The sequence below is a fragment of the Psittacula echo genome (assembly GCF_963264785.1).
Source record: "Psittacula echo genome assembly, chromosome: Z".
Taxonomy (NCBI): domain Eukaryota; kingdom Metazoa; phylum Chordata; class Aves; order Psittaciformes; family Psittacidae; genus Psittacula; species Psittacula echo.
This window is the reverse complement of record NC_137742.1, coordinates 38,332,896-38,619,925: the sequence shown is the minus strand read 5'-3', so window position 1 is coordinate 38,619,925 and position 287,030 is coordinate 38,332,896. Positions and strand designations below refer to the sequence as shown.

The 287,030-nt window shown below is 39.0% G+C and overlaps 1 protein-coding gene across 1 annotated transcript; it reads left to right on the top strand.

The window, feature by feature from the left end:
* Positions 1-58,227: 58,227 nt before the first annotated feature.
* Positions 58,228-262,321, top strand: PCSK5 (proprotein convertase subtilisin/kexin type 5; the record flags this gene model as incomplete). Its single annotated transcript, XM_080638774.1, has 21 exons — positions 58,228-58,425; positions 88,586-88,690; positions 110,902-111,015; positions 138,569-138,712; positions 141,004-141,080; positions 170,973-171,061; positions 176,123-176,295; positions 192,832-193,044; positions 202,917-203,017; positions 216,330-216,433; positions 231,312-231,429; positions 232,491-232,679; positions 242,205-242,341; positions 251,681-251,824; positions 253,307-253,409; positions 253,968-254,161; positions 255,607-255,691; positions 258,338-258,435; positions 259,002-259,131; positions 260,111-260,226; positions 262,108-262,321. The coding sequence occupies 21 exons, from the start codon at positions 58,228-58,230 to the stop codon at positions 262,221-262,223; spliced, it is 2,748 nt and encodes a 915-aa protein (XP_080494900.1). The 3' UTR covers positions 262,224-262,321.
* Positions 262,322-287,030: the final 24,709 nt, after the last annotated feature.

Genomic DNA, 287,030 nt, shown 5'->3' with positions numbered 1-287,030 from the left:
AAAGTATTTGCAATAGTCTTGGGGACAGAGTTAATATCCAAACAATAAGGAAAGGTTTATCTCATTGAAATGGGGACAGCCTCTGGGTGAAAACTATTCAGCAGAATTTAACAGCCAGGAACAAGCTGCTCTGAAGCAGCGTTATGCTACTTAGTGCAAGAGGCAGTACATTTCCAAGATAGGTGGAGACCAATTAGGCACAAACTGACAATTTTACTTAGCAATGACTCACTTTGCCCCAGGGTGAACTGCAGCCTGGTAAGGTCACATGTGCTGTATGTTGTCTTTGGGATGCTACAGTAGAGCTCACCAAATGTAAACTTGAAAGCAGGGAACATGGTCCAGCATCTGCATCTTCCCTGCTTCTTTTGAGCTGCCTTTTGTTTGCCCTTTGAGCTGAGGTCACATCCTACACCTCTCCAAGACGGATGCTATATTTGTTCTATGAGGGACAACACAGGTCATGGAACTTCCTTGGTTCTTGCCATTTCCACCCACTTTGTCAGGGAGCAGGCATCATCTACTCAGTGAAGAGTGTCAGACAAAATAGTTTATTTTTCCATGCAAAATCTTTAGTTATCCACATTGCCATGGGTTAATTAAGGTCACAGAGCAACCAGATGTGAAGATTACATAGACTTCTGTGCAGAAAGAAAGATGGGAGGATAAGGCTTAGTCCCAGATGGAGTAAATGCAGCAAGGAACCCCTTTTATGGTTAACAATTACACCAAGTTAGGCAAAGGTAGGGTGATAAACTCCCACTTGACCTGAGAACATTTAAAAGTAGAGCTCAAATGAACATTGTTAAAAGCTTCATTATTATGCAGTGAGACACACAGCACAGTTTTCTGATGATTCAGTTTATGAAGAGGTTGTGTGAGCTCTTCCTTTCCTGATAACAGCTCTCGGCTTTTCACCTTTAGTGTCAGCCTCAAAATAGAAATATCTGTCAGTTTTCACAGTGACAAAATCTACAGAAACATCCCTGATCCATTAGAAGTAATCTAAATGCAACTTTCCCTCCTCCCAGCAATGCAAACAAACTATTTTTATCTCTGTCACATCTCTTCTGTTCTCATCTTTTCCATAATAACATTAGACTCAATAACAAAGTCAAATGTAATGTAAACACTCAGTAAAGACTTCTTTGAAGTTTTGTTTCTGCAATTGATTGAATGACCAGGATTCACATCTAGATTTTGAAGCAGCCAGAATGAGTCTGGTGGACTCAAAGTAGGCTGACAAAAACTTTTGCTATCTGATCCTGACGTAATATGGCATTGAAAAGCATTTTCATGAATCACCATGCAAGTATCATTTCCAGTGTCAAGCATTTCAGCAAAAGGATCAAGCGCTGTCTTCCTTCAGTAGCAAGCTCACTTCAAGTCTACATCATTATGCGTTATGAGGACCCACCAAATATTTGCAAACAAGCTGACTGTGAATAGACAGTCACTATTCAGACATACGTTATTTCCCACAATCAGCCTGGCAAAAGGCAATCTGATAGCTCCCAGGCAACTCCGTTGGCTTCAGGTGACAGTGTCATCTGCTCTGACCTTTTCCCCAGACAAGTAACTGCCAAGTGTCAACAGCTGTTCTGCACTAACAAGGACAGCAAAAGCACATCTGAGATTGACGCTTCTCACGTGCAAAGTCAGAACATGTGGAAAACAACTTTTCATCATGGAAACAAATCATGGCTTATTAAGGGGAGGTGTTTATAACAGTAGGTTATCACTATTATTTTTATTTTGTGAGAGGTGTTTTCAGCACAGAAAAGAAGCCCTTGGAGGGCTTTCCTCTCAGCAGAACAGCTTCCTTTTATTTACAGGCACAGAAATACATTTATTTTCTCTACATGTCATCTGTAAACAGAGGATGCAATTTGTTAAGGGTCCCTTGTGAGGTGTTACATGGCCCATATACAGCTGTAGTAGGGAAAATTAGTTCAATCATTAAGAGTACCAGAGTAGCTCTAAAGGCCACTTAACTTGCTAAAAAATTTCCTTTCTTACCAGCACTGGGATAAGCTCCAGCAAGAGAAGGGGCAGAGGTTTTTTGTTTGTTTTTTTTGTTTGTTTGTTTGGGTCAATCTTTTCAAGCAGGGAAGGGCAAGCTGTTGAGTCCAAGACCACCTATGCATGAGTATAGTTGGATTTTGCCTTGAGAGTGCTGGAACTGCGCTTTCTAAACACTGAAGAAGTTTTCTGTCTCTCCAATGAAATTTAGGCTTCGGGTTGTAGGACTTTAACTATGTTCACACTTAATTGTAATTCTCTGAATATTCCTCTTTAAAGCAACAGGGCTTTCCATATGCTTCCATATATTAAGCTTACATAAGGTCTTTGAGGCACAAGCATACTGAAAACTACAGGCAAAACAAAAATATTTTTCCAGTTGTTCAGTACTATGGTTCTGATTGGGCTGATATTTTTGTCTGACTCACTGAGCAGCCTTGAGATGGAACTGAAACCATTAAAAAAGATACTTGGGGATATATTAATGTTAACAACAAAAGCTTAACTCATTTGAAAAGGTTTGATGTTCTCAACAGAAAATTGATTTGGTCTGCAGAAGAACAGGGCTGATAAAATTGTCAAAATTTATGAGTTTTACTACTTTTTGCCTTTCTTAGAAAGGGCTCTTCACCCCTAAAAACATCCTGTTTAAAAACTATGGTGGAACATTTAAAGGGCTGCACCACAGAAAAGCAAATTGATTTGTCATATTACAGACACATTGCATACCTGAAAGTAACTCCATATCGCATGCAAAATTCAGAATTTATGGCAAAAAAGCATAAAGAGTAATACCAAGAGAGAAAGGACTTTTGCATACAGCAGTGATTTTTGCATAAAGCAGCATTTTTGACACATTTATTAATAACAGGATGAGGAAGAAGGGAACAACATTTACCTTCAGTCCAATTTGTCTTAGGAATGACAGTGTATGGCAGAATAGAGAACAAGTTAGCAAAGAACCACAGGCCTACAAGGTGCTTGCAGAGGATTTTGCAGTTCCAAGTAGCTGGGGCTGAGCTAGAAGCTGAGCTGTGGCCACTTTCAGATACCTCTGGGCCCAGGGCAATTGCACCAGCTGCTGCTCTGCTCCCAGGTAATTTTCATGTATTGTATTTGAGCCCTAAATTGCAATCCACCTCTTTCTCCTCCCAGAAAAACCTTAAAGCCAGCAAGTAAAAACACCAGTTGGCAAGTGAACCTTTGCCATCCAAAATGCATCTACTTTTAGTGGGCTGGAACCTGTGTTTCTTCAAAATGCCAAAGTAATTGTTACAGTCTGCTGTTTAACACTTAAATACTGCAGTGGAAGTGTGATTTCAGATGTTGTTCCCTCTGTAATACAATAAAAAAGCTGAGAACTGCCATTCTCTTGCCACTCTGGAGGTGTAGTGGTGTGAAATTGTAACATAGTGGGACAGGACTGGGGTCCTCCTACTTCAGTAGCATTTTGATAGTAACACATACAACAGTGCAGCACACTCTTGCAGTATGCTCTTTTATATGGTGCAAATACGTGATGTTGACGACATTCACTCATTGTGCTTTCCCAGGGCAGCTGCTGACCTAATTATCTGGCAGCAACTTACATTATATAGGCTCTCTGCATCCTCAGTTGAGCTCAGCATCCCAATATGCAGGATCTAGTACAAAGATTTTGACTTTCCAGTACACCCAAACAGTATAAAACGGCACCATACAATTAGATGTAAGGGGTTCATCACTGTTGTGACAGGGTTGCTAGACCAAAGGGTTTGTACGAAAGGATAACAAACTTCTTTATCAGTGGAGAAGTGAAGTTGTTTGTCGGTACAGTTGAGGTTTTCCCTAATTTGACATTACATGGCATGAAACAGAAAAAGTGTCTTTAAGGTTATTGCACCCTTGGAATAACAATAATCTAAACTCGTGGATAACATCAGAGCCAAACAAATTAAGACTAACTAGTTCCTGTTAAAAGTGTTAAAAATTGAATAAATGACACTCTATTCAAGAGCTCTCGCAGAAGATCATCTTTCGTAGAATCATAGAATGGTTTAGGTTGGAAAGAACCATTACAAGTCATCTAATCCAAACCCCCTTCAATGAGCAGGGTCATCTTCAACTAGATCAGGTGGGTTAGAGTCCCAACCCACCTACCTTGAATGTTTCCCTGAATGGGGCTTCTACAACCTCTCTGGGCAGGAAAAGACAGCAGAAAAGCATCAGGGGAGGTACAGCAGCAGAAATAGCTTTCCAAGCTGTGTGCATGTGCCAGTATTACAGCCATCTAGTACTTGGGAGGTCACTTTCCAGGTGATTTCAGACAAAGGTAGCTTTGCAGTGAAGATCCCCTTCAGAACCTGTCACTGAGGAGCTATGGAAGTTATGGGTCTGTAATAAAGAATAACTTCCAAATATCTCCTATCTCCCTAGCTACAGCCAGTTCAGCTGTCCTTGGCTTAAAACACAGATGACACCATTCAGAGAAACAAAAAGTTCCATGTAAATTTGATGTGCAAAATTACTTTTTTTTACTGTTTATCTCTTATGGCACTGTACAGTGTGCTGGAACTTCATTAGGAAATAAATTCATCAAGCATGTTGACCTAGGACTGGAAATATCAGGGGCAAGTTCCATTTTTTTAGAGCAATCCAGGTAAGCTAAAAATCTCTGGGCGAGTAATTAATTACTTCTTTTCAGATCATTCGTGTGAGTAATGCTAGTAAAACTAATTCATTCCCTGCAACCTCATTGAAGTCAATGCTTGTACCTCCACTCTGACTTTAGATTCTTTGCATTCTTTGGTCTTCTAAACAGAGATTGAGTTTAACTATACATCAGTATAAATACCAACACACCCTGCTGTAAATAAAGGTAATCATACCTATTAATGTAAAGTTAGCAAAACTTATCTTACTGAGCCTTTCAATATCTTTATCTTTACCTGTTTTTTTCCTGCATTTATCCCACGTTGCCTTTTTTCCTGAAAAAATAATAATAAAAAAAATCTTTGTCTTATTACTTGCCAAACGAATAAGCATTTTTCCAAGGCTATTCATTCAAAATTGAAAGTTGAGTGATAACTGCATGTTAGACAGCTTAATGGACTAAGCTCTGGCCTTTCACCTCTGACAGTGGCAAAAATATGTGGTCTTTGTTTATTCATATTTTAGGTACAGTGGTGGCAACTGTGAACAATGGTTCATAAAACTAATTTTCTAATGACTTAAATAGATCTAAGGTGATTTGGAAGGTTTGCATAAGTGTGTATGGTGTATACACATGTATGCAAGCTTGAGTAAGAAATGGATTCTTCATGTTGGCACATCATTCAGAATTTTCCAGTTAAAGTGCTATATGAACTATCAAGGAGGTATGTCAAATATCAGGGTACTATGTATTGCTAATTAATAAAAGAGTAGATTATATTGTAGGGAAGTAAAAAAAAAGACATTTTATCCAAAGGTTAGAGAAATTGCAACATCCTTAAAAAGTAATCTTAATTTAGTATTTTTTAGAGAGAAATATAATCAAATATAAAGCAGTAAAAAAAGTTCTATTTTAATTTATTTATATTTTAATTATATTTAGAAAGTAGTTTTCTTTCGTCTATGAAATCTATGGCATGACAAAACAAGCTCTCAATAGCTCAGTAGGACTAATGAATCCACAAAGACCCTCTTCACACATCTACTGCAATCCCTCATCTGGTTTTTGTACCCTCATTGTAACTATGCCCTTTCTAACAAGAGACATAACTTGATTTGCACCAGCAAGATCATACTCTCTGGTGCCATCAACTTAACTCCCGTATTCTATTAATAGCAAAGGTTTCATTAATGTTTAGGAATTATTTGCAAATTAATTGTGTTCCAAATCCTTCCAACATGCAAGAGTGTTCTTAAATTTATCTGTCAAATTAATTCGTCTGACTGCACCTAAGAGAGGCAATAATCCTGGGAAATAGCCATGAAATTGAACCTAGCCTCAAATTTCAACTGCTTGTATCAATGTTATTATTAGTTTCTGGTGTAAATCTTGAAAATAATCCAATCCAATTGCTTCAGGAAATGACACTATATGATAACAGCTATTTTTTGGCTTCCTGCATATGCAGTGTGTATGTGTACAAACTGAAAAGCCAAGGCAAACATTTCAAAGGAACAGAAGAAAGTGTGGAAAAAAAAAACCAAACCCAAACCAGTGTATTTCTTGTCAGAAGTGTACAGATTAGGCATATTAAAACCAAATAATATTTATTATAGCCTGAGACATTGCAAGAACAATGGATTGATCATTGTTGCTGAACTCCTTATTTTCTATAAACATCCCTATAGTGTTGAGGGACTGTTGGGCAAGGTGAGAAAAATTAAATGTCTAATTTTGAATTAATTGCTTGAATTAATTGCTTTGCACTGACAAAAGTAAATTTGTTTCCACAGGACAAACATTATTAATGCTTTCAATCTTCTCAAATCTTCTAATCTATTCAAAGGATCTATGCAAATTTGCTGTACATATGGTGCACAAGAACAGCAGTCTCAAAAAGTAATTTATCAATGTGAAACAAAGAAGCTTAAACCGTGACCTCAGATTCCTTTCAAACATTGACATTATCCTTGCCCCGTAAACTCACCAAACACCTTTTTTATCCCTGCAGTGTGATGCCATGAAACAAGATATTGGAGTGGAATTACTCAGGTCCAAATCTCTGTAAAGACTGTAGGACTATCTCTACTGCCAGGGAGATCTTGTTTTACAGCTTATGGGCAAATGTGCACACAAATGCCTAAGGGGGAATAAAAAATACAGACCCCTCCCCATACCAGCATTGTGGTTAAGTAGTAGCAGATACCACATGCACACAAGAACTTTTTCCTTTTAGGTGTTTTCTATTTACTTTCACTTGATGATAGATGTGGTTACTCAGTTGTAACACAAAGAATACTCATATTTTACTGACCAAATATGGAAACATTTTAATGGGTACTGTGCCCTTGTGGCCAAGAAGGCCAATGGCATCCTGGGGTGTATTAGAAGGGGGGTGGTCAGTAGGTCGAGAGAGGTCCTCCTTCCCCTCTACTCTGCCCTGGTGAGACCGCATCTGGAATATTGTGTCCAGTTCTGGGCCCCTCAGTTCAAGAAGGACAGGGACCTGCTGGAGAGAGTCCAGCGCAGGGCAACTAAGATGATTAAGGGAGTAGAGCATCTCCCTTATGAGGAAAGGCTGAGGGAGCTGGGTCTCTATAGTTTGGAGGAGAGGAGACTGCAGGGGGACCTTATTAGTGTATATAAATATATAAAGGGGGAGTGTCATGAGGATGGAGCCAGGCTCTTCTCAATGGCAAACAATGATAAGACAAGGGGTAATGGGTATAAACTGGAACACAAGAGGTTCCACTTAAACTTGAGAAGAAACTTCTTCTCAGTGAGGGTGACAGAACATTGGAACAGGCTGCCCAGGGAGGTTGTGGAGTCTCCTTCTCTGGAGACATTCAAAACCCGCCTGGACACATTCCTGTATAACCTTATCTAGGTGTTCCTGCTCTGGCAGGGGGATTGGACTAGATGATCTTTTGAGGTCCCTTCCAATCTCTAACATACTGTGATACTGTGAAACAGTCATGCCCCAGTTCATCTTATCTGACTGGGAAGAAGGAAGTAGAACCAGACTCTTCTCTAAGGTTATTAACATTACTAGGAGGGGAAGATTAATTCCTAAAAAGTCACTTGGCAATCAAATCCTCAAAGGCTTCACACCACTCCTTTGTTAAGGCACCACTAACGACACCATTCCAGGAGCTTCCCTGCTCTGCTGGAGAATGCTATTACACTATTATTTGAGAATACTATTGTTAAACAGTGAATTTCTCCTTGAACACAGTGTTGGATTTGAATTTTAAGGATGAGGGGGTGACACTTGTAAGAATACTGCATAGCATTAGATAATGTGCAGCTGGACATCATATTGGCTATTTAGAGTTTCCCAAAGAGGACTGTTGAGGAGATACTGGGGACTGTGCACACAGGACTACTGCTCAATTTTATTCTTCCTTTATACTTCCTGTTCAGTAATGGGATGGGTAAAATCCTTTGGAAATACAGCACCATTGTTCCAGCAGCAAAGGTGACAACAGGCAACATGTTTGTAAGCAACGGATCCATCGCAGGGCTCAGGACAGCCCTTCAGGACAGTTTCATAGTAGAGATGTCTGTGAGACAAGTCTACCCACTTGACAAATAACTTTTCAAAAGAGCATGGAGAGGTTGAATCTGACTTTACTGACCTCACCAAGGTCAATTCACATTTACAGTCAATGCAATGGAGAGCAGAGTCCTTTGGACATACTATGCCTGATCGGAGGCACATCTGAGCTTTCTTCTGCCAGGACTCCATAGAGCACTCATGGGGCTCACCAGCAGAAAAAAATCAGTTACAAGTCTATGAAAACAATATGCTGACTCTTTTTTGCACTAAGTTATGGTTTTACTCTTTTACCAACTTCAAAGTCTGACTTTTTTTGCTGTATTCCCACGATTGAACTCTGGTTAACAAAATGCACAAGACTCAGCTGGCAAACAATACACATGAACAGAGTCAAACAGGAGTGATGATTGTAGAACAATCCTTCATGGTCATTCTCATTAGCTTTCCTCTTTGTCTTTTATTTCTCTTCTTGGTTTGGTTGTTTTTTTTCATTTGGGTTGGTTTGGGCTTTTTTGTGGTTTATTTTCCCTTGCATGTTTGACTTTTCTTAACCTGCCAGATGAGCATTTAATCTCCACATCCTTTCATTTCTGCTTGAGCTGACTTCTTGTGTCCCTTTTGGAGTGTGGGTAGGAGGGAGAGAAATAGGTTAACTTCACTTCAGATGAGCACAGAGCTGATCTAGCTCTGACATGAGTGCCAGAAAGACGGCAACACAACCACTTCTGTGATGTCCAAGGAACTTCTAAAGGGAAAACTTCAATATTCTCGTTTTTCCTTTCTTCAGTCAAAAAGAACAGGGTCAATTTGGGGCCTGGTGGGTTTTCAAATGGCCTTTTTTGGGGGTTTTATAACTCCAGTTTGTTTGTTCAAGCCATATGGTTTTGCCAGAAAGAATTTGCTTGTGTTTACCAGGACAAATAGTCAGTGGAGCAAGCATTCATTGTGATAAATAGTGTTTGGCATGAAGGGACAAATCTGAGAAGCACAGACACTATAAAAACTGCTCTTTTGCTCAAAGTGAATGTTAATGACAGTCTTTCATTGATAAACTAATTCAAAACACTATGTTATTGGAAAGAAATCCTTGACTTCAGGAAATATGCTTGTCTTGCTGTTGAGTCAGAAGCTGGCAAGAGCAACATTGACATAAATATTTTCTTAAATATTTTTGCTTTTTTTATGCGTATTTTATGACCCTAAAAGAGGTCACTAGACAGTGTCCTAATTCCTTTTATTTCAAAGTGGATCTATTCTCTTGCTATAGTCTACCAAGTTCTTTCTCTGCCACTTAAAACCAACCAACCAAAAAGCAATCAGCAATTCGGCCCATCCTCAGTGATATGTTTACATATCTGAGTCTAATAGTCTAGCCTGTCAGGCCAATAATCCATGTTTTACAAGTTTCCTAAGGATATATTTAAAAATCCAGTGGTTTGGATGTGCATGTTTAAAAGACTTCCTTCTTCCTCATGCTATGCTACTGCAGTTGTATAGCAAAGGCGCTTGGGCTGAAGCCTGCTTTCCTCAATGAATTTTCAGTAGGGCATTCTGGTGTAAAGAGTCCACAAGGGTGGGAACCACCTCCTCCTTTCCAAACATCCTCAAAGCAGTAGCATTCAGAACATCACGCTGAGCTTCAGAAAGATTTTTTTTTTTTAAGTTTAAAGAAAAAAAAAAAACAAAACCAAAACCCTTCATAAAAACATCTCTTTGTATTTTTCTGTATTCAGATTTTCTTGCTGTCTGGTTATTTGCTGTTGCAAGATGGGAAGAAACCGCTGCTTGATTGCACTTTTCTCTCAGTTTGTACTACCTACAAACCCCAGGTTTTTAAGGATGCGAAGTCAAACCTCCAAAAGTAGCACTTTGATTGAAGTTTCACAGCCTTAATTCTGCCCCCTTGTGCTCATATATAATGGTACAGTCTTCAATTAAATTACCACATACTATTTTTCCACAGGACTTCAGCCTTATTCTGTTCACAGGATGGACTGTCCTTACTGAATGACAGCTATTCCGTACTCCAGCATGATCCTCTTCATTCACTGTGGCACATGTCTTATTTACTCTACATTATTCATAATGCTGCTGTGAAGACAGAAGTATTAATTTACTTTTCATGCCACTCATCCATTTCATAGCTATTCTGCAACATTCTGAGGCCAGGGGGACTACTGGGCTCAAAGCCAGAATTTGTAGGATTCACCTCCGCATCCTGCATCCTACCACTCCCTGTCACCTCATGTCATGCCTATATCAGACTTCTCTCTTCTATCCTTTACCTTTTGAGCCCTGTTTCTAACCTTTTTATTCAGCAAATCCTTCTCTACTGCTTTTCTTACTCCTACATGGCAGCAACGTCATGACCCAGTGCCAGCGGAAGCAGTGACTGTGGGTAAAGCCCTGCTCTGTTGGTCCAGCAGTGTGCACGTTCAGCACAGATGGAGCCTTTGGAGAACTAGCTGCCAAACTTTCACGAGCCTATACTGAGCATGTGAATAAGATTTTTCAAAGGCTTATAACTTGGCCAAATTTAGGCAGTTTTTCATAGGGATGAAATAGCACATTCCTGTCACCAAGGCAACCCAATTGCCTAATTTCAAGTCCCTCTGCCAAAACATTGCAGAGCTAGCACTTCTCAACACATTGCAAGAATTTCTTTGTTTTTTGGTTTGAGGGGGTTTTTTTTTCAGTTTTAATTTTTGTGTGTGTGTTTTCATTTGTTTGTTTGTTTTCTGCCTTTTTTTTTTTTTTTTTTTTAACATAGCTAAAACAATACAACTCGCTCTAATCCTCTTCTGAGAAACAGCTGAACCATTTTTACTCAATATTTCCAAAGACAGACTAAGTCAGAAACACAGCATGGAAAACTTAAGCCCAAATCATCTAAGTCTGGCAAAGCTGTATGCAACTAGAAATGGGATCTTTACCCTGAGAGGTGTCAGGCAACCAGAGAGATAGATGGAGGCACCAAATGCATGTAGGAAGAAAGGTATCTTGGATTTGGGTGTGTTTGGGTTTCTTTCCTTGTTTCTTATACATAGATTAAAAAATAAAATGTTCTCTCCGGTTCACTTCTTGATTGGGTTGCTACACCCTATTTTTCTTTACTTCTGTGGTAAGAACACAGACAAGATTAGTTACACTAAAAATCCTGAAGTAGCTCAGCAAAAAGCTTATGAAGAAATAAAATACAGCTCTGAAGCCGATTGTCTGGGTAGGAAGTCATGAGCAGCGGCTAGCGACCGTTGGCTGTATTTTCATTAGATTCATATTGCTGCAGTATGCATGCAGAGCTGGCAATCACAGAGCAGGGTTTTAGTGCGCTAGCTCCATCCAAACATGAAGTTAATAACTTACTCCTACTCTCTAGAGCTTCTAAGATACAAAAGAAGGATGAGATAGCAGTAGAACAACCCAAACCCTGCACAATAAACCAGTATCTGCTTCCTTCCCAGCTGTACAGATAGAGAGCAATTTTATACTCCAAGCACACAACAATAAAAGAGAGACACTATTTCTGTTGGGGAGGTGGTGAGGAGGAAAAGAGATGCATCTTTACAGTGTTATCTTCATGAGGAAACACACACACTTGGTGACAGCTGGAGTGTAGTTTGCAACTCCTGGCTCAACTTAAAACAAATGTGACAGGATTACTGAAGACAGAGTCCCACTCCCACAGCCCATCACTAGTGTCATCAGGGTAGAGTAGTGGTAGGCTGTGGCTCACTGACTCTCTTTTCTTTCACATAGCAGGCAAAGGGGAGACCATAGGCTATTTCTAGCAGAGGAGTCACAATTATTTGAGTGTGTTAGGAAAAGCCAGTGAGTGAGTGACTGAATTTTGAAATGCTTGGAGTTCCTTTGCCTTTTGCCTAAAGGCTGTCAATATAAAGAGGCCTCACTAAAATACTGATAAAGTTTGCAGGGTGGACTGAGAAAACTGAATCCTAGCTTCCATATATTATAGTATGAGTACATGATATGAAATAGATGCATAGAGGACAGAAGAAAACAGACCAAAAGCAAACATGCATCCTGCTCCTTCAGGTGAGGAAATAGAAAACATGTACATTAGCTCCTTTCTTTCAGTTACTGCAGACCCCAGGCAGACCCACAGCAAAGATCAGGAGTATTCTGATTTGGACTGCACAACTGAGCTCTCTGAGTTCTTGCCAGGTTCAGAAGAATATTTGGAATATTTGGAAATACTGGGAATGAGAAAGCAATTTTGGAGCCTTCTTCACACACTGACTTGTTCTTCAGATTACTAAGTTGCATAAAATTAAATATCAGTAATATCTTCCTTGCCACAGCCTGCCAGCCTTCCTTCTGTCTGGCAAAAGCAAGCAGCTAGAATCAGCCAGTGGTCAACAGCAGCAGCAGCTATGTCTAAGATCTTCCACTTCAGCCCTGGTAACAATTACTTTATTTAACTTATTATGTTGTACTGTCCGATTTTCCAAAGCCCACATGCTTCAAATGCATCAATTATCGAAGCAACATTGCTAAGACTTCCCTTTCTGCCTGCAACAGAAAAGACAGTCATTACATATAGAAGGCAATAAATTATGTTCCTGTTGTACTTGAAAAAGACATCTTTACAGTAAAAATAGCAATGGTGCCGTCAGATAAAGAGGAAATTACCAAATACGTAAGGGCTTGCCCAGTAGATCTGTAACTTCTTTCTTCAGGACTGAATTATCTGTTAGATAACATTGCTCTGAAAGAGGTATAATTTGCTACTAAGCATGAAAAGAAAATGACCTTTTTATCTAGTCATGAGGTGACAAAAATGCTTCAACAGTTTTTGAAAAGTGACAGGGTTCTGAATTTCCTAAGTCTCATGATTCTAAAAATACTGTGTCCTCAAAATTCACAGCACTGAGGTTATTATCCCTTCTACATGGAGACAGGCAGTAAATGTTAGATAGAAAGAAACAAGTTTCTGAAAACCATATATAGAAAGAAGAGTCAAAAGTTTTGATTAGCTGTAGAGCCACTACATCACCATATAAGATCAGGGAAAAGGAAGATGTTCTGCATTTAAATTTTAGAGCTCTGGAGCTAATCAAAATTGGGAGTAATTTTCTGCCACATTTTCATCAGTAAACATACTTGCCTCACTACTTTTCTTACTGCAGGTCCACTTACCTCTCTATGCACACTCCACAAGGGACGCAAGATAAATTCTGCAGGTCTTGTACCTACTTGTTTCAGACAGCAAAGCAATGGTCAGGTCCACCTGGGCACTCTACAGCAGCTCGCTTTAGGAAGCAATGTAGGGAGCCACAACATGCCACAAAGTGCATTATTTTTTGTTCTTCCTTTTGGATCAGTTCTATCACACAAGTGCAGATCTGTTTTCATGGTATGCTTCCTGTTTTCTCCACATTTGTATGCTTTAACATGCAAATCAACATCTGCAGTCTGCTTGTCTTCCATTTTACTTTCTGGGACTTGAAGGGAAAAAAAAAAAAAAAAAGACTCTGTAATCAGGGTCTTGATATATTTATATTGTTGAATCCTATTCATGGACATAAGAATCGGAATAATTGCCTTCCCTAATCTGCTGTTCATAAGGCCAATAACTTCCAGGGGACTGAAAACACAACCTGAATTTTGAAGTAGCCAACGAGGATAAGAAGCCAGAGCTGAAGCTCCAAGAGCAAGACTGATGAAGTAATGCCTGTTACTAGTAACGCAAACACCTTAGAAGACAAAAACACTGGCAGACATTTACTGTGGAGAGTAGCTCAGCACCAGCCAGGGAATGTATAAGGCGACCTACTGGTTATTCTGTCACTTTCTTTTTTACCTTCCTGTCATTCTGCTCTCTCCTTGCTCCACTATTTTTGTTTTTTTTGAATAATAATTAACATGAATTAATATTTATCAACCAGTTCAATTAATATCATCATAAAATGTCAATAAAGGAATATAGATTTTTAACGAAAAAAGGAGCACTCTGTATGTTGGTCTCCGGCAGGAAGGGAGCTATGCGGTTACCATGAGGTAGTTTCTGCTTCTGGGTTTCTGGAAAGTCAAATAAAGGCAGCTAGCAGCATTTTATTTATAAAATAAGCCTTCAAAATTATAACTGTTTTTGCTGATTTGCAAATTCAGTATCACACTACATGAACAGTCCACAAGAAGAAATTAATTCCAGGTGAACTAGCACTTAGCAAAGAGGACTGTTCTACATGACAAGTACTGTCTTTCTGTTGCCTGAAATGTATGTTGAGGATGAGTCTTTATCATATTTTGAAAGCCAGTCTTTGCATTGCCAAGGCCCTGCAGCTAAATAAATATAATTTGCGTGTTAAAACATGGCTGTATTTATCTCCATTGAATTTCAACCAGCAGAGATGTTAGCAAAAGATAGGAAGCTTTGCAACATTTCCTAGTAAACTGCAGGAAGAATTAATTTCAAGTTGCAAAATTTTGCTTTCCATCTTCCACTGAAGACCATCAGATCTGTCATTACTTATAAAAGACAAGGATCTGGTTATTCAGCATTCATTTAGAAAAAAACTGGATTAGTAACTGTCAGTCCACTTTATTCTGCAGCTTTGCTATGCTCTGCAGGTAATACTAGAAACACAGTTTATTCTAAAGTAAGTCCCTCATGTTGCTTTCAGGTCATCTCACACATACTCTTCAGATTATAAGGATTCGTGTCTCAACCAAACAAAAGAACCAACGAATTTTTACAACCTGCCCCTCCCCACCTTAAAATATTGTGATTTTCCAAAGTAGTGACACCCTCAATTTCTCCTATTAAATATATGGCGACTAGTCAGATATCTCAGGGCTTGAAGTTCACAGCCATCCTCCTCACTTAGAGCCATTGCACCAGTCCAGACCCATTAGAACTCAAAGAAGCTGCAGAGCTGGCTGGTTTTGGTTCCCTGGGACAGGGTAGCAGAAAGGTGGCTGAGAACTATTCATGTCAGTTTCTGAAAACCTTTGTAGGTCCGGAGAGAAAAAGTCTCTCTCACCAGCTCTGATTGGCACTGGAGTTAAACTCAGCAGATTTATACCACTAAAACACCATTTACTGAAGCTGTAAATGGAGTCTTTCCTAATTTACACCAGCACAAACAAGACCAGAAAAACAATCTAATTTGTCCCTCAAGGAAGTTTTGGGGAACTATATTCTCAATGCCACAAATAAATCTGATGTTTACTGAAGATCAGGCCAAGATCTGATTGCTATATTATTACAAATTGCATTCAGCTTTATGTCCTAGGATAACACATTTTAGAAGAAATGCTAAGGCTTAAACTTTAGTTTGAAGATACCAAAAATCAATCTAGACTAAGGAATTAATGAAATGCTTTCACTTAAGTTTTTAAGTAGACCCTTTTCTATTCAAAACCTACTTTGTTCACAGCTGGTAAACTCATTATCATCCTTTAGATATTTGCACTACAGTTATGTGTTGGTCTGTTTCCATAATCATGGCCCTGAATGTAAAAAGGCTGGGCATTGTTTGGTTTTACTGCTCCAAAATTAGTTGAGAATAGTGACAGCAGTATTTAATAAGTATTTAAACAGAGATCTAAGAAAATGTATGTGATTAAGAAGAGTGATGTTCAGTGGTTACTTCTGTTGCTATTTGCATCCATTCTGAGTTACTTTTTAATAAAGTAAATTTCTGCTCCTCCAGAGCTAAACATGTGGTCTTACCTGTGTAAGGTCTTACATGGCTCAATTCCCAACTAGTAAAGTAGGTGCATATATGTCCAGACATCTGACCGAAATAAACTCTTCATGATAGTTCTGTCTACTAATTAACGTAATTAAGGGAATTGCACTGTCTTAAAATTTAGACATACATTACTAACATCAAGCATCAATTTCAAAGGCCTGTACACAACTATCTCTCTAAAATGACTGGTTTAAGAGAGTTCTCACATTGCAGAAAGCTGAATTTAACTTTTCATGGAGTACTACTATCCCTTACGCAATTCTCTGCCCTTTTGGTGCCCCATATGACAAGCCGTCGTCTAATATACTTTCTACATCTCAAAACAAGTGTTCTATTGACAACAGAATTACACAGAAAAAACACTGCCACTACACAGTGACAATGTGATTTGAAATTAATATAGTATGAATGAAACATTTTCCTAACGATATTTGTCAGCTTCTGTGCATTTCACTCCCCTGCAGTAGTACAAATCATCCAGTCACAGAGCCTTCACAATATTTTACCCACCGAAGAAAAGCAGAGATTTGTTAGAAGCATGCCTATAGTGCCAAGTAAATACGTTCTCTCTTACTGGAGTTATTTATAGTTATGCATTTGTTTCCTGGCAGCATGAACACAGGGTGGTGAAAAGTAAAACTGTCTTTTTTTATTATTTACAAAGGAAGCTCCATTAGAATGCTAGAGCTATTTCCACTTTATCTTTTATGTGTCCTGTTGTGCAGATAGTAATGCAAAATGTTTTTTTCCATAAGATTGAGCATGTTCCTTTCAAAAGTAGTCTAGAGTGGCAGTATTGTCAGCCACTCCAGAAGTCTTAAGCTTTTCTTTTCCCAAATCAGGTGTTACTTACCATCTTTTGCTGCTGTTTTATGTGAGCATGGCAATAAAGCCAGAGCCTGTTTTCTGAACCAAGATTTACCATGCTCCACGCTGCACAACTGCATTCTGTTGTGCTGTAAGGACAATGCATCATACAAACACATTCAGTCATTTCTGATACACCTTGCCTGATAAATGATTGCTCTTATTCTTGTAGCAATTCAATAACTAATCACTCTGTATGTTGATAGCAAATATTCTGAAGGATCACTAAGTGCTGCATTCAAGCTGGAAGTATTGCAAAAGTCAAAGTAGTCAACAATTACAAAAAAAATTTTATATGCTAGTCATCAAAATATTTTTGCATGTTCTAATCTTTGCAACACTGTAGCAAGTCAATTTGATTAGTAAAACAAGACATGGTAATTTGTTGCATGTCTTTCTTGCAGAAAGTTTGAGAACCAAGCTGAAGAAATTGGGACTACAGGATCCACACTGAACAAGGTGATAGATTTCCACAGTCCATAAATTCAGGTCTTCATCGCATATCTGTCTCACCTTGCTCTACATCTTTTCCTTCCCTTCTCTCTGAATGCCTAAGCAGATAATTTACTTTGAAACAGCTCCTGCTACTTGACTATCGTACTTCCCTGTCTCTTAACTTGCCATCAAAGAACACTAATGCAGAAAGAATGTCCTTTTTTTGTGTAACCCCTCCCTATAATATCATATCACCTTCTTCCAAGAGAATTATTTTCATTTCTGTAGGAAACAATCTCAGTGTATTGTCCTCTAGAGATGTTTCATTATATGAACTGACCAATAATCACGCCAAAAGAAGCTGCAAGTTCCTGTTTACATGGATGTCAGTATGTGCATTGCATAGAACAGAGTAGGCTTTACATAGAAAGATGATCCTGAGTATTTTTTGCCCCTGGGAAATTTAAAAACCTGACTAGTAGATGCTACACTTAAGGCTTCAGGAATCCTATAATATGTTTAGAGGTATTTTTTCTAGGCTGTCTCTGAATAGCAGTAATTGGCAACTGCTGAGACAGGGCATGCTCTGGTTTCTGATCCCAGACAGGAGGATCACAGACCAGCCTAGAGGAAAGCAAAAAGATGATAGCTGAAGAAGAACCACCAATAAAATGTGCAATCAGTTTCTACTTCATTAAATTTGTCCTGGATTAATGCTTAGCTTTGCTTCTGCTGTAGATCACCCCTGGGATAAGTCAGAAACTGTCAGACTTAATACAAAAAACCTGGAGTCCTCTACCTGTTGCACTGCAGACTAACAGGTATACCTGTTCACAAGCACTTAAAGAACATTAAAGAAAGCCAAATATCCACTTCTGATGTGAAGGGTGTGTTTGGTATATTTTTCGTATACCCTTCCCTTCTTGCACTGGCTCAAAGCTCAAGCTTCTATTTATAATGAAGTATCCAGATTTTCTTCTTGGTAACACCAGTGCAATATGGCCAGCTTCAGCAAAACTATTTCTTCTTGGAGTCTTATCGCTGGCTTAGTGTGTGTGAGCCCAGCCTGTTCTATCTGGCCATTACACTATGAGGAGCCTCCTATGACAAAAAACTTTTACACTGGGAAACATCCTCCTTTGGTCTATAGAGCATGGCACCAGGAAAAACACAAACCAGGAATATAATCCTAATGAGGAAACCCAGAACTTTTCTAAGCTTCATCTGAGCTGAAATTCTGCAAACATTACAGTTCGCAGAGATAGATAGATACAAAGTTAGAAAAAGCTCACAGTATTCCTTCAATTTGTATCTTCAATCTTCACTAGCACAAGAGAAAGTAAAGCAAAAGGGAATCCTATTTCTGATAAGAACTAGCTCTGGATCATTTAGCATTTTCAACAATTTTAGTTATCAAAGGAAAATAGAGGCTTTTAGAGGAGATAAGAAATATGATGTATACTTAAATTGCACAAAAGAAAGAGCAAATATACCTTTAAATGCACATAGAGAACAAGAAAAGAGTTTATGATTGCACTAGTGATCATAAACTGGTTTTGAAATCTCAGAGGTTAACCAAGTCCATGATTAGACACTACATGGTGGTCATGGTAATCCATGTCTTGGACAAAGTCCTCAGAGCAAGACTGTTGAAAGACCTGGAACAAATTAACTTCTAGGCCAAAAGCAGTTACCTTGTCTAGTCTCAAACTGTAGTAGATAAAGAGCACAATGTGCACTCCACAGAAGACTCATGCAGAAGTCTCTGAAAACTGCAATATTACATTTGCTGTGGCACCCAAGGCTCAATAGCAAAAGGCACACAGAGAAAGATAGAAGGAGAGAAAAAGTTCTATGTCATGCTTCAAGATTTTGCAAAAACTAGTTCTGCAGAGTAAGATTTTTTTCACAAGTGGCGTTGCGGGCCTAAACAAAGTCTTCCTAAAAGTATTAGATATTGCAGCTGGAGATTATGATCAGCTCAGCCTGAAAGCACAGGAGTTTTATTAATTTTAATTTGGAAAACCAATCCAGGTGTTGCAAACCTATGCTGGTAGTTTGCACACACACATAAAATTCACAAGGAAAATGCTTGGGGAGAGACAGGGATCAGAGCTTTCATAACCAACTTTGTCCTATTATAATAATTGATAAAGAGTTTGGGCAGAAACCAGAGAACAAAACAGGAAAACGATCACAGGGTGTTAACAGTTCATGTCACTGACAGGTTAGCACTAATTTTTACAACTGTAGTACACATTGCTTGCTGGGCTTCAAGTTTTATAACCAGTTTCACCAGCAGTGGTATTCAAAATTGAAAGAATTATCATTTCCTTGTTCCATTTTTTTCTTCCAGTCAACTACTTCCTGCAGGCTTGACATGACTGATCCTAGGTGGGTGGTGAAGCTTATTAAAATATAAGAACAGCTCAGTATTATGCAAAAACCCCATACAGATCAGGCCCACTGTCTTTCCTCCTGCAGCAGCAATAAGCGGAGTTAAGAGGGCCAGCATCCATGTATTTACCCCCTACTATTTTGTTAGCCTCTTATTTCCAGCTCTGGAGCCATAGCAAATCTGAAGTGTCCTGCCTTTCCAGCAAGCCCCTGCAGATCTTTCTGCCAAGATCACCTATCCAGTTTCTCCTGGAATTAAGGTGAATTTTTTGTGCTTGTAGCAGCCTTGGGTAGCAGCTCCAGTCTCCCATGTGACGCATGGAAATGGAGGAGTTAATTTCATTTGATTGGTTCTCAGTTTTTTACTGAAGAGTCCTACCTGCTTTCATCTTTTTCCTGTTATGCCGCCTAATAGACTCCAGAGCACCCATGCATCAGTGTAAGTTACCCAAATCTGGGACTAGAGAGTAACATATCAGAGGTATCCAAAACATTGCAATTTTTCATGACTTTTACATCAGTGAGAATAAATCCGCTGCCTTGTCTATAGAAATATTAGATCTTGACACTTTCTAAGCCAAAAGAAATGAAGATTTGGTATTGAGCTACCTCTGCTGGAAGAACATGGTGGTTTGTACAAATCACAGTGGTAGGACTTTATGCTGCTGCACCATAATTGAAGACTCAATTTTAGTCCGTCATGGATGTTGGAAAATATATTACACAATAACAAGTTCAAATGATCTGTCACTTCTCCTGGCAGACTTCCCCTTGCTGCTCTTTTGGTTCACTTACTGATCTGACCAGTAATCTGCTCATGATTGAGCCAATGATGAAACAGGTCCATGACCTGGATGAGCAGTTTCAGCCAGAATTATATTCAGCTAACTCCTCCTCTGTCCTCTCAAGTGTAGATTTTCATCTAGTTTCCAACCTTTAAACATGAAAGCTATCACTGATACAGTTCTGATACTATCACAGCTACATCCGTTACACACCTGGTGCATTAAACTGCTTTAAAAAGGATTTTTATATATACTTTGAAAGATAAAGTAACTCCTTTGTAACAGTACATCTTGAACAAAGTAGAGACAAAGAAGAATGAAGATCAAGGAGAAAAAATTTATATCTTTTCTTTTGCTGTGATTCAGAAAATTAAGGGGGAACAACCTTACCTTTCTCACTTTTCTGTTGTCTTTCCTGGGTGCTAAGGAGCCAAGTGTTCTTCAGAAAGGCAGAACTAGTAGGTGAGACTCTAGGGGAACCAAACAGTGGCAAAAAAATGGTCTGCAACATAGGAGACCTTCAATGACATTTTCCAGTCTGATACGTGAGTTCAGGTGCTGGAACATCAAACAAGACAAACCAGACTCACTGTCCAGAAACTGTTCTCTGGATGCACATCTCTTCACCAGTTTGCAATCTTTGTATATCCACTCAGCAAAACATCAGGCAGTGTCTCCATTCTGGGCCGACATGTTCTCCTTGCATATGCTGAGGAAAAATACATGGTACGTCCCTCTCACATGAAGGCTATGACATACTGTCCAAAGTCAACAAAAATCCAGGTCTCCTAAAGCAAACGATCGCACAATCATCTTCCTAATATCCTTATCAACCGTTTCAATGTTCTTATTGGAAACATCTAAGTGTGACCAGCTCCACCCACTCTAAGACCCTCATTTCCAGAATACCCAGGTATCAACGGAACAGTGAAGAAAAAAGAATTTCCAGAAGAAATTATTTGTAAAGCTACCTTGCTATGGAATAATCAGTGTTTAACCACTGTTGCTAACAAAAGGAGGTCTTCCACAGAGAGACAAAAATAGCTTTACGATGGTTTAGTACAGTTTTCCCCCTGCAGTATGTAAATCAATGAGCTATTGCTTATTATATCATCTGCGCTGCTGATCTGAGCCCCAGTCTGCTAAATACAGCTTTATATAAGGCAGCTTGAAGGGACAAATCCCCAGGGTCAGTGAGAATGAGAGGCAATCACTGTTTTGCAGGCTCATTCTTGCAGGTTCATTCCTGCAGGTTCACTTCATAAATGGAGTGCTCTTAATACATGGCACTCTTGATGCAAAGATGATGTAGGATTTGTTCCATGCCAAGTAGAGATCTAGTAACTGGGCTTCATCTCTCTCACACAGGAAAAAATATTTTGCAAGAAAATTTCACAACAAATCAGAAAGTATAAAACCTCCACCCCTTTCAAATATTAATTCAAATATTTTTGAATAACAAGTAGATTCTCAGGGTAGAATTGCAATATACTGGTACACAGAAGGGCTTCGTAAGTGCTAGAAATGAGGATATATTTGTCACACGAATTGTGCTACAAATGGAGCTGGACCAGTGATATTTATTCAACCATCAGTTCACTGATTCTCGTTATATTTTAATACTTTCCTCTAAAATATTACTAGTCCAGCTACTAACAAAGGAAGGAAGAGAATTCCTTAATATGCATGATTTGTAGAGTTAAATTGTAATACATAAATTTTAAAGATTCACATAGGCTTATGCTGGGAATCACTAAAGTGGGACAGATTGTTTCTGTATGGTGGTATTTTTCGGCATGGGAGATGCCCCATCTTATTGCATACCCTTGATTAAACCACTTCATCTTTGTGTGCCTCAGCTCCCTGTCCATAGAAGGAGAAATGTCTCTGCCAGTTTTTACTACAAACTGAAAAGCACTCAACAATATTGCTAATAAATAATAATGGGAATGCTTCTTGAATTAAACCTAAATTAGATCAGAAAAGCAAAGCCAGGTAACCAAAGTATTTTGCTTTGCCATTTTTTTTTTCCTTTTTGTTTAATTTTAGTGAATACTTACTAAATCCTTTAGAAACCACTTGAAAGACAGAAGCAAAACCTGTCTTAAGATCTCTTGATAGGAGATTTGGACTATCAAAATGTTAAGTTCAGATCTTGAAGCACTTGCAGCCCTCCGGTGCTAAGCTCTTTCTCCCTTAGTAACTTTTGTCTCCCAATATGTCCAAATGGACAAGGCAGACATCTTCCTTAGACATTTGCATAGCCTAATTTTGATGCTCTGTTGATTAAACAATGTTCCTATTGCCCTCATCAAGGCATCTGAAAGCTGCCCATGGAAAATCAGATTATATGAATGGCCTTACGCAATACAAATGCCCAAAACAACCTAAAGCCTCAGAAGGCAACTCAGGAAGCCTTAGCCCATGGCATCTGCACTGACCCAACCAAAGGGTAGTGCAATGCTACAATAGTCCTGTGCAACTACACAGTTTTCTTTCTGCAGAAATAAAGTCACTAACTGCAGCATAGATAAAGTTTGAAATTCTCTTTATAATATTAAAGCAACATTTAGGTACTAGATTGGCATCTTTTCTGCAGCTGGCACTTCTAGGCTTTACTGAACATCTCCTTTAGATATCCACTACAGAGACAAATCATGCTGACAAAGTTTAGAGCTGGCCAACAGCTCCTACGACAAGTGACAGTTTCTTACTGAGAAACACTTCATATATTTCAAATTACCACAGACATACATTTTAATGATTTGTCTTAACTCTATTGTGACTTTTAAAATTCACATCACTTCCCTACTTTTTCCACACAGATATTTACATTACTGCTGTTTACGCTCTCCACTTCTACTTTATCTTACAAAGGCCTCATAATTCACACCACCAACACTGTTGCAAATAAATCTTTCTACTCACAGCAGCTGGATGCCATCAGTGAATAGGTGAGAGCTTTACTCCTTCCCAAAGCTTCCTGTCAAAAAAATCCCAAACCCAAGCAACTAACCCTTAAAAAGCACCCACGCAGCATAGAACAACTAACTTCTGTGTTTTCTACTGTGATTTTACTGGGCAATTAATTTCAGATGCCATTCACCTTTGACTTAAGAAAATACTAAGAATTTAATCTTTAGGAATGTACTTACTGTTGATTACACCTGTAGAAACTCTGCAGTTAGTTAGGGGCTATTTAAGAAGAGAGACAAGGTATGCCACCAACTATTTTCTGCAATCACTGATGAATTGTAGTAATTTAAATAATAACCGTGACCTGTCATTATTGAACAAATTTGTAATTTCTGTCTGATTTACCATGGTGCAATGATCTAGAGCAGGCCTGTAAGACGACCTTCACTTCACTCCTTTGAATGCATCCTCCAAGAGAACTCATGTTCCCACTAGCAGCCAGTAGCAGCCAGACTTCACAGTCCAGAGGAAGAAGGAAACATCCTCAGTGATGAATCCCAGTAGCCCACACTGTAGTGGAAACAGAGTCCAGCAGTCTCAGTGCTGTAAATCCTGATGCCTACATTGCAATAATCAGATATACAGGTAAAGACATTAGGTGGAAAATCTCTGACAAAGAAAAATAATTTATCTTATAAAAGAATATTCTGACATAGGCATTCATTACAGAAAAAAAAACCATTTAAAAGCTGAGAATTAGTTTCCACGAATGCACTTCACGAGTTTTATTATGAGTGAACGCTAGAGGGTACCATTTTAAACGGATCATAGCTACAATGGGAACCTGCCAATAGGGGAAACTTACGCAGGAGAGAGACATGCTCTTCTCTCCAGTCTGAAACAACATTGTGTAATTTGTGCCTGGTATTCTATGTGATGCACAACCTCCAAGTTATGAATTAGGTTACATAGATGTTGTCTGAGTCCACTTATCTTGTCCCTGACTTACAGACACTTGCTGAACTGTATGGTTTGTAAGATTGGCTAAAAAGATTCAACTACAACTTTTATTTCCAGAGAACTATTATTTGGGATGAAAACAAGCAACTCGGGGAGCATCAGCCAATCATATTGTCATCAGAACATGTTTCAGATAGGAAAGCTGGTTTTCCTCAGCTGAACTCCAATATTAATTTGGTTTTTTTTTTACCCAGGAACATCTTTGGCATAAATGAGTTTTGACATATGCTCAAATTGTGATCAAATTAAAATAACAGACACACTACTTGTAGATAACAATTATCATTTAAACTTGCTCTGTACACTGAATAATTTTGCAATTGATGGAGGACAGAACTTCTGCTGGTGAATACAATCCAGTCCGGATGCCAAACTCTCACTGACATGAAAGGGATTTAGATATCTAACTAGTGTTATGGATTTTGTTATTATTCACTCAAGAGCAGTCCACATGACATCATACGATTTTTGCTGCCCATCTGGCATGTACTTCTACAGTGTGACTGGAAAATTTTGACACCTGGAATACCATACACAGGAGTGATAGAGGACAATTACAAACGTACTAGAAATCTGGATTCAGGAAATATCCCTGACCACAGTACATTTGGCAGTCTGTGTCCCTTAGAACTTTAATTCCCTCTTTTCCATGTCAGGTAAACACTTCTTAGAGAAGTCCAGTCTTGTACTGCTAATACATGAGGCATGGACCTTTTGTGTAAGGATGTCAGTAAAATGACATACAGAAATAACACGCAGTGCCTGCCAGCTTTATCACACCTACCTATAGCAAGTGCTATTAGCCTTTTGCCTTAACGAGCAATTCAGCAAAACATTTAAAAATGCAAGGGGGGTGGAAAAGATAATAAATTAGGATTAGAAGATAAATGAGGGGAAAGATTTATGTCTTTCAACTGGAGGCCTGAGCACAGAAGTCTTAAGCTGATGTTCTGCAAAGACATTACATGGTAATACCAAGAAATTATTTAGTGCTGAGGATAATGCTGTCACTGAACAACAAAAGTGTTTGCTGGCAGAAATGCTGAAAGACTGACATCAATCAAAGTTAACTGCAGCATCTTTGTTCATCCTGTGCACCCTGGAGGGCTGCCAAAGTGCGTCTCAGGTGCAACTGATGATGAGGCCATATATGACTCTGATGATGACTGATGTGACATTTGTGCCAATGTTTGGCTTCTGAAGACATCTTCAGTTTCTTCCCTCTCCTCTCCTTTTATTTATTAATTGGAGGCCTAAGTCTTACAGATGAGGCTAATACTGATAGCATTGCCTTTTTGCCTCAGCTGGCTGATCACAGACTGATACAATGCTTTGAGTTGGAAGGGACCTTAAAGATCATGCAGTTCCAACCCTCTGAAATGGGCAGGGACACTTTCCACTAGACCAGGCTGCTCAAGGACCCATCCAATTCAGCCTTGAACACTTCCAGGGATGAAGCATCCACAACTTCCTTGGACAACCTGTTCCAGTGTCTCATCACCCTTATAGTGAAGAATTTCATCCTAATATCTAATCCTAATATACCCTCTTCCAATTTAAAGCCATTCCCCCTTGTCCTATCACTACCAGCCCTTGTAAAAAGTTCCTCTACAGAATTCTTGTAGGCCTCCTTTATGTACTGGAAGGCTGCTATAACATCTCACTGGAACATTCTCTTCTCCAGGCTGAACAAGCCCGACTCCCTCACCTTGATCAGGATCCTTTGCTCTCTTTTAACTGCCCCATGCCTTCTTTGTGAAGGTTAAGGAGCCCAAGTAATTTTGCATATTGCTATGAAACAGAAGAATTTCATATTTAGCTGGTGCAAAGGGAAAACAAAATGAGTACTTTCCCCGACCACTACCACCTTTAGAGTTGATTTCAGTTGTTGTGTACAAAATAAATAAACAGCTTACACTATTCACATGACTGTCACATACAGCACATAATGTCCACAAAGTACTCATAGTTACTTATTCCAGCTTAATAGCTTGCTCTTACCTCACTAGTTCATGATGAAGGAAAAAAGGAAGTTCCTGGCCTTGGACAAAGTTTGTAGCCAAATGATGGAGAAGTGAAGACCATAAAAAGTGCTGTACATTGTAAGCTTCATTTAGTTTTGGATTCACCTTATGAATTGGTCCCCAGGGCATGCACAGCACATCCAGTCTCATTCGGCAGCAAGACCTCTCCCTGCTGGGTCACTTCCTGTCAGCAAAGTAAAGATCTGTGGAAAATACATAGAGATTAAGTCAGGGTTTGGGGTTTAGTTTTTTTCCATATTGTACATAAAAACAGTAACACAACTCTTTCAGTTCACTCTCTGCTTTTTCATACAATAGCATACTAATGTCACATAAACCTACCTCTGGTGTTTTAGTTCTCAACTTGTTGAACTGGATCTCATGAGAGAAAGAAAATACATTTCTTTAGCATTAGGATGCTTCCTCTGACACCTTTCAAACACCTGCTGCAAACAACAGTCAGTATAACTTTAAAAGTGTCCCAGGGATCTTTTGTCACTGCAGGTGCTAGGGATCACTAGCAGCTTCTCTGTTATTATTGTAATTACATACCTGTTAAACTAGTCAGAGAAGAAACAGTTACTGTTAGCACAGGAAGAGACACAATTTGACCCTCTTTAACACAAATGGTGCAATTAACACCTCTGATAAGTTTCTTACAAGGCATTTGAAAACTCAGAATTACATTCTTGAGCTGTTTTGCATTTTGCTTGCCTTCTCTGTTAGACTTGGACATAACTTTGTACAAAGCTCATGTATTTACTTTTTTTCTACTGAGGCGCGAGGTGATGTCTCCAACCAACAACACAATTATCCAGGTACAAGTGGCATGCAATTAGAGAGACTGAAGTTATACAAGAAACCTAAACTCATGGTACTATTTTTTGCCTCTTCCTTCTTCCACACCCTGCGTAGTCCTTGCTGCGTTTCATTGACACTTGCATTGTCCCACGAGTTGATTTAGAAATGCAGCAAAACACCTGTTCATAAAAACAAATGGGACCAGTGAATAAAATTAGCCCTGACAACTGAAGAGGGTTTCATAGGTGAAAATCTGGCACAAGATGTGGAGACAAAACTGCATAATGGGTGGAGATGGGTGAATCTCAGCGTTTGACACAAATCTCAATCTAAACGGAGTCAGAAAGATTGAAAAATATGCCACAACCTAGAATTCTGTGATTCTTCCTTTTCTTCAAAGGGAGTCTTAACTCCAGTTATATTGAGAACTGTTTCTATTTCTGCTTGAAATGACGCAGCTCCCTGTTAGTTTTAATGAAACAAACTTTGACAAAAAGATGGTTATCGCCTGGAACAAATGAGTCTTCCAACTCTGGGGAGGGGGTGGTAAGTAAACAGCAAAACCAAACACCGAATTAGCTAGTCAGATAGTTTAGATCAGGATGAAAACACATGAAATGGATGAACAGGTATGGAAAGAAATGACCTTTAAACAAATTTGAGTAGTAAGAAGCAAGGTATCTTTTTTTCCTTGTTCAGGTACACGCTAGAGAATGAAAGACAAGGGACCAGGAGCAGAAGGAGAAGTTTAAAAAAGTTTCCTAGAATAAAAAGCATGATACAATTTGTTGGAAAAGCTGCATGAATCCTAGACGCAGCTAGTTTATTCTGGCATGTGCTTAAAGAGTGGTCCATAGCCATGGATAAAATGAGGTAAGAATGAGCAAGCAGGTACTTCTTACTTGCCTATTTCTGTTTCCTTTTTTTCTAGCTATTCCATCTGTGTGCAAACTGAGAAGGCTTCTTGGTATCTGAGAAAGCATAAACCACTGGAAAATTATGGAGCCCATATGGGTCTTTAAAGCACAGCAAATTTTTTTTTTTTTTTTTTAGAAGCATGGTGCTCCTAGAAAGCATGTTAGAAAGTCTAAGGCAAGAGATTGTCCCAGCTCATGGCCTAGACAGCACTCAAGACCAATGTGGGGGAAAAATATACTATATGGCAGTCTGACAGAGATCTCCTGGATTGCTTAATCAAGGGTTCAGTTAGAAAGACCAGCCTATATCTTATTTGTTTCATGTGGTTTTTGCAGATGAAAGTAGCTTGGAACAAAATAAATGTGGATTACATTAAAAGGAGCCACAAACAAATCAAAAGGGAATTAAAAAAAAAAAACCCCAACAAATTACGGAAAAGAAGAACCAGGAAAAGATAAAGAAACATGGAGAAATATAAGGGATCAAAAAAGAAGTGTTTTGTGAGAAACAATGAAAGATTAAGAGAAGTGTGGAGGAAGCAGCAAGCAAAGAAAAAGTGTACATGAATAACCCAAATTGCTGCCTGACAGCATCATCACCCCCTGCAACTTCCCAGTGACTTAGCCTGACCCAGTCCTGCATGCCAGCCTACTCTGTGGCAGAAAGGCGCTCTGTGGCCACTGGGCAGAAGGGAGTTGCCATCTCCCTAGCCCCATCTCACATTCCAGTGAGCAGCGGGCTCTTCCAGGTTCTCTATTTCTATATAACGCAGAAGATATGACTTCAGTTTAGGTAGTGAGCCACCTAAGTGATTACAGGTTGTTCTTTTGTTCACTTTTCTTCTTACAGCTTGTGCTGTAGCTTGCAATTGTGCATTACTACCATTTCGTTCTGCATGAAATTGTTACTATTTATGTCAAAGTAGTGTAATATAGCACCATGCTCACACTTGCTACTTTTTCTGGATGAAGCTGTTTCTGTCCACTCTTTTAACTGAGTACTAATTCTAAATATAAATTTACTTTCAGTTCTCATATTTGTCTGTACTTGCTTAAAGTTCTAGCCATTTTGTCCATCCACTGATCTTCTTGCCCTCAAAACAGCTACTGGGCAAAAGAGAGTTCAGGAGTACATAAGAACGTTATGAACATACTGACTGCCTAAGGACAATAGTTTGTATTTCCATCATTTGTTAAGCCAGCAATTCCCCTGAAATATCCAGCAGCATCACTGTCTTTGATGAGAACTGGCCAGTAGGTGAAAAATGTTTTTTTAGGGGATGGACAGCATATCACCGTCATTATTTTTTTAGAGAATCACCTTAAAAACCCTTATTAAATTGCTCCCACTGACTTTAACAGTGTTCAGAGGCAGTTGCTGACTGTGTGAAACAAGAAAATGGACTGATGGAAAATACTTCAAAACCAGCACCATAACCATTGATTGTTCATAGCTTGAACAGTGATGATAGAGTGCTTTCGTCCATACACACACAAGATCTGCACTCTGTTGTTACATAATATTTTTTTCCATTTAATTCCTGAAACCACTGAGTTACAGCTGGCCTTAAGATAAAGGATACGGAACAGATTTCAGACACTGTAAAGGAGCATTTGTATCCAAATTTCTGGGTCAATTCTTCATACAGTGGGCCACTGGAAGAATTTACATTTCCCCCACCTCTAGAAACCATACATTTATATAACTGAGACCTTGGCTCAAGTCCATTTCTGCATCTGCCATCTAACACAGGCAGTAAACTGTCTGTATGCTGTATATTTTCACTTTAAAAACATCCCTTCTGGGTAGAAATAATATCACACACAAACCTTTTATTTCAATTTTAAAAGTGGTGTTTTGCCTTGATCGGTAATACTTTATAACTGACTTGAAGGCAAATGAAAAAAAAACAAAACAGCTCACACCTTTTATTGCTCCAAAGCAAAAGATGAAAATAAGGTTTAATCAGAGTTAAATGCTAAAATGATAAATCAGGATGGAAAATAAGTCAAGAACAAGCTGGAGCTGCCTTCTTGCCTTTTATTTCATAACTAGGCTGCCATATTAAATATCACTGTGGAATAAAGAGTGCAACATAGCCTTTTCCTATTTTACAAAGCACTTAAGATACACAGGAGAGAATGCAAGGCTGCTACCAACACCATCATCACTGGAAGCAGCAATTTCACTATTACTTCACATCGACATTATGGCTCCTATACATTGCAGCTTACACTGCAGTAAGCTTATATTATTATATTAATGAACACCATTAAAACGAGGTTCCAATTACAGTTTTAATACAAAACAATTTAAGTGAAAAGTATTGTTATTATGCTTTCATCTGCTGAGCTCAAAGTGCTTTGCATACATTAGCAAGCCAAGCCCCATAATTCATAATGACATAATGTTTCAGGAAGTCAAACCAAGTTGCAACCCATGCTGCTTTTCTGGGTCAGATACAGCTTGTAGTGTCCTTACACTGTGCAGTACTTCAGTGAAGCTTGTTCAGGCATTCACTGCATTGCTTGCGCAGTTTAGTGAGATACTTAAATCAGGATCCAAAGACATTCTTCAAGGGGAAATGAAACTTTTCACTTAAGCACAAAATCTCCTATATATCTTGGAAATAATTTATATTGCCCTCAAACTCACATGACTGAGCAACAGAGAGCAATGAATAGATAGATTTGGCTTCTGCAAATTTGAAAGGTGCTTTTGGAAGAGGAAAATAGGGGTAGAAATAGTTAGCAACTAGAATAATTTGAAAAGCAAAGAAAGACTGATGCTCCTCATAAAAAAGGAGATCTCTTTCTGCTTTTGGCACTGGGACTTAATATTTTTCTCTATTCAGATTTTTAATATGCTCTGCTCAGTGCTAATATCTGAAGAGCTCCCATAATTCCCAGATCGTGCTTAAAAAGAATCAGATCCACTGATTCTTTAGGGAAATAAGATACCCCACCTTTCAACACAAACTACCGGTACAGCAGAGCTCAGTTAGAGATTTCATGTGTAACTGGTTTGTAAACAGAAGAAAATCCCATAGAAACTCTCCACACCTTTAAAACAAGAACATTGCAATAAAAAGCGCTTCTCTTATCTCAGCTTGGGTAGGAGAGCAAAACACAGGGTAAGAAAAGCAGCAGTGAGCAGAAAGACTATATAATATGCACACTGCAAATTAGTCATTAGAAGGCCCATTCTCATGATCCTTACTGACTTTCTTTTCGATTCAAACCAAGGTAAAATGCTATGATTGGAAGAGTGAAGCTTGGTAAATATCTGGATATTGAACAGCTGTAGTTACTGTGTTGGATTTAACCTCTTTGAAAGGTAAGGGATGTAACTACCATCTAACATGTAAATTAATTGTATAAAGCAACCAAAAATGGCATGTTTTGGAGTATAGAAACCTTGTTCATGAGCTCACACAATTTATTACCCTTAAATTCTTTCCAGAAGAGGTTAAAGTCAAACTGGAGGAAAATATAATTCTGAAACATTTAGTTTCTTTCCTTACTGTCACCTATTCTGCCTATTAAACTTTCCCCTGTCTAGATATTCTTCAACCTGAACATGTGTAATGTTCTAAGATCTGAATTCAAAACAGACAGCATGGCTTCATAGTCCAGTCTTTCCCATGTTATGCCAAGTATTGTTTGAATTTTTTTACCTAAAGCAAACTGCACTGGCCCTCTTGACAAGTAATTTAGGATAAAGTTAGAAGATCGAAAGTTTGTAAAGGCTTAGCCTGCTTTTTGGCCTTCAGGTAGCTGAACTAATTTCTGTTTGATATGTATGTATTTATTATTATTCATAGTTTACTTATTTCTACATCAGGATCATATCCTTGGAATTGTTCTTTGAGGTCTTGTTTCTGTAACACAAACTACACAAGCACTTTTGTTGCCCTACAAACCTGTGTCTATTAACCTTTCCGCTCCTCATCAAACAGTGTGACAAGATCTACAGACAAACCAAACAACAGTTCACACTTACTTTTGAATAGATCAATTGCAACAACTACTTCACAACCTTGGCAAAAGTCTTTCTTCTAATAAATGCAATTTGAAATCCAAAAAAAAAAAAAAAAAAGAAGCTTTGATGACAGATTATAAATATTTGCAGATTATTTCTGCTTAAAAGCATAAAAGGAATGGAAAAAAAGACACATTTTCCAAAGTGTGTGCATGAATTTGTACACAACAATCAAAATGTATGCCTTGCTGTATTAGTACATTATATGTTACCACAGCATACCAAAAGCAGAGGAGCAAACTGAGGTTCATATTTGTAAATTAGCCTCATAATCTGATCCTCCTGGGTGATGTTTTCATTTATTTTTTAGATATAAGAAAAAAATCTTATAAATACATTGCTAACGTTATGTGTATTCAATGTTTCTCAGATGCTCAACAGAGGAATTCCAAAGAGGTGGGCAAGTAGAAACTATCTACAGAAGAAAACAACAAGCAGCTAGCAAATGAAAGAAGAGGAAAAGAGAAATGGACTAGTCAGTTTTCTTCTGGCCCTGATACAGCCACATGAATACTCTCAAATTCTCTTCTTTATGAGGATTCACATTGTTGCTTTCAAAAGTGAGTTTCTAGTTCCACTCCCTGTTGATTCATTTACGTTGGCGACTCAGGATATGTATTCCTTCCACTTTATGTCTCTACTTATATGTCTCTATTTATACGTCTCTGTTTGTGTATAGCCTTTCTTTCTAAATAACCTATCTCTCACCTTAACTTCCCTTAAAATTCTTAGGATGATTCCCACTGTAACCTTTACCACCTCAGTGCATGGTTTTTTGTGCCAGGAACCTACAGTCCTTTCTCAATATGTAAATGCCCCCGCCTGAGCAAGGATTCTTCACATTAAGTTCAAATCACAGGGCTGAAATCCTGCAAATCTTTCACAGGCATAGTCTCTACTCAGAGGTCTCCCTTATGGGTAAGGTTTGCAAGATCATGCTCCCAGTTTGAATGTAATACTTTTCCACTGGAAGCAGTTGGATTTGCATTTCCATCCTGACACTGCCTCATTGACATTTCCAACCCCCTTTTTTTTATGCAAAGGATAGACTTATTGAAAAAAAGGTGGTTTTTTTTTCCCTGAGAAGCTATTTGCTAGTGTCATGCAGAGATGTATTCTGACTTCTTTGATTTGAAATTTCACTAAGATATTTCTTTGCATGAGACTAGGGCATAACTCAATATGACCCTACTGGACTATCACTCTTAATTTACATCTTCTGCAGCTGCTGTGGGGGAAAGGTTGAATCAGGGTTATCCACCTAAATAAACAAATGGAATTTAAATGCTCATCTCCACAGAAAAGGGTGAAGCGCATTCATTTCAAATATCAGCAACAGCAAAGACACTATACAGTATTGAAACAGTGATAGTGTATTTGTCCTTTAATTAAAAGGACTTTTGTCACATGCAATACAATATAACCAAATAAACGAAAAAATATCTCCAATCATTTAACACTGTCAGTTGTCAGATAACTGTTCATTAAAATCAAATACAGGCATGGTAGTGACAGTATACTTTTCTTCCTTAGCCTCAACATTCATCCAACTGTTCAGCCAATTCTAGAAGGACATATAAGGCTACTGAGCTATTTCCAGAAATTATTCTTCCCCATGTCAGAAAGTTTTTGAAACGCTGGTCCCTAAAAAGGCAACTTTATGATTTATAAAAAAGCTTGTACCCATTCATTGTACCAATCAAAATTGTGTAACCTTCTAAACAGTATCCAAAATAAATTCTTTAGCTTCCACAAATGAGGACAGAGGGGAAAGTGAAAAGAATCCCTTGCCTGCTGATAAGTGACCATGGAAAAGATTGCTATGCAGGCAAAATATAAATTCAACTTTATAAAAAGGCAGGAAGTTTGGGAAACATTGATGAGTTTGGGAAAAGCAGCATGTAGAAGCTCAGTGATGTATAAAAAGCAAAATTCAGGCACCAATGAGTCAAGAAAAGAAATGTTTGAAATAAAGAGAAAAAAACCCCAAAAAGTAGAAAGAAAAGTGAGCTTTTTCAGTACAAAAGAAATGAACATGAAAAATGAAATGTGAAGAACAGGGAGGAATACAGAGGAATAGAGGTGAAAGAAAGTACTGAGAATGTTTTAAGGTGAGAGGAAGGAGAAAGACAAAGCAAGAAAAAGAGGACAGACTGCCAGGTGGAGCAAAGGGAACAGTTCCTTAGTGAAAGCAATGACTTTTTTTACCCATCCTTTAAAAAGCTTGACAATTTCTTTGGCAGCAAATGCTTGGAAGAGGAGATAGGAATGAAGCAGGAGGTTTTAGAGGAAATTCAGAAATAGCAAAGAATTGAAGGGACAAAGGTTATGCTAGTTTAAGAGAAAATAAAAATAAAGATATTGGTCAAGGGACACAGAAACGGATAAGAAAAGAGAAAATCTTTTGTAGAGTTGAAAACTTCATGATGTATCTTTCTTCAGCAAGGCATGGTGACACTAAAGTAGGGCAAAATCAATGAAAGACAGAATAGTAAAAAAAAATGCAAAGAAGGACACATTTTAAAAGGACCCCAAAGAAGCTGAAGGAAAAAGGAACAGTGAAGGAGACACGATCAGGCAGAACTAAGAACAGCTAATAAAAAAGAACGTGAACAATTTAAGAGGGTCAGAGGAAAGTAACTCAGTGAAAGGTTGCAGTAGAAAGAAATCACAGTGCCTGGCTAAGAGCGTGGGTTTGTACAGGCAATGACCCCAAAAGACTGCACGGGAGGGTAGATGAGACACCATGGAGTGATGACTTTCACTGTGGAAGTCATGGTTTCTCAGCCTGATTGGAGAACTGAGGAGAGAAGGAGAGCCAGGATTACTTAAAGAATAGGAAGGAGAAAGAATGGCAGATGAGAGTAACAGAGACAGATGAGGGCAGAGGAATGAAGAATCAGATAAGACAGATCCCATCTGCATTGATATGTCATGCTACTGGCTTTGGCAACTTGCAGTAGTATTGTGAAATGTTAAAACAAACAAACAAACAAACAAACAAAAACAACAACAAAAAACAAACAAAAAGAAACAAAACTAAATTTATTTTTACCCATGCATCCTAGAAAAGCCCCCAAACACTGGAAAAGCTTCCAGTAACCAAAGTCTATCTCAGCTATAAACCAAATTCACATTTCAGATTAGAATGGAAACCAGAAATTATCTGGAATTGCATTTTGCTTATGGCTTTACAATTTATGCATTAAATGAAGTAGATTTAGAAAAAAATAGTACACACTCACACACATTATAAAGATGATTTGTTCCCTTTGAAATAGTGCTCCTGGGAAGATATGAAAACATCTGATGAAACCTGTAGGGCTTTCATCACCCTTGTTTGGCTGACTATATATATATATGTATATATATAAATATATATCAAGCACATCTTAAAAAGGAATTGTATGGTAGCTGAAAGTGGCGGTTCTTGCAAGAGATTTGACACTACATATTACATCTTAGTACACAAGAAATTTCTGAAACAGAAATTTCAAATCAAGGCTAAAAGAAAGATCTTGCAGCTCATAAGAAAATTAAAAGTGTTCATTATAATGATAGATAATTGAAATCTATTCAGATTTTTAAGACTACAATAGGATATCACAAATGCATGGTGTGTATTAAATTTCATTCTCTTTGTGGCTTAGAAAGCAGCTAGCAAAAAATCAGTACACAAGTGTGGCTGATCACGGATTCTGCACAGAGATGCACTAAGCATCCTATGAAAAACATAGTTTCTTTCCTCCTTTATTCTGGGATAGAAATAAAGGATACAAGCAGCAATTTGATTCTCTGCCACAAGCAGTAATCTTTCTGTAAAAATGGTAAATCTTTCTGTATCACAACTCCAGCACCAGATGCCTTCCATCTGCAGTGATGCACATCCAGATGATTATTCCTGCACGGAAGGTCTACATTAACTAACCACTAGCCACTTCTTCCTTTCAGAATTCCTGAAAGAAAATGAGAAGGAAAACTGTCTGGTTCTTAAGCACAGCTGCTTTTCAATGAGTCAGTTGGGGTTTTTTCATTTGTTTGGATTTTTTTCTCCAGGAAAGGATACCATTTTGTTCTGTAACTGTGCCATGGTTTTGCTGGACAGTTCCCCTTTGGAAGACATCACTAAGATCAGCAAGAGAGGCTTTTATACAGCCTTGATTTATCCTGCTTCTGCCTAATACTGTGAATTACCTTGCAAAACTCCAGGGATGCATTGTAGTTCTGGATGGAGATTTGCTCCGCTGGTAGGTTCAATTCTCATTCTGTTCAATGTTGCAAGGCTGTCGGCTAGTGACTAGGTGCGAGTATCAAAAAGTCCTGCTCTTTTTGGTGTTAGTGTATAAGCAACAGCTATTAAAGGAAAACACAAACTCAGTTTCTGAGAGACTTCTGAAGAGATTGAAAATGGTATCTAAAACAGATGTGAAGGTCTTTCCTTAAGAAATTTTAATCAAATATTTCTGTATTATTTGAGCTTTTCCTTATTAAATTTGAGTCCAATCCTGCAAAGTACCAAATACCTATGCTCCTCAGGGAAGTCCAGAAGAGCTGTCTGCACTAAGCAGTATACAGATATACTTGTAACATAAAGGTTTCTTTCAGTCATTCATGAAGAGTAAAACTGGCATTTTGGGGAAGGGAACTGGTGTTTTAGCTCCTTCCTCAGACCTACTGGACTTTTGGAAAAGATAAACTGAAGTAACTCAGTAACTCAGAGTTTTACCTTGGTAACGAACAAAGAAAGACTTGCTTCTTTAGAGGCAATAGCTACATCATAAAAAATTCCAGTTCATGGACGAGATTTACATTTTAAGTATTTTGAATACTTCTTCAAAGTATGATGGCTTTGGCAGACAGTTGTGCTATTGTTACTGTCAGAATCAAGTTGATCTGTATTCTGTGATTTATGTTTCCTGGGACAAATATTTTTAAAAATTAAATCCCTATCCAGAGCCAGAGTACCATAATTTTGGAAATGTTCACTCCTGGACTATTGTTTCAGTCTCTCCTCCAATGTCAGATATATCCAAAGTTACAGAAATTCTCAGTGATTACTTTCTGTCAGTCTCTGTAAGAGTGCAATATATTGGAAAGCCACTTTATTCACTCAGTACTGCTATCTGATCATCTAGACAGTCTGGTGTCATTCACAAACACACTCCCCCCCTTTTTCCCTTTGTCATCCTTTTCTTTTTTTTTTTTTTTTTAATTTGAATAATAAGTAATTAATAGACAAATGCCTGTAAAAATATTTAGCAGAGAGACAACAAGGAAACAACCAATAAAGTTCCTTTTCCTAGGATAAGAGATTTTACTTAGACAGCACTGAGCTATCAAGAAAAAAGCCCAACAAAAAGCCATCATGACAGGAAACATGACATGACTGCCAAAGCATTTCTAACTAACTTGACATATGAATCTGTTCCAAACTGCTGCAAAGGGTTAGTTTGAGACATGTCCTGATGAAGGCACAATAGCTGAAATATTAGCATGTCTAATCTGATACAGCTAGGCAAGCACAAACTTTTAACTGATGCACATAGAGAGTGTGTGTGAGTGTGTGTTAAATGAGGGTGAAGGGACTTTGATTTTGCTCCTCAGATCTGCTGACAGCCCCAGATGACTTTAAGGTAAGTGACTGGAAGAAAGCTAAAGATCACAATTTCAGTGACCAACTTTCTTACATACCTTAACTCATTGGAAGAACTGACTCAATGTTTAAATCACAAATGTTACTGCTATTAAACCAAAAATTCATATTGTTCTTCACCCTTGAAAGATTTTCTTTTTATCTGTTTATGTATAGTATGTCTTGGTGGTAGAAGATACTCACAGACTGAAATAGGAGAAGAGGTTCATTATTCCATAATGCAAGCTCCTATCTTCTTACAACATCCTGGTTTGCAGATTCAACAAGTGAATTTGCAGTAATATTTCTCCTAGTGAGTTATGCACGCACCTTCTTCAATCCACTGGTATACTGCCACAGAATTTTTGTGCACAACAGAAGAAAAAATTAGTAGTGTCCATTATGATCATTCTTTCATTATTTTTAATGAAACCAAAAAGCTAGAAAAAGAAATCCATCTGGTAATCTTGAAAATTATGCAGAGTTTCTAGAGAAGAATTACAGAATGAACAATAAACCCCAGGAATGTACCCTCTATTTCTCAAGCATTCAAGTTCTTAAAGACGATTTGGAACAGGAAGTAGTGGAGGGTCAAGTAATATCTCTTACTAGAGATACTGCTGATCTGTGGTTTACCTTTTAAGCTCTGAGGGCAGGTATTTTGACTAATCGTGTCACTTGTCAGTACCCCAATACAGCTGCAAGAAGTGTACATCCTGCAAGAGCTTTCATAGGTATCGTACAAACAGCAGCAGCCAATACAATAGCAAAGCCTGTAGCATGCTGGTGGGGAAAAGGTTAGTGTCACAGAGCCCTCTCCCTCCCAGCTGTGCATAACTGGTGCACTGGCACCAACTCTAACATGTCTCTGGCTTTCCAGGAGCTACATTAGCTCACCAAGCCACAATTGAGTTACTCAGTTCTCCAAAATCTCACTTCTCCCAGGCACAGGGAACATAAAATCTGACATAACAAGTTGGACAAAATGTTTTTCTAGCCTAGTCATCCCGTCTTCACTGGTGGCCAGAAGTGGATGCCTAGGGAGAAAATACCTGAAATCAGCTTCAGAATATAATTTGAGTCCACTGATTTCTCATCTGCTTTTAAGGAGACAGTAAGGTAATATTAATTTATCCTCCATCATTTCACCTAAACTAGTGGGTTTGGTCTTAATTCTTCCATTTCTCCTCCCCAGAACGTGCATAAATAAACTTTTCTATCACACAGAATGAAAAGCCTTCTAATAAGATGCTATTTTAAGAAGGCCATATGTAGCTATTCATGTCCACTGAAAAAATCTGTGGAGCACCCAGCATAAATGCACACATGCAGCATCTGTCTCCTCAAAGAAAACAAAAGAAGGAACAAAACAGAAGTGGCCTGTCAGCAAAGTGATGGACCAAGTAGCTATACATGATCTCTTTCCTACAGCTTCTTGTTGCTGCGATCACTACAAAGACAACCCTGGACAGGCATACCAAGGAAAGGGAAGTTCCTGCAGCAAATTCAGCCTATGTAGGAAAGAGTTCAAGCAATTTAGAAAATATTTCTGCTCTTTTTAGTGTGCCTTGTGTCACAGTTTGGTCTTATTTTGGTAAACTAACCTGCTCACTCTTTGTCCCCTTCCAATGCCTTTCCCTTAAGACTGCAAGTTCTTTAGAAAATTACAGATGACACCTGCGGTGATCATTCAAGGGCTTAAGGTTCTTGCAAAGGATCTACTTTATTTTCTATTTGGTTTTAATTGGCTGTGCATAACAACAAAAGGGCTTCACAACACCCTGCCTGCAATCTCTGCCTGGGAACCTCAGCCTTTAAAGGCACAGTGCACGCTGCCGCAGCATTTTCTTAAAGCTAAGAGAGTAACATGTAAAAATGCACGTAATAGACAGATTTACATCAATCTCATAAACATACAAACTGTTCTCTACATGTAGACACAGAGATGGTTTATAGTTGTGTATTTTAGTCAGTAATGTTTACAGTATGGTACAGGAACTTAACACCATCTGTACATTGGCTTATCTGAGAACAACCTACATGTGAGAAACAGAGCTCATTTTAAGATGAGCATGCTAATTACTGGAGATTGAAAGGTGACAATTAAGTCTCTTTCGGCTTCTTTTTCTTTCTATCTGTGCTCTAATTTCAGTTACATAGTTTAAGTCAACATGAGGCAATTCTAATGTCCTAACAGCACAAGCTCTTGAGTGAAATAGACCGGGAAACTGATCCATTAAAATTAACTCAGAAAAGTAGGGAAAGGGAAGTAAGGGAGGAAGGGAAGTAAGGGACGAAGGGAGGGAAGAAGGGAAGAACGAAGGAAGGAAGGAAGGGAGGGAGGGAGGGAGGGAGGAAGGAGGGAGGTAAAAGGCACATCAGGTTATTTTTGATGGTCCACGTGCTCCCTAGTTTGCAGTCTGTAGATATGCAGTATCAAAGCTGGTGCAGGGATGATAGGAAAGTGAAGGTGGTGTGGAATGGGAAGAAGGCACTCAGTGTCAGCTTGCAGCTACATCTGATTAAGGATATAGTGAAAATGCACATAAAGGCCACAGAGGCAACAGAAGAGTGCCTTATTCAAAAACTCTTTTCTCCCACTTACTATGATCCAACAAGCTTTGAAAGAAGATTTTGTCACAAGTGCACTTGCTATCTGTTTGGGACTCTTGATGCATCCAGCTTCTCCATAAAGAGAAGCTTTATGGAGAAAGCATGTTCATAACTATTCATCCTACCAACAGAACTTAAAAGCTCACTCCTTCATGGACTTCATGTCTGAAAATGTAGCAGGAACCATGGAGCCTCCCTAAAATGGCAGCAATACTACTGAAAGTACACACATAATCTGGTTGTGCAAAGCCTTGAGGTCCTCAGCCTGGGACATGTATTGCCTGTCTGGGCAAACTATCAAATATGCTGTGTCTCCTCTTCCAAAAGAAAAGAAAGGCACCAACCTACCTAGCGGTAATGTATTCTATTATTTTTCCTATTTATTTATTCCTTGGTGACCTATACACAATTGAAGGAGATCCACCTTTTTTCCCACCCCCTGCTCTTGTCCCTATGATTCCTCAGCCATGCCTTCAGGAGAAAATGAATGGCTTAGGGCACATAGGCTGGATCCAAGATGTTGTAGACTCAGAAGAAATAACAGTTTAGCTAGTACAAACTCACTCTGTGGATCCAAATTCTCTAAAAAAAAAAAAAAAAAAAAATTAAAAAAAGTATTTAAAGGGTAACTTCTTCCTAACAGATTTTCTGCCAGATCACAAACCACCTGTCCTCCTGCAGTGAGCATGAAGCCAGAGTAAATAGTGTACTGTGTTCCAACTAATTTGACAGAAATGCAGTCATACACTAAGGCCTGTATCATACAGTCCAAATCTGTAATAGGAGGCAATCTGGTGGCGTACAGCTCTGGTATTCCTGAACACAGAACCACAGCCCCAGCACAATAAAACTAACTAAATCCTCTTTTAATCCTCCACCTAAAGTTGCAGGGGATTTCTAGCATCATGAATCATACAAGTTGGATTGTTTTCTGTTTTCTCAGTTCTTAGCAGAGTGTTCTGTGAGATGTGCTTAACTCCTTCCTCAGTTGTTCTGGGGTCTTGAATCTACTGATGAGCTCCAGGTCTCAGCCCAGAGTATCGTAGCACATTCCTGCCTATCCAAACATTTTATTCTCCTGTGCCTGCAGTTAGAAGAAGCTCAGTGTTGGAAACCTACAGTTTAATTGTTTACTTCCAGAGGTACCATCTTTCCTTCAGTGTAAACAAAACTGCTTTTTGTGTAATTTGTTGCCAGAAACAATGTTTGAAGTAATTTAATAGATGCTGTAATTGCTTTCAAATTAATAGTCCAATCATTCCCATACTGCTCAACACTTTCAGAGAAAATCCTCTGAACTGATGGTGCTGTTGCTACTCTCTGTATCTGTGGTGTGCTCCAACACACACTCCAATCCTAATGCAAATGCTTGCTGACTCACATCTCATATAGCCCCATGCTGCTCTGCTGGACTAAATCTGCAGTACATGCAGCCCTCTGTGTTTCTTTAAATATTTTTTGTGTAATAGTTTTTATGTTCTCTTTACTGTAATATTGACTACCTTCCAGAAATTTTCATCAGGTTATGGGGTAATCTCTTACTTTACAAATTTCAGGTGTCCTTCTAAAGTCTTCCTAGCAGTCTGGTATGCTTGAAATCACACCTCCTCAGGGAACTCAGAACCCAAAATTCCAAAATCAATTCTTTTTTAGAATGTGTTTTTTAGTCTGCTTTACAAGGAGAAATTGTGAACTCTTTTGTTATTTTATGTCTGTCTGATGCTCTTGTTTAAAATCATGCCATTAATATATGTTTTCAAGTTCCCACGGGGTGCATTCTTCAGACAGAATTAAGTTTTCTCGATATTCTGTTCTGCCTGAAGAAATTATTAAACTCAGAATTATTATGCCCATCCATTCCAGAGATAATGGAACTTTGGCCGCCTTCTTTGCTGTTTCTTTTATTTGAAACATAATAAAAATTAAATAGAATGAAGTACAGTTATTCCCTTTACCCACAGAGAATTTAAGGTGTGAGGGGCTTCTAAAGCTTGCTCTTTCCACTCAGCTCTTTTCCCACATTTGTTTCTTTGTGGAACATTCAGGTTTCAGTTTTCCCCAGAGGCAGTAGTTTTTGCAGAAAATCTATTTTATGCGGCGCTCAGATTCAACTTAAACTGCCAAAAGACGGAGGAACACCCCAGCAGCAGGGGCTAGCAAGAAGCAGCCACATCCAGCAAAAGAAAAGGATGCCAAGTGTCACTAGCAGGACCAGAAAGATGGGGTGGAATTGAGCTTTACCCTGCCTCAGCCCCTAAAGCGTGTCATTCATGAAGCCTCCATAAGGAGGCTGCAAGTGCATGAAAATAGCTGCAGCCTGAAGCTGGTCTCTCTGCCTGTCCTACACAGCTGCTCATTTATTCTGGAGAACTGAGGAAAGTAAGGAGAGGGTGGCCAACACCAGTCTAAAGCTCTTAGGCTCACAAGTCAGACTGCTATTAGGGTGCTGGTTAGCAGCAACAGTGAGGAAGGAAGGCTGATACGTATCACACAGCACAAAATATTAACAGAGGGAAACAATACCTTATAATAGCCAGCCTGTTCCACATTTGATCTTATAATAACATGACCTTGTATCAGTATTCACTATCAAAAGCCATCCTGCTCAATAATTCTGAGTACCACTCTAGCCTCATAATGAAAAAAAAAAACAAAACCAGAAGATATCATTTCCAAAAAATACTCTTTCTGCCAAGAAGGTACTACACAGGCATCAAGATGTACCCCATAGACAGACAATGAGCAAGAGGTAAAGGATGTGAAAAGGAAACTGATGACAGGCATGGAACAAGGGAAAATCAGCTGACATTTTCAACATGATTGCATTCTAATACATAGTCAGCAAAACTGTACAGGAAATGTCATGAGTACAGGCTTTCTTACGCCATTTACAGTACTTCCCACTTCCAGGCAGGCCAGATATTTCCCCAGAACAGGCCCATTAGCTTTCTACCATGGAAAGAACAAGGAAGTACAAAAAATGCACACAAATAAAGAGATTAATTAGCAGAGTGTTTTCAACCTTTTAAACAGGCCTGCTTCCACAATGTCTTGGATATAACTTTGAGTTTATTTCATCTTGTTTTCCGTTACCCATTTCTGCTATAAAGATGGTCCCAAGGCACATCAATGTTCCCACACAAATCTTAATTTTCCTAACTTTGTGTATATCTGAATATAAGTATTTGGTTCAAACTGGGTAAAAATAACCTATGGCCTGAATCTTACTTATATTTCCAAGTTTGAGGTGCCTGGAACTAGTCTTAAAGTCATTTTGGTCCAATGTACACACACAAAATGAGAAGAAGATTTAGAACTTTGGAGTAAGCCCAAACTCCAGGAGAAAACACTTTAGATGACACAATAGTGTACTGGGTCTGGCTGAGATGGAGTTAAATTTCTTCACAGCAGCCAGTATGATGCTGTGCTTTTAATTTGTCACCAAAACACTGCTGATTAACTCACCCGTGTTTCAGCTACTGCTGAGAAGTGCTTGCACAGCATCAAGGCCTTCTCTGTTTCTCACTATGTCCATTACAAGAGAGGAGACTGGGGATGGGCAAGATGCTGGGAAGGGGCACACCTGGGCAGCTGATCCCAGCTGATCAAAGGGATGTCCCATGCCATATAAAAGCTTGCTCAGCAATAAAGTCTTGGGGGGCAGTTTTTCCAGAGTAGTCATTGCTCAGAGGCTGGCTGGGCATCAGCCAGCAATCTGCTTGTGAGAGGTGGTGCGTGACTGCCTTTGCAACACTTGCTCTTTTTGGTTTTTTCCTTCTCTTTTTCCTCCTCACTTCTTAAACAGTCTTCATCTTGACACATGAGGTCCTTCACACATTTACTCTTTCAATCTTCTCCCCCCTCACAATGAGGCGGGAAGTGAACAAGCAGCTAGTGGGTGCGTAATTGCTGGACAGGGTCAAACCACCACAAAGTAGAAAGCATATCATTTTTCAAAGAAAATAAAAATACTTGTGTGCTAATTCTATTGAAATAGACATTAAACAGGAAACACACTGTTCATTTTTCAAGCCAGGGTGTATTCATACTCCATGGCCACACTTGAGCAGGTAACAAACATTTGTTTCAGGAGCTACTCCTTTATTACTAGCCTCTAGATTTGCATAGCCTGATTAGGTTTTCACTCTCTAAAACTGGACTTCCTATATATTAACAGAAGTTTTATCACTGCTCATGTCTCAAGAACGAATTTTAAGAGAGGCCTATAACACTTTTGCTCTTCTATTGCGAATGCACTATCTAGACATAAAGTTTCACAACGTAAGAATGAGACAAGTAAGTATGTTTTACTATCCCATTTTAAAGATAAGGAAATCAAGAAAGAGACATAGAGCAACCTGTGCAAGGCCATGGAGAGTTAATGTTGGAGTCAGGGCAGGCTAGCTTTCCTTTCCCTAAACCCTGCCTTCAGGTCTGCGGATGACATTCTGCTTCTGCCAATAGTCTGTGTGGGTTTACTTCCTTGTTTTTTTGGGAATCCCGAGTCCATGTTTGACAGAACACTCGCTACACTTACATTAAAAATCCCAACTGATGATGAACAGCTACTTTTGTCATGCATGACTGATATACAAATTTGTGTAACTCAAAAACGCCAGAGAAGTGCATACTTTAATTTTGTTTATTTATGCTTGCCAATTTAATCCTTTCTTCAATAATTTAACAATGGCACTGTTTTCCCTCCCCCTTAATTAGTCATTGGCTCTTTAAACTCAATGGCAATGATCATAAGAGTTTCTTTATGTCTTTCATATTATAGTAAAGGACTTGGGAGATATTTTTTCCCCCTAAGTCACTGCTGAATTTGACAGCAGGACTATTCATTGCCGAACTAGCTGCAATTAGAGCAATTATGCAGATCACATGTCTTTCCAGTTTAATAGCTGTTTTTTGTTTTGTTTTCTTTCTTTCTTTTCTTTTCTTCTTCTTCTTTTTTTTTTTTTTTTTTTTTTTTTTTTTTGCTTTCTCTCACTGCAGCTTCTCCAAACCTAACAGGAGAATATGGAAAGATAGACAGACAAGTGGACCACCTACTGACTAGCTCCCACCACGGAATTGGAGAATCTGCTAAATACCTTTGTGCTGGAGGAAATTCCTGTGGGGTGCTTTGCATCTCAGCTTGCCAAAGGTCATCATCACAACAGCATCTGATGCTCTCTTCCTGTTTCCCAGGCAAGAAGGGGATGGCACACACTGCAAATACTGATATACCTCTGTTCTCTGCAAAGTGGTTTAGAGTGGATAACTGAACTAAACTATGAATCAGAGGGGAACCAAATCAAGGAATGGCAAATATAAAGTAGTCTGAATTGTAGAAGTTGCAGAAGTAAAAATATGTTAGTCTCAGGCACCTGTTTATCCAGTCTCTGCCTCACAAATAAAGAAACAGCTCACTAATTAAGACATACGGGAAATATGATCTGTTTTCCTTACTGAAAGAGTATATTGACCTCAGTAAGAACTGTGGGCATATAGAACATCTTTCAAAAATCTACCCTCAGTCATACTACATACCTCTATGCATGTGAGATCCTGACCTTCACAGAACAGTGTGAAGTAAGTAAGAATCTGCTGTCCCACAAGGCATAGTTATGAGCATAATTCTAGTCCTCCAGACTCAGAAACATTTAAAAGCCTAAAAATCTGAGTATTGTCCTTAGATACTTAACTGAAAGGAAAACTAAAGAGACTGACAGTCATTTGTAAGGTGATTTATTGCCTTGTCAACAATGCCTTCTTGTCCTCCTTTTTCAAACTTGCTACCAAGAAAGTATCTCAAATTGCCTGTGAAGCAAACAGAAGTATCATGTCCAGGCTTTAAAATTACACAGATAACTTTACAAACAAGTAAGTTCTCTGTGACATCTTCTAAATACACAAAACAAATGCAGTCAGACAATTGACCCCTTCTGAAAAAGATCACGCAGCTACATGACAAAGAATTGTTGGCATATCGGTTGCATTTTTTAATTCCAGCCAAAATTTCCAAACAAACAAAACATATCCTCAAAGTAAACATGATGGCAGAGATATTTTATCTTCCATATGGAACACTCAGTTTCATGTGAGAGCTCAATTAGCAGCAAACATTACACGTAAGTTTGCAAAACATTTCAGGTAACAATTCAATGAGAGCAAAACTTTCAGTTTTCATAATAAATTCATAAAAAAATGCCTTTCAGATATGTAGACCTTTGCCTGTAGACATATGGAGAAGATATTTATAAGGTTAAAACAGCACTGGCTTTATTACTTTTAGTTCTAGGAGTTCAAAAATATATTTCTTACGTGTGTGTGCATGTTATGCCGCCTTTTATCTCCTCAGTTCCCCTCTTCACATAGCTCACAGAAAGCATATAAAACCACATCCAAATGTGAAAAGAATATTCTAATTATGAAGGTCTGACAATGAGCTGCTGCACTTACATTGTCAAAACCTCCAGCACAGTACAGCCCTTTTGTGTTATCTTGCTGGAAGAAACGGATCCAAGAAGCTTCAAATTTCACTGCTCATTCTCTTTGTAAGACTGTAATAAGAAATGTGTAATAAAGCTAGTATCTTAACACCTTGGGGACTTCCATCTGTCTTTTGAAAGAATTTGCAACTAGTATGAGATAAAGCAGGGGAAAAAAATAGAGGTTTGCAGTAAAATCAATGGAGCTTAAAGATGAGCAGTAAGCCATCTTCTTTGTGTCTTCCTAGGTTCCGATTCTGTGAGCTATGCAGACCAACTCCATGAATAGATCTAGATCCCTAAACAAATACATTACACACATATACACAGACTTTTTTAACTTGGCCTGCATCTATATGAAATTGATTTTAAAAGCTTTTAGTAAAATGACTCTCATTAATGTTAAACGGCTTTTAATCAGGTCCTTAAACAACCAGTTTGACATTAATGAGATTCATTTTATTAAAAACTTCCTAAAAGTTTGAGTTCAAATCTTGATTTTACTTGATCTATAGCAAAAGCCCATGTGAAGTGCATAAAACAATGATTTTACCTTTAATTAAGCTTTATTAAGGCATTCAAATGATTTAAACATTTATGCTACTTTGACAGCCAATTAGGGACATCAGTTTACTGTAAAAGTTTGGAAGGTGTAGTGTAATTTCTTAACTTGTCACATCTAAAGCACAAGAAGCTTCTATCTATGCAGACAAGCAAAATGAATAATGTTACCTGGAGCTCCCAACATGTTATAACAACTAGAGAGTCTGCAAAAGCAGGAAAACCTTAGTTATGTTTGCAATATACAGTTTCACACACATAAGAAAGAGAGACTGCTCCTCACAGTTAGGAGATGACATCAGGTTGCCTTTGCCATTTCCATGGTCTCCTCCAAATGCATACAGAAGGAAAGGGGCGAGGAGCAATGTTATAGCACATATCAACTATGTCTTGTATTTAGCTGCACTGTTGCACTGAGATACTACTATATGCTGCACCTAGTGTAAACCCAGTATAGTTTACTTTGTTCTGTAAGTCACCATTTCCCCAAATTAGTTTCCCTGGCTGCTCCAGGGGCAGCACAGCAGCCTGGTTTTCCTAACAAGTTTACGGTAAAGCCAGAATTCTGCTCAGATAATTTTAGCAGTTTTTCACAGAATGTCCAGCTGTATTTCTGAATGTAACTGGTTTTCTGATTTTGTCTTAGTTTGTTTTATGTACACTTACAGGTGGCTTTCCAATATATTGTGCAACATGCTATGTTTAAAAAATCTTGAACATCTGGAGATAAAACTTTAGAATTAACAGTCACATTTTCATCATTTTTAGAATCTGCCAGGCTTTCAGCTTCACTTTCTTGCTTTTCCAAGAATAAATCTGGTAATCTCTTCTGTGTTTTATCAGGTCACTCCAACTTTCTGTGATACTCCTTGTGAATGGATTTCATTATCTAAGAACAAGTCTCCATGAGACATTTAGTTGCTACAGCTGGCTTCCATGTGTTAACATCTCATTCTGACAGCATCTCCCTGTGACGCTAGAGATTAAAAGCCTGCCGGTTGTATTATATTGTTTTCTCTGTTTATGTTGAAAGGTTTTCTGTTTGGTCCTCACCTGTGGTATTACTGGTGCTAAACAAAGCATGCTCTGTTGGAGGAGGAATTCTTGCTCCAATGCATGCAGCAGTGCTCAAGCATCAGAAAAAAAGGATTGTTATAACATTCATTTGCTGGTTAGAGCTTTTTAAGTTTTAAATGTCACATTGACATTATGTGTCTACCTGTGAGCATAACTTTGTTGCATTCGTGAGACTCATAAAAGGTTCAGGGAATTTAATCATCTGGTATATCAGTGGTGGTGATACTGTATATACTATAGATAAACTTCTTTAACTGTGAGTATTCAAATTTTGAGCTATGATGACCCACAGAACTGGCGAAACTGAATCCTTTCTTGCATTTCAGCAGACAGCTACATGATAAAACACATACCTCTCATTGAGGAGATAATTCAGAATATAAAAAGAAAGCTTTCCAACATGCAAAGAGTATCACTTTCAGAGTGTCTCTGTACAGATGTTCTTTCTTTTTAATGATAATTTTGGCAGTGGTTTGTTGTGGGTTTTTGTTTTGTTTTTTGTTTGTTTTTTTTGGTTTTTTTTTTTTTTTTTTTTTTTTAATTGCTAAACACCACAAATATGCATTCTGTATGTTAAACAGCATCTGATAACCTGATATTATCTGCATTTTACAGCATGAAGAAAATTGGTTTAAATGCGAAGGGCCATAAAGAAGTGTTGGACTTTCACCAGGTATCTCAGCAAATGTTCTCACTTGGTTTGTTTGCTCTGTAATTGCTCAGTTGCTAAATCAAAATTTAAAAATACAAATATTTGTGTCTGAATTATCCAGCTGAGGAATCAACCCAGAAGAGACAAAGATGAAGTAAGGCTGACACAGACCTGAAGAAAGAGTGGAGTGCTTATGGGTGCAGAAGAATTTGATGTGATTTAGAACCAGGGTTTTATATTTCTTTCAAAATGAGTGAAACTTTTGTAGGAGCAATCTAATTTCCTCATGAACCATGGGAGTTTAATTTCCGAACACCAGACAGAGGTGACAAAACCTGTCTTTTGCATCACTCACAATATAAATCCAAACCAAAATCACTTTCATTTTAAAAAACAGTTAAGGCTCCTAGAAAATGTACTTTATTGTCAGTATAACATCATTTACAAAGCTGCAGCATTTAACAGCAAGGAAATCAATGTTTATAGAGATCGTAAATCATATATTACGCGCCTAGTAAAGTGACAAAATGCAATTGATAATGCTTATCAATTATTAAAAAAAAAAAAAAAAAAAGTCTATTTAAGCCTTAACTCTGACTAGGAGCTTAACTTTTTTAGCCACATGTTGGTAATTATATGTTTTATTTTATTTTATTTTAGTAATTTCTTCTTTCATGCATACCTTTCCTACTTTTTCTCTCTCCTGTGCCCTTCTCCCTTACTGTATAGCACAACATAACAGAATCAAAAGTCCATCTCAAAATGGTATGTAGATAAACAACAAAGAACTCAGATAAACTCAAGACTCAGATGACGCTTTGTGGCCATAGATGCATTAAATTCACTTGTTAGGTATCATCATTCGCCACACACTACATATAAGCCAACAAATGCACAGGTGAGCACAAGTGGACACACAGGAGATTAATGTAAAATATAGTATTCCCAGAACTTTCTGGGAGAAACCAGTTGTCTGAATTAGTGAGCAGCTAAACGCACCCTGATACCTCTATTTACCTTACAGGTAACTTCCACCAGTCCTGGATAACATATCACTGAAGGCTCACCAGTGCTGTAACTTCTGATTCAGAGTTACCATTAATCATCACTGTAGGACTCTGCACTTTGAACACGGACTACCGGTTATGGAACCGTAGGCTATTATCTACCACAAAGATATGATACCTTAGTGAGAATCTCCTAGCCATACTGTACTACACACACATCATCATTGTTATTATCGTTCATGAAAACTTTCAACTATGATGTCCCTTGTTTTTCATGCTAAACAGAGGTAAGCACAGAGAATAACATCCCATGATTAGGACATATAGAATATATGTCTCAGTGGGAATGAAGGGGAGAAATGATGAGATGGACAAAGAGGGAAGAGAAAAATCTTCCCAGCAGCAGAAACACAAGCAGAGAAGGAACGGCAGATAGACTGCAGAGATGGGAAAAAGAAAAATTAAAATTAAAAAAAAAAAAAAAAAAAAAGATAGGAAGGAGAGAATCTGGAAAAGGAAAGAGCTCTCATTAATGGATTACTTTGTCCTCTGTGCCAAATCAAAGAACACCAAAGAGGCTGTGACAGAAACTGCCAGTGCACCTCTGCTCTTCAGCAGGCAGAGCACACAGGCATCTGCAGAGATGTGCATTTTCTCTGTCCATTGTAACAGAAATACCAGAATTTTCTCCTCAATGAATTGACACAGCAAAATGAGTTTCTGAGGTAAGAGATCAGTGTCATGCCCTTGGAAATAAAACCACTTTGCAGTTACAGTATCTTTCTTTGTAACAGGGCCATTCTTACTAGGTGCCTCTGTCTCTTCCCTCCATCTCCCTCCTTTCAGACCTAAAATCTGACAGATATAGCTGAATCTTTTTCCATTTTTGTTTAGAACTAATAAGCAATGAATGGGAACTTCCTTTTTTGTACTCTTGGCCTTGGTTTAACTGCAATAGAGAAGAGCATATGCAGCTCCACCAGTGGTCACACTACCCTTCTGTTTGGTAAACCCTTTGACTTCTTCACTTTCAGAAGCCAGAAAGTTTGTGAATGGTATCTTATGAGAATAGGATCTTCCACAGCTGTGACCTTGAACTCCCTAAAGAGAATTATTTTTATTCAATCACAAACAAATAAAGGTTGTATGTTCTAAAATACCCCTTCCCAACCTCCTCCTTGTCTGCAACAAAGAGTGTTCAAAAACTCGCTATCCTTCCTAAATGACGGGTTGTTGTTCTTTCAGCCTCCTTCCCTGTTAATAAACTCACCATTTCAAGGTCATATCATCTGTTAAATGCAGGCTGTAATAAACCAGCTGCTTTTCATTCCAAGGCCCAACAAATTGTGCTAAACAAGTTCCATGCAAAGGAATGGCAGGCATAATTCACAGGAGTTGGACTGGGGGAGAGACCCAAGTTAAATGGATGCTCTAAAAGTATTACTTCTACACATTATTCAGTGGAAAAGGTGCTCAGGATCTCTTACAGATTGCAGACAACTTCTACTTTGTCACGCAACAAGTTGAGGGCAAAGAAAAGCATAATCAACCTATCCTTATGAAGCTAGTTTCTTAGGCATGCACATGAATATGATGACAAGGTACGTCTCACGGAAGCATGTGAACAAAGATAAGGGAACAAGAACTGAGAAGACAATCCCATGCCTAAAGAGGTATGGCACGTGGCTGTGAAGCAGCTGAATATCGGCTCTCTTAGGGAAGGGTCTGCAGTGTCCCTGAGAGGATTTTGAGCACAAACAGAACTAGCGCAACTAGTGCAACTAGCGCAACTAGCACAATGAAGTGAGGGTGGGCCTCGATGGAAGATACAGAATTACATTGTTTTCTTCAAGACATTTAGCTGCTATTTTTTAATTATGTTTATAGTTTGAAAATCAAGTCAGATTCTCACTTGTCACTAGACCACTCATTTTAGCAAGAATATCTCAGCCATTTGTTAACAACAGCATATTGCCTAAGAAAAGAATAGTGAAATAGACACTGCATTTTGCATTTGGTTTCTATGATGCTACACCAGGAAATGTAAATCCTACAGCTACGCCAGTATAGCTGAATCAGTTTTACAGAAAAGGGTAGCTATAATAATTCTGACTCAGCAAATGACTGAGAAGCAAGTTAGCTGGAATGTTAACTCAAATGAACTTGGGTGAACAAACCCAATTTCTTCCATGTGGATGAATTCACTTACATGAGTCATGTCAGACAAAAGATTTTCCCACCATCATACTGAAGGAGCCCAAGATAATTTCCACAGCTAAAATTCATCACCAAACACTAGAAATCTTTTGATGCCCACTTTCTGTGTGTATTGGAGAACCTATAATTGAAACTTTACAATGAGAATTTGGAGAGGGAATATGTGCCATAGTTATTCTGCAAAGAACTCAGGATTTAGTGTCACAGGATGCTGGGTCAGGCACTGAAGCCAGCTAAAAAAGATTCCTGCTGCTACCACCATTCTTTTCTCTCCATGCCTTAGCAATTCGTTCTAGCTAGGCTCTACAGGTTGCCAGTAAAGTTAGTACAGCTATTTGTACTATCAACTGTATTTCTGAAATAAAAACCAAACAAACAGGAAGAAAAGGAAAATTTAAAGATGCAAGTTACCATTACTTTAATGACACAGTTTACATTTCAGCACAATCAAAGAGATGCACAAATGTGAAGATGACAAGCATGCTGGCACAGGTGTCAGTACAAGTTTCTTCAGATAGTTTTGCAACTAACACTAGCACCTTTTCAAATTATGCCTGCCAGTATGGTCAGAACTGTAAAGAGATGGGAACCTATCCTTCAAAAGACAATAAACACAATCAGAGAACGAAAGGTAAGAGAAAGCACAGGGTGAACAGAATGGAAAAATATGCAGTGCAGCCTTAACTATAAAAACAAATTAAATCCATATGGTAACAGAATGAGGCAGTATCAGTCCAAATATCCATGATCAGGAAAAGCCCAGACTCATGCTTATTCCAAGGTCCAGACTCAAATTCTATTTCTTCACTAGCAACAGACAGGAAATAAAGTACCCTGCCCTTTATTTCCTTATGAGAATCACTGAACTTCTGCCATTAAATTGCTCAGGGAAGATCCAAGGCTTGGACTGGAGCACACTCTGGGCAGAGAACTGTTTTGCCAAATCCCCATCCCAATTTCTTTCTGTTCTTTTCTCCTGCCCCAGAATCTTTATCCCAGTTGAGTACTTCCACCCGCCCTGTTTCTTGTCTTACATTCAGGGCAGAAGGCTTTTGTTCTCCGCATTGCCAGAAGGCTCACGGAAGACTGCTGTCAATTACTGCACTCAATCCCACAGTGACCAACAAGAAGTGGGAGCAGCAATTGCTGGAGAGAAGTCATCCATTTTGCTGCGGACTGCACACAGTGTTAAAGAATAGAGACCCTATGGTCTACATACTAGGAACAGCAAGAGGCATGCCCAGTGAGGGTGAGCAATCTCAAGGTATTGGTTGCTGAATGTGAATAAGTGTCTAATGTACAGGTGAAATCTGTTACTCAGAATCTGGCTTTTTGTGAGATGCCCAATGTACTCAAAACAGGGATCACATCTTGTTTCAAAGGGGGGGGGTATCTGTTAATGAAAAAGTCCTAATATGTATAAAACCATGTGTTATTAAAAAAAAACCCCACCAAAATCCAAAACCACCAACCCCTCCAAAAAAAACCCCAAGCCAGAAAAGAAACCAAACGAACACCCAAACCCAACTTTATTCTTTTCAAAACCAGTTGAAGTTAAAAGTAAATAAAATCAGAAGCAAGCCCAAAGCACAGAGAAGTGCAGATCAAAGAAATGTGTACCAGCAAGTTGCATTGTATGGTTGCTGGTGTCAAGTGACATAGCTGCACTGTTTATAAAAAACAGTTATGGTTGACACTAAGGAAATCTGAATACTCCTTTAGATTCCAAAACTATCCATCTTTCTAAGGCAACCTCTAAATGACACAACCTCCCTGACACAACCTCCATTCTTTGAAGATTTCTCTTCCCTGAAAAGTATTTGTTTCATCTAACATGGTCCAGACTCTCCAATTCCAAAACCTGATGAACATGTAAGCCTAGTTCCTTCTAAAAACTTTCTCTGTTCCAGAAGGTCTTCAGGGGCCAACATATCTGCTTAAACGACTTTTTCCTGGAGGACTTCGAATATATGGTGCCCTCTGTGGTTTCCTTCTTAATTATGAGCTTTGGGTGCTTAACACATCTCTGGAGCACTGATCTGTAAAACTCACAGACAGAAGTGCTGGAAAGCTGAAATGAAGCACAGCAGAGTAGGGAGGCTGCCAGAGCTAGTAAGCCAGAGGCATCTTCAGGCTGGGAAAGGACTAGAAAGGAAAGAATAATTTCAGGAGTAGGTAGGCAAAATAGTGAGAAGAGAGGCAATTAGACCAAATAGGAGGAGAGCAAGCACAGAGACTGAGGTCAGATCCTGGATCACAGTCATTTGGAACTAACAACAGAAAAAGGATTCAGGGATTAGCCATCAATAAGCAAAGGACAAGACAAAAACATGTGGAAACTTGCATTCTGAGCTGTCATCCAGATTTATTTTTTTTTTTCCATAGCAGAGGAAACAGATAAAAGGTACACAGTTGTAACAGCAGTGATGAAATGGATCAATTTAGTGCCTTTGCTCAGGAGAGAAAAAACTTACCACTGAGTGTGGTCTGTATAGACAAGCTATCTGGCCACCATCAGAGTACAGAAGCAAGTTCAACTACCAGCTACATGCAGTCCACATACAGCCGGTATGCTGAATAAAACTATACGACTGCTGACACTTTCTTCAGCGGTCACCTAGTGCCAGCATACTTCCCAGCTGAGTCAGAAAGAAACAGCTTAAATTAGAATGTGCCACAGGTAGGAATTTGGGAGTTCTTGACTTTGTTTGTTTGTTTGGGGTTTTTTGTTTATTGTTTTTTGGGGTGGTGGGGTTTTTTTTTTCCATAGGGATGGGGTGGGAGTGCATCCTCCCCTAAGGATGTGGCTGTGATGAGGCACTCAGCAAAACTGTAGTTCGGGGTTCATGCTGAAACAAGTTCAAACACTCCACATTACGACCAGTGTGCTCCTACAACAGCTATGACTGCCATCTGCCTCAGTGGCCTCAGCAAAGGGGACTCTATAATCACAGAAAAAATGCCTGTGGGTATTACATCCCTCCTTTTTCAGAGGCTGTTTATAGGCATAGCATAACTTTAACAACATTTTTCTTAGGCTATGTGATTCAATGCAGCATTAAGAAAAGATATGTGGGGACAATGATGTATTTATCAAGTCTACTGGCTCCTAGAGGCTTTGGTACCAGAGTATAAAACACTCTGTCGCATAAGCCAAGTTGGAAGTAGGTACATGACAGTACGGCTTTATTTTTTGCTTACAGTCTGTGCCTTCTGTGCCAGGAAAAAAAACCCCACCATAGAATCATAGAATAGTTAGGGTTGGAAAGGACCTTAAGATCATCTAGTTCCCACCCCCTTGCCATGGGCAGGGACAGCCCACACTAAACCATGTCACCCAAGGCCTCATCCAACCTGGCCCTGAACACCGCCAAGGACGAAGCATTCACAACCTCCCTGGGCAACCCATTCCAGCGCCTCACCACCCTCTCAGTAAAGAATTTCTTCCCTATATCCAATCTAAACTTCCCCTGTTTAAGTTCGAACCCATCACCCCTTGTCCTGTCACTATCTATAGCAGGAAATAAAACAGTCAAAACAACAATAAAATTAACTGAAAAAATATCAGAAAGTAGATTTTTAATTTATCGTCATCAGAAAAAACCAACAACCAACAAACCTGAGACTACTCAAAGTTCAGATATAGACATTATATTTTGTAATTATCATTGAACCAATCAATAAGAAGGGCTAATTGCTAGAGGAGATTTAATGTCATAGTCAATTAATGTGTATTTATGAATATTAGCTGCCAGATGTAACTGTCATAAAAATGCTCCTGCTGAATTCAATGAGAGTGTTGATTGTGGTTTCAGGACAAGATGATAGTGAGCTGTCATCTGTGGAGTCCCAGGGAAGGTGAGCCCCACTGAGGTCTTGAATCTACGGACAGGAGTTGTACAACATTATGTTGCCTACACTAAGCAAGCAACCATGCAAACTACAGGAAAACAAAACAAAATGAAAAACAACACTAACAGGGAAAAGCTAATCATTGACAAAAATTTTTGGAGACAGGGAGGTGGAGAATAGATTTCCCCCATTTCTCCCCTTTAAAAACAATCAAAAGATGCAGGAAGATGTTAGTCATTAGTATAATACTGATGTTTAGGGAGGAAATTAATGGATTAAGGCAGAGAATGGTTTAAAGTGGAACATGTGCTTTTGGCTGTCTGCATTTTACTACTTTATTAGGAAAACAGTGGTTTTAAAGGTAGGAGCACAGGTCTTGGGGGACGCAAAAAGGCACTCCATGTTACTGTATGACACAGTAAAGAAAACATTTAACTTCTCATACTTCACATCCTCGTGAAAAAGAGAATTATAGCTGCCTGGCTTTGTAGGACACCTTAGGTTCCTCAGAGAAAATAAACCACAGTATTTACATTAGTACATTACAACAGTGCTTCTTGTGTTCAAATTTCCTCACAACCTGTAACGGATCCTCACAGTGGGTCTGCTGGACTGAATTTTACAGACACTCTAACCTTCAAATAAAACGGAGTATATCTATAGGTTGTCCAAAGCCATTGTGGGGGCTCCAAGGTTTAGTCTGGTGAGCTACATCTTGGGCAGAGACGAGTTTTTTCCTACGCAGGCACCTCTGTTTCAGCTGCATGTTTTTAGCGCCTCACTGTAAGTGCCCTGCTGCTGGAAGCGTTTCCCTGCAAGGTGGCAGGGCGCATGGCCATGCTGCACAAGGACGGTGACGACGGACCACAGAGGAGGCCGTGCTCCTTGCCCTGGACCACCACTCCTCTGCTGAAGCGGCTCCCGCCCGCTTCTCATTCTGAACGTGGCGAGCACGGACTTTGTAAGCCAGTTCAACGTTAAGTGAAGCCGAGCAACGTTTATAACGTAACGGCCTTCCGACTCCCTGGGGTCGCCGTGTAAGCCCGCGAGCGCCCGTAATGCAGCTTTGCGGCTGTTCACCTCCCACCGGCCACCCCGGCCCGCTCCCCCGGGGCCGATAGGGGCAGCTGGCGCCCTCCCACGGCCCCTCCTCGGCCCTGGCACCCCGCGGGAGCAGGGCGGGGGGCCGAGGCAGGTTCGGGCACGAGGCCTTGCCGCAGGCCTCGCACCTTGACGTGGCCCCCGCGGCCCCGCCAGCGGGCTCCTAGCGTTGCAGGGCGAGGGGCAGCTCTCCGGGCGGCGGCGCCCGGGGCTGGCGGTAGCCGCAGGCCCAGGAGCGCGGGGTGGGGGGTGGGGAGGGGGGGGCAGAGCGCGGATCCAGCACGGCTGCCATTTCCCCTGGCCCTCGGCGCTGCCGGGCGGGAGCGAGGGCGGGCGGAGGAGGCGGAGAAGGAGGAGGAGAAGGGAGGAGAAAAGGAGGTGGCCGAGCCGGAGTGAACTGAGCCGCTCAGCTGCCAACACTCACACATCGCCTGCTGCCGCAGCCGCGCTGCTCCCGGACCCCGGGCGAGAGGGAAGGCGAGGGAAAGCCAGGCGCGGGAGAGGAGGCAGAAAACCGCTAGCAGGGGAAGGAAGTCAGAGAGGAGGGGAGCGCAGAGAGAGGGAGAAGGAGCCCTCCTCGCCGCGGAGACGACTTCCCATGTAGCTGGGGACAGAGGGAGAAGCTGGCGCTCAGAAACTGTGAGAGAAGCTTTCCAAGCAAGTTACTTAATCCCCGCAGAGCGGCGGGAGGAGGGGACAGCAGCAATCACCGATTATAACCATTATTCCCAACCCCTCATCATTTAACCCCCGGGAGGTTCAATGCACTACTCCAAGCTCTTCCTAGTTTCCTCCTCGGGGTAACTTCGGAGGACGCGCCGCCGGTGCCGCCCGGAGGTGAGCAGAAGAGCCTCAGAAGAAGGAAGGAGAAGTTTTGTGGGGGTTGCGTGCGGAGAAGGAGAAGATGGGCTGGAAGCGCCGCTGCTGCTGGGGAGGCGGAGGCGGCGGGGACCTTCTCTGCCGGCTCACCCTGGTGCTGGGGTTCCTGCTGCCCGCCTGCAGGACGCGTCTGTACACCAACCACTGGGCTGTGCGGATAGCTGGGGGGCTCCCGGAGGCCAACAGGATAGCTAGCAAATACGGATACGTCAATATAGGACAGGTAACCCTCCTTACAACTACTTCCGAGCGGGCGCCAGCGGCGGGGCCGAAGGGCGGGCGGGCAGGGTCCGCTGGGGCAAGGGACGGGCAGTTCCGCAGCCGCCGCGCGACCCCGGCCCTGGCTCGGGCCCCGGCGCTGTCCCGGCCTCCCGCGGCGGAGGTGATGCGCGGGGGCAGGTACACCGGAGGCGCGCCGGAGGAGTCGCGGCCGCGGCGCCCCCAGCGCGGCCAGGTGCGGAAAGGGGCGCGTGCCGCGGAATCGCCCGCGGGCCAGGGTGAGGGCGCGGTGAGGCCCCTCTGGGTCTTCGCCCGCCGTGATGCTGTCTCCGCCGCGGCTGAACTTTGCTCTCCGGCTGGGCACTGTCCTGCCCCCTTTGCAAAGAAAAGAACGCTGGTACAAGAGGAACTCGCCCTGCAGCGAGCCACCGTCTCTCCCGGCGGCCAGGACGTGGCAGCTGCGGCCCCGGCCCGCAGCGGGGGGCGGCTCGACCCCCCTTCTGGCGGGACGTGCGGGGGGGAATTGGTGTCAGGGGCGGCCCCGGCGCCTCTGTGCTGCGGCCGTGGACGCAGAACTGCCACGGGGTTACCCCGGGGAAGGAGCCATACCGCCCGCCGCCGCGGCCCAAGCAGCCGTCCCGTAGACCGCTCGCTTTCCTCCGGGTGTGCTGGATACGCGGGGGAAGAAGTCAACTTCGGGATACCACCACTCCAGGCTGAGCTTCCCGGGCCCGCGGCTGCCGGCCCGTTGGGCAGCACCTGGGCTCTGCGGCGCCCGCAGATGTTTCACTTGAAAACACCTGGACTGGCTAGATCCAGAAATTACCCCGTGAGAAAATTCTTGGATCCAGCCAGGTCCAGGAACTGCAAGTGAGGAAACACCTGGTTCTTCCTGGATCCCATCAGTCTGAAAAATCCCCTCCCCACTACAGCTAGGCACAGTTGCCGCTTGAAATGTCCTAAGATCACTTTTTCTGACAGAGTTTCTGCCAAGTATCCTAAGATTTCCTGGCAGTTATCCTCAAAATATGACTTGCATATGTAGGATTTATCGAGGTGAACGTGTAAAAAATAAACTATTCCTTTGCATGCTTGGCTGCGAACATCCAAGCACAGCCTTTCTAGACTGTAGTTTATGCTACATGAATTGAAGGTTTAGAAATGAGCATTTGCAGGTACAGCAGGCTTCATCATATATGAGATTCACAAAAATGCAGCTGCATTTACAAAACAGGCCTTTTACATCAACTGGATCAAAGTGAGACCTGATTATTATTTGTGTTGTAAAATGAGTTCCCCATGTACTACATCATTGACTTAAAAGTTTGAAGTATGCATCTCTACTGTTCCGAATCATCGCGAGCCTGAATAAAGCAGCTGTGCGGTTTATTAAGATAAATAATTTGCATGAGAAAAGCTGAAAAATGGCACTGAAGTAGCACAAAACATGCTAGTTAAAGATGCAGTTACTTAGAGCTGAGTACCAACTTCTCTCTTACAGGACTTGGGCAGGTCAGCAGTGTTATTCCCAGTTGGAGGCACAAAAATTCAGGAAGAAGCTTTCATGTCGAAATTGAATCCCCACCTTGAACCTGCCATTTAGAAATCCAGATATAAAGTCTTTCTTTTTTTGTTTTGCGAGCACCTTTTGCCCAAGGTGTTTCTCTGTATTGCTGGCTGAGCCTTTATAGTGCCAAAATAAACAACAGTCAGTTGGAGGATGTGCTTCATCCCTTTTGGTCAGGCAAGCTGGGCAAGCCTAGTTTTTTATACCTTGCGTATCCAAACCTCATGTTGAATTACAGAAAGAATGGAGCAATTCATTATTGCTTCTTCCATGTCACTGGAAGTGCCGTGTATACACCTATAAGATATTAATAAGAGATACGTTGCTGATCAGGTGAATAGATGGGAATGAGACAAAATAGAGACTATAAATAATGAAAAAATGGAAAATGCATTACTGAGTATACAGATAAAAATACAGTATACGTGAAGGGAGCCAATACTGTTACTTAGTTATGCAGATATGGAAGGTTAAAGTAGAAGATGAATATAAGAATATTAAATGATGGGTGTATGAGAAAGAAAACTTCAGTAGTGATATAAACTAGACTGGTGGGTGATTCCTTATCTTCTGATTGTAACCAGCCTTTAAGAACAAGAAGCAGGCAGTGGGTATACGTGAAGAAATTCGTCAGAACTTCCTGTATGTGTTTTGGACTAGACTAACTTGGTGCTATATGTCATTGTACCATGCCAACATAGAGCTCAGAACTCTACTGTTACAGTTGCATTCCCTAAAAAGTGTGCATTTGCACAAGGTCTTATGCAGAGCTTCCTTTCATGGGTATCTTTTTACAATGGCCAGTGTTAAGTTTCTGATCATTTCTTGCAGAATCATCTCCAAGTAGTATTTATGTGATAGAATGTTTGCTAGTATGTTGGTGGTCCAATGTCTGTCCTTTTATTCTCAGCTAGTGCTTATTCATCTTTTATCAGACTGTGAAAGCTAGATAGAATTCAGAGTTCATAAAATAATCCAAATGGCTGTGGTCTGACCATATTTAGTTTAACATGTAAATATATAGTTCAAAGCTTGTGTAAAATAATTCTATAACCATATTTCTTGAAAATACAAACAAATGTGCATTGTTTTCTGTAAAGCTTACTGATCATCCTTTGTAGACTATATCAATTGATGAAAATGGATAAAGGGAATAAGGCATTAACTTTTAGAGAAAGGAAGTCAGGAAGGCTCTGACTGATGAATTAGATTTGCCTGTAGTGGGTTTTTTTGCATAGATCTGGAAAAGCTGGAAGATACTTGAGGCAGAACAGGAAGTGCAAAAGAATATGGGGCTACAATCTACTGTTTATTACTGAGAGACAATCATAAGCAATTAAAAAAATCTCTATTTGGTATAAGATGTTGAAAGACATCCTTTTAGTTGACTATACTATAAAAACACTGAAAGAGATAACTAGTAAGAAAAATTTCCTGTTAGAGGCAAGGCTTCACATGCTTAATGTCTGTATTTTGTAGCAGCTATGGCCAGGCAATTAAACTTTGGTTTTACAGATAATATGTCTTCTAGGTAAGCTAAAATATTAATTAAAGCTGAAAGTGTCAGTAAAAGCTAAGATGTTTACTTCTGCTTAAAGAAGGTAATTACAAATCTCATAGAAATATACATCCCCAAATCACCTGAAGTAGATTAAAAAAAACCCTAGTGTAATGCATTAAGCATATTTCTTTTTTCTTTTTTTTTTAATTAAATTTGTAAGCTCACCTTTAAGGAGAAAATGCAAAAAAAAGCTAAATACAAATCCCACTAGCTGGCCCAAAGAATCAACTCAGTACCTATGACCAAGAAAAATAATGGAATTAAAATATTCAAGGTAAGAGGTAGTAAAACTATGTGTAAAAATGAAACTCAGGTAGGTGGAGTTGCAAACCAGAGTATTCTGACAACAGCTACTTGTATGATTATAGCTGAAGGGAATAGTGGAAAACAGGATTTCTGAAGATCTTACCATCCACCCTGTTAATTTTGTATGGGTGGAGATGCAAGGTGCCATGGAAGAGAGAGTTTTGGGTAGGTTAGGAGTAAGATAGGTAACAGGAGGCAATATTCAGATTGTGTTTGTGGAAAAATGTCTTTGAAAGGTAAGTTAAGTTGATCAGTGGTGACAAGACTGTAGACCCAGAAGGGCAGTGAATCATAAACACTGGACAACATCCTTTTTCCCAGTTTTTGTTATTTGATGTGTTCGTGGTAACAGGTGGAGTTTACTTTTCCCTCTTTTTTGGTGCTTATGAGATTTGGAGAATGTACAGCTGAGTCTTGGAATTCCTTTTAAGTCCATTTTCATTGCCATAGTGCTGTCAGGAAAGCTACAAAGCCTATCTGAATGACTGGATGAGTCCGGCAGAAAGAGATGTTAAAGGAGACCTTGAGAACACCTGCTGGTGAGCAGTAGAGAACTGCAACTCACAGCTTCTGGTAAGCTGTTGCTCTCAAATTTCTGTGGTCTCCATCTCTTGTTAGAGAAATCTGAAGCTTTAGCTTCTCTTCTTATTGAAAAGAGGAATTTTCCATTAATATTTAGGGAACACAACACAACAGAGAAAGAATCCTCTTTTACTCTATGTTTTTCCAGGCTACGTGTTCTGGTTCTTGTTTCCTGCAAATTGCTCCAATGTACTGCTCATTTATCCTGTATTTACTTACCATTATCAATGTGAAGTTGACAGTAGACATAGGAGCTGCTTCTTCAAAGATACTTGAATTCTTACAGTATCTAATGAGACTGGCAGTAATTTTCTTCATCTATGGTTTGGAAGAGCATGGAACAACAATTTAGACCTATGATTGTATCAACTGTTACTTATTTTCTGCCAGCAAACTTTTTTTCCCCACAGGATTGAATGAAGGTTATATATCGCAAAAACAGAAGCATTAGGTAGAAAAAAAACAGAGGCAGTAGATCGCCTTGTTGACAGACACAAGTGGGCATGGTAGCCATTGGAAGGTCAGTGATTTTGCTTGCTGTAGTTAGTGCCATCAGTTTGGAACTTCCGATTTGAGCTCACGCTCAAATTCACAGGCCTTCATTTAAGACATATTAAAGGCCTGTCCCATAACTTTAGGCTTGAGTACTTGGTTACTGGTAGTGTAATTTCTATGGCATAACCACATCTGTATTAAGGACAGTGGAGCAAACACAGTGAAACATAGTATAAGCTACAGGACGATTGGCCCAAGGTCTCCTGTTTTTGTTGGGCTTTAGAATAGTGCAAATGTGTAATAGGAGAACTTAAATGCATAGAATTGGGTTTTTTTCTTTCCTCCTCTCCCATCCCAACCCCCCATATATTGCAGCCATTTCTGATCTACCCTTAAAGTGCAATTAGTAGTTTCTGTAGCAAGCAAATCCTTGTCCGTAAAAAAAAAAAAAAAAAAAAAAAAAAAAAAAAAGAAAAAAGAAAAAAGAAAAGCACCCCTATTCTTTTTGCATGGGTCTTTTAAGAAAGTGGTCTGGACTAGCAAGCCCTCTGGGCCTATGATAAAGTAGTGTAATGTAAAACAGCCAAGGAATTGTTTGAAGTTGCATGCTGGATGGAGCAGTTTGGGGTATAACACATCCCCCAGCAGCTCCTGGCTGACATATTTTAGCCTTCTGTCTTGTAGTGCACTCCACAGACCTTTCTCTTGGAGATAAAATATCTATCACTGATGTTGGGTAATTTTCTTTCGCTGTTGGCAGCTACTGAAGGCTAAGCATAAGGTCTGTGAAGCATTTTGTACAATTGGCATGAATATTGCAACTGTATTGATAGTGTGGAGATTCGCTACTATACAGTGAAAGAAGGAAGCCTTCTTTTGATATAGCCATGAAAATTAAGGTGTACTGATACATCATCTTGATTCTCATGAATTTCCTCAGTTCTTGTAAACACGGCTTCTCACTGGATACAGATTTCTGGTTTGGTGCTAAAATATTCTCAGAGAACTAGAGAAAGGAGCACCAGCTTATAGAGTTAATGACTTGTGAAGCATCTGTGAAGCTGGGAATCCTACTCTGGGCTCCAGTGATAAAGGCTTTTGTCCCCTTGGATTTATCAATGTATGCTTTTCCCCTGCAATTCTTTCTTTATATAGGTAAAAGAGGAGGAGCTCCAGTAACTGACTGGACATACGAGTTCATTTTAGTTTGAAATGTGTGGCTTCAAAATGAGGAGGGTTTTTTAGCTCTGTGCTCTTCTAGAAAGTGGTGTTTCATCAGTTTCAGGTTGCTGTCATCAGATGCCAGGAGTTTCTTATTCAGGCAAGGGACTTTCCTTGAAGGTGCAAGAGAGCAGGAGGAGCAAACAGCTGATACCCCAAAGGTGATGGAAGAGATAAAGGTATCTTATCTGTGGCTTCAACAATTGAGAGAAATGCAATATGAGTTAGTATAGGAATAAACTCTAGATCTTTCTATTCTTTTTTCTTTCTTAATACTAGGCAGGGTTTGAGGATCATGGAATCATATAATTGTTTGGGTTGGAAGGGACCTTCAGAGGTCATCTAGTCCAACCCCCCTGCAGTGAGCAAAGATATCTTCAACTAGATCAGGTTGCCCAGAGCCACATCCAGCCTGGTCTTGAATGTCTTCAGGGATGGCACTTCAGCACTTTTCTAGCTCACACCATTCGTCTCCTGATTGTATTCTTCCAGTAATTTTTCTGATCTCCTCCAGGCTAGTGGCCTACTCCCCACCCTTGGCAAATGGTAGGCTACCCTTTCCCTCAAATTTTCTTCCTGCAAGGAATACACACTCTTTGCCAAAAGACACCTAAGTGTACTAAGTTTGAGGTGTGGCCCAGGAGTTACTGTTAGATACACAGATGTGGTTTTTTAGATAACCTAAATGTTTGTGTGATTTGACAAAAGGTCTTTTGGTTTGGGAGTTGTGGGTTTTTTTCCTTGTTTGTTTGGGGTTTTTTGTTTATTTGTTTTCAGTTGTGGGTTTATAGATTTAAAGCCAGCAATCACACAAAGAGGTAATAAATACTGCTTCATTTCAAACCTGAGTCTCAGAGATGGCACGGAGAAGATGTTATGTAACAAGATCAATGGATCAGAAAGAATGGGAAGAACGCCTGTTTTCCATTTTCCAGGTCTGTTCCTGATGGGAAGTGAAAGGAAATTTTGCAAAATAAGTTGTTGAAATTGGAAGACTAGAAAAAAGTTTAGTTAAAAGAAAAGGGAGCTTATTTTAAGATAAGAGCCTAATGCTAGGTTGTTGTCTTTGGCAAACAAAAGAGTTTGCTACCGTGATCTCCACCACCTTACATGGATGACTCTAAAAAGCAGGGTGGTAAGTGTTTTGTTGCCGAAATTCAGCTACCCCAGAATAAGAATATAGGTAGCTAATAGATGAGACTTGCCCCTTAAGCACCTGTGTGGTCACAGTATTGAAACAGAATATACTTTTACTAAAATTTTATATCTGGGATAAACTTAATGAAGCCCTGAGTATTAAACTTGCAATTTTCAGGAGTATGGCATTTAAAGAATCAAAGCTGGGTTTAGTCAAAGCAGTATGCACATGCAGATGTAGTTGGGTTGCGCAGATACACCAAGGAAAATTGAATTTTCTCTTATTCATGGCAGAAGAATGTACATTTAGGGACTGGTAGAGAATAACTACCAGGTAGAAATATCTTTGAAAAACGTAAGCACTGAAATAACATTCTTGCAAATGGTTGCATGCCACAAAAAACAGAAAACCATCATGTATTGGAAAATACAAAGGGTATGCCATGGTTAATTACTTCATCCTTAGCAGTAGTTCTCTTGTCTGTGTGATTAAAAAGGAGAGGGAGGAGAGAGAGAAAGCAGAGTTTGCTACTACTAAATGTGAGCTTGGACAAAAAAATGGGAGTTGGACAAAGAAAAGGATGTGTCAAATGGGTTCTGGTGATAGAGGCAGTCTAATGGTCTTCACATGTTAGAAAATGAGGGAAGATGAGAATCTTGTTTAACAGCAATACTAGTCAAGCTACAAATTATATGATGATTTTTTATTTAAAGCCTTTAGGCAAGCATATACTACATTATACTTCTAAGAATAACAATTAGTTGCAAGCTCAATTTAGAAATGACAATGTTTGTGGGAACTGCTCCTCTCAAACAAAATACATAAAGAAGTTGACAGACCAGATTAAAATGGAAGAACCAGAAATCTGAAAATACATAGAGTTAAATCAATAGTACATGATAGTTCTGGTATGGCATGAGCTCCGGCTGACAGTGGCTGACGTCTGTAGGAATGAAGGGCAGGGGGGTACATCTCTACACATAAATTTGTTCATCGCAGTGCCCTTGAGGAGGATCAGCCGTGCCCACATCTTTCCTCACAGATACTTAACCAGTTTTCAAAGATCTTCAGTAAGGAAGCTCTATGGTGCCATGGTTGATCCTAGTGGCTCATCATCCTCTTTGCCCTTGTGAAGTCTAAGCTGTATGTCTTCCTTCAGTTAGCTTGTGTTTTTTGTTTCTCTATGAACATAAAGAATAGAGGCATCAGAAAATGTGTCTTCCTGCTGCCCACTTCTATCTTTTTTCATCCAAGCCCAGTCTTTTCCCTTGTTTTACATAGGTCAGGCTTTCACTAACTGGTCTTGCTATTTGAGTCTGGTCTTTCTGAGTGATCCACATCTTGAGCAAGGCGCTCTTGCAGTGTTACAACTGAGTATGGCATAAGGATTCCTTCAGTTGTCTTCAGGACAGCACTCCTAGTTATGTGGCCCATTACGGTGTTTTCTGTCCTGTATCTGTATGACATTGTTGACTTAGTTCAGCTTGTGATCTGTGGTTCACAAATAGATTCTGCCAAATTCCTACCCCGTTGTTCTCCAACGTGAATTTGTCCAGTAGATTATTATGGTTACTTTGCACATGCTTTTTGATGAATCTTGCCTGTTTTTCCAGATCTTGTTTTACAGTTTCAGTTTCTTTTGAATTCTGTTTCTGCCTTCCAACATGCTTGGAGATCCCCTTTTCTTCTTCATGTGTGTTATGTTTAATAGGTATCTTTCCTATGCCAATATTCAGGTCCCTACTTGAAGTATTGACCAAAAGAGTTGCAATGTTACATAGTTTTGACCTACTATTTCGTAGTTTAATTTTTTGCCTTACTTCAGAAATTTGAAAAGGACTGTTAATCAAGTAGTACTTGAAGATAGATACAGTTTTTAATTTGCAAAGTATCAGCTCAAAATGAATGGAGAAATTTCAAGGATATTAGGTTGGTCTGGATCATCAGTGATTGCTATTATATACCTTAAGTTGTTCGTTAGTGGGTTTTTTTGCCCCAGTTTTAAACAAGTCTAAAAATAGCCAGTTTTAAAAGTGGTTTTGTTACGTGTTCTCAGTCTGGAAAGGTTGGGTTTGTTTTTGGTTGGTTTTTTTTTTTTTTTCACTTACTTCCAATTTACAGATTTAATTTAGTCATGGCCAGTATATATCTGTTCTTGTGCTAAACTGGCTTGGCTGTTTCTCCAGGATATTTGCAGGGGGAGCCAGCCTTCACTTTTGCTTCTGTATCTTCTGGTCTCCTATTAGAAGATAGGCTTACCATTCCCATGGTCATCTCAGTTGCTGTGCTTTGATTGACATCTGTTTGCCTTGCTTATATACAACCTCCCAACAGCTTTGTACAGTGCAGTAAATAATTCTCTAGACTTGTCAGACAAGATATTTCCAGTATTGTATTTGCATGTTTTGCAGCTGTGTTCTTTAGTTCTGTGATTGACCAGTATATCTTTCTCTTCCTGTCCAAATGATAAATTGTAAAATCATGAAGTGAGAAGATATGTATGTCAGCCATGGATGTGAATAACATATTGTCCCTAGTGAAGAACTATGGTGCTCTTTGTCACCTGCCAGACACAGGGGTAAATATGATCAAACAAAATTCTTCTTGCCAGAGATACATAGCTAAAGACAGTAAGTGATTATTTGGCAACGTGCTGGACCCAATTTGATTGATCTTTGCAGAATGAAAAACTCTTGGAATGGAACATTGGCAAGTCCAGGAGAGTATCGGAGCTACACCATGAAATCCTGCCAGACTAGCTTGTTGTGGAAATTCTTGTGGATCACATGACGGTGTATGATGGAGATGAGACTGTAAAAGGCAGATTAGCCAGGCATGATCATGGATTATATAGTTTAAATAAATTAGGAAAGAAAAAGGTTCTCAGTACAGACTTCTCCATATAGCAGGAATCTGCTCCCAGGGAAGCAGCATGCTTCCAAATGTGGGATAGACATCACAGTCACAAAGGGCCATGGTTTTTATCTTTTTTGTGATGTTTCTGTGCCAACAGGGAATAGGCGTCATTTGTGTTTGTTTTCTAGGACCAAACTGGAGTTATAGAGATGATACAAATCACACTTAAAATCTTCGCTGCATTCTCTTATTAATTCATGTTCAAACGAATAAAACAACTGGGTTTTGCGCAAGAATGCTTAGTGGGCAGTGAAGGTGTTATTGCATAGTGCTGTGTGGCTGAAATGCAAGCCTAGAATTAAAGAATGTTCTCCTTTTTTTAAATATTTAGCTTAATCAGAGGTAGCATATCACCTCCCCTCTGAATAAATCTAGAGAACATTTTTTTCTTTTATTAAGCTTTTCTTTGCAGAGTGTATTAACACACTAACCTGATGTCTTGAAAATAAACACAAAGTAAAATGCATGCTGTGTCACACCTCTAAGGCTGGTAGTATGACATTTAGGGCATAGAGAATTAGTTTCTGTAACATTTTTGCTCATGTGAATAGCGTTTATTCAAAATGACCCGTAAGGATGCAAAGGCCATTCTGGGTCATCTAGCCTGCCTGCCTGTATGGCAGTGGTGTTAAGTTACTGTCTGTGGGAGAGAATGAACAAAACAAGCATCTGATGCTTCTCCGTAGCACTCCCTTCAGCTTTTTTCAGCTCAGGAGACTGCTTGAACTGGATATGGCTTCTGCATGCTTGGAAATTCTTGATATTTTTTTTTCGTCCAGACACTTGTCCAGCCTTTTAAATAAAAGTAAACTTTCAGCATCCAAATATTCTTTGCCAAGGATTTTAAAAGCTTGCCATTTAACTGCATGAAGAACCACCTCTCTTCTGCTTCTTACTTACTAGTTTCTTTTGATGGCTGCTGAAAGAGATGGTGAAAATTGATTCCTGCTCACTGTTATGCCATAGATGACTTTCTAGATTTCTAGTATTTTTCTCTAAATTGTATCTCATCTAGACTGAAGAGTCTTAACTTGGCTATTCACAGAATCACAGAATATTAGGAATTGGAAGGGACCTCAAAAGATCATCTAGTCCAATCCCCCTGCTGGAGCAGGAACACCTAGATGAGGTTACACAGGAAGGCGTCCAGGCGGGTTTTGAATGTCTCCAGAGAAGGAGACTCCACAACCTCCCTGGGCAGCCTGTTCCAGTGTTCAGTTAACCTCACTGAGAAGAAGTTTCTTCTCAAATTTAAGTGGAACCTCTTGTGTTCCAGTTTGAGCCCATTACCCCTTGTCCTACCATTGGTTGTCACCGAGAAGGGCCTGGCTCCATCCTTGCGACACTTACCCTTTATATATTCATAAACATTAATGAGGTCACTCCTCAGTCTCCTCTTTTCCAAACTAAAGAGACCCAGCTCCCTCAGTCTTTCCTCATAAGGGAGATGCTCCACTCCCTTAATCATCTTAGTCGCCTTGCATTGGACTCTCTCCAGCAGGTCCCTGTCCTTCTTGAACTGAGGGGCCCAGAACTGGACACAATATTCCAGATGCGGTCTCACCAGGGCAGAGTAGAGGGGAAGGAGAACCTCTCTCGACCTACTGACCACCCCCCTTCTAATACACCCCAGGATGCCATTGGCCTTCCTGGCCACAAGGGCACAGTGCTGGCTCATGGTCATCCTGCTGTCCACCAGGACCCCCAGGTCCCTTTCCCATTCACTGCTCTCTAATAGGTTATTCCCCAACCTGTACTGGAACCTGGGGTTGCTCCTACCCAGATGTAACACTTTACACTTCCCCTTGTTATATTTCATCACATTTTTCACAGCCCAACTCTCCAGCCTGTCCAGGTCTCGCTGGATGGCAGCACAGCCTTCTGGCGTGTCAACCACTCCTCCCAGCTTAGTGTCATCAGCAAACTTGCTGATAGTACACTCAATTCCCTCATCCAGGTCATTGATGAAGATATTGAATAATACTGGCCCCAGCACTGACCCTTGAGCACTCCACTAGATACCGGCCTCCAACTAGATTCCGCCCCATTGACCACAACTCTCTGGCTTCTGTCCTTCAGCCAGTTCGCTGTCCACCTCCAGAGGGTGTACCATATATTTGTCCATTCTTCTTCTCAATTTGGAAACTTTTACAGCTCTGTTATGTCTGCTTTGAATAGAAGGAAATCAGACTGCACACAGTACTTAAATTGTGGCAAAAGTTTGGATTATTCTTACAGTGCCATATTCTCTGCTTTATTATCAATACTTTTGTTGATTATGTCTACCATGCCATTTGCTGTTGGGACTTCTACTGAGCTGAGTTTCCATGGATTAGTCTGCCGTAGCCCCGAGATCATCACTTGTCAGTGGTACTGGGCAGCGCAAAACAGTTCATTTTAGTGTGAGGTTGTGTTTGCACATCAGTTCATCCACATTTGTCTATGTGTGATTTCATTTGACATTTTATTGTCATCACTGAATTCTGCAGCTTTCTTCTGCAGCTCATACAGGCAGTGGTAGTCTTTACACCTGTGATTGATAACAATAGCTGACACCTACACTTCATTGCTCACTTCACTTTCCATGTGAATTTTTTTTGTGAAATAATGTAGGACCTAGAAGAGGTTCTACCATGGACCCCAGCAAAAATTCATGGATGGCAGGGACCTCTGCCTATTATGAGAAGCTAGTTGCTTTTTAATAAATGACTAATTGATCGTAATCTTTGTTTTCAGTCTTTTAATTGATTACTTGCTTCTGCAAACACCTTATAGAATCATTGAATCAACTTGGTTGGAAAAGACGTTTAAGATCGTCAAATCCAACCATTACCCCAGCACTGCCAAGACCACCACTAAACCATGTCACTGAGGACCTCATTTACACAGTTTTTGAACACTTCCAGGTACAGTGATTCCACCACTTCCCAGGGCAGCCTATTCCAATGCTTGATCACTCTTTGTGTGAAGAAATTTTTCCTAATATCCAATCTAAACCTACCCTGTCGCAGCCTGAGTCCAGATTTAGTTCCATCTGTGCCTTTGTCTTTCTAACTTTCTCTTTGGATTTTCTAACTTTCTCTTTGGGTATCCTAACAACATCCTTGTATTTTTCATAGGCTGACTGTCCTTTCTTCCACAGGTGATAAATTATCTTTTTATTCCTGAGTTCAGGCAATATCTTCCTGCTCAGCCAGGCTGCTCTTCCCCACTCGTTTGACTTTTTGGCACATGGGGACCGCCTGCTCCTGCACCTTGAGGATTTCATTCTTGAAGAGTGTCCAGCCTTCCTGGACCCCTTTGTACTTCAGTAATGTTCCTCAAGGAGTTCTGCAAGCCAGCATCCCAAACAGGCCCAAGGCAGCCCTCTGGAAGTCTAAGGTGCAGGTTTTGCCGATCTTCTTCCTGACTTCTCCAAGGACTAAAAATTCAGTCGTTTTGTGATCTTTTGCCCAAGAGAGCCACCAACCATCACATCACCCATCAGTCCTTCTCTGCGAACAGCAGATCTAGCCAGGCATCTCCCCTGGTTGGCTCACTAACCAGCTGGGTTAGGAAGTATCTTCCACACCCTCCAGGAACCTCCTGGATTGTTTCTTCTCTGCTGTGTTGTGCTTCTAGCAGACATCTGATAGCTTGAAGTCGCCTATGAGAACAAGGGGAAGTGATCGTGAAACTTTTCCCAGTTGTTTGAAGAACACTTACTTCATCCTGGCTGTGTGGTCTATAACAGACTTTCTCAGTTGGCCTTCCCCCTGATCTTCACCCACAGATGTTCAGCCTTCTCTCTCACAACACTGGGTTCAAAGCAGTTGATGCTTTCCTTGACATACAACACACCCTCACCACCTCTTTTTTTTTGCCTGTCCCTTCTGAGGAGCCTGTACCATCCATTGCAGGACTCCAGTCATGTGAATCGTTCCACCGTGTTTCTCTGATGGCAGTCATGTCATGATTTCTTTCTTATTGCTGCACAATAGCTTCCGGCTCCTCCTGTTTGTTGCCCATGCTGTGTGCTTTGGCATATATGCATTTAAGTTGCCAGTGGATCTGGACTCCCAACAGCAGCATGCTACCCCATAGCTCAGTCTGCTGTTATCCCCTTCCCCCTTCAAACCTAGTTTAAAGCCCTCTCTATAAGCCCTGCTAGCTGCTGGGCTAGAATCCTTTTCTCGCTTTATACCATGTCTTCTTAAATTCTTCAAAGCTTTTGGTGAAGGATGTTGTCAAAAGCCTTTTGGAAGTCAAACCAGGGTATATCTATCTATGTGTCTTTATCTATATGCGTGACCTTTTCACAGAACACTGATACATTTGTAAGGCAGATTTTTCCTCGTTTAACTGTTTCCAAAGAAGTAATTTTTTTCATTCAAGTATCCATTAATTATCTTACTTCTTAGTTCCTACTCATTTGCCTAGTAGTGACTTGCAAGTTCACAGTACTTCAGATCTCCATTTAGAAATTGACTTCGCATTTGTCACCCAGTTGTCCTCAAATGTGAAACCTGTTTTTTAAGTAAGAGATTTCATGCCACTGTTCCTGTTGTTTTCAGTTACTGTAATTTCTGAGTGCTTTAACTATTTCATCCATATTCCTTCCACACTCTGCAGAATATTTGTATTTCACATATCCTATCTCTAGTAATCCATCTGAGCTGAAGCAGACAAATCAGTCACATGCTAAACTTTGAAAAAAATTTGATGGTTCATGAGTATGCTGGGGTCCAGTGAGTCAAACATGAATGAACAGCAGTGGCAGGTCTTTAAGCTGAGAAGTTTCCCTACCCATCGTGGAAATGAATAACACTGCTTCCCTGCAGGAATGGACTGCAGCATAAGATCTGTTTTCTCTTGAACAACCAAGCCCCGGCACAAGGAGTAATAGTTTCACCAGTTGGCAGTGGGTACCCCAATTAAACCAAAAAAGTCTGATATACCAGATGTGTCACATCACTGCGACAGAACAAGAGCTCCATCAAGAGCTAGCATAATAGTAGTAACTATGATACTGTTCTCAGTTTTCTTCTTGAAATATTCCCTTTTGCTCCACTGTAAGCCAAATTATTCTCTTCCTTGGATCAAAAGCACAACATTAGTTTGAGGTACAAGGTCATTTCCAGAGAGGACATGTATGACAATATTTGGGTTTTCCTTGACAGTCTTGACACATGCCCATCTCTGCATTACTGTCATTGCTCCTTTCTGCCTATTTGATCAAGCAGTACGTTTGCTTCAGCTCAGAGAAGTTTAAATATCCATTGTCAGTGAACAAACTTCTCCTGGTAATTCTTAGGCTACTGCATGATGATTGTGGCCAACTGACGTATCTCAAAGCTGTTCCTTGGAAAAACTGATAACTGGAATTAAACAGGGTTGCTGAGACTTAACCGTGCTGAGACCTAAAGGGGCTCTGGACTGTGTTGACCTCACATGTCTTATCAATAAATGGTTCTACCATTGCAACAGACAGCTTTTTTGGAAGCTTTCTTGTAGATAAATACCATTCCCATCTTGTGAAATCTGAATAATTTCGATTTCTTTCCTGACAACTACAAATATTAATCTGACACACTTAACTGCACAGTGAGAAATTCTAGTGGTGGCTGGAATCTGTGTGGATGTCCTGATGTTTCTGATCTCGTAGGACTCATTTGATGTGGTAACATGTTTCAAAATGGAAATCCAAATCCATTTATAGAAAAGAATATGTGGGTTTATCCAATTCACTGCTACCATTTTGAGTGACTGCATTTTCCCTAATTGAGTGTTTTGGAATTATATATATAATACTGATGTATTGAACAAATATTCAGTATATATGTTTCTCCTTGCATAAGAAAAATCTACTTTCAGATGCACAGTTAAGCATTTGCTCATCCTTTAGGTTGTAAGATTTTGTTCTCCGAACAAGTAGGCTACCAAGGAATATTCTTTGAAAGTGTGAAATGGACAGTGAAAGCTGTGAGCTGTATTTAATCAGTTTTTAGTAAATTTAGATACTTAATTTTGAATTTAATATCACTTCTCCTTGACTTTTCTCTGTAGTCTGAAGTAATTTAGAAGCTGATATATGAACTTAGACATTAGGATGCTAACTTAATGTAGACCTCACTGAGGTCTGGATTATAAAAGACTTTTTCTTCATTGTGTGGTTATTGCAGCTCCCATTAAATACAGCAGAAGATCCCACTGATGCCAGTGAAAGCTAACTGAAACTTAATCACTCTTCTGGCACTATGGAAGTTGGTACAGCAGGAGAGATACGCATATTTCTTACTTTGTATGTCACTTTTTTTTTGCTGTTGTTGTGATTGCAGATAGCTGCTTTAAGTGGAATAGTATACAGTTATGCTAGAATAACTGTTCTTCGGTGTGCTGTAATATATATGTATTTTTTTATCCTCACTAAACATTAGTTACATTAGTTGTGATAATGTTTCCTTTCTTACTAGGTTTGAATGCTACAATATGCAGTCATTTTGGGGATATTTTTTTGTCATGTTTGCTTATTTACTTGCTTTTTCTTTACAGTATCTTTAGATCCTGACAAAGATGCATTTTTTTCATATTCATACTGTTAAACTTAGGAAACTGTTAAGTTCCTCCTCAGAAACTGTTACTCGTACAAATAGCTGTTGCTCAAGTTGTTCTGTCAAATCAATGAGATTACATGTTGGTATGGAGACTGCTTATCTAAATAATAGATACTGGCAAACCTTTTTTTTACACAAAAAAAGTACAAACTTTTGTACAGCTCAAGCATTTACCAAGTAAGATAGGTGAATGTATCAGCATCATGCCTGGCTCTGTCCAAGTTGCATGCTTCGCTTTAGCATATTGCACAGGGTGAAAGATCATTGGACTTCAATACAGTACAAAGTTGAGGGCATATGATCTAGGTCCACTGTAAAGGAGTGTAGGATTTAGTGCCTGCACACACCAAATAGATGAACTTACTCAGTCCTAGATATTTCCATGAGTCACTTCTTTATTACTCTTCAGCAAATTATATAAGCAGGGACAGGCGGCCTGGGAAGAATACAGGATGTTGTCTGGGAAGCTAGGGACCAGGTTAGGAAAGCTAAGGTCCAGTTAAAATTAAACCTGGCCAGGGATGTGAAAGATAACAGGAAGGGATTCTATAGGTACATTGCCAATAAAAGACAGACTAGGGACAATGTGGGTGCCCTCTGAAGCTATCAGAACTGACTAACCTGGATTCGGAGAAGGCTGAGGTTCTTAATGACTTCTTTGCCTCAGTCTTCATTGGCAAATGCTCTGCCTGCACCACCCAACTCTTGGAAGGCAGATGCAGGGACTGTGAGAATGAAGACCTTAGGCCCCCTGTAGGAGAGGATCTCGTTCGAGACCATCTTAAGAACCTGAATGTGCGCAAGTCCATGGGACCTGACGAAATCCATCCGCGGGTCCTGAAGGAGCTGGCGAATGAAGTTGCTAAGCCATTGTCTGTCATATTTGAAAAATCATGGCAGTCAGGTGAAGTTCCCAACAACTGGAAAAAGGGAAATATAACCCCCATTTTCAAGAAGGGGAAAATGGATGACCCGGGGAATTACAGACCAGTCAGTGTCACCTCTGTGCCTGGCAAAATCTTGGAGCAGATTCTCCTGGAAGGCATGCTAAGGCACATGAAAAACAGCAAGATACTTGGTGACAGCCAGCATGGCTTCACTAAAGGGAAATCCTGCCTGACCAATTTGGTGGCCTTCTATGATGGGGCTACGGAACTGATGGATAGGAGTAGAGGAGTTGATGTCATCTACCTGGACTTGTGCAAAGCCTTCGACACTGTCCCACACGACATCCTTGTCTCTAAATTGGAGAGACATCAATTTGATGGGTGGACCACTCGGTGGATAAAGAACTGGCTGGATGGCTGCATGCAAAGAGTTGTGGTCAATGGCTCGATGTCCGGCTGGAGACCAGTAACGAGTGGTGTTCCTCAGGGATCAGTGTTGGGACCGGTCTTGTTCAACATCTTTGCCGGTGACATCGACAGTGGGATTTAGTGCACCCTCAGCAAGTTTGCCGATGACACCAAGTTGTGTGGTTCGGTTGAGACGCTGGAGGGAAGGGATGCCATCCAGAGGGACCTTGACACGCTTGTGAGGTGGGCTGATGCCAACCTAATGAAGTTCAACAATGCTAAGTGCAAGGTCCTACACCTGGGTCGGAGCAATCCCAGGCACAGCTACAGGTTGGGCAGAGAAGAGATTCAGAGCAGCTCTGCGAAGAAGGACTTGGGGGTGTTGGTCGATGAGAAAATGAACATGAGCCGGCTTCAGTGTGTGCTCGCAGCCCAGAAAGCCAACCGTATCCTGGGCTGCATCAAGAGGAGCATGACCAGCAGGTCGAAGGAGGTGATCCTGCCCCTCTACTCTGCTCTCGTGAGACCTCACTTGGAGTATTGTGTGCAGTTCTGGTGTCCTCAACATAAGAAGGACATGGAACTGTTGGAACAAGTCCAGAGAAGGGCCACGAGGATGATCAGGGGAGTGGAGCACCTCCCATATGAAGACAGGCTGAGAAAGTTGAGGCTGTTCAGCCTGGAGGAGAGAAGGCTGCGTGGAGACTTCATAGGAGCCTTCCAGTATCTGAAGGGGACTTATAATGGTGCTGGAGAGGAACTCTTCATTAGGAACTGTAGTGACAGGACAAGGGGTAACGGGTTAAAACCTAAACAGAGGAAGTTTAGCTTGGATAGAAGGAGGAAGTTTTTTACTGTAAGGGTGGTGAGGCACTGGAATGGGTTGCCCAGGGAGGTTGTGAATGCTCCATCCCTGGTGGTGTTCAAGGCCAGGCTGGACAAAGCCTTGGGTGGTATGGTTTAGTGTGAGGTGTCCCTGCCCCATGGCAGGGGGGTTGGAACGAGATGATCTTAAGGTCCTTTCCAACCGTAACTAGTCTATGATCCTATGATTCTATATTGGTGATAGAGGAGGAAATGGCTTAAATCAAGTCTTATGAAAAAGTCAGTTGAATGAAAACGTTGCATTTACTATGACCAATAAGTGCTGAATTCATTTCTGTAATACAAAGTGCAGCGTGAAAAGGTTTATTGCTGGCAATATAAATGTTCACTGGAAACAGTATGACTACTGTAGGTCACTGCAGTAGTCATTTTGAATGTTATAAACTCTATTGCTATTAATGTGCTTAAGAGTTTTATATTGATGTTTAAATAACTGGACAGAGATATAGCAGTATGTCTAACTTGTTGCCCAGTTCTTAAATCTTTTACTTATACAAGTAACCCCATTAGATTTGATTGCTCTTGATTTATGTCTTTTAAATTCCATTAGCTTCAGTGGAGTTATTTCTGATTTATGGTTTTGTAAATGAGAAGGACTTGAACCCTACTGGGACTGGGTAGATGTTTGCGAGTTTCAGGACAGGGACAGTGGTTATTAAATATTTCATGATCGAGATTTGAAAGGAAATGGATATGAACGTTCTTTGCTGTGAAACTTCTCTTGCTGTAGGATGTTAAAAAATAAAACCTATTTTTTAACTATCCTTTCTAGTGATTGCATGATTGAAATAGGAGTGTCAGAACTTTGTCAAGCCCCATTCTTATACTGTATTATAATTACATAACAGAGAGTATGGATTATAAAGAAACAGTAATCCTTAGTGTCTCTAGTAGCTAAAAATATATGGAATGTGGCAGTTCTGTTTGCTACTTAAATAAGCATTCAGGATACTGCATGTGTATCCATCCACATTTCTTTATAATTTTACATTTTTTCAGTGATACAGCATGAAATAGGGTTGGAACTCAATAAAATAGTGACAAAAATTTCAGGCAATGCAGTATATCATTTAGGTATTTTAAATTATGGAGTAGTGAGTTAGGAAAGGGGTGGGTGGGGGGAAAGAATTTAGAAAGCAGTGGCAATTTAGTCCACCCCTCCAAATGTTAAAGGTAGTCGTTTCCTATTCGATGGCTTTGTTATGGCTGCTGTTTGCTGAAACAAACATTACCATATTGCCTAAGAGCTTCTTTGCAGATAAAAACAACATTTGTTATGGCTTGAACTTGCAATGTGTGATGACTGTGTTGAAGCCACTTGGACTATTGCAGAGGTTACATTTGCTTGTACAGCAGAAAATAAATACACTTTATTGCACTCTTTTACTTGCAGAAATAAGGTGGTGACTCATTGGGTTTCACAAAAAGAGGCATAAACTACCAGTTTACGTTGCACTGCTTTCTGTATTAAAAAGAAACAATAGAAAAGATTAATGCGAATGAAGGCAGGCACTGATTTCCTTTTGAGAATCTTCATGAAATGTATAATGTTATCTTGGAATTGCAAACCGATGGGCACAGTTTGCTGAGCAACCTTGTGTTGCTTAATTTAATAGGGACATGAACTTGCCAATTGCTATGAGGCCCGTTGAACAGTACTCACAATGGCACTGGGGTTGCAATTATTAATGCCCATCATTCTCTCTGAATTGTAACATTTCACATGACAAGTGTGGAAATAGCTTCCTTCACCATTTCTCACCAAGTCTTCTAGGCTAATATTTCTGTTGGAAGCCCAAGCTTGAACTTCATACAAAAACCTAATGCATGTTCTTGTTTCCAAAGCTGCGACAGAGAAAGGTAGGGACCAGGCTCAGGTTCTGCTTTTGTCATAATTCTTGGAAGGAATATATATTTATTTTAGTCTCCTGTTACTTGTGGTGTATAAAGCACAATTCCTTCCACTGCTTGTCCATGTAAGACTTGAACATCGTTTTCACCTTTATTTAGGCAGCTTTTTGTTGGCTTTGTTTACCTGATGGATATTTTTGGGATTTATCTTTTTATAATTTGGCTTGAGTGTCCTTCTTTTCTTGAAATTTTATACGTAGTGTTGTTTGTAATTAAATACGATCAAAATGTATTTTTAATTTAGACAAATCAGCTAACCTCTCCCATCTTTCAGAACTCAGTTAGGTAGAAAGATCTTCATTACAGTATCCACAGGATTAAATGAATATATAATCGAAAAAAGATGCCCCAAGCCTCTTTGGAAGGATTGTTCATCTTGTATCATAGCGTAGATTCAATTAATAAATCTTACTGTGATTTAGCATGTATTAGACTAAAGCTATGATACATTTTTGATTTATCGTTAATATTAAATTCATATTACCTTCTGAGACCTGTTACCTCTTTTATGACTTAACGATTTCCCATCCTTGCAAAGATAGCTGTACTAAAACTTAGTAGTATTACAAAAGAAAACATTGATTTTTCTAATGAAGCAAATGAAGCAAAAGATCTTATGCTGCTATTTGGTTGTTGTCCTTCCCCTTCCCTTCCCTTCCCTTCCCTTCCCTTCCCTTCCCTTCCCTTCCCTTCCCTTCCCTTCCCTTCCCTTCCCTTCCCTTCCCTTCCCTTCCCTTCCCTTCCCTTCCCTTCCCTTCCCTTCCCTTCCCTTCCCTTCCCTTCCCTTCCCTTCCCTTCCCTTCCCTTCCCTTCCCTTCCCTTCCCTTCCCTTCCCTTCCCTTCCCTTCCCTTCCCTTCCCTTCCCTTCCCTTCCCTTCCCTTCCCTCCCCTCCCCTCCCCTCCCCTCCCCTCCCCTCCCCTCCCCTCCCCTCCCCTCCCTTCCCTTCCCTTCCCTTCCCCTCCCCCTCCCTGTATTCTAAAGTATTTTAGAATAAATCTAACCTATGAAAACTTATTATAAAAAGAATGTGTAGAGATCATCTAAAATTAAATATGCCAACTTGAAAAGAATTTCCAGTGCAAATTAAAGTGTTCTTTTTAATCTGCATTTTTACTTAGTTTAGCTACAGTATTATTTTCTGAGAATTTTAAAGCTAACAGATACCTGAAAGTTCAAGTTCACATTAAAATTTACAAAGTGACTTTGAAAAAATCTCAGCCTTGATACCAGATAGAATGAGATCAAAAATTATAAATTACCTCAGGATATAGTTGCTTTTTATTCTACTAACAAAAGCACATGAAAAATTAAAAGACTATAGAGAGCTTATGTTTATTTTTCCAGTGACAGAGTTAATGACTACTTATTTTTCAAGTGAAATACAGCAGAATGTAAGCAATAGCAGTGACATTATCTGGAAGATCAGAATGCAGAGCTACTTTATTTTAAAGGCTCCTATATTCATTTTTGACATTAATTATTTGAAAAGCCAAACTGTACTCCATAGCTTAAGGTAAGTGCCTGGACAAAGTTTGTCCATTCAAATAGCTGAAACACAAAAAAAAAAAATACAAAAGAAGTCTGGAATGGCATATGTTGATTCACTAATGTGATTTCTCTCCATTATTGATTCAGTAAGTTTTTTCTTCCCGTTTAAATGGGAGGAGTAAATATCAAAGGTAAAGCGGTAAAATGTTGGCATGTTTCTATCATGTAAAGAGATACAAGCTGATTTATTTCTGTGGAATTTGTGATGTTTCTGCTGTAATAGCCATGTGGTTTAATTTGTCTGCCTGTTTTGGGGGTTTGTTTATTTTTCATTTGAAGGTGGTTCAGAAGGGAATCCCCTTTTTTATGCTTGAACTGTCACGTCCTCCAGACCAAAGATTTAACAAACCGAACAAGAATTCTTGATTACAGCATAGAGTTTTTTCCACCTTGGAGACTCAAAAATATTTTAAGAAGTAGGAGTGCATTTAAGACAAAGCCTAACTTGTTCAGAGTGCCACTATTTAGGAATGGCAACACCATACAGACATATTAGTTCCCTTTAAAACAAACCTGAAGAGAAAGGAACGTGAGGGAAGCAAAGATATGAACTGGCAAGTTAAGCTATTCCTACCTTGAGCACACAGAGATGCTTTCACAGCTTGGGCTGTCGAATTTCTGTTAGCTCATTTGGCTTAAAATAGATCTGAGAACTGGGTTAGTTGGGCATTTGAGCATAGTTGGAATTCAGGCTTTCACAGTAGCCTGGGTTGTATCTGAGGTGACAATCTCTGTTCATACCTACATCACCTTTTCTGCTGTTGCTTCAAATTATTTTAGCTAGTGAAGTTTTGGCACACTAAAAGTGCTCTTCCCCCCCCCCCCCCCCCCCCCGGTAGATATCCCTATGACGTACAGATTCAGAGCCTCTGTAAAACAAGAGACTAAACATCTTTATTTTCATCCTTTAGAGTAGTCATAAGAGCAGTATTATCTTGCTATTGCAGTTCAAGAAGAGACTATAGTGTTCAGAGGTGCCGGTGGTTTTGTCTTTTTTTTTTCTTTTTAATGTTATCTGCCTGTAGCAACCCAAGAAGCTATTTTAACTCATGCAGGGTAGTGTAGGATATCAGCCCAACAGGGGACTACCAAGGAGCTTAAATACTTGCATAGAGGCCTCTTAAGAATTGGAATAGTTGGAATTTTAGGTTTTAGGTATTCTAGGTTGGAATTTTAGGAGTAAGGTTCAGAGGTCTTGTGCTTCTCTCTCCTAAATATTTCATGAAGGGATCTTTGTGACAGCTTCAAAACTTTGGCCAGAACTGAAAGTGGTCCCATCTTCCACTTCACTGCAGTGTGCCATATATGGATAAACCTTGCTATTATTTCTTGTGAGTGACACGAAAGTAGGTGAAATTCCACTTTCTGATGACAAAAAAAACCCCAAACCCAAACAACCCCAAGCCAAACCAAACAATTCAATCCCCCAAAACCAAAAAACCCAACAAACATTAAAAAATGCTTTTGGTTAGAGAGTATATTTGAGAAAGAGCCCTCATCTTAGTCTGCAGGTCAGATACTGGAGCAGCTCTGCAACTGTCCTCGTGGTGGTTCCTCCTCCAGCCTCAATGTAATAGAGACTGTCAGTGCTGACCAAATAGTGAAATGTTGAGCAAGACAGCTGGAGGATTAGAAGACGTGGTCACTATTGCAGTATCTTACGGGGGAAAAAAATAAACCACCCCACCCCTCAGAAAACTCTAGTACACAGTTTTGCTGCTTGGAAGACAAGTCAACAGCCTCTGCAAGGCCTTCTTGCCCCCAGATGCTGAGATCAGAAACCTGATTTTAAGACGCTTAATACTTCCTAAGTCTGGAGGAACACAAGAAGGAATGGGAGCAGCAGTATTCTGCAATGTCAGTGAACCTTGATCTGTGAATAACAAGGGGCCAACAGGGATCAGAATTAAGGGCTGTGATCTCACCTCCTTCATGTGGATTGTAGAGCAGTACATAAACATAAGCAGTGTTCTAATCTGTGTCAACATTTTGTTCTGTCAAAATGCTTTGTGGTACTAGGCTGGCTGCACTGGCATTTAACGAAGGAAGAAAGCTCTGGTAATACCAATATATTCTGTTCCAAGGTTTTCAGACCAAAATATTTTCATTTTTGCTCTGAAACGTCACTTTCAGTGTACTGTGTATAATGTGATGACATTTTTTACATTTTAAAATTTGAAATACAGTTGAAGTGATTTTGTCACTATGAGATGATGGTGATAGTAAACCTGATGAGCTTTCTTCATTTCTCTGTTTTTAATATTTCCTTCTGTCAAGGACTTCAGCACTTTGGAAATGTGTTGCAGTTCTGAAAGTGAAGGATCAGACTTCAGCTACTTCAAAGTATGTGAAATACTTTGCTGTACCTGTTGATAGTGGTTTGTGTTACAGTTCTGCACTGGGATAGCAGATCTCTGCTTCTTTGGTTCTTCTAGTGCTTTATATAGAGTTCAGAATTGAGAACCATATATAGAGAACAAGATTTGGTTCTGAACTGCATTCCTTTCACAATCCATTTGGGATCTAAGTCATTAAAGACTGGAGAAACAGGGACCCTTACAATATATCCACCAATTCACCAACACAACAGTATATTGTTTTCCATTCAGCCCGCTGGGAGAAGTGTATTTTGCAGCCAGATGTCTAGATGATTCTTTACTAGATAAGAAACTGTTAGGCAGGCTTCTCTTGGGATCCTTCCCTGCTCATGTTCAGCCACATTTAAGTTTCAATTGTAATTTCAGAGCTTGGTTGGATACATCAATTTGGTGATTGTATATATATTTTTTAATGTATTTTTTACCAGGCAGCCTAAGCATTTGAATTTTTTTATAGAGTTTATAAGGACACAATGCAGATGTAGATTAATTCATTCAGTAATTATGTCCTAAATCAATTTGATACTGCCTTAGACTATAAAACTGCATGTGGAAGAAATATTTTCCAAGGACAAGCCTAGAAAGTTTGGCTCTTGTTTCATATTATCTCTAAAATCCACAGATTTTGTCAACTTTAAACAGAAACTAAGACCTAATAAATATAAAATTAATGTAAATATGCAGATGCTTTGGTTTTCTGGGGTTCCACTGTGATATGGTAGGATTGTTACTTTCAGGAATTATTTCCCGGAGTATATCCTTGGATATTTCCAGGAATTATATCCTTGAATAAGCATGATACCGTACTATTAAAACGTTTGAATATAGCCATTTAAGGTTATCAGTGATGAGGATTACTTCTAAAGCGAGTAAGTCTCCTCTGCCCACACCAGCTATTCTCAACACTTTTGACTAAGCAATTCCTCAGGAATGTTTCTCCATTTCTTTTTAAAGAAATCAGGTCCTCCGGGTCAAAAAGGAGATTACAAAGATTTCCCAAGAATAAAACAGTTATATTGCCATCAGTCTCTAAGGTAGTTAGCTCTGCAGTCTGGTGTTTCCATTTTTGCATTGCTTTTCCTCTGAGAATGCCACCGAGACCTGGTAGTTAAAAGTATAAAAAACAATTTAACAAGAACATCCATAATGATAAGTTTTATTGTGCTGTATTTCCATGGTTTAACCCTTCTTCAAGTGATCCAAGGATTTGGAAGGTCCAAGTAAATTCCCATTAAGGGAAAAGAGGGCAATAAAATTTTTAATAATGCTGGTGTTACTTTACTGTGAGAGGCACTGGCAGTTACTGAACATGAATTAAATTCCATCTAAAAGATTTGGCCTTCTTTTATTTCATTGACAGTTATAAACTAAAGCTGTAGATTTCACAATTTTAATTTATTATTATTATTATTAATAATAATTATTATCTGAAAACTGATGGTGCCTGGCATGCGTGGCGTTTAAATTACCACACTTAATTCTAATGGCTTAATTCTCTCTCCTCATCCCATGGTCTCAAAGGGAGTACAGCTGTCAAGCATTACGAAGCTTTGTTCCCCTTTGCCTGGAAGGTGGAGCATGCATATCCCTCTATTCTGTGGGTGGCTAGTGCCGCTAAACTGTAGGACCTCCAGGACTGCAACTAGGTCATCTCCTAAATTTCTTGTTTTGGATGCCCTCAGAGGGGTCAGGTAGAGTTTATCTTCAGTAAATAAATAAATGAATAAATAAATAAAGTCCTCAAACTAGAACAAATCACTAAGAAGTAGGTGATACTGAGATCAATAAATAAATAAAATCCTCAAACTAGAACAAATCACTAAGAAGTAGGTGATACTGAGATCTGTGTAGCGCAAACCTGGATGTTTATTTTCGCTAGACTATGACCTTTCTATTTATGCAGTTCTGTGCAGTGGTAAAATAAGTTACCTGCTCGAGCTGTGTCTTTTCAGTAATGTGTGCTTGTGTACACACACACACATGCACGCAGAGCAGTAGGTTTTTAATTCACTCTGAAGCCGGGAAGGTCCATAAGAGGCCTGTAACCTTTGTAGAATACTCTGGTATGGTGAATATACACTTTACTGGTCTCTGAGGATTTAAAGAGCAAGAGTAGCGTCCATCACTTTACATAGTTAGCACATAAACCCTGTTTGAGGCTACTGATAAGTCCAGGAAATGTCCAGGAAGTGATTGGTTACACCCCTTTGTCTCAGGGAAGTATGCCATCACTTGCACTGGTGCTAACCCTGACACTAGATTTCAGTGTCTATATAAATAATAATAATTAAAAAATGGAGCAACAGTAGTCTGATGCTAAGGGACATTCGATATGCTACAGGCTGTTAAATTGAGAATAAACTCTAGTGAATGTAGACAAAAGTGATGCAATAAACTAGAATGGGCTATTTCAGTTGGAAGGGACCTACAAGATCTAGTCCAACTGCTTGACCACACCAGGGCTGACAAAAGTTAAAGCCTGTTACTGAGGGCATTGTCGAAATGCCTCTTAAAAACTGACAGGCTTGAGGCATCAACCACCTCTGTAGGAAGCCTGCTCCAGTGTTTGACCTCCCTCTCAGTGAGGAAATGTTTCCCAGTGTCCAGTCTAAATCTCCTGAGGTGCAGCTCTGAGCCATTTCCACACATCCTGTTGCTGGATCGCAGGGAGAAGAGTTGAGCACCCCCCTCTCCACTTCCCCTCCTCAGGAAGCCGTAGGGAGCAATGAGATCATCCCTCAGCCTCCTTTTCTCCAAACCAGACAAGGCCGGAGCCCTTGGCTGCTCCTCACAGGATGCGCCTTGCAGCCCTTCCATCAGCTTTGATGCCTTCCTCTGCGTGCATTCAAGAACCTTCACATCCTTCTTAAACTGTGGGCCCAGAGCTGCACACAGGGCTCAAGGTGAGGCCGCACAATGCTGAATACAGCAGGTAATCGTCTCCTTTGACCAGCTCGTTCTGCTGTGTTTGATGCACCCCAGGGTGCAGTTTGCTGTCTTGGCTGCCAGGGCACACCACTGACTCACGGTTTGCTCAGTGTCAACCAGCACCCCCAGAGGCCTTTCTGCAGGGCTGCCCTCCAGCCTCTCCTCTGCCAGTTTATACTTGTCTCTGGTGTTACTTTGTCCTAGGTGCAAAATACAGCATTTTGATTTGTTCTATTTCATCTTGTTAGTCACTGTCCAGTGCTCCAGTCTATTCAGATCCCTCTGCAAAGCCTCTTGTCCCTCAAGAGGGTCAGTAGCACCTCCCAGTTTAGTATCATCAGCAAACTTACTAATGGTACATCAGACTCAAGCCTCCAGATCACTGACAAATATATCGAACAAAACTGGGCCTAGAATTGAACCCTGAGGAGCACTGCTGGTGACCAGTTGAAAGGCAGATGTAGCCCTATTCACTACAAACCTTTGAGCCTTGTCGTTCATCCAGTTCTTCAGCCAACACACTGTGAACCTGCTCATCCCACAGCTGGACAATTTGTCCAGAAGGATTCTGTGAGGGACAATATCAAAGCCTCACTAAAATCCAAAAAACTGCATCCATTGCCTGCCCTTCATTGATTTGGCAAGTGACTTTATCATAGAAGGGTGTCAAATTAGTTAAACAGGAGTTTTCCTTTGTGAACCCATGTTGTCTGTGCCTGATGATTGTATTATTCTTTAAATGAATTTCAGTAGTACCCATTATGAGCTTCATAATTTTTCCAGGAACTGAGGTTAGACTAACTGTCTGTTGTTTGCTGGGTCTTTCCTCATGCACTTTTGGTGGGTTGCTATAACACTGGTTAGCTTCCGGACAGTAGGGACTCCCCAGAAGGCTCAAGGTCCTGCAGCTATTTGAGGTGTCCGAAGATTTGCCATATGTGTTTATGGTTTCTTCATGAGCATGCATGTGGAGATGTGAGAACGGGGTCATCCATAGTACAGAGTTGCACCACTTCAGCTGGAGTTGTCTTTCAAAGAGAAGGCAGCATGAAAATTATTATGGCAGTACTAATATACTTTAATTAATCTTCGTCAAATCAAATCCTGTTTAATTTATAATAAACCAACTCATTTAACTGAATGTTTTGGTATTTGACTTAAAATAAAGACAAGTAATTCTTCCTGAAGTGAAGATACTGATGGATCAACTGCATAGACTGGGATAAATATTTTAGAATACTGCAGGGTTTTAAAAGATTAGAGTTTTTGAGTGTTGATCCATCCTTTCTGGTGATGTCATTGAAATTATTTGCAAAACCAGGCCTGTTTCCTGAGGTTACTTTGAGTTTTGACTTGAAATAGCAGTAAGCTTAATTATCTCTTTTTTGCTCACTGTTAAGGAACTTTTAACTGTATTACTGTATATCTTACAAAATTTGTAGTTGTCATGGTTTAACCCCAGTTAGCAACTAAAGAGCCACTTGGTCACATCCCTCGCAATAGGATGGGGGAGTGAACCAAAAGGGTAAAAGTGAGGAAACTCGTGAGTTGAGATAGAGACAGTTTAATAGGGAAAGCAAAACTGTGCAAACAAGCAAAGCAAACCAAGGAGTTCATTCACCACTTCCCATGGTCAGACAGGTGTTCAGCCGTCTCCAGGAAAGTGGGGCTGCATCACATGTAACAGCTACTTGGGAAGACAAACACCGTCACTCCAAATATCCTCCCCTTTCTTCTTTCCTCAGCTTTACATGCTGAGCATGATGCCATATGGTGTAGGATATCCCTCTGGTCAGTTGGGGTCAGCTGTCCTGGGTGTGTCTCGTCCCGATTTCTCCTGCACCCTCAGCCTCCTCCCTGGTGAGGAGCAGAAAAGGCCTGTGTAAGCACTGCTCAGCAATAACTAAAACATCCCTGTGTTATCAACACTGCAGCACAAATCCAAAACATAGTCCATACCAGCTACTATGAAGAAAGTTAACTCTTAATCCCAGACAAAACTAGCACATCAGTGCAAAATAAAGTCAGATTTCAAGTAGAGTGGAGAGAAATTCTCCCTAAAGACAAGGAGGCTGAATGTTTCCTTAGAGGTTTGTGAAACTGAAGTTTCAGGTTATGAATGTTTAGGTATTAGTGACTCAGGAAATTAAAATTTCTTTGTCAAATTGTGAAGGCTGTCTGAGTTGAATATTTACATTTCTACTGTTTACTGATAGGATGAACAAGGAGTATTTTTATTGTGCTGTTGTGAATTTTTCAATTTTGCATGAATTGATTCTGTACTTTGACTTAGATATTACGCTATGAAGTTACCATTTCCATTTTTCTTTCTTCTACTTCTTTCTTGCCCACATTTGGCAGAAAGCGAAGTCTATTCCTGTTGTATAGTCTGATGCTGTGAACATCCTTTTTATAATTTAATTATATAAATAACCAAATCTAGTGCATTTTACAGTACATTTCCTTAAGCAAACTAGATGGAATGCTTTTTAATAACCATATAGCCATTTGATGATTTTTATACTTGCCATTTGAAGACAGTTTGGATATAGATTGATATAGAATTACTTAAAGTACTGCATATAAATTAAACATTAAAAAGGTAGATACAGACAGACTAAGCAGCTCAATTATAATCTTTGGTTATGCAGTTACTGCCTCAAGGACACTCCATCCATTTCATATCATATGTCCTTCTTTTGAAAGATGATCGGTGGGTTCAAGTAACATTTCAGCACACAGGAAATTACATAATTTATAGACTTTGAGAAATGAAAAGCAGAAAAGTGGTTTTCATAAATTAAATCTCCCTCTGTTTTTTTCTTTTCTCCCCTTACAGATTGGAACCCTGAAAGACTACTACCACTTCTACCATAGTAAAACAATTAAAAGGTCAGTTCTCTCAAGTAGAGGTACCCACAGCTTCATTTCAATGGAACCAAAGGTAAGAAAATCCATGTATGTGTCTGACGCAAAAGCCTTTGCATTTTTTATATGAAATATTGTACCAGAGGACATTCACCTGAATGCATATAGCATTACAAGAACTGACACACTATCTATTCACTAGAGTTCTGCGTGTCATTAAAACAAAGCAAAGACCAGTACCATGCTATTCAGTTTGTGGTATTCTTGAAACATAAGGTCCAGAATTATTCATGGAGGAGTACAGGAACTGTGTTAATGCAGTAATCTCTGTGCTGTGCTTCTCTGCAAAACCGCATGTGTAACACTCATGTCTGCAGATCTCCTGTAAATCAACCAGCTTTCAGAATGAAGGTGAGCTGTGTGGGATGGTACAATGTTCAGAAGAAAGTTTCTCTTGCCATTTTCTGGTCTTCCTCTGGAATTAATGTAAGAGGGATTACAATTAGAATGCTTCTTTCTGTGGTCGTTTTGATAGTTCCTGTCAATCATCATTTTAAGAACTGTTTGAAAAATGGTATCATATCTTTGGAGTATATACTATACTGTCAACATAATTTAATTACTGATTTGTAGTTAAATATAATATTGTATCTGTACTCAAGACACACTTTTGTTTTAATCCTTTAATTTCAGTGGTTAGGAGCTTTATCACTGACTGTTGGATTGGATTGCTTCTCATTTTCTTTTAGAAAGGATGTTTGGAGAAGGTCACATTAGCTTTTTTATGCTGTTTATGCAACCCGGTTTCGCCAGCAAGCCCCCAGGTCCCTGGTGTTTTTCAGTGATGATAACTGAGTCAAGTTTTTTTTAAGTCCTTGGATGATGACTGCTGTCTGTGAAGGATTTGACAGGTTATACTTGAAAAATATTTTATGAGAAGTAAGAGTTGTCAGTAAAAGACAGTTCGAATACTGTAGATGCACGGTATAGAAGCTGAGCATCGCAGTCGGGAAAGCTGTATTTAGGGCTGAAGTTCCTCTTGAGGATAGGACAAGGCTAGGGGAAGGCCCGCAAAGCATGTTTGCCCCTGTGTTGATAGGGCTGAACTGCTTAACCTTTTAAGACCATGAGCAGCTCTGCTGAGCAATACATTTTGGGGATTAAATGATGAGGGCCCAAATCTCTGTTCCCACAAGTGCAAAGACCCCCATTCTAACCACAAGCACTGCACTTAGATCAGCTGGTACTGCAAAAGGAAGGGGAAGTGTTCAATCCATATCAGTCTACACGTTTTCTGGAATGCACAGAGGTAGTGATTTACACACAAATGCACCAGTTCACATGCATGTACTTTACACCCATCTTCCAGACACCCCTCCTGCACCTCTGGCACCCAGCCCAGACTACTTTGGCCAGAACTGTGAAAGACTCTAGGGCAGAACGCAGCAGAAAATCAGGGCTATCATTTATTTTCCAGCGCTTTCCATGTTACACCACTTAGGTCTTGTCTCCAGTCTGTGCTGCTGCTGGTGCAGAATTTGTGAATCATTGTTAAATACCCCCTTAATATTTAGAAGCTCTGGTGGGGGTTGTGCGGTGTACTCAACCCTGTTAATAATTCTATACCCAAAGAGAAACTGACAGTCTAGTATCTAGATCCGTCAAAAGTGTTTGTGATTGACTTTGTGACTACTCTGCTGAACCTGAGCTTGGGGATTCTTATGTGGCTGCAGACATGTCAATATATGGACAAATATTTATAGAATAAAGGCCAGTTTGTCCTCAGAGTGTGTAACATTTAATGATCATTAAAGCAGACAAGAAATTTAATTGTATTATGTAAGCTGGACCTCTTTTTTTATAAGAAGGTTTCATTTAAATAACCACATTGAATGGCTTTGAGAATTTTAAAGGTCCAGTACTATATCTATTATATTTATGAGTGTGACTGTATCTAATGCCAGTATTTGCAGCAAATTAGATGGCATGTGTATTTGTGAACAGAGGAACCCTGAGATTTATTTACTTTCCAGATTGTTTCATGTTAGTTTACTTAATGCTTAAAAATCCACTCTCTGTGACATGCACACACAACTAACTTATTCTGGGCTTGCTTCAGATATGCATCACTGATTTGCCTCTTTATGAAATTTTAAATCATGTAATTTGTATTGAGTGGTAATTCGTTATGTAAATAACCTGCTTATAATGGAAGAATCATTATGAAATCTGGTATTCCTAAACTACTTGTGTGGATAGTGTTTGATTTCACTGTGTGAATGCACAGGGAAAGCTATATAGGTAACGTAAAATCTTGCTATTGTGGATTTCAGTTAATGAATTGCTTTGAAGATCTTTGATTTTTTTCTTCTGGAAGAGGTGGAAGATATCATGAAGCTCTAATTCAACTATTAAGTAGGCCCTCTGTTGAAATCAGACTATTACAGTATTTCCAGGGGTGGGAATAAAGAGCTGTGGTGCACTTCCAAGTTTGCTGCAGTGTGAAATGAAAGGTCACAAAGTAGAAAAATCTGTGAAGAATGATTGCAACCTCAGTCTGTAAGTCAGACTTTACATCAATACAAAGCATAGGGAAAATCGGGTAGAGTTTTTCTATAACTGAAGAGATTGCAGTTCCAGTGAAATATCAGTGTTGAAGTGCCTACACATGACAATAATACATAGACATTAAATGGACAGTATAAATGAGAAAGCTGTCATTTTATACTGCACTGTTACATGAGATGAAGAGTTTGTAGTCAAGGGCTGTGATAATGAAATTTGTGACTCATATGGTGAAAAATATCCCACAGAACCAAGCAGCATAAATGGCAAAGCAATAATCCTAGAAGAACACAGTTCTTAAAGTAATAAAATGGATCTTTAATATTGATAATATATATTGAAATTGATGTACACACAAACTACAGTTTGTTCCATTTTGCTTATGAGGTCCCCAGTGCTTTGCATAAGAGTGGAAATCTGAAAAAGACATGTGGCCCGCAGCAGTGCTCAAAAATGTAAAATTAATAATACATGTTCCTCTACAGTGTCACATTTACTAACAGGGAAAACATTTGCAGCATTAGTGTTTGTTTATCAATTTCAGCTACGATGACATCTCATCTTTTTAAAATTTTAATTAATTTCAGGTAAGTTTATTCGTGGTTTGAACTCCTGATTCACTTACCTTCAAGAAATTGAAAGATTTTCAGTCTCCCTTCCACTGAAATAAGAAATACCAAATTTCAGCAAGATACCCTGCTCGAGCAGGATTTTGCTCAAGACTTTGTCACCTCTACTCCAGAATCAGAATACCTAAGGAAACATGACTCCAGACATTTACATCTTCCCTAGCCTGACCTAACCACACACAGAGCAGATCTGTATGATGTGGTGTTAGAAAAATGGTAGTACCATGGTAGGAGGGGGAGGGAGGGGATTCTTATTTTTGCTATAACAAGCTGAATGGAACTGGTGGTAGCAGCATGTAAAATGCTGTAAGCATACTTTTGATGAGACACCACCAGATGATCTGGGCTTTCTTCAGAGAAAGTAATGCCAGAATTCTGTCCTTACTAGTACAACGTTGTGGATGTTTATGAGAGAGCAAAGGGGAGCAGAATTGCAGCATTATAAGTACAATTTCATCATGTTGCTATGTAGTTACAGCAGTTCATATTGCCAAATAATATCCTGGGTTGATATGGTATATAGTTGTCAAAGGAGTAGGGGAAAAGATGCATTTCACCACAAGGTGATGGTCTTGCTTTGGCAAAGAGTATGCCATGACTTTTGGAGCATGCCTTTGGCAAACAATAATTTCTATCACTCTAGATCAGACTGTTCATTGCAAATAGAGATGAGGGTTAAAGTTTTCAATGCTAAAATATCATAATCAAATTGTGTTTTCCAATTATTATGAATTTAAATGTCCCACAATTGCAGTATGAGATTGAGTAAGGAGAAAATAAAGGTTTGAACAATTTGGATTTAATGTAGGGGGCATGAAATTCAGCAGGAATAAAGAATGTTATTATGGTACTAAAACCCTGGGCTTTTAAAGGCCAGCATCATGCTGAGAGAAATTCGGATGAGAACGTTTTTTTTGGATAAGGTTGTGTTTCATTTTGACAATAGTAAGTGTTAATTTGTTAAACCTCATTCGTAAACAGAAAGATTTTGTTAGCCAAAAAGAACAACACAACAGTTAAACATTGGGACCAGGTGAGTTACTGATGTCTGCCTGGGTAGCCACAATCTGTACAAGCACTCAGAGGACAGAGAATCAATACTACTCGGTTGCAAAATAGTAGGAACTGTCATACTGTTTCCATGTTCAGAGTTTGACTGGAGGTTTGAGTTAGTTATGAAGTAGTACAACATTTACCACTGTGGACCATTTCTTAATTGCCTCAGAAAGCTTTTACATGAGCAATTGTTCCATCTTTAGCTTAGTTAACAACAAGAATCAGACTTGCTATTTCCAAGGAGCCTGTTGCTGGGTGAGTTAGAACATGAACTGAATCACAGTCTGTGAAAGGGGATAGCAATGTCTCCCTTTAGCACCTGCTTCACGAGTATTAAAAGTTTCATGTAAACATGAGCAAATAGTCCTACAGTTTGGATCTCTTTTCAGGGCTTTTTGAGGTACAAAGCTGCTGTTCACTGACAAAGAACTGCATTAGACTCTGCTGTAATTAGTGTTGTTGCAACGGCTTGTTGTGTTGTTGTAAAGTTCCCACAAGTTTGTTGATTGGCTTTGTTTGCTTGATGGTGTTTGAAATCTGTACTTACAGGGGTGCCCAATACGTTAGTTTTAGCTTAAAATACATTCTCAATCAGCAAAAGTTCCTGGAAATTTTGTGTTGCTTCAGCAGGAATCGAGAATAATTTTACCATGCTGAGACTGCATCAGACTTATTTTCATTTGTGACTAAATATGGACTAGACTGCAGTTCACAATATACCTAGACCTAGATGAAAACCGCAGTGAGAAAGCCAGATGAGCAGAACAATAATGTAGTGGAATTGGGACCATGTTTTTGTAGCAGCTTTCTCCCTTGTCTACACCAACACGATACCTGAAACACTTGAGAAGCGCAATAGTTCTGAGGAATAGCAACCTATCTGCTGTTTCTTTTTAGTATATGAAACAGTGTGTGATCTGTGGATATTATAAGACCAACTCAAAGCTGAACCTTGAGTGACTGTAATCTAAAAATGAACGCTTAATCCACAGCATGTTCAGACAGTATCACATGAATGTATGTGACCTTCCCCTTGTACTGTACTGGCCAAACCCCGTGCTGCTGTTCCAGGAGGTAACAGTTCGTCAGTCAGCAAATTTTGTCATATAATGGTAATTTCTCTTCATTTGTCTATGATAGGAAGGAATCTTTAATGAAGTTAATTGTAACTAATAGGACTGATGTTTATTTGTGAAGAATAAAAGCTGTGTTAGTGTCTAATTCTATTACTATATTAATGAGATAGCTGACTTTTCTATTAGTAATTAATCACTAAAGCTTCTTTCTAAAAGGAATCACCTTTTGATGTTTTCTACTAAAAGCAGAAAAATGTCTAGTAGGAGTTCAGTGTAATATAATTTTAGAAAAGAAAAATGTCTATAGTTGGGGAATAAGGAAGTGTTTCTTGAAATAAATTACTGTGTTTGATTACCTACACTTACATTTCGCTTTCATCATGGTTATCCCAGTTGTTAGCACCTGCCTCAAAGGGTTTTTGTCCCCTCAATATCACTAATTGCATGTGCATTATGAAGGAATACTGGATTTCAGAACATTCCAATTTTCTGGTTGCCAAGTCATTTTACAGAACTCCTTGGCAATGCCAGTCTCACTGTTAACTTTTGGGCAAGAATTGGAGATTAGTTGAGAGGTTTTGACTGACTCACTTCCTAATTAGTGTAGCAAATGGTTTGAGGAATGAAAAAAACATTTTTCAGCACGATTGTGTTCTCTTGCTGTTTTCATATCATGATTTTCTTAAGCTGGTAATGAGATGGGCAGGGAAATTGAAAGACCACAGGATGGCAAGGAATTGGGTCAAGACTTTTTCCAGTAGTATGCTGTGAAAAACTTTATTGCCTCATGATTTTTGTCAAGTTATCACATCACAGAAACCCAGTGTCAGACCAGCTGTCAAATATCCTGTTCCAGCACTCAGCAGTTTATAGGGATTGTGGTAGAGCTGTGTGTATTGTCTCTGTACTTTATGGTCAATGAGGGAAGGGTGTTGGCTGACTGAAGAATCAGGCAAGGACTCAGCCATCTCTCAGCGAAGTAGCTAAAATCTTCTGAGACAAGAATATTCAAAATGAGGCAGATTTCATCAGCCTCTTGGTTTTGGTGTATTTGGAGTCTTCTGATTTTGGAGAGGCAAAAGCAAAAGATTACGTATGTGCAACGGCCTGGGTCTTTGCAAGGTCTTTTTTCCTCTATCAAGAGGGAAAAAAAACCCCAACAAAACCAAAACAACTGAATTTTGCAGAGTAACATGTATCTTGAACAGAATAAGTCTTAAAAAAAAAAAAAAAAAAAATTAGCTGGACTTTAGCTCAATGCTCTTTGAATACATGGGGGATTTTTCTTTTGAGAAATCATGTTCTTTTACCTCTTTGCACTTGGTGAACTGGGGCTCATGCCAACAGAACTCCTTGATTTTTGCTTCATAGCACGTGTTCTGCAGTTAAAATACGTTCTCTTTCTAGCAAACATGTCAAGTAGAGGTTAGCATCAGTGGCAATATTGGTGACTGTAGTTTAGATCTTGTTTCAGAAAATTTGTTTAGGAATCTTCGAAAATACATAGAAATGTTCTTCAGGAATAAGGGAGAGGAAAACACTCTTCAGGGGATACTTTTGCTCTGAAAGTGCTGTACAGTGTGACATTCTCAATATAAGATATAAGATTCAAAATGTGACATACCTCTTCAATTTCTGGAATTTGAGGGCAAATTGCGGAAAGGAGTTTTGTGCATTTTTTGTGCAGTTTTCTTTCATTGTCACTAGTGGAATCTCGACACAAAAATGTATTTAGATATCTTAAAAACGAAGTCTGACCTGTTCATAGTCACAGTTTTTTTCTGCAGACAGAGCTTTCCTGGAGCTGCAGTGCTAATCCCAGCAATAGACAAATTCAGAAAAATGTTTTACTAGAGCTAACTGCAAATTTAACATTGACTTTAGCATTTGTCATTTGACTTTAGAAAATAAAATTACTTAGGATATGTATAATTTGTGAATAATTGGTTGGGTCCTGCCTTATATTCTGTAGGTATTTGAACATTTCTGGATATCCTAATTCCAAAGTTGACTGTACGTTAATGAAATAACAAAAGCAAGGAGGAAAAATCCTCTGTCCATCCATTGTGTCATGAGAAGGCACTTCCGCATCACAACTGTGGAGGTAAATGTTGGAGAAATTATTTGAGTAGCATGCAGTCCAGCATGCTATGTGAGTTTTCAGCTGGAAATTGATTTGTGCAAGGACTAGTGGAAGTCACAGCCAATTTTGCTGAGAGCATGAAAGGTATACGCAGCATGCTGTGTAGCTAACTTAATTAGCCGTCATTGGGCTCATCTTGTGTACCTTGAGTTAGCTAAATGCTTTCTAAAATCTCTCTATTCTGAGATAAGATTTTCTGAGCATCTCTCTGTCAGAATTTCTAAACACATGGCTGTTCTTTTCTTGCTTAGTGGCACATCTACCTGGTTGGCTCTTCTCGTGCAAGCTGGGAGTGCTCATGCTCATTCAGAGTGAGACCATTAATGAGGGGCATACAGTCTTATGTGCAGCCAGATCACATAAACTTGTGCAGCTTTATTTTGTAAATGCAAATGCTATGCTAAAAAAAAAAAAAAAAAAAAAAAGGGAAAGTCAATTTGCAGCCTAAAAAGGAAAAGGGTGTTACATTCTTACAATCCAGGAACTGCTAAAGGACTTTGCTCAGCCTTAATGATGCTAAAAGCTCTTTAGGTAAATCTGTGTGTGGGAAATTTAAAGCCATAAAGATGACATAAGATATCATAGCAGTTATAAGCATATAAAAGCAGAGGAAACTGCTTGACAGTCTTCAGTCCATGGATGCTAGTAGGTGTTAATAACATTTGAGCTTCTTTACAGTTCCAGTAAAGCAGTACATGCTCCTGTGCATTTTAGCAGCAAAGTGGGTTTATAGGTGAAAAATGATAAGAGTTACTAAATGGTTAAAAAATATTAAGGAGAACTAGTGTTTTTATTTCTATTCTGTGTTCTAAGAGCTTGCCAGGGAAGACAGCAGCTCTGATGGCTGCAATGGCCACAGAAAAATGTGTTTTTTCTGTCATTAGACTCACTTTACATTTCTAGTGGCAGAGTGATAGCTATTGGGTAGTAAAATTGCTGGATATCAGGAAGAGTCAAAAGAGGAAGAAATATAAAGATCCTAGTTTTGAATTAGGGAAAGATGCACCATTCTGGAAGAAGCTGATCCTGCAGGGCTGAATGCCAGAATATCAGCAAAGAGAGAGAGAGAGAGATTGAAAGAAAACACATTTTGGAAAGGAGCATCTCAGAGCAGACAGTCTAGGAATGTGACAGAACAGCCTCTACACACCATTTCCTGAGGAGATCCAGCTTTATCTGATACTGATCATACTGGGTTTAATGCAGGATATTAATAGAAAAATGGATTAAAGGTCTTTCCACACCGCTTTGCATTTGAAAAACTTTCTGGCAGCGATGTATGTTCCTGACGTAATGCATCAACATTTTAATGCATCTGTCTGACTGCTTCTGACAGGCAAGACAATCATGTTTAATGCTAGCAGTTGTTATCTCACCCAGCTATTCCAAATAGTGAACAGCAAGAAGTCATGATACACATAGATAATTTGTCATATACAGCATTATTAATGCCATCACTAATTAAAGGCAGGGGCTAGGAGGCAGAAATACATCCCTTCCCAAAACAAAGGGAAAGAATCTCCCCCAAACCAACACTTTGTGCATAGCAAACTCGTTTATTTTAGGATCATTTAAAAAAGTCAATGTCACTGGAAAACCACTTGTTTTCCTTGGCTGATCTGTTCTCTAGCAGATCCTCAGCATCCTGTGACCTGCAAGTTTTAATAGCTCAGAGATGTGTCAAGCAGCTACGTCCTGTTCACAGCTGTGCTGCTCAAATGTGTGTAACCTTCATCATACTTCACTCCTTCATGCTTCTGACTCCCTACCTGTGAAACAGGGACAATGATAACAGTTGAATAAAAACTGCAAATGGCAAATGCACAGCAAGTACTATGTATTTTATGTTGAATTATATTTCTCTTCATGTCACACAGAGAGTTGTATGAATGCAAGCAACGTTTTAGTGAAATAAAACACTAATTCTAAATCCTTTCTGTATAATCCACTTAAAGCAGTTGTACCCATTGATGTGTTGGCTGTTGCCTACATAAGCTGTGTTTGACCTAGATTATTGTTTGACATTGTTTTTTCCCTTTTTTTTGAAGGGGAGTAAACTCTGCCACTTTCAGTGATGCTGAAGTTCTAAATGACTACACAGGACAAAATATCAATTTATCTTTGCTTTTGTAAAGGATCCAAATAAAAAAAATTCTTTTTTAAGTGTGTTTATCAAAATCAGACTCAATCCACTGTTTCATTCGTAGCTGTTATAATAAATTTTTGTGATTGTATAATAAACCCGGATTTTCTGAATTCTAAACAGTTTTCTTTTTTCCAGGGTGTTCCTAAGAAACTGTTTCTCCAAAATACAGTTGCCAGCAGACACATAGTCTGTCAGACCAAAAGGAAACACTGTGGTCATCCAGTCAAACTATCTTTGACCAGATATTATATGGCTCACCAGAGTTAATTTCTATTTGAAGGAGAGTGTGTCTTTTAAAAATCTTCCAATTTTAATTAAAACACTGCCAGCAATGGAGAGTTTCCAGAAAGCTTTAAGATGTTCTGTTTTTGCTTCATCTGAGGTTATCTAGCTTTGACCTCTAGCCATTTCACATTGCAAACTCACATTCACTCACTGTGAGGTTGAAGTCTGATGACCAGCATATGTGTTGGGACACAACTGTGACCTAAACACCCATAAACTTCCCTTTCCTTAGCTAGAAACGTCTCCTAGAACGACTTCCTTGTGTATCTGTTTTTCTCCTCTTTTCATCATTTTTTGGTCTTTGCTGTGTCAACATGCTTCTCTTGCCTTGGAGGCAGGAAGCCAGCAGTGATATTTGCAGCCCTGCTCAGTGCAGATGTATGTTAAACTTGCTTGTCATTTGATGAGCCAGATACACTTTGATGAGTTTGAAGAAGGCATTTAGATAATTTAGTACTGTTACCTTTGTGAGAGTCTGAGATTTCTTACCATCTGTTTTGACTTCCACACTGTCCTGGCAAATAGTGGGAATGCAGTCAGGTCATTTTTAAGCTGTTGTCTTATGATAATATATATGTTGTTCATCCATCAGAGTCCAGTTTTGCCTTTCAGTCCTTCCTATAAGCAGGTAAAGGAACTGGAAAGACAATTAGAGCTATAGTAATAGTACTAACAGGAAGGTTTGTGAAAGCCATTACAGTTTTCTGAAGCTCCTGAAATATCTTCCCTGTCAAGAGCAGGCATCTTTTGTAGCACATCCCTGATTATATCAAACAAAGCTTATGTTTTTATATTTCAGAAGGTACATGTTTGCACATTTGAAGATTGTCTTGGTAAGAAGAAAAAAGGTTTTATTGGTATAGAGAGTATTCATAGCCAGTATTCATGTAAAGAAACACATTTATATGAGGTCATTTTAAAGTCCTTTTATCCCTACAGAAGACAACATAAAAATAGCTCATAAAGATTGCTATCAGATTACGTAAACATAGATAACAGAAATTTTGGCAAGACTGCAGAGACCACACTGCAACCTCATGTAAGTGGTCTGGTTGGAGACTGAAAAGCTTTAGTATATGCAATAGAAATGTCTATCCCATAAATAATAGCCATGGAAATAACTCAGTTTATAATATGATGAGTGTTGTGAATTATGAGTTCAGAGAAATTAATCCATAACTAAATGAATGTTCTTTGCACATTTCCAATGTTAGAACATGTACAGGGACCAACTGGGAGTTGTGAAATGGAGATGTTGCTCTTATTTCAGCCAGGGCTTTAAAATAAATAAAAGCAGTAACCAGCAGGTTCATTAATCAAGCATCAGTTCAGCTTTTATGTGGTCTGACTTGCAGAAATTGAGAGATGTGGCCCCGCTGGAAGCACTGTCAGTGATTCGTGAGGTGTGGGAATAGTACTTCAGTTGAAAAAATATTTGCTTTTCTTCAGCCCCCTGAATGTAGGAGAAGAAGCTTCAGTCTTTTTTAATTTGCCTTGGGGTTGGATTGCAGTGTTTTCTCAGACTACCTGTATGCGTCTTTCACAGGTAGCTCTTTGCAGATTATTTTAGATGGTGGTGATGATGTTTAAGAGCTGCAACAATCAGTATTTTAATAGCAGCAAACTTCCCTGACGGCTTGATTTGGTGCTTAGGATGTGCTTTGTAAGTGAATTTTTCCATGGCAGATTTATGTAAAAAATTTCTTTGTTGACAAAGCACTGTTAAGCAAAAGTGCAGGAAATACACAAGTAATAGGTGGTAGTTTCTTCCTTTGTAGAAAGCAGCGGTATTATACAAGGACAATTTCAAGGGTTTTTGGTCAGTGAAGACGCTACTCAGGAGAAGCCATTTGCTTTGGCAAGACCAGTGTACCACTACTGGATATTATGCATCACTTAGTTATTGAATACTTTTACTCTCTCAGTAATTCTCAGTGGATTGCTAAACTGCTGTGGATATCTGTGGCAATAGAAACTATGGCAAACCCTTGACTGAATCCGCACCTTTGGAATTACACTGGTTTTCTGACATTTGAATTTGACCCCATGGGAGAGATCTGTCTTCCTAAGAAATCATTCAGTAAATGATTGAAGGCTATTTTAAATTAGCATGTGTGAATGTCTGAAGGACTTAAATGATTTATGACAAGAGTTGTAGGAGTAGCCTGAGGAAAGAAAAAGAATCCATCAGAAATTTCTATGATTTTGGTTTGGTTTTTCTTGCTGGGTTTTGGGTTTGTTGTTGGTTTTTTTGGGGGTTTTTTTGGTCTTTTTTTTGTGGGGTTTTTTTTGTTTGTATTTTTATCTATCATCATTGCTACAGTAACATAAACATAAACCCCAAGGTATTTCAACAGCCAGATGTTAGACTCCAAAGCTAATTAAGTTTAGAAAGCTTAAAGATTTATCCCCTAGTGGATGCTGGATTTAGCATCAGCCTTTCAGTTTATCAAGATACAGTTTAAGGCCTAAGTTAGATAAGCCTAAACTGATGACATATCAGTTTGCATTCGATGTGATACTAATACTAATCTTCGTGGTATTGAAATTCTGGATGTTTATACTGTCCCAAGACTAGATAAACTAATGTTGTTTGTAACAGCGTAAACAGAGCTTTAGGTGCTGTACCAAGCAGACATATCAATTAGGTCTTTTTTTAAATTGTGTTGCCTTGTAGCTCTGGAGTTGGATGACCTGTGGCTATAAATGATAAAGTGCAGTGTATAAACTTAAGAGTTGCTTTTAAGATGGAGCAGTAAAGATTTTTCCTCGCTTTTCCAAGGCTGGACTATTTCAAAAGCTGAACCAAAGCATGTGATTGGGGCTTGAGATCTCATAAAGGGAAAAATCCTCAACTGCTTGAGACATACTTTGCTACAACAGCTGGGGTTGGTGCTGCTGGAAGCCACCAGGCAGGAGCCTAGGCTGCCTGGAACTTGTTCTCAACTGTGCCACAAAGCTGCTGTGTGATGTTCATGCCTTAATTTCGAACTGCTCTGTGGTCTGCTGTGGTACAGCACGCAAGAGGGAAGGTTGGGCAGAGGCTGTGGCCACGTTCACTCAGCAGTTGCTACAGTTGCACCTATGAATAGAAAATGTGCCGAGACTTCCAGAAGGAAAGGAAATGTGGATCTTTCTGTCTTTAATTATTCCCTGGTTTTCCAGTGGAAAAGAGCCCTGGCCAGCAGCAGACATGCTGAGTGTCTCGAGAATTTCAGTGTGATGCTTGTCCTTCCCAGCAGTTGCCCTGGGACAGTGACTGTGCTTCCCCACCTCTCTCTGGGCTGTGCCCTTTACTCTCCCATGTTATTCCTCAATGGTCTTGCTCCTAAAACAGAAAGAAGACTTCTGCCACTCACAGTTCTAGGCTGATACGTATTGACACTTAAACATCTACACATCTATGGGGCTGGATGGGTTCAACCCAGGAGTGCTGAAGGAGCTGGCAGAGGAGCTTGCTAAGCCACTCTCCATCATGTTAGCAGTGCTGGTCTAGTGGACAGGTCACAGAGGACTGGAGATTGGCCAGTGTGACACCTCTCTACAAAAAGGACAGGAAGGAAGACCCTGGCAACTACAGGCCTGTCAGCCTGACCCCAGTGCCAGGGAAGGCCATAGAGCAGATGATCCTAAGTGACATCATAAAGCACGTGTGGGACAACTGAGGGATCAAGCCCAGTCAGCATAGGGTCATGAAGGTCCTACTTGACCAAACTGATCTCCTTCTACTAAAGGTGACCCACCTGGCTGATGATGGACATTGTATTTGGACTTTAGTAAAGCCTTTGACACTGTCTCCCACAGTGTTCTCCTGGAGAAGCTGGGTGCTCATGGCCTGGATAAGTGTGTTCTTCACTGGCTTGGAAACTGGCTGCGTGGCCTAGCTCAAAGAGTGGTGGTAAATTGGTCACATCTAGCTGGTGACTGATCACTAGTGGTGTCCCTCAGGGCTAAGTGTTAGGGCCAGTGTTGTTTGATATCTTCACTGATGATCTGGATGAAGGGATTGACCACACCTTCAGCAAATTTGTGAACGACACCAAATTGGCTGGGAGTGTTGATCTACTGGAGGGTAGGAAGGCTCTGCAGAGGCATCTGAACAGGCTGTATTGATGGGCTGTGGCGAGTGGTATGAAGTTCAATAAAGCAAAGTGCCAGGTCCTGCACTTGCCTCACAACAACCCCACCTGGGTCACTACAACCCCATGCAAAGCTACAGGCTTGGGGAATATTGGCTGGAAAGCTGCTTATCGGAAAAGGACCCGGGGCTGCTGATTGACGAAACTGAACATAAGATAGCTTGTGCCAGGCATCCAAGAATGCCAATGGCATCCTGGCCTATATCGGAAATAGTGTGGCCAGCAGGGCCAGAGCAGTGATCATCCCCCTGTGGTGGGCACTGTTGAGGCTGCACCTTGAATCTTGTGTTCAGTTCTGGTCCCCTTGCTACATGAGAGATATTGAGGTGCTGGAGCGGGTCCAGAAAAGGGCAACAAAGCTGGTGAAGGGTCTGGAGCACAAGTGTGATGAGAAACCCCTGAGGGAGCTGGAGGTGTTAAGTCTGGAGAAGAGAAGGCTCAGGGGGGACCTTATAGCTGTCTACAACTACCTGAAAGGAGGTTATAGTGAGGTGGGGATCAGCCTCTTTTCCCAAGGAACAAGTGATAGGACAAGAGATAACGGCCTCAGGCTGCGCCAGGGGAGGTTTAGATTGTGTATTAGGAAAAATTTCTTCACAGAAAGAGTGATCAGGCATTGGAACAGGCTGCCCTGGGAAGTGGTGGAATCACTGTCCCTGGAAGTGTTCAAAAACTGTGTAAATGAGGCCTTCAGTGACATGGTTTATTGGTGGTCTTGGCAGTGCTGGAGTAATGATTGGACTTGATGATCTTAAAGGTCTTTTCCAACCTAGCTGATTCTATGATTCTATGATATTTGTGAAGAGCTCTGAGCTCTGGGGGTGTGAAGGTGCAGTGGAAAAGGAAAGGGTGTTTTCAGGTATGTTAACCACCCATGAGCTATCTTACTTTTATTAAGATATTAAACAGATATGTTTCAGGATCATTGAACCTCATGGATTTAGAAATATGACTATGGTGTTATAATGGATTACTTGGATGTGGCAAAGTAGGTGGAAACGACTTAATTTGTATCAGGACTGAGTGGCTTTTTTGTTCCATGGGTGAGACTGTGGTAGCTTGCCCTGCTGTTGTGCAAGATGTGTTTCTTTGGGCCTAAGTGGTAATTTCAAGCATTTTCTGCTCCCTTTTTTCCTCCTCTGCTTTTCTCTCCCCACCCTGTCCTAACATCTGCTTCTTTTTTTATCTTGCTTTTTTCAGAACATGTAGCATAATTATGACAACTGCTTTGATTGTGGATTGTCATTGACCCTTGCTGAAGAAGCACTTTTTTAATCAACAAGAATGCATCACTTAGCACTGCTGGATTCATTGACTTTTTGTGCAACTTTAAACCCCTACAGTTTGTGAAATGGTACCTTCGATAATTTTCCATGCTCTTGACCTATGTCAGCAGCTACTCTACCCAACTGTCTTCATCTGTTTTTATGGTGCAAACTGGCTGCTGCTACTGCAAGTCAAAGAATACTGATAGGTTAGGAAAATAGCCTGATTTAATTATAATTTAAAAAACTCACAAAATTCTTCTTAAGCCAAATAGTCCAACTTCTAGGTGACTCTGCACATGGACAGGAAGAGGTGTGCCAACAGTCTTGGGTACCCCTCCTGAATTCCTAAGGAATGGCTTGTGTCTCAGTTGTTCAGTAACCAGGACATGGCCCTTGGATATTCGTATATTCTATGCACTTTAATCCTAAATTTATTGACCTCTTTTTTTTTTTTTTTCCCCTCATTACAATGTGAAATGTAAAAAAAGAGTGTTGTCAAAAGGCATAGAATTATAGAATCAAAGAATGGTTTGGGTTGGAAGGAACTTTTAAAATCATCTAGTTCCAACCCACTGCCAGGGGCAAGGACACCTTCCACTAGACCAGGTTGCTGAAAGCCTCATCCAGCCTGGCCTCGGATGCTTTCAGGGATTTGGATTCCACAAGTTCTCTGGGCAACCTGTTCCAGTGCCTCACCACCCTTAAAGCCATTGCCCCTCTTCTTACCAGTACACTCTCTAATAAAGATTCTGTCCTGGATTCATCTGGGATAGAGTTAATTTTCTTCTGAGTAGCTGGTACCGTGCTGTGTTTTGGATTTAGTATGAGAATAATGTTGATAGCCGACTGATGTGTTAGTTATTGCTAGGTAGGTAGTGCTTACTCTAAGTCAAGGAGTTTTCAGTCTCTCATACTCTGCCAATGAGGAGGTGCACAGCAGGCTAGAAGGGAGCTCAGCCAGAACAACTGACCCAAACTAGCCGAAGGAATAGTCCATACCACAGAATGTCATGCTTAATATATAAACTGGGCACAGTTGGCTGCGAGGGGCCAATCGCTGCTCGGGGACAGGCTAGGCATCGCTCAGTGGGTGGTGAGCAGTTGTATTATGCATCAATTGTCCTTCTTGGGTTTTATTTCTTGTTTTGTTATTTCCCTTTTCATGTCAGTTATTGCTATATTCTATATTACTGTTGTTATTATCAATAATAATATTTTTAATTCAAGTATTAAACTGTTCTTACCTCAATCCACTGGTTTTACTTTTTTTCTGATGCATCTCATGCCCCTGAGGAGGGCAGAAAGGAGTGAGCAAGAGGCAGCATGGTACTTAGATGTCAGTTGAGGTTAAACTTTGATAGAATCCCTCCTCATCTTTCCTTTAGGTCCTCTTTAAGTACTGGAAGGTCGCAATGTGGGCTCCCTGCAGCCTTTTCTTCCCTAGGCTAAACAACCCTGACTCTCTTAGCCTGTCCAGAGTCGGTCCAGCCCTCTGATCATCTTCATGACCCTCTGCTAGACTCACTTGAGCAGCTCCATGTCCCTCTTGTGCTGGGGGCTCCAGAGCTGAATGGAGTACTGCAGGTGGGGTCTCCTGAGAGCAGAATAGTTGGGGAGAATCTACCTCTCTCGACCTGCTGGTCATGCTTCCTTTGATGAAACCCAGGATATGGCTGGCTTTCTGAGCTGCAAGTGTACACTGCGGGTCATACTCAGTTTTGGATCCGCCAACATTCCGAAGTCCTTCTCTGCCAGTCTGCTCTCAATCCACTCATTGCCCAGCCTGCATCCATGTTTGGGATTGCCCTAACCCAGGTGCAGGACCTTGTACTTGGCCTTGTTAGTTTTCATGTGGTTTGCCCAGGCCCACCTCTCAAACCTGTCAAGGTTCCTGTGATGGCATCCCTTTTCTCTAGAGTAGGAACCATAAGAACAGACTTTTCTCCTGTGTCCTGTTCTGGGCCAAGTACAGTCTCATTTTCTGTCTTTGGGAGTGCCAGCCTCACTCCTGTCCTTTTCCAGCCAGGTCTATTCACGTGTGTGTGAGTGTTGAGGGTCTTCAGGCAAGTGAAGAATGAAGTGTACCAGATGCAGTGTGGACCCTTCACGCATGGAGGGAGGATGCTCACTCAGAGCAATTTCTCTGTAGACCAACTCCAGGTAGGAGTGCTGCAGTGCTGTTCAGTGCCAGCTTTCCACAAGATGAGCATTGTCCCTTTTGCTGATCCATCCTGGCTCCATACAGATTCACTGCACGGCAGTACTTTCCACATTCCCTATCTGAGTTTTCTCTCTTTTTTTCTCTTTAATCTACAGTGTTCCTGTGGCACCTGCTTTCGTGTTATCCGAGCAGGAATTTCTAATTTCCTCTTACATGCCTAGGACAGATTGAGGTGAATGATGGCAGTACAAGGGATAAAAGCTATGATTACATTTGGGAGTGGCAACTTCAGCAACTCTTCTTTGCAGACTGAATGCGCACACCTTCATGTTTAATTCTGCAACATAAAAATCCTAGATTCTGGTGTGAAATGCCTAACCTACTTCAGAGTTAGAGTGGCTTTTTCCCCATGCTTGTTTTCCTCAAAATGGAAAGGATTACACCTTCAGCTTGTCTGTAATTTCTGCATTATAGTAATGGCATTTTCACGTACTGGACTTAACATATTTTTTAATCAATTTGAAAATATTTATTCAAGCAGATTCTCTCATGGTATATATGAAGAAGTACACTTTCACAAGGGTGTCTAGTGTTTGTATGTTAAAAATCACACTGCTTTCATAAATTGGTGGATTATTTTTTTTCAGTATGTTAATTTTTTTTTTTTTTTTTTTTTTTTTTTTTTTCCATTTTTCAAACTTTCTTTTCCACCGGAGCTTATTATACTGGAAAAGGTCTTACTGCAGCACACTGACCTGGTGATCTTTTCCCAAGAATTCTGTTGAATCAGTGAGAGTGAAAATGGTAGAAAGTAGTTTTGCTCCACACAGAGATAACATTTCATTACAATTTTTTAGCACTTAAACAGTATGAAAGAGTGGTAGGCTTGAATTAGCTCAGAGCAGCTTTTATGCCATAGCACTGTTCCATGCTGGTCTGTGAAGAAGAGCTGCATCATGCACAGAACTACCCTGTGAGTGCTGAAGTGAGGAGACTGGAAATGGTGATTTCTAAAAAATATTTTGGTCTCCCATCTGGCTTGGCTTTGATTTCTAGACATTCAGGAAATGGAACTTTTGAAGCTGAAGTCAATGGGAAAATGTTCACTGTTCCCCCTCAGTAAGTGTGACTTTATGGAAATGTTAAAATGCACCTCATTGTTTGCATAGAGTCTCTTTTTGGCAAGAAATAGGAATCTGTATAATCAATTACTCCAGAGATTTTCCTTAGAAAGGAAAAGCCTTAGAAAGTGTGGAGACTTTTAAAAAGAAAATATTTTTATACAAATGAGCTTTTAACATACAGAATAAAAGAAATCCAAGATACAAGAGGCATTTGACAGTGATGTGTGAATGAGTACCCATAAAGTACTCAAAGGAAATATATGACAGAATACTTAAATAACTGCTGAGTCTTGACCTTGTGTTCATTAATATAACTCAGTCATTGTGTAATTTAACTTAAACTGGCAAGTTTTTCTGTTCAGTTACTAGAGAAAAGCTCCAAACCTTGTGGTTCAGTGGAATAAGTTGTTCTTTTTATATAGCAGTGGTATTTTCTGTAAATTAGATTTTATACACTGACTTCTCAGATGAGAAAATTGTCTTCCTGTGATGTTTTTGATTATATTCTAGGTGTCTGTATCAGTACATCTTCAGAATAAAAACAATTAGTAAGCAGATCTTAACATACGGTGTTTGGTAAAAATCTTCCAGACAAGGCTATAATCAGGACTGCGATTACGCATGTTGTGATAGTTTAGGTTACTCTGTTGAGCATTCTGTACTGTCTCCCTCTTAACCAGTGCACACTGGTGAAGAATGGTCATTCTTATTTCCCCCTTTCACTGATGTGGATATCTGTAGTGCTCGAAGTGAGTCCTAGTATTTTACACCAGCTTTGTCTGTTTTGAACAAAAGGAGGCAGAGGGGTGAGCTCATTGCCCTCTGCAGCTTCCTGAGGAGAGCGAGTGGAGAGGGGGTACTCATCTCTTCAGCAACAGGATGTGTGGGAATGCCTCAAACTACCGTGGGAGGTTCAGACTGGACATTGAGAAACATTTCTTTACTGAGAGGGAGGTCAAACACTGGAGCAGGCTTCCTACAGAGGTGGTTGATGCCCAAAGCCTGTCGGTGTTTTAAGAGGTATTTGGACACTGCCCTTAATAATAGCCTTTAATTTTTGGTGAGCCCTGGTGTGGTCAGGCAGTTGGACTAGATGATTGTTGTAGGTCTCTTCCAACTGAAAATATTCTGTCCTGTTCGATTCCATCATTAGAGAACTATTTGCATTAGAGAGCTGTATTCATACTCAGGCAGACATGCTATTTATTCCCCTCTGTATTTGTATAAAATCAAATAGCTATCTTAATTATAGTAATTTTATGCATACATAAAATTGTAGTTGGGTCTTATGGGAAGACAAGAAGTTACGTTTCCTTTTCTTTTGAAATTCTTTACTGTTAGGGTGGTGAAGCACTGGAATGGATTGCTCAGGGAGGTTGTGGGTGCTCCATCCCTGGCAGTGTTCTAGGCCAGGTTGGACAAAGCCTTGGGTGGCATGGTTTGGTGTGAGGTGTCCCTGCCCATGGCAGGCGGGTTGGAACTAGATGATCTTAAGGTCCTTTCCAACCCTAACTGTTCTATGATTCTACGATTCTGACTTTGGGTTGATTGTGCAAGCTGCACAGCTCGTCTGCGAAATTACTGTTGTATATGTTTTCCTTAACTTGCTAGGAGCTGAAGAAATAGGAATTATGGACAACATCCAGCATGTAAGAGGGGCAGGCCCTGCAACATGTGCGTAATCTGAAATATAGTCACAAAGGCATTAGATAAGATTAAAAAAAAAATAAAATAATCCGTATCTCACTTAAATCTAACCACCTACTATAGTACAGGTTTATAGATTGACTCAGCTGGGACAAGCTCTTGTACAAATATATGCATGAACATAAAACCCCACATATATACAGAACCTTCTGTGTCAAATTATTGTTCAAACAAACTGGTATTGTGCAGTGACACTGTTTATAATTGCTTGGACTAAACTGTCTTGATAAGTATTATTGATAAAGTTGTCCGGAATAAAGGAAACAGAGAAAAGGAATTAATTGAATGTTTTTTGAGGCATCAATGTATACATATATCAGTCTCCACAATTACTATGCTGCCTGTGTGTTTCAATCTTTTTAACAGTCAGCAGATACTTGCAGCTGAATAGGCAGTAAATAAATGGAGACTACATGTTTTCACAGTGGTTAGTAAAGAGTTTTGCAATGTGTCTTGTGAGGAAAGTCCCTTTTGTTTATCCATATAGATATGGTATTAAGTTGTTCTGCTTAAACTTGTGTGTTGCACAGGCTCCTTGAATATCTACACTTCTCTGGCTCCATTTACAAAAGAATGGTGTTTTTCAAAAACTTCTCATAATTATTCTATTATTGGTAGTTCTTATAGGAGCCTTGAGGCACAGTAGTCGCTAATGCCAAATTAGATGCCCAGGGTCTCCGATCTTGACCTGAAGTTAATTCTTGAGAAGCGGAAAAATTAATTTCTTCTTTACAAAGAAAACTATGAAGCCTTGTTGCCAGCCTCTATAAAGAATGTCCTAAGAATCCTGTCATGGAGAATTAAGCATATCTTCCTGTATTTTTGTCTGACCAAGAAGTAGAGGCCAGAGTGGTATGGTAGAGGTAGGCTTGGTATGGATCTCAAGCAAAATTTCTATACGTGAATTGAAAGTAAACTTCTTTTATATATTTGTATGTTTGTATGCATACACAAATATTCATAAACAGCACAAATAAGAGGTTCAGAGTTGGCTGCTAGTAGGAGATGGCTGCCTTGCTTGGAGAGAGGTGAATTGAATTTTTATAGTTATATCCCTTGAAACAATTCAGGAGAAATATGAGCTGTCAGGAAGCTAGATGTGTGTAAATACAACTTGGGTTTCTCTGTGGATAGTATATATTATTTACATTTATGGAAACTAGCTCCCATTTAGAATAGCTAATGCAAGAATAACTGCAGAGTCCTGTCTGCTTAGAGGTTGATGTCAACTTTGGTCATCCTTTCTGGATGTGTCATGAATCTTTGAAGGAATGTCAGACAGACAAGAATATAACTTTCAGAATTATATTTTTTACACTTATATTTCTTTTTCCATTTCCAGCTTTCTTTTTGTTGTTGCTGTTTTTTTAATTTGACCTGTTTGTTGCTTAGTACCCAGCTGTTTCTTCCAGGGAAGTACTTGGTATAAAAAAAAGTTCCAGGTGTTCCTGGATAAGAGAATCTTGACAGAGTCACTTTGCTAAAAACACTGTTTAATTTTGGGTTCTTTTACTCCAAGTGGTGATTTAGATGTTATTGTTAAGCAACATGAGTATTTTTCTGAGTGTTTTTGTTTTCAGAAACAGACTTAAAACAAAACAAACAAAAAAAACCTGAAGCAAATGAAACCACTGCATCAGAAATTAATTTCTCACAGTAATATACTGTTATGTAAATTCAAAAGAAGCACTGGTCTAATAATGAAAAATAATTATGTAATTGCTTGCAAAAGATGATAGGCAATGAAGTCCTTCTAAGCAGGGGATTTAAGTAGTTGTTCAGGGGTGTTTGTAACATTTAAGTAAATTGGATGTATTCATTAGTGAACAGTATGCCAAGGTGAGCTGTTCATTCCCACTGCCAAAATGAACTCTTTAACATAAAATATGCCTTGGACTGTGGTAATGGGAAACTTTGCAAAATTTCACATATTTCATGATAATCTCCATGGAACCCTAACACTTTCCATATGTTTTCGTGGTTGGCAGGTGGAGTGGATACAACAGCAGGTGGTTAAAAGAAGGATAAAGAGGGATTATAAACCTGGTGGTACCCAATCCACTTATTTCAATGATCCCAAGTGGCCAAGCATGTGGTACATGGTAAGTACGTACAGCAAGGTCATTGACTCTGTTTCATGCTTGTGTTTAGTTGTCTGCTGTGATATTTTGAAAAGGGGCAGAAAAATATGTTCAAAAAAAGCAAATTTGGTTTTTTTTTATGTGACTAAGAGTCTGTAAACTCTTGACAAGTATTATAAAGCATTCCCAGTGAGCCCTGCAATAGGAAACAGTTATTGATGCATTCATTCATGAATGCTTCCTATTGCAAGATGTCTTGGGAATTAGTTATTACAGGGGGGGTTGGAACTAGATGATCTTAAGGTTCTTTCCAACCCAAACTGTTCTATGATTCTATGATAAACTTTCAGCACTGAGAATGGAAGGAACTTAGGTACAATCTGTGAGAGCAGTGAAATCACTTGTTTTCAATATGTTTTCAAATTCACTATCTCCAGCATCAAAAACGGACTGTTCAGTGTTACAATTACATTGGTTTTAGTAATGAACAATTGCATTGTTGAAGTATGTTGTTTGTGCTGTTCCTTGTCTGATATGAGTTACATGTTTTCTGAGCAAATTTTTTTTTTTCTTTTTCTCCTGATAGTCACTGTTAAAGCCTGGTGTGAAACTTTTGTATTCACAGTGTTTTTAAAAATATTCTTATTTTGCCTAGGGGCAAATCATAGAATCATAGCATCACTTGGATTAGAAGGGACATACTGTCCAAACCCCTGCAACAAGCAGGGACATCTTCAACTAGGTCGTGTTGCTCAGAGACCTGTCCAACCTCACCTTGAATATTTCCAGGGATGAGGCATCTAGTACCTCTCTGGGCAACCTTTTCCAGTGTTTCACCAGCCTCATAATGAAGAAATTCTTCCTTTCATCTAATCTGAATCTACCCTCTTTTAGTTAAATACCCCTTGTCCTGTTGCAATAGGCCCTGATAAAATGTCCGTCACCACCTTTCTTATAAGTCCCCTTTAAGTACTGGAAAGCCTTTTAACTACAGTAGGGTCTTCTCAGAGCCTTTTCTTCTCCAGGCTGAACAACCCAAACTCTCTCAGCCTTTCCTCACAGGGGAGTGTTCCATCCCTGTGGTAATTTCTGTGGCCCTCCTTTCGACCATCTCCAGCAGGTCCATGTCTTTCCTGTATTGAGTCTCACCAGAGCGGAATGACTTCCCTTGACCTGCTAGTCCTGCTTGTTCTGGTGCAGCCCAGCATACAGTTGGGTTTCTGGACTGCAAGTGCACACTGATGGATCACGTGCAGTTTTTCATTCATCAGTTAAAAGTTGCATTTAGTTGGAAGTTGACTTCAGCTGACATGTCTCCATTTTGGCTGATGGAAAAGTTGCTTTATTTCTCAACTCTCCTGTTGATGTAGTTCTAAATCCCTGCACGTTTTCTCAATACATCACCTATGTTGCCGGTAGTAAGAAAAGGTTTTATGACTTCATAGATTGAATTGCTTTGGATAGGGAGGAGAGTATGCCTTTCTTATGACAATATGTGAGATAGTTTTCCTGCAAGTAGGTACTGTCTTTTCAGATCTTTTGTTATTTTCAGAGCATTAGTTTAATATTTCAAGTAAGTGAACAAAATCATCCTACCACAGCTTTAAAAATAGTTTTCAAGTTTTTATTACTTTCATTCTGGCTTGTAATTCATTGTTGCATGCATTGAAAAACAAAACAAATCATAGGTAATTTGTAACAGTGAACAGTTGCTGTTAGTAAACTCAGAAGTCCTTATCTTCATGGATATATCAAATTAACATGTTGTCAGTTAGAAAGTCTGATAACTTTGCTATTCAGTTTTCTGAATTCATGTGTTGAATGAGATCCTAATTAATAACTTTGCTTCCAAAATCCACTTATTCTTATGAAAGAACTGTAGCACTGACTCTTCTTTTCTGATGGAAAAATTGTTCCACATTACTTTTTCTGAGCTATTGAAGATCTGTGCCTTTCAGGCAATAACTCCTCTCACACAGTAGAAATCTATTTCATTTCTCTTTAATCACAGTATTGGGTTGATGTAGCTAAAGGTTTTCTTAGCGGTTTACTGTCCATTTTGAAAACAGTTTTTATAAAAAATGTCGTTCTTTTCATTTGTTTGTGAAAGCTGTATTATTTTGGGTCATGGGATCGTGGCAGATCAATTTCCTAGTTGATTGAAGTGTGTATTCTTGACTGTCTCCTCTAATACATATGTTTATTCAGCCTTCCCAGCCTATAAATATGTGCATCAGGTGACAGACAGATGCCAATAAATGGCAGTAGATCGTGGTATTGTGTCCTGTCTGTTCTAATTTTTTCAAATTTTATTTCAGCATTTTTAACTGAAACTAGAAAATAACTGATTTATCTTTAGATAATCTGCAGTTATTGAAACAGCCTTTCAGCTCTGTGTTAGACTGAAAAGAGGGAGGCCAAATTTCGAGAGAGTAATAGTAGTCAAGTAAAACCCCACTATTTATCATGTAAGGTAGCTTATGTAATTTTTCCTTTGTGATCCTAGATTTGTATAAAGGTTTTCAGTGCCACCATAGCTTTTTGGTGGAACTAGATCAGTGCGGTGTGGATAATGCTTATAGCAGTTGCCTCTTGATTTTGTTCAGGAATGTAGCAGTCTCGTATTTATAAATCAGTTGTGTTGCCTAACCAGACACCGCTTCACAGTGCCAATTCTAACGCAGAAAGCACTTTAGGGCAGCAAATGGACTTTACTGTTTGTCTTGTACAGCTTTCAGAATATTGTCATTTATATACCTGTGGAAGCATCTCCATTCTTGCAAACTGTCTGGGAAGAGGCTGTTCCCAACTAATTGCATTTACCTCTGCTGAATAACTCTGTGTATGAGCAATATCTTTAGTGGTAGTGGTTTGATGACATTTTGTTGAGAGAGAGCACTAATGTATTAGCAAGTACACTATTTCAGCAGAGGGAATAGCTAAAAATACATGAATTAGTTGACTTCAGGACTGACTTGGATCATAATCAGGTATCATCATATGACTGTATTTGTGGTTGTAACCATAGCTACTTTGGTAATGTTACTTACCTTTATAACATTAAGGGAATAAAAGGAATTTGAGGATAGTTAATGAATCATAGAATCATAGAATGGTTAGAGTTGGAAAGCACCATAAATCTAGTTCCAACGCTCCTGCCATGGGCAGGGATGCCTCACACTAGACCATGTCACCCAAAACTCTGTCCAACATGGCCTTGAACACCACCAGGAATGGAGCATTTACCACTATTTTGGGCAACCTGTTTCAGTGCCTCACCACCCTTACAGTAAAGAACTTCTTCCTTATATCTAGCCTGAACTTCCCTGTTTAAGTTTAAACCCGTTCCCCCTTATCCTACCGATACAGTCTCTGATGAAGAGTTCCTCTCCAGCATCCTTGTAGGTCCTCTTCAGATACTGGAAGGCTGCTATGAGGTCTGCATGCAGCCTTCTCCAGGCTGAACAGCCCCAATTTTCTTAGCCTGAAACCTTTCATGCAGGAGGTGCTCCAGCCCCCTTATCATCCTCCTGGCTCTCCTCTGGACTTGCTCCAGCAGCTCCATTCCTTCTTAAGTTGAGGACACCAGAACTATGCACAATACTGCAAGTGGGATACCATGGGAGCAGACTGGAGGAGCAGGATCACCTCCTTTGACCTGCTGGTCGCGTGTCTTTTGATGCAGCCCAGGATATGGTTGGCTTTCTGGGCTGTGAGCACACACTGCTGGCTCATGTTTAGATTCATAGAATCAGAGAATCATAGACTAGGTAGGGTTGGAAAGGACCTTAAGATTATCTAGTTCCAATCCCCCTGCCATGGGCAGGGACACCTCACACTAAACCATGCCACCCAAGGCTTTGTCCAGCCTGGCCTTGAACACCACCAGGGATGGAGCATTCACAACCTCCCTGGGCAACCCATTCCAGTGCCTCACCACCCTTACAGTAAAAAACCTCCTCCTTCTATCCAAGCTGAACGTCCTCTGTTTAAGTTTGAACCCGTTACCCCTTGTCCTGTCACTACAGTCCCTGATGAAGAGTTCCTCTCCAGCATCCTTGTAGGCCCCCTTCAGATACTGGAAGGCTGCTATGAGGTCTCCACGCAGCCTTCTCTCCTCCAGGCTGAACAGCCCCAACTTTCTCAGCCTGTCTTCATACGGGAGGTGCTCCACTCCCCTGATCATCCTCGTGGCCCTCCTCTGGACTTGTTCCAACAGTTCCATGTCCTTATGCTGAGGACACCAGAACTGCGCACAATACTCCAAGTGAGGTCCTTCGACCTGCTGGTCATGCTCCTCTTGATGCAGCCCAGGATACGGTTGGCTTTCTGGGCTGCGAGCACACACTGAAGCTGGCTCATGTTCATTTTCTCATCGACCAACACCCCCAAGTCCTTCTCCGCAGGGCTGCTCTGAATCTCTTCTCTGCCCAACCTGTAGCTGTCCCTGGGATTGCTCCGACCCAGGTGTAGGACCTTGCACTTGTCATGGTTAAACTTCATTAGGTTGGCATCAGCCCACCTCACAAGCATGTCAAGGTCCCTCTGGATGGCATTCCTTCCCTCCAGCTTGTCAACTGAACCACACAACTTGGTGTCATCGGCAAACTTGCTGAGGGCGCACTAAATCCCACTGTCGATGTCACCGGCAAAGATGTTGAACAAGACCGGTCCCAACACTGATCCCTGAGGAACACCACTCGTTACTGGTCTCCAGCCGGACATCGAGCCATTGACCACAACTCTTTGCTTGCGGCCATCCAGCCAGTTCTTTATCCACCGAGTGGTCCACCCATCAAATCGATGTCTCTCCAATTTAGAGACAAGGATGTCGTGTGGGACAGTGTCGAAGGCTTTGCACAAGTCCAGGTAGATGACATCAGCTGCTCTGCCCCTGTCCATCAGTTTCATAGCCCCATCATAGAAGGCCACCAAATTGGTCAGGCAGGATTTCCCCTTAGTGAAGCCATGCTGGCTGTCACCAAGCACCTTGTTGGTTTTCGTGTGCCTTAGCATGCCTTCCAGGAGAATTTGCTCCAAGATTTTGCCAGGCACAGAGGTGAGACTGACTGGTCTGTAATTCCCTGGGTCATCCATTTTCCCCTTCTTGAAAATGGGGGTTATATTTCCCTTTTTCCAGTTGTTGGGAACTTCACCTGACTGCTATGATTTTTCAAATATGATGGCCAGTGCCTTAGCAACTTCATTCACCAGCAACTTCAGGACCCGCAAATGGATATCATCAGGTCCCATGAACTTGTGCACATCATGTTTTCTGTCACTGCTACATCAGAAAGAGATTTTTAGGTTGCTGGCTGCGGACATGTTTTTGAGAAAGTAATAAAATTTTATTGTGTACAGATTTTCATTTGGATTAATAATTAACTTTCAATGTGGGTTAAGATTGATACCTTTGGCCGTTGAACTAGCAAAATCTCTAACAGGGCCATAAATGTAGTTCAGATTTGTTGACACAAGTCCCTTCATTCAAAGACTTTGTCAAGCAAAATCTAATTGATGCTTTTCCTCGCCCAGCTTTTTCTTCTCAAGTACTACCCCTTGTAATTTTAATTGTCTAGGCTAGAAATAATACGTTTTTGCTGATGTGATATCCATGGCAAGAAATTGGTTAGGCACAAGGCGGGGACTCAGGCTCTCTTTCTCTTTTGGGCTATCACAAAGTTTGAAAGTATCTCTCAAGAGCAGTTCTTTGAAGAAATTAAAAGGACTTTTTCGATCACTCTTTTTCTTTTTTTTTTTTTTTTTTTTTTTTTTCCATTTACTCTAAACACATTCCTCGAAAGAGCAGAGAGATTAGGAATATAATTATTTATCACCTTACGGTTCTGTGAGAGCTGAAGCAGACAATGTTTCCAGAGCTACTCATCACCTGAACTAGCATACTTGTACTTTTCATTAGCAGGGGGTTATCTATGGAGCGATTACAGGTTCTCATGCTTTCTAATAACAAGGAGAAGGCAATTTCCTTCTGACTTTCTTCCCTGAAAGACAGGACAGCTGGAAGAAAACCAACTGCTTTAGCATGACCTCTGAATCCTGATGCATCTGTGCTTCAGAGTAAAATAGAACATTTTTGTAGATTAAGGAACAACATGAGACTTCATCCATTCAACTTTTGTTTGAAACTGACCTACAGAATTGGGTCCAAATTGCTCAGAGTGAGCTGATGTCAAAGAAATAAGATCAGTGGGAAAGAGGGTCCCTAGTTAACATCTCTTTACAATTTTGAGTCATGAGAGAGTGAAATCCTGTATGCCATCTCCAGAGCCCAGCTGCCCTTGTATCATCATGTAATATCTAATAAATTCCTTATTTTTCATTGATGTTGACAAAATAACCTGTTTGTTAATAACTGGATTAACTATATGCAATCAGTTGGTGTAATTGGAAGAGGTCGAAGTCAACCCTGAAGCCCTACTGCTGTCTGAAACTGTGTTGCTTGTAAAAACAACACACTGTATCTTTGGAATGACTAAGGGGACTTTGTGCCTGACCAATTTCACTGTACCAGGCAATTGGTTTAATGAGTTTCCTCATCTTCCCTGGATGCCATGGAAAAATGTTCATAAAAGCTAGAGGAGGTAAGTGTAAAAAAAAAAAAGGGAGGGGGAGGGGAGGAGCAAAGATTTGGTGACTAGCTTATACTTTAATAGACTTCAGTCACAGAACTCTCCTTGCTGACCATTTCTTTTTGCTCCCTAGTAGCAAGAGCTTCGCAGTGGTCGTCTGAAACTGGAGTCACAAGGGCACACAAGCACAGCTTTCTGCAGCTGTAATCTAGTTCTGTGATGCTGGGCTCCGCTGAGTGTTTTTAATAATTGCAAGAAATTAATTTAGCCATTGTTTATTTTTTAACTGCTGTAAGAGTACAAAGGCACTGGCTATGTGTTTGGAGTCAGTTCAAACAGGCACAAGTCTTTTTCAATAGGATCAAGGATAATCCTCTGCAGTACTGTTATCATTCCTTCTATTGTTAATAATAATTACTAGTGCTGACATTCTCTGAGTTGGAGAAGATTCCACTTACTACCAGGTTCTTCCTGCTCTTCATGGCCTGGTTACTGCTGGGCAGGAATTGAACATATAACAGGATTTTTCTGTGGGACTGACAATTTACTGGAAAAGGACTATATTTTGAGATGTGAGGCTGGAGGGAGAGGCACTCTTCTGTTACTGCACCTGAGAATAAATGTGATAATTAAAGTGTATAAGCCAAGTGATTTCTTATCACTGGATGCCACTTCATCAGAGAAAGAGGAGATGTGTAACCAGAGGTTACTCACTATAGCTGAAGAAGGTATGGCACTGACAGTGAGAAACTGGGGAAAGCTGGAACTTCTATTGCAATAGTAATTGGGGTAAGATGGTATTAATTTGAGAAACTACAACATAAAGTAACTGAGCTACCCACAAAAATAAATAATGTAACTTTTAAAATGGTGTTGTACTCAGACAAGAATCTAGCCAGGGACTCTAAAATGCATACCTGGGGGTCATCCTGAAAGTTTTTATAGCATGGAATCTTACCTGAGAGCATAGGGAAGTAACTGACAATATCACAAAAGTTGGAAACCACAGCAAGAAATGGAACATGGGAATTTGCCTGTCAGCTTCTCAGGTAGAAAATAGGCAAGATAATCATACTTGTAAGCTGCTTGGAATGGAGGAAGAAGGAAACCACCTATCACATATGTAAACCAAAGAAAATGCTGTCTTTTAATTGTCATTGCTAAACATATCCCACACCAACACAATAGAATTCAAAGTCTTTTTGAAGTAAAACTTCAATTTTGTTTTACATGTATCTTAGGTCCTCACTGATGTCACCTCACATTCTGTTTTATGTAATCTGAAGGTCTGTTTTTGCTGTTGATCTCTACAAGTGAAGTACTCCTTTGAAATTACTTTCCTTTTTCAGACTCTTTCATTTGCGCAACCTTTGTTATCTTCTCTTCACATTTATTCCTTGTTATTCCTTCTTTCTAGACATAAACTAGGTGTAAGACAAAATATATTTGGAGGAGTGCTAAAAGCAGATGACTTAGTCTTCTGTTTGGAACCCAAAAGAAGGGCTTTTGCAAAGCTGCATTGTACCATAGCCTACTAGTTTTCTTTGAGAGGCAGCAATATAATGGAAAAGAATTATAAAACACTATAATTAACATAGTCTTCTTAAAAATCTGAAAAACATATGAGGTAAATATAATGCACTTCATTTGCTGGAAAAAGTAAAATTTTCTTACAAAATTTTTGAAATGATGCGCTAACAGAAATCTGTAAAGCTAAGAAAAGATGCAGTGCCTGGCTGTGCTATTTCTCCTGCTGATCATATTATTGACTTACCTTCCTACTTTACAAAACTGGACTGCAAGGACAAGCAGATGCACAAATGCAAAGTGTTTTAGGGGATTCAAGGTGGAAGAAGGTTGTAGCAGTGCCAGCAGGGCAGAATAAAACTAGGTGACTAAGCCATAATGGAAACTAAGGTTTACACATTACTTTGTGGGTAATACTTGATGAACTGCTTCGATGAGACAGCTGTATAATATTGTTGCTCAGTTATAGTGTGGTGTTACTGAAGTTTTTAGAAGGCTGTTGAAGATAAGAGACTTGCTGAGAAGCTTAACTCATCAGCCAATATTTATCAGTAACTCTTTTCTATTTTATATTATATAAGATTTCTGGTATAGATAGATGAAATGTAATTTATACTGCAATTGAGAGCAGTCCCTGCAGACTGATGAGATCTGAATTAGTTGTGTTTAGGCTGGCTGCCTTGAGCTCTGAAGCTGAAACCAAAACTCAGGAAAAATAGCTTACTTTTCACTTTCAGTAAAGACTGTGAAGTCAGCATTGCTTTCAGCTTCGGCGGAACATGTTCTATTTCTTCAGAAAACTCCTCCCATATGCTCTACAGTGCTCTGCAGTTATACTTGTGAACTTCCAGGTGGGCTATACTAGTGTTCACAGGGAAGGAAAGATACTCCTGGTCTCACATGGTACCGTTGACTCTGGACAGCAGCCAAAATGGGTCTTATAAGCCTTTATCCGTGAGTAACTTGAGCCTCCCAAAGTCCTGTAACCATGAAATAAGGTGGAGGTGAAGACTTAGAGGGGCCACCTGCTTACTCTATGCCACTCCTCCAGGTCCAAGTGTGAGTGGAAGAACAGAGAAAAGGATTTTACATCCCTGGCCTGGCCCCAAGTGAGGTCAGCTAAGGTGAGTGGGACTGTGGAAGGGAATAGCAGGGATAAAGAAAGGAGTGACAGGCACCTGAGGGGGCAGGCTGGAGAGAGATGGAGGAAGGAAGAGAGGTCACAGTGGGTCTGAGTGCAAGCCTGGGTGCCAGGGAGAGAGAAGTCTGGACAGAATTTCATCCGCCACATCCTAACCCCACAGCAAATGAATATGTGTCAACCTCTTTTATGAACTCCTAAAAATTTAGTTCCAATCCGCCTATGCCAGGCATTGGCAGCTAAGGAAAAACCTCACTCTCTTTATTTCCCTCCCAAGAGTTGTTCTCTCTCTTTCTGTCTGTGCAATAGAAGCTAAATCGTTTTTTCTGAGGTGACATGCCATGCTTTTAAATGTTTTGCCTATTTTGTAACTTGGTTTGTTGTTTCATACACTTTTATATTTGTATCTTCCGTTGCATAAGAAGATTGAGCTTTTGGTGTTTTAGAAAGTTAAGACTATCTGTCACTTCAGTGCAAGTGCTGCAAGAAAGAATCAAATTGATTGTCAAGACGTTACCTTGGAAATCTGTATTGAGGAAACGCCTCTTGTTCTCTGTGGACAAGGTAGAGCTAGTAACATAAGGTCAGGTAATACACAATTTGACCTAAATTCATTTCCTGTGGAAAAACAACATTCTTTAAGTAATGAAAACCTGTAGAAGTGGAATTACACTTATCTACTGAAAAGAGATTACTGGTGCAACTAGTTTAGCAAGATTAGCAAATAGTTTAAAGACAGAATGACCAGATGGGCCTGATCTATTCCTCTGGGACATTCTGTTCTGACTTCCAGATAAGCAGCCCTGGAAGTGCCCAGAAAACACAAAATGGAAGCCAGCACTGTTCAGGGGTTGTGCCAGCATTTTCACTGAAACAAGAAGCAGCAATACTGAAATCATTTCCATACTTGTTTGGGGAGATATTTTCCTGAGTGTCAAACATTTGGTAATAAATCATACAGCACATATTCCTCTGCATATTTACTATAGTGATTTTATCTTCAGAGGGAGAGTGTCTTTCATTTTGTCTTTCATGAATTTATTTAAAATGGATTTTGGTGGGTTTTTTTTTTTTTTTTTCTGGGCAACAACTGAGTCACATAAAGAAACTGCAGTTACTTTTCTTTATAATGTTGTTTGTGAAATATCTTGTGTGTATAATACTGTATTTTCTGAACTGCCTTTTTCTGACTAGTTTCAACAATTAATAAGGAAATGGTAGTCCTACAAAGCCTTTTCTGAAGGACCAATAAATCATATGGAATATAAATGGATATAAAATTGCTGACAATAACAGCTGTAAAGTATGCACCATTTGGTGTATTTTGGTTTTTATCTCTCACAGCAGTTCAGCATGAAAAGCATTAATCTGGTAGTATGCTTTTTCTCTTTTCAAAGCAGAAAAAATTTTCTCATCATAAGTTTATAAAAGCAGTTTTTCAAGAGCAACTGCTTAGTTAGCTACCCACTTCCCATATTTTTTAAAATCAAAATAATATCAAATAGCAAAACAATTTCTTTTGTTGGGCAATACTGAGTGCTCTATTAATGTTACTGAAAACAGTAAGAGGTAATTTAATTGTAAAAAATGCTACTTTGCTTCAAACACTCACTTTATGTATTTTCTTGCTATTGTTTGCATACAAAAGTGCAGATACTTCAGGAAAAGGATTGCTAAATATTCTATGTATTTAACTAGTATGTTAAAGGTTGGGGTTAACATAAAGAACACTACAAACATCAAGAACCCCAAAATGACCAGAAGTGCACAGCCACAGTACATAAGAATCAGTTCCGAAGCTTGCCTATCCTGTGGTCTGTTTGCTGAAGAATGAACTAGTATGACATATTCAGTTTGTCCTTATTAGAAGCAAACTCATAACCTATAAGACATATAAATTTATGAGACAAACAGTAGCTGTATGACTGCCCAGTCAGGGGGCAAAAATGAGTGTAATGCTTCCGTAAGGTAATTTCTTATCCATTCTGTAACAGAGGAGAGCCGGACCTGTGTAGTGCCCTTTGCAAAGGAGAAATTGGAGAACCAGTGTTCAGCTCGGATGTTAGGTCTCGTACCAGTGTTTAAATATCATTCCCTCTTTACTGAAGACAGATGCCATATGACATAGGATACCATTAGAATGAGGACATCAAAACTCCAGCTTTCCTTATTCATTCATCTATGCTTTAGCATGACTTCCTGTATGTCACATGAGCAAATATTGTGACTAAAATTGCAAGCGTACAGAGGACCTTAGTTCTCACTGACCCTGTTTTGACCTTAATTCATGCTCCTTTTTCAATCATGTTTAAACAAAAAACTTGTCCAAAACCAACAAACAAACAAAACAAAAGACTTCAATAACATGCATTCTGCACCACTTCATTAGGTGCAGGTCATCCTTGGCATTGCTTGTAGCTACTCCTAATGGCATGAAATCTATGCTGTGAGTTACATTTGCTGCTAAAGCTATATATATCACTGCTAAAGCCCTGTGAAGAGGATTTTCTTCTAGCCAAATAAGAAACAGCAGATGAGACTAAGACCACCTCAAAATCTATTAGCGCCATTTTGGAGAGAAATCCAGCAAGTGTTTGCACATCTGCATGACTTTTAAATACAGCTTTGGTGAAAATTAACCTTACTTAGGTAGTCATATTTAAATTAGTCATTGAATACAGGAGACCCTGTCAGAGCAAGACTCCCAAGTCTCCTCAAAGAGAGACAGTAGGGCTTTCAGAAAATATATCAGCTGTAAGGTGTGGAGCAATACAGACAGGATCTGTGCTTGGTCTTTTGCTGTGGAGGTGCAAAAACTTAAACACTGCCTGTTTCAAAATAAACTCATCTCCATCAAACATCAGAAATGCATGGTAATCAGTAGGAAATGTGTGGGAGGGGAGAGCCCTCAAACAGCCCCAGGGGGTGCAACTGTGAATCTTTTACAGTATTGATACCACTTTTGTCTTACCTCTTCTATTGCATTAGAATCCACTAATCCATGAGTAGCATGCCATTTAAGCATATAATTACCCTGTCTTTTTCTATTTTTATATGAATTCCTAACAGCACAAAACAAGTTATTTTCAGTTTTGAAAACAATTCAAAACTATATTAAACACAAGTAGTATAAGCACAGAAGCCTAAGGCAGATATAAATATATGTCAGAGACTAAACATTAAGTGTTTAGTAGGGTTTTCCTCTCCCTTGTCTTTCAGATAAGACAGTGTATTAGTAAACTACTGCTTGGGAGATAGCGTTTTTATGAATATCACCTCCTGGTTACAAGATTACATTAGGGAGCCAGAAATATTGTTTAGAAAAAAGTTAAAGACAAATTAAGCAAAGAAAAAATGTTTCTAAAGTTTCAAAGAGGTTGCATAACTTCTCCTTTGTTCAGCTTCCATGCACTCTTCCCCAGCCAGGTTTAATGTTGAATCAGGATGATACTTTTTTCCCTTGTAAGTCTCCTGATCTGCCTTCAAGTAGGCTGCAGTGCAAGTTTTCAGATGCTGTGTCTGGGTGGATTTTATGTGATCCAAACTGCAGCAACTCTGAAATCCATAAATCCTGGATTAACTAATTCCCCATCTGTGTGAATTGAAATGTGGATAGAGGAATTAATGCAGCCTACTTATAAGGCGTTACAACCCTTACATCTTGGTAAGGAGTCGGTATTCTTACAGAAAACATGATTCTGGGGAAAAAATGCCTCAATTCTTCTAGCCCACTGAATTTGTGTTTTAAGACTTCTTCAGAGCCTTCATGTTGATGAAGTGTTTCAAGACACCAAACACAAGCTTGAAGCTCTGTGTACAGTATCTTTGCCCCTATCTTTTCAGTCCTGTCCCCATCCCCATCATCTCTTACGACCACCTGAACAGTGGAGGCAGAAATAAAAAAAGGTAGAGGGAGCAGGATTTAATTTTCTGACAACACTGGGAAGTTAGATTGGTTCAGCTTTCTTCAGGATCTTGATACTCAGTTTATGGTGTCTACTGTCTTAGTTTTGATTTCATTAATTACCTGTATTTGCTACTCTCATATGCCTTTCCTTTTTAAAAGAGTCTCTTGCAGTTTCTATTTGGTCCCACTCCAGACTGGTGAAGAACTACTACATAAGAGAATTAAAGTATTGTAAAAGTGAAAGCAAACTGCTATTTTACATGAATCATTTGAAAATGCCCAAACACACCATAACATCAGTACATTTTTTGCTTAATAGGAAAGTTACATGCTACTGACCAGTAGAAGGAAAAAAAATCCAGAGGATTTCTGTCTTTTAAGCACACTCGCGTTGAGTATGTGGTTTGCTTTCACTACGTCTGACTGCTGCTTCTTCTTCAGTACTCAGAAGTTTGAAGTATTGATCACACTATGTGAAGCAGCTTTGATCTTGCTTGATACTTCAGATATGCTGATAGCCTGAAACCATGTTATACATAGTATAAACTGTTACCACTAAAACATTCTGAGGGCTAATTCACTAGATACTCTCAATGAATGAATCTACAAGGGTGGCCAAAACCACTTTGTAAGCTTGGTTTGTTACTTTGCCAAGCCCTAGAAAAAGTCTTACATTGTCTCAGTATTTGAAGGACTCACATACAAGATTTATCCCACAATCTAATAGGAAAGATAAACGTAAGGCTGAGCCATGGATCTCTTTATGCCACTTAACAGGTAGAAGTTGTATGCATGAATGTGACTGTGAATGAAACAGAAGTTATGACCCATGTTGCCTCCATGTAGGCACTGAAAAGCAGAGATCTCTTGATGCAGTTATATTGAATGGGGAAGGACAGGAACAATTTACATGTCTGTATATATGTTTAGATTTTAAGTCATCACCATTTTTCTTCTAGGCAATTGGGAAGAGAGGTGCTACTAGGAATTTGATTCAAATAGGGAAGTTCAAATTAAAAGTAAACCATGAAATGATGACATGACTGGGTTTTCCCTGATTTCTCATCTGTGTAGCAATCCTGTGATTATAGTCATGCTTCATCAAGCTGTTAATGTGATTTGTACGTTGCTTTTGGGAAGAGGCAAGGAGAAAAATACAGAGCAATCAAATAAAGTATTTATTGTGAAGTTAAAAGTTCTCACCTAGATTCTTGTTTCACTCCTTTGTATTTATGTTAAATCCTGGCATCCATAAGTCATAGGATAAGAGAAAGTGGCTGAATAGGGGAGGAAAAAAGCTTGTTTGGATGTTCATAAGAAGAAAAGATAAATCTTTGTTATAAAAGTGGCCACTTGGTACTGTTAATGAGATGCTGTGCAACAAACTACACAGGCACATGATCAGATCTTACACACCTCCCTGGAATTAGGTATCCACCTGAATGTTTTGCAGATCAAGGATAGATTTAAGCGTGTTTCTCAGCTTCAGTGTGTACTTAAAAGTTTTGTTAATTTTTTAAGTGTCCTCAAATCAACAGTACTTGGCTGCTAACTGACCCAAACTTTTTGTTTAAATAAGCCTGTTATTACAGTGTGATTACTTGTAAGTTGGTTTTGTGAATTGTTTTATGTCAAGAGAAATCAATACAGGAATTGATCAGGGTGTCTGTAACAAGGCTCTGAAATGCATCTTCAGTTTAATCAATACAAAAGCCTCATTTATTTTATGCAGCACCAAGGTTATAAAAACAAGCCCAACTTTCTTCTTGCATTGCTTAGAAACCTTTTTTTCCTTGAAAGATCTTTATCTTTCATACAAACAGCAGAACAACTGGATAAACTCATATTATTCTGTTTTAAAACAATCCCTACTTATGCACAGAGATGCATATCAATTAAAATTTCTAGATTTTGTTCCCAAGGAAATAGAAATTTATTTTTTCAGATTTTTTGTCACCCACCCCTAAATGTAATAGTCAAAGGGAAAAAAAACTCAAGACATCACCACATTTGAATGTTTTTGTCAATTCCCTTTTGATATTATTGCTTTGCCTATTTAGTTGAGTTTTATTGATAGTAATCAATATTTTTGTGCCTATTTAGAGTGGAGTTATTTGGGATATGCTTATATTTGAGGCAGCACCTAACTGCAGAGACCAAAACTCCCTCTCAAAGTCAGTTAAATGGCAGAGAAAAGTTTTATTTTCTCAGATCGTACTTCTTACAGAGACTTCTATGGAGCTCCTGACACAGGACTGCTTTAGTTTTATGAAAGCCAGCCTCCGGATCTGAACTCCTTTGGTTGATTCCTTTCATAGATACAGCAGAGGATTGTCTGATCATTTTGTCTGACCAATAATCAGTACAATCTGCAATCACAAGTCCAGAATTTGTAATTAAACTAAAGTAGGTGTTCAGTAAGACATTAGGTAAAAGAAGGTATTTGTAAAAGAGTCACATCTATATGAGCATTGTCTTAATGATTAACTGTTACAAATCTTACATCTTATAAGTGCATGTTTATCGTGCTCTGTACTTACTGTCTTAGGCCATTCTTTACTAGATAAGGAAAAGTTCCCCCTTCAAAAGTATCATCTCTATTGAGTTACTTGCATGCTTCAATAAAGTTACAACTTCACCCTCTCTTAGATAAAGTAAATTCTTTGAGCTTGTTAAGAATCACTGTAAATTGGGTTTCCAGCACTTGGCTCAGAAAACAAGCAGCAGGTAGTTACTGCTCGTTTTTCAAAAGTGTCATTTTTGAAACATTAGTACTAGGCACATGCACATACCATTCCAGAAATACTATAATTGCTGTCATTGAAAAACATGTGTTAACTCACTTTCCTTGCTGTCTAGTACGTAACTGTCACAGGATAATATATGCTTCATGGAGCATCTTCTAAAAATTATAGGTGATTGTCTACATTACTTAAATCCTTTTCACCATTACTATGTTTCTGGCCACTTTCTCTCATTTTATGCCTAGTATTCTCAGTCCTACAGTTCTACATGCATAATCTTATGAATGATTTTATGTAAAATTATACTAAAACCACGCCTCTTAAATAGGTTCACCTTCATAGGTGATCCAGATCACTCTGGTTCTATTGCCGTCATTACTCCGCACTCCACTAATTTCCGGAACTACAAGGAAGCATTGTAGCCTCTTAAGATTTGAGACTTAATAATTGCACATGCTCAGTAATGTTTCCTTAAACAAAATGAGTATAACTGTGTCTGTTCAGCTATCATAATGGTTCCAGAGTACAAACCAACATGTCAAATCCTCTGTTAGCGTCCTTATGAATGGCTATGTTATTAAGTGCTTACAGATTCATACTATATCTCTAATGGGTCCAAAGTTCTCATTACAGTTTTGAAGTAAATAGTCTCACTTTATAACTGCCTCATGCATGTCCGTGTTAGAGGATGGCAGTTGGGAAAAGGTTTACTGGAGGTACATTATATTTCCCAGACAATTTCCCTTTTTACTTGGAAGACCCTCTTCAGCTTTGCATTTTTGGCACACCTTCATGTTATAGTAGTATTTTTAGCTAATCGGCAGAGCCAGTAGTAGAAACAAAACAATCTGGGAAAAGATCCATTTACAGCTGAGGTTTGAAAATCGAGAAAGCTAAGAGTCAGAAGACCAAGTGACAGGAATTATAGAAGAAATGGATAGAGATGGTAGGAATGACAAGGAGGAATGCAGACGGCAGAGAAGACAAACCACAGAGAGTATTTTGTAGCTCTGGAACCAGGAAAAGCAGTGGGTGCAGAGGAGTTGCTAGTAGTCACAAAACTAAGAACTCTTGCATTTAGTTTATTTTTGATTGTGTATATGTTTCCCTTCTGAGAATACTTTGATCATGGTTTTCTTTAGTACTTTCTCTGGGTGTGTCAGCTGCTGATTTTCTGGTTCTTTTTAAAGATACCTGCAAATGCTGAGGCAGTTAACATTAATGGTATCATTTCAAAGCTGAGACTGCCTTACTCACAGACCCTACATAAGCCTGACAATCATGGATGTGATCTTCTTCCTAGTCCCAGTTAGACAAATTACATTTTCAAGTCTTTGATGTGTATAAAAGGTGGTTATACTGAGTTTGTATATTCTCTCTGTCTACAGGAATACATTCCTCTAGTTTCGGTTCAAAATTATGTTCTCGGATCAGTTCCACACATTCAGTCACTTTACTTGCAACTGGGGGAAGTTCCTTCATATTACTGCTGCAGACAATGCGATCTAGGTGTCATTAGTGATAAAGTTGGGGTTTAGTTTAGTAGCTGATCCCCACATCCCTTAAAGTCCTGTTACTAGAAAGCTCCATAGACATTGGTCTCTGTAGAGTTCTCTATATAAAACAGTGTTTGCAAATATATTGGACTTCTTCAGAACCTTTCTGCAGTTACCTGTATTTGCTGGGATAGCTTGAATCCTGACACTCTACTGAGATTTCCTGTAAGGCCATTTGCGGTTTCAACATTCATTGCCTATTTTGCATAGCCTTTCATGTACAGCTGTGGCATAGGCTTCTGGACTAACCTTCTTAGAATCATAGAATCATAGAATAGTTAGGGTTGGAAAGGACCTTGAGATCATCTAGTTCCAACCCCCCTGCCATGGGCAGGGACACCCCACACTAAACCATGTCACCCAAGGCCTCATCCAGCCTGGCCTTCAACACCGCCAAGGATGGAGCATTCACAGCCTCCCTGGGCAACCCATTCCACTGCCTCACCACCCTCTCAGTAAAGAATTTCTTCCTTATATCCAATCTAAACTTCCCCTGTTTAAGTTTGAACCTGTTACCCCTTGTCCTGTCATTACAGTCCCTGATGAATAGCCCCTCCCCAGCATCCTTGTAGGCCCCCTTCAGATACTGGAAGGCTCCTATGAGATCTCCACGCAGCCTTCTCTCCTCCAGGCTGAACAGCCCCAACTTTCTCAGCCTGTCTCCATACGGGAGGTGCTCCAGTCCCCTGATCATCCTCGTGGCCCTTCAGCGTTGCAGAAGGATTTCAACAGCTGAGAACAACTTTAATCTGCTGAGTCAAATTTCCTGAGATGGTAACAAGAGTGACTGTGTGATACTTCTTTGTCTTACGCAAAACTTCTGGGTTTTAATTGAATGGCCTTTCTTTTTCCTTCCTAGTCTTCCCTAGATTTCTCTGGGCTAGTTCTCTCATTTCTGCCAGATGATCTCATCTGCAAAATATAACTAGCCACTCCCTCTAGTGGTTTGGCCTTATCTTCCCAGGTTTCTCTTATAATACACAGTGGGCCTTGCATTCATCAACCATAGCACATTCAAATGGTGAAAAGCCTGTTGGTGCCTAGGGCACTTACTTCCCTATAGACAAACTAAAATAGAAGCCATTCATCTTAGTCTGATCCTGTACTGTTAATGAATTTTCACAGCATGCATTTCAGTGTCAGATTAAACATTTCTGTAAGGCTGTCTAAGGAGGGTATGGAGCGGTTTTTATACTTCTGTCTCAAAAGAATAGTTTCATGAGCTTAAAGTTTGTCCTCTGGCAAGTTATACTCTCCTCTGACATACCAGCCAAGCAGATAATGGGACCAAGGGTACAATAACCTGGAGGGTTTTTATGATTCTTAGGGAAAAAGCTTCTAGGTATCAAGTAGCATAGATGTTTATTGCTGAAATAAAGGCACTATGAAACAGTTTCAGCCTCAGGAACTAAACATGCCTGCAAGAAAAACAGGGAGAAACTCCTTCTCCATAACTAATAATGGAACATAAGGCTGTAATCATATTCTGACCCACATGTGCCCTACTTTTCCTCAAGGGACAAAAGCAGGTAGGAAAAGTAGGGACATGTATCTTTCCTTCAACCTCCTGAACAAGTCCTTTGTCTCACATCCCTCCCTCTCATTGTCCCTCCCTCCTTCCTTCTTCCCCCCAGGACATCCCACCATTAACACCAGATGTCACCAGGCTATTGCCTCATGGATCAGAGGGACCAGACCACAACATAAAATAGGGGAAAAAAGGACTGCAGCAGTGCAACAGTCCTTAAAATTTGGGTACAAGCACTCAAAGCCAATGTATATTCATCTATTTCCTCACAAGTCATCTCAGTCCTACAAGTTTGTAACATTCTTGGAAAAAACAAGTTTTGTGGTCCATCCAGAATCAACTCCCCATCCACACCCAGCATTCCTGTGACAGTATATCCTTCTTAAACTTCTCTTTTCTGTGTAAAACGAAAAGAGATCAGAGGGGGAGGGAAGTCAGTTTGTGTAAGTCCCAAGCTCCTCCCAGTCTCATCAGTCTCTTTGAGGGTTAATGATTAATTGAAGCCATCTGCTCAGGGCTTCTCTCCTTGTAGTTAGTTTGATACTGTCACATATGTTCACACAAACTCTAAATAAATCCACCTTCGTTTCCCATGCTCCTTAATGACTTAAGATAGAAGTAATGGTGTTTGACTTGAGAACAGCTTAAAATATAAGTCTGTTTGTAGTAGTGTAGAAAGAGTCCTCTGAAACTTGTGAAAACTATTTTAAAATAAGACTTACCATCTCTCTGTTTAGTTTGTATCTTAGAAATAATGAAAACATCAAGTCTAGCTTGAGAGAGAGAGAGGAAGAAACTTTGGTCTTACTGGGTAGCTGCAACTCCAGGAATGATGCTTAAAAGGCAAAAAAAATTGGGACTTTTTGTAAAACTGCCTTATTTTTCTTTCTTTTTTGGGAATTAGAGGGGGTCAAATAAAAATATGTGGTAAACCCCACAAAAAATGGTAGAATGGAAAGAATTATCTCTCTGAGGAATTATTCATCCTTTGTGAACACTGGATCCCCAGGGTTGATGGTGTGCAGCTGAGGCCAGGGAGCAGCTGTTCTTTTCACGTATTCTCTCTAATTAATAAAAGAATTGCCATAGTTCGGGGTTTTTTTGGTTTTTTTGTTGTTTTTTTTTTTCCTAGGCAGAGCTTCAGGCAGGTACAAATGCATTAACTTTTGATCTACTTGCTGGCCTTTACTTGTTAAGTAGGCTATTTATATAGTAGTGGTAGTATCAGTAAGTCAGTTATCGTACAGTCATTTTGAGAGAATACTGCCCCATGTAGAGATGTATTTCCATGCATGCTTTTTTTCTTCTTCCATTTCTTAGCAGCAGCCAGACTGTGGAAATTATTTCTTTTCTCCCCTCTCTGTCCTTAACTGACTCTCCAAGATGCTCTGCATCAGGTTCTTATATTTCTCGCAATACTTCCCAGGAAGAAATCTGTCCATACATTGACACATACCTCTCAACATGTGAGCACTAATTCAAGAATGTACAAGATGTACCAGGTCTGTAATATGCCATTTATTTGGATGATTTTTGCATTCAGGGTAAAATGGACACGTTCTAGATGCCTTTATTTGCAATTTCTTCATCTTCTTCTTCTCCTCCCTCTTCTTCTAAGTCATCATCATCGTTGTTTTCTTCTTTCTATATATGTATGTATTTTTGCTCTTTGGAATGATGTGGTGGACCTTTGTAGTTTTCATAAATGCAGCTTTTCATATTTGTATCTTAGTGGAGGTGTCAGAACATGCACAACTGAAATTTAGCTACATTTCTCTTTGCTTTGAAGGAGTCTCTTATGTTGCTGCCACATGGCAAGGAAACAGGACTGGAGGCAAACATTCTAATGGAGCCACAGGTCACGTCCCATGTAGAAAGAAGAGATGATAGTAGAGACAGATTATTTCTGTGCCTCTGCAGCCTCCAGAATTTGCAGCTGGGAGAGAAACTTTGCTGTCTGGAGACCTAGAAGGGGGGAACTTTCCCACTCCTGAAAATGCTGCACTGTGGTCAGCCAATGGAACATGCACGTACAGGGCTTTCATGAATTGACTCATGTTTAAGCCAGCACACAGGTTACAGAAAAACAACCAGTGTAGGCTTAAAAAAGTGCTGGTGATGGAGAAGTGATGGAATTGTCCTGAATACAAATTTAGCACATTATGAATTATTCTGGTTTTGGAAAGAAAAGCAATGTTATCACAGCCAAAGAATAAGATTTATGAGCTTCTTATTTTTCACTGCAAACCCCCATATATATAGTCTTGTAAATTGTTCTTGTCTCACTATAGCCATCAGATACTCTTACGAATACAAGAAACCTGTTTATATTGATTTCCTGTTCTCCATTGCTTAAACAGACATAAAATGAAGTATGTCTGTGATTGTTCTTATTGGCCTCTAAATGTATTTTTGCTTGTTAACTTACAGAATCAATAAAGCTTAAGAACCAAATTAATCTCTGAAGTAAATTGCAAGTTTTACAAGCAATAAATTGGTGTTAAATATTTAATATGGTACAGTCTTGAAATATTTCTCTTGATACAGACACAGATAAAATAGAAGCAATTCAGTAAAACATGACTCCAGAAGTTGGATAGAATTTAATGCAAAAAAAATCTTGTATTTAAAATGAGTCAGACTTTACATTACCTGCCTGCTCTTGCTACAGCTTAAAAATATTGTGTGCAGCAATAATCAGAAATTATTTAAAGATGAAACTTGGAAGAAAATAATTTCCTATGCAGTTAGCAATTGCTGTATACTAAATATCAGGTTATATCCGATGCAAGTACACATTCTTCTTCTAAAAAATCTTCCTTGAAATGTGAGAAATACTTTTAAAAGGAAACATTATTTTAATAGCCTTCTTAGAAAATGTAATTATCAAAGCATGTTGTCTTGATTTCTGTTACATTACACGAGCCATTTTAATAAGGACCCTCCCTTGCCAACTTTCCTGATTACCTCCCTACTTCTTTCTTTCCGCTTTAAAATTGGATCACATCAAGAGCATAAAGAAAAGAGATTATTCCTCTTTTTTGTGGGAAAGGAGAGAACAATTTGCAAGTTTTAACTTAGAACACTGTGGAAAACTGTACTTCAGAAAGCTGAAGGTATCATCAGGATGTCTTCTTTGCTAAAGCTAAAAGCTGATAAACTTTATTACCTGTGCATTTGCCTGTACCGGCTAAGAGTGCCAAATAGCCCACATTCCATTCCTGTCACAGGGCAAGTAGATGGTCTCTTTTTTTCTGATAGCACCACAAAATGCCAGGATCCATTTGTTAGCCCTGTGTGTGTCGCCTTCTTACTACTTGTATAGGTCAATGTATAGGCCCTTGACTGTCCTATCTCTACATGCAATCTTATGAAACTTTTGTCGTCTCAATGCTTGCAGATTAGTAGCTGACAAAACCCTCAATCTAAGGAACCTGACTGTAGACTGATTGTTTCTGTCTGTGCCAAAGGTCGTATCCTTACTACTCTACGCTAGTAACACCAGGAGGACTTTCTTCTTGTTTCTTGTGGTGGTGGTGGTGGTGTTCTAAAAGAATGTATCTTTCTAATCTCTGCCTGGGAACTAGTGTTTCAGAGCTTTCCTGGGATCAAAAGCATTTGCACTGTTCCACTAAATGAGATCCAAGGTCTGCCAGCTCACAGTTGGTCTTTAAAATTGTGTCATTCTGATCATCATTTTGTGTTTTTCTATATTCCCTTAGATACTGACAAGATCTTGTCAAAGAACTTCTTGTAACTAAAATACCACAGGAAACCAATGAAAGGTACCTCATGAAGGCTTAAAGAGGGCACAGTATGCTGTTTCTGAGAGACTGCATGTCACAGGATTAGAAACTTCTGTTTCTACTCTGGTTATAGACTTAACAGGCATTGCAAAAGACAGAACAGAATTTTGTAGTCATTGTTCTTTTAATTTGATTTCAATCTCTGGAATTCCAAAAGATTTTGACCGTTTATGTGAGTCTTGATTTCTCAGTTTAGCTGTTCGATTTTATTACTGATCCTTAACTGGATACACCAAGCCTCCAACCACAAAAATCAGTGCAGCAGACAAGAAACATCAAGATAATTATAATAATCATAAGTTAGTTTTTAGAGATAATTTCACAAAGTAAGTAAGAGAATCTAGGTCCATGTCTGACACTGAAAGCATCATGCAAGCATCAAAACAGAAGACCTTTCTAGTATTATGTCTGCTAGTTAGTTGCAGAAAGGCAGGCTTCCAAATTGGCTGTCCAAAGATGTCTAAGTGATTCTTTTGTCTTTTTATGCTCATAAGCATTAAGTATGAGAAAAGTTCAATATCTGAAATTTTTCTTACTATAGTCCTCTTGCTTCCTGCATGTACCACGGAAGTCTCTCAACCTTGCACATGGTTTCTATTAAATACTAATGGTGATATCATTAAAATTTTCCAATTAAACAGTCCAAAGAAAAGCATCATCCTTTGAATGCCTTTTAAAAATCTCAGTAAAATTACTCCATGTAGCTGGGTGAGAGGTGGTTTATTCCTTTTGATGGTATCCTCCAGGCAATAGATGAAAACAATGTATGTTGAAATAGTGCTGGCTTACTGCAGCTATCTATTCATGATATCAATAAACGAAATTTCTGAATTACTTCATCTGCTTAAAGACAGGGGAAATTCAGAAGACTAACCCATTTTATACTATTCCTCTTAAAATTCAAAAAAAACAACAGTCCAAAGATTGATAAATCCAAGAAAAACGTGCAAGCACACAGTTTTAGTATGTTATCATGACAAAGTTGGGGTTTTTTTATTAAAAAAAAAAAGAGAATGGGAAAAATAGATAGAAAATTATGTATAAAATGCAGTACTTTCCCATTGATATAAAATTCAGTCACTAAGGATCACATAATTGTTATTATCATATTATCATATATGATAGATGTTTTACTCCTTTTTATTTGGGCAACACTGTAAATTGAAACAGTGATTCTAAACTCATTAGGAAAGCATCATTCTGCTAAGAACCTGATAATGTAATTTAGATAGGTGGTAAAGAAGCAGCATGAGGTTAAAGACAATTTTTAGAATGGAACACAGTAGTGGAAAATTCCTTACAAGAAATGTTTCTGAAGGACAGAGGAATTTAAAGGCTGTGCACATACCCACTCTATCACTCTTTCCCTGTGGGAATGGAGGAGCGAACCAGAAGGGTAAAAGTGAGGAAACTCGTGAGTTGAGATAGAGACAGTTTAATAGGGAAAGCAAAACTGTGCACACAGGCAAAGCAAACCAAGGAGTTCATTCACCACTTCCCACGGTCAGACAGGTGTTCAGCCGTCTCCAGGAAAGTGGGGCTGCATCACATGTAACAGCTACTTGGGAAGACAAACACCGTCACTCCAAATGTCCTCCCCTTTCTTCTTTCCCCAGCTTTACATGCTGAGCATGATGCCATATGGTGTAGGATATCCCTCTGGTCAGTTGGGGTCAGCTGTCCTGGCTTTGTCTCGTCCTGATTTCTCCTGCACCCTCAGGCTCCTCGCTGGTGGGGTGATGTGAGGAGCAGAAAAGGCCTGTGTAAGCACTGCTCAGCAATAACTAAAACATCCCTGTGTTACCAACACTGTTTGCAGCACAAATCCAAAACATAGTCCATACCAGCTACTATGAAGAAAGTTAACTCTTAATCCCAGACAAAGCCAGCACAGGGAGACAGGAGAGAGTGCAAGTGAAATCCAGTAACAGATGGCATCTTAGATGCTGTTCAAAGTGGAACAGCATATTTGTACCGTGTTATAGTATTTGAAAAGTTCTGAGATTTAAAGTGTTCCTGACAAAAAACAATTTAGGCTGCTTTGAGACTGATAAATCTGGAGAAAATAAGACAATAATCTGGGGGAAGGTATAGTTTGTGATTAAAGTATGGGAATCTGAGATGAGGTGTTGAACCAATGAAAACTGGAATGTAAGTGATAAAAGACTGTACTGGAAAAGAAGAAACAAGGCTAGGAGCAGGTAGAGAAGAATGTAGATAAAGAATTGTGAGGGGTAAGAAGAGTAAGGAGGAAAGGTGGAAAGAAATAAACATGCTACTTTTAATAGGGCTTGAAAGTGTGTTCTATATTGTAGCCATAAGAACTGAACCCTTCAACTGCTGTTGAACTACTCCCACTTGGATGCTTCTTTGCTGCCTTTACATTTTGTATCCGTATGTTTCGTATCTCTGTTCCACAGTTATAAGTGGGCATGGAGTTATGCCTGTCTGAAAATTCCTCCTGGAATTTCTTTTATGCAGGAAGATTTTGTTTAGACTAGCTTTGTGCTCAGTCTCGGAACAGAGCAAGATAATTTGAGTATTAGTGTGACGTGGCACGTCTCTTGAAAGAATCATCAGAGTAAGCGCTAAAGCAAGGAATATCTCTTGTGTTTGTCTACATGCATGTAGCAAAGCAGTTGATGAATTAGCCCCCTTTAGCCACCACCACAAAAGCAGAAGTTCAGGTAAGGTGAGAGTGACTGACTGTGCCAGATCATTAATTAAAAAAACAGTGGTCTTCTGGTGGAGAGCCAAAGAGCTTGCAAGGGAGTGGGGATTAAAAAACCATATGTTTGCTCAGCCTTAGTGGGTTGACTAGCATGGCAGCAAAACAATGAGCTCATCCCCTGGCATCCCCTAGGAAGACAGCAAAGCAGCCATAGGGTCATTTGGCATTTCAGAGAAGGGGGTAAAGGGGCTGTATAACGGACAAGTAAATTTGACTGGAGGTCAGAGCCTGGAATCCTGATTGCCCACTGCAGCTCTCCAGGCTGGGAGGCTGGTACTTTCACCTTTTTATCTTCTTGTCTTCACATCAGCAAAATGTGAATGATATTAATAGCTTTCGCAGGTAGCTTCTGATGCTTAATTCAGTAACACTTCTGAAAAATGGAAAGTCACCTGGAAACATTACACACTTTTTAACCCCCTTGTTTGTACATTAGAAAGCCTCATGTACAACCATTACATTCAGTGTACAGATGGCAAATTTTGACTGTAATTAATTTCATAAAGCCAGCAGTGTGAGCGTTTCCATCAACAAACAGAACAAAAGCATTAAGCCTGCCCTATACATACCTTGGAACTGGTCCCTGAAGTCCTTCAAGCTCCTTTGTGTACAGATAGATAGACAACAGAGAGACAGATATTTGCAGCCTTAAGGGAAAGACCATGAAAGAGACTTTATATTATGTACATATATGCATAGTGCTTAATAATAAAATCTTGCTTTAGTAATAGCAAATGACCACTCTTAAAGCCTCTGGTTTGTGTTTGAAAGTGTAGGGCTGTAAAATGGAGAAAAAAAAGAGGAAAAATATGATTTAATAGTAATCTGATGTCAGTTTGCACTCAGTATGCCTAACAGTTCTTCAGTGTGCTTATATTCAGGAGGAGAGGGATGTACTAAGTGAAGTCAGTGCATTCCCATGAGTTTCTTTATATTCCTTACAAACTGTGGAGTGCCAAAACACAAGGCTGAAGTGGGGACATGAGGCAGTGGGACAGGGAGTGAGGTGGCGCATGCTTGTGTGGCCACTGTTGCTATGATACAAGTTTCTTTTTTAATTTATTTTTTTCCCACCCTTTGCTGTTCCTCTTCCCTGCACACCCTATTTTGATATGTTTTTGCCTGTTGCTCTGTCTGACCCTGGAGGAGCTGGAAGAAAGCAGTGCTGATTAGGGGCTCATTGAACGCACTTCACAGGGGATGGCTCTGTGTGTGGGTTAGAGGGTCGCTAATGGGGCATACGAATAGCCAAGGGTCATGTCTCATTGCCATGGCAAGCCAGATTTCTTCACATGAGCTGGGTGCATTCATGTTCAAGGAAGAGGCTTTCAGTTTTTAATATACCCTAAACTTTTTTTCTCCACCACACTGGACTTGGGTTGCTCTTGAAAACTGTACCCCATGCTGCTCTCAGTCTAACTATTAAAATTCATCAGACATCCTAAGCTGCAAGTTTTCAAGGGTGTTGTTTTGGTTACAGGTTCTTAACTGCTGCTCATCTCCTGCTGATACTGCACAAAACCTGCCAAAAGCCTTCTTTTGTAGATAGAAATGAATCCGGATTAGTTTCCAGACATTCTGTCAAGAAGTTGTACAGCACATAAGCTCCAAAAAGCAAGGGGCTTTTTCATGACCTTTTCTGTACAGGCAGTTGTCTATTTTTGTCCACATATGGTTTGTTTTTCTGAAAAATTTCAAATAATTCAAATGTACATTTCAAATGAGGATGCTTAACAGCCAGAAACAGCTACTTCATTTTACACATGGCTTCTAGTGGTTCAGTATGGCTGGACGCTTCCCTTTTTGATTGCTTAGCATGAAGAGTAATCAGAATGAAAAATAGGCAGAACTAGCAATTTTTGTTTAATTTGGCATTTAAATTATTTTCTGTCTAAATAAAGGTGTTAATCTTATACAGTTGCTATTCAAATCAGTATGTTCATGTGCTGGTTTAAATGGTAATGTTGATATAAGTAGGATAATATCTCAACCCCACAGTGCTCACTAATCTGCTACATCCAATGTCTTTATCTTCTCTCCCCAGCACTGCAGTGATAACACCCACCATTGCCAGTCAGATATGAATATAGTAGGTGCTTGGAAGAGAGGTTACACTGGAAAGAATGTTGTGGTCACCATCCTGGATGACGGCATTGAAAGAAACCACCCAGACTTGATGCAGAATTACGTGAGTGTCCACAGGAGTTCAGATTTTCTGCTTTATTATTACCCCAAATAAATTTGTTGCTCCTGGAAAGATAGAAGGAGAGAGGGAGTAATGAAGGGAAGAAAACTGGAGGGGAAAAAGGGAGAAGGGAAGGAAGAAGAATCTTATGGGGTTTCCACAAATGTTAACACCAGTGGGAGGAAGGAAGAAAACATTTGGTAATCTGTATTGTTTTAGTTGACTGTGTTCCATCTGAACATACTTAGTATCTGAATGCCTGTTGTAGCTGAATTTCTGAAGGACAAGAACCAATCATCAGATGCTTTTTCTCTTTCCTCTAATTATTTTACTTAATATCCTTACGCTCTAGTAACTTAGAAATGGAATACACTGTCTTTCAATTAATGCATTCAGCTGAAGTCCGTTTTCGACCAGCAAAGCTAGCAAAACAGTAGCTTTTCTCAAAGGCTGTAATTTTAGGCATGTCCTTCCATGTATTTATTTTTAAAGCTGTTTATGATACTGCTAGAAATCATATTAAAGGAAAAGAACATTACTTGCTATGATTCATTCAGTTAAAAACAAATGTAGAATATTTTGGGGTCTTTCTAATAAGTCTTTCTTAACTCCAGTGAGTCCCCTCACAATTTGTAATAGGGCAGTCCTTGTTTTCCGAGTCCTGTGTCTCACGTCACCCGGAAGGTTTCTGTTTGCTTGTGGTTCATCACATTTAAATGATTGGTTTAACATACCTTGGAGGGTTCTATAACTTAAGAAGAGGCTCCTTCTCTAGTGGGTGACTTCTTGTGTTAGTGTCAGAGTTTGAAGCTCTTTGGAGCATCAGGGCCATGCTTTTCTGGAGTGATTAGTCCTGTGTTTTTGGGAGTAAGGCATTACCTGAAAGCACGTGACCTTGAGTACCTTCTGATTTCTCTGGAATAAAGTATGCAAGGTGTACATTCACATGAGGTGAGAAAATAAACAAATATACATGGATTGGGCCAGACTGGGAAAGATGACCAGCTCAAGGCAAGGATTACCTTCACTCCTATTACACAGATCTTGTAAAAGACCCCTGAACACAGTGAGCGTATCACCTTGAGAGAGCATTGCAGAGATGAAGGTGACAAAAATATCTTTAACAAGCCATCAAAAGCTACAATCCTCCCACAGTTTAAAGCCACTTGTTCTAAATTAGCCATACGTACATCCGTATCCTTCCCTATGCTGCATGTGGAACTCAGCTTTGAAATACATGAGGACTGCACAAACACAAGTGACAGGCAGTTGCCCTATTTTTCTGTGTATGCTTGATCCTAATGCATGCCACATCTTTCATTTCAATCTCTTACGTTATTTAAACAAACCAAATATAATTTTACCTTCTCAGTGAATGACCCAGATTGTATCGTGTCACCTCATCCCAATACTGTCCTTCCACTGAATCTAAAGCAGCTATTTATTCCCTTACCACCTCCTCTCTCCTTTTCCTCACACCAACAAGGAATTTCCCCAAAGCAATACACATTGCTTGTTTGATGACAAATGCCTTCTATATGTCGGATTATTGCTGGTGTGGCTGCAAACAGGAATATTTGAGGTGGATGTGGTAACTGCTTTTGAGCAAAGAAGAGATTAAAAAGATCTGCTTGCCATGTCAACACACCACATGCTACCGCATCAATTAATGGGAGCCATACAAACCAGCAGCTATTTACTCTGTGAACTATTTTCAGCTGTAAGAATTCTGGTAAATGTGAAATATAGAACAAAAATAAAGAGATAACTTGCAAATATTTGAAACAGTTACGCTCCCAGGGAAATGGGAATGCAGTTTATATTGCATGTCAAGTTGTATTTTTATAACAATATTCTTAAGAAAAATATATTATTTCTTGAAACTGTTACTGATATTTCAGTCGTCATTGTGCGGATAATTTCTTGAATCTTCAAACATTTAGCAAAATCTCAATTTTGAGAATGAACTCTCTTACCTTCCATAAGTTTCTTAGAAGAATTATAGTCTTCTGGTTAAATGAAACACCACTTTCTAGCTCCTCTCTGATACTGGAACTATGCTTTTTCAGAACATTTGTTATCCTTCTCTCTTTCCAAAAAAATAAAGTAAAATATGTAAATCCCATAATTATTAAATAAAAAATCCTTTCTTAAAACATGCAATCATCATGAAACCACAGGAATGTTACTTAACCTAATTAATCTCTTGTAGGAACCTGCTGAAGAATGTATAGGCCATGTGAGTCAATGGCTAATTAATGAGAAACTGGTTTTCTTTGTCCTGTTTGCTGTAGGATTCGCAGGCCAGTTTTGATGTCAATGGAAATGATTTTGACCCTATGCCTCGATACGATGCCAGCAATGAGAACAAGTAAGGCACTATGACATTCATGATATTTTCAGTCTAGTTCATCAAGTGGAAAGCACCAGTTCTTCTACGAAAGTCAAGGAAACTTGATTCCTTATAAAGCACTGTGATTTGCATTTAACCTTCATGAAATATGTATTTATGTCTCTTCCATGCACACTGCATGACACTTACTCATTGAAAGCATTTGGAGCCATCCAAAACCACATAAAAATCAATTGGAGAGTTCTTGTGAAATGCAAATTTTACAAGAACTCTTATTCTTGTGAAATTAATAATTTTCAGTCCATTTGGGTTGCAGAATATAAGGTGTGACTCTTAGTTTTCCCAGATATCATCTCATTGAGGTATTGGGGGGGGTTGTAATTTGTGACAACTGTCTTAGCTTCTAACTCTCTTGAACTTTATAGACTTACTGTGTTGAAGAAATATGCAAGTTAATGAAGGTCTGTTTTCTTTAATATTGTATTTTAAAGTGATGGAGATTTTATATGTGGAGGCTTAATAGAGACTTTATAAACCCAGCAGTGGCAGTTCTGCTAGATTGTCATATCTGTTCACATGACTAGTTGGATATATCTCCATAAATGACCTATTTCTCCTTCAGAGCTCTGCTTCCTGTTATTTATCATTCCAGCTGTGTTCTTTGAATGTGCTGTTGTGAGGGCTGGGGAGGACATCAGGAGGGCCATCTCACCTCAGGAAGCATGCCACTTTTCTGCCCCCATGGATATTTGAGGGCATTTATTTGTTGGTAGCATTTTGTTAACTGAAGCAGAAAGAAATACCTTTCCGTGGAACTGCATGATTTAGAGGAAGGAGAATCCTACTAGTTGTCAACATATTGACTGTGTATTTTGTTTCCTTGTGGTTGATTTTGTTGGGCTTTTTTTAATTGTGGAAAGCATTTAGTATTTTTTTTTGCTGCAGAAGAGAGACTACAAGAGGTGAAACTTAATCTTTTACACAACTGAAATGCTTTTGGATTTATGTTGTTTCTTCCCTACAACCCCACAAACTTTTTCCAGAATAATGCAGCAAGAGCCAGGAGTCAGCAGCAAAACATTAGTTGACTGGAGAATCCATTTGGGGCAACCTTGGATCACCCTTTGATGGAACAATCCTCTCCTGATCAACACCTTTTTCATAACAGCAGGACAGTGCATTGTTACACATAGCTGCTTGTTACATATCGATATACTCCTCTTACAGCAGAAAGCTAGTAAGAATAGCTGTAACTATTCTTATAATAACTGCGAAATAACTGTGAAATAACTGTGAAAATTGAGGTGAATTCTGTCAAGTACTTGTTTGGTCAGTCAGCCTGATCGTGCATGGTAGGCTGAGATGAGAAACATGTAAGGATTTAGCACTTAGAAGCTATGTAAATAAATGCACATACATAAGGCATACATCTTAGTTGTGATAATTAAGAAATGCCCTTTAACGTAGAATCATATTATGTTAGTATTAATTTGAAGAATAATAATTTATTTTTTTGTGATTGCAATCTTGGCATATGTTCTCATTAGTTGCTTGTATTTGACACTGTTTACATGCTGCCAAATAGTTTTGTCTAGAAACAAGTACATGCAAGAGCTTGTTCTTTCTTTGTTTTTTCCCTTTTGCCTATTAGGCACATCTTTCTCATCCTATTTTCGTACAGAAGCTCAGTTCCCTGAATCTTATCTGCCTTTTCTTCACTAGAAATCTCCTGAAGCAAGTATACCATGAGAAAATAAAAAAAGAAATTCAGTGAAGTCTTCTGTTTTGAAATGTGTAAATGTTCTGCACTTGCAGGCTAGTTTAAGTTTAAGCAAAAAGAAAACACTGATGGAGAAGAAATGGTGGATAGATCCAGTTGGCGGCATTGTCTCAGTTAAGTTATGTATAAGCTGAGTATTTCAGAGCTAGATGCTCTCATATGGAAATTGCTAATACTACACTGGGGTTGTTAGGAGGTATGCTCAAAAACACATGTTCATTGAAACAGAAGAATGAATAAAAGTCTTTTAAGCAAATAATACACCTATCCACACCATGAGCAGCCAATTTCTCCAGGAGAACACTGTCTGAAGCTGTGTTGAATGCTTTACTAAAGTCCAAATACACAATGTCCACAACCTTTCCCTCACCAACTGAGTGGGTCACCTTTAGTAGAAGGAGATCAGTTTGGTCAAGCGGGACCTGCCTTTCATGACCCCATGCTGACTGGGCCTGATCCCCCAGGTTTCCTGCACATGCTTTGTGATCTCACTCAGTATGATCCTTTCTGTGACCTTCCCTGGCACTAGGGTCAGGCTGACAGGACTGTAGTTCCCAAGGTCTTCCTTCCTGCCCTTTTTGTGGAGGTGTCACACTGGTCAATCTCCAATCCTCTGTGACCTGTCCACTAGACCGGGACTGCTGACAGATGATGGAGAGTGGCTTAGCAAGTTAAGCTCTTCTGTCAGTTCCTGCAGCACTCCTGGGTTGAACCCATTCAGCCTCATAGACTTGTGTATGCCTAAGTGGAGCAGGAGGTCAGTAACCATTTTCTCTTGGATTTTGGGGACTCCTGTCAGCTCCCCATTTCTGCCATCCAGCTCAGGAGGCTGAGTACCTTAAGGGTGACTGGTCTGTTAAAGACTGAGGCAAAGGCGGCATGAAGTTCTTTAGCCTTTTACTCTTCCTCAGTCACTAGGTTTCCCCCAGTATGCAGTAAAGGATGGAGGTCCTCCTTGGCCCTCCTTTTATTGCTAATATGTTTGTAAAAATATGTTTTATTCTCTTTTATGGATTAAGTTCTAGCCATGCCTTTGCCTTTCTAATTTTCTCTCTACATAACTTAACAACATCCTTGTACTTTTCATGGGCTGACTGTCCCTTCTTCCACAGGTGATAAATTACCTTTTTTTACCTGAGTTCAAGCAGTATCTCCCTGCTCAGCCAGGCTGCGCTTCCCCACAATTTGATTTTCGGTGCATAGGTACTGCCTGCTCCTTCGCCTTGAGGATTTCATTCTTGAAGAGTGTCCAGCCTTCCTGGATCTCTTTGTCCTTCAGTAATGTTCCCCAAGGGATTCTCTCAACCAGCATCCTAAACAGGCCAAAGTCAGCCCTCCAAAAGGAAGCCCCTGGAAGTTTCATGTTTTCTCTTTCCTCCTTTCTCTAAGTTTTCTGCTGCTCTCCAGAGTGAATCGCATGAAAACAGCACTGCCAAAAGCAGAAACAACAAATCTGCAGCTAGGTCAGGCAGAGACCTCATTCAGCAGAGCCTAAGATCAGAGGACAGCGAGACCAGGCACAAGTGGGGAAAATAAAGCATGGCCTGAACCTTTCACTGGCCTTGCCAGTTCCAGTGAACTGAGGTGACTGTATGACAGTGCCCCAGGTGCCTGTGAGTGTTGTCCACAAACCTGAGTGTGATGGACAGCCAGTTACCAACAGTGGCCTCCAAGGAGTTTTGAGAAAAAATGTAAGTCAGCCTGGCCCTCTAAGAGCAGTCGTCAGCTGAGCTGCCAATTTGCATCACAGCACATCCCTCTCTGCTGACCACCACCCCACCATGCCAGGGACACATCCACATTTACCTGAGTGAAAATGCTCCTGTCTTGGAACTGAGGCATGGCAAGGGTGCTCTCGGAGGTGCCCCAGTTAGGTGCAATTTCAGGGATTCATCCTCTGGTACTGCAAGGAATCACGTACCTCCAGCTGTGAATCACGGAATCTTTTTCTTTGGTGGGGTACTTACAAAGCATGTCTGGAGAAGGGAAGCTGCTTTCTGTTTTGTTGTTAGTTAGAGTTTTATATGGGATGTAAAACTGGACAAATTACCTTCTCTCCTAGGGCTGGGGGACTTGAGTTTTCATACCATCCCTCCCTGGTGAATACTCTGACTGCCCAGCCTTGAGGTTTTGGTGAGATGTGGTGGTGGGAGGGCAGATGCTGTGATATATACTGAGCTTTGTCAATGTTATAAGGAAGTATTGCCTTAGTGTAGAGTCAGCTTTTGGACACGAAGGATACATGAAGCATGCTTTCAGTATAAGATTAATTGGCTGACTGTCCTCCGCTTACAGGCTCAGTATTTCCAATTAGCAGATACGCTGAGCAGCACCTAAGCACCTTCAGTTTTGGGGACCAAAACTCTTCCTTCTCTTCCTTTTCTAGTTCCAACTAGGCTCAACAAGAGTCAAATAGGTACTGAAAAGCACTACTAGTAGCCTATGCTTGTAAGGTGGGCTGATGCCAGCCTTATGAAGTTTAACCATGACAAGTGCAAGGTTCTACACTTGGGTCAGAGCAATCCCAGGCACAGCTACAGGTTGGGCAGAGAAGAGATTCAGAGCAGCCCTGCAGAGAAGGACTTGGAGGTTTTGGTTGATGAGAAAATGAACATGAGCCAGCTTCAGTGTGCGCTCGCAGCCCAGAAAGCCAACTGTATCGTGGGCTGCATCAAAAGGAGCATGACCAGCAGGTCGAAGGAGGTGATCCTGCCCCTCCGCTCTCGTGAGACCTCACTTGGAATATTGTGTGCAGTTCTGGTGTCCTCAGCATAAGAAGGACATGGAACTGTTGGAACAAGTCCAGAGGAGGGCCACGAGGATGATCAGGGGAGTAGAGCACCTCCAGTATGAAGACAGGCTGAGAAAGTTGGGGCTGTTCAGGCTGGAGAAGAGAGGGCTGCGTGCAGACCTCATAGCAGCCTTCCAGTATCTGAAAAGGGGCTGTAGGGATGGTGGGGATGGACTCTTCATTAGGGACTGTAGTGACAGGACAAGGGGTAACAGGTTCAAACTTAAACAGGGGAAGTTTAGATTGGATATAAGGAAGAAGTTCTTTACTGTAAGGGTGGTGAGGCCCTGGAATGGGTTGCCCAGGGAGGCTGTGAATGCTCCATCCCTGGTGGTGTTCAAGGCCAGGCAAGTTTGGAGAAAACATTGGGTGACATGGTTTAGTATGAGGTGTCCCTGCCCATGGCAGGGGTGTTGGAACTAGATGATCTTAAGGTCCTTTCCAACCCTAACTATTCTATGATTCTATGATTCTATGTCTCTAAAATATCTTTAGAAGTAGGGGCAAGAACTGATTATCCAGCATATGTGGTCATTTGGCATTAGATACTCAAGTTGTGCTTGAAAGTTGAGGTAATCGTAACCAGCAAACTTTCTGAAAGCCATGCTTAGCAAAGACTTTGTAATGTGGAAGATCAATTTGGTTGATTCCTGATTCCTGCTATAGCAACTGGACATCACTGCATAATAGTGATTTGTGTTTTCCAGTAAAGGTGGGATTTACAGACGTGCCATTGTTCCCATGGAATGATCTAGTTTATTCTAAGTCATTTTATAACCCAACCTTAAGGGATGGAATGATAAAGAGTAAAAAGAATTGCTGTAAAAATAAGCAGGTGTGTCTGGGCAGCTTTGGTGTCTCTTCGCAGCTTTGGTGTCTCTTCACAGCTTTGCACGCAGCTGTGAAACATCAGGGTACTGGGTCTGTTTCCTAGCTTTTCACTTTTAATTAGTAGTGAAGGCTTTCTGCTGCTGAGGCTTATTGGTGAAGAAAAAGCAATGAGGAAGAATTAACTGGCGACTTGTGGAGAGAGTGTAGATAACCAGAGTGGCACTTCACGTAGCTGTATTTTTGAAGTTTACATTAAATCTTCTATGAGCTAAGGAGAACAGGAGGGCAGAAAAAAACATTAGGCTAATATTTCAAGGCTTCTAGTCAAAATCAGGGTGGGACGTTAGTTCCTTTAACTACTATGGTATGCACAAATCCTGCCAGAAGTTTACTTTGGTTTCTACAAATTGGCAGCAAATCATGAAGCTTGTAAATGGTACAGGCCTATACTAGAGCTTCCTTTTGCTCAGAGGTTAAAGACAGCAGTCAGCTGCGGATGAAGTCATTCCTGCTATGCAAAGCATCTTGTTTTGGTTTACTGCTGTCTACTGATGCTTTATTCTCTTTCTGTTATTCCACCATTACCTGTAAATATCTATGTTGAAAAACTAGTGTTAGTCACAGGTTCTTAGACAGAATGGAGATGGGGTCGCTGAAGTACTATTCTACCCATTGTATAGCCTCATAAATAAAGCAGAAGTGATCATAGCATTAAAACATTTTGCTGTTTTGACCAAACAAAAACGAGTTTTTCTGTTTCTTGAAAATTTCTCAGGGGTGGTATTTCAGAGCTTAGATCTTATTCTGCAGACAGGCACTTTTATCTAACAGAGGACCTTTTAAAAACACTCCTTTAAATAATTCTAGTTAACTTTAATGCAGTTCTTACTATACTTATGTAAGAAAAAGTAAAAGTAAGCTGTTGTTCAAGTTTTGGAGATACTGAGTCACTCTTTGGATGCCTTTTCAACATTTTTCAGTGATGCATCCAACTGCATAAATAACTCACTTTAATAATTTTCTAAATTAATTTTTAATGAGTCTAACATTTTGGGGAGACAACAATTTTGCTGTTCAAAGATCATAAGAAACACAACTACTTATGTCTAAACTTTGCAATATCTGGACAGCATTACATCTTTTCTGACAACAGCGAAAAAGTTACAAAGTTAAAGAGTTTCAGGGCAGCTTGATCCAACATTTTGACATTGTTTTCTTGTGACAACCATTCTGATTCATTCTTTCTTTTGTTGGTCACATTAATGTAGATGTCCAATAAAATGCAAAAGGCTTAATTTTTTTTCCAAGAGTGACAAGTTGCTAGTTTATACTGTCTGCTTACATTAAAGACCTGTATTATGTCCTCAGTCATTTAATCAGAATACATACTGGATATTTGACAGGAAGATCAGTTTCTGTTGCCTCCTAGGTGGTCGATGAAGTAAAATTAAAAAGCTTCATTGACTCCTATGATACTATTCAGAGCAGATACCTGAAGAACTGAGCACAGTCAAACACTGGAAACCTGAAGTCTGTCATTGCCAGAGAGATCTCAGAAAGGTTCCCACTGCAGCTGTGTGGTAGAAAGGAGTGCTGACTGTTGGGGGTATCTGTCTATGTAGTTTATGGGCTGTGATTGCTGGTATGCACCTGTTGCTATTGCTTTGAAATTGGCCGTATTGCGCACTGCAGACAAAACTGAAGGGAAGATAAGCTGTACTGAAAAGCACTGCCGCACCATCTTGTGCTTTATCTTTTGTGTAAAAAACAATTCTGCTGTCGAACGGCTAGTCACAACAACAAACAAAATCTTGGCAATTTTTTAGACTAGTCACTACTTTTTTGCTTGTGTCTGTTAAAAGCTTTCATACTGTATTGAACTGCAGATCCCAGGGCTCACACCTGCAGAGAGGACCTGGGAAAGTTAATGATTAAGCTGTAGATGAAGGCTAGACATAAGTTGCAGTAAGGAATCAGCTCTCTGGAAAAGGCCTTTTTCAGAGAGAATCTCCATTGTGTCTGCTCTTCTTCTGTACGCCTACTTTTCATCTTGACTTTCTCCAGCCTCTGGAGGTTTAAAACCTAAAGGATTTAGTGATGGTGTCATGTCACAGAGTGTGGTCTGTCCGATGCCTTACTTAATGGGAAGATAAGTTAGGGAATTACCTTAGTATGCATTTCAGATCAATAGATCAGATGTTTACACTGAGTGTGATACTGTTAATTCCAGGTACTAGTAGCTGAATGTAGGTGTCTACTCTGTCTCAGTGTCACTGCAAATTCAATGGACTTTGGTTAGGATCATTAGAAAACTGCAGACTATGAATTGTTTTCTATTAACTGATGAAGTGTTCATTTAGGAAAACTAGGGTCTGAACTAAACTGCCAGAAGTCATTGGTATAGAATGCGCAGTCAAAGACTGCAATCCTGATTTATCATGTTTTGGTCCTGTTCTGATTTTAAACTCATTGCTCTTAAGGCCATATCTTTTACTGCAGTTTTTATGGATGTTAATAATGAAGTAGAGTTCCGACTGTGCCAGCTTATAGGGAGATTGCCACATTTTTAGAAGGAGCAGTGTTAGTGATATATCAGCTAGCTTCCAAGTTAATTATGGTCTAGTGACCCAAGCAAGTGCCTAGGGGCATGATGCAACATGGAGATCATGAGATAACTAGATCTCTGTTGCTTCCTAGCTGAAGGTTCCAGTGTAAAATTGTAAAAATCAGGAAAATAAACATGGCAGCTTGCAGAACTGTACCATGCTGAAGTGGGATAATTTTACAGATTCATTTGAAGCATATTTTTCTTCACTTTTTGTTTTGTTTGGCAGGACACTATCACATAGTACACTTGATAATGTTTTTTTTTGAGTCTCAAACAGGTTCTTAACCTACGGGAAGAGATAAGGTCTGCATTAAAATAGAACAGAAAACAAGCTAAGTGTTGATGGTTTTAAATTCTCATATTTTCCTGCCTCAGAATAAAATGTGTGATCATTTGAAGCTCTCTGAGAGTGGGATCACAAAATTGCAGGTAGCTAAGGTCAGTTAGCCATCTTAGAGGATAAAGAGTTTTTGTTAAGCTGATTCACTCACCTGCAACAAGTACCCTCATCACTGGTCTCTCTATGGTCAGTCACTTGTGAAAGCATTTCATACTGACAAAACAATGAAAAATCTATGGGACTACACAATCAGTAGCCTTTTGATCCAGGTTCCAGCTTCAGTAGTGGAAGTACCTTTTCTAATCTGCTCATTGTATTACCACACTGCATTGCATAATCCCCTCTGAAGTCCACAAGTGATATGACTTACAATTTTTTGAGAGACAAAGGAAAGACATTTCCTTTGAGTAGTCATTGAAAGTGAGAGAAATCAAATAGAGGAATAAACAAAAACAAAGCTCAACTAGAATTCCAGTTCCTCAGAAATAAAAAAAAAAATAGTACTTTTTCACTACCTTGGTACTGGTCACTGAGCAGTATTTCCTACTGGTGTTAGAGGAGCAATGCTCTTCCTTTTTATGATATATAAAACTCTCATGGTCTCAAAACATCTATCACAACACTACAGGAAAGCCTTTTTCTTGTTTTAGAGATTGAAGTACCAGACAATGAGCTCACAAATAAAATGAAACAACTGCTTCTAGTTTTCTTATGTAAATAATTGATAACAGTGAATCAGATGTTTCATTCCAATTCAAAGTCATCAGTAGGAAGGATATAAGCTTTGATAGTTATGGCATATGTGGAATTCACTGTAAATTCTTTTCTATGAAATCTTTTTTTATAGAGAGTTAGAAACTAAAGGGGTTTTCTTTGGATGGTCTTTTGGTATTTCTGATAACTATGCATTTGTATTTTGAGGTTTTGAACTTAGTAGGAGGAAATCTACAACTACAGTAGACTAGTTTTGATTGGTAAAATGGTAGACCAGTTTCAATTTGCATGTGGTTATACCTATGTTCTACAGGTGAGTAGAATTTGAGAGCACAAATGCATTTCTATGTTTTGTCGCCTTTACAGACATTCTAGGTATTAGAGAAAGTTAGAGTGAATCTGTGCTGTGTATGTGGTAATTATTTTCCAAGCTGATTTCACAGTAGTTAAGTCAGTCAAATGCAGTGCAAAATGTGGTTCGTTGAGAACCACATTCATTCTCAGCCAGCACATACATACACATAGTATTGATTTCCCCTTTAACGCTTGTGGCATCAAAAGCAGACCTCTAATTACAAGTTTGATAAAGCAGTTGTGAATTGAGCGTCAAAAGCTATTAATTGAAGTATTTTTCTAAATACTATGCTATTAACAGTCGAACTCTGCGAAGTTATGCCATAAGCAAGTGTCTTAATGGCATTAGTAGGTGTTTTTGTAAGACATTTTCAAGATAAAACTTTCAGATGTTGCTTTTTCTTACAAATGAAAAAATACACCACATCTGTATAAGTTTATTGATCTAGGCAAGCTTATTTTTTCTAGTCTTCTGTTACATTACAGTGATTTTGTAATTTTTCTTAAAGATGCACAGTCAAATTATTATGTTTGACACTTGAAGCAAAGTGTCAGATTGCTGTCTTGAAGACAACTTACTTTCTTCATGAAGAAGGTAGAGAAGGTGGAGAAATTCAGAAACAGAAGTAAAGCAATGGATATCCATCATAGATGTAGGTGGCGCTGATGGACTCTATGCTACAGAAGTTTAACCTGCTTTAAAAATTACTTATATTGCTATAGAGTTCCAAAGCAATCACCAAATCTGTGATTTTAGCAAAATGAGGTACAGACTATTTCCTGTTTACTTGTTCAACATGTAAGATGGTGAGGCTGCTGGGCAGAGGTGTCAGTGAGTGCCAAAGTTAGTGTAATGGGAAGATGTGTGTTACTTCTTCTTTCAGCCCAATTTACGTTACTGCACTACTCTACTTAACACTTCCTAAACATAAGATGAACAGTTACTATTGTTCTGCAGTGTAATGAGTGTTTTAGAATTAGAATATCTATGCTGAAAACCCTTTTCTAACTAGGAGCAAACCCTGCTCCTGAATTGATGATCTAAGTTTCATTAAAAAACAATTATTAACAAAGATAAGAGTAGGACTTGAACTTACTTCAACAGTTTCCTTATTCATCTTTGAAATGCTGCTATAAAGAGAATGGGATGTCCATTTAATGCAGAACAGCATCAAATGAAATTTAGGATTAAGTGCAGTACATATCTTGCACAGTACAATTGCAATTGCACTCTGAATTCAAAATAGGTAGGAAGTTATATATCTAAGCTATAATATGGTAGGGACCCAAAGTTATAAAATACTATTTTTTAAAAAATATTGTCACAGCAGTCATCAACTATTACAAATATGCAGAATGAGTAAAGACCCATGCACGAACTGCCTGCACCTCATTCTATTGCTCCTCTTTCTTTCCTTATGACCTTAGGATCCTTGTATCTGTCAGTATCTTTCTTGCATGAAAGCATTAATATGTTTTTTCCCTAAAAGGATTCCCCCAGACTGGTTCTGGGAGCTCCAATGGACTGCTTTTCCCATCAAGAAGGTCCAAACTTGAAATTCTGGATCTGCATTCTTGTGTTCATGGGATTTTTTTCATTTCTGCTTAGATGTGATTTCAGTAGAACTGATACAAAATATTTTTGAGGGGTTTTTTTTCTGTTTCATTTTTGTTCTCAGTGCACAGAAATGATGAGGTTCCATGTGGAGATTTCTAAGTATAAGGAGATTGCTCAAGCACTTGAGACCTCTTGAGCTGATATATATGGGTGTCAGTCTAGATGAAAAACATAAGACAGGATAAATAGTGGCTGATAATACACTGTCATACAAAAGCTTGTGAAACAGAAGATGTGGAATAAAAGTTAAACTACTGAAGTACAGAATGTATCTGTAACAGAGAAGACTCATGGCCGTGAATTTAAGGTGATAAAGAACATAGGCATTAGTCATGGTGGTCTAGGAATATGGGCAGGCCCACATGATGCTGTGGTTTAGATTTGTGACCAAACCAGTGTTGATAACCCACGTTTTAGCTACTGCTGAACTGTGCTTGCACAGTATCAAGGCCTTCTCTGTTTAACACTCTGCCCCCTCAAGCAAGAAGGCTGATGTCCATCATATTTGAAAACTCATGGCAGTCAGATGAAGTTCCCAACAACTGGAAAAAGGGAAATATAACCCCCATTTTCAAGAAGGGGAAAATGGATGACCTGGAGAATTACAGACCAGTCAGTCTCACCTCTGTGCCTGGCAAAATCTTGGAGCAGATTCTCCTGGGAGGCATGCTAAGGCACATGAAAAACAGCAAGGTGATTGGTGACAGCCAGCATGGCTTCACTAAGGGGAAATCCTGCCTGACCAATTTGGTGGCCTTCTATGATGGGGCTACGGAACTGATGGACAGGGGCAGAGCTGTTGATGTCATCTACCTGGACTTGTGCAAAGCGTTCGACACTGTCCCACCCGACATCCTTGTCTCTAAACTCAAGAGACATCAGCTTGATGGGTGGACCACTGGGTGGATAAAGAACTGCCTGGATGGCCACATGCAAAGAGTTGTGGTCAATGGCTCGATGTCCGGCTGGAGACCAGTAACGAGTGGTGTCCCTCAGGGATCAGTGTTGGGACTGATCTTGTTCAACATCTTTGTCGGTGACATGGACAGTGGGATTGAGTGCGCCCTCAGCAAGTTTGCCGATGACACCAAGTTGTGTGGTTTGGTTGATACGCTGGAGGGAAGGGATGCCATCCAGAGGGACTTTGACATGCTTGTGAGGTGGGCTGATGCCAGCCTTATGAAGTTTAACCATGCCAAGTGCAAGGTCCTACAGCTGGGTCGGAGCAATCCCAGGCACAGCTACAGGTTGGGCAGAGAAGAGATTCAGAGCAGCCCTGCGGAGAATGACTTGGGGGTGTTGGTCGATGAGAAAATGAACATGAGCCAGCTTCAGTGAGTGCTCGCAGCCCAGAAAGCCAACCGTATCCTGGGCTGCATCAAAAGGAGCGTGACCAGCAGGTCGAAGGAGGTGATCCTGCCCCTCTACTCTGCTCGCGTGAGACCTCACTTGGAGTATTGTGTGCAGTTCTGGTGTCCTCAACATAAGAAGGACATGGAACTGTTGGAGCAAGTCCAGAGGAGGGCCACGAGGATGATCAGGGGAGTGGAGCACCTCCTGTATGAAGACAGGCTGAGAAAGTTGGGGCTGTTCAGGCTGGAGAAGAGAAGGCTGCGTGGAGACCTCATAGCAGCCTTCCAGTATCTGAAGGGAGGCTATAGGGATGCGGGGGAGGGACTCTTCATTAGGGACTGTAGTGATAGAACAAGGGGTAACAGGTTAAATTTCAACAGGAGAAGTTTAGATTGGATATAAGGAAGAAGTTCTTTACTGTAAGGGTGAGACAGTGGAATGGGTTGCCCAGGGAAGCTGTGAATGCTCCATTCCTGGCGGTGTTCAAGGCCCAGTTAGACAAAGCATTGAGTGACATGGTTTAGTGTGAGGTGTCCTTGCCCATGGCAGGGGGGTTAGAACTAGATGATCTTAAGGTCCTTTCCAACCCTATCTATTCTATGATTCTATGGTGGACAAGATGCTGGAAGGGGACACAGATGGGACTCTTCAAAAACTTGTGGCCAAAGCAGGTCAAAGTCCTCCGAAAATCTTAGAATGTAAAGTCTTTTAGTTCACAGGTCAGACCTCTACTGTGGGCCATCACTAATGTGGAAGAGAACATTCCTGGTTTTTACTGTCTTAAACTCAATTTGCTACCTTATACAGTTGGAGGTTTTAATCCTGGCTTTGTTTACAGGTGCAATATGATGATTTGCTTACAGAGCAAAGCTAAAGGTGTAGAATTTGCCTATTTATATTGAAAGTTATTATTAAGCTGTGGCTGTTCTAGTAGAGATGTTCCTTCTTGTTTCAGATTTGCAATTTAACCTCTTGGTATTTCTTCAGTAGAATGAAAATAGTAGTATTTTCTTACATCCAAGATTGTGAGTTTTTAAGACTGCAGACTTTATAGTAAAAAGTGGTAAAACAGAAGTAGTTGGAAAAGCAAATTTGCAGGCTTTAGTTAATCACATTTTTCCTTTGCTCAAAAATCAGGTGAGAGACTGCTTCACCTATATGCATCTCATCCAAAGCTCTTCTTTCTGCTTACCGTGTAGATAAAATAGTGTAGCAATATCTATTGAGTTTTCTTAAGTACAAGCATGTTCACTGCAGATGGTACGTTTGGAATTTTCAGCTTTAAATTTCTGGCAAGCTTTACTCAGTATATCCAAACCTGTGCTTCCTAAGGCTAATATCTTAGATAAATACGGGTGAATTTTCCCAGGAGTAGCAAATGTGTGGCCTAGCCAAAAATACTTACTGTATTCCAGTTCTTCCTCCAAAGATTTTAAAAAACTGTTGAAAATTGTAATATATTGTCAAGTTATGTATTCAGAAACTCTGATAATGGTTCATCAGTAAAAACTAATAAATAAACCTGCAGCTTAAATTAAATTAATAGGAAGCATTCATAAAGCATACCAAGAGTTTCTGATTCGTGCAAAGTAATACTGGGAGTGACACTAACTTCCTCTTCAATCTGATGCCTTGTTCCCAAATTAGAAATAATTTTAGACCCCAAAAAGCATTAACAAAACCTTAAATTATGTTCATTATCCATATAGTTAAATGGAAGAATTAGTGTAAGGACTTACTTTCCAAGTCTCACCTTACATATACTTTTGTCAGGTGGAAATATTTTATGCTTGTAATTAACAAGGGTAAATTAGGATATAAAACATTTTTAAAATTGTATAAGAAGCTGACTGCAAAGATTTTTTTCTTGTTTCTTTAAATACATGTACTAGTTAACTACTAGTATTAAATACAATGTATTATAAATATATAAATTAATAAAACAAATATATAAATTATAAATATATAAATTAATCTAAATACATGTACTAGTTAACTTTCTAGTTAAGTCAGTGCAATTTATGAGTAAAATACCTCTTGATGAAGCAGCACATCTCGTGACATCATCTAGAAACATATCTAATGATTTTGTGAGGTTTTCTGTTGACTTAATGAATTCAGTTGAAGATGCCCATGCTCATTGCAGGAGGGTTGGACTAAGTGACCTTTGAAGGTCCCTTCCAACCCACATTATTCTATTCTGTTTCTTTCCAATCTCTTTTTATGAAGACATATGGATGCTTTCAGGTTTGGATGTTTGATTGCTTTGTGGGGGTTGTATTTTCAATTAGAAATCTGTGTAATGCATTAGTGCATTGACTAGGAAAATGACAAGATGATCATTGTGTCACAACTGATTTTTTTTTTTTTTTTTTTTTTAGCAAGTATCTAAGTTTCTTGCGTGTAGATGAAAAGAGATGGAAAGAGAAAGAAAGGGTGCCTGTGAAGTACCTGCTCAAGTTATTTTCTAGTCCAGTGGGATCAGCATTCCTTTAGCATGGGACAGCACCATTTTGTAGGTTTAAACATGGATATAGGTTATTAAGACCTCAGAGGACAGTGCACTGGCTGCAGCATGGGAATGTGAATTGTTCGGTGTCGCGTAATGGACTCAGTTGGAGATCAGTGTGATCAGACAAAAGCCATTTATTGTAGAAAACTAACTCTTTATATACTATGGCTTAAAGTTGCTTACAATAACTTGGCCCATTGTGATTGGATACATATCTTTAAGGCCCTTAACAACTAACATATAATTGGTTAAGCACAGGTCTGAGAACCTGACCTTCAAAGCTTGCCCACAGTCCACAATTTAGCAACTCAGTAAATTCCAGCTCCTTCTTATCTTGCTTTCTCACTCCCTTATTCATGTCCTCCTTCGCTCTTGGATGACCTTGAATACATGTCGAGCTCCACATAGGCACTTGCTGATCTGGGTATGTGATCGTTCTTTGCCAGAAAATCATCCACAGTTAGGGACATTATTTCCGCTGCAGCTTCCATGTTCAGGATTTGTCAGGTTATTGTAGACCAAGCAGTAGTGAAGGCTGTATGTCCACTGTTTTCCTGACACATTGGAAACATTGCTTTTCCTCCCTCTGCTTTTCCCCATTTCTGGCATCTGATTGCTCTGTCTTAGGGATTAGAGTCGCATTGTGTCCTGGGTTCAGTAGCAGCAGTCACTTTTTCTCCTTCTTAGTAGCTGGTGCAGCACTGTGGTTTTAACTTTCAGCCTGGGAATAATACTGATAAAGCCGATGTTTTCAGTTGCTGGTCAGAATGTTTACCCTGACCAAGGACTTTGTGAGTCTCGTGCTCTGCCAGGAAGGAGGAGAAGCCGGGAGGAAGCAAGGACAGGACGCCTGACCCAAACTAGCCAAAGAGGTATTCCATACCATAGCACGTCATGCCCGGGGATGTAACTGGGAGCTTCCTGGAAGGGCACGTCCTCTTCTCTGTCAGGCTCATTTCTGGCGGGTGGTATCATATTCTCTTCCCTTGTTATTTCTCTTATCATTATTCTTATTGGTGATAGCAGTAGTGATTTGTGTTATACCTTAGTTACTGGACTTTTTTTATCTCAACCCGTGGGAGTTACATTCTTTCAATTCTCCTCCCCATCCCTTTTGGGGGGGGGGGTGGGGTGCGGGTGGGGAGTAGAAACTGCATGGCTGACTTGCCGACTGGCTTAAACCACGACAGTTCTTTTTGGCGCCCAATGTAAGGCTCGAACCCACGACCGTGAGATTAAGAGTCTCATGCTCTACCGACTGAGCTAGGGAATATGCAAAAAGATTTTACCCATCAACCAGGGGAGCACATCATCACCTGGTTTCTCTGATGCTGGGACAATGGGGCCAATGGTCACGAACTAGAAGGTATGGAAGCCAAGCAGCTGGGATCACTTGCTAGAGAAGGGGGAACTGACAAAGCAATTGCGAGAAAGAAAAAGCCCCTCAGTCTTCGGAGGCGGCTCTTAGCAGCTGTGAAAGAAAGGTTTCCATACAAGGACGATGTTATGAGTCATTCGGCCAAGTGGACTACCTTAGACAAAGGCATCCAGTCTCTGAGGGAATCAGCCATTGTAGAGATGATCTATAACATCAAACCGAATAACGGGGATATACCCATAGACCCAGATGAAGTCGAATGTACACAACCCATGCGATGAAAACTTACACGGAATGCGCCGTCATCATATGCCCATTCACTGGCAACAGTAACCTGGAATGACGTAGTACCACTAACAGTGGATGAAATGATTCATAAACTCTGAGAGTTCGAAGACAGTCTCACCCCTTCTATCATCTCAGCTGTGGGAAAACTGTCCCAGGATCTGAAACAATTGAGGGACGATCTATCTGATTTATCCAGCTCCTCACGTGTACCAACACACGTCTCAGCTATTAACAAAAGACGTCCTATTCTTCGAGAGAGAAGATATAGAAGGTATATGCCACGGGCCACCCTATGGTTTTACCTGCGGGATCATGGAGAAGACATGACGAAGTGGGATGGAAAACCTACTTCAGCTTTGGAGGAACGGGTGCATGAATTGAAAATAGAAACAAGGTTCAAGGCTGATCATCCCATGAGAGCTGTGGCTTCAGTCTCTGGCAAACAGGTTCCCAGATGGAGCGGAAGAGCTGATTTTACTCCAGCTCCAGTGATAACGAAGGATAATCCCTTTCAACACGACTTAAATGTCCAGCATTGTGATGACTATTAGAGGGGCCCTGCCTCCAGCCAGGTGGAGGTAGGGGACAATCGGATTTACTGGACTGTGTGGGTCAGATGGCCTGGCACATCAGTCCCACAGAAGTATAAAGCTGTAGTAGATACCGGTGCAGAGTGTACCCTGATGCCGTCAAGCTGTCAAGGGGTGGAACCCATCTATATTTCTGGAGTGACAAGAGGATCCCAAGAGTTGACTGTACTGGAGGCTGAGATCAGCCTGACTGGGAGGGAATGGCAAAAGCACCCCATTGTGACTGGTCCAGAGGCTCCATGCATCCTCGGCATAGAGTACTTCAGGAGAGGGTACTTCAAAGACCCAAAAAGGGTACCGATGGGCTTTTGGTATTGCTGCTTTGGAGACTGAGGAAATTGAGCAGCTGTCCACCTTGCCTGGTCTCTCAGAGGATCCTTCTGTTGTGGGGTTGCTGAAGGTCGAAGAACAAGTGCCAATTGCGACCACAACAGTGTACCGGCGGCAGTATCGCACCAACCGAGACTCCCTGATTCCCATCCATAAGCTGATCCGTAGACTGGAGAGTCAGGGAGTGATCAGCAGGACCCGCTCACCCTTTAATAGCCCCATATGGCCAGTGCGAAAGTCTAACGGAGAGTGGAGACTAACAGTAGACTATCGTGGCCTGAATGAAGTCACACCACCATTGAGTGCTGCCGTACCAGACATGCTGGAACTTCAGTATGAACTGGAGTCAAAGGCAGCCAAGTGGTATGCCATGATTGATATTGCCAATGCATTCTTCTCAATTCCTTTGGCAGCAGAATGCAGGCCACAGTTTGCTTTCACTTGGAGGGGCATCCAGTACACTTGGAGCCGATTGCCCCAGGGGTGGAAACACAGCCCTACCATCTGCCATGGACTGATCCAGAATGCACTGGAACAGGGGCAAGCTCCAGAACACCTGCAATACATTGATGACATTATTGTGTGGGGCAATACAGCGGAAGAAGTCTTTGAGAAAGGGAGGAAAATAACCCAAATCCTGCTGAAACCTGGTTTTGCCATAAAACGGAGTAAGGTCAAGGGACCTGCACAGGAGATTCAATTTTTGGGAATAAAATGGCAAGATGGACGTTGCCAGATCCCTATGGATGTGATCAACAAGATAACAGCAATGTTTCCACCAACTAATAAGAAAGAAACACAAGCTTTCTTGGGTGCTGTGGGGTTCTGGAGAATGCACGTCCCAAATTACAGTTCGATTGTAAGCCCTCTCTATCATGTGACCCGGAAGAAGAATGATTTTAAATGGGGCCCTGGGCAACAACAAGCCTTTGAGCAAATTAAACGTGAGACAGTTCATGCAGTAGCCCTTGGACCAGTCCGGAATGGGCCAGATGTAAAAAATGTACTGTACACCGCAGCCGGGGAGAATGGTCCTACCTGGAGCCTCTGGCAGAAAGCTCCAGGGGAGACTCGAGGTCGACCCCTCGGCTTTTGGAGTCGGGGATACAAAGGATCTGAGGCCAGCTATACCCCAAATGAGAAAGAGACACTGGCAGCCTATGAAGGGGTTCGAGCTGCTTCAGAGGTGATTGGCACTGAAGCACTGCTCCTCCTGGCACTCCGGTTGCCCGTGCTGGGCTGGATGTTCAAAGGCAGGGTCTCCTCTACACATCATGCAACCGATGCTACATGGAGTAAATGGGCTGCACTAATTACACAACGAGCTCGAATAGGAAATCCCAGTCTTCCAGGCATTCTAGAAGTCATCATGGACTGGCCAGAGGGCAAAGATTTTGGAATGTCACCAGAGGAGGAGGTGATGCGTGCTGAAGAGGCCCCACCATATAATAAACTGTCAGAAAGTGAAAAGCAGTATGTCTTGTTTACTGATGGGTCCTGCCGTATCGTGGGAAAGCATCGGAGATGGAAGGCAGCCGTATGGAGTCCTCAACGGCAAGTTGCAGAAACTGCTGAAGGAGAGGGTGAATCGAGTCAGTTTGCTGAGGTGAAAGCCATCCAGCTGGCCTTGGACATTGCTGAACGAGAAAAGTGGCCAGTACTTTATCTCTACACTGACTCATGGATGGTGGCAAATGCCCTGTGGGGGTGGTTGCAGCCATGGAAGCAGAGCGACTGGCAACACAGAGGTAAACCCATCTGGGCTGCTGCACTGTGGCAAGATATCGCTGCCTGGGTGCAAAACCTGGTGGTGAAGGTACGCCATGTAGACGCCCATGTACCCAAGAGTCGGGCCACTGAGGAACACCAGAACAACCAACAAGTGGATAAAGCTGCTAAGATTGAAGTGGCTCAGATGGACTTAGATTGGCAACATAAAGGTGAATTATTTTTGGCCCGATGGGCCCATGACACTTCAGGTCATCAGAGCAGAGATGCAACATACAGATGGGCCCGTGATAGAGGGGTGGACTTAACAATGGACACTATTGCCCAGGTTATTCATGAGTGTGAAACATGTGCTGCAATTAAACAAGGAAATGGTTAAAGCCTCTTTGGTATGGAGGACGATGGCTGAAGTATAAATATGGGGAGGCCTGGCAGATTGATTATATCACACTCCCACCAACCCGCCAAGGCAAGCGCCATGTGCTTACCATGGTGGAAGCAACCACCGGATGGCTGGAAACATACGCTGTGCCCCACGCCACTGCCCGGAACACTATCCTGGGCCTTGAGAACCAGATTTTGTGGCGACACGGCACCCCAGAGAGAATTCAGTCAGTCAGACAATGGGACTCATTTCCGGAATAACCTTATAGACACTTAGGCCAAAGAGCATGGCATTGAGTGGGTATATCACATCCCCTACCATGCACCAGCCTCTGGGAAAATCGAACGGTGCAATGGGCTGTTAAAAACTACACTGAGAGCAATGGGTGGGGGAACTTTCAAGCATTGGGATACACACTTACCAAAGGCCACCTGGTTGGTCAACACCAGAGGATCTGCCAACAGGGCTGGCCCAGCCCAGTCAGAACTTTTACATATTGTAGAGGGGGACAAAGTTCCTGTGGTGCACACGAAGAATTTTCTGGGAAAGACAGGCTGGGTTATTCCTGCTTCAGGTAAAGGCAAACCCACTCGTGGGATTGCTTTTGCTCAGAGACCCGGATATACTTGGTGGGTAAGGCGGGAAGATGGGGAAGTCGGATGTATACCTCAAGGGGATTTGATTTTAGGGGAAAACAGCAATGAACTCAATTGTACGCTGTTGCCTGCTATGTAATACTTTTATAGCCCATCAACTAGAAGTCTGCAGGGCACCAGCAGCTGGCCCTGACTTCCCTCTGACCATCATCCCAACAAAGAATGAACTTTGATAGAACCGGACGAGTTCTACAGTAAAGGAATGATCAGCATCAGCAGGCAACGGTCCAACACTGCACACAGCCTCTCCTGCCCTGAAAGACTGTTACAAGAGATGGAGCCCAACATCATGGACTGAATGGACTCAGCAGCTTTATAGGAATTGGTCCATGCACTAAGATAACAGTGCACTGAGATGAGAGTGAGGGTATATGGAAAATGTGGGATCTGAGCATGACATGAATGGTATGGAATAAGGGATGAATACTGTTCTGGGTTCAGCAGTAGCAGTCACTTTTTCTCCTTCTTAGTAGCTGGTGCAGCGCTGTGGTTTTAACTTTCAGCCTGGGAATAATACTGATAAAACCGATGTTTTCAGTTGCTGGTCAGAATGTTTACCCTGACCAAGGACTTTGTGAGTCTCATGCTCTGCCAGGGAGGAGGGGAAGCCGGGAGGAAGCAGGGACAGGACGCCTGACCCAAACTAGCCAAAGAGGTATTCCATACCACAGCATGTCATGCCCGGGGATGTAACTGGGAGTTTCCCGGAAGGGCACGTCCTCTTCTCTGTCAGGCTCATTTCTGGCGGGTGGTATCGTATTCTCTTCCCTTGTTATTTCTCTTATCATTATTCTTATTGGTGATAGCAGTAGTGATTTGTGTTATACCCTAGTTACTGGACTTTTTTTATCTCAACCCGTGGGAGTTACATTCTTTCGATTCTCCTCCCCATCCCTTTTGGGGGGGGGGGTGGGGTGCGGGTGGGGAGTAGAAACTGCGTGGCTGACTTGCCGACTGGCTTAAACCACGACACATTGAAATGAAAGTATAACATGACTGATGTTTAGTGCTTCAAACATGTTTCGTTAGTTCCCATATAACTGATATGACTATAGCAATAACTGGCAAAGGAGAAACAGTCCATAGTTGTGGACTATACCGTATCTATTAAATGCTTGTGTTCACATACAGGAAGTTCAAAAAAATGCATTTGCTCAGCAACAAAGTGATTTTAAAGCATGTAATTTGGTGGTAAACAATGAACAGAGAAACAGGGGCTGGATGTCAGCACTTTTGCCAGAAATACTTCTTTTTCCACTATCTGGTTGGATATATTGGATGTACTGTATGCTGGTATTAAATTAAAAAATGAGACATATCGAGAGGAACTGCTGAGGAGAACAGCTGTTTCTCAATGGATGACCTAAGGCACATGCCAGCCATGTCTAACCTCACACAGACAATGACAGAAGGGCAGATACCCACCCACAACTACTCTTCTTCCCAAAGAAACAAGGTGTTTCTGCTTCGTGGAGACAAACCGGATTTCAGCCAGAGATACTTGAAACACCGAATGACCTGAAACACTGAATGATGTACATTATTTTAGTGCTGTCATCTGCTGGCGATGTTAACATGTAGGAGAGAGATTGTTTCCCAGTCAAGGAGAAGGTGGTAGAGCAAATGTTGTTTATTCTGTTTGGTATTTTTAGTGATTGCCTTGGGAAGTTCCAAGGATTCCTTTATTGGTGCAAGACTACAGTTACTTTACTGTCATTAAAAGTTAAGTAAGTAAGGCTTTGGGATGCTGCTGAATCTAAATTCTAGATTTATGTTCTTTTCACTGAGATTGTTGCAGACTGGGGAGAAACAGTTTAATTAATTGTGTTGAACCATTAATTCGAAGTTTAAAAATTAGCTAAATTAACAATGTTTACAAGGTGATTAAAAGAATTTTTTTTTGTGTAAAAATACATGCCTGATTTTGGCCATCTCCTTGAGATGTATAATGCAGTAGTTGTTAGCCGTGTGTCAACAAGATTTGTAATTGGGCTTTCATTTGTCCTTTTTACTGTATGTCACAAGTGAAATGATAAAACTGTCTAGTCTCACAGATTAAGAAGACAAAAGTATAAGCAAAAATGTAAAAATGATTGCCAGAATTTCTTGGAGCACGTACTCCTTGTTCTATGACTTTTCATCCCTTCTACAGCCTCTCAACCAGTTTGAATTACGTTAAAAAAAGATCTTTATGCTTATGTGGCATAGGAGCCTTGAAGTCTAAGCAGCCTTATATTCTTCAGCTTCAAAAGTGAACAAAATAGTCCTTTTGATTAAGTATACCTAGACATCAGCATGCTGTTCCAAGGTAATCCTGGCCTTGATGTTGCTGCTGAACAGGTTTAATGCCAATGCACAGAAACTAAACTGTAGTGTTTTCACTAGTGATTTCCTTTAATGAATGAGAAAAAGAATTGGATTACGTGCCTTAAGGAGGTTTCTGTACAATTAATGTGAAAGGTTGTAGGAAAAAAGAGCTCAAATTTTGTTTTTTTCTGGGTTTTGAACAGTTTTATATCTTCTTAGCAATGTCTTTTTCCCTCCAGAAGAAGCTAAATTAAAATTTTACCTTGGGTTAAAACATATTAAGACGTTAGTAAATAATTATTTTTATTTTTAATACATAAATCTATATATTTGGCTATATATATTACTTGCTCATTTTGTTTGCTCTTTCTTACTCTATGTCATATTTCATTTGCTCCATCAGACTTTCTGTTTATTGTTTGTTTTGTCTTTGGTAGAAAATACAGAAAAAAGGCATATTTGTTGTATACATTCAGAATAATTTTCCCACTCACAAAAACAAAACTGTGAAATGGTAATTAGGATTGTAGAAGCACAGTCCTTTGCTGGGCTCATATCAGAACTTCACACTTGTGACAAATTAGCTGCTTAATGCTAACAGCTAGCAAATGTAGAGAAAGTGGCAAGACAGCATCACTGTTGCCCTCACTCTTAAGTTTAAGATGTGCGTGTCTGAGATGTGAAGTGTCCCATGTGTTTGTTTTAATGCTGTCATCTTTGATTTTATTTGTGAGAAATAAATGAGATATTTTCAAGTTACTCTTTAAGTAACTTCCCATAATCATAAAAAAAGTCATTAGCCCTCAGGACCTTGACTCAAAACAGCTTCCAGTCCTGTGCTGTAACCACATTACAACACTGTGATGCTCAGAAACAGGATCCTGTCTGTGATGTAACACCCAAGCCTTTGGCATTTTTCCTGATATCTCACATTTAAGATTTCTGTAACTTGTTTTTCACATTTACTCTGTCATATCTTTCTCCACTGCTAATATACAAATATCTCTCCTTTTGAAATAGCTTTATTCTTACTCTTTTTTCAGCTATAGCATATTAAAAGCTAAAGCTTGAGGTTTTCCTTGCCCATGCTTTTAACTTCTGACAGTTTCTTTATATGTAATTTTTCAGATGTTCCAAGAAGAACATCCCAACTTAGTGCCACTTTGGAAAATATTTCTCATCCTTCAGGTTATTAGAGCCATTTGTATATGAATGAATCTAACCCATAATTTCTTATGCACTACATAAAACATTGCTCAATAAAATGCATTTCTGATAAAATGCTTCTCTGATGATTGCTGTTAAAACACATGTTTTCTCCAGCAGTGGTGTCTCATATTCACATTTACCTATTTATGAATATATTCCAGTGTAAGAGAGGTAGCGTGACCAGCAGGTTGAAGGTGATTCTGCCCCTCTGCTCTCGTGGGATCTCACTTGGAGTACTGTGTGCAGTTCTGGTGTCCTCAGCGTAAAAGGGATATGGAACTGTTGGAACAAGTCCAGAGGAGGGCCACGAGGATGATCAGGGGAATGGAGCACCTCCAGTATGAAGACAGGCTGAGAAAGTTGGGGCTGTTCAGGCTGGAGAAGAGAAGGCTGCGTGGAGACCTCATAGCAGCCTTCCAGTATCTGAAGGGAGGCTATAGGGATGCTGGGGAGGGACTCTTCATTAGGGACTGTAGTGATAGGACAAGGGGTAACGGGTTCAAACTTAAACAGGGGAAGTTTAGATTGGATATAAGGAAGAAGTTCTTTACTGTAAGGGTGGTGAGGCAGTGGAATGGGTTGCCCAGGGAAGCTGTGAATGCTCCATCCCTGGCGGTGTTCAAGGCCTGGTTAGACAGAGCCTTGGGTGACATAGTTTAGTGTGAGGTGTCCCTGCCCATGGCAGGGGGGTTGGAGCAAGATGATCTTAAGGTCCTTTCCAACCCTAACTATTCTATGATTTTGTGATTCTGTGATTTTTGAAAACATTTAAAAATTTAATCGAAGAGTTTTGCAAAAAAATAAATGCCAACTCAAGTATTTCGCTACAGATAACAGTGGCTACTTAAATTTCAATTCTTCCTCTCCCCGTGCAGGTTTGAATATTATTTTAACACTTAAAGTTCCTTTAGTCCTATAATTTTCAATGTCCACCAACTGCATAGTTTAGTTCATGTTACAGGTTCCATTCCTAGGATTCTACTGTTACTTGTAATAAAGCTGGACATGGCTTTTTTCTTAATATTAATGCATTGTCTTTATGCATAAAAAATGTATCTATTATGTAATTAGGCTGAGAAAGGAAGTTGATGGCTATCAAAAGTAGGCTATTGAAGCACAACCTATTAAAACGTTTATGTCTTATGTAAACTTTCAGGCTCACTATCCTAACCTTTTTACAATTATTTAATATCCACTCTTGACAATATGTGCAGCATAGAATTTGCAAGGATGTGAAATTTTCTCCTTTTCTGTAGACACTTCCCTCTATTAAAAGAAAAAAAAAAAAAAAACAAAAAACAACACAAAAAACCCCAAACAAACAAAAAAAAAGAAACCCACAAAAAAAACAAAAAGAAGAAAAAGACAACAACCCCAAACGAAAAAACACACTCCCCAAACCCCCACTGTTTTCTTCATTTGTTTGCAAACTAATTCCTCTGCTGAGTAGCTCTCAGTAAATTACTGGTATGCCCAGAGATGTTTGTCATAGGCTTGCATTGAAATACTCAAGAAGAAAAGACTTTCAGAGTAGCATCCTGAAAAGACTTATTGGTGACAGGTTGAAGTGGGCTGGACTATAGTGTTTGTGTCATGAAAAGCTGGAGGGCTTTAAATCCTCTGGTTCCCCAAGCTTTTTGTGTTCTGAAATACTTGACGAACTTCAGAAGAGTAAAATGCAGCAAAGAAATGCATGGCCAGAGTGTTTGTGGAATTTGAAGAATAGCTATTAGAAAGGCTCTGAAATGCAGAAGCAGTTTACATGGCAGGGGCTTTTCAAATTACCAGCAGCTGTCTTTTCTAACTCTGAATATTTCCTTACCCTCAATCTTCAGAGTCAAGCTTAATTAACTTTTGTCTTAAATATGTTTCTGGTGCCTTATACCTTCCTCTTCTTCTGAAAGGCAAATTAAGAGTAATTGTTGAAAGATACATTCCTTGCATTTCAATTATGCTGATGGCATAGGGAGTGATAGTTAATCATATGCACCTTTTTTCTTGCCATCATTGCCTGAAATACTGAGCCATTTCTGTCTCAGAAAGAAGTGTTATTGAAAAAAGTTACTGTGTGTAACAGATGAGTGTGCAGCTCTTGTATTTCTTTTTTACTTAGAGAGCCATCAAAATACTGTACCTTTAGCATCCAGGTGCTAAAGGCATGCACTGTTCATGTTTTTTCTGTGGCATGCACTGTTCATGCATGCTGCAGAAAAAAGTAATGTACATCTTTTCGTAGAAGTGTATTTCTTCAACAATTTATTTCAAGTTCTCCATATAATAGTGAGGGCATCATAAGGCAAAAATACGATTTTTACTAGGGTTTTCCTTAATAAGTCTTTGATATCTTGCTGTCTTAATGACAGACTGCTGATTTCCTCCTTATTAAAAGAAAATAAAATCGATCTTAATTGCCTACATGTTTTCCTTGTTCTTTGTGTTCTGTCCCTCTCATATACAAAAGCTAAAATAAATACTTTTCTGAAAAAATTGTACTTACTTGAATAATGAAATAGCTAAAGCAGTTAAAGCTAGGCCGATAACACCTGTGACATCTTACTTCTTTTACCTGATGGCCTCTGGACCCTGGGTGTATCTTTGAATAGCAATTTTTCATGTTGCTCCTTATGAGACAAACAACAACAAAAAAGCTTTTTTTCTTTCCATTCCTTTTCTTTCTATTAGACTGCAGATGGGAAACCATGTATAGATTGGCAGAATGTCTCATAACCAAGCTTTCTTTCATGTTTCTATTCTGTGATACTTCATCACCCTGACAATAACACAAAGGAGAAGTGCAAAACCTTTTAGCTAAGTGTTCCTTCAAGGTGCCATTTACTAGCCTGGGAACTTACTTCCTTTCAACATGAGCTGGCAAAGGCTATAGTGAAATGAAGCATCGACCCTTAAAGTTCATCAAGACAGGCCTTTGTAGAATGGCAGTCATGCTCTGTTCTAGGACTGCATCAACTTTTTAAACAAGTTCTATGTGATGCAGGCATCCACAAAGACAGGACATAGTTATGTTTTGATATACATTCACAAAAACTACTACCTCCTAAGAACTTCATTTCACCTCTTGTTGCTGCTTATGCTGCCTTCATAAACTGTTCGAAGTTTTCAGGATTTCATGCTGAGTAAAAGTTTTCATAGATTTAAAGCACATTTGATGAATTTCCAGCATCAGTTGCATCATATTTGTTTATCAAGTTAGTTAACAAATTAATGTAATGATTAATCTGAAGGCTTTTCCAATTTTAACTGCAGAATTCAGTCTGTTCCAAACTGTAGACCTCAAGCAAAAATCTACACTAGAGAAAATTAAAAACAATGTGGCAACAACATAGTTTTTATATGCAGACTTTTAGGAATCTTCCTTTTCACATTGTAGTTGAAATATTGCTTAAAGGAACTGTAAAAGATAACTGATTAAAACAAATTCAGTTGCAGATGTGATTAATTCACGCTGTAGGAAACTGATTGTAAGTGCAATTTTATACATATGACCTTGAAATTAATGAAATTACGTTTTTATTTGTCACTTCCATTATAAACGTAGAATTCAGTTAACATTAATCTTGGCAGAGGAGCAAGATCCTAACATAAAAATCTGCTTACAAAGTAAAATTGTATCATTACTGGACTTTCAATGTGATGAAAAGGATTTTCTGGTATGTGAGTACTAGTGAAATATTCACCAAAGCTAATTTAACTTGTGTGCTGTGAAACTGTCTGAAGATCTAATTTTCTCTGGAATATGCATTTTTCTGTGAGAAATTTACATGAAATTTCTTACTGTGCTTTAATTCAACAAGTATGTGTCATGCTACTTCCTATACTTGCATTCTACTATAGCAGTCTGTTAAAGGCTTGGCTACTTCTTATTTAGTTTCATGTTGCTAGTAATCCTGTGTTACTGTGGATTGCTGCGGGGAGCTGCAGTCACCTCCCAAGTCCACCACACATTCCCTCAGTTGTCCCTCTACAAACATTACATGGTGCTGGGGTGACATGGGTGGGTTTGGTGATCTAGTGGAAATATAACCCTTTTGATGGTGCAGCATAGATGTAGCTAACAAAGCAGCAGCTATCTGTGTACTCGACTGGGAACCATAGAGAAATTTGTTTCTTCCATTCATCTTCATGCAGCCTCCTAATAAAATCATAATGAGAAGGGAAGTTTGTGAATCACATGTCCTGTAAGTGTTTCTTAAGACAGGCATTTTCCTTTAAATATTAATACATTTTAAAAAAACACTACTTCAAACAAACACAGAGCTATAACACTGTTTGAAAATCCTTGAAAATTAAGAAGTATATTTTTAAAACTTTTTTGCTTCTCAGATTCCTGGATTATCTACTTTTCAAAATAATTCCGTAATAAGATAAAATACCGGTTTATCAATTAGAGTTAAATAGGCTTTCTTCAAATGAAGAAAAGGCTTGAAAATGAGGCTTCATATGGAAAATAAACTTCAAATTCAGTCTTGAAAAATTCTCTGATTAAGTTTGGCAACCAAATGATATATATATATAGTTGTGAAACCTTGATCCAGCTTTAGGATTTATCCATATTCAACTTGTCACTTTGATTTTCTGAATAAGTATTACACTTCTCTCACAGATTATATGTATCTTACTTATCTGATAAACTGAATGATCTCCTTTGAAATTCTAAATGGTTAACATTGCTAATTATATTGGCTATTGTTATTGCTAACTATATTGGTTATTGGCTATTTTTTTTGTTTCCTCTCTTTTTCTTTCCTAGTCCTATTTTTTCTTGTTTTACATTAATCAATTCAAAACAAGTTATCCTAGTGTTTCTTATCTAAGCATCTCAAAAGGTTAAGGGAAAAAAGTTGCACTAATAATAAGGAAATAAGAAGTGACTCTACCCAAAACAAGCTGTACCAAGAGGAAGCAACTGTGATTCTTGTCTGTAATAATGGGCGTCAACTTTAATTCAAAAACACGTGTGTTTTCCAGATGTCTATGTAAGCAGTCTGTCAACCACCACCAGCAGAAGAGTGCCTGTGTACACAGCTGACCTCACTTAGCCTCCTCTGAAGTGCTTGCCATGTTGTTGTCTATTTTATGCTTTGACTTTTTAAACTTATTTCTTTGTGGCTACCCAACTTACATTATCTTTCTATCTCTGTCTCATCAGCTCCCCATCTCTTTTCCTGTCTTGTCTGAAACTCCATGTCTCCTCTTCACAGCAGCTCACTAGCTCTGCTCCTTCTTGCTTGTGTCACATTTCTGCAATGGAGCTGCTTAACTGCGCAAGGATGAGGGTAAAACTTCTGGGTAGAAAACACCCTGTGAAACCTATATTGCAGGCAGAAATCACAACAGCTTTCCTGCTGTAGCCGTGGTGGCTATATGGTTGACTGCTGTCACCCTTGTAGAGAGCATGATTCAGGGCTAGGCAAGGCATCCCACTGTGGCTTTGCACAGTGGGGAAGGGGGTGAACAAACACTGGAAGTTTTATGTTTTGCTTCAGCAGCTTAAATTTATACTCTTGCAGCCCAGCTCTGCTTCCAGACACAGGGTATACCTCTGATGTGAAAGGTACTTCTGTTTTTTTCTTCTTCTGGAAAGGCAGCAGGCTTTCACAGTTGGCACAAGGCATGACCAGAATGTCCCTATACAGAAGCTTTGAGCATACCTGGCATATAGACATTTTTAAGGCTTGCCTCTAGACAGCAGTGCAGTCATCTTCCCCATGGAAAAGTGTGATACAGGCTGTGCCTCCTAGAGGTTGTATGGACACCTACATACTAGCAGGAGACAATGCAGGAGAAAAATTCTGTCTGTAATAGAAGATTTGGTTCAAAACCAGAAACTAGTATCCAAGAGTTCTTTGTATTGCTGTGGATTATATATCATTGTATGTCTTTGTTGCAAACTGTGCACGTTTCCAGTAGCTAAAAAGCCTACCATGCAGAATTTAATGATTGTGATAATGTTAAAATGTGTTCACAGGAGTATTGTAGCATGGATGCAAATTACTGTGAGGAATTAAGTATTGCAAGACACTGTGGGTAGTTGTGCATTTGCACCTAAGGAGGAGCAAAGTCAAAACCTTTAACTTCAGCGGTCTGTGCTTACTTGGAAAAATGTTTGTCTGACTGCAGGCATGGAACCCGTTGTGCTGGAGAGGTGGCAGCCACAGCAAACAACTCACACTGCACAGTAGGAATCGCCTTTAATGCCAAGATCGGAGGTATGTGAGACAACATCCCACCAAAAATAAAAAGTAGGCAATGAGCCATTTGTGCTAAATGGTACATTCAGACCTTTCTAACAAGAGAAGGAAATTTGTATTAATAACAAACCTAGCTGTGTTAGCAAGTAAATCTCAGTTGTAGAGTGATCATTAAATATCAGTACTGAAGGAGTTTGTCTGCAGTGACACATCTCCAGTGCTCCCTGGAACACTTAACTCTCAGTACACACAGAAAAACAGAAGGTGAGACCTTTGATGAAAACACAGACCCCAGAATAAGGACATTTGGGTTTTCTCACAAATTCAGAGCTATACGTGGTGAACTTTGACAAACCAAAAGGAAGTGTACACATCAGGAATATTGCCTGGCATGTTGATCCCAAAATAATGCTGTCAAAACATAATGCATTCTTGTGTTTAGCTGTTATTGGAGAGAATCTTCTTCTGATCCCTCTGTGTGATTGGATTATTGCCTGAAATACAAGATTCAATTGCACATTATTTTATTCCAGCCAAGAGTTTCCCTTGTTTCTGTGAGTTCTTAGTCAGTGGCTACTCAGTTAAGACCCTTGACTTAATTTGTGGAGATGACTGTCAAGATGTCATCTGTCTTTATCTCCTGGGCTGTAGCCTGCCTGTGCCACATTTTAAATGCTTCAAGTAAAGTTTTACCCTGAACTTCTGATGAAATCATGGGATTAATATATTGGCTTTCAGTAGAAAGACCTAGCTCAAGCTCATTAATTGTTGATTTTCTGTCCCAAAATAGAGCCCATCTGTGAAAACAGAAACATGTTTACCTATATATACAGCAGAGGACAGTTCAGAAATACGAGCAGACAGAGTTGAGGCCATGTTTCCGCAGTTAATAGTACTGTATCTGTTCTCTACTGAATCAGTAAAAGTTTGATCCATATCAAATGTGAGCACAGCTGCATTTCGAATTAGCCAAATCACACAACATCATCCTAATGTCAGCTTTCTGTTTTCCTGCTGGCTTCAAGGGGATAGACAATACCTGATCCAATGTAAGGTTAGAGTGATGCAGAAAAACAATTTCCCTTCAGGTGAAGAGCCTGCCTGCACAAAGTTACCCTGTCAGAGTGGTTTAGAAAATTAGAACAGGCCAGATGAGTGAGTTTGTGACAGATAAACAGGCTGTCTCATGTGGACATGGCATTTAGTCATGTACCAGTGGCTGTGAAATCAGATCCAATGTGTTGTCAAATGAGAGTCAGAGGAGAGGTAGTGCGCTAATAGAGATAAAAACTTCTGGTGAAGTTTCATTTATGAGTTAGAAGTCACACAACCTGCAACAGCTTGGGCATGTCCTTGAAAAGTTTTTCGTTAGTAACAGTGGCTTCTTAAAAAGTTCTTATTTATTAAACATTAGGAATGTGCAATAATAATGTTTTAGAAACCCTCCAGGCATATTAGCTGAATCACAGCCTTTTCTAAATACAGTGTAAAAACTGATTCAGATGGACATAATATGAATGTAGTTAATGTGAACAAAAAAGACTGGATTATGTGTGCCTTTATTTATTTATTTATTTATTTTATATGGAGATTATAACAGTCTTCAAGAAATTTCAATGATCTCAGTGAAATAAAAATTTTATCCACTCCGTTTGTCACCAAGATTCTGCAGAGCCATCACTAACACTGTTCTTAAAAGAAAGCTGAAAAAGGTGGCACATTACCTCCATGTAATGTTTCAAAAGCATCGGCACTTGAAAATATGACTTCGGGATGCTCAGCAGATAATCTGTAGAAAGTCAGAGGCAAGAGAATTCTGGAGTATTGGGAAGGGAAATTAAGCTTCCTTTTCCACTAGCTATATACCTTTGAGAATTTTGCTGCTGCTGACCTCTGTTCAGCACGCCTCCATCCCCTCAGAAAAGCCGTAAGCTACACATGTGAATATGCAGTGGTTGTGTTCTCTCTCCACAGTCCAGATAGAGTATAAAAACATTGACTCATATTATGCTGAACTAGTGTTCAGCTTGCTTGTTTCCCAGGGATTTAAAGACCCTCTCGAGGCCTTCTTGGAGAAGAAACTAGAGTAGAGGTAAAGCAATTACATTCTCCTTACATAGAAGAGCACCTGCCAAGAGTGATGTTGAATTTGCTCCACCACAATAAGTATTCTTTACTTCAAACCAAAAAGCATCTCTGGACATGTAAGGTATAGTAAGGAGATAAAGCAAAGCAGAAAATAAGTAATTTCCATTGATATTCTGACAAATAGTGGCAGCTGAACAAATCTGATTGATGATCTTTGTGATGGCAAGTTGTTAACAAGATAGCCACCAGTAATGCTTACTTTTTTCTACATGTGTTTGCACTTCTTGTCTCATTTCCACACATTAAGAACCCCTGACCACAAATAAGTCAGAAGTAATATCCTTAGAAAGTCTGAGCCTTCCCTTACAACACTGTAAATGGAGATGTAATCTGCAGATAAGAGAATTTGAGTAAAATTACAGTCTGGACCTTCAGTTCTTTTACATGTTGTGACATGTTTCTTAAAAAAAAAAATATGCACTGTGCCTGCAATTTGTGCTTATCTGAGCTGCTGGCCCTTTCACTGAAAGACAAACTAGTGCACCAAAGGAGTAGCTCTTTTTCTTAATGTGACTTTGCAGTAATTACACATAGCAAATTACCACCTAGAGAGGTTGTGAGACCTTTTATAGGACAGGATTATCAGTGTGGTGTTATTGTTGCAAACTGATTGTGGAAGTTGCAAAGCATCTGCAGGGATTTGAGAGTTTAGTTACTTGGCTAGGCTCAAGTCCTGACAGGAAAACAGTTACACTGAATTATGGCACAACAGATGTAGATTGTCTTCAGCTGACAAGGAATTAGTTCAGCTGTTTCTTTAAGTCAGATGCTGACTAAAACCAAACATTTTAAAAGAAAACTTGCTTTCAGGTCAGTTCTGCATGTTTCCTGTAATCCATTGAAAGTTTGTTCTGACCAAAATGCCACTTACATTTTGGCAATTACTGCAACTATTGGAAAAAGTTTACAGGGCTTTAAAGTCTTAGGTGGAACAGTCTGCAAACTCAGTCTGTTAATTGCCTTCTGGACAGCTTTTTTTGCACTACCACCACATGCCAAATGCAGTTTGGAGATTTTGTGATCGGGAGAATTAACTCTTCCAGATATCTGTGAAAGAAATGAAAAGGCAGGCAGGCAGGCAGGCGGACAAGGAAGACAAGAAGGAAGGAGGGCAGGCAGGCAAGAGAGGGAAGGGAAGAAGAAGGGAAGAAGGGAAGAAGGGAAGAAGGGAAGAAGAAGGGAAGAAGGGAAGGGAGGGGAGGGGAGGGATTATTTTGGTTTTGAATGGCCAATGAGATGTCTCTTCTTCAAAGTCACCCTGGAAGCATATCTATCAGTTGTTGGCCACAGAGAGCAACACCTGAGTCACAGCTTTTCCATGTTGCTTCAGATTTGACCACTTCACCATTAGCAAAAAACCCTTGGTGTGAATTACATCAGGTGCCCATTTGGAGTTGCTGTTCACCAGGTGCATGTACTATTATTTAGGCTTGCTACACAGTAACAGAGACATATAGGAAAGCTTTATTTTCCTTCTTTCAAAAGCATTGTACCTTTTAGTGTCTTTATTCAGAACTAGACATATTTTAGTGTACTTGAAAGAAATTGAGAACACAACTTCCACCCATCATTAATTTTCTGAGATTATGCTGAGGAAGAAAAATAAAACTAGAGAACCTGGTTTAATGACTTTTTTATAAAGTAAAGTTCGTAGTGAGATCACTGTTTGTAAAAATTTATTATCTCGCAAAACATGGTCAGCTTTTGCGTGAATGTAGAAATACGATCGCTTTTCATTTTTGAGTCAATTAGAGTAAGAAAAAAAAGGACCCTCTATTCACAAAACTCCCACTCTGCCTTTTGTTAATTGGAAGTTAAGGCCTTGGTAGACATTCAGGTTACTTCAGTCTGAGCTCATAAGCAAAATAAAATGTGTCTGTAATTAAAAATATGTAAATTTGGCTTATCAATAGCAGTGGCCTTTTAAAATGGAAAAAGCATCAAACTTGTTTGTGGAAGTAATCATTCTCTGTACTATCACACAGTTACATGCTAATTATTATTTAATATTTAACACCCTTTTGATAAAATTTTATGTTAGCTATATGTAGTTTCTTTTCTTGTTTAGGTTAAAACTGGCATTGGTGGTTTTCTCAGTTAGAATTAACTTCAGTCAAAATCTTGCAGTTAGTCAAAAGAACAACTTCAAGATTTAATTTGTTTACAGATTTAAGACTACTTTATTCAATCTAGTGATCTTAAAACATCATGTGGGCACTCACTTTAAAAGGGCTGGCACATTGACTTGTCCAAACCCACATGAATGGATTCTTTTAATAAAAGAATTTCAAATTGTACCTTACAAAAACTTCTGCACAGAGGAGGATGTTCAGAATATAGTTTCAGGTTGAATAATGTTACATATAGGGTATTTGTTAGTAACTTCCTCTAATTGTCTTGCTACTGTGTATGGTAATCAGTCTGTACACAAGTTTTTTCCCAGTTTCTTCTTTGGGATAGAGTAATCCTTTTATTACATCTGTCAACATATGAAGGACTATGAATGACTCAAAGGAAGTGCTGCAGTTTCACTGCTGTATAAAAGGAAAAAGAAAATCATATATTATCTTCAAGTGAGACACACAAGCATTTCAAGGCTCAAGTACTTTTTTAAGTTTTCTTTAGCATGAAACTTTGTTGCTGGAGTTCAAAGGCTGTATAGTGGATAAATGACTCATAGATATTTTTTAAAACTCGAAGAAACACCAAAATATGGCTTCCTTTTTGTATTTTTTCATCTAGAGACTTTTTTATTGGAAAAGCTCATACCCAAAGAGGTTTTGGTTTTTTTTTGGTTTTTTTAAAACAGCAGTTTAAATTCCTGTGATCATTCAGTCCAATGTCTTACCAATTTTCCCTAGAGAAGAAAAAACAAACCAAAGAAGTATTTTGAGTTGGTTAGTCCTGTTCATTGTCTCTTTCATTCTGAAGGTGTACGGATGCTGGATGGAGATGTGACAGACATGGTAGAAGCAAAGTCTCTAAGCCTTAATCCCCAGCATATCCACATCTACAGTGCCAGCTGGGGGCCTGATGACGACGGTAAGACTGTGGATGGACCTGCATCTCTAGCACGTCAGGCCTTTGAGAATGGCATCAGAATGGTAGGTTGGCATCAAAGTGTATTTTCTGGATCTGCTTTTGTGTGCAAGCAAAAGGGTACATGTGCTTGGTATGTGCTAGTACACAGCAAGGGGAAGAGGAGAGGATTCTGAAGGGAAGAAAAGCTTTCTTTGTGTAAAATTAAAAATGCATTTTCCTTTTATAGTGACCTGATGGTCAGTCCTTCCTGAAGTATCAGCTCTGTTCATTTTCAGCTGGGATACAGCATCTTCAGTGTCCTTTAAAACTTCTCTGAGGTGATGACGTAACACTGCAAGAAGAAATAAGACTGAAAAATGCTACTTTTTACAGCAGTGCCAAGTCATCAAATCTGAATTGCAATGAAATTTAAAAGCAAAAGCCGTAACTGTTTTCATCTCTGTCTTCCTTTCTATCATTGCTTTGTTTTGCTTGATTTCTTAATGGCAGTTTGATAATTTTAATAGGGAGTTGGGGGCTAAATACTCTACACCCGTGTTTCTTTTAGCGTTTATGTCTGTTCTCAGAACTTACAAATGTATTTATAACTTATATATACATTTCTATACAAGTTTGGGCTATCACATTTTCTCTGTGGTGTAGCCCAGAGATCTTCAGTAATACAACACACAAAATCCCAAATTCCCCTATATGACAAAATCTAAGACCTTTTTAGTTTTCTTTACTAAGTTACTGTCAAGCAAATAAGACCATGAATGGAAATGAGTAGTTAGAGGAGCTTTTGATGTCAGAGTCCAGTTTTTAATTCTTCCTTTTACCCTCCTGCCTGCTAAATAGATCAGGAAATTCCTCATCTTCCAGTGATCAGACCTTTTTCCACTGTATAGAACTGGTGGAACGGATTTTAAAGCTTTGCATTTGAAGGTCTGAGCATTATTTTGAATGCAGCAAAAGACTTGCTGGTTCAGTGGTGGGTGGCTCTTGGGTCAGAAAAGGTGAGATTAAGTAAAAAAAATGTTTAAAGAGACTGAAACTGTTGGACCAAAGTGGACCCAGAACACAGCTCCTGGAACATGGTAACACTGTTCAGCAAGGGAAAATGCAGATATTGTTGAAATCAGTAAGTGTTTTAACCAGGCATGCCAAGACTGATTTTGGCAACACTTGGCCTGGAAGATCTGCGCTGTGTGTAAAAGACAGTGTCTGACACTGAGAGACTATATTAATGTAAGGTATATCATCAGAAGCAAACAGGGACAATAGGTGCAGAGTAGTAATCGAGTTACAAGACCACCTGGTCAGGCTGACAGTCTGTATGCACAGTGTAGCCTTTCACATGATTACTGTATACTTAATTGTAAGTTGTAAATAAATGCATCATAAAATTGATACCCAGTATCACCATAAACATTGCCTAGCAGCAGAAGCCTAGGAGCTGGGAGTTCACATCTATTCACAGCTGCATCCCTGGCTTATTTTGGTTCTCTTGATAAGTCACATGAATTTCTTACTCTCACCCCAGCCTTCTGTCCTGAAAAGTATATAATAATGCATGCTCAACTACCTAGCAGTATAAAGTTATGAAAAGCAATTACTGAAACACTAAACTAACAACAGGGACTGTCTGCTTTCAATGCTACATGATGTTAAAGACATGTCCCTCAAACTCAGTTCTATGAATGCTTTACTAACCACACAGCCATAGGCCAATGCCTTCCTTTTACTTGGTCATATGATGACCAGTTGGCGTTGAGCTGCAGGTATATGCTTTTGCTTCTTGCACATTATGTAATATGTGAAGCCTTCTGTAACAAAATACTCAAGCATGTACTGAACTTTACCGTGTTAGAAATTCCAGTGTCTTAGCAGTTAAACGCATTTATAAGGACACCAATTTTCTGCCCCAGAGAACTCTGCTGTATTTAGTGATCATTATTATAGTAGTTATTGAAGTGCTCTTAGAACAATATAGAAGTAGAAGGCAAAATGCATCTCCTTTACTGCTTCCCATACATCATCACTCCTTTCAGATGGAATATCAGCACTTCCTATCAGCCAACTAGAGTTTACTACTGTTTAACAGTGACCACAGAGAAGAAAAATAATAAAGTGATGAAGGGGACCCTAATGTAACTGCAGAATGCAGAGGAACTTCAATAAAAAAAAAATTTTATATTTAAACTTCTGTGTTAGTTTAAATGTAATATTTCATGTAGGTAAGACAATCGTGGAAAGTTCAGCCCAAATTTCTGTACCAGAAGAACTCAGCCATTCCCTCATTGTAATCTCAAACTGGGAATAAATCCAGAATAAACCAAGAATGTGGAATAATTTGCCAAGAGCGTGGATCTTGCCTACAAGCATTATTGTTCCCTTATTGTTATTATAGCTGTAATATGAGAGGATACCCTATAGAACCCAGATGAATTCCATTTTACCAGCACCTTGTTCTATGGCTTTAGTAAGTACCAGTATATGCAGGAAACATCGTATTTAATTTTAAAATTCTGAGGTGGTCTTTTTTCTGATAACAATGCAGAAAAAGTTTGGTATATTTTTTTTGAAAAATAGTAGAAGTCATATTTGATGCAAGTAAATTTTTTTTTTTTTTGCAGTTATCTTCTATTCCGTTTTACTCACTTTTTTTCTGCCAAAGTTGCACTTGCAGAGTTGAATAGATCTAAATATTTCCATATATTTGGAAATTTTGTCTGGCTCTGACTAACAAAACTTTTTAATTGTACTAGGGAAATAAAAGTTTTCTTTAAAACCTACATAAAATCATATTGATAAGAAATACAAAATGTTTAAGTTTAATCTGTAGTTTTTTTCTTCAAAATATAATATGGATTGAAGGATTGTAAATGAATGTCTCAATTATCACCTTCCTTAATAGACTTAGTTTCCAGACCAAAAATTACTCTTAAGATGAACCTGTTCTTCTTCGTAATAAACCATGCCTTTCCATGTTCAGGGAAAGGTATTTTTTCTATATTTCCTTACAGTGTCATAAGATGTGTCATTTTAAAAGATGAGGCAAATGGGAGAAGAAAATATGAATTATCTCTGTGCCAAAACATAGCTAAAATCAGATCATTGTGCAAGATAATGACTAGATACTCAGCCAAACATAGATTTCCCCAAGCAGTCACAGTAGTTGTGCAAATAATAATAGGCAGACAAAAATGCTTATTACATTGTTAACAGATCTTGATCTTCCTTTTATAGAAATATCTAACTGAACAACAACAGTATTACATCTACTATAGCATCTGTGATGTAAACTGAAGTAACAATGGTACAAAAAAAATTGGCACTTCATTGAGATCTACACAAAGGTTCAAGATTTCTATACTTCTATTTTGTGCATATGTACACACAACTGGATATTATTTTTTAAAAATAGGACAGCAAAGGAAAAGGTAAAGATTTTTAAAAAGCATCTGAGAAAGAAATTATACGCAGCTTATTTAATTAGGAGAATCAAAGGTGGTACTTTGATTAAAATATAATTTAACTGAATTATTCCTTTTTTTTTGTTATACTCATGAAGTAAAAATGAAATGAACGCAAGAGCCACAGTATCTTGTTCAGTTTGCTGAGAGACTGGAATCCATGAAAATAATGCCTGGTTTATCTTTAGCACATATTATTCCAGTTAGCAGCGCTTGCAGGGTGTTTTAGAACTATTATTATTTTTAAATCTGCTGAGCTAATATGATTACTCATTCCAAATCCTGCAGAAAATAACAAAGATAAATGACTGTACAGTTTTTCTGTAGAATCCCACAGAGACAGCACATGCCATGAACTGAAATAGACAAATCTATGTAAAGAAAGGATACTGAGTAATAACTGAGTTATGAAAAGACAACCTAACCCACAAGTTAAATATGCTTAAAAAATTTTGCCCAAGATCAAGGTAAAGAATAGGAAACTAATTTTTAAACCTTTCTCAAGTACCATGATTTTCTGTCATCTTTAGGATATTTTGTTTAATTCTATTAAACTTGCATACTTGAATTCAAGGAGAAACCTTGTAGACTTTTCTATGAAACAATTTCTGTGTAAATATAAAAGCTCCCTTTATATCATGGTTCCATTTGACAAGGTTCCTGTCTTGGAAATAGTGTAGTAATAAGGGTGGAAAATTCAAGAGGTTTGTGTTTTAAATACCAGTGTATTAGAAGTTGTAGACCTAATAGTCTCAAAACCAATTCCATTATAATCACACAGAACTTGCCTGGAAAAAAACAGATGAAGGGCAGCATATCCAAAAGTAACATATTCAAGAGAAGATCAGGCATGCAATGTCACATTTCATGCTTTGTTCAAGAACAAACAGACTTAGCATTGCAAAACATGGTTGTGGCCAAATCATGTAATAAGCCTGTGTTGAGTCTGGGACAAAAGGGAGAACACAAAAGCCTTTCTTTGATTCAGAAAGATAAAACCAAAGTACCATTAGATTTTGAGATAAATGTCTGTATCTCACAGTTTATAAGCAAAATGCTATAAGCACTTGCACTTAAAGACTTAGGCTTCCTGATTCATGGCTCTGTGATGCAGCATTCAGTCTAGTTCATTTCTCTTCATATAAATAAGCATGTTATTCTGGGATCAGTCTCAACTTCATTTGGAGAGTAATGCATTTCAGATACCGTGGCTTGTTCTTTCACTGCTGTTTGTCAAAGACCTAATAGTCAAGTTTCTGGATATGTGACCCCTGTTGATATTTTACATTGCAGGTTTTCAAAGAGCTGGTTATCTCACCTCTCCACACGTTGCACCAACTGCATGGTTTGTGTTTTGCAGTACCCATAAGGTAGTCCTAATCAGTGGCAGGGCAGGTCATCCTAAGTATAGCCTAAGAAGCTGGAGAGGCAGGGAACCTTTTGGCACAGGGGCCTTTATCTTATTGCCATGACATCATTCTGCTTAGCAAGCTGGACACAAGCCAAAATATTTGATGGACATTAATCATAGAATCATAGAATAGTTAGGGTTGGAAAGGACCTTAAGATCATCTCGTTCTAACCCCCCTGCCATGGGCAAGGACACCTCACACTAAACCATGCCACACAAGGCCTCATCCAACCTGGCCGAGGATGGAGCATTCACGACCTCCCTGGGCAACCCATTCCAGTGCCTCACCACCCTCACAGTAAAGAATTTCTTCCTTATATCCAGTCTAAACTTCCCCTGCTTAAGTTTGAACCCGTTACCCCTTGTCCTGTCACTACAGTTCCTAATGAAGAGTCCCTCCCCAGCACTCTTGTAGGCCCCCTTCAGATACTGGAAGGCTGCTATGAGGTCTCCACGCAGCCTTCTCTTCTCCAGGCTGAACAGCCCCAACTTTCTCAGCCTGTCTCCATATGGGAGGTGCTCCACTCCCCTGATCATCCTCGTGGCCCTCCTCTGGACTTGTTCCAACAGTTCCATGTCCTTCTTATGCTGAGGACACCAGAACTGCACACAGTACTCCAAGTGAGGTCTCACGAGAGCAGAGTAGAGGGGCAGGATCACCTCCTTTGACCTGCTGGTCATGCTCCTCTTGATGCAGCCCAGGATACGGTTGGCTTTCTGGGCTGCGAGCACACACTGAAGCTGGCTCATGTTCATTTTCTCATCAACGAACACCCCCAAGTCTCATCTCCTACAGTGGGCCTAAGGTCATCATTCTCACAGTCCCTGCATTCGCCTTCCAAGACTTGGGTGGTGCGGTCAGAGCCTTTGCCAGTGAAGACTGAGGCAAAGAAGTCATTAAGAACCTCAGCCTTCTCCAAACCCTGGGTAGCCAGTTCTCCTGATAGCTTCCGGAGGAGGCCTACATTGTCCCTAGTCTGTGTTTTATTTGCTACGTACCTATAGAATCCCTTCCTGTTATCCATAACATTCCTAGCCAATTTTAATTCTAACTGTGCCTTAGCTTTCCTAACGTGGTCCCCAGCTAATGATCAGATGCTGTGTGGCTGAACCTTTTGTGAGAGCTCAGCTTGGTGTCTCACATCATCTCTACCCCTTCTCATCTCCCTCACTTCACCAGCTGCAGGTTGTGTGTTCAAAGTGTTTGCTGGGAGCAGAAGGCACTTCTACCACAGAAGTCTCCCATCCACATACAAGAGAGAAGGACAAGTGAAGAAAAGGAATGGGAAGAAAAAAGAAAGGAAGAAACAGGAAGAGAAGAAAAGGGAAAGGAGAAAAGAAAGTATTTCACATCATCATTGTCATCATTATCATTATTATTACTGATATTATGTGCTTCTACTCCAAAAATGGAAGAGTTCATAATTTGCAAGTGTCCAGGCCAAGATTTGCTGTCTATGGTGTATCAGAGATGTTTCTATTAAATTTACTTGTCCTGTCATCACTTCTCTGCATCATTGTGTGTAGGATATGTTGCCTCTACAAAGAGGAGTTAGTCTCTTCTGTTTGGCCAGGGAATTGTACTGCACTACAAAAATCAAAGGCAGAAGTTACCGCAAGAAGGCTTGCAATCACATGTCAAAATAACTTCTAATATGGCTGTCATTTATACAGATCATATGTAGATAACTTTGGCATGCACAAGACCTCCTGCACATTTATAATTAGTTGGCCAAAAACTACTTGTTGAAGATAAATCAGAAGAATTAGTGCTGTGCTTGGGAAAGGTCTCAGAAGACATGACTTCCAGTATGCTGATGTAACCTAATGTTAGGTCCTGACACTTATCTGTTATATGATTTGCATATCTACTGTGTATTCCTATTGCATATATGATGTAATGTCTGAACATGTGATTTTATAGTTACTTCAGCATACTGAGTTAAACTTTGGTGGCTCTGTACTAGAGGTGAGTGCTAACTATGTGCCAGAATGACAAAATCATAATGGCATTTTAACATGAGCACCATTGGTTTTAAACAGTGTTCATAGTTTTAACGCCAGAAAAGGCAATTGTCGAGTTGTGACCTTCATCATAAGCCAGATCAGCAAAATTTTATCCAATTATCAGAGCATCAATATCCCTGTTTTCTTGATCCATCTATTATTTTCTGATTTCTGTACATCTTTTGGGAAGAGCCAAAAGTTGAAACCTGTTATGTCATGTCTGTGCAGGTCACTAACCTTCACAATTAAAAATGTGTAGCTTGTTGCTTATCTAAATTTCCAAGTTTCCTTTCCATTGTAAAATGTCTGTTCTGCTATACGTACAGTACATCTTACAGTGTTAGAAATCTCCACATGTAAGTAGTTACAGATTCTGGCCAAGTGATCTCTGGGATAAATTAAATTGGAACATAGGGACGTAAGACAGGAAATGATCATGTAGGTCATCCAGTACAGTTCTCTACTGTCACAAGCATCATGTCCTATAAATACATTCAGCAGTTTCTATTCTAGAATGAATTAGAGAATTTTTCCCCTTTGTTTCTATTGGGAGACTGTTTCACAGCCATCACTAATCTGTTGGTTAGAGACTTTCTTCTAAGTTACAGCGAGGTTTACTTGTGTGCTTTTTCTGACCATTTGCTTCTGGACCAAAATTGTGCTTCAGCTTAAACACCTTTTCTCCTTCCATTTTTGTTTCTGGCATATTTATAGAATACAGTCCCCTCTCAGACTTCATTTTGATAAGATAAACAAACCACACTCCAGACGCTCAAAACCTAGGCTGTCGATCTCCTTGCTGATCAGTGGTGCTTCTCCACATCCTCCAGCCTGAATTCTGTTCTTGAATTCAGGTGATCATAATTACTAGATTCACTAACAAGTTTTTCTTTTTATGTCAAAATCTCCTGATAACTTTTTTCCCCGGCTCATCCTTAAAACACTCGTGACTTCCTTAAGCCCCAGTGTTTCTTCATCACAGTCCACATAATCTCTGGTGCAACCATTTCCACAGGCAAATTACTGTTACATTAACCTTTGGGGATTTTTATTTTCATTACTGATTTCTTGGACGGTTGAGCACATGTTTTGCAGGAACCAGACAGATTGTTTCTGGTACATTTCTATACATAAAATAAGTTATCAGAGAAAAACTTAGCAGATTCAGCTGGAATTTCAAAGTATATGTTTCCATTAATGCTGGTGCCTCTTACTGTGTCCTTCAAAATCTGTTCTACAGACTTAACACTAATGGTTTGTATATTCAGTTTCCTTCTGTTAGTCAGAATTTCCAAACCACAGTTCATTCCTGTAGTTCTTTCTGAAACACTTTGTGTTTCCTGCATCATTTTTTCAAGTCTTGATAGGAGAATTGGGCACAGAAGTTGTAGCCTTCTCTATGCGTGCATAGTACTGTTTCTCTGTTCCCTGTACAAGCTCATATTCATCCTGTTTACTAATCCGAGGAGCTGCATTTCTAGGTCTTACTGTCTTGCGTTTGTCTGATATTCATGTCTCAAGATGCCTTAATGGCTCTGCAGATATGGTTTATACTTGATAGGATTTCGTTTTCTCCAGACTGAGTTTGCTCAGTAAAAATAAGGTTAGGTGACAATCTTGACACGTCATTAAGCTCTTAATAATTCTTTGCTCTACTATTTGCACATAGTTAGCAACTTGCAGTATTCAAAGTAGAATTAGGAGTATTGCTTTCCAGTAAATGAAATGGACTTTAGGCTCAGTGATTACTGGGTGAACTTCAATACTATGCCCTTTATTTTCTTTCAGAAATATAGATACAAAGCTAACCTTAAAATTTCTCTCCCCTGCTTTCTGTGAAAACTGACCTTTTTCACACAGAGTCAATGTGTAGTACAAAAAAAAAAAAAGGGGGCAGAAAAAGAAATAATATACCAGAAATGTTCTTACATTACGTTCAGTGGAATATACAAATCCTAAAAGGCAGGAAAATTTGGAGTGAGAGTTACAGGAAAATATACCTCAAAATGTCCAGTTTCCTTACAATGTCACAAAGTGTACTGGAAACCAAAATGTTTAGTTACCTCATCCCATCTCACACATATATGGAAACTGGTGCAACAAGCCAGAATAGCATTACTGCTTTTGGACTTCTTGTCAAAAATGGCCTCCAGTTTTGGGTGCCCAGCCTGAAACAGGTGATACATTTGAACATAAAAAACCATACTATTCTTATTGTGGGGTGAATCTTAATTTGCAAAGCTGGTACTGAAAAGCAGCTTTGGCACATGGGCCTCTTTCCATACACTTAAATACATACTTTTAAGAGAGTGCATTTTTAAAAGATGAAGCTGTTTACTTTGGGCAAATCACATATCCATTTTGCTCCTATACTTGAACAATAGCAGAATCTATGTATTCCTGTGTGTCACATGTGAAAAAATAGATTTCTGAAAATCAAATAGCTGGAAGATTGGTGTCAAGAGTTTTTTGTGCATAGAATTTAACGTAAGTTTAAGGCACAAAACCTAGAGGGCAATGATTTTACACACACTTAAAACATTGTTTCAATTTCACCTGTCATTAACTAAAAGCTCTTCATGCAACAAGAATTTTGAAAAACCCTGTTCTTTTTTTTGTCACAGGTGTTTATAATGTTCAGCTTGGTTTATCCCAGTTACAATATCATAAACAGCAACAATAATAATGATAAAATGGAAAGATAGCCTGAACCAGAGCTGCAGTTCATACAGCCCTGTAGCTGGCTCTGTTTTGTTTAGGAAAAATGGGAAATTAATTCCGGTATTGCACATGTTCAGATTTCAGGTTTCAGCCAACACTTCTTTTGGTTGCACTTTAAGCAGTAATTATAGCTCTGCGGGGAATATCTTGGAGCTGTTTAAGCTGTTGTTCTAGTGAAGAGTAAAAAATACACCACATGCAAGGATGCATGTTGAATTGTTCCACTGATATATCCCAATAATTATTGTGTTAATGCATGGGTGCTTGTGGTTATTCAAAAAGGGTTTTTTTTATGCACACACTGAAATGTTTTCATGCTTTGGTAGTTTAAAGGTATCATATCCTTGAGCTAGTAGAATACATTTTCCTTCTTTCTGTCATGGTTAATTATTTTGTCTTTCTTTTTCTAAGAAGCTGGTTCAGAAGTAGCCAACGAGCTTAATTTTATTAGTAACAACTTGCCTTTTCAACAATATAATTGTTGCTTCTGTAAGCTGTGACAGATTTTTGTGTTGAATATGTATTGTGTGTATGCCTGTTCCAGTACTAGGAAGTAATTTCTTGACTTCATAGTTTTCCTAAGAGTGAAATCATGACTACTAATATAAACACACAGAACTCAATTGCTAGATATTTCCTCAAACATACATCTTCATTTATGTACACCTGTTAGCTTTATTACTGATTTCTTCATATATATAATTGATGCACACCTTTACTGAATTGATGCGCAAATGTGATTTTTTCTAAGATATGGATACATCAATAGAATTAATGGCCTCAGAAATTTCTCCATTTGTTCATGAATTTTTGCTTTTAATACTCAAGGAGGCTGTTCTAGTAATAAATAATCTGTTTGGCTATCTTCTGATAGCACTTCAGAATTGCTGGGCTGGACTTCTCAGTTTAATGTTATCTGTTTCGGAGATGTCTGCTTTCAAGGGAGAGTGTTGTTCAGTCTACAGAAGAGTCTTTTAAGGGTTATGTGCCTGACTATTTTACATTCCCAGATTAGAGGTTAAGTGGACTGGTAAAACTCAGCATGAGCTGGGAGATGCTGCTTCTCAAAAGCAAAATGCTGCCAGTCAGCAGACTGGCAGCACTGCAGCTTGTTACAGGGTGCAGCTCGTTACAGGGCAGGGGCATCCAGCTCCCAGGAAGCACAGAGATCAATGAAGCTGGAAGTAAAAGGATGCTGCCTCTCACATGTGCGTCTCTTAGGGTGCTGTGATCCTTGGTGCCTGGCTGTACAGTGATTGTGCAGTGCTGCACACTCAAAATCATGCCTGCATAGTAGGTTTTTTTTAGGTTTCCAGAGTACTGATCTCTGTTCCACACATTCAGTTATTTCCTCTTCAGAAATAAGCTTTTAAGGTCTTTTTCCAGCTTCCTTATCAGGATCAGTTTCACTTCCTGACAGTATTTTTTCTTCTTGGAAGCATGAAGTAATTTTAGAACAGTGTAGGGAAGAATAGAGGAAATTAAACATTTAGGTTCTAGGTGTGGATAGAGTGTCCCTCCTTCTCTTTCCATTTTAAATTTTCATTATTTGTGTTCTGCTCATGGGTGTGTGATTTCCAGCATATTGGTGGCAAATTATCTCTCCCTGGCTGCAACCCCTGTAACTCTGGTTACTCCAGGTCAGTGGTTCTGCCTTTCCTGCTGCTTTACATTTTTTCCCTCTGCCTTAGTAAATTTGGTCACTTCTGTAGAGACAGCAACTTGCCCCATAGGCAGGGAGGGTTAGTGGGGCACTTGATTCCTGGGCATGAAAACATCAGGATTCACAGGCTGAATTACAGCAGCTTGACTTGTAAACAGTGGATGAATGTCCAGTCTAGACTTTGTAAAATAATGTGAATAAATCTTGCTTCACTGTCTCAAAATACAACTCATAAATGGAAACTGTTTTTATCAGATGTAAATGTGCTGAAAGCAAGTTGAAAGTACGTGGAGCTGCTGGTTCTCCTTAGATGAATGCATGAAGACCTCAACCTTATAATGGTTCCTGCATGTATTGCTAGAGCATTCAGTCATAAAGATGTGGTTTATATGTATACACACACATATACACAAGCACACACACTTGGAGTGGGGGATGTTCTTTTTCATAGTGTTAGGAAATTCTGCAGATGTCATTACGAACATGTTCATACTGGCTCAGGTTCTTGGCAGACAAGCCCTTCCGTGCTGTTGAACTGGAAAAAAAAAAAGAGCTTTATCATTTACCCTACTTGCTACTTGCTGACCAAAGAAAAGGAGGCAGTAGCAAAAAATAAATAGGAATGCCCCCACATTTTTGTGCTGTGCTTTTACACGTGCAATTTCTGCCTTGGAGCCTTTTTATCCATGACCTGAGACCATTCCGTTCAAAATCAGCTGTCTATTGAGCACACTGGCTTTGCCCAGAAAATGTGCTAGGAAATTGGACTGTGACTAGGTCAATAGCAAGTCTTAGCTGTCAGTGAAAGACTTTATCTTTTCCATAATGGAACACTTGATTATTTTTGCAATTGATTTATGCAATATAAGAAAGTAGACAAAACAAATGGAGAACATTTCATAATGGTCTGAAATGTGCGGTGACAAGCACAAGTGCAGTTATGGACACCTTACAGAGTTTGTAAGAGGGAGCCTGTAGCTATCATTGCAAATGGAAGATTAGAAACAGCCCTGAACCTAGAGGGAGAGGTAAGGCATTTTTAACATCATAAGACAAGCGCTGAGCGTACTTCGCGACACATCGTTTCACCCTGGTCTATGCCTCTGCTATAGTTCACTAATTCTTGTAAATTTTGCAAAAGTTGTACCCATATGGTTTGTAAATACACCTTTGCTTTTGATTAATAAATTACACATGGCTTCTTTGACAGCTCAAAGATTGACTTTTCATCTTGACACCCTTGGGCATCTGGCAGATGACAGATGATAGATTTAGACAAACAGTAAAAGCTACAGAGTGGCTTGCATGTGTGTTTATCTTAACTTTGTAACACAGTCCAAATGTTATTTAACCGTATGTGTTTAAAGGAGACCAATTGGGAATGGCATTCACATACAGTAGGACAGCTGATGCTGTTGCTCTAATTACTTGTTTGGTATAGTTGCTTGCAAGTTTATAATTTCCTGAGCATGACTGGGTCTATTGAATTAAAGCAGGGTGTTTGGAAACAGGGAGAAAGAGGAAATCAAATGGTAGTTTAACAATAGGCAGTAAATGGAAACCAGAACTTACTTACTTGACACATTGTTTTAGTCAGGTTGAAATTAGTTTGGAGGTTTGCTTATTCCATTTATTTTTTTTAAGGCTGCCATTTGCTTTGCCAAAAAGCTTCTAGGAACAAGATCTTCAGCATGTTTTCCAGACTGAAGGTAATGCAGTTATTTTCTGTGAAATGCTGAGTTGTTAAATGTGCAGTGTTGCAGTGTGTTAGAGGAATGGAAATTCTTTCTTTGTATATTAGAAAATACTCTTTTCCATTAGTCAGTACACCTGGTACTTATGTTTTTATTGCAGTAAGAGAGATGTTGATACTTCACATATTTTCAAGAGACATTAGTTTTGAAGAAATATTTGTTATTATTGTTTACAAAAAACAGCATGGAAGGGAATAGTTGGGTGCAAATGGCTGTTATTTTTAAAGCCCTGTCATTATCATTAAAATCTGAATCAGTGTTTATTATTTTTAAATATTACATTGCAGAATTTGTAACATCGATTGGCATGTTTTCATCTTGACTATATTTTGTGCCCAGAAATGGATTCACATATCTGTTTTTGCAACTCATTTTTCATTATTAGTACAGCAGCATAAGTATGCATATAAAGAAATATGGACACAGTATATCTGCAGAGAAGCTAATAATTCAAGGGTTACTCCTGCAAAATTTACAAAAACTACAGTCCTACCCTGCTGTGAAAAGGTTTTCATTGCATGAGTGGAACAAATCATCTTATTCTACTGTGTGAAGACAAACTCAGCTGATGATGACAGCAGAAAAATGACAGATGGGCTGTTACAGATGGGGTATTTTCCTGTATGCATATGGTTTTGAGATTTTATTTGTTTTTTTTTTTACAAACCTGTTTTTTAAAAAGTGGAAGATGGACTTCTAGATAAAATATTAATAGTTAGATTCCATTATCCTCCTCCTTGGATCTCTAGTTTGATTATTCTGAATTCTCATTTCTTCTCTCGTGGTTTGATTGGTAAGTTATTCCAAATTTCCCATGGGGTATCAGTTTGGACAAATGTAGTAATATAATGTGCAATATAATTGAGAAATGCATATGAGGAAGAAAAATGTGAAATTCTCCAGATAGCAGATACTTGTGAAAATTCATCAAAAAGAGATTTCAGTGGAATATTTTGACGTGTTCTGGAGGTTGAAGTGTGTTTGTATGATACGATTTTTTCTGTGTATTCTGCCTGCCTAAGTATATATTAACATTGTTGGGGTATCAGTGTATGTATAGGAAAGAGAAGTTGTTTTTAAGAGACAATGTAGGACAGACAGGAATCTGTACATGACTCTCAAACAGATGTCAGAATTGATAGACAAGCCGAAAATGACCGTTGAGGAGACAGCTGATGAAAGCAAATAATAGAATACTGCTGGGAAACATGATCTAACTGCAAGAGATGATAGGATGAAGCCAAACCAAAACCAGTAAAAGTCAAACAGAAAGTAGTGAATCAGCATATCTTTAGCGTGATCCTCCATCCTATTCCCCACAACATAGGAGAGGTCTCTAATTTCTGTCTCCCTTACGTGCTGGGATAATAAATCAGTGAATAGGGACAAAATAATCTTTCCATTTACCCTTCCTTTAATCTGTCTCATCAGATGTTTTCAGAATGATGGGTAAGAAGTAAAGTTCTGCAAAGGGACATAACCAGATCATAGAATGAAAGAAAATTGGTTCATAGACCAGTTCCAGCTCCATGAAATCGCAAAACCCATCCAAAACCACTGGCTTTGGGAAGCTCCGAATCAGACCCTGCTCTCTGAGAAAAGCGGGCAGGACAAGAACCCCAAACAGAAAGGGGGGTTTGATTTGGTGAGAATTCGTAAAGTGGGGAAGGAGACTTTTAACACTTCATATAGATTGTCTTTAAAACAAAAAGAAATGTTACTACTTTGTGTCTTTTTGTTAGTGTAGTAGCTAAGATCAACTAAAGGAAGTAAAAGAAGTTGAAATATTTATACTTCCCAGCTGGTCAGACTGATTTTCTCTGGAGAATGTGGATATCGTAATACATTTAACTTGGCACCCTGGGTTTTTTTTTTTTCTCTGCTTGAAATGCTTTTTTAATGAAAAGTTGCATTTTGGAGACATAACCTTGTATAAACACTAGCCGGGAGAATTTGATATTTGAGAGAAGAGTCTCTCCAGGTAGTATACTTTTATAAAGCTCACAAAATGAAATTCATCAGTGTTTGAAAACTCAAGCCTGGATTGTGAACTGTGAAGAGGTTTTTGTCTTATGTTGGTGTATGTTCAATTATGCTCAACTCAGAAAGCCCTAGTGAAACCCCTCTGAGCATCTGGATTAAATGAATCTTTGAATTGCTAATTGTTTAGGTTGACCTGGTAGATGTCCAGCAGCTGTCTTTATGTTTTTTGTGGTACACAGTTGCAGTCTGTTTAGAAAAAAAAACCAAACACACAAACTCCCCCCATGGCCAAGCAATTAATCCATGCAGAGAAAGTGGTGTATTATGTATTGTAACGTTAATTTATCATACATACATGATGAGTTGCAAGCAAAAGAGGTATAAATGAGACTATTTGTTAGCATAATTATGACTGAGAGGAACGTCCCATGCTTGGAAACAATGTCATGTCAGAAACAGTGACACAATTTGGTTTAATATAAGTTAAGTTTAGTTCTTTGGTGAACCTTTCTATCTGAACAGTGCTTTCTGTAGTGTGCTTCCAGATGGAGAGTGCTGCTAATTAATGCAAATCATACAGTTGCATGAATCTTAATTTCATTTACTGGCATGAAATATGTAAATATAAATAAGGAAAAGCCCAATTACCTATATGTCAATAACTCTTAATTCCCATATATCAGTAATACAGGTAACTGATCATCTTCAGTTTTCATATCAATGCCTATTTCAGAGTACTAGAACCACCAAAAATGTTTTGATTCATTTGGACACTATATATAAACTTCGGTGCATTAAGAAAAAATCAAGGTGAGATTACCTATTTAAGTCCTCATTTGAAATTATGAATGTGCTGAAGTAACTTTCCAGCTAGACATATGTTTAAAATGTCATGTTGAACTAATGCCTTAGTGCTTCATTAGGATGGTTTTATAAGAATCTATTCTATTTGTCCATTTTTGTTTATATATTGTGTTATGCAAATAGCATTCATAATGGACAAAACAGGTTGGACTAGATTATCTGGGTCCCTTTCCATCAGGTATTCTCTGATTCTGTGACTTACAGTGTCTGTGAAACAATAATGTTCTGGTTCACACTGTATAATGTTACCCAGACCATACCTAGTCCCACAAGGCAGCCCAAGGAGAGACAGCTGAGAGCACCTTAATAAATAAAAGGTGATAAATAAATAAATAAATAGTAAATAAATAAATAAATAAATAGTAAATAAATAAAAAGGGATTTAATTTCACATATGATATTTCTTTTCTTTTTCAAACCCAGTATGATACTTTCATACTTCTGAGTCTTCAACATCTCTTTCTTGGTATGGCTGGATAGCATAGATGCAGAGCAACAAACAGACACTCTTTTAAAGCTGTTTGTAAAGCTATGTTCATACCACTCATTTTCTGAATTTTTCTGATGTCTGAGTCTGAACTCTTCTAAATCCTGTTTTCATTTCAGATTCTTCATAGTGAGCTAGTTTCTCTTATTGTCTTTCTCTCATCGGATGTCTTTTTTTGGGAAAAGACCTGTTTGTTAAGCGGATGAAGGGGAAAAGAATTATTAACCAAATCTTTTGTGCTGTTTCTATACAGGGACGAAGAGGCTTAGGTTCAGTCTTTGTTTGGGCATCTGGAAATGGTGGAAGAAGTCGTGACCACTGCTCCTGTGATGGCTACACCAACAGCATCTATACTATCTCCATAAGCAGCACAGCTGAAAGTGGGAAGAAGCCATGGTATCTGGAAGAATGTGCATCCACACTAGCTACAACATACAGCAGTGGAGAATCCTACGACAGGAAAATAGTATGGTTTACTTTTTTTTTTTTTTTTTTTTTAATTTATATGGGTTTATGTTGGCATAGTGACTTTGGGGAAAGGGAGAGGAAGACAACTCATTTATACTAATTAATGAATTGCTTCAGGAAAAGATCATATGTGGGCAAGTTCATTAAACCCCAGTGTGTTACCCAGTTGGGGTCAACATACTGCTCTTTGAAACATGCATGTTGCAGCCTAATGCAGTGCAGGTACACCATATTTGCAGCAGGTTTTTCCACTCACCTCATTGCTGCCAGTTCTGAGTGATGCTTTCTAAGATCCTATTGCCACTGCCATCGAAACAGATTTCTTTCATTACAAATATCTTGTAGCCCATCGGTAGCCCTGAGAACATAGTCTCCTCTTGGTTTTAATCCATTTATCAATGGTTTTCATATTTTACATACATGGTATTATCAGTTTTCCTATGTATCTCTGTATTTTTTCAGATTTATTTTGATCCAGCATCATTCCTCTCTTACATTCAAAGATAGTCCATTATCACTCAGATTGCTGCCTAGCTGATGCATTGTAACCAAGATTGAGCTCAGAACATACCTTTCCTGTATTATTCCTCATCTCATTCCAAAACAGCCAGCATCCATTTTCCATTACCTTCTCATCTTCTCTGGAAGCCAACAAATTGTTACAATTCTCTTTGATAATCTATTGATACCATTAGTATTTGTTTGCTTCATCTGTTTTTTCAAATTAAGTGAATTCAATATACTTCCCAATATTCAGTATTACTGCTTTTAACCTTTTGAACCCTTGTACTATGATTAATCAGATTTGCTAATATTTTCCTCTTCCCTGCTTATTTATTCTACTGTATAACTTCCAGATCTTATGTTCTTCCTGATCTGAAAATGTAGGGATTTTTTTTTTCCCCTAGATGTTTCTGTAAGCACACATCTAACATCACTTTCTTTCTGGTTCTTAGCAGATACCTCTCTTGGCAATGGTGAGGAGTTAAAAATTCTTTCAACTATGTTTTTTAATACTGTCTGCCTTGCTTTCAGGATTCTGGGATGCTGGCCATCCCTTCTTGAGTTCTTCCCTATTTTCAGATGATCTAATTTTTGTTTTAAACTTGTTCTGAGGTATTTCTCCATTCCAGTAATTTTTCTGTTCTTAACTTCCTTCTCCCCACTGAAACCTTATCTCTCTTCCTGGAATGTTTCTTGTTCTCCCTGATAAACAATAATAAAGAAAATAAATTACTGTGTCTCCTAGCAGTCCTCACTTCTATGATTAAATCCCTTCTACTGTCCTTTAAAAGACTTTTGCTAACTTCATGTTTAAGTGAGGCTAATACAATATAAGGTGAGCAGACGTGATTGTTGTTCACCAGCTTGACCTTTTGCAAGTCTGTGGGCCTCCCTGAGTCCTTCAAATCCAGCAGCTGCTGTCAACTCAACAATAATTGTCATAAAGACAATCAATCTTGTTTAGAAAGTTTCCAGTGACAGAAAATCCACTTAAATTTAGGGCAGGTGATTTTAATTACCCATTGCTGTTTAAAACACTTGTTTGCTATCTGAGCCTCTTGTAGCTTCAATTTCGAGGCATTTGGTTGTGTAACAGATTTTACTGCTAGTATGAAAAGCACTCTAGTTGTCTAATGTCTTTCACTCTAGCCATGTAGCCTGAACAGTTAATCCCTGCTGATAGATGAAGGTAACCTGCTTCTGTTCAAGGCCAGGTTGGATGAGGCCTTGGGTAGCATGGTTTAGTGTGAGGTGTCCCTGCCCATGGCAGGGGGGTTGGAACTAGATGATCTTAAGGTCCTTTCCAACCCTAACTATTCTATGATTCTATGATTCTGTCATTCTGTAAAAGGCATGTTTTCTTCCATTTTATGAGCTTGGAGTACCCAAACTACACACACCGGGTAGTGGCAGTGTCAGTGCCAAATGCACAAGAAAATGTGTATCCTTGAGTGCCAGCTCAGTTACCCCTTCTTTATACATTAAGCCTGACTGAGACTAGCCAGCTTTACAGCCATGTAATGTGTTCATCGTTGTGTGATGTCCAGTCCGCTTTCAGAGCTGTTGCTTCTCTATTTCAGAATTAGTGGCCCAAGGGCAGATATGAAGATACTTATGGTCTCTTTTTTGAATCATTTACCACTGAGTCTACTGATCCAGACCAGCCCTCATCATCACTTCTTCTTTCTCCAAAGTTTCTCTAAGTACAACATTCAAGGTTCTGGTGTTTTCTTCCAGGTCTTTGATAAAAGCTTTAAGTGATACTAAGGCCAAGAACCAAATTGTATAAGGCCCGATTAGAGTCTCATTTTTCATGTGTGCTATAAGCACATATATAATTTCTCTGCTTCTAAGTATGTTTCTGATTTTTTATATATGCTTAGCTTTTGAGACCTCGTAATTATCCTATTTTAAATCTATGTATTGTCATGTAAACTTTTAATCTTTTAAATAATTTTAATTTTTTAATGTTCAGTATCACATTATGTGTCTTGTAGAATCCTGATTATACTACTTTCAACCAAGGTGGCGGCCAGAAAAATAATTTGCAGCACTTTGGCAAGCTCTTTTCCAGCAGCTTATGTTATCCACCAATAAGTATAATACCAGTTAATTAATGTATTCATAATTAGTTTAAATCCTGTATAAGTTCTTTAACACTAGATAAAAGCTTGGCAAATTGATGAAATTATTAGGACAATGCTGCTTACCCTCTCAATATATTGACACTGCTTGGGTTTTCTTTCAGTCTTCTGGAACTTCTCCAGTGTTCAAAGGCTAGCTAAAATCAACAGTACAGTCTGACATGTTCCCTTTCCAGCTCTTGTAAAAGTCTTTGGTGCTTCCAAACTTTCTGATTTAAACTTGCTATTTAAAATAGCTATAAATAGGAAGATGATTTATCATCTTTCTGTGCTCTGATTTTTTTTCCAAAAAGGAACATTCAGTGGAATGACCATTTACTGTATACTACTATTAACTATTAACTATTGTATTATTTCTGGACAATTAGAACAATATTGCTTCGGGATTCTTTTGCTTCTGATATGCTTCAAAATAAAACATCCTTCTACCTTATTCTGTTTTTGTAAGCTTCAACATTTCACCTTTGTCCTTCCTTACCACCTTTATGCACCTTCTGTCTTCTAATTTTTATTCCTTGCTATCCACTTTTCTTGACTTTTATTTATTTATTGTTAGCTAGTTAGTTATTGCTTCTTTCACCTGTCAATACTTTCTTTGTTGACCAGCATATCCTTGCTCATTTTTACAAAAATCTATTAAAATATCTGTTTGTTTCTCAGTCTTTTTTTGTGGTTTTCTAGTTCGCTGATTTAACCTTTGTGCATCCCTCTGGTTTCTTAATAGCCGTAGTTTTCTTGATTATTGTCTTCCATTCTTTTCAATTAACATGAACATTCTGCTTTTATGGAATACAGAATTACTATTTCAATATATATAGGTATTGGTGTAGGTATTTCTATACCACGGTATTGCGGATTCGCATGCTACTGGAGTTTGTTCTGAGTTACATGACAAAAAGTAACAGCAACTTAATTTGGTTTGATTATTTCTTACATGTCACTCCTGTCACCACGTGGAGGTGATCTCACCTTTATTGTTAGAGACTTCCTTCTGAAACATTTTTTTATTTTACTGAAGTATAATACCTATCATTTCCAGAATTCGTGCACTGTGCTAATATGTAGAGTTTTTTACCTTATTGTAAGATTTTTGAAAGGTATACTTTACAAAGGAGAGATTAATTATTTTATATGGAATAAACATATATTATCTCATAATTAAGGAAATAATGAAGAGATCTTACATAAACATTATTGAAAAAAATTAAAAATATGCCTCTTTAAAGATCTCGCACAGGCTACTGGAGAAAAGTGAAAATAAATTTTAATTTAAATCCATCAATTCTGTAAGCACTGATTGCTTTTACTAATCAGGTCCTACATTCTTTTGGTAGCAGTCCAGTTGCATATGCCAATTTTAGATTATTCCTACACAGTGTATCATTTTGCATAGCAAATGGTAAAAACATAAGTGTACTGAGGAGCCGTAGGAAGTAACTCAAATCTGTTGATACTTTGTTTACCAGAATTTAATTTACCCTTGACTACTTTTGTGCAAAACAACTTTGATGTTATCTGTGTGATAAGATGCACTGATCTCAAATGCTTGAATAGCAGACCATAAATATTCCCTCCAAGACTATTTTTCCTGCACTTCAGTATCATTTGATTTGTGAAACAACAGAAACACCCTACCTGAGGGTATTTTGCTACTTGGCATTTAAAATGAGGCAAGCATGTTTCCCCTCAAGACACCTTCAGTGACAAAGCAGAACACTGTGAAGTAGGTGCAGTCAGTAGCTTTCTGTGTTGTGTTTAAACCAGTTAACTGTCATAATGGGTAACAACTACATGCTTCTGTTATGCTGCAGCTCAGTGGCAAATTACATGAAATTGTGAGGCCAGCTCAAACTGAGTATTAAGCAGTCCTTCAATACGCACACATATGGAAGCAGGGACTTTGCTGTCATCTTTGTGACTGTCTTGCTTATAGCCTGATTCTGAAAGCAATAATGATAGTATCACTCTTCTCCAACTTGTATACTAAAATCCAGTCCAACTGAAGACCTATCTAACCTCATTTAGCTTGGGAAGAAGTCTTGTTTGAGCCAAGAACTGAACTAAAGAGAACTGAAAATTTGGAGGACAAAGTTTTGCAGCTGCTATAAAATGCTACAAGAATCTAAAATAAAGCTGTGTATGTATTTTCAATATTGTAACACACATCCTTTTCACTGCATCATATCTCACATTTTTGTTTAGACTGCTGCCTCTTTTGAGTCAGATTTTCTTCACATCTTTTCACAAAAAGCTTAGAGCTTGCATAAGTTTGAAGGGAAAAACTATAATAGAAGAAAAATATAAAGATTATTATTAAATTTAAAATCTCCAAATTCTATTATGCATATAAATATATTGTCAATATACAAATTAGCTATGAAAAGCTCAACTTCATGCTGTAACATGAAAAAAGTAACAACATTTGATCAAGGCTTACAGTGATTTGATTTGTTGAAGTAAGACTCCTGTATTCAGAATAGGAAGCAAAAATACTACTGCAATAAACTAGGAAGATGTGACCTGGCGTGGGATTTGCAATCAGATTCAAATGAACTCATTCTTACTTTTTGTCATGTACTTTTAAAAGGTTTTCTAGTCTGGAGGTTTTTTTCTGTCTTGTACAATGATAGCATAAGAACATAATTTCTGCACAACTCTTTTCCATATTGAGCTTTTTTATCTACTGACTTCAAGCAAAAATAAATGCAAGCAAATTCTGGCCTGAAATAACTTGAGCAAAGAGTTACAATTAAACACACAATGATCATCTTGCATGAGTTCCTTCTTGCTTCAAGTGTGTTTGACTTTATGCTTTACCAAATCTTATTGTAGTACTGTTAGCACATTATTGGAAACAGAGTTTCCAACTTTTTGGATGTATTGTCATGCCCAAAGTGTGCAGACTGCCTTTCACACATGCAGCTGGGTGTATGCCTTTTACATAGACTCTTGGAGAAAAGAGTTAGGTTTACTTTTAGGTGCTTCCAAGAGCAGCTGCAAAGTGCCAGCATAGGTTTAGGTGTAGAAGCTCACACTCTGGGACAAGGGCAAATAATAGGTAAAGACCATAGAGATATACTTTACAGAGGTTATCTCTCAGAACACAGTGAGTGCAGAAGTACTAGCTATTATACAGTTGTTAAGGTATTTTTTTCTATTATTCTGTTGTCTTCTATTTTGAATACTGTAGGACAATGCGGGAAGATAGCTTCCTCAACTGCAGACCACGCAGCTAGGACAGGTTAAGCACAACTTGATACAGTTACCAATAGGGGCCTTTCATTTTCTATGATTTATCAGACATGTTGCACAAATGCATCACATTTCCTTTTAATTCCTTTTTCAAATTATTTCTTAAAGCACTAAGGAATCTACATATGAAAGTCGCTCACAAATATAATTTATGAACCTATTACATGACTTAACCTTCTGAAAATAACTTAATGTTCCACCTGTTTCTTTGTTTCATAAAAATGCCAGTTCACCTGCTGAGTTCCTTCTCATCTGAGATATACTTCTGCCTTGCCAACTAAAGCAAAACCAAAAAAACCCCAACATGTCTTGCCAGTTCTTAAAACACGAGAAAAACCCTGCTTTTGTTCAGAAACTTTCAGTGTATCAAGATACACAGAACCTGACACCTTCAGTTTTGAGTAGATTCAGATACACAAAAGATATGAGAAGGAACAGCAGATTTTTATTAAACCCATGTCACTTCTAGTTTTATAGAAATCAACATTATCTTGAAGAACTGTACCAGAAGGTAAATAATGGTTCAGTAAGTTCAGAGAGCTCATGTCACAGAATATGAAATAGTAAGAAATGCAGAAGCTTGGGAAGGAACAGTGAGTGCTAAGGGAAATACTTTTTTTTTTTACCTTAGCCATTAACCTCCCGATCAGTGAAATTATGGAAAGATTGGTTATGCGGCCTTAATAATGGCTGTAGAGAAATGGCATCTCCTTAATTCTTCAGAGCAAGTTGCTTCTATAAAACTATCACAGTGTTCTAGAGCTTTTTCTTTAATAAATACATGGATTTTCTGAAAGCTGTTGGACTTCTGCATATGGCAGGTATTACATTGTGGTGATTCATTTAATTTTTCTCTGCCTTTCATCAGGGTATCTGTCCTAGGTTGCTGATTTCGTGTTGGTTAAACTAGGCCAGTACCAGAAACATTGTCATTGCCTTCAGTCAAATCTAGTTGATTCAAAAGATTTAGACGTGGATATAATTCATCTCCCTAGAAATATGGCATGGACTTCTCTTGGGCAGTCTGATGAACATTTTCATAGCTCAGCAGTTGTTACAAAGGTATTTGAAGCATACAAATGTGTTGTACTCAACAAAAGATGCAAAAATTTCACTATTAATCAGAATGACAGGTAATATACTCTAATGGGAGCTTCATGGTGCTGTCAGATACCACATCCTTTTATTGTAATTAATGATGTTGCCCTCATGTGGTTCAGGAGTTTGGGGCGCCATTTTAATTCTTCAGGCTTCCTCGCCTGGGGGTGGTCCTGTACCCTTTTTTTCCTTAAGGTGAACGCAACTCTTCTCTGACATTGAATCCATAGGGCTGAAAAAATGCCTCAGATCTTGGAGGTAACTTATACTTAAACATCTCAGCCTCTGTCAGTAACTTGGCTTTGAAATAGCTCAAATGGGATTTCCACTCAGGTAGCTTTCCCTACACAACTTCTGCAGAAATATTTGCTGAGTGAAGGAGAGAGATAAGGATCTGTAGTTCAAACTGCTGCCACAACATCCGCTTTGAATGTGAGAGATGTTGCAAAATAAAGATCTATCATGGTTTGTTGTGCTTAATATCTGTAGCTACAGGATAATAAAACACTCTGGAAGCATGTTATTCCAGAGCATGAGAGATACAGATAGCACAATGCAGTGTGCTTTTCACTGTATTGAGAGAGGCTGTCTCTTAAGAAAAAGCTGCTGTTCAGGGTGCTTCTCTCTGCCTGAGCTCCCACAGGGTTTGCTAACCTATGGTCCTCTGAGGAAAGTGCCTGCTGCACCACTTCTTTGCAAGGGATAAGGTACCAGGCTACAAAAGAGACAAGCATGTGTTAGTCCCTTTTCTTGCCCTCTCTTTTTCCTGATCTCCCTTTTACTCCTTGCCACAGTGCTGACCAGTGTTTTTACAAATGAGATACCTGAATCTTGTACCTATTAGAGTGCTTGTCATCCTGTAGTCTTTGGACATGTTAATCCCACCTGCAAAATCACTACTTGCATTTACACATACAGGCAATGGCATGTTAGAACAGTTCCTGCTGCCGTTCCACTGCTTAATATTATCAGAGCATTTATGGGATTTGCATGCGTAAAGGTTTTTCTAACACTTTTCATTGTTTTAATTAATACAGTCATTAGGAAAGAAGAAATTACATGAACATTTTTTTTTATGGGGTTCAACTTTTAGCTGATGAAAGATAAAAGAAATTATTTAACAAGGTGCGCATTTATGAAGGATATTAAATAATAGTGAAAAAAAAAGATTCTCGACTTTGTTATTCAAGAAATCTGACTTTTAGTAAGTTCACTAATTTCACAATATGACATTATAAATGCTTTTATCCCTCTTTCAATTTCTTAAAGCCTCCATTTTGTTTCGCTTGCTCATAAGTTGCGTTCAGTAATAATTTCCTGGTGCTGTTAGCTCCTTCACTATTAGAAGAAGTCTTCTGTGTTAGCTTGTGTATGCTTATATATCATGAGCACTTTAAGCAGCCTTATACGAATTATGTAATACCTACACTACTGGATATGGCAAATGCAAATGTATGAAACATAACCCTTCTGCATGCAATTGCTTGCATTCTGCCCAGAGAGGATGCAGCTGTTTCTTCAGGTCGTATTTTGCATATCTTCTGGTTTCAAATCTAGACAGACATTTTTACATGCCCTGTGCTTTTTTGTGATTTTTTGATCCTCTGATCTCTCTTTTTCTGATCTTTCTGCATACCTGTGTTGCAAGTGAAGTATTATACTAGTGAATTAGAGGAAATGGAGACACAGTAATTCTGGTTGCTTGGGTAGGAAGCTGTGTGAGCAACTTCCTTGCCTCCCAGGCAGATGTCTTGTAGTGACTGAATCTCAGGGATTAGCTGAAATGCTGAGAGTAAGGTTTGGCGTCACACGTCATTCACTCTGCCACCTTCATGGAGTTTTCCATGCTGTGGACTGCTACTGCTGTCTGCTAGCAACTTTTCTCAAGTCTGCATTGGTTTTGCTTGAGCTTCTGTTAAGTAGTAGTGGCTTCCTATCTCTACTGCCTTGCTCGTGCTAGCAACTGCTTCTTCTGGAAGAAGATCATAGGTTATAATCTCTTTAGATTGCCTGAAAGAGGCAGAATTTGGAATAAACACATTTTTTGTGTGTGATATACTGTCTTACAGAAAGAATCTGCCTAAAATTCATTATTATATCCTAATGCTAAGTAGAAGACTGTGTCTCTAGTTGGTAGTGCACATTACATTTTATATATCCACTTTAGATTGCATATAAAAATATGTTGCAGGATATATTTGAGTAATACGTAACAATTTGAATCTGCAAATAACTAATTAGCTGGTAATGTGTAGGTCAGATTTGTGATTACATCAGGACTTTCCAATGAATTGTTGCTTAATTTCATGTGAATTACTGCATAAGTCACAAAGGAAGGATTAAACACGGTACTTAGCGTGAGCCCAGTGGTATTCTGTTCTGTCACATAGTTCCAGTGTGACTTCAGGCAACCTGATTAACCCCTCCATACCTCTCCTATAGTCTCTGGGCATAACCAGTCTGTACATAGGGAGTTCTGTAAGATAAAGTTCATTCTTGTTTGTGAAGCACTTTGAGATTCTTAGATGGAAAGTACTCTATAAATGCAATAGAAGGGCAGAGTTCTAACTGTGCTGTTTTAAAACCCTCTGCATGTTTTTCTAATTTACAAGTCTTTTTGTTTATCATGCCATGAGAAGAATGGAGACTAACTTATGTTTTCAGTGCAACAGAGGAACTTGTGAACTTCTCCAAGTTCACAAGTGACTTCAGGCTCAGAGTACAATGTCATGTGTTCAGACACCTTTTTTTAACTTTCCTTGCAATGAAAGAAGGAAATATGGTCCATGTACATGCAGCTCATTCGGGCAAATTAAACCTGTTCTGATTTCTAAAGCTGTGTTCTAAATTTCACACTTTCAATTTCTTCCAGATCACCACAGACCTGAGGCAGCGTTGCACAGACAGCCATACTGGAACCTCAGCCTCTGCACCTATGGCTGCAGGCATCATTGCACTGGCACTGGAAGCAAAGTAAGATCCAAGTTATACTCTGAAAAGAAAGTAAAACATACTGAAAGAACTTTCACACTCATCCACTGCCTTTGTCCAGGGATCTCAAGGTGTTTTGGAACCTCTGTTGTGATAATTCACAGTACCTTTCCAAGGGCAGGAAAGATCCATGTGCTTATTTCATCTGCAGAAAGCTGACTCCATGGAAATGACAACAGAGTATGCAGTGTTTAAATGACTTGAAACCATGTTGAACACAGGTAGTTTCCACTAAATGATGTACAGCATCCTCACAATGTCTTACAGTACCCTCACAGTGCTGCCCCGATCTGCTGTACTCTGCGGGCTACTGTAGGTCACCTCTTGCATTCATCAGGCTCTTCTTAGTGATATCCATTCTTCAGTGTTGAAAAAAGTTTTGGGGTGGTGTTAGGCTATCATGAACAAAAATGAACATAGTATAAAATATAGAAATTCTCAACTTCTGAATGCTGACACAAGTCTGGTTTTTCAGTGAGTTAAGTTCCTCAGCTCTAAAAACTGGATAGTGTGCTCCATAGTCACTTTACCTCAGAAAAATTTCCGTCTCACACGTGTTCTCTCAACTGCAGGATTTTGTTCTTTGTCTAATAAATATCTTTAATGTGCTTCATGGAGCAGCAGAAATACTGGCAATTTATTGGGAAAATCTATATTTCAAAACTTTTTGTGCATTACTTTGTGCTGTATTAGATAATATTTGCAGGTCTGAGGTGGAATGCTCCACCACAAATCCTGCTTGAAATCAAATGTTTCTGTATGGTAGGACACCAATTCTATTAAATTCTGAAGAAAACCAGTTTCCTCTGGGGGCTTCCAGTTCCTTTGAAGGAAGTAAAAAGTTTTCACACAATAGTAATTTCAAATTACATATAATTTATAACAGTAGAATTATTTTTACACTTTCATGTGCCTTTTTTTTTTCATATGCAAGAAACCATGGGCCAGTTTTCAACACATAATGCCTTTTTGCTGTTGAGTTACAGTCATAAGAGTTAGTAATTGAAGAGCTGACATAATCTTAAATAGTGTGGTACTTGTATAATTATAATGAATTTTCTTACTGCAATCACTGGAAACAAAGATATTTTTAAAAGTTAATATAATGCTATTGTTTAAAGTATATATATATATATTTTTTAATTTCAGTTTTAAAATCCTTAAATCATTCTAAACATCCTGCACATACAGATAAAATTGCATGTGCATAAATTTAATTCTGCTGAAAGTTTTTCTAATTATTTCTTAATGAATGGAGTTTGCTTGGTAATTTATTGTTTGTGTTTTATATGATATTTTGTATGCATTTTCTAACAGATTATTACTGTAATTGAAACTTTCAAAGAATTACAGCACAAAATACCTACAACCAAGTTATTGCTGACTGTGACAAAACACACAGAAGCTTACACTTTACACAAGCTTTTTTCTTTGTGAACTTTGGTGACTGTACCAATAAGAAATCCTTGTTAGTGCTATGGACTAGTTTGCAGTTGGGTTTTTTTTCCAAACTAATAGTTGCTATGATAGGAACAAAGACAGGACTGCATTAATGTTTCACGTGTGGTGATAGAGACAAAACACGCCAGCGACTAAAGACCCTAGTCACTTTCTTGTGTTTGTAGTACTTTGTTGCATGGTGCTAACAAGATTTCAGGTGAAAAAATATTGATTTTATCTTCTTTCAGATTCTGTTCAATTAGCGTATATGGAGGGATCTTTCTCATTTCCAAATGTTGGCCTGTGTTTTAATAGGTCCAAATGACATATTAATAATATTGTAGATCTGGTTTTATTAATTTGTAGACATTCTTCAACTTTTCTATCCTAAGAGTACTTACAACCAACCTTCTGAGCACAACTGTGAAAGGAAAAGGAAAAAAAAAAAAAAAAGAAATTAGGGAAATAAATTTCCAGCTTTCCCATTATGTTTTTCCCATGAATTAATCCAGTCCTAGGGCTGGAGAAACTGTTGGTCTTCTGAACTTACAGATTTTGAAGTAACGCCTTAGTATTACAAGGCAATCATATCAAATGTATTAATAGAATTATAGACTGGTTTGGGTTAGAAGGGACCTTAAAGATCATGTACTTCCTGCCGTGGGGTGGGACACCTTCCTCTAGAGCAGATTGCCCAAAGCCCATTGAACAGTATCAGGGATAGGGCAGCCACAATTTTCTTGGCAACCTATTCCATTGCCTCACCACCCTCATAGTAAAGAATTTTCTCCTAATGTCTAATCTAACTCTACCCTTTTTCAGTTTAAAACCATTCCCCGTTGTCCTGTCACTACATGCCCTTTTAAAAAGTCCCTCTCCAGATTTCTTTTAGGCCCCATTTAGGTACTTGAAGGCTGCTCTAAGGTCTCCCTGGAACCTTCTCCAGGCTGAACAAGCCCAAGTTTCTCAGCCTGTCTTCATAGAAGAGTTGCTTCAGCCCTATGAATATTTGTGGCCTCCTCTGGACTTGCTCCAGCGGGTCCACATCCTTCGTATGTTGTTGCCCTCAAAGCTAGACGCAGCACTGCAGGTGCTCTTATGAGAGCAGAGTAGAGGGGCATGGTCACCTCCTTTAACCTGCTCATCACACTTCTTTTGATGCAGCCCAGCATACAGTTGGTTTTCTGGGCTGCAAGCGCACACTGAAGCTGGCTTGTGTTGAGCTGCTCATCAACCAACACCCCAAGTCCTTCTCTTCAGGACTGCTCTTTGTCATTCGCTGTCCAGCCTGTATCTGTGCTTGGGAAATTCAATTCTAGTGTCTTGGATTTGTTTGTATAGAATCTATTCAGATAATTTTAATCCATTTCTAAACAGTTCTTCTCATTTATTTATCTGGTTTGAAAATTCAGGTTGTATTTTTCACCTGTGATACCTGCTAGCTTATGTGATCCTAAATAATGCTAGGAATTTAAAGTATACAAAAAAAACTTTTGAGGCCGTGTTAAGTATTTTATTCAATACTTCTAAAATATATGGCATGAAAAGGACACAATAGCGTGGCTTAGCATTACAACTTACTGGAACTCATTTGCATTCAAACAGAGTTTGTCTTTACGCAGATACTTCCCTAGATGCCTTATTAGTGCCTGTGCTAATAGCACTAATGTTTATATGAATTTTTTTTTAAAAGACTAGTTGAAAGAAGTTTTGCAAACCTATTTATGATTATCGTATAGCAAGCTGTTTAAAAATTGGAGCACTTAGTCCTGAGCACTTCTTGAATATGTCTGTAATAACGTATAGTTTTATTCCACTTTGTGCTGCAAAACACAACAAACTATACCGTGGGAGGGTTTTGAGCTTAAGAGGCCGGTTTTCCCTAGTAGCCAAGTTCTGTTCCTGGGAAACATCAGGAGGTGAGCAGAGCACTAGTCTGGCCTGGATATGAGTCAGAACAGCCAAGAGATTGCTTCAACTCACATACAAAGGTACATTAAACCAATGGAAAATGAGCAAGGCAGATTTCCACTCTGACCTGCCTCTTTCTTTCTTTGATAAGCCCCATATGGTGGGATTGGCAAGTAGCTGATGGAAGACCTCTTACCTCCACTTAATAAACCCTAATTTGAACCCTCCACTTGGTTTTCAACTGGGATCTGCTCCTGAAATCCTGGTTTGGGATTGTGGCCTACTAACTACTGCAATTTGAAATAATGTGAACACATCCTTTTTTTATTTTCTATCCAGCATTTGAGTATCAAGTGCCATGTTCTCCTTCAGGAATCAAAAACTTGTAACTGAGTTTCAGACTGCTTGTTTGGAATCCCTGAGGGCAAAATGCAGAAATGTAGATATGCAACAACTATCACATAAAGGATATCTCTTAATCTTCATATTCTATGGTTTTCTTACGGTATTCAGATAGTTAATTGATATCTGGTGATTCCTGGTATATCTAGGACCATGTTCAGGCTTCGTGAATAAATGCTTGCTTGTGTATTGCACTTCTTAGTCATTACATGATATTGAATTCTGGTAATTGTAAACCAGCAATTATGGATATGAGGTGTAATCCATTTAGTTAGATGAGGCAGCAATGTTCTTACTAAAAGTGAACTATTTGTATTGCATAGTACCATCTACTGTTGATATGAGAAATACTTCTTCTCACTGATGAAAGGTCTGAATTTGGAAACTGGGTGAATCAGAGACAGGAGAGCCACTGTGCCCACATTTGTTCCATTGGGTATTGTGCCATGTTCCTTTGGAGAAGCCAAATTTTTTTTTAAAAAATAAATAAATCTTATGTTGCTGATGGAAAAATACATTGGACATCCCCAGATGAACTGCATGCTTTACTGTCTGTAAGCCAATGCATGTTTTCCAACCTGTGATAATGGCAGTTACGTGAGTAAGAAGTACCACCTGAAATGGAAATATTAATTTGCTATATTTCTACTGTGTGGTATACTCAGTGGTACAGCTTTGGAGAGTCTGTTTTCTTCTATGATTCCTTTTACGTGAGCTATATACTTCATTTGTCTTTGGTTACATGAAACCAAGCCTAGAAGAAGGTAGTGCTGGGAAGAGATAAAGAAATTCAGTTAATTCTGATACCAGCAATCCAGTCAGAAATGTGAGAATGCACCACATTCTTCTAAAAGGCAGTACAACCACGAACAGTCACTGAGATGAACTGAAAATTGAGCTCACATTGCAAGGGGTCAGGAGTGTCAGAGGAAGATACTTTGGATTTCTGAAAACTGATTAGATACTTGCAATATTTCCCATAGTGATTGGTTGTCTTACAGAAAGGAGGAGAGTAATGTAATGAACCGTCTAGCAAGGGGCAGTTTTGGATACAGAGAACATACCTCTGTCATCAAAGTTATGAGGCTTTTACTGGTTCATAATTATAGTCAGGGGCTAAAGGTGATGAGACAGTTGAGGCAACTGTGGAAATGCCGTCAGATGACCTCTATATGCAGGCTTCCAGTGTAAGAGATGTTGTCATTTAAGTCAATCAGCTTTAGTTAGGTCTTTGCTTCATTGATTGGCTGCCTGTTATAAAAGGGAATGCTAGAGCATGTGAGTTGGAAATCTTTTTGTAAATCTTTGCATTTTTAGAGTACTTTTAAAATAATGCTCTTAATTGTGAAGTATTTGAAAAACTTAAACATAAATACATGCTTAAGTTAGAACCTGTGTTTCTTTTGAGTTTTAACCACCCGTGCCACTTACGCAATTCCAGTTATTATGTTGACATTGACTTGGAAATATTTTTCTGAATTCAGGTTGCCCCATATTGCCCATTTTAAGGTCCTCTTTTCAGTTCAATGTAAATTTGCCAAAGAAATATTGTTCAATCTGAAATTTTCAATGTAACTGGCTTTAAAAATGTTCTCAGAAAATTCTGTTCAGACATTTCTTAAACTGAGTCTGGGTTAAAAAAAGAAAAAAAGACATGTTTGATTGTGATAATTTTTAACTTTTTCATTGAGTTTTACTGTGTCTGCACTATGGAGCAACAGCGAGAAATAGAACAAGTGGATAACCGTTGTTCTTGTGCCAGGGCAATGCCTTTTACGTTTACAAGCTTTTCAAAAATCTCAGTTGGCATGTGCTCAGTTGAGAGTTAAGAGTTTGGCAGCTCTATCCCCTATAGCTTTTTGATTCTCCAAATGTTCCCCAGCCTCAGGCTTTAGAGGCTGTTCTGGGTCTCTGTCTCTGAAGTTGCTCTTAGTGGTGCTGCTGGCTTCTCGCTTTGAGAGCAGGGAGCTCATCTGCTTTTCCCAGTCTGTGTTTTTGCAGCAAGAGGAAAATGAGGAAGTGTCGTGGTTTAAGCCAGTCGGCAAGTCAGCCACGCAGTTTCTACTCCCCTCCGACCCCCGGAGGGATGGGGAGGAGAATCAAAAGAACGTAACTCCCACGGGTTGAGATAAAAACAGTCCAGTAGCTAAGGTATAACAGAAATCACTACTGCTACCACCAATAATAATAATGATAAGGGAAATAACAAGGGAAGAGAATACGATACCACCCGCCAAAAATGAGCCGAGCAGAGAACGTGCCCTTCCGGGAAACTCCCAGTTACATCCTGGGCATGACGTGCTGTGGTATGGAATGCCTCTTTGGCTAGTTTGGGTCAGGCGTCCTGTCCCTGCTTCCTCCCGGCTTCCCCTCCTCCCTGGCAGAGCATGAGACTCACAAAGTCCTTGGTCAGGGTAAACATTCTGACCAGCAACTGAAAACATCGGCTTTATCAGTATTATTTCTGGGCCGAAAGTCAAAAGCACAGCGCTGCACCAGCGAATAAGAAGGAGAAAAAGTGACTGCTGCTGCTGAACCCAGGACAGGAAGGTGGAAAAGGGGCAAGTTCACTGGATTGCAGTCTTCCTGCAGTCTTTCTTTTAAGATTCATTGCAGTACAGTGTCATAGCTCAACTATATTAAAAGTGATCAGTATCATCAGAATTGGCAGCTAGGTCAAATCAATACCTTGGGTAGCATGCTAATCAAAACAGCCTGCGTTAACTAACCTAATATAATGTAATGATTTCCCACATGCACAGTTGTAGTTAGTTCTAAAACTGAGAACTGGCCTAAGGTTTCTGCTGCTGCTGCTTCCATTCTGGTGTCCCTCAGCTGACTGTGCGCACTGTTTTTTGGGTGGTCCCATTTCATTCTTTCTCTGGAGAAAGCATAATAAGGGATGTGATTCAGGTGCGTCTCAAGATATTTCTCCTTAGAAAGTCATAATTATCAACCTGCATTTGGGCCATTGATTGTTTTCTTTTTGGCACTTATGATTTTCTGTCTCTGGGAAAAACATGATAGTTTGTAGGGTCTAGAATCTAGCACTATTATGTGCACTGTGAATTTGGCACAGGTACACCAGAAAACCATTGCTGTGATCAATGTCTGCTTATCCTGCAGTTCATCTAAAGGAATATATCTGCCATGTCGTATCACAACTTGTCTGTATTCTGTCCTAAAAAACAATATGTAAATAATGCAAAAGATGGTTGTATCAGTTCAAAAGCCTTCAAACTGACTCATAAACAGACTAGGATGCATTGCAGAAACTATGGAGATGCTGCACAAATATAAACTGAATGACATAAACTAGAGCCAGACATAAATTGGTAGAGATTATGTTGTACAGAAAAATGCTGTTACCTTGAAAAGATGTTCAAAAAGCTAAGCTCTGAATGGAAAATTCTGATACTGTAGAATTTGTAAGCTTGAGATATTCAAGATAAATATGCTTAAAACATGAGTAATGTGCTGAAGTTACTTAGTGATTGTTGAAATGAACAGATTAAAGCGTGCCTTTCCACAGTGAAATTTGGCAAATATCAGGACACTCAGAATGTAATTGGCTTAAATTATGTGTTCTTAATGAGTGTTCGTCAGCAGTTTGGTTTTAGATGTGTATCACTGCTCTTCTTTGTCCAGTACCTAAATTAAGCTATTAATGGAAAAAGAGGAGGAATTAGTATAAAAGGCTTTTAACAGCAATTTTGATTCTAGAAAGACATTTTCCCAAAATTTCATGAATTGAACATCTCTTTAGGCAGAGGGCTAAATAATAACTAATAACTAAATATAATATAACATAACTAAACAACTAATAACTGATCTTTGACTACAGTATTTTCAGTTACCATCAATTTTTTTTTTTTAAGGGATTGTCATCTTTAGCCAGGCTTGGTTTTTTTTCAAAGTGATCTGATTGGGTAAAATTCAATGCAGATCAGAAATTAGCAGGAGAAGTGACAAATTTCTGACAAGCAATATGGAACCCAGAAAAGAGGTGTGAGCAAAGAAGGAACTGAGAATTAACTCTGAAGTAACAAAATGGCTTTGTTTGATACACTATTTGAATAAACAGTGGTTTACCAGGTCAGAAAATGAAAAGACTACTAGAGTAGAAACTTAGGTTGCATTTACAGGGAAAGAGCTACATTCTGATCAGCAAGAATATAATATACTTTGCTTTTCAAGCAGGAAGTTAACAGGATCATTTACAGAGTATATGACGATTAGAATCTATAAGGGTGTCAGACACGTCAAAAATGTTTTGCATGTCCGTGTGTATGCACAACTGAATTATTAAACACTGGAGTCCCTCTTTGTATCTTATTTTCAGGAATGAAATGCTTATGGTGTAGACCATTTAGACACCTAAGCACAGGGTAAGCACAACAATTAGAGGCTGTCTTCATGTCTCATCCTTCTTAAAATTCTGTGCTGCAACAGGCATCTTCACACTGACTCTTTATCTGACCTGGGAAAGAATGTCTACCACTACGTTAGTAGTGTTTTGTTTATAAACTTATCATAAAGCCCTTAAGGGTGGTGTGAAATTAGCTATTCAAATCATCTGCTGCTCTACAAGATGTCTAGGGCACAGATACTCCTTTTTATAGTAACAATTATCTATGTCTGTTTTCTCATAGCAAAGATTATCTGGTACTTCCAAATTGAGTGATGATCTTCCTCTTAGTTCACCATGTAATACTGCGTTTTTCCTTGATTCTTTGGTGAAAAGTTTATTGTATTCTTCCAGCAATCCTCATCTGCTATTTTGGCGGGAAATATTTTTTTCAGATAGGCCACTTCTGTCGCATTCAAATTGCTGGTTATGAAGATCATGTAGCAGCCATTATTCATGTTGCTAACCATATCATCTTACTAATAAAAAAACCCAAACGACCAAACCAAAGTTTTGCCCTATTTGTTTATTGCATTGAATGATATTTTTGCTGATTTTCAATCTTGTACTGATTATTTATTCTGAACAGTCATTTTTGGCATGGTATCATTATGCAAAAGGATAGAGCTTGAATTCTTTACTATTTCCAGGATTAACCCAGTTGTCACTAGGGAGACTACTTGTGGAATGAAGAAATCATATTTGGCCAAAAATGATGACCTACTACTTCCAAGCAGCCTTCTTAAAGTTACAGTTAAATCTCAAATGAATATTACTGTAATATAATTTATTTGTTCTGTTTCATTTTTTCACATTTACCTTGTTTCATAAGCATTTTGAGAAGCCTGAAGGAAGAGGGCTGTGCCTTAAAATATAATTACTGGTTAAGGACACAACAGTCATTATTTTTTGGCTTCAGTACAAGTACTTTCATATGTAATTGTTCTCACTTCTGCTTTTTCTGGTTTGATTTTGAGTGTTGTCTGGTATGTGTAATCCCAAGGCAACTTCAGATGAGACATTGAAAAAAACATTTCTGGAAAGAAATTGCCCATTTTTTGAAATCAGTCCATTATCAAACAGAGTTAGTGCTGTTCTTGTTAATGCATTTGTTCATTTCAAGATGCTTAGCCATTAATTCTTCTGAGATTAATCAAGTGGTAAATCAATTAACATCAATGACATCTTGTCTGGATCTGGGGCCCACATGGCTAGCAAACAACTGTTTACTCACTTAGAATCCAATTTTGACATGTTTTACAAATATTTGAGCAATTCTGTGATTTTTCCAGATGCTTTAAAATTGGCTGCTAGACTGTCTTGTTAAAAAGAAAATCCCTCTTCTTTCCCCAAATGAACTGCTGTTGACGTAATTCCAGTTTCCTCTTCTGTTGTTGCTTGCTTGGTTTTGGGGTTTGGTTTTGTTTGGAGTTTTAGGAGGTTTTTTGTTGGGTTTGGTTTTTCTGTTTTGTTTTTTTTTAAGGTTTCTGAAAAAATAGTTTGGGCAAACAATTAAGCAATTGCAGATCTGTTTTGTTTCAAATGAGGTCTACTGTAGAGAGAGAATTTCAGTCCGGCAATAGCTCAATTTTTAGTATAGTGAAGATCCTACAAAATCAGTTTGAATATTGTTCTTATTATGGTAAGTCTCTTAGGTATAAATATGCCCAAACTGCCATTTCTTAAAAAGAAAACTTAAAAATCTTATGACTTACACAGTAAGCAAGTAGGCTGTAAGGCTGCATGAGAGACAGACTGATTTAACCATATACTCGGTCATGTTCTGGAAATCAGGCCTCTGATTAAGTTTTTCTGCTCAGAAATTCTCACATTATTTTCTATGGTTAGATAAGTATGGTAGGTAGCTACAACAGTGAATGGCTCAGAGTTCAAGGTCTGCCATCATTTTTGTTTTTAGAAGTTAACCATGATTCTGAGATATAATCTCATTTGCTGACTGAGCAACTTCAATTCAATTTATGAGAGATTAGTATTATCAAGTGAAGACTATATCTTTAGTTCCTTTATCTAGGTGTAGTTAGATCCACCGTTAGATCTATCATTCCTCTTTAAATAATCAGTTGAACACGCATTATCTTGAATATGCCCTTTAGAAGTTAAAAGTAGTATTTTAGTGCCTTATTTTTCACCAATAGCGTGGACAGCTTGCTTTATAAAATAACAGATTGTTTAGATTCCAGATTATAAAGAATGCAGCTCTCGGGATTCCTGGAGGTCTTCCTGGAGGCTTGAAGGATGTTTTTTTAAGACTTTACACAGGCTCCCAGTGAAATTCCTGAGTTGGTATAAAATACTGATTTTTTTTTTCCTGAAACGTGTTACGTGACTGTCCAAGCATACGCTATCTTACAAACCCTCAATGCTCCTTACATTCCATGACTCTATTTTCTTTTCTTTTTTTTTTGTTCATTTTTACCAGCTCAGCTGGATAAACAATTATTGTCGTTCTAGTCCAACTGTCTAGTGTGAGAAATTCCACTATAAGAAAAAAAATGTATCTATGCTTGTATTAGTAAATGCTCAGGGACAGAAAGCATCAACTCTCCCTAAAAATAACAGAATAATTTAATATGAGAATACTCTTATATCTGCTAGCCAAAAACACAGAGAAATTAAATGGCCATGAATTGGTAGAGTTTGGAAGATATTACAGAAAAATCTGTCTACTATTTAATAAGACATTCACTTAAAAATCATCTTCCTTCTTCAGAATTTTCCATATCCTCCCTCTTCCAAAAGAATTATAGACAGGACTTTCTCTGTTGACTCTACAAGAATACATGTCGCTTCCTGTGATGCCCCAGCTGTAGGTAGAAAGGTGCTAGTTTACGTCAGCATACCCATAGTCCACACACACCCACTGGGAAATGTTCTGCAGTGGAAAAGATACACTCACAACTAAAATTGTATTATTGCAAAGGGAATGAGAAAAATATGTCTAGTCCAGTGATTTGGCCACTGTCTTTGCACTGTTCCTTACAACTCTTGTTACATAAAAGAAGTCTGACATTTTTAGGCAATCCTACTCCTTTTCAAGCATATGAATGATGAAGCTATTGGAAAGTAGAATGTGTAAAAATCAGTTATGTGTGAGTGACTATCCTGTATGTCCCAAGTTTTTCTCTCTTGTATGGAATTGCAGACCATGGTTCTGAAATTTGTTTTCATTATCACTAATTGCCCCAACAAAGGTGGACTTCCACTGGCTAATATCCATGAATATATGTTTACATGCACACAGAGGATAGGCTAGGAGTAAGTTTTTTCTATAAACAAGTTGACTGCAATAACTTCTGCATCCCGACAGCCTTTTCTTAAGGATGAAGCTTGTAGAAGCTGAAATTTGTCAACTGAAAACCTAAACTGACAAATCTTGAATGAAAAGGAAAATGCTCATTTTTCAATAGATTATCACATGTATTCACTGATTGCTTCCTAATTGCCTGATTTCAGCTCACAGGATAAGCAGGATTCTAATCCATATTTAAGGGGCATAAAGCAGTGATTACTCAAGTATTTCCAAAATATATTCTTTTGAGAAAACCAAGTTCTGTAAGATGTGAAACAGTGTGTGTGGGATGCCAACCCACACAACATTCATTTGTGTACATCAGAGATGAGTGAGATTTTTCTATCTTCCACTGACAGGGCAACTTAGAGAAGAACAAGGTATTTCTGCATGTTTGTTTTACCCTGTGTCTGCTTCCCAAGGAAATTTCTCATTGAAATTTCTAACAACTCGAGTACATGTTGGTTTAAGAGTGTAGAGCCACTCCATGTGATGGCAATGTCCCCATCACCCCAGAAAGCGACCCATTCAAAATGACCTATGGTTGACATTCCCCTCGCTCTTCTGTCTGTTTCTTTGGTGTAGTTTCTACAGAGCCCCAGTATTATGCCTTAGAGATAGTTGCTGAGAATAATTTACTTGTCTGCTGGCTGAAGTGACTTTTTGGTCTGAGAGACACAAGAGCATGTGTTGAGGAACTGAACCAAGGTTTCCCAGGTTTTCAATGACTGTCTAGTCCTGGAGAGTGTAGACAGCGTGTGCTGGGACTGATAAAGTTCATTCTAGTCTATCTTCATCATTATAAGTGAGTGGAGTTCTGCCGGTATGTGTAATATGGGTAGGTAGTGATACTGAGGAACTCATGCTCTGCAATACTTCTTTCATCTTCCTTATTTAGTATCTCATTTACTAATCTGCCTTTTTAAATGGAATACTCTTTGTCTTCTTACAGATGATAAAGAAACTGAGAAAATTGAAGGAGAAATTAAAAACACCCCAGTGATGGCCATGCATCTTTAGATCATCTTCTAAGAAAAGAAATTCTTCTTGGGGTGGATCTAAGTGAAACAAGAAAACTATAATCCCTATAGATGTGCTCTGGTCCTACAAGATAAATGGGTGCTAATGTCATAGTGAGGATACAAATGGCTTTTATTTTCACCTTCCAAGTGGCCACATTATTAGGAAGCCCTTAAAGGAATACACATTTGCACAAGGAAGCGCTTGCTCTGTAACTGCTCAGATTCAGTGCTGGCTGATTGGTCTTCTTGAAAAATACACATAGACCCCCAGTGAGTTCCAAGACGGGGTAGTAGACAAATGAATAACTATAGAAGCACCTGAAATAGCTTCAGTATGAGCTGAAAGTCTGAAGGAATTGCCAGCTTGAGCATATAGTTAGTGAGATTTAGTAGAGCTCTTCAGGAAGCCAACATTTTGGTTTTTTTTCCTTTGCGCTGTTTAAGCTAGATAAAATACAGTCAAGGTAGATAACATACAGTAGTTGATGGTCATACAGATTGTCTGTGTGTGAAATGTACTCTTTCATCTTCCCTTAAGTTTTATATAATAGAATGTTACTATATATCATTATAGTCTATAGTTTATTTTAACACCCACCCCACCTGCCCCAGCTGTATAAGTAATTTCGTGTAATAATTCTTAAAAATTAGGACACGTTCATTTGATTGGAGCAAGGGAAAGCTGAGAATTGAAATGAGGGTTGTTTTGGTTTGGATACATTTTAGCTCACATGATCTTGTATCCCTACATTCTGATAAAACATGTCTGACCTGTGAATTTGTCTTTCCCTTTTTTCATAGTCCATTTCTGACCTGGAGAGACATACAGCATATTATTGTCAGAACTTCACGTGCGGGACATCTGAATGCTAACGACTGGAAAACAAACGCAGCTGGTTATAAGGGTGAGAGCTTCCTTTCTTCTTTGCCATCAGAAGTGGCATATATTTTGGTATTTTGAAGTAATCCAAATTAGTTTGTTGTTCCTTATGTTGTGCTTAGTTTTGAGACCTTTCAAGCTCAAACTGAAAGGGCCTGTCTTCTCTTTTATAATGAAAAACCTCTTAGAATCACTAAACATGAAAATGGCAGCTACATTGGCCAGGTCTTCTTAGTCCCTTTCAGTCCTATTTTATACACTGCTGGCAGAAAACGAAGTAAATTGGTTTTAATTTTGCCTTGTATAGCTAGTATTCTGATAAAATAGAGTTGCAGATACAGCAGTTTATGGATTCAGACCATGCTCTCATTCATAATTGTTGACAATTTTGATGAAAAAATCACAAAACAGTATTTTCAAATTTCTGGTTTATATGATTCGCCCTACATTATTTATATTTAAGATTTCTGTCAAATTTAAGATAAAAGCAAATCTTAAGCAGCAAGACTTTTAATGGGACAGAAATCATACTATTCAACCAGCTGTCATGTAGGTTTCTAAAATTTTGTACAGTCTTGTGATTTTGCATTAAAGCTACATATTTAAAACTTTTTTTTTCTCTTTTGTAATGCAAGCAGAGGTAAACATTTATGCCATTAAGTAAGATATATAAGATGTATATTTTCAGGATGGGTTAAAGCTGGACCTTGAATTAATACAATGTGTATTCAACACAGATTGGCTTCTCATTTCCATTCACTAAATTCTTACTGCTTTCAGTTTGGATTGCATCTAAAAAAAAAGCCAAAAACCAGAACGGTTCATTTCTGGTTCACTTTTCATGAGAATTCCATTCAAGACTGCAATACCTCTTTTAAGAGGAGATTTGAACTGTTTTGTGCTAGGGCCGTCTGAGAGAAGAATGTCATATACAAGAGCCATCAAATTTTTACCCTGGTTTCGCTTTAAAACTGAAGCCTAGTTTTAATCTATTTCAGATCAAGGCAGCGCTACCGTAGAGCATCTTTGATGTATCATTCTGACCTGTGACATTTCTGCTCCAATAGAATAGAAACCAAACCAAAAAACCTCATTTTTGGATCCCAACCAGGCTCTAACTACAGAGGGTAGATTTAGAAATGGGTATTTGACTCAAACCCCCTCATCATGTGAAGGTTCTGACATTCAAGAGCCTGGTTTTGTCCCATTTACAAGTGCATGCCCACACACAAAACACACGTAGTGAGAATTAGATACTTCCTTAATTACAATAACATTATAGTATTTGTTATTGTCAGATATTTCCCAGGATTTATAAAGTTTTGACAGGAGATTGTAGCTGTATTACCATTTTGTTGGCGCTATCAGAAGTTCAAACAATGCTTTTCAAGTAGTATAAAGCGGAGCTTTTTTCTTTTTCCGTAACTTCCAGATTTCTGTATTTTTGTTTTTCTACTTTTTGCCCAAGAGAGGCAAACAAACACTCTGTGATGCATTTCAAAGCAGCTGTCAGTCATTATCAAAGAGAGGTCACACTAACACACTAGCAGTAGCAGCATTACCAGCAGGACTTGCAGTTTTGCACCGCTGGAGTCTGCTTATTCTGAGTCCTTGGAGCTGCATATTCATCTGTGCATTGCAGCATATAAACAGTGAGGAAGAGGTCTGAAAAAAAGGTTTCTTCTCCACTTGTGCGAACTCACGAACACAGTTAAGCTTAACTGGGGGACTGGGATTCAGGAAATACAACTTGAGCTGGCAGAGCACTGCTGTAGGCTCCATGGTGGAACTGAGAAAGAGGAAGACAAACGTAAGTGCCTCGACCTCTGTGGAGGTCAGGAATCAACCTTAACCCAAATAAAAGCACTAGTTTTAACTAAATTCTTTTGGCAACTTAGGCTGAGCAAATGGTTCCAATAAAACTGCAGGTCTCTTTAAACCTATGTTAGTTTTGGAAGGAGGAGAAGCAAAAGATTTAGATTAAATGACAACATCCAAACCTGAATTCAGAAGGGGGCTTGCACACCGCTGCTGGCAAGACTAAAGCAGAGGGTTTTTTTACTATTGCACGTGGCAATATTTAGTATAATATTACACTATTATCCTTCACTGTTGCCAAGAGTAACAATTAAAGTATGTTTTTTCATACATGAATTTACTCTAATCAGACTGAGTTCCTTAAGGAATTGTATCATAAAATTGTTGATGGCAAGATCCATATTTTTTTTCCACAGTATGTTCTTAACAAGGAAAAGGGTGGAAGTTTTTTTTTTAATTACATAAAGCAAAGACAGTCACAAGAAACAATCTGGCTTTCTTTCATGCATACTGAGGAAGAAGGAAAATGAGAAAGAAACAGGCTTGCTGCTTTAGAAATGAGAACTTGAAAGGGTGAAAACAACAAAACTTGCAAGAACCCCTCACTCAAGAAAGGGTCAGCAAGAACTGGTAGTTGAAAGTGGGTCAGCATGCCTTTTTCAGAGGGCTGTTTTGCTGGGCTGCATGGCAACCCTATTCCTCACTATACTTCCTGGCAGCATTTTGCCACTGCAGAACACACAGAAGGAGCTCACAAATGTCATTACTGGTTGCAAGATCTCCCTTTTTTTCTGCCTTACATTCATAAAAAGAAAGATTAATTCATGAAAAACCCTTGAGCCAGCTAGTGATTTGCTAAAACAGTGCCCATTATTTGTTTAATTTTCTGGCAAGTAAACAGCATTCATTAAATGCATGTCAATAGAATTAACTCAAGAATGGGCAAGAATTTTTTCTTGTTTATTTTTTAATTGTTTTGTTGTCACCCAGCCTATATCTTTCCTCACTAACTTATTGCCTGGTTGTCTCGAAAAGAAAGACTTGAATACTCATTTTGGGATATTCCTTGGTTAGTCAGTTGTATATATAATTTGTCAGTAGATAAAGAGATTCCTAATTTCACTTCAAAATCAGAGGGGTTCTTATAATTAAAGCAGTTAATTAGGTGATTGTATGGAAAAATACCAGAGAACACCTGCTTTTGTGAAGATATCACAAAATCTGCTGATCAGTTTTTGCTGTGGCAGGTTGGTGTGCAAAGGTCTTTGTTCTGTCAGTTGTTTGGTTAGCAACAGAGCGTTCAACTGCGTTCATAAAAAGGAAAAGCTGCATAAATGCTGACTTGTCTTTGAATTGAAAGATACAGAATGAAACACTGCATTTTTAAGAACAACAATATGAATCATATGAAGAATACTTTTTCTGTAAGTGAAGTATGAAATACTATCAAATACTGTCTCTGAGGAAACAGACCATTCACAGGAAAGGAATACTCTTAACTTGCAGGGAGATTTTTAGAGAACATCCTTCAGTCTTCCTGATTCTAAAGTGTACACAATAATATGTCAGTACAGTGAAATAAAATGTTACTCAAAGATAAAACAAAATAAAACTTCTAGCCACTTTTTTCATTTTCAGACCTTTCCTAGGCCCAGTGGAAGTATTCTTTCTGCAGAAACCATGAGCAGTCTCATTTGCCAAGGAGTAAGACTACCAGATTTACGCCGCATACCTTTAGGTTAGCCAAAGTATTTGCTGCTTGCACTGGAGAGTGAACATTTGGTCGTTTTATGTGACTACCTTTTAATATCGTTGCTTAATTACAGTATGTAATAAAACTGCTAATTATTCTTGTTGCGAGAAGAGCATTACCAGTCTGGGAGTGAGAAAGAGACGAGTCTATCTATGCTTCTAGGTAGGAGACCTAGATTGGCCAGATTTTAATTGCTGTAGCATAGCCAGTAACCATGAACAAATTTAGAGACCAGCAAGAAAGTCTTCACAACAATGTTAACATTTCAGAGAAGACAAATAAACTATTCGTGAGCATCCTGCTGCCTATTTTCACTACCTTTAAAATTCAGATTAATATAAAATTGTACTTCTAAATCACTGTTAGAAGCTTGCAGAAGACTTCTGAAAAATAGCAAGCAGTTGTGAATGGTTATGTCAGCCAGTCAAAGCTGTTAATCTATAAAAAGACCTTCCAGTCTTACAGATGCTAGCTGGTATTTTCACACACTGTTGGCAGATAATATCAACTCCTGCCCACCCCTAATGCCCATTCACATGGTGCATGAACCAGATGAAACACAAGCTTTGAATTTGGCTGTTGTAATATCCCCAGTTTGGGTAGTTGGCAATCAAAAACGTGAATTTGCATTGTTTTATATAGGGGTGGGGAAGACCATATCCTATGCAAGCTAGACTAATTTTTTTTTCTTTTTTTTTTTTTTTTTTTTTGCCTGAGAGATTAAGATGGTATTTTTAGGTAGACATTTTAGAATGCTTGTTTCTTTTTCAACTTGTTGACAAACATGAGCAAATGCAAGCTGTCTCACATGTGACTTGTTTCTCTTGCTCTCCCATGGCTGTGTTGGCTTGAAGCAGTGTTTCCTCACCAGGAATACCCCCAACCCCATGTCCTTTGGCCATCCGCTGTTCTCAGCAGGCCCATCGCTTCATTGCCAAGCCATGACACAAAGCTATTTCTGCAGCTCTACACCACCCAGGGAATCCCTTTGAGTCAGATTTTGTGTCCAAATGCATTAGTCCTTGAGAAGGGCTCCAGCTCAGCAGTGTCAGTCTCTAAACCACTGGTATAATGACTGCATCATCAGAAGAATCTGACATCTGGAGTGCTACTTACCAGAGATTAAGCTACACGATTTTAATGTTCAGAAATTATATTTATCAAGAAACAGGCATATTACATACCATTTCCAAATGTGAGCCACATGAACCAGAACCTTGCTAAGTAGGGTTTTTCATGTAGGCAGCAATTAATTTGCAATAAGAAGCCCAAAAGCAATCAAAAGAGACCTCAGGGCCTTAGGACAACTGGTTAAGGGGTCAGGAGCACACATAGCCTCTATCCTTCCAGTTACAGGCATTGATTAGGGAAGAAACAGGAAGACCCAGCAGACAAGTAACTGGCTCCAAGAGTAGTATCACCAGCAGAATTTGGGGTTTTTTGATAACGGGTTGTCCTACATGACTCCAGGCCTGCTTGCAGCAGACAGGGTATGCCTGTCTCAAACAGGGAAAGGGATCTTTGCGCAAGAGTTAGAAGAGGTCATTAGAAGAGCTTTAAACAAGATTTTAGGAGGAAAAGGGATAAAACCGGGCTCACTGGATATAAGCCTGGCAGTGGCATGCCAGTGCTTTGAGGGATGGGGTGCTAGCAAAGTCCTTAGTTCTGCTCCACCATGTGCCGAGCACACTGGAGCACATTTGAAATGTGCCTGTATTAATGTGCACAGCACCCCGGCCACCTCGGTGGCGGTAGGGATGGAGATCCACATGGCAGGAAAGATGCACAGGTTGCTGATGTGTTAGAAACCAGGGAAGCACCTGAGAGCAGTCTCATAGGAATGAAGTCTTCTTCCCCCCAAAAGGTGGCAGAATCAATAGCCCAACTGAAGTATGTCTACACCAGTGCACGCAGCATGAGCAGCAGGCAGGAAGAGTTGGAAGCCATTGTGCAGCTGGAAAACTATGATGTAGTTGCAATCATGGAAACATAGTGGGATGACTCACACAACTGGAGTGCTGCAGTGAATGGCTATAAATGATTCTATGATTCTAAGTAGGCAGCTGACGGCAAGAGTTCAGACAAACAAATGTATTTTTGGAAAAGACAGTTTGTACATACATAAATGACGAAGACTTCAACAGATTGGTGGATGTTAAGTCTGAGAGAGATGCTTGCAGTCACTCACACAGATAGGCACTAGTTTTATATTAACTGAACTGTTTAGATTAATCTGAACACCTTTTGCTGTGTAGTCCCTGCTTGAAAGTTGTTTGAAGTCAGAGCAGCATTTAGTTTAGCACCAGGAAAGGAGAGAAGCAAACCAGCTACAAGTAATAGCTGGTCTAACAGTGAGTGGAAGTGTCTCCCCCAGCACTGACAGAGCATGTATGATTGGAGAAAGTCTGTATCCTCAGGAATCTCAAGCCACACTTAAATATCATAGGAATCACAGGGTCAATACCATAACCTTTATCATTGCTTTGTACAGAAAACACTGCTGTAGTTAGAGAACGTATTAGAGGTGAGATTTGGAAATTAAGATAGTTCACAAGAAGTGAAGTAAAAACATGCCTTTTTTTAGCAGCAAATTTAAAGTGATTGTCTTTTTATTTTATGGTCAGTGTGACCTTTCTAGATGGTTCTTGATTCCTTGCTCACAGCTATAAATAATGTTTTCTTAAAATGTAATAATTAGGGATTTTTCAGTGTTTCACTTGTTAAACCTGAACAAATTGCCAGGTATCTGAACTCTGCTAGCCTTCAGTGAGACCTAAAAGAATCTCTTTGGGATTTGGGGAAGGTAGTTGGAAAATATATTGAATTCTGCAGCCTAGATCATGGTTATTAGTTTGGGGTTTTTTTCCCCTACACAAATTGAGATCCACACAATGTTGCTTCCAGTTGTAAGACATGTAAGATCAGAAATATATCTGTATAGTTCCAGAGATGGAGATGTACAAAGGAGGAGAGGGAATCCCTCATAGAAGCCAAGGAGGTGTCGTTATTTATTCCAACCTCAAACTATTATCAAAGCTTCTCATTACTTATCAGCTCTGCAGCACTCTGCTCTCTGCTGGCTCTGAAAAGCAAGGAATGGAGCTGTGAGTGTGGAATCTAAAGTGGAGTATAAGCAGAAACTTCAGGTCTGTCCTGGGATACATAAAGGAAAGTAGATTGACACTGTTACAGTTCGGTGCTTTCCTGGGGTCGTATATTGTGAGTCAAACTTGCATGCATTTTAAACTGTAAATTAAATGGCTCTAAAGCAGGAGTGACAGCAGGCAAAAGGTAAAATGAGCATTTAACTTTCTATTATAATAGCACTCAGAATTTTCACCTAACCATAATCAGCATAGCAGATGAAGAATTTTAAAAGATAGTTTCTCTGCTCAACAACTGACAAACTTGATGTCCATCTGTCCTAGACATAAAGCTATACACAGTTACTGTGCTCTGCAGCTTCTAATATTCCAAACATTGCCAAATGGACTGATGGCACTAACAGGATGTACATCATGGGAATGATAACCTCTGACATTATATTCTTGTAACAAGCCCAACTCAGGCCTTTAGCAGAACTGTGCAAAGGACGGGGGCAGGGGAGAAGGGAAGACATAAAAGTCTTCCACTATGGGCTCATAACCTGAGAGTCTGCAACTTGATTTGAAATGTAGGTTTCCATTTTGCAGTATTAAGAAAGAAGAACCAAGATCAACAAATTTTAAAAGTGAATGATAAACTGATACAATTCTCCAAAGCAGAATGCTTTAATTATAGACAATGAAGACTGCATTTTGAAAGTCCTACAGTTATATGCATTTGCATGACCTTTTACATAATAATTACTGAAGCAATACGCTTTTGAGAATATTCTAGGCAAATACCTTCCCATATTTGCATGCATTTGTGCTAATGATGAATATCTTGTGCACACAGTAGTTCTGTCTTTTTTTAGAAAATAAGCACCTGCCTTTGGGAGCACCAAAGCTCTTCATTGCTGTCACAGTGCTACACTGCATTTCAGTAATTGCAAAACTGACAGTTGTTATCACTTTGACTTTTTAAGAATGTTTTCACTTTAGTGGAACTAGGATCCAGGCCAGTTAGAAAGCAGATCACACCATATACTATATAGTATTTTAAGAATTTAGAACATCCTGACAGTGTAGAACATCTAGCGAAAGATAAGAGTCTACATAGAATAACTCAGATCAGTTAGATGCCTGAAGTTTTTTATAACTTTTGTACCCTTTTTTTTCTCCAGAAAAGTCAGCTACTGGGCGGTCACTTTTAATTGAGGGGATGCGGAAATTCATCCACAAGATCTGTTACCAGCATTTCTGGTCCAACTCTCTGTGTACACTTGTCTTATTTTTAACTTCTTTTTGCTTAAGGTTACTGATTAGAATTTACTACATAGCTCTACAGGGATAGTATGAAGTCCACTTAATTAATAATTTCTCTGCTTTGGAGAGAGATTGGTATATTTTTAGTTCTAAAAATCACCATCATTATTATTAATGAATTTGCAAAACTCTTTGTTACGTCTTACTGCATATTTGTGTATATTGTTCCTCTTCCGAAATCTGCTGCAGCCTTATGCTCACTCATTATTTAATTTTAGTGTAAATATCACTCTGGAGCACTGACACTTCTGAACAGACTCAGCCATTGTGCAAGACAGAACAAGAAGGATGTTCTGCACCATGTGTCTGATACACCTGACAGCACAGAAGTACTACCTGTGTGTCTCTTGCTAAGGGTCTGTCAGTATCTCCACTTGCAGTGCCTTTGACTCATCTGTCATCATCTGTTCTGAGATGAAGCCTAGCATAGAGGCTCTCACCAAAAAGTGGCCTGTTTTTTGATAGGGTGGAATGATATTTGACTGCTTTTGAGTTATTGGGGAATCCTAAATGTACCTCCAAGGGTAAATTTGCTCCTCATAGAGGAAATGAGTACATTTTCTTAAAAGGTGTTCCACAGTGCAATCACAAAATGGCTTTTTTAAACTTGCAAGCTGACATGTTTTTCAGTGGATCTTTGTGCTTTTGGGGAAAAAAGAAAAAATCCAATACAAAAAGACTATCACTAGTTAAAAAAGTACAGATTCTATTACTGTACATGCTTCTTAGCCAACTTTATTTCGGCAGACTTTTTTCTCCCTTCTAAACGCACATAATCCTCAGATTTATTCCATTCACATAAGCTGGCTCATTTCAAGCTATATAAATGAATGTCTTCAGTAAAGGCTTTATGATTTACAGCCAAATGCTGCTACAGGGAAGCAGCAGCTTGTCTGTCTTAGCAATCACCAGCCAGCAGTAGTCAGGTTTTCTGTTTCTATCACAACTCTGCTTCAGAAGCAGAGAAGTAAACCAGTCTTCCTGGTCACTCTGCTGAGGTTTTCAGCAAGGCTAACTGGTATTTTCTCTGACCCTGGGGAAAATGCACTCATATGCAGGGCACTGTAGATACCATGTACTCAGAGACTGGTTTACTCATACCTAAACAAGCTCTGAGAAGTAAACTCATAACTGTTCCAGGTGTTGCTGTGGGCAGGGGAGAACTTGGCATGGCTGTGCTGGGTACAAATTGGGTGACTGCTCACAGTGGACGATATGGGGTGGCTGAATCCCAAAACTAATGACCTCTGCCTAAAGGCTGTTAACGCTTGTGAGAGGAGGATAGTATTTGAGTGATACTTCCTGTGGCTGCAAAGTCTCATAGCAGGTGATGCAGTGTCAGAGTTACATACAGAAACTATTCACAAAGGTACACTGGCTACTGGAAGTTTAGCTTCTCCTAATGTTCCTGGGCAATTTATGTTTTGTTTAGTAATAAAATAAAAATAATAAATTTTATATATTAATTAATATAGAAAATGGATGCATAATTACTTGACTAACATAAAATAAATTTTATTAATAAAAATATATTAATCATTAAAACATAGATTGCCCAAGTTGACAGAAAAAAAAGTTAAATCCAGAGATCTGATCTTTTTTGTAAAATATATTATCAGGTAAATCTATGGTTAGTATATTATTGAAGAAATTATTTCTATTAATACATAAACCAGCACTTGACATAAACACAACTGGAAGCTCAATAAAAGCAAATTTTTACGTATTCTCTTAGCAACTTTTTGACCACAAAAATGGTCAAAGGCTGGAACAACTCCTCTGTGAAGACAGGCTGAGAGAGCTGCAGTTGTTCAGCCTGGAGAACAGAAGGCTCTGGAGAGACTTGTAGCAGCCTTTTCTATACTTAAACGGTGCTTATTAGAAAGATGGGACTGAATTTGCTGTTTGCTTTGTCTTAAGTAGAAAAATTTGTACTTAAGTAGAAAAATTGAGGGGTTGGTTCTGTGTAAAATATAAAAAATACAAATAATGTGCTTAATCTAAAAAGCATGAGGGAGTTGGTTTTACAAGCAAGAATGAAAAAGAATTCTTGCACGGTTGTGCTATTGGCAGTTACGTGTTTCAGAAATCACATCCAGTTATTACAGATTACTGGTTTACATTGACACGAAAGAGGAATATGGCTGAAACAAGATGAATTCTTATTCAAGATGGATACTGTCTTAGTTAGGGCATAACAAAACAAAATTTTAATAGCTTAGGCTGTGTGTGATCATAACATCTCTACTTTCTTTTTAATTTTCTTCAGACAATTGTCTTGCCAGGTTGAAGCATTTTGATACATTAAGCGAACAACAGAAGCTTAATATAGAATTAGAGCTTTATATTTGCAAATAAAATGTCAAATGTGAAAGGAATATTGGTGTAGGTCAGTTTGAAGTATTTACAGGATGAGAGTAACTCTAGTCTCACATCTTCTAGCCTTGCTAAGCACAATTTAAGAAAACCACAGTTGTAAGGGTCATTGTAGACTCCTGTTTTGTTGGTTTTGTTTTGGATGAGACTGGATCAAGATCCTAAAGTAGCATAAATGAACAAGTCATAATAATTTACATATTGAACAGCTGAATCTAGTTCAGGAAAGCTGCATATTCCTCATTTGACAAACTGAAGTTATTACCATTTCTCTCCTTCTGATTTAGTATTTGATATTTGTATACAAAATATTTATACTTCCAATGCTGCTTTCACAGTACAGAAAATTAAAGGCCAAAGATATAGTAGGGAAAAAATACTCTGCAATGTGTTTTGTCAGATGAGTAAAATAGCAAGGGAGGCTTAGCTTCTAAGCTACTGATGAGACATCTTGATGACAGGCAATGAAAATAACAGCCTAACAAATCAAGTTTAGTTGCATTGAGGCTTTGGAAATTATTGTTTTGAGGGTCTAGGTCCATTTTTCCTGGATTTTACAGGTTTCTGTGTTACAATTTACCAAGACTAGCCATTCATATTTCTCTTAGTCAAGTTCTTCCCTGATATATGCTGCCTTTAGATTTGGGGGGAGCTTTACATACTCTTTGTATATAAATGAGAATTTTCAATAGTAGTTTCAGACAAAAACAAAGGGATTATGGAAAAAGCTGGGGAAGTCTTATCCAGCAGCTGAGCAGGCCTTGACTTCATGGTGTACTGGTAGAGGAATTGCTCCAGGGATAAATAAACGGACTTTATCCCAAGAAATGTTATTTTTTTTTAATGATAAGAAAAGTAAAAAGATCAGCTAAAACTCAATGTTTACTTTGTGTTGCAGGAGGCAAGTTTTTCTCTGAAACTTCTCCTGTGTCTGTAAAGTTGTGTATGCCTGTGATTTTGCAGAAATAGGAGAGGATTGGTTTGCATTGCTGCATGTGTAGAGAGAAGATTCAAGACCAGTTCTGTCCACAGACAGCTTGATCATAAGGGGATCACAGTTTTCAACCCTTCAGCTCAACAGCAGCAGCAGTCTGCTTCTTAGTCACCAGCTTACATTGCACCAACCTCACATTCATATTCTGTCTCTGAAAGGCAAATACCTTCTTAACAAAACAGCCCTATACCCCTTCTGACATGCTCAGTGATTCCTCACAGCAACCAAGCCCCGTAACAATTCACAGCAACAACAGTGCAGAGCAAGTGGGTATATGCAAGATCCTGGCGCATTTTGCACTTGAAGTCAGTTTATCTTGCTTTGCAGTCTTTCAAATACTGCTTTTCTGTCTGGGTTAGAAGTGAGCTCAGTACCAGTCACATACAAATCAGTGGCAGTTCCAGATGTTTCCCAGAAGACATTTATGGCCCCATGTGGGCCATTGAGGTAATTTTTAACCTCTGGGAGAGACACCCTGGCATACAGTTCACAGCAGTACTAGCATATACACAGATGAAGGGGCGCAATTTGAAGGCAATAGGAAACAAAATCTCCTTTCTTCTCTAAGACACATGGGATCAACTACTTTTGTTAACTCTGTGATTCTTTCCTAAATTGCTGTTATTTAGTCTTTGAAAATTACAGGCTTCTGCTGGTACCTGCAGCTGCTAACCAGCACACTGGATCAAGGACTTTGAAGTGCAAATGTTGCAGACAGCCAAATGTTAGCTGCCTGGAAGCTTCCCATGTGGAAGGATTTAGGAGCACCCCTGACTGTCAGGAAGTTTTTATTTCAAGATAAAAATGTACTTCTGTTTCAGCTGTGGAAAAAAAAGACAGCAGGTGCAGAACTTCTCACTCTCAACTCCCCCCTCTGCTGTCATGCAAGAGAGTTTAATCATTGAATAATGGGCAGTTAACACAACCACATAACCTTGGGTGATAATTTTTTCTCCTGGATGAAAAATTAACACAATCCTATCTTCCAAGTAATTTTTATGGTAGGAAGATAGAAAGTTCACTCTCTGTATTTTATTTAATTTTTAATTCTAGGATGAAGTGGCTCAACAGCCACTTAAGTTTCCATCAGAAGTTCACTGCCTGGTAGTGGCAATGTTAGGTCCCTTCTGCCCTTATTTCTGGATGAAAAAGGGTTAGCTGGGGAGAACTTTGGCTCTTTGAGCTCAGTAGTTGTGTTGAACACACAGCATTTTACGACTGGATATCTGAGCATGCTACCTGTCATGAATTAAAAATGCATTTTCCATGGGTTCGTTCAAAAGATTTTTCCATTCATGAAAATTTAATCCCTTGCTGTTTAAATGTAGTACTATACAGAGTAACTGTGTACAGTTGCAGAACTCTTGTTCCTCCCACTGTTCTTCAGAGCAGACAGAACGATTATGAATTAAAACTTTAAATATCAAAGCAATACATGCAGTGTAAGAGCAGAAGGATTACTTTCACAGATAAGTATGCGCTTATAAACGGATGTAGTTTTTCCAAGATGACATCTATGACCAAGGAGATTTCCATCACAGGAGCGATCTTCACAGAACAAATATCTTCTCCATCTAAGTTTTCATTGCCCTTTTTCTGGCTGCCTCCACCCATGTGTAAAAATAGGACATCTTTTTCCCCTGTCAATTTGTTTGTGGAATACATTAAAGAGAATTCAGAAGGCTGAAGGAGGGATGAATTTAACTATTTTCATGTATTTTAGTCGTGTTTCATTTCTGAAAAAGGTACCTGCCTCATTTGGCAGAAGGGCTGTGTTTAGTTCTCTCCAAATGAACATTTCCATGCTATGTGTGCTTCAGTTTGGGGCTGAAGGGGAAGGACATGGCAAGAAAACTAGTTCATTACACAGTCGTTACGCCTTGCAGTATTTTCCATTGAGGAACCCTCTTCAGTTGGCAGTTTAATACAGTATTAGTTACTGCCATATTTGGAAGATGGGATCCTTAAGCACTGATTATATTTATGCTTTGAACTGTTATTTGTTTTACATAGTTGGGGTTTTTGGATGTGGTCCTTTGAATTCTGGTTTGGCAATGAAAAGAGGCTGCTTTCACAAAGCTTCTGCAAAGTGCAGTTGGAAAGACTTACACTATGCCTCGTCGCATTACTGATTAAAATAGCACTTGCATTTTTCTGAGGGTTTTCTGGTACCACTGTCTGTGGTAACAAGGCAAACTGATCTATTAATATTTATGATCTAAACTCCTCCCTCTGGAAGCTTTTTTCTTTCACCTTCTACTGTCAGAACTTCACCAAGAGCACTGACTTGTCATAATACAACAACAGCTAGCAGCTATTCTAATTCATCAAAATCCATTTGTAAGCTTATGTGTTGATTGGAACAGCAATCAAAAGCCACAGCTCATTCAGTAAGTGAAACTTCCAGCCTTTTTGAACTGGTGGAACTATTGTAATAATTACATCAAGTTACGTATCTTAAAATTACAAAAAAAGTGAAACAAATGGCACAAGTCTGTTGGAAATACTTCACCTTGTCTACATGTTGGACATTTGAAAGCTCAATTTTTTTGTACCCTAAGAAAGATGATTCCTTAGAGCCTTCTGCTTCTTTGAATTGGTGGCATTCAGGCGTTAAATTTGTAAGCATTGTGTTTCTTGCAAGGGGACAATTGGTGGCTCTCCATAGCATGAAAGGCAGATAGAGGTGAGGATGAAACATCCAGGAATGAGCTCTAACAGAGTGCTAACCTCCAGCCATAGATGCTTAGTATCACTGTGTATGCAATGCACACAGTAGGTTGTATCAGAGGTTGACAGCAGTGTTAACAGCTCTCTCCAGCGCTAACTTCAGTCTGCAGATCTGTCCTTCATCTGCAGATCTTCAAAGGAGGTAGAGGAAGGAGCCTTTCTGGCATTGAGTATGCATGAGAATCGAGTTATCTTTAGGGCCCTGGTCTTCAAATATCATTGCTCTTCACCCTCATCATGCAGACAGCTTTAGGGAGATATTGGATATAGCTGGTTGACTGGCCCTTGGCAACCATACTGCATACAGGAATAGGAAAGTATACACGTTACTTACAGTCAGGAAAGTTAAGACCGTACAGCAGTTACAAAAGTCAGTCTGTTCCTTCTTTAATTTATTGTCTTAGTTACCTTCAGTATTTATGGACATACATGTGTTTGGTATTTGAGTAACAGAAGTAACCCTCCTCAGTTCTTTTGGCCTTTTAATACGTCATATAAGAGGACTGAGCTGAATTAAAGCACATGAACAAAGGGCAGTCAGAGGCAACTGGACTTCCTGGCATTCTGCAGTTCTGGTCCACACTTCTCATGATAAGGCAGTGTTACTCATGATGGTCATTTGCCACTTCTGCAATGTGAATCAGTGAACAGATTCAGTAAACAAATCAGATATAGTTTTTATGGCAAAGAGACTTTGAGGCTTTGTGTAAAAGCAAGGAAGAAGTAGAAAGAAAGCAGCTCCTGTATGACGCTCTGGAATTACTCTGTGACATAAAACAAGGGTTTATGCTATAATTGCAACCATTTTGTTTGTACCTTGCAGTGAGCCACCTCTATGGATTTGGACTGATGGATGCTGAAGCAATGGTGATAGAAGCGGAAAAGTGGACAACAGTCCCTCCACAGCATGTGTGTGTGGAGAACACAGATCGGCAAATCAAGTAATGCCCGCTGCCAAAACTCTTGCTGGCATAAAGTTATGGAAAGAAATTGGGTATAATTTACCCCTCCCTTGAATTGTGTATAATGTGTCATGTGAAAGCTATACTGGGAAGCTCTGCCACCTTCACAGATGTCAGGTCATTTGCCTGTAAACATTGTTCCCTGTGGTGCTTGGAAAAAAGCCCTAGTTTCAAGAATGCCCCAGAAACCAAAGGTATAAAACAAGCCAGGCTGGATAATGATTGATTCTGGTGTAGATGGTGCACCAAAGAAGAATGTTGGAGTGCACTGCAGACACCTTTGTAAAATGAGTATGGATTTACCAGTACAGGATCTAACAAGCAAATATTCTTTTCATTAAAATATGCATGTAATTATCTCTTTCAGACAGTCTCAGAGGAATCTCTAGCTCAGACACGAAGTCTAAACTCCTTTCTGATGGCTAAAATAGGGTTTCTGTAGAAAAAGGCTGAAGAGAAAATTCTGCATGTGAACCCTGTGAATAAAGAGATAGTATCAGTCATAAAGCACACTTCCAAAGCATTAAGGTTATTGTTTGATCAAGTTTGATCCATAACTGGTATAGTCTGCAAGGATATTGAGCCAGTTTAAACCAGTTGAGTCAGATGCCGTTTAGTGCAGTTAACATGTAATACCTGCTATTACGTAAGCAAGGATGGGTATGCCAGGCATTTCCTGGGGCTTAACAAGCAGCTGTGATCCCATGACAATCCCAACAATTCTCAGCTGGCCACTTATCGACAAATACATTCCGTCCCAAAAGCTTATTCCTATTACAGGTTTTTCACTGTACTCTTTCAGCATGTGTACACACTTAACAGAAACCCAGGTAGTTGTGTTTAGCTGCAGTACAATAATTATCCTATAGTGATAGTTTCAGCTAGGATGTAAGTGTTGAAACTAACAGCTATAGGCTACGGACTTGTCAGAAACAATTGTCCAGCACAGTCATTCACTGCTAAGCAAAAAAAGATGTGGTTGCCTTACTTTATAGAACAAGCAAGAAATGCTGATGTTGTTTTATATGCTTACATTACAGAACAATACGACCTGACAGCATTGTCCGGTCAATTTACAAAGCCACTGGCTGTTCAGATAACCCTAACCACCATGTGATCTACTTGGAGCATGTCGTTGTGCGCATCACTGTTACTCACCCTCGACGTGGAGACTTGGCAATTTACCTAACCTCTCCTTCTGGGACTAGGTCACAGCTCTTGGCCAACAGGTATGGTGTGACAACACAACTTCATGGTCCAGCCAGAGTGCAAAGCCTGCACCAAGACCGCAGCGTCAGCAAAGAACAATCAAGTTGTTACAGTAGGTTTGTTGGCAGACACAGGCTAATTATTCTTTTTCTGAGAGAAATGGGGAAAGTGAAGTTCAAATGAACTCAAAGATGCAATGAGAAGTTGCACTGGTACTTTGAAATAAATTTGTAAGCAGCCTATTACAATTTTTAAAAGTCAGCCATTTTCTTCATCCCATGGATCTATGACAAATACCTGCTTATGAATGTCCAGCTACTCTAACAATAACCACTCAGAAAGACCAGTCATTTTTCTCATCCTGTCACCTCTGTATTATGTTCTTGGAGGAATGGTGACACTGCATCAGATTGTTTCTTTTTATCCAGACTGGACTCAAACAAGTATCTCTTTATCCAGTGCAGCATTTCCAACATTAGTGCAATTTCAGTGCCTGGTGCATCATTAGTATTTCTCCTCAGCAAGTTGAAAGACTTCTCAATAATATTTCCATTTCTTTGGTCTACTAGCAGAACTCTTCTTTCTTGGAAGAGAACACTGGCAGTCCTTCCCAGATAAATCTTGCTAAATCAGTGTTCAAGAGCACTGCCTCCTACCAGAGATGGTTAAAGCACTAACAAACCCCAGAAACCTTCTCAAACTCTACCCCATTTTCAATTACAATAAGAAATCTTTCTATAATTCTGAGTGGCTAGAAATCTTCTTTCTGATGGGACCATAGTGTGATAGGGAGAATTTCTTTAGGTAACTGTCATTCTGCTGGATACAGAGCATGGCTCCCACACAAAAATTTATGTTAGCTGATGTTGTATATCTCAGAAACATTGAATGTTGCCATGTGTCAAATCTATGTTGTACGAACTCTGCTGCTGTCATGCTGAAGTCTTCACGAACATTTATATTCCCAGTCCTACTCCTCAGAGCTTTTAGTGAAGTGGGAGTGGTTTGGTTTCCAAACTGCCTTTTCAGTCACATTCGCCTAGACAGATTTGCTGATATAGTGACTATCTAGTCCTGGAGACTTGCATGTGTTCCTGTCCCTCAGTGGTAGAAGGACCTGTTCTGGATCTCAGATGGACTTGATTCTAATGGAAATGTGAGCCTGTATTTTCATGAGAGATTAGGTTAATTTAAAAGAAAATGTATACTGAAAATACTCTTTAAGCTGTAGACGTTATTTCGTCAAATGGAGAGAAAGTTGTCCTGGAATTTTGGCACCTTCTAGAATATCTCGTGTTTCATTATGAGTGTTGTCAGAGCTTTGCTAACAGAGCACATGGGCACACACATCTATGTATGTCGCTGTCACACTGAACAAAGAATTTGTCATATGCTAAACAGTGCAGAGGCAGACTTCTACCCTCTAAGGAGTTATGAAACGGTCTTCTGTTTTTCTGTTTGAAGAAACCCTTCTTTGGTTTTCTATTCAATTTTTATGCAGCAGTTCTGTGCTTCAAAATAAAAAAAAAATTTAAAAAAAAAATAAAAAAAAAAAGTTGAAAGTCCTCCAACTAGATATCCAAACAAAACAATCTCGTGTAAACCCAGTGGTCTTAACACAGCTAACTTTTGGCTCTAGGCTTTCATGTCTTGTAGCTGACTCACAGCAAGTGAGAGATAAAGACATTCCAGTGTTCACAGTTCACCTCTGGTGATGACTCGTATGTGGAATAGGTACAAAGTTTAAGTCATTCAATCTCTTTGTAACCCCTACACCTTAGAAAGAAATTATTTTTGTACCTGTGGTAGAAAGAGAAAACACAAGTATATGTATTAAAATAAGGTGATCTTAAGCTGTATGTTATCCTACACTATCAGAAAGCTAACCATAAAAAAAAAAAAAACCACAAACTGAAAAGCCTTTTAATGTTTGCTACCTTCCAAAAAACAAATTATTAATGACAGAGTGAATACTTACACAATTGCACGAGAAATTCCCTTCCCATGCAAGCATAAGAGATGTACTGACTTGTCAGTCACATTTGGCTAAAACAAACAATGCTAGACTACTAACATGAAGGAATAAATGTACTTTGCAAACTCTAGGTCTGAAATACCTGTAGCCTTCACAATCCCTTTCTTTGGGTAAAGTGATGGATATGGCACAGTACTTTAAAAAATAGTGTTTCAATGCTTGGTTTATTTAGTCTTGCAAGAAGAAGTCTTAACATGGTCTTGCAATTAGTAGTATACTAAGTGTTGTTGAGTGTATATGTTTTAGCATCATGTTAGAAAATAAAACTCAAGAGTAGGAGTGTTCTTATTCACTAATACGAGAATGCAATCATGAGGCATTTGAATTTTAAATCGTTATTGATGAGGGCATAAGAACAAATGCATTCAAGCACGAGTAGCATGCAGGGATGCCTTGGCAGCCAGCATTTGGGGATTTTTTCCTATAGGCAAAGGTCCCAGAGCCTGTTGTACATTGCTGCTACCTGACTGAGATGCTTTTCTCAGACATACAAGACTTTTTAATGCACACGTACATGATTAATAGCAGCATTACCAGCTGTTTTTACTGAACCCAGGGAAAACCTCATTGCTTTACTGCTATTCATCTGGGTTTAATTTGAAACAGTTTGTTAGTAAAATGTCTTAAAGTGCAAAAGGTATATTTTACACATGTGCACTTCTTCACCAATTCTGGAAGAAGAGTCATTGTGTAGTTTCTGGTGCATTGACAAGTAGGTCCCTCAAGGCATTATTTGGCCTTTTTTCTGCATATTTTGTCCTTAATGTTGGCATCCCCTAAAATGACTTCAGTAAGAAAACTTGTTAGACAGAGGCATTGTGGATTCCTTTGCAGGCATTTGGTGGATTACACTGTCACTGGCTTGAGCCTCATGTGCATTCTTCAAAAACTGCATTACAGGGAACATCTGCTTTGTTGTTTGGAAAGAACTAAACATGATTACATTGGATGTACTGCAGCAGAGGAAAATACAGGCTTGGAAAGTGCTGTCTGGTGTGAGGATGAGGCTACAGTTAAGTCCAAAGGGGAACAGTATCCCCTTTTTAAAAACAATTGGCCATTGGATTTGGCAGCATGGGATTCTGAGTGGTTTTGAGACATACCAAGGTCAGTTCTAACAAACACTCAATACAGGCCGGGCTATGGAGGAGAAGCTAAATACAAAGACAACAGAAGAAGCGAACTTAGGGCTCATTTGTCTCCCACTGAAGTCTTGGCTTGTTTAATTCTTGCCCTTTAAATTTAAAGCAGCTGCTGCCATTCGAACTGCGTAACTGAAATTTTTTAGCCACGTGATGGCAAGTTTCCAGGCCACTAGCTTCCTATGCTTATATGGCATGGACATTAATAATACCTCTTTTCAGTAACAAAAGGAAGTATTTTCATGATCATCTTTTTCCTATCATGAAACCTTAGATAATCAGTAAATTTTAATAATACCCTCCTATGCAGGAAACTCTTAGAGCAAAAACAGGGCATTCTCATCTAATCTGACTTGCTAGTTTGCTTCATAAAAAGCCTTGCTTATCAGAAGAGGAAACCTTTTCTTTATAGGACAACGTTTTGATTTCTAGACCAGTCTCTCTTGCGTCTTTATTGCAGTTTATGCATTATACTTTAATAAAACCCCCAAAATGTTATGTTTCCAAATATGATGAAAAGGGTAGGGCCAGACTTTATGCTGAGTCTCACTGTTATAGGAACAGAAAAGGACTCTGTGGTGCTGTTAAGTCCAGGATGGACAAACAATATTCTGCTTATATTATGCCTACAGGATGAAGAAATCCTCAGAAAACCATTTCTTATAATTCTTACTTGCTATGTTTTATTTCATTCCAGTTATCTATTTATTTTTTTGCAGAGGAGGTGTAGAAGACAGGGAGAGTGAATAGGCATCCCACTACCCTTCTACCAACCAGCCCTTGAACTGCAGTTGCAACATCAATGCCTCTAAAGATCTTACAGTATTAACAGTAGATAGGGCAGGGAGCTCTGGAGATACTAGACACATTAATTATAAAAAAATAGTAAACACTTCTTTTCAATCTGAGAGGGAAAAATAATGTTGGTTTTCTCAGCTCTGCAGAAAAGACAGGGTTTGGGGTTTTTTGCACATGCAGAAGAGTAAATGAATTCATGTAAGTGACACTATCCTCCCTGTTAGTAAAACTGATCTTGGAATTTGCTGTAAGTGCAAGATGAATGAAGTACAATATACCTGGGATCTAGAGTGACACATGACTTTCTTTGATGACTGAGACTAGTAAAGAATTAATCAGGGATTTACAGAGTAGGCATGTGTTGGCTTTTAGAATTCAGTACCTGAAGTTCAGTTTTAATGGAAAATTAGAACCAGTCATTAAAAGTTTGATCTAATTTTCCATAGTTAAAGCAGGGTTGAGGACAAGTGGCTAAGAATATATTTAGGGTCCAGCTAAATGTCTCAGCTTCTGAGGTTTGTATTGAACCAAATAGAAAAGCAGGGAGCTGTTTCAATGAAGCTGTGGAAGAAGGCTTGGTATTTCTACTTCCTGCAGATAGGTTTGTCCCAGCTACTACAGTGAGAATTAAATACTCTTTTCCCAGCCTTACGAAAACTAGGCCCTCATCAATCATACTGTGACACTTACTACATTGAGTTTCACTTGGAATAAACTGGATTATATGATAGACAGTGTCCACTACTGCCCTTACCCTAATCAGATGTCTCTTTTCAAACCTAGGATAGTGCAGGAAAAATCTGTATATTCCACACCAGGTTCATTCGTGCTCTTGCGTAAGGATTTCTGCCTATTTAGAGTGAGGTTTCTGAAGGTTTACTGCAAATTCAATAGGAAGGCATAGTAAGTATCAGCTATATAGCTGGCTGACCAGTGTGGTGTGTGGAGCTCCGCAGCCTGACATGTCTATAGGTCGTGATGGAGCATTTCATGTGGATATGTGTAGTCCCTGAGGTAAAGTTCTCTATATTTAAAGATTGCAGTTTCTGTAATGTCCACTAGTTCAAGGTGGCAAGCACTGTACCCTACTGTTCCTGCTAGTCTCCAAAAAACTTTATCATGACAGCTTAAAGATTTCCATTGCTTCATGAAAGTAACTGTGATAACCAGATGTAATATGGAAATTTAAAAAAAAAAAAAAGTAAAATATGTGTATGCATAGATTTTAAATATATGTTTAGATCCATATCCAGAAGTTTTAAGTGATCTTCCTTGACACATGCAGGTGAATGCAGCTTATGAAGTGCCTGTATGCTTTCTGACCATTTCTTTTTTCTCTGAGTTCTTCAGTACTGGTGAGCAGTAGAGTCTGGCTGAAGCTTTGTTTAAGTCAGTTTGAGCTGTTTGCAGTTCCTCAGGGGCTATTTCTCACAGGGAGCTGGTAGTTGAACCCTGTGGAGAAGAGCTGCTCTAAGAATAATTGATCCAAGCATTTTCACGTGTGCAGCTTGATGAGGCATGCTGTACTCTTTTCAAACTGTAAATAAAGCTCACCCGAAATCCTGTGGCCAATTAGACTAGTGGGCAAGTTCTGCTTGCCTGCCATTTTAGTAGGCTGGAGCACATCATAAACAAAGATTGCTACTACAGAGGAGAAAATAGCCTTTTCTTGCGAGCTACTCCACTGCAGCCCCAGCCATCTGCTTGCTGGTTCTTGGTGTGGTCAGTTCAATATACAAGCAAGGCTGCCAGACAGGTGCAGCTGCACCTTCTGAGTTGAAAAAAAAAAAGTTCTTGATAATAAAAAAGCTCTTTTTTTGTGTACATCTTTTATTTTTCGTGATGGGCAATGGTGGTGTTGCCTAATGGATCCCCTACCCCACAGCCTTTTCACACACGAATTTAAAAATTAAAGCAAATTCTTCTGAGCATTTAGGAACTTACTGATTCTTTGCTAAAAAGCTGGCACACTTGTTTGGTTGATTTTTTAACGCTAGTAGATTTAGCTGTGGGAGACGAGCTTTATGTTCCTACTTGTCAAATCCCAAGAAAGTGGCTAATTGTCTTCTTCTGGGTTTAACATTTGATTACAGACTAACATTTCTACTTGAGGTCATGTTTTTAGATAGAAATGTGGTGCAATTTCTAGGCTCTTGAATTTGTTTAAAGGAAATAATTATTTTCCTCTACGCTCTGTGATATTTATATTCTTATACAGACCTGTATATGACACGAGGAGTATGTCATGAAACTTCTCAGGGAAGAGAGTAATTTTTAAATGTAATGCCGTTCATTGTGAGCAGACATGTAGTCACATCCACTGTAACTTGGATGTCCTGTTAATAAGAGAGATTATGTGAGTAGTTGAATAACAGATCCGGCCTTCTGTTACAGTTATGTTAACGAATAAATTAGAAATATTCAAATGCTCTGGCTCACTTTGGTCCTTCATGTTCCACACATGAGTACAGATGCTGCAGATGCATATGATCATGATCATAAGAATTATCAAATCATTCTAATAATCGTATTTAACCATTTTAACATGTAGTAACCTGTAATACTCAAATAACAATTCATCAGACAATATACTAATAATTTACTAGTCCACTATAAGCTCTGTATGTGTCCTTGATATGAATTTTGGTTCGGTATCAATATGAAAATAACACCATCAATTAACTATATGGACTGGCTCCATGCTCCTTAAGATATTCTATTCCATTTGTATTTCTTTCTGAATAAGGAAAAGTACACCTGAACATTTAATCACTTGATTCATTCATTTTATACCACTGAAAGGGAGATCCATGTACTGCCTCACAGGTTCTTTGATTTGAGAGTTTAGTGCATAAGCAGAGCAACACAAAAATACTTGGACACACAGACAGCCTCAGAGTCAGTATCTTTTTTTTTTTTTTAGCTGTTCTTTTGATCTGTCAGTAGCTTTTTGACTTATTTGTAGAATGGTAGAAACACAGTTCACACATGAAAAGATTCCAGTTTAAACCTTACTTCATAAAATTCAGCTCTTTCCCAAAGAATTCTTTCAAAAAAACTAGTCACTTTTCTCTGAAAGAATATAAGCATATTTTCCCCATTTCAATTGGAGATGTGAATCCTTATGGTTACAGCCATAATGTATTCTTAGGTAAACAGGGGAAGGGAAGTTAACCTCTGATAGGGTCATAGTGGATTTTTTTCTCTTCCTCCCAAATTACTTAAAATAATGATGCAATACTAAAATGGAAGTCTGATAGCAATTTAAAATTCAAAAGCATGACAAATAAAAAATACTATGGGAAACATTTGGCTAATTACAGTAAAAATAAACAGCAACTTGTGTTTCTATGTATGTGAATGGAAGCCCAGTGAATACCGAATTTACAATATAATTGCACAGTACTTACATAATAGTATATAATTTAGTTGCCACAATGGCAAAGAGGAGTATTACTGCTTTGACAGATTGACAAGGTGTTTAGAAAGTGATACATTAGTTATCAGCAAAACACAGTATGACAATTTGACGAACTGTTGGAAATATCCTACATAACGACTAAAATTGAACATACCCATGTGTAAACGCTGTATAATAACTGTGTAATAATTTCTACCCTTTCAGTAAATGATGTGTGCCATGTGTTTGTGAGATTTGCTGCATTCACACAACTGATTTAACAGTGAAATGAAACAGACCAATTCTGCTGGCAGAATAAATATATATACACACACATATAGACTGACACACACAAAGGCACAGAACTGCATCAGAAAAAATAGTGCAAAATTATCAGAGAAAATGAAGCCTAATTCTAAATATATATATTTCAATTCAATGTTATCAGTGCTAATAAAAAATATTATTATACATTCATTGAAAATGGGAAAAGGTTGCACAAGTGAGAGTGTGAATATCAGCATTGGGCTGATATTATAAAGTATATAATATAATATATATAATATACTATAAATATACTATAAAGTGCACCAGGCATGTAACATGCAGGTCTATACAGGTCCTATTGCAGTAAGTGTGAATACACCGTACCTGACCCTATGCTCTGACTTACCAAAGTTTTCACAAGAAATACAGCATTTATTCACATTCTGTGGTGATTTTTACCAGAAATTAACACATACATTGCTACGAGAGTATCTTGCTGTCTCAGTGTTTGCTGAACTTTACAACCTTTTGAGAATAAAGCTTGAAATTACCTTAAAAAATAACAGTTAAGAACCATGTAAGTGCAAAATACCCAAATATTTTTGTAGTCTAATGCCAACCTTTTCTCTGTTTTATGGAAAAGGGTTTTAAATCTTTTGGATTTTCTACTGAAAGATCTTTGTTTATGAAAAGTATTTAAGCATAGCTGTTGCCAGTGGAATTTTCAGACAATGAGCAAATTAAAACAGTGATAAATATATATACATACTTATATACATGCACATATAGATAAAAATATATGTAATTGATATCTATGTATATCTATATATCTCTATAGAAATATATAGATATAGATATAAATATACATGGTTGTATATAATAAATAAATGTTACAGCAGTTTTCCTGCTTACGAGTATGTTTCAAAGCTGATCTGTGTCATTTTATTGGAGGCAACAGTCTTGATTAGAGTACACTTCTCATCAATAGTTTTGGGGTACCAGGCAACCTCCTGTTGCTTCAGTGCCTGATGTTGTTTCAGTGATCCCGTGAGCACTGAAAAAAACCCACAAGTTCTCTTTAGTCTTTCTAAAATCTCATTAATAAACTCCAGTTTTAGATAACAAAATCTCCTTCCTCTTCCCTTATGGGATCAGCATTCCATTGCAGCCTCTGAACTGAGCCCCCATACTAGTAATTATCGTGATCCAGGCCTGAACTCAAACGTCTTCACCCACGACCTAGGTAATTAAATTATGTTGATGATTAGATGATGATTTTAAAATCTTTCAGTTTTACCCAAACTTAATTGGATTTGAAGAGAGTTTGGGTTTGAAAAGTGTTTGAAGAGAGTTATACCTTGGTGATTTGAGGACTGCGACCAATGCCTCAGTGACATTTTATTTCCTTACAAGAAGTCACATATAATGAATTGGTAATATTGTCTCAGTCACTTCATATTTTTTACTGCTTTTAAACTCCTTTTAAGTATTCCAATCCACAGCCAAAAGTAAATGTTACAGCAATTTTCCTACTTAAAAGTTGTTCGTATTTGTGTCATGCTGCTAACGCAAAATATATGCTGTATTGTGTGCACTTTTCCCAAGACATATGAATCCTATTAAACAGTATTAGTTTGGGGTTGGGTTTTTTTTTCAATGAATTATTTTTCCATTCTCTTTCACATTAGACAAATGATGACATGTGAAGAATCTTTTCCATCAAAACAAGAAACTGGTGAATGTGCTTGAAATATGTGTGGGAAATCCATTATGAGCAACATTATGTAAAGGCATGATTGAATGAACTCACTAATTAGTGTATCATTCAAGATATTGCAGACTTGGGAGGCTTAGCTCCCCAAATAAAATGTTTCACTCAAAATAATGTCATTATTTATTTTAGGCTATTTGATCATTCCATGGAAGGATTCAAAAACTGGGAGTTTATGACTACTCACTGCTGGAGTGAAAAAGCAGCAGGTGACTGGATTTTGGAAATCTGTGACACTCCATCTCAGCTGAGAAATTTCAAGACTCCAGGTATGACTCTAACCCTTATTTGGACTTGGTGAGTTCAGAAGAATGCTTGCAGTTCATTATACTGCCTTGACTGTTTTCCAACTTTTATTTACAGCTAGAACATCTCACTGGTTTTAGTGTGAAGGCAGAGCTGTAAAGAGCATCGTAGGATTGTAAAATCATAGAATAGTTAGGGTTGGAAAGACCTTAAGATCATCTCGTTCCGTCCCCCCTGCCATGGGCAGGGACACCTCACACTAAACCATGCCACCCAAGGCTTTGTGCAACCTGGCCTTGAACACCACCAAGGATGGAGCATTCACAACTTCCCTGGACAACCCATTCCAGTGTCTCACCACCGTCACAGTAAAAAACTTCCTCCTTACATCCAAGCTAAACCTCCCCTGTTTAAGTTTGAACCCGTTACCCCTTGTCCTATCACTACAGTTCCTAATGAAGAGTCCCTCCCCAGCATCCTTATAGGCCTCCTTCAGATACTGGAAGGCTGCTATGAGGTCTCCACGCAGCCTTCTCTTCTCCAGGCTGAACAGCCACAACTTTCTCAGCCTGTCTTCATATGGGAGGTGCTCTGGTACCTCAGTGTACCTATAGAATCCCTTCCTGTTATCAGAAAGCACTGTAATCAGTGTTTTAAGCTGTTATTTAAAGCACTGTAATCAGTGCTTTAAACAAAGCTAGATATTTACTAGGCACAGTCTTTTGTGGACAAAGATACAAAACTGAATCAATCTGCATGTGTCACATTTGAAATAAGTTATAGTCTGCTTATAGAGGAATCTGTTTTCTTGAATGCTGAATATAGATTTATCAGACAAGTCTTCAACGTAAGTTAGAGCAGCCCAGAGTTACTCTGCTGTATTCAAATTGTGACTTTCACGGCTGATATAGGGCCTGTATTTACTTGGCCTGTATCAGCTATATATAGGGCCCAGTGATTTATTTTCATGTTGGTTTTGTTTCCTTTGTGTTTTTTGTCCTACCCATAAGAAAAAGGGGCATTTATTGGTATTTGCACAACTAGAAAATTCCACTATCTGAAAGAAATTCATGGCTTGCTACCACTGGTAGGTTGCAATGTCCAGTGTGTGGTTACAATGTGTGTATGGGTACAGTGCTTAGAAGTGGCATTCATCTACTCACAAACTGTGCTCCTAGTAAGAATTTTTGAGGCTACAGGCATTCCTCTGCTTTTAATTCGTACTGCACAGTTCAGTTTCATTCACACATTTCAGTATGAGCACTGAGTTTGAGAGAAGGGCTTTCAAAGAACTCATGGGAATACATGCTTATTTGTCTTTGTTGGTTATGAAGTATGAGTATATACTTACCTTTGGACTTAATGAAAATTTAAATGTTAAAAACCATTTTAAAATAGATCCATTATACACAGACAAGAATACCACTGTTTATGCATGAATACTGAATATTCTCCTTTAACGGCTCCATCAGAGCCCCACATCAAAATAGGTGGAAACCCTTCAATAAAAATAACCAAAGGTGAAATATCACTTTATCAAATGTTCTAGATTTTAAACATGTTAGAGAGACCAGTACTGTGGATGCACAGGAAATCATTTATCACTAAATCAAAATTAACACTCTGATTGGACAGTGTATCAGAATGCAATAATATTACATTGTATAGTTGATCACTGCTTTCTGATAGATAAAAAATGCAAGAATTATGCTACGAAATATATTTGGGACTACAGTGATATTAGCAATAGAATTAGTTTATAAAGTGTGAAATAAAAGATACGTTTAATTTCAGGCAGCTAAGTAAACTCACAAAGCAGTACGAGTTTTCTAATTGATTTGCTTAAAGTCAATTCTGAATTTTAAGACACAGGTTTTAACTTAAAGTACTTGAATTTATACAAGTATGTCTTTTTGAACTTTGCCATAGGTGATTTTTAAATCTGTTCCTGAATTAGTAGGTTAATGGAAGTCATAAAAATGATTGGAATCGGCCGCACCAAGGGCAAGTGCTTTTATTTTTCTACTACATGAAGAAGTACACATAAACATTGACTAAAATGTAAACTTCAGTGCTTTGAGCTTAAGATAAGAAAGGCTAGTGTGACAGGGCATGTGCATGTAGTTGGCTATTTTAAAAGAATGTTAATTGTTTCAGTTCTACTCTGTCCAGGAAAAGCCCATTAATGTTTCTGCCATCAGATATTGTGATGGAGTACTTCATCTTCCTCTTGGTTGAAATTTGGTTTGTTATATTATTTGGATTGGAATAAAGGCTATGTGCAGTTTACGTGTTCAAAGTAACTGCGCCTTTCTGGGAGGCCAGCTGGTTCAGTCGCTCCTGCAGCTTACAAACTCAATAGGACTATTTCCATCACAACTTAGAGCAAGCTAGGGCACAGGAGGAATTCTTAATATATGAACACAGAGTTGTCCAGGTTCCTTACTATTCCAAGTGGTGCATAGGCCCAACTTAACTGGGTTTATACATTTTACTTTGAACAAAAATTAACCCTCTCATTCCAAAATTATGACAAACTAGAACTGCTGATTTTATGCTGCTTAGATAAATTTTTGTCTAAAAAAATCTAACGCACAGACAAGTTTCACTCCGCTGCTGTTGAAGTTGACAGAATTGAATGAGAGTTTTACTTCTTTATTTCTGCTCTTCATTAGCTGAATTATGTTGGTTTTAATGCAGCAGATGGCCGCATAGCCAATCTCTCTGCCTTTCTCATATTCTCTTATTGCCTGTCTCAGTTGTCTGCATAACCTGAATTTTTTAGGATGCTAAACCAGCTGTCATAAGCCAGAATTTTTAAAACCTGTTATGTGATATGAGGCCAACAAGTTCCTATTGAAGACACAGATAATCAGTGTGATTTTCAAAATTGCTGAGCAGTGAATAACTCTTTATTAAAGTCTGTGGTAACTCTGGGGTTGCCAGTGCCATTTAAAAGTAAACTGTATACTCAAGTGCTTAACTTGAAGAACAGCATTTTGAAAATCTTGATTATCGTCCTCTAGAGCTCTGGAAGAAAAAAAACGTCATTGCTGGTGCTTCAGTTTTCACGTAATTTTATCTGCAGTGATTACTTCTCACCATGATTTTGCAGTGGTGAAAGGTTCTTAGCTATGCAATGTTAATTGCTCCAGTAAATGCCGAGCAAAGTTCCCAGTACACTAAAAAGCACTATTCGTTAAAAGTATTTGGAAAAGCAGCCATAGACTATGTGAAGAACTGTTCAGGGATTCGGGGATGTTTGGTGCTTGTGGGTTTGGTTTAACTTGATAGAAGGAAAGTATTAAGCAATTTAAATTTAATCATATTACTGAAAAGATAAAAATCAATTATTTTCAACCGCATCTTGCACTTGTTATTCCTGATATAGCCAGGAATGTCTCTGGACGTTCTCAAGTACAATTTAGGGTAGCTTTTCTGCCTTTGTGTGAACTGGAACCCAGTTCCCTAGCACACTCCCTGTATTGAAGCCTACAAGTGAGGTAGCATGGAGCCATTTTGCAAACTTCATCAGGGCTGTTCTCCAAACAACTTTTACAGTCCTTTTTTGTCACTAGGATAGTGTAAAAGTGGCCAACTACATTACCAGCTTTACACTTAAAGCCTATTCCTTCACACTCCTGTTTTACATATATAGTTGTAAAGGTCTTGCTGACTTACTTATTTTAATACATTATATATACTCTTCTCACTGCTACAGGTGCTAATCTCAAGGAACAGATTGCTTTTGCTCTGTGAAGAATAAATCCTAAAGACTTAGAATCATAGAATCATAGAATAGTTAGGGTTAGAAAGGACCTTAAGATCATCTAGTTCCAACCCCCCTGCCATGGCCAGGGACACCTCATACTAAACCATGCCACCCAAGACCTCATACAGCCTGGCTTTGAATACCCCCAAGGATGGAGCATTCACAACCTCCCTGGGCAACCCATTCCAGTGCCTCACCACCCTAACAGTAAAGAATTTCTTCCTTATATCCAATCTAAACTTCCCCTGTTTAAGTTTGAACCCGTTACCCCTTGTCCTGTCACTACAGTTCCTAATGAAGAGTCCCTCCCCAGCATCCTTATAGGCCCCCTTCAGATACTGGAAGGCTGCTATGAGGTTTCCATGCAGCCTTCTCTTCTCCAGGCTGAACAGCCACAACTTTCTCAGCCTGTCTTCATACAAGAGGTGCTCCATTCCCCTGATCATCCTCATGGCCCTCCTCTGGACTTGTTCCAACAGTTCCATATCCCTTTTATGCTGAGGACACCAGAACTGCGCACAATACTCCAAATGAGGTCTCACAAGAGCAGAGGGGCAGGATCACCTCCTTCGACCTGCTGGTCATGCTCCTCTTGATGCAGCCCAGGATACAGTTGGCTTTCTGGGCTGCGAGCACACACTGAAGCCGGCTCATGTTCATTTTCTCATCGACCAACACCTCCAAGTCCTTCTCCGCAGGGCTGCTCTGAATCTCTTCTCTGCCCAACCTGTAGCTGTGCCTGGGATTGCTCCGACCCAGGTGTAGGACCTTGCACTTGGCATGGTTAAACTTCATAAGGTTGGCATCAGCCCACCTCACAAGCGTCTCGAGGTCCCTCTGGATGGAATTCCTTCCCTCCAGCGTATCAACCAAACCACACAGCTTGGTGTCATCGGCAAACTTGCTGAGGGCGCACTCAATCCCACTGTCGATGTCACCGGCAAAGATGTTGAACAAGACCGGTCCCAACACCGATCCCTGAGGGACACCACTCGTTACTGGTCTCCAGCCGGACATCGAGCCATTGACCACAACTCTTTGCGTGCAGCCAAACAGCCAGTTCTTTATCCACCGAGTGGTCCACCCATCAAATTGATGTCTCTCTAATTTAGAGACAAGGATGTTATGTGGGACAGTGTCGAATGCTTTGCACAAGTCCAGGTAGATGACATCAACTGCTCTACGCCTTTCCGTCAGTTTCGTAGCCCCATCATAGAAGGCCACCAAATTGGTCAGGCAGGATTTCCTCTTAGTGAAGCCATGCTGGCTGTCACCAACCACCTTGCTGTTTTTCATGTGCCTTAGCATGCCTTCCAGGAGAATCTGCTCCAAGATTTTGCCAGGCATGGAGGTGAGACTGGTCTGTAATTCCCCAGGTCATCCATTTTCCCCTTCTTGAAAATGGGGGTTATATTTCCCTTTTTCCAATGGTCGGGAACTTCACCTGACTGCCAAGAATTTTCAAATATGATGGCCAGTGGCTTAGCAACTTCATTCACCAGCTCCTTCAGGACCCGCAGATGGATTTCATCAGATCCCACAGACTTGTGTACGTTTAGGTTTTTAAGATGGTCTCGAACCTGATCCTCTCCTACAATGGGCCTAAGGTCTTCATTCTTACAGTCCCTGCGTCCGCCTTCCAAGACTTGGGTGGTGCAGTCAGAGACTTTGCCAGTGAAAACCGAAGCAAAGAAGTCATTAAGAATCTCAGCCTTCTCCAAATCCAGGGTAGCCAGTTCTCCTGATAGCTTCGAAAGGGGGCCTGCTTTGGCCCTAGTCTGTCTTTTATTCGCTACATACCTATAGAATCCCTTCCTCTTGTCCTTAACATCCCTAGCCAAGTTTAATTCTAACTGGGCCTTAGCTTTCCTAACCTGGTCCTTAGCTTCCCAGACAACATCCCTGTATTCTTCCCAGGCCGCCTGTCCTTGCTTCCACCTTCTATAAGCCTCTTTTTTCCTTTGAATTTTCCTCAGCAGCTCCTTATCCATCCAAGGAGGTCTCCTGGCCCTCCTGCTGCACTTCTTTCTAGTTGGGATGCAACACTCCTGAGCTTGTAGCAGGTGATCCTTGAAGAACAACCAACAGTCTTGGGCCCCCCTGCCCTCTAGGGCTATATCCCATGGAACCTTACTAAGCAGACTCCTGAAGAGGCCAAAGTCTGCCCTCTTGAAGTCCAGGGCAGTGAGCTTGCTGCACACTCTTCTCACTATCCTGAAGATCTCAAATTTGACCATCTCGTGATCACTGCATCCAAGGCTGCCCTGGAGCATCACATTTCCAACTAGCCCTTCCCTGTTGGTGAGCACGAGGTCAAGCATGGCACCTCTCCATGTCGGCTCCTCTATTACTTGCAGAAGGAAGTTGTCTTCCACACAATCAAGGAATCTCCTGGATTGCTTGTGCCGGGCCGTACCTTCGCTCCAACAGATGTCAGGGTGGTTGAAGTCCCCCATGAGAACAAGGGCCTGCAAGTATAAGGCCGTTCCTATCTGTCTGTAGTGCGCTTCATTCACAGATTCCTCTTGATCAGGCGGTCTGTAACAAATCCCCACAGTAATGTCCCCCATTGCTGTTCTCCCTTTAACCCTGACCCACAAACTCTCTGTCGACTGCTCACCTGTCCCCAGACAGAGTTCCATACACTACAGACTATCCCTAACATAAATAGCAACTCCCCCTCCCCGCTTAGACTTAGCCGTGGAAGAAAGGGGGCAGTAAAGCCAGAGGATGTGGAGAAGGTAGACTTGTCCAGCCAAGGGTTGTGGAGGAAGCTGGTACACTAAAAGAATTGTGCTAGAGGGTTTACTCTTCGTTTTCTGTCAACTGGAATGAAACAGTGCTTGAGACTGGTTAGGTTTTTGCATGCATTTGGATTTCACAAGATGCAGTGTGGTTGTGGTTGTATTTGGATCCTGGATCACTGTATACTGTCTAGTAATATGTGCACAAAATTTCTAGAGCCCTGTGATGGAAACTGTCCAGTAACACTTCTGTTCAGAAAAATTTGAAAGTGCCTGCCATTTATTTGTGGTAGATAAAACTCTGCTGTTTGGGTATGTTGGGTTAGTCACCTCACTGAGTTAACAAAAGGTGCTTAAACACAATTTATGGTGCCTCACTAGTTTATCACCATAGCCTGCAGTTTATCAGTGATATCACCATGATGCCTGTTTCTTTCTTCTGTTGAGTGCATGTGTTTGTTTAGCTATTGAAAGGTCTTATAATTAGGGGCTGCAGTTTTCCTGTAATCAAATCGAGAACAAAGAGCCAACATGTCATCATATGCCTACACTGGCAAGGTAATGCCACATCTGTTACCTGTAAAAAAATGCAGGGTCCAGTTCGTAAAAGTAGTGCATGTGATTTCTGCGCTTAATTCTGTAGAGTTTATGGAGGTGGACATGTGCTTGCTGTGAAACACTGTGATACACTCTTTCTCCTATATATACAATATCGGACCTCTGTTACCTACTAAATACAAGCAGAGTAAAGAATTATTCTAGCCAAGATAAATGACGGAATCAGCCAGAAATGGGGAAAGATTTTGGCTCAAATGTGCACACTATGTTTATTCATTGTAGAAGTATAAGTATATATACTTAGTTATTGAAATATTTTCATTGTGCAAATTAAACCTGCCTTCAGGCAGGCTTCATTTATTTGCTGGCAAGTTACATGAATTTTTCCCCTTTATTTACTGAACCATTCTCAAAAGGCAGCTAATCTTCTGAAAGACTCTGCAGTATTTCCCTATTTTGCTGCCCTTTTGCATCAATTCTTCCTGCAGTAATGTTAGTACAAGCCCTTCCAAGCGTATGAACCCCAGACAAAATATGCTTTGCCTGAGGAGCATCTTTATCTGTGGTTATTTTCAGTGGGTCCTTGCAAATACCTTTGTTCTTCTAGTGTGCAGTATTTTTACCAATGTTCTCAAAGAAGTCTAAAATCAAGCCTCAGTTTAGTGATCTTCAGAGCATAATAGTGACAAGGATGAAAAGATCTGAATGACTTAGCAAAACACTTGTTTTTTTTGATTGCATACAATATATCATGGTCTGTATGCTGTAGAAGTGGGTTAAAACATAAGGATAGAAACTGTATATGGAGAAGCAGCACTTCAAAAAGGCTGTAAAGATGACTGCATATCTGGTTAAAAATGAACTCCCAGTGTGACTTAATTTCCTAAAAAGAAGAGTGCCCTGAAGGACCCAGCTGAATCTCTCTAAAGAACGTTGAGAGGTAGCTTGATCACCACATGTCTATACAGGAAGAAAATATGTGATTTGGGCATTTTTAACCTAGTGGTGACTAAAGAGGCTGTGCACTAGAGGTAGGAAGAGACAAATTGAAAATACAGTGCATGCAGGTTTACAGCCAAGGTAATTAGCCACTAGTTTGGCAGTACATATAGTAGACTCTTCGGCATTTAAGTTTTTAAATCAAGATTGAATGTCTCTTTAAAAACAGTAATACTTTGATGTAGCTGTGAAAAGTTGAAAGCTGCTGTGTGAAACGACTGTCATGTGACATAGCCTCTTGCGTATAGCTTTTTCTCAACAGCTGAGAATAGAGCAGAGAAGGTTTCAAGTGAAATGTAGAAATTCCTGTCCCAGAAAGATTAAATTGGTTTGGCATGAGACAGAGACAAAACAGAGATTCCTGTCTTTAAGCCCAGTATAAGCCACTTAAAAGAGTTGGGCTATCATCTGGCAGGTAGTAGTTTTGCTTGTTGTTGCTTACTGCTTGAAGGATGAATGTAAAAGCAGAGGCAATGTATTGCCTTGGTCATGAAAATGGATGATACCAAATGACATTGAGAAAATTACAAGAAATCACTTGTAAAGGTCAAAGTAGTTTGCTTGCACAGGTTGAAAAGGTCCAAGCAAACAATATGGAAGCTCAAATTATTGAGTATCATTAAAATGAAAAAAAGAGGAAGATTTACATTCACCAGGTGGTATAGACAGAACGGTAGGAACTGGAAATTGGCACTTTGTAGGAGGCAGCGTGAACTGATGACTTGATACATATTTAATTTTTCGTTCTTCCCACACAAAAACTTGCCAAAAAAGTCAGATAATGCTCCATGTAGGCAAGCATTTTTTTTATTTCTTCACTCAAGTAGCACAAGGATAATAGTGATGAACACAGAAACTGCAGTGATATATCTGCCAAAATAAATAAGAAATTATGCTGGTTTGGGAGGGGACACTCATCTGCTTCCATGGAGATTTTAAATGAAGCTGTTTGCTGTTCATTGGTTGAAAAGCCTATACATTTTCCAAATAACTGTATGGTCAAAAAGTGTGTTGTTTATTGTTTATATTGAGTTTAACCCGTGGTGCAAACTTTTTACTAGACCTACAACAAGCTGGAGCACAATGAAGATACCATATAAAAATCTGATTGAAGAAAGTGTGGTTTCTCAGTTTATAGTGAAGCAGTGATTACACTATATTAAACTGAAGACGTTTACTTGAAAAGTGTTTTCCATACATGCTCACGAAGTCATGTTAACAACGGATGTGCTTTTGTAACACACAGAAAATCTAAATGGTTTCTAAAAATAGATTTTAAATACTTCTAGGCAAATTGAAAGAGTGGTCCTTGGTACTGTATGGAACATCAATCCAGCCTTACTCACCAAGAAATGATTTTCCTAAAGTGGAAAGAGTGCGCTCTAGTCCAGTTGAAGACCCTACAGAAGATTATGGAACAGATGACTATTCAGGTGTGTACATTCTATTACTCTGATTGTGCCTTCACAGAATATGTTGTGGGTTGAAGGAGTGCCCTGAGACTCTGCATACATAAAATATTAGCGAACTGGATTCTTAATTTGAGGTCAGAACTATTTGTTTCATAATTTAAAGTTAGATATTGTCATTTTATCCATATGACTTCGTAAGCTACATTTAATATACTATGAAGAACGCACTGCTTTTCATGTAAGTATATAAAAATATACATTCATATACAATATATTCATATATACAGTATAGACATATACATATATACAAATGTAAATATGAAGAACATTATCTTCTACATCTGTATTGTTTCTTACTCATCCCTGTAGAATTTTTTCAACCTTACCATTAGTCATTAATAGAACTAGATTTTTGGCACTACAAAGTAAGTCAAGTTGGGAGTTTCCTATATGTATTCCAACATGAGAAGCATCATGTAGATGGTTAGGGCTGATGAATCTGAAGTATTGCTCTGCTAAGCAAACAGCAGGACAAAGTTCAGTTTAGAAGTTTCTGTTATTACAGTCTCCTGCACAGCATGTCAGACCCACAGTTCCTATTTAGATTAAGAACTGCTGAACTCTTTGTTGTGGTAGGTGATGAAACACTACTTCCTCTGCTGCAAAGGTCTCTAAGTTCTTAAGTTTTTGTATGAAGCAAACTCATTTTATTTCAAGTTTACCTGACGTTAGGATAAATTTCAAGGTGGCTGTCAAACTCAGGACATTTCATTCATGAGAGAGCGGTGATCCTGAAAGTTACAACTTCACCCATGGGTTTTGTTCATCTACATAAAGGCAGGAGTTGATGGTTTTCTCCTAGCACAGCAGAAATGACCTATTTGAAAACTGTGAACATAGAATCATAGAATATCTTGAGTTGAAAGGGATATGTGGATTATCAAGTCCAACATGAGATGGAAGACTTGCTAATCAACAAGTAATAGCTAAGGTTTTGCAGCATGTAGCAGCTCAGAGGAAATCACATCTATGCCTTTGTGCCTGGTTCAATTGGGTTGTGGTAGCCATTTGAACCAGTTGTTATTCAGCTGGTAACCAAAGTAGTAGCCACCGATCATGTTGTTCATCATTTGTGTTGACCTGCATGTTTTAAGTGATTTTGCTAATAATTCCTCATTATGAATTACAGAAGCCCTTGCACATTTCTGAATGAAGTTCAGAATGATTTTATTAGGAAAGCATCTGTTTGGATCCAGAAATAGATTCTATGATAGATTCTATGGAGAATGCCACACTTGCTAGAAATTATAAATCCCTGTTAGTAAAAACTGAGACCAGGATTTTCAAGGTCTTTTCGTACTGAAAATCTCTTTTTGGTGCAGCCAAATTTCTGTTTGGAGTTCACATCAAACAGGGAAACAAAGTGATTGCATGTTTTAAGGGTGCTAAGTACTAAATGAAAAGTTTTAATCCCTTCTCCCCCTGCGTCTGGGTTTGTTATAGGTCCCTGCAATGCAGAATGCAGTAAAGTAGGGTGTGATGGGCCAGGACCAGATCATTGTACTGACTGTCTGCACTACTACTACAAATCTAAGAACAACACACGGTAAGACCAAGAGAAAAATATCTTTACTTCATAGATTTCTTAATGTATAGCTTAAGTTCCTTTCCTCTTCTATTTGCTGCAGTCATAGATAATTCATTTGCCAATGAATATGACAAATTTTCTTAGGAGTTGAAAAAAAAAAACCCAGTTAATCAGAAATTAAAGTGCAGCCTTCAAATACCCTTCTCTGTTTATTTCCCCATGTCTTTATTATTTTTTCAGAAAAGTGTATATATATATATATATAAAACTATGATAACTACTACAGCTTCTGTGATTGAGTTTAAACAAGATAGGAAGAAATGTAGATGGTTAAAAATGATATTGTATGACTGTCTGACAGGGCATTTGCCAGTGAGATAGCATATGCAGTAGGGAAATAGATGGAAGAGAAGAGACAGCTTGACACAGTACTTCAGAGGGTTACATCTTAGTAAACATGTGATCGTTAGAAAAACAGTAATGCTGAGAAATATTTTGCTTGGCAGTTATGGTCCTGGAATGTAGTGGCAGGTTATTTCATTAACGACTCTGCCTTCTCTTCCCTGCTGTCTGCAGGATCTGTGTTTCAACCTGCCCACCTGGTCACTACAATGCAGACAAGAAACGCTGTAAAAAATGCTCACCCAACTGTGAAACCTGTGTTGGAGGCCATAGTGACCAGTGCATGACCTGTAAATCTGGCTACTACCTGAATGAAGTAACCAATAGCTGTATTACCAACTGCCCTGATGGGTTTTACCTGGATAAGAGTTAGTATTTCTTGTTGTTTCTTTACTGTGGCTACAGAATTTGATCTGGGGACGTTGCTGGAATACTTACGAGCAGGAAAAGTGTATAGTGATTCATCTATCTATTATTCTATTCCTCTTATTAAATTGTTGCCAGGTGTTATCAAGAATCTCCTCAAAAATCTACTTTTATTTTAAAAAACATGCTTCGAGGCACAGTAGCAGAAGGAGGGCAGTTCAAGAGCAAGTCAGCTGCAGGACAGAGCAGGTTGTCACTACTCCAGAAAGGGACAGGCAGCATGCACATTCTGAACATGAGGCATTCTCTATTTCTCCAAATTCAAATGACATGGTGTCAGATAGAAGAGAGAGCTGCAGAATTGACCATGGGCAGTGATCTGGAATTCTAATTAAAATAGGCTCCTTAGATGTAAAATGTTGTTGCAGTTAATGTTTTTTGACAGACCTACGTACCTGCAGTGATGTAATGACCCAAGCGCAGTAATCCTCTGCTATGTGAGACACCTGCCTTCAGTTTCCTCCTGTGATTGCCAAGTAGACTGCCCATGTTTAATTTCCAGCTTTGGCTAGCAAAAATACTTAGACATATATTCAGACATGTCCTTAAAACTGCAATGACTTTGACCACATTGGTAGAAGATAAATATATGCTCAGGAGCTTTGCTCGTCTAGGTAAGGTACCTAACCTTTTGCTTTCTGCATCATGAAGCTGTGTGTTCATTTTTGAGAATTAGTGAAAACAGGTACTAATTTAATTCTTCCATTTTTCACTGCATGAAAACTACAGTAAAGGGAATTCCTTTACACCCAGTTAAGAGGGACAGATGAAAATTTAGGATTAAATGGGAACATCAGATTTTTCTTCTCAGGAAGGTACATGGCACTGCATCTCAGAAGAGAGCAGGTCCGAAGAGAGAGAAAGACATCTTTTAAAATAGGGAGCTCTTGACATGAAAAGGCAAGTGTTAAGTAATTTATATCTTGACTGTGTTAACATCAGACCTGTTCATGCAGGTGTGTCTTTCAGCTCCAAATCAGGAAGACAGGACAGGCTGCTTGAATGGGAAGTGTAAAAGGGAAATTGCAGGATGGTCTTTGGAACATAGGAAGCAATTTCTGCATATCACTCACTGCTATATGAAAAGATTATTTTAGTCCATATTATAAATAGTTAATGTAAATTCTTTAATGTTTATAAAGATTTTTAATGACCTCAAATTTTCTTTCTTAGGGACAACTATAACTTCAAATGTTTAGAAATAGATTAAACCATTTGATGTTTGATGGGAAAAGCTAATGATAGGCAGAATTTAGCTACTCTAGTCTAGCTTGCTGTTTCCCTTCCCGATGTCAAGCTAGAAAGTAGTAAGTTGTGTAATAATATATCCATATATTTTTAAAAACTGACCAAGGTTTTTTGGGCTGTTATCTTTTTTCCTTTGTAGATAAGGTTGTTTGCCGAAAATGTAGTGAAAACTGTAAGACATGTGTTGAATACCAAATCTGCACAGAATGCAAACATGGCTTAAGGTAAGGAAATGATGGATGTCGCTACACACCATACCTGAAGAGGTCTACAAGGTTGTGAATACACAATGAAGAACATCAGATAGCTATTCAACCTTGAATGGCCTTCATTTCATGTGTTTCATCACTGTTTAGTTTGTAATATAGTATTTTCTTCTACTACTGTGTGCCAGCTTGGCTAACAACAGATTTTTAGAGGGTCTTTCATTTTAGGTAAAATAAAAACCACAGTCATGTAGCAAGCTGGCTTCTTCACTTTTTTGACCTACAGTCAAGCATTATTTTAGTAGTAAAGCTGATAAATCGTATTGATCTTTCTGATTCATTCCTGTGATGGTTCGAAAATATTTTCTTATCTATATTGTGTTTCTTCAGACATCCAGTCATTCACTTATCTCAAGTACCTCAGGCTCAATTCTATTACGGTTTAGTGTGCACATATTTTAAACAGCAGTGGGTATTTTTTCTTCATAAGGGGACTTAATCATTCTTGAAACTGATAGGTAAAACCTACAAAGCAGCAGTACACATTTCAGGCTCCTTTATGAATGAAGGACCTTTTGATCCAAGCAGCAAAGGCCAGAAATCTTGTAAAATTCATGATGGAATGAATGCTGGCTTTATGCCACAAAAAATATGAAGTCAGTATTCAGTATCTGTAGGGGGTTCTTGCAGAATATGAGCGTTCTGCAAATGTTTTAACGTGGGGCTTTTACCTTCCATCAAAGTGGATTTTCATTTAGTAAAAGCTGAATGTTGTTTGCCTGTAGGACATCGATAGCTGAATTCCTTTACATTTTTAAAGGAATTCTTATTTCTGTGTATTTATGTTGCATCTAGATTTTCCAAGTGCCTGCACAAGTTTTGCTATGAATATCTATTTTTTTTAAAAGTGACCTGTTGAAAAGGAAATGTGATCTAATCAGAAGGAAAGCATGGATCAGATCAGAACATTGGTCTATTCATACTCCTGTGAAATGCGAGTATCTGCTTCCCTTTTAAAATGTTAATTAATTTGCAATTCATGTTAAGATTTTGGAGAATTTTAATACGCTCAGCATGACCTTCAGTGTAACTGCAAATCCAAATTAGTAAATTAGCTGTCTAGAAGTTCCTATAATGAGCAAATATGCCAGGAGACCAAAGATGACATAGTCTGGGACCTTATAGAACATAGTCTCTATAGAAAAGTTATGCCCACATTTTCTTCATCTTCTGAAAACTGACTTTCCCTATCCATTAACACAAACAGCAGCTTGTATCACCAGTGAAGAAAGTAGACAAGTCTTTTCACTGTGAGGAGAAATCAGAACATTAAAAAAAAACCCAACAGATTAACCCAAACTTAATGTTTTCTTGGGCAATATTAGCAAACTGAGATAGATTTTCAGTAACATTTTGGAAAAATACCATCTGTGTGGGTGTGCCATATTGGTGCAGCCTTGCAGAACAATCATTTCATGCTCCCCAGTTGTTTGAAATTTGCTGCATTTTCTTGACAGAATTATCAGTGGTCATGGCCCTGTGCAGGTCTTGGGAGACCTGGATTCCAGTTCTGGTTCTGTTACTGGCCCATTAAATAAACATAGGCAAATTATTAGTTCTTCCATATGTAAAAACATGATAATGCTATCTGCCTTGTAAAGCACTTTGAGATGTGTGACTGGGGAAAAATAAAAAGAAAGCAGGAGTTGTTAGATATGTTGAATGGCTAATTTATTTATTTTTATTTTCTTTTTCTGAATTGGGACCATATACATTCTTGAAAATTTCCAGTGGTGCTGAGCACACATGTTTGCTGGATCCAGTCTGTAAAACAGGGTTTTCACTCACTCGAGGTAGCAATCCCTAGAGCTGAAGAGCGTATTTAGAGAAAGAAATTGGATGAAAGCTGAAGTTCCACAGAAGATGGCAAACCTGGCAGAAAATTCCTAGCTTAAGGGGGAAAAAAAACGCAACACAACAAAACAACCGTAAACCTCAACAACAAACTGCTGTAAGGCACCTTATAACATGAACAGCATGAACAGCTACTTAGAGAGGAGCACAGAAATGTGACTCTTTATGCTATTTCTTTTTTTCTGTTATTCACTCTTTTGTGCTATCTTAAAAGTGCCCTCAGGGAGAACACCTCCAACTGTAATCTTGACAAATGTCCCCAGCCACGCTGAACTGGCATTCAGTTAGGAGGTTTCAAAGGAAACTGCTATTGCAGAAAGAGGTGGTGATTTCCTTCACCGTGAATCTGTTTTTAACCTGTGCTGTAGCATAATGTCAGGAAATGCTGCAGGTCTTTTCAAGAGAAGCATGAGATCTTGTAAACAAGTCCCTTAGAATTTTTTTTTAATACAATGATGCTGACCCTGTGAGAAATTCCTTGTGGGTAATTGAATTTTACATGCCTGAATTTTTAGTACTCTTTGGTATTGTTCATTTTCTTCCTGTCCACTGCTACTTGGTAGTATGTACAAAAAGTTTGTAAGATTGTTGTCTCTAAATTCATAAAATACTACCAGTGAAGGAATTTAGTGAATTCTAAGGTATTGGTTATTCTTTTATTAAAAGATAATTACTGGTTTGTGCATGACCTTGTTGTCCTCTGTTGCTGTTATCTGCTGAAACACTGTCCATTTTTCCTTTTTATAATAGTTTGCATGGCACTAAATGTGCTATCCGCTGTGAAGAAGGAAAATACCATAACGGTAAAGAATGTGAACCATGTCACCGTTCCTGTGCGACATGTACAGGTACACCACTGACATTTATCTGCATCATTTCCTTTCCTCTATGTTTTTAGCTCTGATTATGTTCTACTACGTCACGCTTACAGTATAACAGGATTGTTTACATGTAAAAGCGTAATTCTCTTGACAGTTCTTATATATATTTTAAATACAGGAGACTTCCTTGGGCTAACATGAAAATCTAAGTTTTCTAATTGAAAATGTGTATAAAAGCTTTTCTTTTTTCTCTTATTTTTTACCTTTCTCCTCTCTCCCCCTGCCATTAGTAGAGTTTATTCTGATTTCCAGTAATGCCCTCCATTTTCTTTCTGGGATGTAATAATGACTGATATATTTTGTGTGACCTTCAGAACTACCAACAGCCATTTCTTTCAGAAAAAGATATACTGAAATTATGTAGTTGTTTATTCAAGCCACATACCTTTATTGCTTGATGCTGCTGTTTGAAAGAAAGGCAGGTAAAAATACAGTCTCTAAAGTCATAAGGTTTTGCCAGCATTAAAGGTGGTGTCTGTTAGGCAATAAGAGGAACTAGCCAGTAATACAGTATATTTGCTCTCTGGTTTAAGGTGCTGGAATAGATGCCTGTATAAACTGCACACGAGGTTATTTTATGGAAGATGGAAGATGTGTGCAGTCCTGTAGTAGTGGTTATTACCTTGATCACTCTACTGAAAGTGGATACAAAAGCTGCAAGAGGTATGATCAGTGGATAATATATGTGTCCAATGTTTGGCAGTATATTAGCTATTCCTGTGTTGAAGAAGATAATGCTTATGAGAACATAACACCACTACTGACTTAAAAGAATTAAAAAACAATCTATTGCATGCTATGCAAATGAAGGAAGAGTGTTTGTTTTGGTTTGGGGTTTGGTCTCTTAGAGTTACATTCATGCAGGTCTTCTAAAAGTGTTTTTCTTATACATATATGTGTGCCCTTCACTTTAAAAGAACCTATAGTGAGAATATATGTAGATATGCGTAAACATGTTTTATATTTATAAATCTGGTAGAGGATCTGCATTTCTCAGTAATAAACAAAAATAGTCAAAATAGTGGGGATTATTACAAGTTAATCATTATTTGTAGGGACCATTCCACAAACATGGCACAAGTGTATCACCAGACTGCTATCCAAAATAGTTCACCTGACTTTGTGTGCAAATGTGTGGATAAATCTTGGACAAGGCTGAGCTGTGGAAGGAAGGGACATTTTTTCCATTCCATTCTTTATTAAGCAAATACCATTTGTTGCCCTTTGGAATCACTTATTATTCACTCACATTGAGTTCACGACCGGAAGGGAATCACCCTGTCTTACAGTTTTACACATATGAAAAAATTTACTTCCAACGAAAATATGATGGAAGCAGAAGGCTGATGAAAAAGACTGGGCAGCAGGTCAGTTGTTTCCGTCCTGTGGCTTTAGCTCATGTCTTGCTGGCATTTGTATGCACGATCAGCTTAATGCTTTTGTTGATTACTTCTGCATAGTTCCAGAATACTAGAATAATACAGCTTTTTAGTATAAAGTGGTTGGAGGAAAGAAGCAGGGGTAGTTAATTACTTTTAATTATTAACAGAGCAGTTGATACCTTTAGAAACAAGCCCTTTGCAATACAAAAGAGGGCTGCTACGATGAGGCCACAAGACCAACTCCTGTCACTGTCTTTCAGATGTGATGCTAGCTGTTTGGATTGCAGTGGTCAAGGAGACAGAAACTGTACAAGCTGTCCAAGCGGCTATAACCTGGACACCGGTGTCTGTGTGGTGGGAACAGTCTGCAAGGATGGTGAGTGAAATTATCTGAAGACATTCATTTTACCACTACTATCTTCTTCTTTTACATGTATGGGTTGGTTTGGTCTATTTCTTTTATTTTGTTACAGTCGTGATTTGAAGCCTACATAAGTTCTGATTTTTTTCAGTCTTATGAAAAGGAGGAAGCTACATTTGCATGTATTAACAAGATTAGTCACATCCACTTTACCTGAATTTTCCTAAAATAATTTCCCCCCTGCCAACAACCTACTTTTCCTTCCTTATCTGTTTTTCAAAAGCCATTGCTTTCAAAAGGTTTTTATCTAAAGACCCTGATGTAATATCAATAGAATCACTATTATCTATTTTGCCACTTTAAACTGTGAAAATGCTGTTAAGTAAAAAGGATTTTATATACCTGTAGTGTTGCTTGAATTATGTGAAAGGGTAATGATGACAAAAGAATTCTGTAATAGGGAGCACCCAATTTATGCTGGAGATTTGAACTTCAGAGAAAGTTCAGATCTCCAATTTCCCTCTGAAAAGCTTTCTGTGGCAATCAAGACAGCATTCTTATTGCGTATGATTGGCATAATTTTTCATGAATATTCATTCCTTTCAAATGTCACAATTACAGAGATATTTAGATAACATCTTGCTTCCCTAAAAATGTTACTATGTGAATTGCTTCTAGATACAGCCCAACAAGTGCAGTCCAACAGGAAAATCATACCAGAACAAAGTCTAGTGTTAAGCCATATGGAAGATACCTGACATCAGATGTACAAAAAGCTGACAATGACTCTTGGCTCCAGCTCATTTCTGCTGGCTTTAGTAAGAGTTTTACCAAAGACATTAAAAAAAAATAAAAAGGAAAGGCTGCAGGTCCAAGTCTTGTTTCCATGGACCTTTACAGCTCCTGTTGGAGTTCAGGCCTTCAGACTTTGAAAAGTATCCTGTTTTTCATAAACTTACATTAGTTGCTGGTCACAAGGCCTTTTCACGTCATTGTAATCTAGAGCAAGTCCAGAGAAGGTGAGATACAGATGGACAAATGAAGAGGAAGTGTAATGCTAGGAGTTTTGACTAACCACCATCTCAATATATTGTTGCAATTGAATTCTGCAGTACAGATATTTGATGTACCAGTTTGGTCTTTTAATATGGCTGGATAAATCTGTCGTCATTTGTACACTTCCAGCTTCAGTCAGATACAAACGTAGTTTGTATCTGGGGACACTCCATCTGGGGAGTAGACTGGGGAGGCTTCATCTCACCGTGGTCTCTCCCATTCTTCAAGGGCAGCTGCCATGAAAGGGAAAGACCAGTGCGTGGGCCTTCAGGCAATTGCAATGCACTGCACAGGATCCCACCGTACAGCACATGTTCTCAACAGACCAAGATAGGCAAGGAGAGTTCAGAAGATTGTTTGTTTGTTTTCTGTTAATTTACAAAGCATAGAGGGCCTCATTTCTTTACCTGACAATAGAGCACTGGTTACTAGTCTCACTAACACTATAGGAATTTCATTTCTGTTGAGAATGTTTTATTCTTTTTCCTTGGTTTGACTGTTTTATTCTTTTAATTCATAACAATTAAGAACAAATTTCTTTGCTGTAAATATCACTGTTTTCTAATTATTCTCTTTCTAATCTTTTTTTCCTTTTCACAAATGGATACCAATCATTCCCTGTCGGACCACACAATATCTCTTCCTGAAAAAAATAAAATAAAAAAATGCTGTTGACTGAAATTCCTTTTGATGGACCAAATTTCCTACTTGCTACCTGCTCCTGAATGGTCTCTTCAACCAAATCTGCCTGTCTGACAAATTAAACCTTCCTCCATTGTACACGCCGTGCTCCCCAAACCTTCAACCTTCCCTTCTTCTCTTGCTGCTGCTCCCTGGAAGCCACGGAAGAGTCCTGGGCCGAGGGAGGATTCTGTATGCTGGTGAAAAAGAACAATCTCTGCCAGCGGAAAGTGCTTCAGCAGTTATGTTGCAGAACATGTACGCACAAGGGGTGAACTGACACCTCCCAGCATCCTCCTGCTCCTGTAGACTTATAGATTAATCTGTATTATTGAAAAAGGAAAAAAGGAAAAAAAAAAAGAAAACAAAAGGAAAAAAAAAAGCCACCTCTCTCTCTCCCTGCCTCTTTGTCTGGGGAGATGGTGAACTGTTTGTTGGAACTTAAATGGAAAAACTACAACACGCCTACCTTTCATAACTGGGTGTCTAGAGCTGAGCATCCAGAATCACAGAGTCAGTATTGTGTGACCAAAGCATTTGATGCCAAAATTAACATTTAACTCATGATTTGATTTCCTGTCAACCTTAGGATTATTCTTGTTTTTGAAGGTCCTTTTTCTTCCCTTTTTTTCCTGCTTCTTTCCCCTTGAGATGTTTAAAGAGTGTTTTAAGAATACAACACAAGTTTACATGGATTAAAACTAAACTATAGAAAAATGTATGCATTAGTCTTTTTTGTGCTGTGTGTATTCACAGGGGGAACTTGAGTTCCTGAGGGGATCAAAAACATCATTAGCTGCAGGACTAAGTTCTGCCCCTTTTGTAACAGTATTTAAAGAAATGAAAGTGAACATTTCTGCACACATCTTTCTTACTTCCTCTGCTGTGTGCTGGTTTTTGTATCACATACAGTATGTATATATGTTTGCCCAAAATGTGGTTTTGGTCATATAAATTTCATTTTTAGACAGCTAGCTTATTAACAGATATGCTAGGATTTTTATTTTATTTTTTTAAATTGTCAAAGCTATTTCAAATAAACTTAAAAAAAAAAAAAAAAAAAAAAAAAAAGGAAGTTGTTCCTGTAGTGAACAAATTCAAAAGATACTACTTCTTTTGGTTTGCATAAGCAAGAGTAATGTATACTCTCGGAAGTCAGAAAACATTGCTAACATGTAAGAAGTATTCATAAATTATTGTTGTCTTGTAACTTTCATAAAAAAGGGGATATTATCATACAGATATGTGGAGCTATTTCATAGTGCCCATATGTATATGCCAGTGTGACTATTTGTGACAGGATGTGTTTACAGGACTGGATTTATAATTGTGCCAAATACATCTCCAGGAATAATTACATATAGGGCAATAAATGAGTGATTCTCTTGATGTACCAGTTGTGTCATGATAAGCCTGAATCTGCTTTTAACTGCTTACAATAGAAATTTTAGCAAGAATACTCTTGCTGAGGCCAATGGAGTTACCTCACTGTAAAACCATCCTGAGTGGTGAGAGAATTGGCTCCCGCCTTTTCTTTCTTTACCCAGGCACATGGCTGACAGTACAAATTTCTGTTTAATATATCTTCAGCTTAACTTAGCATACTGTTCAAAAGACAGTCATTTAGGAGAAAACATAAAATTTAATTGTGAAGATACTGTTTTCAGGGGATAAAACTTAAAATATACAAAGCGTCTTTTTCAGATATCTTTCCAGGACACATAAATAGAAAATGGATTGCAAGGTCTTTAAGCATGTAATTGTTAGAAAATAAAGGGGATCAAAACTGACTGTGGAAGTTTTACAAACAAATTAATACAAACCTATATAGATAATGTGCCACCTTTAGCAGAGAGCAGATAAACTATTACAACTTGGTTTGGTATGACAGGGGGCCAGCCAGCCTCCTTTGGTGCCCATTACAAAATTCCTGATAAACATTCAAATCTGAACGAATTCAACTTGTGCTAGTTTACCTACTAGTCTGGTACTGCCTCATTTCTCAGTATAACGTGTTTAACTAGGACATAATGCTTTCAAAGTTTAAGTTAATATTATATATATATTATATATAAATATATATTCATAATTGAGATTAATTATGTAATGGATTGTAAAGAATTTGTTTGGATACTTACAAATGGCTCTAACACTACTATAGAGAAGAAATTAAAAACTGTTTTCTTTTAAAAAACTGACACATTGTTATATCCAAATTCATTTTCACTGAAAAATACTGTACATGTGTAAAATGATCAGTTGTTATTTGTAAAATAGGGTAGTTCTGTTGTAATTGATATTGGCCAAAATCAATGTTATTCCATATTTTATTTTTTCTATTAAATTAACCTAAATTCCTGTTCTTTTGGTCTGGAAAAACATGTTGATAATCTGTATGTAAAATACCTTTGTTGAAGAGCACAGGTAGCTTTACGGTATACATCACTACATGCAATTCATTGAAACAAATTGGGAGGGTAAGAGTGTTTAATTTTATTGTGGATTTTTTTTTTTAAGTGATGGATTTATGGTTGCACAAATGTCTGGGTTTTGTGGAGAACATCTTTAGTGTAGTAGCAATACAGCTACGTCTGAACCCAAGTGGGTAACATCATCGTCTTCCTCGGACCTGTAAGAGTTTGTGATGAGTCTAATCTCTTGCATGCTTAGTGTTAAAAAGTGAAATCCATAACTACCTGTTGGCTCAGACAGCTTAGGAGGAAGGTTTCATCTTTGCCATCATACTTGCTCATTTACACAGTGGGATACTGATGTCTGTTCACGTGCCAGTACTCACATCCAGTGTACCTCAGATCACAACCCCAGGTTGCCACTTGAGAACAGCAGGATGTCTGTCCTGGCCAGTAAATCAAAAGGGTTCCATGTAGACTCATCTGTGACCCCAGAGTGAGATCCTCCATCAGCATTAGCTGATGCTCACATTCATTTCCCACTTCGTCCCATGACCTGAGTGGAGACCAAAGTGGCAACTTACTCAAGAAGTCATATATTCAGATGATGTTTTGAGGAGGTTCACTGAGGCCATATAAAGAATTTTCTGACAGAAAACACCTTTCAGCTTTAGATATCTCATTGTCCCCATTGGTTTCAAAACAAGGTGTTAGGTCATTCTCATTTGCCCTGTCAATCCTGGGAGTAACATGGGATGGCACATTTTTAGCAGTTGTTTGGTGAGACCACACCTGCAGAAAAGGTTGGCCTAACTCTTACACCAATACCATAGAAAGGCTTCTTTCAGCTCACACCCCGCCTTTATCTTCCAACTGTTATGAGAAATTCAATGAATCATGGTGTCTTTGATAGTCAAGATTTCATCTTCTTTGAGTAAGAAACAGACAAAGAGCTTGTTATAGCTCTGGCCAAAGAAGTGTGCTGTAGAGGGTGTATCCGTAAATGAGCTGTGAAGTCTCATAGACACGTAAGCATAGAACTGAGTTTTAGACTGATAACCAGCACTTTCTGGTGTCAGCTCAGACTCTTTGATCATTTTTATTTATGATGTCTTAATAGCAGTGGCCACATGCAAGCAGAATTTGTAAGCAGCACTATAGTTAGTCCTTGTGCAAGAGGATCACTGCAGCAACAGCATTGCAACTGAAGGAAACTAGTTTGTTCCCAGCTGCAGAGTTTTCTTAAGTGATTGATCATCCCTGTAATTCAATGGTGAGTAGTTCAGTATTTGACACTGTTGCTGGCATGCAAGAGTTATCTTTTTAGGAAGTTCAGAATCTGCTAAGTATAAACAAAGTACTTTTCTCCATCTCTGAAAGGACCATGAATGGCATCAGTCCAAATCTGTTAATTGATTTCTGCTGTAGTTATATCACAAATCAAAAAGCAGTGACAAATTGAAGATGCTCTTCTAGTAAAGACATATTACTTCTGTGGTAAAGTATTTTCCAGTTCATGTCTGCTTAGGAGAATCCTTATGGAATTCTAAATCTAAATGAAAACTAGACACCAACTAGACTTCTTCTTTCCTCAAAGTCTCAAAGACAATGACAGGTTTGATTAAAAAAAAAAAAAAAAAAAAGGAAATCTCATACATGTGCTAACACTATTTTTAACTAGGAAAAAAAAAAACTTAGCATGCCCCAGACTTCTAGAACATCCTGCAGAAGCCTGGTGTATGACAGCATCATTTTATAATAATCCTTTTCTGTGATAGGATTACAGTTTTACTCCCTTTCTAGCTGCAGCTCTCAACCTCAGCCACACACACCAGTGTTGTGGGACCAGCAAATCAGACACCTGCCAAGATATGTTGATGGAAACCTCATGCTTCTGACCAGTAGCTTCTGTAGCTCTTGGCTTAGACCCTGCTTGCCTACACACCAATCTACACTGGCACATCCTGCGTCTTTCTGGGGAGGCTTTGCAAGCTCCCCCTCTGTGAAGAACACTGTTTTCTAATTAAGATTTTCATATGAGACCTTACAGACTACCCCAATCTCCACTGGGATTGCAGCTTTCCAACGTCCTGTGACATTCTGAGCAACCCCTGCTACTGAATATGTTGTGTAATAGGGCTGCTGCTTGTTCTACATTGTCAGGTAATGGCTGTATGAACCTTGAAGACAGTAAACCTATAGACAGAGATACTAGAGCTAAGTACAGCAATTTCACCCATCACTAAATACGACTTGTAACTGGTGATGACCAAGTTAATCTTCTTAATATTCGTATCACAACCAGAGAGAGCATTATCCGTATGAGTGGCCATTTTAGGTAACTATCTGCTGCTTTTTAATGAAATTATTTAAAGAACTGAATGACTGTAAGAAAATCTGTTATAAATTCAAGTTTCCTGTAAAGACATTAAAGTGACTGCTTGTAGGAGTCAAAGCTTTCAATTTGCAGTACAACTTGCAGAACAATAACTCGTCTGTGATCCATTACCATGCCTTATATTTATATTGGGTATGCAATTGTCATGTCATTGGTACAGAATGACTCAAGAAAAGTTCTGCCATTTGATGTTTGTGCATAATATTTTTTAAAAAGCATTAAAAAAGTTTTACAGCATACAAAGAAAAATCCTAGTCAGGTTTTCATCAAAAAGAAACTTACACCAGCAACTTGCACAAGGTTATTCAGAATGTGCAGTTTCAATGTATGAAGGCAAAAAGGTTGAAAATGTATTTTTTATGAAGATTTTGTTTAGGGGAAAGACTGAATTCTGTTTGGCTTAGTTAAACTATCTTGGGAGATTTCAATTTTTTTATTAAATTGGTTATCTGATTATTTGCTACCACCTGTCATGAGAGTGTACTGGGGCTTAATCCTCCGCATTAGAAGGACTAAAGAACTGTGGGTAGCAACACAGTGTCCTTGAGAACAGCGTAAGGCTCTGAACCTTAGAATTACAACCAACCAGTCCTAAGTGCAACCAACAGCTGTATTTCCACCACTGGTTCCACACTGATGAGCAAACAGTATTCAGATCTGTTTAAGTCCTGGGACATACCTGTGAAGTCTCAGACCACAGTAACATTGGGTCTCACTAGGGAAAATGTACTGAAATCCTCAAGATAAAGCCAGAGAGATTGCCAGAGTAACATTCACCTGCTATGCAAGGGTTGCAGGCACCACCACAGAATTGTATTTTAATAGCCACATTCACTATGAAACTATCCTGGAAGGACTTTATTTCTGGATTACAAAGCAATGTTTGTTGAGTAAGAATGGAGCCAGTTCTCACTGCTAGCATGAGAAGTGTGGTCAAGGGAGAGCATATTGTGGTGAGAAGGCTGTGAGCATTTAGAAAAAAAATAATTCCAGTAAACAACAATGCAGCCTCTCAGTGCCTCACCAAAGGCTGGGATTTGTTACATCTCTTTTTTTATGAGCAGCTCATGCGTTTGCTGCCAAAGATGGGCAAGGCACAGCTTAGAAGAATGCCCCTTGTATAATCATGTATCAGTGTTTCTCAGTGTTCGGAGGACACAAGTTCTTCCCATTTCAGGTTTAGGTCTACCCAAATCAAACTACAGAAATCCCATCGACAGGGAAAGGCTCTGTGTGTACAGATTACATACTTCTAGCTGTAAAACACAGGAGAGAGACATCATGCTACCTTGGTTGCCACTGGATTATGACATGTCTTCCTCCAGCATTAAAAGATTCTTATCTTTAATGTACTCCAGGTACAAATAACACCAGCTTTACTCAATGTATACAGTCAGCTTCCACCTTTCTTTTGCATATTTCACAGGAGACTACCCGGTACCAAAGCACTACTATCAGCATGATGAGATATTTTCAATGAGATTCAGGTGTCTCCATTCCACTGCCCTTTAGGAAATTCCCAGCCACTGAGCTTCACAAGAAATTTGAAGCTTTGCAAATTGAGACAGGGAGAATTCCAGCTGGGAAGCTTCAGGAATGGAGAGGCTAAGTAAATTTTTTCCATTGTCAGTCTAAAATTTTGAGACTGCCATGGTATTTCCAACTCCTGGAAGTGAGAAGGGTACAGAACAGTGTTAGCAGTACAGCTCAGGATTGCTCCATTCCCTTTCCCACTTTCTCATAGAAATGCTGTCAAATTTCAGGCTCCAGGTGAGGAGCAGAAAACCTTGCCAGGCACCAACCTTTGTGCTCACATAGGCCAAGGAAAAACCCTGATCCCAGACAGCTTTTACTTCCAGGCATCCACATCATTAGTAGCTACAGAGGTTTTAAAGTTATTTTTTAAATGCTAAAAAAATAATAATAGTACAAATAGAGGTTTAAAGCTGATTTTTTAAATGCTAAAAAAATGTCTTTCTGGAGTCTATTTATGCCCACTCAGTACCCCTGAGGGCTTTGACTTCAGTGAGTTTCTGAAACAACCATTGTATAAATACTACATAGAAATGAAGGAAGAAATACACAGAATAAAGAGAAGGAGAAAATCCCTTTTTGTCAGCAAAAAAGGCAGCTTTGGCTAATGTAAATATTTTTATTCTGCAGGGGAAAGAATAGAGGGCTGTGTAAGATAGTGTGGTTGATAAAGCTGTTGCCTCTCTCCTGCCTGTCACAACCAAAGCTAAACCTGAGGCTCTGTGTGATCTCAGCTAATCCTGCAACAAAAGGATCTTTCATCCTAAAATCATTATACCCCACTCAGCTCTACACACTACTGTTCAGGGAAGAGATGTTCAGCCCTTTTCAAGTTTCTGCATTGTCCCTTGGCAAAAGGGGGAGATTCGGTGACTTAGGAGCCAACATCCTAATTTCAGCCTTCAGGTTTGTCACTGCCCAAAGCACTTTTGAAAAGACGACTTCCAAACCTGAATCCCTCTCATCATCTCAAATTTTATACCCCAAAGTTTTGTTTATGAAGGATGTCTTCTTTATCCCTTCTGCACATCCAAATAGGAAGGCAGAAATTTGGTCAATGTGTAAAATGAGTGAGGAAGAATAATTAGCAGGAGAATGAAAGCTGAAGCTAGACAAATAACTGGAAACCAGGCTCAAATTTTGTATGACTGCCTAAAATTTGGGGGGAAATAAAATGTCCTAACATCTTTAAAATGGAGACAAGATTATTTCAGGGACCTGTAATCTATCAAACATTAAGGTTTTGGGCTAAACAAAGAAGTAGCTTCAAGAGGAATCCTCAGGGTGAACTTTAATGGCTTGTTATATGGAGGTTAGTCTGTATGGCCTTAAGCTTCATGGATAAATATTTCTCCAGCAAAACTCAAGGGGCTGATCCCACAAGCCAGCCAAAACAAGATGTATCAAGGCCAAACATGGAAAAAGCATGGAGCTCCTTAAGACTAAATCCTTTCAGTCCTCACTGCTTATTGATGAAAAACAATTCTGATCAATGTTTCTTTATCTGCTCTGTAAAACTTTTGTAACCCATGGATTACACGTACAAAAGCCCAAGTACAAAATCTGTATCAGGTTCCCATGAAAGTAAATGAGCAAAAGGAAGAAATAAGGTCATTTTTTCATTGGCTATAAAGAAAAGCCACGGGGGCAGTGCTATAGAAGATAATCAATGAACATTTTTAAGTTAGATAATGTGATGTTTTGATTAAGAAAAATAGGGAACTAACCCATGACTTGCAGTGACTAAGTCCCATGGGAGAGCTAGAAGAGAAAGATTCGTTTATGACTGCCAGCACACAAAACAGTGTTATCTCCATGCATAACTTAGAAGGATATTCACACCCTCATTCAACTGGTTTCCTGAAATACCATGTGCTGTCAATGAATGGCATAGCTTTTGGAAAGCAAGAGAAAAATAGTTAACTAAAAATAGTTAAGCTGTACACTTAACACTGCTTATGCAGGGACATAGCAATGGCCTGGCAAGTATGACAGTGCTCTAGTCTGAGACTCAGACTAGAATTCTAGTTTGCTGACACCCTAACTTGTCAATCTCACTGCAATTCACTTTTTATTCCTCCTTAATGGGATTTAATAGTCCTTACTTCATTTTAAAATGCATCATATGAAGTGACAGGAACTAAGCCCAAGTGTGCAGTTCTCATATACAGCTAAAGACATTTCCAACTAGGGACACTAAAAATTTTGTATTAAAATCCTCCCATTATGAGGCATTATGTCGTTAACATAGCCATATTTCTATAATACCTTCAGTTCCTGTTTGTTGGGGTTTTGTTTAAACAAGGTAGCAAGGTAACAGAATTGAGATACAAATGAAGGTCAAATATGGGAGGATCATGACATGACAGCATTGCCTGATTGAAGGCGTAGCTGAGACAAATTGCTGAGAGTATTCCCCCTGTACGTATGTTGGACAGACAACAGATCTAAATATAGATTAAAAAAAAAAAAAAAGGAAAGTTGAAGCTTTGGTAACTAGTATTTGTCTAGCAAGATTTGTAAAGAAATATTTTGCCGACAAGGAATTATGGCAAACAGTTAACCTAACATGTGGAATACTTTAAAAGTCTTCTTTAAAGTTGCATTTCACTGTGAACTCCATGAATATACACTAAAAACTATTTTGTTAACATTTAGTGGCAGAGTTACAGTTTTAGATGTGACTTGCAATTCAGACGGCCTGATATGCAAGTATTTTCTGGTGCACATTCTTATAATAGTATGCTTTAAAATGCTTCAGCTTGGAGGATAAAGTAAGAAGAGAACTGGTCTTCCTGGCACTGCTCCAGCCCAGCTGAAATGAATTACAGCACTTCCAATGAAAGGCGTAACAAAGAAATAATAAAAACCTTTTAAAACTAAGCACTTCTACCATGTGGGAAGGATTTGATTTGGCATAGCTGAGGTGTATGAATTAGTAGCTCAGGTCTGATGAATTAGCAGCTCAGGTCTGATGAATTAGCACAGAGGCAGTGAGGGCAAATAAAGGGAAGGACTGGAGAAACAAAAACTTTTTCTAACATGTATCACAAAACAACATCAGAGAAGCCTTTATTTAATAACATTGGCCTGATGATGTAAAGCCAATAGAATAAAGCACAAAGCCACCAGACATGTAATAGGAAGACATTCCAGATACTGCATTTTTTCATGACCGTGTATTGTCCAAATACATGTGTGTGTGTATATGTATATGTATTAAATTATATTTTAAAATCTCATGGCATTCTATGTTATACCCTCTGAATACATATTGCAAAGGCTCAAGAAGTCTACATTAAACAAATCTGTCAATGGCTTGATGATCTACCAGACAGCAGGCCACAGTCTTTTTTTTTTTTCTAGTAAGCAAGAATTATAAATACTCTGTATTGTGATAGTTATTCATTAATACAACATTTTATCTCAGTAATATCCGGATAAATTCAGAATCCTGCTGAGTTCAGTGTCAAACAGCTATACAATTCATACTGTTTTTATCATCAGTCATTTATAAAGTATCACACAAGATACAGTGCTGCAGTGCCGAAAAGCTACACCACTTCCACTGAATTATGTCAATTTGCATACGTCAATACGCATATGACAATATGCAATTCAAAGTTTTGCCTATATGGGCATGTGTGGTGTTACATAGATGCATGTAAATACATACATATACTGAATGCTTTTTGATAATGAGAACAATAAAAATGTGTGAATGTGTATGCTTACACATACTTGTTTCCCTGATCTCATCAAGAGACTGTTCATTTGCTCCTGGTTCTGAGCTTCTTCCCAGTTAGCACTGATCCCAAAGCAGCCTCTGAGGAGCACTGTCTTTGTGTTTCATGTGGCTCTGTCACTGGCTTTTGGCTTGCCTTTTACCTTTTTGCTTCCTTCAGGAGACACACAGCCTTCACAAAATGAAAATTGTTATCTTTACCTACATTTTGTGTACCTCAGCTTTCTCCCACTGTTGGCTGGACGTTCCAGTTGGTATGCCTTTATAACTATACTGTTCCCATCCCCTTAAGCATAAGGGCTATCCTAGGTTACATCTCATACCGGAGATTTCAACTATTGTAAAATTTGTTAATACAGATTGATAAGGAGTAGAAAACTCAAGGGACAGAGAATGTAAATTGCTGTATTTCAGAATATGTTTCTTTCCTACATCATTTTACACTTACAGCAATAGTTGCTTATACAGTGCATTTGCTTTTCAGTGTAAGGAACTCATTGTAACTGAAAGCCAAAACCAAGTCATTCCACATTTGTATTGTGACTCTTAAAGCTCACCATGTTTGCCAAAACTGTTTTTCCCTCCAGAAATGTAAGCAAGTGGAAAGAGTTTCTCCATGTTGAAGTATCCATTGAAACTTCAGGGTTTATGGATATTTATTTATATTTATTATATAGGAGTATCTGCCCAACCTCCTCTGTTACTTATGAATGAAGGAACAGCCAATTCTTTCAAATATAGACACTCAGAATAAATTTTCCCATAACAAATTGACATTAAAAAAAAAATCTTGAGCTTTATAAAACTGCATGATAAGCTGGTTTACTGTCTCCACACAATGATGCACACAGATATGGTATTCATGCTACTTACCTAATTAATACTATAGCTTACCTGTTTCTACCAATAGTTTAATTAATATTTAGTGAATAATGAAGAAAACTTTGCTCTTTGGTGCCACAGTATTTAGTACTGGAAGTATTTATATCCTTATCGCAGTTTTAAGGTAACAAGTCATATATTTTTCAAGTCCAAACAGGCACTTAGGCTCCAAATTTTCATTCAGCCTAAACAAGAGCCTAAGTTTTTTAAGTGTGGAGTCTTACAGCAGCAACCTTGGAGGATAAAAGATGCTGTAGCTGGAGGTTTGGAAAACACCAACATGCCTCTGACTAATAGAAGCTGTCCTTCTCCTCATGTAACATACCCCAAACCCATGAAAGCCCACTCTTTATGCTGCAGTTTGCCATGAGAAGCATGTTGCAGCTCCACCAAAGAACATTAGGTCATGAATACTCCTAGGTAGCACTGGTTTTGATATAACTCTCCCTGGTGAATCTTAAAGTCTCCCATTACTTCAACTGATGCAAAAAAATAGCATTAACCTGAACAAGAATGACTCTATCAGAGTCACATGGAAAATATTCAGTAAATAAATAAATAAAAAAATAAGAAAGTAAATAAGGACTAGAAACTACTAATTCTGAGTATGCTGGTTCACCAAAAGACCCAGTACTTGTTTTCCTGATACTACAGGGAAATGTGCTCATTATGTTTTCCAATCTGGATTTTTGCCTTTTTTTTTTTTTTTTTATGTGAGATGTTGATCTGAAATAAACTATTTTTTTTCTGCCAGGGGAATATCTTGATGATTCCCAAAAATGTCAGTTGTGTGAAGCATCCTGTCAGAAGTGCATTGGACCTGAGCCAGACAACTGCATCAGCTGCCCACTCACAAGGTAATTGTCTCCCAGCACAGTGTAGCACAAAGACCTGGCATCATAATCTGGAGAAATGGCTGTATGGTCTTTAGCACTAGCTTGTAGCCTCAACTGAAGAAGCAAGAAATGATAGGGCAAACAAAACTAGGGCAAGTGAGAAAACAAGTGTTATCTGAACAAGATAGTTCGCTACATGTACAGCTGACATTTAGCCAGATGATTCCCACAGATACAAAAAGATTTAATATATAGAACAGTCTTTCTTTCATTGTCATCTTCTCAAAATCATGATTGCTAGAATCACAACAGTGACATATTTAACAGCTAGAGTCTAGGACATCTGTAGTTGTACACAGGTATAGAGTTTGGTACAAGACATGAAAATGGACACTGAGGCTAGCAATCACCTAATTCAGAAGATATTCATAGCACCTAAGCTTTGCTCCCTAACAAAGGAGGTTTACGTTAGGCTGATTTTTCTAAGCTGCCGCAAGATGTGACTAGAAACAGCAAGAAGGTTTTCTGCAGGACTCTGCAGAGCAGAGGCTTATGTTTAGGACATCTCACACCTAATCCAAGAGTCTGCTGCTTTTAAACTCACATCCTACCAATCATCTTTATTCTCACACTGACAGCTCTGGTTTTCTTGTACTGGATTTCATTGTAGCCAGCTGATATTTACTCCAGTATGAAATCAGAATCAGATCCTGTAAGGCATAGAAAAAAATATCCTCACTCAATCCTGCAATTTACCCTGCAGATATCTATGGTATGACTATGCAAATGAAAGACACACCAGGACCAACTGAGTCCAAAAAAATTAATCACTAAGAAAACATTATTAAATTAAGGTGTATTGTGTCAGAAATGGCATTAGCACAGGAACTCTGGACAGAATTTTGGGCTGAGGACTGGATTTATCTGATTCACAATTGCATTTAAATCAGATTGTCTGTATTTCCTTGCAATCTATTTTGTGAGCTTTACACAGAGATATTTGCAAAACAAAGAAGGTAAAGAACAACATCATTAGGCAAAACCACCTAGGTGTTTGCAGCAATGAGGTCTCTGATCGTTTGGAAGGGTGATGTTCTCTCTCCCATAACAAATCCTCTGACATTTTTCAATTTTGGTATCTAAGGTTTATAAAAGCTTTCTGTGCTCCTTTGCACATTATGAAAGCTATTAGAAAAAGTCATATTAGCATGGCCAGCAGTAAAAGAAATAATAACAAAGAAAAATCTCATTCAGAGGCAAAAAAGTAAATCCTTCCAATGGACATGATTCATTATGTACCTGAAATAGACGTATTTAATTGAAACAGAATCCTAAATCCTGTTGCTCTTGAGAGCTTCAGGTGGTGTCTGGTTTAGACAGAGTGGCCAATAGATAATACAAATCAGCAGAACTGCTTTCCTGCAGGGGAGTGCCTTTCCTCTTTGAAAAGGATGAAAAGACATGGGGAGAGGAATTACTGAAAATAAAGTGAAAATGAAAACACTGAACAATCCCTGTACTTGTGAAAACTCAGCAGTAGATGTCACCTTATTTCATTTCAAAATCACTGTCACACCATCTTCTTTGGCAATGCAAAATGCAGTTACCTGTTTTTTAAAATATATGGAATTGTAGTATTTTATATTTAGTATGTAGCAATTTTGGTACAATTGTAGCAAATTGTAGAATTTGTAGTATTTTGTCCAAACCAATTTTCACAGAATTCCTCATCCATCTGTTTACTGTATGTTTATGCTGCAAAGGTTAGTGACAAGATCTGACCTCCCGGTGTCTTCCATAAGGGGCTCTATAAAAAAAAAAAGAAAAAAAAAAGAGAGAGAGAAAAAATGTACTTTTCACCTGTGTGAGCTGTTTGCAAGGACGGCTACCTTTACAGTCAGAACAGGTAGTAGAACACAGTAATATTCACATGTCATGTAAGTATAGCCCTGCTACCTTCAGTACTTCAGTCACATTGTCCTATTTTCACAGAAACCAACCTGCATAGGTTGCAGGCTGGTTTCTGTGAAATTAGAAAATCTTACTGAAATCTTAGTGTCAGACTCCAGAGCAGAGATACATCTTTGCCAAGTACTTTGTATACACATAAAAGCTTCTCTCTGATTCCCTCCAGCAGCCTGCCTTGAGCCTCACAATACTTTTTAATCAATTCCTAAGTTTTCTTTGTTAAATGAATTTCAGGAAGGCTGTTTACATGATGGCCTATTCTTGTGTTTTCACACTTCATATAAGGCTAGACTTTTCCAATCATGGTAAATTTTAAATAGTGTCAAAGAATATTTGACAAAACTGATTTTAAATTTTGCAGATACTTTTCTCCTCTTCTTTCAGAATAAATCTGATGGTGACCATAGCAATTCAAATTTATGAAGGCATATTGCAGGCATTTTCTAACGCCATTGCCTGTGTCCAAGGAAGCATACACCATCTTAATGTTATAGAAAACCTATTATTCTCTCAGTGTACAGACAAGCTGATAGCCTCAGAATCTGTACGAAGATCCTGAATGGTGCTCAGCTTCTCTAAAAATTGACTCCCAAGTCCTCAGATACCAGACTGGTCAAAATAGTTACACATAGAAGAAAATATTGTCAAATTCTAGGCAACTTGTTTTATATTCTTTTAATAGTCATATCTTCAGTGATGCTTTTCTAATTTTTTTCCAAACAGTTTAAAACACATAGACATTAAGTAGCTGTGAAAAATGGACCAGAAATTTTAATCAGACAAAAGGATTCTGTAGCAAATATTTCATTACCTAGTAAAAAGAGAACATCTAGCAGCAAAACTTCTAGGTGTTTGCAGATATGCAAGTCTAAATAATACAGCTCCTAAAGGCCAAGATTCAGATAGATGTTTGACTTCATGTACAAAGTCATTTTACTGAAGCCATAGCACTGTTCACAGGAAACCTTTAAAGTAAAACTAATAAAAAACTTCAACAGATAAATCATTCCTTCACAGAGAAAAACTAAGTCTTCTTTTCCTTCTGACATAAGTGAGGACAACAGTGATTGTGGTAGAAGGACATCTAGGTACACTATAAAAAGTGATTTTTTCTCAGAAAAATCTAATCCCTGAAGGATAAGATCCAGGTTCAAAATCGGGTTGACTTTATGCTTAATAAATGCTATAAATAAGATCAGGAAAATGAAAGAGTAAAGCTCAAAGACTCTTGCAAATAAAGTGAAGGGAAAATATTTTGAGTTTCTTGTTAGTTTCTATTAAACTTAAAGAACAAGTAGATGCTAAACTTGTAATTATGCCTCTCTGCCTCAAAAGAGTCTTTGATGATGGTCGCTGCATTATGCAATGCCCCAGAGGAAAGTTTGAATTCAAAGGACAATGTCATTTGTGCCATCATACCTGCCTGGACTGCAGTGGAAGCGAACCTAACAAATGCACCACTTGTGGAACAGGTAAGAAAGATTTCCTTATGCAGCCTTTTCCCCTTCCTTGGCCTCCAAGTTCCCTTTCCCCTCTTCTCTTACAGTTAGAGCCTATAATATAAATAGTGCCTTTGCTACTGATCTGCATCATAATCTTGTTTTAACCCTGAAGGGATTTGGAACTCCATTCATCTTTTTAAAAGTACAAGAAAACACAACTCTGCATTGTCCTTGCATCTTTATGCATTTCCCTTGGTCTATTTTGAATAGGAGCTGTGTTAGCAGAAACAGAAAGTGTAGCACAGTAAAAAAAAGGGACAGAAAGCCTGCATAGGCTGCCTCTGGAAAAGAAAGCTCCATACATGCCTCCCTCAGCCTCTACATAGTATGTCCTACACTGAAACGCACAAGCAAGCAGAGTGCTTTTCAAAATGTCTGGGGAAGGTGAGGAAACAAGCCACCACAGACTGCTGTGTCCTTTCAGCTGGGAAAATGAGGCATGCAAGGAGGAGCTTACCACTGACATACATAAAAAGTCATACTTTTTGACACATTTTTATAGAGCCTAGGTTGAGAGAGAGGGTAATACAGTTAAATTTCTGGTTGTTCAGAAAAGTAACTCCTCTCCTCTTGAACCTCCATTTTAAAAATTATTCCTTCTTGCCTCTGTAACATCTGACGAATTAAGAACTTGAAGATATTATATACAAGTATGTGTAGCTAGCCTGAATTGCCACTGGAAATGAGTAGTTAAGGTTTAACTTTCAATTCACTTAATAAAGAGGAATTTTTGTTGAGCTTTTTCTGAGAAATCACAATGGATCCACAGCCTTTTTCCTTTCAGCTGCTACCTCCATTTCAGTACTAGTCATTAATGGCCCAGGCTTTATTTTGTAATAAGTGTCTAGATTACAAGAAAACACTAAAACAGGTGGCATTAATTTGATGATGAGATTGACTTTCTCACTTTCGGAAATGTGACTTAGTAGATGGAAGTTTCAACCAGTTCTTCAAGTCCAGCATGCCGGAAAAGTTGGTGTAATTGTTCCCCAAGTCTCTCCGTATAGTGGACAGCAATATAAATTTCTGTATTTCTGTATATCAGGAAATGAAGACACTGATGAGAGTCACACACTGAGGAAGCTAGAAAAGATCATCATAAGGATTTTCACATGAAAATTGAAAAAAAGTCTGACTACTTCTGCTATGATGCAGCAATTATTCCCTATTATAGCTGCTTCTTTGTTATGTTATGGCTGTTTCAAAAACAAATTATCATAAGCAAATTCTTGCTTTTTAGGTAAAGCAATCAAACACACTTAGCACACTAATGTTGCAGAACAAGGAGTGTGGAGTCATAGGTGTTTTCACAGGTTTCATTCAGAAGGATTTGAGGAAGAGAACTCTCTTTTCCATGCACTAGAGAATGCTAGTTCTCTGATTGCATTTGCACATGACACGCATTTGCTATTCATATTCAAATCTAAATGAGTCCAGAGTCTAGCTGTGATGAGGATGAACGATACAGATTAATCTACTATAGAAACAGACTGATCACCACAGGTGAAGTGGACATCTTTGCTTTCTTAATGGAAATTCTACATGGGCATATGCAATAAAATATGTCCACTGCAAGGGAACTCAGTAATGGAAAACTCTTAATCCTTATTTTTTTTAGATTGATGGATGTAAATAGTAATTATACACTAGCATGACATCTTAACATGTCATATATCTCCAGGAATGAGGAAGGTTTGAAGTCCTGAATCTTTTATATATTTTAGCTCATCTGGTGTAAATCTATGCACATCTAGCAGTGATCAGTATCAATTCTCATCAGCTGCATCACTGGCACTTCATTAAGACAATTCTTATGCCCAGTTTTCCTCTGTTGCTGACACTATTTTCCTATTTGTTTGCCACACAGATAGAAGAGGGAATGAACGTTTCCTGTATCACGGGGAGTGCAGAGAGAGCTGTCCTCCAGGTCACTACCACTCAGAGCATATCTGCATGGCTTGCTTTAGCCACTGTGAGGTATGCCTGAACTCCAGCCACTGCAAAAGATGTTTCAGAGGCTACTACCTTACTCAAAATACATGTCAGAAGCATAGGTGTAGAGAAGGTAAGTATCCTTCAGTAGGAGTTTACAAATATTCTGTCTAATTTGTTTCAGAAATCTGGTTAAGCATTTTGGTTCCTGTTTTGTAATATACGATCACACCTGATCCTGAGGTCCTTAAATTCCAGCTCTGATTCCCTTCTAATACCATGTTAATGTAAAATAGGAGTATTTTCTGCAAATTAACTGGCGTTACACCAGGACAAATGAGAAAAGAAATTGCGGTGAATCCTTCTCCTTTTTGGATTTGGATAAAGCTTATTTCCAGGAACCTTGCTAAGTGCTTCCAAGTGCTGGGCTTCTATTAACTAGAATTAACCCAAACTGTTGATTTGTAAAACGCAGGTGAGGTGGAAGATCCTGACTCTGAAGATTGCCTACCTTGTTCAGACGGATGCCAGAAATGCAAATTGGGTAAATATTCCCTTTATGAGCCTTTATTCTTACACCTAAGGTAGGAAAAAACTATTCCTCCTCTCTCTCCGGTCATGAACCTATGTGTATGCTGCCGAGCTATTAGTCATTCCCACATTCTCTCACTAAGGAAACCGTATTTTTTCACAGAGTATTAATTTTTTAATACCATTTCTAAATTCTATCTCCATCATAAATACAAATTCTTTTTTTTTTTTGTATTGAATTATCTATTAATCTTTGCTGTACTTTTTTTCCTGCTTGAATGTCACAGTCAGGCTGAGAGATTTATTGCCTTTCTGAAGCTATTATCAGATGCAGAGCTTTATCATAGATGTTCATTTTTTTCAGGCCTGGTAATAGATCATTAGCTCATGCTTTTTTTTAAAGAAAAAACATTTTCTTTAAGGAAATAGACATACGGACAGATCTTAAATTTCATTCAAGAGCAAGTCATCACAATAGCAATGCTATCGCCCTATAAGAAACACTAAAACATTGATCCATTTTTTCATATGGGATTGAAAAAAAAAAAAGTTCCTGCTCAACATACTATGATGTTAATAGAAAGTTTGTTGTCTTCAAACAAATGCCATTTAACTTGCAGAACTTGATTGATTCTGTATCACAACAGCCCACCTTGACAGAGGATTAAAACTATTCAAAAGACATCGCAGTTCATCATTTGCATTGTGTTTACATAAAGAAAATTTTATTTCCTCTGGCTATATGGACAGAAGTACAAGTACCTCAAGACTGAGAGGTACTCATTCTGAGGGTGTACCCTCATTCTGAGAGGTACCCATTCTGCCATCAGAAATGTAGTCTTCACTTATGACCCCTTAGACAAATTTCATCTTAAGAAAGCACAGAGTACCTAATAAACCTAAGCTTTACATTTTTTGCAGCAAATCTAGAGCAGGTCACTGATCCATAGATAATTATCTGGAAGTGCCACTTGTTAAAAGAAAAGAACAAATTTAGCTTGCTGTATTTCCAAAACCATTTTTTTAAGTTCAAAACTTAGACACTACCAGGACTATACACCCTCTCTCTGAATTCAGACAGAATTTCCACAGACAGAGGAGCTCATACTGGACCCCCTGTTTTCTCCTACTTGCTCCACCTGGGGCCTAGTGTAACAGGCACTAACACCAGTACACAGAGACTGAATGTTGCCATACATTCAGAGCAGAGTGGATAGCAGGAACTCAAGTCAAAGTAAACTATGAAAGTACCCCATGAGAAAAAAATTATAAAAAACCAAAAAATTTATTCCCATCACTCGTCACAATCATTTTTATGTTCTTTCTGTTTTCGTGTCAACAACACTTTTCCCTGGGAAAAAAGACATAAATGCTCATGCATACCAAACTTCTGAAAGGATTTTCATCCCATACTATTTTTGACCAGTCATCCTATCTAATATGCCATATCATAAAACACCCTATGTCTCTGGTGACCAGACATTCTAAATGAATGCAGTCAAGCCTAATGCTTTTCTCTATGACTATACCTGGAGCTTTCAATACTGCTGAATGAAGAGTTGGAGGCACCAATTTTTAACATGATTGCAACTATACCGTGGTCTTTTTTTGTATGGCATGGTATCTAGAGTCATGGAGCTGTCTGCTTGCTTGTATGGAGTAAAAAGAAGGAAAGCTAAGGGAGAGAATCTATTTCAGTACCATTTTTTGTTGCTGCTACTGGATATTACTTTTCTATAGTAATATTTTCGGTGCTTTACACAATACGTGAAAAATTTTTTATATCTCTTCTGCAACTGTTAAGTGCCAATCATTGCTTTGAATTAGGGTGAAATGCACTACAAATAGAAAATTCTCTTAAAAAGAGTCATTGCAAGCAACTCAAGGGCTCATTTTCTTTGTATATGAGCTTAATAAGAAGCTCTTACGTAAGACTGCAAGAGTGTTCGTCGGCAGCTGGCATAGAGAAAACGGAGCTTGTACTCATTTACCTTTGTTCTCAGATCACTCATCTCCTAAATATTAATCATCCATAATATTCACTGCATATTTACCCTCAGGCTCTTTCAATCAAAATTCTGATTTAGAATAGGCTTTTCAAAAGCTTCAAAGATCAACAGAATGGATGCAGGTAAAACAAAGATTGAATTAACTTTCACTGCTGAGTAAAGTCAGAAGTATTAAGATGCCAGAGCTTGGTAAGGGGCATAATATAAAGTAAATTCTTTGGTGGTTATGATACATATATTATTAAGAGTCAAAGAGATTAGTTTAATGCTAGCTCTATTTGGAACAGAAGCACAGCCGTGGGCCAAAAGGAAGATCCCAAGCAGCTTCTGCAAATTACTATGTACTCTTGAAGTAAAGGCATGACCTATAAACTTCAAACTTAGAATGATTCAGATAGAGATGTTGTTTGCTTGTATTTATCCTCTTAATATTCTATGAGTTTTTGGGCATATCAATAACTTAATTTATAGATAAGATGAGCAGAGTAATGGGTTTCTCATGTCTTGTCAGAAAATTGATATATTTAAGGACTTCTGTAAAAAATCAGCTGAACTGCCTGTCTCTTGGAAGAAATGGATTATTTTGAAAGCTATAAGGAAACTGCATTGCAATAAAAGTAACTTCAAATAGTAAAATTTCAAGGTGATAAAATATGGAATGTGATACATTTAGTTTCACACCTTTATGGCTTCTCTACAGACGCTTTTTAAAATTAAGCAAATGATTTTGCAGTCTCTGTTTGTGTTATCTTCCTTCCAACATCGCTGAGGAATTTAATCTGGATAAGAACTGTAGAGCAGGAGGAGGAAAAGTGTTCCAACATTATGAACGCTTCTACTAGAAGGGCAGCAGAAAGGTTTGGGGAATGCTGTATTTAAAAAATAGGGGGGGAGAGAAAGTAAAATGTGGTAAGCACAGCATTTGGAACCAAAATTGTATAGTTCACATACTCAAAAGTAGTTCTTCATACACAAATGTAAACATATTTTGTGCATATTTGTGGATCTGCAAAAGACTTACCTAGAGAAAAAATCATCAGGCACCTGCTCATTCTGAAGTCCTTAGAGATCATTTGATATAAACTGTAAGAGGTAAAAATACTTAACTTCAGTTTACACTGAATGCAGGGCCACTTATAGAAGCTATATGAATTTAAAAAGGAATATTAGACCACAGTGACATTACATTGTAAACTGGGAGCAGCAAATTGCAAGTGGTTCTTGTACTATCGACAAATTACAGAGGTTAATTGAATTTTTTTTCTTTTTCATAGACACACATCTAATTTTAAGGACAGATATGCATGTGAACATACCTGCATTTTTTCCCTCTAGCCTGAGAGACAGGTAGTTTTTGGCCAAAAACTTTTTTCACAGGGCACCAAAGAATAGATTAAACCACCACCTGCAGCCGTGGGCAATGTCATCCTGCTTTCTGCAGACAAGAAAAGATTTACTCTCTTTTGGCATGATGCCAGATGCCAGCAGAATAGAAGAAGTAGTGGAGCCAGACTGTGTAGGAAATATCTCTTCTTGATGAGTAGTGACCCTACAGAAAGATTGAGACATGGGTATCATACTTCTATATTGGTTTGATACTTCACATCCCATGTCAGACATTTTACACAAAAAAGTAAAACCTACCCAGTAAGTAACACTGCAGGTTATTGTTCACCAGGCACGAGGATTCTGAGGTGGAAGATTGACGGTGTTTGTAATATTTTCTGTGATGCTCAGGGAATGAAGTAAAATCTGTCTGTTTTCCTCCCAGTTGGGACCCGGTCTTGGTTTAGGCCTTCAGTGTGGCAACATGTCTTTACTGTATCAACACTGAATGTCTAAAGGCAAAGATGGAAACTGTCAGAAAGACTTAATCAAGGATACACTAGTCTTTGTAGTTTAAATACAGATGATGCTTTCTTTTAAATTCTGGTGATACTTTTCTTTCTGATTCACTTCATTAATTCAAAGGCTGCTGGTATTTTAGGGAAATAAAGAACCTTTAATGCTCATGGATACCATTTTGCATGCAGACACTGTCACATCCTGGGATATGTAATAGATAAATGGCCTTAGCCTTAATCCCTAAAGGATTTATGGCTTTGTGTACACAGTGTCAAAACAATGACTATGTGCAGGAGGGTTCATATCCCTACCTTCTTTTGCCCACATGCTCTTGAATGCATCTGACTGCCTGCTGCCATATAAGCCCAAATGGCATGCTCAAGCTTATGGCATCCCATGACATCTGAAAGGCAGACTCTTGCCTTGACATTGAAATCTGAAGTGAGAGTCAAGGCAAGGCAAGACTTAAGGGTGACTTTAATATGCATGTTTAATCCTTAATTCTTACAAGCTTCAAATATATTCGTACTGCTGTAGAAGGAAACACAAAACAAAATAGTACGGACAAGTCTCTAAGAAAGTGTGCTGAATAAATTTCAAGTCCATAGTTCCAAGATTATCTTTATGACTTTGGTACCTCAGGTCTGATAACTCAATTTTGGACACTCCGAGACTACTTTCTGGAACAGCAATGAGCTATTGCTCCCTTTGATGCAAATAAGTCCATGGGAACTGCAGGTCTTCATCACTCTGACTATCAGGCCATGATTAAATTTTAATGACTTGCCTTCTGGTGGGCACAGGCATCAGAAAACACCATGAAATCTATAAAATTAAATCCAGTAGTCTCAACAAAGGCAGCTTTTGAAAGAGAAAGTTCTGCTGAAGCAACATTAGGAGAAGGATTTTCTTTGTACCATAGTGGCTTCTACCTTCCACCTCTTAGTGTAAGTTCACTTACTCACAGATTTAGATCACTTCAAAATAATACCATATTTTCTCCAGATTCTTAAACTTGTAATAAGTTTCCAAGTTGCACTCATCTCTTTAGAAAGCCATTGACTATAAGCCAAAGCTCAGAATTAAAAGAAAAAAAAAAAAACCACAAAAGAAACCCTGCAGAATTTGAGTCACTGAAAATAATTATTCTAAGAGAATTTCAGAGTCAATACAACAGAAGAACATAACAATCCTGTTATTTGATATGTCTATAATACAACACATGAACCAACATGTTTTCTCAGACACCGTCAGCTATCTCTTTCTAATAATACAATTTGCATTACCCCTTCCTAGTGAACACACACAGAATATGATTATTTATGAGGGTGATAAATGACAAACTTCTCCTATGTGCAATCTCTACTGACTTGCACGTGTACATTTCACAAGTAGAAACTGCCACACCATTGACCAGTAATGCTAAGTATGTCACCTAGCTCATTGAGGAGATCATTGAGGACCATTGGTAAATCCATAGGAATCAACAGGATAAATATTCCTCCCAGAAGGGATTGTGAAAGCCAGGCATTCACCCAAGTTGTCTGCCTTCCTGCCAGTGTCCTCCCAAGAAGCCACATATTCCCAATTCGATTCTCATTCACCTATTTGCACATTCACTTCCACTCACCTCATTCAACTTGAGAAAGTGTGACATGTTATGATATGAGCACTTCTCAGGGTTTCCCAGAGGTTACCTCTTCAACATGTAGCACAATACCATGTATATCACATTTTGACCCATCCAGGTCTCTGCAGAGAACAGCACATGGCTTTTTCAACATTTGCACCAGCACTATTTTCAGAGGTTAACACTGAGAATAAAGTGCTTCTCAGTGATGATGCAAAGTGAAGAATGTTCAGAATAGCCATCATGCTTTTCTTTTCTCTTCTCTTTCAAATATACCTTACAAAAAATACAAACACTGAGAAACCCCAAAAGCTGTGCCCGTGCCTACAAAACAGGTATTTAGGTCCAAGTGTAGCTTTTCGTTTCAGCAAGTCAAAGCCTGAGCAACTCTCAAAGTTTATCCAGAACTTAACTATTTAGTTTGGTGTGGGTTATAAGGTCTATGTACAAACATACATCTAGAAAGGCAGAAAGTGAGACTAAAATAATATGCAAATGCTCCACAAGATCCACTACACAGAGTAAGATGGGGAAATACCATCTACAAGGCAATGGGAGTGAGAGAAAAGTTACTTGGAGAAGATTTAAGGAACCTGTGAAATAGCTAAAAGGGCAGCACTGTGAACAGGTTCAAGCTCACAGGTACAGGTTGTGATTCTGGCAGTTGTGCTCCTGATTAATGAGTGAAAAGTGATCTGGTTCCCATAGCAACCTAAGAAACACAAAGGAAAACTTCATTTCTTCAAAGCTGATGAATACACCTTGGCTTTCAAAATAACAGGGAAAATTATGATAAGGATCCTTTTTTATCTCAAAGTAAATCTTCCTCAAGAGGTTAATTTTGCAGAATGGGGTTTAGATTTGCAGATAACAAGACTCATTTTCACAGGCTTCTGGAGCAAGAATATGCAACCTCTGCAAAAAGAATGCCCACCAAGAATTGGAACTTTTTGTATCTGATTTTCAATACTCATATTTCAGTATAGGTAGAACATTACATTAGAGGATGCTGTTTTTCTTAAAGTATAGGTAAAAGAAAATTTCCTTGCATGCTGAAGATACAAAATGTATCTATTAAATAAAACATTCTGGGTTTGATATTTTTCTTTCTCTGAGAAAGACAATTATTTCCTGTGTAAAATCCAGTCTTTGGGCAAGTCACTGGAAAAGCCTAAGATATGAGATCGAACCATGAGTTCTGCAAACACAGAATACTCCAGGATTTAGTTTAGAGTTCTCTGTAGAAATAACAGCACAAAAGAAAAATACCGGATTGGACCAAAAGCTGGTCTAGCTCAGTAGCCACTGACCAAACAATGAATGTACTCCTAAAATTACAAAGACAAACAAAGCATGGATTGCTGCTCCAACAATTTGCAGTTCAGGAGCTTCATGAATCAAAACAGTAAAGAAATGCTAGCTGCTGAATCATTCTGCTGGAATTACTGAAGAACAAATATATTAAAACAAATATAATCTAAACCATCTGCAGACCAGACCCTCTTTTCAGGGAATTTAGCTGCCTGCCTGGGGCCCAGATCAGGGATGTCACCATAAAACAGATGAGGTTTGTACAGCCTTCAAATTACTACTTACTCCTGCTCTTTCAGATGGGTACCAGTGATGTTTCAAAAAGACCAAGGTCAATCAAAGGTATTTCAGGACCCCGGGAAAAATGCTAAAGGATTCAGGAGCATGGGTAGTGTTTTCCTCAATCCTCCCAGTAATGGAGAAAGGCACTGTAAGAAACAGGTGAGCCCAGGACATCAAAACCTGGGTCCAAGACTTGTGCCTCCACCAGAACTTTGTTTTTTTATTATCACCAACAAATTGCACCTAGGACAAAGTAACACCAGAGAC